This window comes from Camarhynchus parvulus, chromosome 1 (genome assembly GCF_901933205.1).
Source record: "Camarhynchus parvulus chromosome 1, STF_HiC, whole genome shotgun sequence".
In the NCBI taxonomy this organism is placed as follows: Eukaryota; Metazoa; Chordata; class Aves; order Passeriformes; family Thraupidae; genus Camarhynchus; species Camarhynchus parvulus.
The window spans coordinates 88,419,298-88,694,367 of NC_044571.1; the positions used below are offsets into that span (position 1 = coordinate 88,419,298).

Here is a 275,070-nt window from a genome sequence, read left to right on the forward strand (position 1 = left end):
TGTTCTCCTCACCGATCCAGGATTTTTTCTCCAGGATCCTTTTCCTTTACACACTCAACCACTGAAAACACAAAATTACATTGACACATATCCCTTGGCAAAGACATCTTCACATTAATGCACAAACAGGCCGTGACACAGCATCCTAGAGGGGAGAAAGCAAAGGATTATGTTCAGAGACGTTCCCGTGCCCCAAGCTGCGCGTTGACACAGACTGCGCACCCACGGATGCAAACAGACAAACACCTGTTTGTGCAAGGGGAGCTTGTTTCCAGCAACCTGTGGGATGGAGCTGTGGGGTCAGCACTGCAAGCTGGCATGGCAGCAGCGAGCTCTCCTTTCCTCCCCAGCACCTGCAGTCTGCAACCTCACATTGTCCCTTCCATGCTCCCCACCCCATCCCCTTTGCAATTTTTCCCTCATCCGCTGCTTCTTGGCATTTGTCTCCTACCTGTGTTCTTGAAGCACTCTTCCCATGGCCCTCTCCCTGGCTTCTCTTTGTGACATCGTGTATCTCATGTACAAAATTCATCTCACATCCCCTCCTTTGTTTTTCACATGTCCGATTTTGCCCTGCATGATTGTATCAACTGCACTTTTCCCCTAAATTCCAATGTGAAATTTTTCTTCATTCCTTGTAACTTGCCTGTTTCTGTATTCTGACTCTTCCTGCCCTTTAGATCCCAGTGGTGAGATTCCCTGGGCTTCTAGTGTGCAGCTGCTTCCCTCAAGCCCTGAAGGTATCCACTTACTGTCTCACCTAGCTCTTCCCTGTGACTCCTGCTCCTCCACCTGATCCGTGCCACTCTGCATTTCGCCTGCCAGATCGATCTGCAGCTTTCCTCTGCTCCTCTCTCCCATCTGTGCTTTCCCCTTTGTTGCAAACGCAAGTACACTCATTGTGCGCTCTGCAGATGCCCGTCCCTGCTCACTGTGTTCTCTAGGCTTTGTCTGTAGCTGCTTTGCCAGCTCAGCAGAATATATTCCATCCTTTTTGGGCACTTGCATCCTTAGACAAAATGAGGGAGGTGCAGAAGTTACATGACAGATCATTATGTGGAACAGACACTGTCCATGTCTGCCTGCAGCCCAGACAACAATGGGAATGTCATTTTCTCCGTCCAGTGTCACAAATTTGGTGCTGCACCCTGTTTGTGCTTGGTGTTTATGTGGGTGTGTGCGTGTGTTTAGGTGCAGTACATACCTGTTTGTGTACGGAGGGGATATTTTCCCTCTGTTACATTCTCTTACTGCTGTGAGTGTGGAAAACATGGTACTTTTCTACTGAGGCGTGCGCTGAGCTCGCCGGCGTGTGCCATCATACGTGAGCACGTGGCTGAGATGTGTTTGGGCTTTCATGCGTGGCATCTATTCTTCTGCTCCCAGCAAACGCGGGGTGAATGCACCTAGAAGCAATTATTTATGCATTTTGGTCTGTTACCTTGCTAGTCATGTCACTGTGTTCTGATGGGGGGCAGAGGGGACGGTGACTTTTGTGTTTATTTTGAAGGCTGAACTAACTAACTGCGAGCCATTTTCTGAGCAAAAGCAAAACACAATAACTGGGTATTTTAAGAATTATATTTACTGAGCTAACTCCTAAGTGGTTCCAAACCACTTCCAAACTGTTTGCTGAATAACAAAAGAGCAGGAGGATGTGAATTTGCATTAAATTTTCTTAGATTTACATAAATACAAAATATCTGTCCTTTCACTCACAGCAAAAGTAGCAAAATCTCAATGTGCAGAGGGAATGTGTTTGAATGCATTTATGTATTTAACCCACGCTGTTCATCTTGCTGTACTGTGTCCATTAAAAATCCCAGCAGATAATCCGCTTTGTTCTTCTTTCACGATGCCCTATACCGAATTTAAGAGGAAATAGCCAAGAATTCAACCACCGGCCAACTTTGCATTTGGGAAATGGCTTCCTGAGAGGCAGCATATTTAAATAAGCCCTGCAGGAGGGCTGGGAAGCAGGGTAGGTAACACAAGAAGAAGCAAGAGGAGGAGAAGGGAATGACGAGGGGTGACACAGCCTGTCAGAAGACTGGAAAGAGGAAGGCTGTTTTCAATCGTGATTTTTTGTGAGCCTCTCTTTGCTAACGCAGCACAGATGGAGGTCGTGGTTCTCGCTCACAGTGTGACAGACACACTCTTAACACGAGCAAAATATTCTGAAAGTAATCGCTGCCACACAACGCAAGCTGCAGCCACCACAAGCTGGCTGCAGCATCCCAAACACGAATTTTCACATTTGAGGATCAAATCAGAGCTGTCCTTCACTCAGGGTGCCCTTCACTGAGGTCAGAGTTGGTTGTTGGGTGAGGATTACGTAAGAGGCACAGGCGAAGGGAGCCAATGAGGAGACGGCTGTGGGCAGCTCTGGCTTCTGCTAACGAGGATTTCTTTGTCTTCCAGACGGCCACGGGGCCCCCGCAGCTGTTTCTGCCTCCCCGGCCCAAATGCTGGGTCCGTGCCGGCAGCAGGTACAAGGCACGGTGTCTCACCCTGCCTTTATTTGCCTTCCCCACGTGGCGCTCGGTTCGCCTTCCCGGCGGCCGGGGCTCCGGGGGGGCCGCGGGCGAGGCGGGGCCGGGGCAGCGGCGCCGTTCATCGCTCCCCGCTCTGCCCTTCGCTCACCTCCTGCCCTTCCCCCGCCCCCTGCGCAACCTGGGCAGCTCCAAGGGAAAAAAGAGAGAGAAAGCCAACGGAGAGACGTAATGGTTTTGATTCGCGGTGAAAAGAGAAGCGGCCTGAATGGAGAGTGCGAGAGGAGCAAGATGGGAGCCTTGCTTCTCTTTCACATCCCTGTGGCCATCCCCTTGGAGCACATCGGGCAATACGCCGTGAGTGCTGGGCAGAAACCTCTCCTAGGAACACTGCAGCGGCAGATCCTGCATTCCTCAGACCTTGTCCACATTCCACGAAAAGGTTGCCGTTCTAATTCCTCCTTCCAGGGTTTCGCACAGCGTTTGCCACCAGCACGATGCTCTGCAAGCAAGGCTCCCTCGAGGTTTGCTGAACTGGCAGTGGCCCCCGAAATGCAGCCTTTGGTAAGGCGTCCATCAGGTGTAAGGAGTGCCTGTAAGGCTGCAGAAATACCCAGGGAGAGGCACAGCCTCAGTCCCCACTCTCACAAACCCAGCCCTGGGGTTGCACTTGCAGAGGAGCAGCATTAGGGACAGAAAAGGGATCTGCAGAGCAGTGCTTGTTCCAGACTCCCTTCTGTTCCTTTCCCCTCTGTGTTTGAAGGCTGCAATGCCTGACTTACAATTTGGAAAAACTGAGAGAGCCCTACCATCTCTGGGACATTGCAGGAGTGGGAGGATCACTAGTATCCAGGGGACAGCAATTTATTTTATCCCAGATCTGGGGAAAAGAAGAAAGAAAGAAAAAAAAGAAGAAAAGTGAAAGAGATGTTTACATTCTGCCCTAGAAGATCTTTACCTCCCTTTGCATCCTGACACTTGAGGTCAGCTCCACACTCCAATCAAACACCAAGAGTGCCTCAGAGCAAAAGGAAAACACACCAGACAGGAAAGGCTTTCCAGACTGGAGGTCTCTGGAGGATGATTCAGGTTTGCAGAAGCAGCATCAGAGAGATTGAGGCAGCGCCAACAGGGGCTTTGTGTGAACTTCAGCACTCACGGATGAGCTCTGAGCTGGTGACAGGAGCTGTTTCAGCAGCTCACTTGTGAACAACCTCCCTCCGAGAGGTTTGGCCCTGCTTAACCCGTGCCCTGCCCATAGCACTTGTGTCCACCTCATGATCCTGCGCCATTGTGCTGCCGACAGTTCCCCTATTGTGGGTGTTTTGGTTTCAGCCTCTGCAGAATGCAATTTCTGTGCACAGAAGGGACTTCTGAAGAGCCTTCTGCATGCACACAGGCTGGAGCCCTCCTGTGAGAGGCCTTCTTTCTCAATACCCAGCAGTTCTGAGACCTGCTGGAGCAAGAAGTGTTGCCAAGTCCTCTACGCATTCCACATGTGAACCATGCTACTGGGTCATTTTCCTCTGTCAGACTCCAAAATCCAAGGACACAGCTCCTGCCACAACTCAGGAGCTCAATTTCTCAACCCCTTCTTGCAACCTGCTATTTCCAGTCCTCTGGCACGGGTCCAGCCTGGCTCCTGCACGCGGTGGGCCGGATGCAAGAGTCAACAGAGGCAGCACTGAGGAAGCGTGCCCTGGGCTGGAGCTGGGATGAGTCACTGCTCCCTTCCCTGTAATCCAGTGGGGCTGAAGGCAGCCAGCATTCCCCAGAGATGGTGACACAGGTGTCATCCCCCTGCTTTCTGGAGATTCCCCACCACTGCTGTGGGTTCACACAAGTACCTACTCTTCGCCTGTGGTTCCCAGCGGCTGTCCAGGATCGGTGAAGACCCACAGCTGGCTTACAAAGTATCCTGCCTGCTTCCGCCAGCAGAGCACTGCGTGCACTCGCTGTCCATGTGCTCAGCACAGCCCAGCAGCTCTCTGGGTGCCTCCTACATGCCCATGCCGTGCAGGAAGCCTGGGATGATAAGTGCTGCCTCTGCAGCAGCCAGGCAACGCTGTGGACTCTGGCCGGGAACCAGCTGGCCACGAGCCACAGGGGTTACTACAGAATCACAGAATATTCTGAGTTGGAAGGAACCCATCAGGATCCCAGAGTCCAGCTCCTGGCCCTGCACAGGACCATTACCAAGGGTTGCACCATGTGCCTGAGCGTGTTGTCCAAACACATCTTGAAGTCTGTCAGGCTTGGTGCTGTGGCTACTTTCCTGGTGAGCCCGTTCCAGTGCCCAGCTACCCCCTGGGTGAAAAACCTTTGCCTGATATCCAGCCTAGACCTCCCTTTACACAGCTTCAGGCCATTCCCACGGGTCCTGTCACTGGTCCGCAGAGAGAAGGGGTAATTGCCTGCCCCCGCGCTGCCCCTGCTGGGGAAGCTGTGCGGAGCGATGGGGCCTGCCCGGTGCCTCTGTTACCACCCATTCCCGTTCCCGTTCCCGTTCCCATTCCCATTCCCGGGCTGCCCGGCGGGAGCTGCTGCCCGCGGGGGGCGCCAGGGGGCGCTGTGCCGGCGGCCCCGCCTCGCCCGCGCCCTCCCCGGGGCGGGCGCGCATGCGCGGCGCGGGCGGGGCGGGGGCAGCGCGGTCCGGGGCGCGATGGGCGCGGAGGCGTGAGCGGCCCGGGGGCTCGGGCTGCGCCGAACCGGGACCGCCGACACCGGCAGGCACGGCGGGGCACGGGTGGGCCGGGAGCGGGGGCGGGGGGGGAGCGCTGGCATCACCTGCCCCGGCTGGCGGCGGGGCGGGGCGGGGGGGCCGGTTCCGGCGCTCCGCCCCTGCCCGCCCTCAGGCCGGCTGCGCTCACCGCCCTGTCCCCTCCGCAGAGGCCGCCCCCGAGCGAGGGAAGCATGTTCCGGCTGATGAGGGATGGCGAGCCGGAGGACCCCATGTTTGCCATGTGAGTTAGGGTGGGCATCCTGCGGGGGGATCGGGAGGGAGGGCTGCGGCACGGAGCGTCCCCGGGGAGGCGTGCGCTGCCCCCGCGTCCCGCCGGGCGGGCAGAGGCCGGGCGGGCCCCGGGAGCGCCGCGGCAGCGCGGCCGGCTGGGCACAAACACGGACATCCTCCGGAGGGACAGCGCGGCGAGTGACGGGGGTCGCGTCCGTCTCGTTCCTGCGATGTTGGAGCGTGGTCTTGGAGGGAAGCGTAATAAAGTAGGCCAAAAGGCATCGCAGCTGTCTGAGAGGAAGAGAGGGCTGGAATAATAACTAATCTTTTTTCTTTGCGCAAGGATTTTTTTTATTTCATTATGCAAAGTAGGGTTGCAGTTGAGATAGATAAAATCTGCTGCTCTGTCCAGTATTTGTTGCTGTTCTGCACAGGAAGTCATTAATGGAGCTGGAGAAGGCTGCTGAAGCAGTTGTCAAGTTGTGAGGAACAAAGTAAAGAGAAAACAACGAGTAGTTTTGAAACACGAGTATTGAAATCTAACAAAGGTCCCAAGAACTCTTCCTGAGATTCCTTTCACTGAATGTTTTTGTTTCCATCCTCAGTACAGAAATTGGATGCTATTGATAAATTTTGGCAGTGACACTAAGTTGGCAGCCCTTGCCAAAGTGGATAAGGAATAGACTGTAATACAGGAAGAATTTGATTATGTTAGACAAGATGCTACTAGAAATTTGGTGAAATTTATGTATGTAGAAGAATAGTCAATTTTTTGCTTATGAAATCAATAGTAAGCAAGAATTTTATGAGCTTTGAGGAGATTAGCAGGAGAGGAGACCTTGATGTCCCAGTTAGTCACCGAATGACAGCGTGTTCTCATTAACATGGCAAGTATGAGTCTAGCTTTTATTATGGGAAGCATTTCCAGTAGAGACAGAAAAGTATTGGTTTTAAGTAGTGGGTCCTTCTGTCATCTCAGGAATAGCCTGTGCTATTAATGCTGAAGAGGGATAATTGCAGGCTACAGGATGTGCAGGAAAAAAGCTATGGTATTTCCCAGAAGTTTCTTCCTGTGGCCACCCTTTTCTGTGACTGTTTATCCTTACCCTCCCTTTCCTCCTCTTGCTTCACCAACCTGTGTGAGTGCGTGCAGACCTCAAAGTGGAGGCTCCAAAAGAAGGGAAAACCAGTTGGGCATCTCAGTTACTGTCCCCTTTCTCCCTCAAATCTGGAAAAGCTGTATGTGGTCTCAACCCCTGAGGGGCCAGAGGGGTGTCAGGCCATGCAGTCCACTGTGTGTGTCCGTGTACATGGAGGGGTGAGAGGATGAGATGTGGGATCTCCTGCTCCCTGGTGCCATTAAGTGTAGCCAGGCAGCTCTCTGTGCACCTACAAAAGATGTTAGAGCACTGAGGTTCTGGAGTGGCCTTGGCCATACTTGGCTCCAGAGCAGTACTGAAGCAGGACGCCAACCTGCTTCTGAGCAGACAGAAATTAGTACCTGAGAGGGCTTCTGTGCTATGAAACCTCCTCTCACAAGAAATGTGATGGGATCCAGAGATCCCTTCCATCCCCAGTAATCACCATGGACAACACAGACCTCTCAGGATTCTGAATTTTCAGCTCGGGACGGGACGCACGGTTGTGTAAGAATAACACAGAGCTGGGAGGAGCGGATTAGATGGGGCTTTGTCCTCACCCTTGTTCTCTGCACGTCTCCCACAGGGATCCTTTTGCCATGCACCGGCAGCACATGAACCGCATGCTGTCTGGGAGTTTCGGGTTCGCGCCGCTCCTCGGCATCACCGACGGCACCACCCCCGGCGCTCGCCAGGCTGGCCGCAGGATGCAGGTAACACAGGCGCTGGGTGCAGCCTAGAATCTCTCACACTCATCTCTCTGTTTCTGTCTCCCACCCTTCCTGGGCTGGGCACCCCCCTCTCCTCCACACAAGTGGTTTTATCACTGCCTAAATCTCTTAAGCAGTGGTGTTCTGGTCCCGTTCTTTATTCCACCTGTATTGAGGTGTTGAATGCAACTGTGTTCTAGGTTGGATGGGAGAAAGGGGATAAATATGTGTTGTTTCTCATTCAAGGATGTGAGTTCATATAATGGGGAGAAATTTAGGAGCATCACCTCATGTCTGGTTTGTAGGGGTGATATGGCTCGAACCCCCAGGAATCCGTGGGGCGCTTTCTTGATCTGTTTGTAGAGCCTGAGTGTTCCCAGTTCTGTTTCTGAGTAGGATTACTGTGTTCTGATGAGGATCTAGTGTTTGGCTGCTGCAAAGTCATTTTCTGGTCTGTTTTTCTGTTCTCCTGGCAGGCAGGAGCTGTTTCACCCTTTGGGATGTTCGGCATGGTAAGTTTTCTGTTTTTCTGGGTCAGATTAGAGGCTTTCCAAGTAGTGGCTCCATACCGAGATTCATCAGCACTGTGTGCAACCAGTGCTAAAATGTAGCCATCTGTGAGCCTGACCTGCTATCCTAGCAGGTAGGGAGGATGGGAATGTCTGAGGAGACCAGGATGAGCTTTAGATTTATAGTAAATGGAATAGAGATGAAGGTGTTGAACTGAAACTGGAAGCATCTGGTTTCTCCTGCACCTCTCATTGAGTTGCTTTATGACTTCAGGCCTTTACCTTGTTTCCCCTCTAATGTTTTAATCCTGTCCGTGAGCTGTTTTTGAAGAGAGAGTCTCATCTGTGTGTATGTGGAGGTTGTATTTGCACCTTGACCAGAGAAAAGTCATAAAGCTGTTATAGCACAGTATTTCATGGGAATTGGGACAGTTAATATCTGGGAAGAGCAGGTAGTCCCTTAATGACCTCATATGTCTGAAAAGAAGCTGCAGATCTGGAGGTGATGGAGGAGCTGTGAGGATGTGAGGAAAGGACTTGGCCATCAGTAGGCAGAGAGGATTATTGCACCTCCTTTGCCAGTGGTGGAGGCTGGAGAAGCCAGCAGAATTCTTCAGGTGAACAGGGCTGAGAATGGCTGTGTGTACGTGAGAGCACCATGCTCGGAGAGTCCTGATCTCCGTCTTCCACCGAAATAACACAGTGGAAATAGGTTATTCCAGATGCAGCAGCTTCAGCTGTCTTGCTCTGCAGAATTGCCTCAATGAAAGAGACTCCAGCGTCCCGGAATTTTTGTAGCTCAGAGGAGGATTAATAAGACTACAAACACATAGACTTCAAAGCATAATAACATTGTGTGTGAGTACTGCTCTGCTGGAAACGAGAACAAGAGGCTACTCGAGGAAACAAAAAAAAAAAGAAATCAGCAAGTTTGAGCTGACATTGTAATTTTGTTTACATATTGCACAATTAACCTGTGAGACCTGCTGGCCCAGGGTGTTACTGCAGCATGCAGGTTTGCAGGATGGAAAAGGCAGGTGTTTGTAGGGGAAAGTAAGCAAATTTGTTGTTATGCTAGAAAGAAAACAATCGGTGAAAATTTTCTTATGATCACTGTTAGTGAACATGCTGAGATTTCTTCTCCTAATGTTGCTGAGTCCCCAAGCTCACAAACCCCAGTGCGTTGACAGTTGGATCCAAAGTAAAAGAACAACCTTTGCCAGAACATTGGGCAATGCATCTTGAGAGAATGGAGAGAGCAGCAGCCCCAAATTCTGTTTTGGTTGTGTTTTCTGCGCTACTGAAAGAATGTGGAAAAAAAAATCAACATTCTTCTTAGGCAGCAGGTTCTTTTGCAGACAGTGTGTTGTTCTTTCCTCATGTCCCTTCCCAGACTGACTACTCTTGTTTTCTCTTTTCCTTTTTATCAGGCAGGTGGCTTCATAGATATGTTTGGGATGATGAACGACATGATTGGAAACATGGTAAGAACCCTCCATGACCCGTTCTGTATTGAGAAGAGTGCTGAGGATTCTTCTTCCATCCCAGCTCTTATCTTACTGTGCTGCTTGAGATGGACTGAGCCACACCTGCCAAGGTGGCAGAGGCTGTAAGCTTTGCTTCATCACTGGGAGTCAGTGACGGAGCTTGCTCCTGAGTGCAGGGAGAGGAGAGGGGTGAGGAAGGAAGTGTGTGGGTGGACATGTTTAGCAAGAAATAAGTATTAATTTAACAGGAAGGTGTATTCTCCAGAAAAAGAGACCCATGGGGATTATGTTCATCTAATTGTAACTTCTTACTTCGTTGTAGCGAGGGAATTAAATGCCATCTCTTCTTCCCTGCCATCCCTTCTTTCCACCATTCCCCATTCCTTCTTGCAGGAGCATATGACAAGTGGTGCTAACTGCCAGACATTTACCTCCTCAACTGTCATCTCTTATTCCAACCTGGGTGATGGGCCCAAAGTCTATCAGGAGACCTCAGAGATGCGTTCAGCACCTGGCGGGGTAAGGAGGAGGCTGCTGGCTTTGCTGTGTGAGGGGAGGCTTCGTTTGGTGCCTTTGTGGGTGGCCACCTGCAGCACTTTGGCTTCTCAGTCAGCTGCAGTTCGAGGAGCACATTGTGCTCTTGTGACTCGCTGAACCGTGCCAAGGGCCCCTGGGAGGAAATGGGAAGAGCTGGCAGTGGGGAATCCATTCTTCCCTCTTTGTAATGTTGTGTCTGACATCCTGGGAGTGGTGGCAGTGCAAATTGGCCAAAATACTGGAGGCAGGAATCAGGGTGCCTTAGGGGCCTGGGAGAAGGAATGAAAATGTTGATTCCACTTGGGAACCTGCCCCCAGATCCGTGAGACGAGACGAACCGTAAGGGACTCGGACAGTGGCTTGGAGCAGATGTCCATCGGACACCACATCAGGGACAGGGCTCACATCATGCAGCGCTCCCGGAACCATCGCACAGGTGACCAGGAGGAGAGGCAGGACTACATCAACATGGATGAAAGTGAGTAATGCCCGTATCCTCCTCCTCCTGCCAGCCAAGCCAGGTGCTGCTCTCCCCCCCTGAGCCGGGTGTGTCCCTGGCAGGTGACGCGGCCGCGTTTGACGACGAGTGGCGGCGAGAGACCTCGCGGTTCCGGCCGCAGCGGGGCCTGGATTACCGGCGCCACGACGGCAGCGGCGGCCGGCGGGCCGAAGGGACTCGTCTGGCCATCCAGGGCCCCGAGGATTCTCCCTCCAGACAGTCCCGCCGGTACGACTGGTGAACTCGGAGCAGACCTTGTGGGGGGTGCAGCGGGGCCACCCCCAAACCTGCCTACACGCTCTTGTAAGTCTTAACAAGTCTCTTACAAGTTTTCCTTCCTCATCTTCTGCTGTGTGGTTGCCTCTTAGCCATAGGGTTATTTTTTTTCCTTGCCCTAATTTTACATTATTTTGAAGTTTCAGTTGCAAAGGTATTTTCCCGCTTTGAGAGAGCAGGGGAAGGTGTGAATTTGGAGAAGATGGAAGCTGTTTTAAGTTAGCTTTGTCATGAACAAAAGACCTGTGGTATCAGCCTTAACTGATGGCTGAAATAGCACGATGTGATGTAGGATTGCAATCTGTGGAGTGTTTATATTGTCATTTTGTGGAACCTAGAGACCATTTGCTGTCCATCCAGTTTGAAATATAAGTAAGTGCAAGTGTCTGCTCTCCTGTGCTTTGAATAGGGCTCACTAGGACATGATCTAGTGCTTGAAAAGGGACATTTCCCCCTTTTTGATGTCTAGACATCAGGTTTAAACATGTCTTCATCTGTCTTCTGCTTTCTAGGCACCACTTATTCTGTTTATGTCTTCTGTTCCCTTTCCTGCCAGGTACAGACAGTGAAACTCTGAAGCCCCTTCAAAGCACCACTTGGACCCTCCTCAAATTTAGTATTAACCTCCCTCCCACTTAAGAATTGAAACAAAGCAACTAATCTTCTGCATTGCTCTAGTTCACCCCATTTGGGTGCTGCAGTGGGGCATGGGGAATCTCACTGATGTGCAAGGAACACATTAATTGCCCATTCCCTCTCTGCTGTCCCTGGGCTCTGTTCTTTCTGCCAGTAGTGCTGGGCATGAGGAGCTACCACCTTGCCTCTTCCATCCTTTCCACTCTTTCTGTGCTGGGTTGGGCTGGTTCTGAAGTTTGTGTTTAGTCCCCTCTGAAAGGAATGTGAGGGAATTCTGCTCGAACCCCCTGTCAGTCCCCTCACCGGGACAGAGGCTTCAATTCCCCTGCTGCTCCTCAGTGCGTCTCTGGAGGAGCAGAAGGATGTGTGCATTGGAGAAGGGAGGAGCAGAACAACAGCTCGATCAGCCTGTGGGCCCCCTGACCCCTCTTCCGTCAGCTCCCCCACTTTTTTAATTTGTGAAACTTGTAACTAGATGTTTACTGAATAAAGAAACAAACTGTAAAATATTGGTGGATCAGTCTTTACCTTCAGCTGACCTAATTGTGCCTGCTGTGGAATTAACCAACCTCTTTCACATCCTTGGAAAATTGCTGAGGAGAAACTTGGTGTGAAATTTGTTTTCTTATAGAAAATAGCCTAACACCCTTCCCATGTAGTCACAGAGTGAGATGATGCTCAACGTGGAAATTGTGAAAGAAGACCCAAGAACTCACCATTTGCAGAAAATGCCCTCTAATTGCTGTAGTTTTGCTGTGCACTCAAGGGAAATTGGTTGGTCTTTCTTGCGGCCTGGTCAGCTGTGCAGCCCTGAATTGGGCCTCTGGGGTTCCTGCACAGACAGGGAATATTTCCATTATTTTCTTATTATATCACTGCAACCCTGGCTGACGGTATGAATGACCTTTCCTTAACTTCAGTATTAGATGAAAGTTGAGAGGCATTAGGAATATAGGACCAGGGAAAATCTCCTGGGTTCTTGGCCAGTTTTGTGCTCTGGCACACACTCTTACACAAACCTTTTCATCAGTTTATTTGGAACAGAAGGCAGGAAATCAATTCATGACTTACACTTGGAAGTGGTGTGCTGGGATCTTGTGGTGTATCTCTCTGTTGTACATGTGTGCACTAACAGAGACACACCTTGCTGGGGACTGACTGTCCTGCCCTGAGAAAAGGATGAAGCATCCTTTGGAAGCTCAGGGCAGAGTTAGCAGGGTTCCACCCTTCAAGGAAGTGCAGAACAGAGCTGGCTGGAGCCCACTTCCCCGTGCTGTTTTGTCCCATGGGAAACCCCAGTAGGAGTCATAGAATAGTTTGGTTTGGAAGGGACTTCAAAGACAGCAGCCTGCTGTCCCTGGCAGTGGAGTGACTTTCTGGAGGTGTCAGAGTCAAAGCAAGCTCTGAAGAGAGCAAGGCTGAAGGAGGAGCTCCACAGAAAAAAGCAGGGCTTAGGAGAGGTTTCTTGGAAGTCATCTTGGGGTTGCCAGACTGTGAAAGAAGGCACTGCAACAGCAGCCCTCATCTCTGGCACTCTTGAGCAAGTGCAAGGTGTGGCACCTGGTGCTTTGATCCAGTGAAGAACCAGCTGAGCTCAGAAAGGTGCTCACAGCATGGAGATGGTGGCAGTAACCAGCTGCCAGGTCCTGGCCAGGTTTTGAGGTGATGTTTGAGATGGAGAACAGGTGTTGCATTAATAAGCAGACAGGACTCAGTTTCTTCATGCAGAAAAGCCAAATCTTTATTGTATAGGTCATATTTTATGTGGATTTATTGTATAGGTCATCTTTTATAGGATTATCAGAAGGCAGTGTGTCAGATCTTAGTGGTGGACAAGACATTCACACTTAGTTCATTGGTCAGTACATGGTATTTTGCATGTCTATCAAACTTTATAGTTAGTTTACATATTTTTTCTCCTGATTCTCATGAGACAGATCTTACTGTTTATGCAGGTGCTAGTTGTTTTTCACTCAAGAATAAGTTGTTGTGTTAACGAGCTCTCATACCAAGATTGTTTTCACATGGGAACTTGCAAATTACTTAGCTGCACTTAGAAGAAATGACAGGCTAGCTATTAATTTAACAGAGCAGGCCTGATTTTATGAGACCTTTCTTTTATAATTCTTCTACCTGTCTACAACAACAGGAAGGTGGCCGTGGTGGGGATTAGCATTGACCTTTGATCGTGAGGATCCATTCCTCTTTGGGCATGGATTTCCTAATCTTGATCTAATCCCAAATCCCTTTATCTGGATTCAGCCTTTGCTCCCTGTTGGGTGCTGTCCTGATTACAGATTTAGGTAGGACCCTTGTTGCTCTTCCACTCGGCAGTGGGAGGGAGATTTACCTGGCTGTCTGAGCCTTGCTGAGTGCTGCGCAGTCATTCCCAAGGTCTCAGCCTCCTCCAGGGACAGCAGGGCACTGGTGGTCTGGGAATATGGGAAAAGCTTCAGTGAGAGGAGAAGTTGTTAAGGCGAGAGCCCAAGGGAGAATTTTAGAGATCCCAAACCAGACATAGGGGAAGTGTATTGAGAGGGTGAGTCCTTTGCCTGGCCCAGGCTGACATGAGCGCTTCTGGCTTCAGAAAGCAGGAGGGTTTTCTCCAAAGAAGGGAACACATCTAGCTGGGGTTCATTTTTTCCAATGAGTTACAGTTTCAAGTGAAATGGTTTGCCCTTAAAAGCAATCTACCTCCTGTATCAAGGCACAGGAAGGGCTGGGATGAGACTCTTCCATTTCTGAAATGTCACAACAGAAAATCTGCTGTGCCAGCAAGATGGAGAAAGAGAAGGCTGGATGTTCTCAACATGAAAATCAAACAGTATTTCTTTCAGATGGGCAGGATGTGGTTCCAAGTCACCCATATCCATCCAAGGAAGACAAAATCCCTTCTTGCTCCTTCTCCCATAGCTGTCACCTTCAAATTGGACAAATTGAAGCACCAAAACAGGGCAGTTGAGTGGTACTACTGCATCTTCTTAAGGAGCAAGCAGGACACCTGAAGTGAGACAGAGGGGCCTGACATGCTTTAAAGAGACAGAGGGAAGGGGAGGGGGGTAGAATGAGGTGAAGATAGGCTGGAAACACTAGTGGGAAGATGGATAGTATAACCTTGGAGGGGAATGCACTAGCTACACACAAATAAACCAGAAACTTAGGTGATTTTGTTGGTTGTATATTCAGTTTTCCATAATTAAAAATATATCTTAAAAATAAAAACCATTAGGGCTAGTGGAAGCTTTGTCCTTACATATTTTTGTGGGTAGCCCTGAAGGTCTGTGCACCTTTCACTGTACTTTTTGAGGTATTGTAAAATTCTGGGGGAATTGTAGAATACTGGGGAGAAAGAATTGTAGAATACTGGGGGAAAGTTAAGCTGGTGTCAATACTTGTAAATAAAAAATGAGATGATATCCACACCTGTAAACCAGGCAAACTGACATTAAATCAAGATAAGAGATGTAAAATGCATTAAATTTAAAAATAAGCATTTATGTCTCAGTGTTTATAATATGTGATCTCACTTCTCAAAATTGTTCCTGTCTAACAACTGTGATAATTTCTGATTAAATTATGGGTTGGGTTAACAAAGGCACTACAGCAACCCAGAGTCAGAGGTTGCAACAGGACAAAGCATTTTATCTGGCCACACAAGACTGTGTTCTGAAGTAAAACAAGTTAGTAATTATTAAAACAACAAAAAGGCCAATATTATAAATTTTAGTTCACTGATAGATTTCAAGTAATGAGGGGGAAAAAAGAGTGTAGAATATGAAATTATTTCCAGTAGGATGTTGTTGTGAAACTAATGCTCATTAGTAACTTGATTAATGATCTGAAAGAAGGTATTAAACCAGTGCTGATGAAGCTTTCAGAGAATCCCAAGAACAATGGATGTAATAAATGTTGGAAAAAGATGAGATGTACTGAACAGTCAGTAACTATTGGTGTGTTTATTTATAAACAGTAGGTATTTTTGGCTGCACTGAATGCAGAAAAGACATTCACCCAGGGACATAAACATAGTCTGTGCTCTTTCAAGATGGAGAACTCCAAAAGGAATTGAGATTGGAAGACAACCAAGGAAATGAATGGTACTTGCATAATTCTTCCTCTGTGCTGATGGGTTACACTGGGGTGCATTAGCCTGTGTTCACCAAGAGCAGAGGTAAAAATTCTCCCCTTTGAAGAATCACAGAATGGTTTGGGTTGGAGGGGACCTTAAAGATCATCCAGTTCCAGCCCCTCTGCCATGGGCAGGGACACTTCCTCTAGACCAGGTGGCTCAGAGCTCCATCCAACCTGGCCTTGACCACTGCCAGGGATGGGGCACCAACAGCTTCTCTGGGCAACCTGTGCCAGTGCCTCACCATCATCACAGTAAAGGATTTCATCCTCATATCCAGCACAAACATGCTCTCTTTCTGTTTGAAGCCATCCCCCTTCTCCTGCAACTACATGCTCTTGTAAATAGTCTTTCTCCATCTTTCTTGTAGGGTCCCTTCAGGTACTGGAAGGCTGCAATTAGGTCACCCCAGAACCTTCTCTTCTCCAGACTGAACAACCCACATTCTCATTAATAAATTTTCTCAGCCTTTCTTTGTAGAAGAGGTGCTCCATCCCTCTGATCAATTTGGTATATCAGAGTAGTGAACCAGTTGTGGGAAATCTGGGTATTGGACAGTAAAAAGGAAACCAAAGGAGACTCAAGAAGGTTGAAACAAGGATGACTTGAAGCCTGGAAACACTGCCCAGCACTATAGGCTAACATGAGCTGAACTCCTGTGTCTGAGTTCACTCCACTGGAGCACAGGCTGGCGTTACCTAAACGGGAATGAAGCTTCTGACAGCAGAGGGCTCTTCAGCCCAGCAGAAAACCTGCAGCGACCTCACCATGGAACTGGGAGTGAATGCAGACCTTGTCAGAGCAGTAGAGCACACCTCCGTTTCCCAGCTCCCCTTACTCCAAACCCCAAAAAGAATTTGGGTAGTGGGCACAGGAATGGGGTGAGGGAGTTCTTGGCCACTTGAGAAGCCAAGCAATGGGATTATACCAGGCCCTTGGGCCTTCAAAAATCTGTGAGTAGGAGAGGGAAACAGACTGGCACAGGGCTAGACAGAAGGGAAAGGTGGGAAGGGCAAAAAGAGACCTTTTGACTTGACAAGGGCTTCAAAGCAGGTGGGACCACAAAGAGCTGCAGGAAACGGAGCTCTCTCTGGGCACAATGGTTTGCTCAGGAAACAAACAGGCACTGCCATGGGGCTGGAATGTAAAATCCTACAGGCTCCAGTGCTGGAGAACAAAAGGATTTAAAATAGACCTCAATCTGGTGTATAACTTAAAACTGATTTGTTTGATTTGCAGTATTTTTTTACTTTCCATAACACTCTAAAAAATTGACTTGATTTTATATTTCAGCCCTGTCTTAAATGTAACTGGGATTTTTTTCCCTCCTGGGAATTTTCCTTTTTAAAGACAACACTTCAAAAACTGTTTCCATGGGGAAAGTTCACTTTGGTTATTATTACTTCCACCATCTCCTCACATCTGGATGGCTTTTTAAATCCTGAGGGCACTTAATACAAACTTAGCATGGTGGGAAAAGGTAATAAAAGGAAGGGAAATAGAACAGACACTACCTGTCTCCAGCTGCTGGTGATGTAATGTCCAGAGGTAAAATGGGAGATCAGACACTAGCCTCACCATTTCCATCCCTTACTAATGACAGAAAAGGAGAACAAAGATTGCAAAAGAACAAATGCTTGAGTAAATAAATAAATCCCATCAACACTGCCAAATTGAGTGAGGGTATCACACAGGAGGACATAGGTGGCCTTGAAGGTGTCAGTAACAGCAAAAGGGCTAAAGTTGGTAGCACAGAGTGAAAGGGAAAAGGAGCATAGGACCTAAAATCAAGATTTTGGCTATAAACTGGAGCTTTTCTGATTATAACCATCAGAAAAGAAGAAATACTCAGGATGACCAGAGGAGAAGACATGCAATCCAGGAGGCATTTCTGGTAGTTATAGGTGTGTGTTACTGTGCCTCTGAGAGATGCTGATCAGACTTCACCTGTGAAAGAGAACTGTGCTCATTTCTAGCCAAGAAAGCCTAAATTGAAGTGCAGGTAAGAGAGCATTTTTGCACTCTATTTGAAGAGCAAGTAAGAGAGTAAGGAGAGCTCACGGTGCATGAGGGGGCTGATTTGGTTAGTTAAGCAAAGTGAAGTCTGTTCTCAAGGGAAATAAACACCAGGGAGGAAGAACAGCTTCAGCTAGAGCCAGGCTGGCACAGGCACAAGAGAATATCAACTAGCTGTGAATTCACTTAAGCTGGAAATTAAAAAACTTTAAACCACTACAGCAGTTGGGTTCTGGGGCAGCCTGCCAAGGGCACCAGTGGGGACTATAAAATTTACCAATTTGGGGTTAGCACCTGAGAAGCTTTTGCAAGGGATTGTGAGACCACAGTGGTGAGAGATCACACTCGGTCACCAGGAGCCTCCTTGCTTTTGCTCCCACCAAAGAGATCATCCATCTTCCCACATCCTGAAACCAGTGCTAAATGCTTCAGAGGCAGATACAGGCAAAGCCTCCCCAGAAACATTTTCTCCTGATCTGAAGGGGCTGGGGCTTTACTTGTCCTCAGAACAGGAGGGTGCAGGGCAGTTTTTAACATGTGCACAAGTGCTACAGGAATTCTGAACATTCTTGCTACTGTAAAAGTGTCACAGCTCTCGAATCCAGCTGACATTTTGCTGCCTATTGAATTCATCACAACAGGAATATAATTGCACACAGCACAAAGAATTTTTGCAAATGAACTCCTTTCCTTGGCAGGAGAAGAGCCTGCCACCAGCAGAGGAGGCAGACAATAGTCCAGCCTAGTTCCACACTGGATCAAGAGGGATGCTTCTGGAAAACTGCAGAAGATGAGAGAAAAACACCCAAAAGATGGGGTGCCTGTGGAACCAGCAGAGAAAACAGGTGGTTTTTATATGAGTATTTCCGCTAAGCAGTGACTTGTACTAGGAAAAGGGATGAAGAAAGAAGAGCCCTGCAGGTGGGAACACAGACTCCCACGGAGAGGATGGCAAAAAGGGAAAGGGGTCACAGAAGGAAAATGAGCAGCTATTCCAGGGCATACAAAGGAGGCAAGAAGGATGTCAGAGATCTGAGAGACACATTTGCAGCAGCTGACATGAGCTGTGAGATTCTTCTGACTACTCTACCTTGCTCTGCATCAGAATCCTGCAGAGGCAGGGCCCCATCCCAGGAAGGATGGTTCAGCTGTGGCAAGCAGCAGGCACAGCCCTCAGTGGCTGCTGTTAGGGGAGTCTTTGTAAAGAGGTACAGCCCCATGGGCAGCAGAGGGGGACACACACCATCTGTGCCAGCTCTCCCCAGAGACCAGACTGCAGGCACCCACCTGGCACAAAGGGCCTTCAGAGGAGCACCCTGGTGGAGGAGAGGCAAGGCATCCCTGCAGGGAGCTCTGGGGACCACACAGATGCATCATCACCCTGCAGAGCAGCAGATACAATATGGCTGGCATGGCTATGGCCTCTGCAGCACCACTCCTCAGCTGGCCCCAGGAGTTCACAGGAGGATGGATGCAGGTGGTGGGCACATGTCCTGCTCCTGGGCAGGGCTGCCATCTTCCCTGCTGCCCCAGAAAGGCCTGAGGAAACCTGCTGTCCATCCAGAGATGTGCCCCCCAGCCAGTGTCAGTGATGCAAAGGAGGCTTGGTAATGTGTAACAGCCTCCTTTGGTGGGTCCACACCAGCCCATCATTGTTCAGGGAACAAAGCACCCTGCCAAAGGTCTCCTCTGGAGAACAGAGGCAAGGGCAGCCTCAGCAACCCCAGTAAAGAAAATATTGACTCCTTCTGAGCACACAAAGACCATCTCTGACTCCAGAGGTACCTTGGCACGGAGCAGTGCAGGATGGGGAGTACCTTAGAGAAGCCCTGCAGGGTGTCTGCCCAGCTGTGACACTTCTCCCCACTCTCCAGGTACAGATGGGCACTGCTGCAGAAGCCAAGCTGCTGGCAGCAGCTGCCCAGCACCTTCACCACCTTCAAGAGGGGGAGCAGCAAGCTCCCCAGAGGAAATTGTGTCCCAAGAGTGCAATAATTACAAACATTAACCCCAATCCCTGATTACCTCTTGCCACAGGGCAGCTAGAGGTGGCTGGCAAAAGTTGGACATCAGTGATAGAGCAATTCAGGTCCTCTCCTACCTCATCCCTTTTCTGAACCCACGTGAAAGGTACGCAAAGAGGGTTTGCAGTGAATCACTGTGCAAGAGCTATTAGACTTTCTGTGCTGGGGATGGCAGATCTCCTGCTCCTCATTTTGGGATGGACATTTCTCTGCACCCTCTTCTACAGTCCCCTAAACCTGATTCCTTTGCAGAGCCTAACGTGTCCAGGTATTTCTGTTTTCCTCTACTCAGGTCTTTTCTTTGGAAAAAAATGGGTTAAAACATAAAGACATTTTATAATGAAAACTTATAATGCTCAGTACTTACCTCACTCTTGCCATCTTCAAAGTGATTTATAAATGTTAACTAATTAATTAATCTTCACATCTTCTCCAACTGAAATTCAGAGTCACGGCTGAAGCGAGCAGAAAAATAAAACCCATGGTTTTCAGGTGAAGGGCAAAGGCAAACCTATGCTCCTGCCCTCTGCTTGCCATCCAGCAAGGCAATTTGCAGCAATACTTTCATTCTGCACTGCAACCCTCTCATTTATTTTTCAGTCCTACCAAAGGTCTGAAGTAATTTTATGTGCTACCTCCAGCTTTCCTTTTCTTAATGGAGGTCTTAAAAGGTGCTCCCTTTGAAAAGTAAACAAAATGGAAGACTTTCAGAGCTGTGTTTAATCCCAAACTCTCCTAAAATCCATAACACAGCCAGCCTTGAGAGGGGGATACAGGCAAATGGGGAGGGGGAGCAAAGCCAATCTATGGCAAATGCTGCTCCCAGAGGATGAGCTGACCCTGGGACACGGTGAGGAGTGGGCTCTCATGTAACAAAGTTATGGCACAAGGACTTGTGCCAGCTGGGACTGAGCTGTGAGGATCCAAGTGTGGGGCCTCAGCACAGCCTGGGGCTGGAGTGGTGAGCCCCACCAGTCCCACGCTGGTCCACACACTGGCTGCTGTCACCCACATGGGGAATTGGTGCTCCCAAGGCGGATGGCAGCGTGTGGCACAGAGCTCGGGCACTGCTCTGCCCAGCCCTTGCTGCACAGGGCATCACACGAGCGCTGTCACACACAGCCAGCCTGCAACTCTCAGTGCTGCCTTCCAACTCTACTCGTGGGATCTGCAGCCTGGATTTAAACTGGATTCAGGGCATTGAAACAGAGCCTTTGTGTCTAATAGCCACAGTTTGGTTAAAGATAGCAAAGCCCAACAGACCAGAGAGAAGATGAGACACTCAGGGCAAGGAGCTGTTACAGCTGCTCCTCCTAAGCAGCAGGTTCTTGTGGGACACAAATATCTTCCTGCAGTACTGGTAACTTCAGCTCTCCCTGGAGGTGACACTGCTCCAGCCCAGCTCCTGCTGGACGCCAGCCAGTGGCTGTTAGGACACGTGCTGTGTCCGGCTGCTCAGCTCCCTCCCAACCCATTCTCATCACACCCCAATGGCTTTGCAAGCAGCAAATCCTTCAAAGGGTGTGAGGTGCCAGACATGTGGCAGGTGCTTGACAGGTATCTCCTCCCCAGTTGGCACCTGGGCTCCAGAGCAGCCCTTCCCAGGGAGCTGAAGCTCCCATACATATGGACATTATTGTTCCTGCAGACAATCACAAACACAGCAAGTGCAGTGCCTCTGCTCCCTGACAGAGACAGATGAAGGTGATGTGACGCAGAGGGAAGAAGGCTCAGGTGATTTAAACAAAAGCTGGAAGCTTTATCACAATCCCTCCCAACAATTTATGGAGAACAGGATTCATCAGGGAAACTCTCAAATTCAGTAGGCCTCTCTAGGTGGGCATACACAACCCAGGTCCAGCTATCCCCTCATGTGTTCCAGCAGCCAGATCTGTCTCCCATCTGGACAACTTCATACCAAAACTCTCCCACTTGGCACTTCTGGGCCAGGCAACTACAGCCAAGGTGCTCGATGCCCTGTGCAACAGGAGGGGGGAAGGTGTGGGGCTGCCTGAGCTCTTGGGAGACACCAGCCAGTGAGAGCCATCACCCCAGGAGAGCTGGCATAGCCCTGTCCCCAGCACAGCCAGCTGGTGCGCCCAGCCCTGTGACCACACACAGAGGAACAAAGAAAGCTGCTGGGGAGTTTTAGGAGCTCTTGGCTTCGGGTGACAGGGCTTTCCCACTGACAGTCAGGGCTGTATTACAGTAGCCTGGAATTAGCAAAGCAGGGATATTGCATTAAACCTGCCTTTTGTGGGGTTTGAGATCTGAAATGGCACCTTGTTACCACCGAAACAACACAGACTCACCCGCCTCCCCTTCACACCTACACTGCCTTGGCTCCAGCTCTCACCTGTCTGCACAGGGAGCTGACCCAGGAGAAAACCCACCCCAGCCAGTGAACCCAACAAGGCCCCATGGAGACAAAGCTCCCAGCTTCCCTTCACTGGATTATTTTTTTCCATGCTTTGCTCACACACAGAAACACAGGTTCAGGGAATCAAATTTTAGTCTTGGCACAAGGCGCAGAACCAAGCAGGGGTGGGAGTCACGGTGTCAATTTACATTTACATCAGCTACATGTCATGGAGAGGCAGTGTGACACTGACACCCATCTGACTCGGCTCCAAGCCAGCCCTGAGGAGGCATCCTTTGAAGAATCTGAGTTAGATTTTTTCCTGGGCATCTCACAGGAGTCACTTTCACTGATTTGGATTTTTTTTTCCAACCAGACATCACCACCACCCAAGAACAGCTTGTGCAGCATCTATCCTGTGAGAACTCACACATGTGGGCATTGACTCTGTTACCTCCACCTGTCAGGCAAGTCCCCACATCACTTTCCATTCTGTCCAGGATCACAAGACACACAGTACTGACACAAATAAGGACTGTTCCTTCAGTCTCTGCACCTTCCTCTGAGACTACCTGAAAATCACCTTTTGAAGAGTCTAGAGGAAAATCAACCACACAAGGAACACTTTAAATAAGATTTATGATTAATTTCTGTTTTATGGACTCTCATCCCAACAGAGATACTGTGGCACTACCTTTGAGAAGGGAACCTAGTATTTTGAGGATATCCCACCCCAAAATGGGACAAAGGCTCTTAATATCACAGCTTATTTTGGAACCTCCAGAACTGGTGTACAAGGCAAAGAGATGCCACCCACAGGAGCGCAGGTTTGTATAGATATGTCCATAGATCTATATTTTTATTGTTTTATATATATTTATAATATATTTGTATATTTTTTAAAAGAATCCCTTCAAAAACTACCCTCCCACCTAGCAAAACAAAGATTAAACAATCAAAGACGGTGTCCTGGAGCAAAGTATCCCAGGGGGTTTCATGGAGCCAGAACAACTGCTGCGCACCAGCACCCTCTTCCCAAGCCTTTGTGATGCCCTGGGGGTGCCAAGGTGACTGTCACACCTTTATGGCTCCTGAAATTGACCTGTCAAAAGACAGGGAGACAGAAAAGAGAGAAACACGTGGCCGTGGCGCCAGGGGCTTGAGCGGTTGGGGAAACAGCAAAGTGTACAACCTGAAGCTCAGAGTGTGAAATGCTGCGATGAAAAGGAGGGAGACGCTGCCTGCAAGGTCGGTAAAGGAGAAAGAAAAGAGAACAGACATGCAGCAGAGTTAGCTGGCAAGATGGATCTCGGAGAAGAGCTCAGAAGCATCACACTTGGGGCCCCTGCTACCCCTCCATCCCCCAGATCTCTTCCTCTCACCCTCCCAGTTGTGAAGGGAGATCCAGCTAGTTTGACTTAGACCAAATCTTCGTGCTGCCCCGGAGCCTGCAGGCACAGGGAAAAAAAAAAAAGAAAAATAAAAGTTCAAAGTGGTTCATATCTCACTTCCTTCCTAAGTGCACAGAGAAAAGTGCACTGATGCTCCCCCACACACTGCTCACCCCTTGGCTTTGGAGGTTTTCTTGCTGGCCTGGCGCTGGTTGGTGCCAGGGGCCGGCTCCCGGAGCTCCGTGAGGTGCTGCTCTGGGTCCTGGGACGTGGCTGCTGCAGCGGCTGCTGTTGTCACTTTAATGGTCTTCTTCAGGTTTGCCACCTGCAACAGCAGCAAAGCAAGAGCCAATGGGTTTCCCAAAGCTGGAGATTTTTTGGCTGTGGATTTTTTTAGTTGCACTTTGAGTTTTTTTAAATTTGTTTCTAAAGGAAGCCCTGGAGCTAAGAGCTGCAGGCTCCCATCAAGCAAAAGAGCCAACATCTGTCCAGACCCCTGCACTGCAGAGGAGTATTAAGCTGATTTAGGACTCCTCTTCAGGCACAAGTCCCTGGGGGGTCTGGCCTAGGGAAAAGGCAATGCCTCACTTCAGCAAGACTGTAACAACCACAGAATAGTGGCTCTAGCTGTTTTAAGGCAGGGGCCTTTGGCTGCTCCCTGCTGCACGCACTCACCTCGCTCTCGATCTGCTGCTTCAGGGCCAGCTGCTGCTCCTTGTGCTGGTTGGCCCTGCTGACCTGCTCCTCGATGCCCGACAGCACAACCTCGCAGCCCTGGCACCTGGAGAGGAGACACACCACTGAACAGGCCAGGGAATTGGCACAGCACAGAGACAAACGTGACAGACAACAGATTTCAACTCCAAAAACACTGGGAGGCAACAGCTATGCCAGGCAGGGAAGATACAGGGGCAGGAGTCTGATGTAATAACACAGGGAATTATGTTATTATCTGGGAGGGGGACAGGTAGCAAAGCCATGCTGGGTTAAGAACTACAGATAAACACCCAGGAAGCTTCCTGCCAGCAGCCAGCGCTGTGCAAAGGCTGCTACGTCCCCATCACCCCTCCAGACACAAAGAGGGGAATTATTTTTGGAAAATTATTTTCCACTGGAGTATGGGAAAGGGGATCGAGTATGTCACCTCCCAACACCACCCACCCTTAGCAACACACAAAGGATCCAGGGAAGCCACCGGCCACTCCTGTAATCTTTTTTGGGTGTTAGTACTGGGGGCTTCCTCCTCACCACTCCTGCAATGTGCGGGTGATGGTGCTAAGCTCCTCCCTCCGGATGTCCCTCCCAATGCTGTAATCCACCTCCAGGCGCTGGTTCCGTTGATCCAAGCTCCCTCTCAGCACATCTGCATACACAGCCTCAATCACCAGGTCCTCCAGCTGCCGCACATTCTTCAGTTGCAACTGCTCCAGCAGCACCGAGTAGGGGATGCACTGTGGAAACATGATGGTAACTAGCACCAGACAATCCCAGTGGGAAGAGAACTAAGGAAAAACAGGGCCACTACCTTGATCTTGGCAGCCAGAGTGACGACTGACAGGTGCCTCAGTTTGTTCTTCTGGGCCTCTGTCAAGGGAGGGAGGTTTGCTGCTTCAGCTGTCATCAGGGGAAAGAATGGGATATTAGAATTTATGCCTCGTTCCCCAGTTCTGCACAGAAGCATCTGTACCACACCCATCTCTTAAGACGTCTGCACACCAATCCCCCAAATGGTGCTTCGTCTTGCCAAGCCATCCCCATCAATTCTCAGCTCAAACGACCTTTTCTGGGCAGCCTGTCTTCCTGCCGCCCTCAACTCAGCCTTTCTAGCTGTCCCATAGTTATTTATGTGGGTCTGCGCATTCCAATGGATATCCAAGTGTCTCCCCTGGCCCCTCAGAAACGTCTCTGTCAGGATGCTCTTTGACAGGTGGCAAATGGCAGCGTCAATGTCCACCAGGTACCCTGCTAGTCTGGGACCCAAAGCACAACCGGGCGTGTGTCGGGCCGGGGGCTCAGCCCTGCCTGCATGGTGGGGCTGCCGGGGGAGGGAGGCCCCTGCGCCCCGAGTCCCCGCGCGTTTCCCGCCCCGCGGGATCCCCACCCGGGCCGGGGGGCTCGGGCCCGGCCTCACCCAGGTAATCCGCGTAGGTGCCGTAGGCGAAGATGGTGAGGAGGCGGAACACGGGGGAGAACTCGCTGTCAGCCAGCTGCGGGGACACAGGGTCAGGCGGCGCCGCCGGGCCGCGGGCAGGGCCGGGCAGGGCCCGGCGGGGCCGCGGGGCGGGCGGCTCTCACCTCGCGGACGGCGGGCATGTCCAGCAGCTCCCCGAACACGTAGATGCCCGGGGCCTCCAGCACCTGGTGGATCAGGCTGGCGAGCGCGGCGCCGCGGGCCGCCTTGGCCAGCAGCAGGAACTGCTCCTGGCTCTGCCCCGTCACCTTGCCCTCGGCCGCCATGGCGGGGCCCGGCCCGGCCCGCCCGGCCCGGCCGCTCGCTCGCCCCCCGCAGCCCCGGCCCGGCCGCTCCCCGGCCGGCCCCGCGCACCCGCCCCACACCGCCGGCGCACGGCGCCCGCTTCCGCGTGTGACGCGCACCCGCCGCCCATTGGCGGAGCCGGCGGCTTGTCCCGCCCCCGCCGCTTCCCCATTGGCCGGGCTGGGCGCCGCGCGGCGGCGCAGTCCCGCCGCCAGGGCGCCCCCTGCTGGCGGGGCTGAGCGTTGCCAGCCGCGGCGGCGCCTCGTCCGTCCCGCGGCCGCCTCGTCCTTCCGCCGCATCCTATGGCCAGCCCGGGCCATTCCCGGCCAGCCCGGGCTATTCCTGGCCAGCCCGAGCTATTCCCGGCCATCCCGGGGTATTCCCGGCCAGCCCGGGCCATTCCCGGCCGCTCCCGGCCGCTCTTGTCACCCTGCCGTAGCAGCGTTCATATCCCCAGGCCGGCACAGGCTGCGGTCTGCCTGGGCAGACAGCGGCCACCGGCTGGGCTGGTCCCCAGGCACCAGCCAGCCCTCGGCTCCATTCTGCACTGTTCTCATGCCCTGCCCTGCTCACCAGCAGCGCCTGCTCACTGCTCTCTTATTTTTGATGACCCATCCTCTGTCGAAACTCCCCCGGTGAGATGTGTCCCAACAAGGCAATCAATGCCAGATGAACATCCACGTATTTATGGGTCTTGCCAGTCTGGCGAATATCTGCTCTTCATCCCTACACCTGGAAATGCTCAAGGCCAGGATTGATGGTGCTCTGAGCAGTGTGGTCTAATAGCACACCCCCCTGCCTCCAGCAGGGATGCTGGAACAAGATGATTTTTAAGGTCCCTTCCAACCCAAACCATTCTGAGATTCTATGATTAATGTTGAAATAACTGGTGAGAAAACAGATGCACTACTATATGGCATGGTGTTTTTCACATCTCAATGATCTATTCTATAAGCACCACACCAGAATTAAAAGAAGTGCATGGAATACCTTGTGTGTGCCCACACATCGCTCTCGTTTTTGCTTTCACACCATTAAGATCTCACTATTTTGGGGATATGTAAATGTAAAAATCTTATGTTGCAAAGCACCGTACTTATGTATTTAAGCTATGCATTTCTTAAATCTCTGCATGCCTCTCCTCCTCTACTGCTTTAATTTTTACAAAAAAAAAGACTACTATCTGCTGAATCATTAACCATCGCACTTGTCAAGAAATGCATCCCTGATGCAGGCAGGGTATGGCCATAAAAAGATGGTTTAAACGCTCCACAAGGACAGAAATGTTTCTAGTGCACCTTAAGTACCTCTTGGTGGGTGTATGAGTTACAGCAATGCGGTCATTGCTGAGGGCACGCTTCCCTGTGCCAGGTGAGAGAGCATAGAAACTGGGGGTCATTTGGCGAAAAAAACACCCACACCTTCAGAGCCCTTCTCATCTTGTATAAATCACATGGTGGGCAGAGGTGAGTTGTGAGGGGACTGGGAGGGGTGCAGTCAGCGTGCATTTCAATAAGCAGTATTAAGCTGTTTGGCCAAGAGTTTCCAGTGCATCACCAATTTCCTCATGGCTGGCTCCTTCAGAAACCCACAATGATTTTCCATGAAAGAAAAAGAGGCAACAAATTGATGGGAACCTGATACAGTCTGTGCAGGTAGCATGGTTTTAAGATGTTAAAATCTTAGAGCCATCAGGGCAAGTTTGCACTCCAGCACATGATTGCCAGCAAGAGATCTGGGCTTCAGCTGGATCAGTTTAGCACATATTAAAGGCAGTTGACTTGTGCTTTGCCAGACTTCTGTAAGTGCAACATCTTGAAATAAGTGTAACATCTTGAAGTCTTCATCTGGGTAAAGTCTACGTTTGTTACGGTTTTACTTGCCAGTATCAACAACTCTCTTCTCTTGCTTTGACTCCAGTTCTTGTCACACAGCTGCTGTGGCTGAGTCATGGAGAAGGCTCCTTTGGGGTACAGTTCTGCTCCAAACACAATTTCAGAGCTAGAAAACATACCCCCTGGCTGCCTTGGGGAGTTTGATCGTTATCTCCCAAGCTCATTTGTACAGCTCAGGGTCATCCACTTCAGTCCCTAGGGCTCCTTTAGTGTTTGGTCTCTCACCGAGGCTACTGACAGAAGGAGGGCACAGTGAGGACAGCCATGGTCAGTGTGAAAAACTGAACTTGTAACGTTAATGATCGTGCCACGAAGTTTAGGTGGACATCCCTTAAAACTGATTCCAGGCATAAGGAGCAAAACAGGTCTGAGTGCTGGGCCAGAGAAGCAAACATGGGCCCTGAGAGGGAAGGGCACCCAAAAATCCTCAGTCCTGCTCTTGTAGGGCACATTTTCATTTATGTGAACCATTTTCATTTATCTGACCATTTTAGCTTTGAGATGTCGCGGTCTCCTTTGCCTCAAATATCTGAAGCTGAGCAAAGAAACTTCTCTGATCATCTTCCACTGGTTACTGAGCATGGGCACAGTCAGTGAGCTCTCCTAGGAAAGTGCCTCACACCCAGTGGCTCTGGGCATTGTTGGAAGCTACCCTGGGTCCTCAATGAATGAAGCAGTAAGGAGCATTTCCTATGCTCAAGTCAGGTAAAATGTGACCAAGACACATTTTACCCAACCGGCATTTCTTCAGGAAGATCATGATGACCCAGGGAGGCAAGAAAGTCTATTAGTCTGTATTCTCAGAGCCAGCAATATTTGGGCTTCTCCATGCAGCAGGATGAAAGGAGAGGCAGGGCAGGTAATGTTGGCTGAGAGCTGTGAAGGCAGGTTATAGGGCAATATTGACAAGGCACCATCTCCTCCCTGCTTTTCCCTCCCTGTTTCTGTATTTAGGCCTGATTCACCGTAGCCTCACACCTGCTGTCTTCACTTACACCAGTGCAGGGTGCATTCAAATCAGGTTCAAACGTAACCCTGCTGATTTGTAGTGTTTTATTACTCTCTTCCCCACCCCCTTGCCAGCTCCTTCCATCTCAGTTTTATCTCTCTATCGATCTGTTTCTCTCACACTCTCTGACACGCTTGCTGCCTTTCATTATTAGTTAGATAAAGCCTGGCAGCCTGAGCATCCTAGCTTACATGATGCTCTCTCTGTCTCCTTCTCCACTTTGGCCCCAATTCCTATCTCCTGTGTGCTGGGTCCCCATGTTTTTATCTGCTCCTTTTTTATCCTGCATCAAGGGCAAAGAGCAGAAGGTCCTTTCAGTGACTCAGATCCTACGCTCTCCAAAGGAGAAGGTCATCGTCTTCACGAGTGCAAAAGTCACGGGTAACATCTCCACAACTCAGCAAAACTTTGGCCTCATCCCTAGATTGGAGTGCGGGGTGTTGAAATTAAATCCCAGCCTCCTAGAGGCAGTAACTTCTGTGCTTTTGCTTTCCTCACAAAGCAAACACCTATCTTTATGGTCACAGGGAAACTGTGAAATGTGATTTTCATGTAACCAAAAGAGCCGAAAGTAGGAGGCGAAGAGTGCAGATGAAAGCAAGTCTGTATGACATTTCATAATTTTAAGATAAATCTTGTGACATGGAGACGTTCTGTGTTGTTATTTCGGAATGTTTGGGATTTCTGATCCCAGCTATAACCACCCCCTAGCATCATTCCTCTCTTCTGATCTCGTTCTGATCTTTACAGAAAGAAACCTCCATTCTCTTTGTGCTACAGATCCACTTTCTTTCCTCTCTGCTCCCTGTCCCACTTTAAAGCTGTAGAGCTGTACAGGCTCATTCTGGGTTCTTCCTTTCTTCACCACCACAGAATCCAAATAACTTGTCAAAATGCTGAAGACATTTTTTTTCACCAGTCCCTCTCCAAACATAGCAGAGTCACATCTCATGAGACGGTTTTTCACAACTGTGTGTAACACAGACTCTGAGACAAAAACACTCTAAGGACAAGGGAGGCTGGCATGACTCTCTTGGATACCAACATGATACAGAAGGCTTTTAACCCTTTAGTTTGTACTGGGCTAATGCAAACAGGGCTTACACTTAAAATCAGCCCACTATCAGCTGCTTGAGGGTAACTGCATGATAATTCTTCCTCTGATCTGCTCTCACAGCCCTCAGGATTCTGCAGACCAGGAACTGTCTTCCAGACAGGCCTCTGGTTGTGATTCAAAGACTCTAGAAGAGAGAGGATCTTGCACTTCACTAGGTAGTTTGTTTCTGTGATTAATCACTCTCCAGTGACTGGCTCTTGTTATTCTCTGCCAGAATATTTGGTAGACTTTTCTCCAGGAAAGGAGTGATACTGCAAGCAAGTCATGTCTCATTCTGCTTTTTGATATATTAAACAGGTTGACCTCTTTAAATTACTGAGATCTCCAGCCTTCAGATCACCTTTGATTCAAAGTTATTTTTAAAATATGGAGCATAAAGCACTGAACAGTTTTCCAGCATGAAAACTGTCTTACTCAGACACAGAGAGAGGTTTAATCGTCTCCTCGTTGCCATCCCCACTTCTGTCCTTACACAGACAGGAATCACTTCAGACTCATTGCTGCAGCCTGGACCGCTGATTCTGTGTTCAGTTTCCTGCCTGTTACAATCCCCATATCTTTTTTGGAGCACGTCTTTTCAGGACTGGAAGTTGTTCCCTGTAGTCATGGGCTTTTTTTTTTTTTCCTGTTCGTGGCTGTACAATTTGCTCTCAACAGTCTTATAAGAAGTTTTATGAGAATGACCACCTTACTGAAAGGGGCAGGTCACTCTGTCCTGGTCCTATCCTCATTATTTTTAACACTCTAACAATATTTGTGCCCTCAGTAAATTGTGTCAGAATGAACTATATCTGCTCACCAAGCACTGAATAAAATGTTGAGTCATACCTGACCCGGGACTCATTCCTGGGCATCCACATGAGAAACACTGCCACTCAATGGTGGGCTTCCAGGGATGACCTCCTTTGTGTTTACAGGGCGTTAAATGGAGTTAACCAGCTCACTTAACCTCCTGCTCTGTTAATGTTGCATAACGCTTTTTTTTCCTATCAGCATGCTTTGGGAAATTAACACTTCCAGAAGCCTGGATAGATCTGAGCCATCACCTTTCCCAAACAAACCTGTAGTCACATCAAAGACTGACACGAACAAAACAAGTTTATGCAGCAAGATTAGTTTCCTCCAAACCAGGCTGCTTGGCATTAACTGGAGAATCTCATATCAGCTCTTTGTTGCTTTGCCTAGAATTTTTCAGGTCTTCTGTTTGCTCTTTACAAATATTCACAGGGCACAGTTCTCTTCCAGTCTTCTGGGATGTCTCTGATATTCCAAAGCTTATTAACCCCTCGTTTGGTGAGCAGTAGGGCAGAGGAAACTGGGTTCTCTGTGGACTTTTTTCCTGTATGTTCTGTACTTTCCACTACCATACTTTCAGCTGGGGTCTCTTGATGGCACCCCTTCCACAGCTTGCCACATCTATGAGGGGCAATTTCATCTACAGTCTGTATCACTGGGCTCCCCCACCTCCCTCTAACATTACATAGCTTTTTTACATAGCTCAGAGCTCTTGGTTACATTTCTAAAACGACACAGCTTTCCCAGCATTTTCTGCTTAATTCTTTTGGCCTGCTGGATGGACTGCTCTGACCTCTGGGGCTTTGCCCAGCAGCATGGCTACAGGCTCTAGTCCAGCACAGGCATTGGAAGCATCTCTTTCCCCTGTCAGGCTGCTGGTTTTCATACAATTTGTTGGAGCTTATTTACCTTCTAGAATCTGGTCATTTTGTCAAATCCATGGCAACTAACAGATAGACAGACAGACAGGATTCTGCAGGTAGCAAGGCAACAACATGGGTCTCTCTTCCCTTAGGAAACAACAGTAAAGCCAGCAGCAGTGGCCTGCCTGGGCTCAGGACTCCTGGGTGTAAATGATCTGTACGTAATCACTGCCAGACAGAAATAACACCTGATTCCATCTCTCCCCTCAAATTTCCATGTAATTTTACATTAGCTTTCCTTTGAAAAGGAAACCAAACGAGCCATTCCATTTATATCACGTAAGAGTGAGGTACAAGTGACATCAACCCTTGAGCTCTCTGTTCCCATCATCTCGACAGCTTTCCTGACTCCCCCCACCACATCTACCAAGGTTTCCTTGGTCCCTACAAAATCCTGCTCTTTGTCCTCTCTCCTATTTCTGACTCCTTTTGCTGCCTTCTGTAGTTTTACTCTTCAGGGGGATTTTCAGTGTTTGCGTCATTTGGATTTTCACCCTTTAGCTGACCTTTCCCTGGTTGAAATTTCTCTTCTGTTTTGTGCTTCCCAATTATACTAAACACATTCGTCAGGATTTGAAAAGGTCAGAGAGAGCCTGTGTGCCTGATGTAGCCCCTTCCAGAGCTTTCTACCTTCTGCTACTTCCAGGTGAGAAAGCAGGGAGAGAAGCACAGAGAGCGAGACAAGCTGAGTGCTGATTTGTGCTGCTCCACCATGTCTTCACAGGGGGTTTCTTGGGATGAGACAGTGAGGGATCACTGAGCAAGGTTTGTGCAGATGATTTGTACAAGTCCTGGGAGAACTAGAGATGAGAAGGCTGGAGTGTGACAGGAGCCTGGATAATCTCTGACAGAAAGCCCCATGTACATGAAAGGGACAAAAGGCGGGCGGTTGGCGTGTGCAGCCTGGTGACACACAGGGCTGCGGCATCTGACACAAATCTCGGCTGTGACACCGCTGCCCTCCTCCCACACCACGACCTCCTGGTGACAACAAGCCTTAACACAACCCCATCCCCGTGCTGATCCTCCAAACATACACCGGCATCACTCGCAAACATGTGAAACACCTGTTGACTCTCCTAAACATGCTCACAAATTCACACACAAGACTCAAATATCCTGGCATGGAAAGCTTGGAGCAGCCTCGTTCATTGGCACAGGAGCTCGCAGGAAGCCTAGTGAAGAACCGACTCAGACCCTTCAGATATCTGTCCAAAGTTGGCACAACCTGTTCTGGCCATCCTGCCGTGCTCAGGCTTGGTACTTTGTGTCCATTTGTCACCTGCTTCCATCCCTCATGCAGTGGCAGGTTGCTTTACAGCTCAGTGCTGTCTCTACTATTTCTTTCTCGGTTTTTTTTTCCCAGGGTCAGTCACAGTCTTTCCTCATCGCTTTATGATGAAAAGTTTGATTGTTTTTGAGGATCTGAGGAAATTACTGTCTTGCTTCCTCATATTTCAGGCCCTGGAGTGGAAACTGTCTCTCTGTCATTGACTTTCTTCTCTCGCCCGTTGGTTGCTCAGCTGCTCCCTTCTGATTTGGTCTGTGCTTTCTGTTTGGTTCTTGATGGTGGAGGGAGATGTTCCCTGTGAAACGCTCAGCCCCTCAAAGGCACATCAGCTTCTGTCTTTAATTTTGCTGTCACATCCCTACCATTTCCAGACGCATCCCATCGATCCCTGGCAGAAACGCGCTTGGGGACGCGCTCAAAAAACCCGGGTGATCCCTCAGCGGGTAAAACACACCTTGGAAGGATCCCCCTCCTCCCGCCCGCTTCCCCATCGCTCCTACCTCACCCATGCGTCCCAGGGGCTCTGCCCGTGAGGCTCGACCGAACCCCGCCGCCTGCCCCGCCGGGGGTGCGCCTCGCCGGGGCCACCCGTCCGTCTGCCGCCCCCCCGCCCGGTACCGCGGCGGCCACGGGGGCCCGGGGGCCCGCAGCCCGGGGATGATGGATGCGGGGACGGGGGACGGGGGGCGGGACCGAGGGGTGGCATGTCCCCGAGGGCACTGCTGCGGGGCGGAAAGGCGAGGGGCGGCGGGGATGAGCCCCGGGGGGCGGCCCGGGGGAGGGGGATCCCGGGGGGCCTCCGCCCCCAAGGACGGACCGGTCCGGGGGTGGCATTCGCCGGAGCGAGCTGGAGCGACGGGTCCCTTGGAGACACCTCTCTCCATGGCAACCTAATCGCTTCCTGTGAAGATCCCGAAATAACCGACGAGCCGGGGGAGCGGAGCCGAGCGGAGCCGAGCCGAGCGGAGCCGAGCCGGGCGGGCAGCGGCGGGGAGGCGGCGGGGGGCAGGTCCGGCGGGCAGGGAGCGGGGCTGCGGGAGCGCGGCGGGGCGGGCAGGGAGCGGGAGGAGCCTTGGCAGCCGGGGCAGGGGGCTCCGGGCCGGCGGGACGCGCTGCCCCCCGCCCGGCAGTGCCCTGCCCGGCCGCCCCGGCGCCCCCCGCGGGCTGCAGCGGGGCCACGGGGCCGGGCGCGCCCGTGCCAGCAGCCATGGGGTTAACGGGAGGCAGCGAGCGAGAGAGACAGAGACGGAGAGAGAGAGAAAGAGGGGCTGGACCAGTCCTCGGCAGCTGTTTATTTCAAGGCATCTCTCGCTCCCTCTCCCTCAGCCAAGGCTCAGCCTCAGCAAACCTTCCTCCTCCTCCTCTTCCTCCTCCTCCTCCTCCTCTCCTTCCTTCGTCCTGGCCATGAGAAGCACGGGCAGCAGCAGCTGTGCTCCCCCAGCCCTGTGCTCCGCCGCCCCGGCTGCGCCCCACTCTTCTCCCCGCAAGGTAAGTTCATCCTTTCGGCCCGGGCTTGGGGGACAGAGTGGGGACGGGGCTGCAGGGCGGGGGGAGAGGGGGGCTGCATGCCCGTCTCCAAGTCATCTCTCCCCGTCTCCTTCCCTGTGTCCTTTCTCCCCCTTTTTCTTTCCCCTTTCCCGATCTAGGTGCTCTGTCTCCTTCCAGCCGGCTGTCTCCTTCCTCCCCCCTCCTTTTCCTCCTCTTTTAGTCGGGGGCAGGGGATGCCTGAGGTGCCGGGAGGGAGGGGGCACAGCCGAGGGATCGCTGCCTCTTACCCTCCAGCTCCGGGCTCCATCACAGACCTGTTGTGCTGGAGCACTGGAGCCTGCGCTGAGGAAGGCGACTTCAGCCAAATTGGCGCAGCTGGAGAAAGGAAACAGAGGGGTCAATCCCACCTCCTGCCTGGCCAAGGGTGCACCATGCAAGAGAGAGCAATTCAGATGTGGAGACTCAGCACTTGGAGCACTTGGATGCCCGGGAACAGTAGGAAACTGGGAGGCAGAAGATTGTCAGACTCATGACATGTATTGCAGGCAGGCACTAGATGGCAGGGGACCGGCATCCTAGAGTGCTGCTTGGAATGGGGCCACACTCACAGTTCCCAAATGCAGGCAGACTTGAGCTCAGAGGACCATTGATGGGCTTCACACGCCCATTCCCTCGCTATGAAAACATCCAAATGCAGCATCACCCTTCCAGCCCTGCGTTCTGCCCCAGCCTAGGATCGCCATTCCCAGCCCATAAGTGCTCACCCTGGCAGCCTGGCACGGGAATTCCTATCGGCAAGTCACTGAACGCTGCAGGACCTGCACTGAGTCAGGGCGAGCAGTGTCAGCCCCTCCGGGATCCTGCTGGATCCTCCTGGGTGCTGCCACCAACCCTCTCAGCCTCAGACATCAGCCTGACATGAGCCACTGCATTCCAGCTGCTAGCCCCCAAATTCAGCCAGCTCTGGGAGGTGCTGCCCCCAGCCCCATGCAGAGTGGGAACTCTTTCCCTGGATGGGCTTGGCATCTCTACCACCAGCATTCAGATTCACAGTCCCAGCTGCCAAAACTCCTTCGAGTGCAGCAGAATTGTCTCCCTGGGTCATCTGCTCTGGGATTCCTCCCTTTCCCTGTCCCCACCCAGCCAAATCCAGCAGGCCATATACATAACCCCTTTCCACCAACACCGGGGTTCCTGGTTCCTGCTGCCAGACCAGCAATGATTGCATCTCTGCCTCTTGGACCATTAACTCCGGGGTGTTCATGGCCACTGAGGAAAATACAGGTGTGGTGTGCCCAGGGCATCACGCAGTGTGGGGGGGTCTCACTGCCAGTGCCTGAACTCGCTCTGCTCAGTGCTTGGAGAGAGCTGCTAGGTTCCGTGGTCCCAGATCACAGACTCCTATCAGTAGCTGTCACCACAGCCCTTAGTGCTGGCTGAGAGATTAAAAAATGACAGCCAACCTAGCATTCCTTCTCTGTAAGGAGGGGTGGGTCCTCCTCAGGTTTGTTTTGATTTTTCATCACTATTTCGAGTGGAATCGTTGCAGTGGGGGAGCTGGGTGAAGCAAGGATTTGCATGAAGCTGTCGGTGCTGCGGGGTTGCTAATGGTGAGCGTTATTTCAGCCAGCAGTAAGTTTCATAATCTTGGCCCAGCTCTTGTGAATGTTCCATTTTTCAGGGTCATGAGCCTCTTTACCCTTCTTCCATCCCTTCCCCCTCTCCCCAAACTGGTTGGCAATTTCATTGTTCCAGTGGAATATATCCGTCATGTGAGGTCATCGCTGCATAAGGAGAGGTGATTGATTGCTTAGGTCGCTGGGGCCTGTCCCATGCTGGGCTTTGAAAGCTGGTTTGGAGACCTTGAACCGGACTCTGTGCTCAAAGGCGAGGGGCGATGTGGGGTGCAGAGGGGCACGGTGATGCATTCCCGGCAGCTCGAGTCGCCGAGCAAACAGACTGCTGCATTCTGAACTAGCCGGAGCGCTCTGAGAGCAGACAGCTTCATTCCTAGAGGCACAGGATCACAGCAGTCAAGCTCTAGATGTTACAAAAATACAGATAGATCATCATCTGCCAGCTGAGCCAGACAGAATCGGGTGCAACTCTTTTCCTATCCCCGGATGGAAAGAGCCTCTACCCGCTCCTCACTAACGCGGCTTGTGTGCGCTTGGCTTCATCCAACTGCTCTCCAGTCAGAGCTGATCTCGGCCAGGCATCGAGAAAGCTGTGAGATTCTCAGATTTCAAGGCCAGAGGGACCATTTTGATCATCGAGAGACTGACCTACAGCAGAGCACAGGCCAGAGAATTTCACCAATTTAATTTCCTGCGCCAAGCCCATAACTTCTGATTGAACTGTAGCATCTCTTTTAGGAATAGAGCCAGGCAAAGGCTGCAGGCAGTAGGGAACATACCACCTGCCTAGGTGAATTGTGCTGGTGTGTGACCCTCTTTATTAATAGTATTGTTCCTCATTTGAATTTGTCAAACTTCAGCATTTTGTAACAGAAGGTTACAGATTGCACTTGATGCGAGGGAGCTACAGCACATGGCTGGCACCTTGGTTCTTTTATTCCTGTGATGCCTTTTTTATTTGGATAGGATTTATCTATGGCATTGAGATATACAAGAATCCTGAACACGGAGAAGGAGTAAGCGAATCCTAGGGCTTTCCTGGGGCACAGCAGTATCTGAACTCCAGAGCTCAGGGTGTCACATTCAGGGTTTATTCAGAGCTCCCTGCTCTGAGCAGGAGTGCAGCAGGCTCTGCTCCTAGCCATTAGGTAGGATGTAAATTCCCAGCCCCCCCTCAGTGAAGTGCTATGTATGCTTTGGGGCATGGCTACTGAGATCTGCTCTCTCATGTCCCAGCAGCGGCTGGTCCATGCTGCAGGAGACTTACAAAGAGGGAGGAAGCACAGATGGGTGTGGGGAACAGCAGCAGGATTCATGCTTCCATCCTGCAAATGCATGAGAGCAGCTCCTAGCAGATTAGCCCCAGTCTGGAGTGATGGTGGGGTCCATATGCAGCAGCAAAGAACAGTGTAATTCTTACTCACTGCTTTCAAGCACCAAGATTCACAAACTGAGCTCAATGAAGTGCCCCGGGGAAACAGCCTTGTCATTCACACTCTGTCATCTGTGCATCACAGGACCGGAACGCTGAGATGAAGGCTCTGTACCTAGAGTGAAAGTATACAGGTTTCCTGTTCAGACTCTGGGAGTAGCCCTGTCCAGTTTTATTGACATTAGACCTGGGAAACACATATGAAAGCAAGAGCCTTGCCATGAGGTACTGGTGCAGAAATTCAGTCTCTCTGCTCTGGCATACAAAGGCTTACCTTGAATGGTATAAGGTGGGATTTATACTCCCAGGTAGTGAGAGCGTTGGCATCCCCTCCTCTGCTCTGAAGGTCTACCACTTTATTCAGGATCCACAGAGGGAGCTGCATCCAGAGCTGAAGGAAGGGCATGTGTTACTCTTGCCCTCCAACACAGCAGGGTCGGTGCCCAGGACACAATCCTGCTGCCGGTGGCTGACCGCAGAGTGCCCCAGACATGCTTTGTCTGCTGTTTAGTCAATAATCCACAGGGACATCCATGCTCCATTTCAAACATAAACGCTCCAAGCACACTGGAATCCAGCTGCTCTGCCTGGTATTTTCACCTGAAACCTTCTTTTGCTCCCACACCCTCCATGCCATGGGAGACAGCTCTGTCCTGCTCCCAGCTCCTCCACAATCAGTCCAGGGCGTGCCAGTGCAGGACAGAGTCTTTGGCCATGATCTCATTAACAAACCAGAATGTGTGGACAGAGACCAACCAACTTTGCATCATCCCTGCACTCATCTGGAGCCACCTTTGGGGTGGGGACGTCGGGAATCACCAGCTCTTCACTCTAGGCAGCAGAACCCATGCACAGCAGTGTCTCCAGTCTGAGGCTTGCACCCCCGTGTATGGGCTGTCCCCTCCCTGGCATCATGTGCACATGAGGCGGTCAGTGGTGGGGCTCACCCCTCCTCAGCTCATTCCATACATTATCTGCTCCATAGGCCTGAAATTGAGACAACCGTGTGTGAAAGCCATCCAGGATTTGGCTCTGTAGGGTATCTTATTCCCAAATTTTCAACCCTGGAAGTCCATAGACTGGGGTGACATTGCTGGAGCTCACAATTTCAGCTTAGAAGAACAACGATGTCTCCATTATGAGATCTCCCAACGAGCCAGGAGAGCGCAGTGACCCCAGCATTCCTACCCTCAGGCACAGAGGGGGGCAGAGCCCCCCGAGGGCAGAGCCATCACTGTTAGGAGGAGTGCTAGAGCTTACATGTGCACCACTACTGTGCCACACTTCCCTGTGGGACTGGCACTGAGGTCTGCCTGCACCTGGAGAAGGTAGCCCCTGCTGGGATGGCACTGTCCAGCCCCACATCTCCTGCTTCCCGATGCAAAGCAGCCTCCTGCCCCCCCAAAGACTCGAGCAGGCTCTTCATCCTAGGAAACTGCTGTCCCATGGTGAGTCCCAGGCATGGCCCCAGGCGCTCCAAGCCATCTTCAAACCTCTCCTGCAACTTGTGTGCCCTCCAGCCTGGGGATTCACACAAGGAGGTCCTCCATGCTTGGAATTCCTTCCCTTTCAAAGTCCAAAATAAATTCTGTCATGGATTTCTGTTGCCAGACATGATCTTCCACGGCATCGTGATCATAATCCAGATGGCCAAGATCTCACCAGTATCTGGGTTCAGAAGAAACTTGCTCCATTCTGCTGCCTCTCTGCAGAGCTGCATTTTAATACTGAGTCCCCTCCAAGGCTTAGAGGTTCAGGAGCAAAGAACAAAGAAATGCTGAGAATAGCTGCTCTTTTCTCCTCATCTTCATCTCAGGATCCCTCCAGAGACTGATCTTGCCCCGGAGGGAGGGGCAGGGCACATTAGCCAACAATTCTTTTTTTTTTTCTGTGAACTTTGTTTAAATATTTAACAGAAGGAAACTAAAAATATCCCCGGTTAATGCAGCAGGAGCTAGACAGCTACTTGGTCTTGGGTGCCCTTCCTCCTGGCCCCTCTTCTCAGGTGTACATCACAGCAAGCCCTGGGTTCTTCCCTTAGGAAGAGGAAGTGTCCCACGCAGGAGGGGCTGCAGTTTTTGTTCAGGGCATGGGGTGAGCCGGGGCGGATGGCAGTAACCCCTCGGAAGCCGGGAGGTGCAGCACAGCTGGCTCAGGGCTGGAGGGGCAGCGTTGGCCTCGGCATGGACTCCCTCAGCTAAACATGCCTGTTTCTCCATCCCGGCAGCCACGGGAGGGCATGACCGTGGGCTGTCGGCATTCATGCTCTCCTCTTCACGATGAAGGAGCAGGCTGAACATCTCGCAGGATTTCTTTTTTTCGTCCTGTGCGTGCGTGTGGTTGCAGAGAGGATGCGGGGTCAGGCACTCAAGAGCTCACCGGGGAAGGGCCGGCACGGCGCTGTGCCCGGCCGAGGGAAGGGGGGCAGCAGCAAGGGCAGCAGTGCCGACACCGGGATGATGCCGGAGGGTGCTGAGCGTTCAGGGCAGAAATCCGGCTGAGAGGACCTGACCTCACTCCGCGTTTGTGTTGCTCTGCTGTGGGAGGCGGGAGAGAAAAGGGAGGAATAGGGGAGACAGGGAGGGATGGGACAGCGCAGAGGACATTAAGACAAGGAGTGTGGGAAGGTAATTTCATGTTAGCTAAGAGGAAAGTAAATACTAAATATTTGATAGGCATATTTTTTCTCTTAAATTCTTTAGTGAGGCTGGACTTTTTCTCGCTGATTCACTCTTTCTCAATCGTCTTGGTTTACCACTCTCATGCTTCCCCTCTCGCTCCCTCGCTCTGGCACACAATGAAGAGGCTCTTTTTTAATAAATGGATTACACACTCCACACTATAAATAAACACAGGAATTAAGATTCCAACTTGTTCCAGCGATAAGCAAACAAAGATGCTGAATCCCCCTCTCGGCCCTAAGACAGGAGAGTCCCCGGGGAAGCTCCGCATGTGCCTGGGCACGTGTGCTCCGGAGATCGCTCCCTGCTTTTGGGAGCATATGCTAAGGCATGTGTTTCTGGGGGGGACCTGGCATGGGGATGGGGACTACGCCCCTCCATGCATGGGAAGGCATGGGAGCAGGAGAGGGTGCACGTGTGTGCATGGACTCCCCTTATCCTGCCAGCCGGGAGCTCACCTGGGGTGGCACACACTGCCTGCGAGGAGAGAGCCATCACCACTGCGTGGGGGGACACTGACAGCCCTCCCTTTTGGTTCCCAGTGAAGAAGATGAGACAAGATCCTGACTGAGCAAAGACACTGTTGCATCTGAGATGGAGCCCAGTGCCTGGTAGGTTCACAGCTTCCCACACTGGCAGGTGAGGCGGGAAGAAAACAGGAGTGTGGGTGGTGGGCTGCTCCCGGCTGCTTGGCCTTTCAAAGGAGGAACGTTTAGATCAGGCTCTCTTCTTCTTCCCCCCACCCCGCAGCAGGATGCCTCCACTCCTCTCCCGCATCCACTCCCTGCAGCTGTGGCATCTCCTCCTCGTCGTCTTGGCCGTCCCTCCTCCTGGCACATGGTCTCTTCGCTCTCGGGGCCCAGCAGCCCCTCGGCCTCTTTGCACCCGCCGCAGCCCCTCGGCCCCACGGTCCATTTGCATCTGGGAAAGGACCTCACAGCCGGAGCGGGATTCCCGCTCGGATTCCCGCTCGGATTCCCGCTCGGATTCCCGCTCGGCCGTGCCGCGCCAGCGGGCGCTGCCCGCGCGGGGAGCGGAGCTGCGGCACGTGGTGCGGCTGAGGCGCCAGGCCGCGGGCGCCCGGCCCGCCACGCCCTCGGGCTTCGAGGACGGCATGCCCTCCTCCCAGTACCCCTGGGCCATCGTGTGGGGTCCCACGGTGTCGGATGAGGACGGAGGGGACACAAACTCAGCCAACCCGGGCTTCCCGCCGCTGGGATACACCTTCGTCTCGCCGCACGGGATGGCGACGGCGCAGCCCAACTCCCACTCGCTCCTGCACAACGCGGGGCTCAACCTGCGCGAGACCCCGGCCACCCTGCGGCCCTTCCTGTTCGGGCCCCGGGGGGAAGGTAAATCTGCGCTCTGCTTCTTTCACCCCTGGTGCCCTGCAGGAGCAGCGCCTTCTGCAAAACTCATCGAGGACCTCCCTTGCCCTGCTGCTCCCTGGGGACCCGAGGGAGCGGCCATCACAAGCCCCACTCCTCTGTCTCGCAGGTGTGGACCCCCAGCTGTACGTCACCATCACCATCTCCATAATCATCGTCCTGGTTGCCACTGGAATCATATTCAAGTTCTGGTGAGTGGGGTTTGGGCCAATGGAGGCTCTCACTGGGCCGGTGTCCACAGAAAGACTGTGGGCTTGGGACCCATTTGTCCCAGGGGTGCAGATCTGGTGCTGCAGTCCCTTGCAAGGTTTGGTGCTCGGCCACGCTGGGCTCTAATGCTGAGTGTGGGGGGGGTCCATCCCACAAACCTCTCTGTCATCAAGGGCTGGGGCTTGTCTTGTTACCTCACCCCTTGCTCTCTCCAAAGCTGGGACCGAAATCAGAAACGCCGGCGTCACTCGGGGCAGCAGAGCAGTGGGAGGCAGCAGGAGAGCCAGCAGCCCCTCACAGACCTCTCCCCCACCACCGTCAGCATCCTGGGGCCCTACGGCGACCCCCTGACCCCCACACCTGAGGCGGAGGAGTCCAGGCAGGGCCAGGAGGGTGCAGAGAAACTGGGTGGCCCCGGGAAGAACGCAGCATTCCAGCTCAACCGGTGAGTGGCCAGTGAGCTGGGGCAGGAGGGGCTGGCAGGGGACAGGGGGACAGGCACACTGAGGCAGGGCAAAGGTGATGTTGGCTAGCGGGAGGGGGGGTTGGGGCAATTTAAGCCCTCATTAATTTCCAATTCCCTCTTTCTCCAGAATCCCACTGGTGAACCTGTGACGCTCCCGGGAGAGGCTGAGCTGGCTCCCCCACCCTCTGTCACCGCTGGCGAGCGCGGACTCTCCCCGCCTCTGCTGCCCCAGGAAAAAAAGCAACCTCCTTGTGCCACGGCCCACCACCACCACCTCCTTTATTAACTAACCCCACCGGGATGTGCCTGGGCAAATGGACGAGCTGGGCCTCCTTAGCCTCCTGCTGGGGGAAGGCTGGGGTCCCGCCCTGCCCACGCAGGACAGGGTGACGAGAGAGCAGAATGGTGGGAGGGAAGACAGCTGGTGGTGGTGTGAAATCCTGACCTCCCCAGCCCCTCTTCTAGCATACGTGCACAGACACACTTGGATCTCCATGACTCTCTCACCAGTGCATGCCTGACATCGGGGGTAGGCAAGGTGGAAAGGCGTACCCCTGTCCCCGTGGGCCCTCACCCTCCGTGTGTCCCTTCCCATGTTGTGTGCTTTGCAGTGAATGTCTGGAGTTCAGTGGCTGCAGGATTGCCTGCCAGGTGACTCGGATGGTGGCAACCTTGTCTGTTCCTGAGACCTTGGCCCTCCTGAGAGTCCCAAGGGTGGGTGAAGCTTGGGCAGAAGAGGCTCACAGAGCACCTGGGCCCTCTCAACAATCCATTTCCTTGAAGGAAACATTATCTTCCCCCTAGGTGGAAGATATTCACATCTTTCCAGTTTCTTTCTGCCTAACACTCCTTTGGGTTTTTTTCTCTTCAGCTTGTATCTTTCTTCCTCTCTCCGTCCACAGTTTTTCCCCCTCAGTTCCCACCCCCATGCCACTTCTCTTGCCAGTTAAAGTTAGAAATTATTCCTTTAGCTTTCCGAATGTTTGGATCTTTGAAAGCCTCCTTGCTGTCCCGCTGCACCCCTTCAGCCTCCTTCTGCAAGGTTTTTCTGAATAACACCAGTCTGTGATGATGCTTTCCAGAAAATCTGAGGTGAAGCCCTCTGCTCACCGTGTTTCTTAGCAAGTGTCCTGCACACAGCTAAAGCATGGAATGCAGACATTGCTGAGCATGAAGAACTTGAATTTTGCTGAGCTCAGGAAGAGATTTGCTTTTGGATACTCCTGGCACAGGCAACAAGGCAGCAGACAGGACTCTGCGCCTGGGATGACCGAGAGCAGTTTAGAGCTGATCTTGGGAACACTGGAAGGGTTGCCATGTACTGCTGCTAGGTCTCTCCTGGAGTGCAAGGTGACTGGAAACCCATGAGGCAGTGCTCACCAAGGACATGAGAGAGGGGTATCTGGGCTCCCAGATGAAGCTTCATTCAGTTCCCCAGCTGGTTAAAAACTGAAAGCAATGGCACAAGTCATCTGTCCAAATTGGTTGCCTGCACATGTCCTTCAGGGCTGTGGTGGTCTGTGGGGCTGGCAGCCACACTGTCACTTACCTATGTGAGCAAGATCCATGCCTCTCCACCTCTTCCAGGCATGGACCCGTGGGTGTCACTTTGAGGATATGCGAGATGGCAAATTTCAGCTTAATGACAATAGTTCCTCTTGGCTTTTATGGACAACTTCAAATTAATTAAACCCCCACACTGACAACCACTGAGGTGAAAAGATGCACATTTAGATAAGGCTGCCCCTACAGTGTACAAACACCTTTAGCTGCTGTACTGATGTGGCCAGAGGCAGGAAAGCCACCCACAATTTGAAGGCCCTAATGCACTATACAAGGTCTCTGACAAAAGTGATCTTGGAGAGAGAGAGGCAGCCTTTCATCCTTTATCTCTGCATAAAAAGCCTGTTCTTTATAGGACAAAGCACAGGGAATTTCATAAGAGGCCTGGTTCTGCCCGTTTACCCAGCTGAACCATTAGGTGTTCTCGGGTCCCATCTGACTCACTGTGAAGGGCATTTAAATCAGAGTGTAAATTACAATAAGCTTCCCAAAAACAGTAGAGATTTGGAGAAAATGACAGGTCAAATAAAATTACTGGCTTATTAAAAGCACAGAGTAGCTGAAAGATGTAGGTGGAAAAGGACTCTGGAGATCTCTAGTCTAAGCACAGGTTGATTCTGTGCTTACAGCAGGGGATATTAGTGCTTTACCATAGATCGATCTGTTACTGAGCCTGTTCTTATTCAGGATCCATGCAAGGCTTGGGTGGACATTTAAGCTGCAGATGGATATGGAAGGACCAGGTGGCAGCTCCTGCTCATTGCCCCATTCATTGCTGTTCCCCCTCTCCCTCGCACGTCCCTGCTGGGGAAGGACATCTGCAGGAGGCTGCACTGCTGATTGCTGGCAATTTGCAATACCTTGAACTGGTTGAAGTAATTTTCCAGACCAGATTAATTAGATTGTTCTTTGATCAACAGCATTTGTTGAAACAAGGCCAGAGTTTAGACTCTTCCACTTCAATGGCTGTCCTTGGACTTTCCACATGCTGCGTGGAGAGAAGGTTTGTAAGAAAGTGGCAGGGGACCACAGGAGGCATAGTGAAAACATTTTCCAACACTTGATGTGGGGAAGCCCTGTGCTCTCCTGGAAGGCTTTTGTAAATTCTGCAAACAAATCAGATTTTGGTGGTTTGGGTTTTTTTCCTCCCCCTTTTACATGTTTCTGGTTTTGGTAAAAGTATCTCCAGGGAGAGAAACCTTTCATGGATACTGTGGTAAGGGGAAAGCTGGTGAAGCTGTGTAGAGAAAACTCTTATAACAACAGAGGCTTGGGTACAATGAACATCTTTTCTAAGAACAATTTTCCTAGCCAAATATGTTTTTATGATAGTCATTCAATTTCTCAGACAAAACAGGTTAGATACAGGGAAACAACTTCATTGTTCTGCCCAAACATTCATTGCTATGCTCTGTCCCTGGAACAAAACACTCAGAACACATGTGGACACACAAACTTCTTCCAGTTAATAAATAATCTCACTGGATCTGTTTTCCCCATGACTGGAGCCTTATAAACCATCTTTCCCTACAGAGACTGGAGCCAGAGCATGCCTGAGGTCTTTACCCTGGCCCAGGGTAATATTTATTAGGATCTGCCCATGGATGGGTTGACAGCACCAAGCCAGGGCAGAAGACAGCACCTTCTTAGTCACAGCCTATCAGGTTTCCCTGTCTTCTACATGAATGGAAGAGAAAATTCTTTTTTTCCCATTAGAAACAGAAAGTTTTTTCTTTCCATTAGAGAAAAAAGTGTGCAGGAAAACCAACTGGAAGTGTTCATAGTCTTGGGCTAATTCTGCCTAACATTTCTATGCTATTAAAAGGGAACATCCAGGTGGGCCAAGTGAGATGAAGTGACTCTGTCTCTGCTGAGCTCCTGCAGAGCCCTGGCTTTTTGAACACAAGGGTGCTCTCTCTGTGAGCACAGTGGAAGGGAGGGAAGTTCCTGCTTTGAAGCAGGAACTGGAGTCTTCTCTTTACCCAAGAGAGTGGTATGATCCCAAGGCCAAATCCTGCTTGGGCTTTCCCATCTGGTTGGTTGCAATTGGTAGGCAGGGGAGCAGAGTTCTGGTGTGTGTATCCACACCTCTCCTCCAGTCCAGTTTCCAGAGGCTAACATCCAGCCAAGCATCCCAAAATTCAGAGAGGGCTATCTACCTCTTCTTCAATGGCACCCAAGTGCCCTTGCAAATCTGGTCCCTTCATTTCCCACTCCACTTCCCAATGAAGAAAAATGCTTGGAAAGGAGTGGTTTGTTCATTCCTTGCAAGTTCTCAGACAGGACCACCTTGAGACTGTTCTGAATTAAACTGTTTTGTTTTTCACTCTGACAAACCACATCTGTGGCACAGCCTTAGAGCTGAGACCTGCAGCACAAATGTCCTGGGTCAAACTCCAGCTCCCCAGCTGCATCCCTGCTAATGTCCCACTGTAGTCCTGGCCCTACCCTGGCAGGACCATAGAGAGAGGTCCCCTTCCTTCACCAACTGCTGGCTCTCTACTCCTCTTTTCCTGTTGTTTTCCCTCTCCCACTGTTTTCCTCTTCCCACTCTTGTCCTGTACCATGGTCTCCCTCCTGGTTCTCTCTCCCTTCCTACTGTTTCACTTTCCCTGCTCCTCTCTTGTTATCCCTTTGCCACTCGGTCTCGTTCTGCCCCGGTTCGGCTCCCATCCTCCCCTCCAGCCTCCCTCCTGCTCCTCTGCTCAGTCTCGCTCTTCCCCTCCCCTGCCCTTGTGCGCTGTGATATATATTTTTGTAGGATTTCTCTTCTCCTTGTGGTGAAATATTCAAATCTTGTGGGATGTTAGTTTCAACATTTTTAAATAAAACTTTGCAAAATATTGAAAGCAGACCTCTTGCATCTGTGGAAGGTGCCACACTGGAAAAGCCAGGGTGGGATGAGAGGTGCACCCTGGGATCCCACACACTGGCATCCCACATTCTCTTCTTGGGAGTAGAGGGGACAGTTTGGCCCCATGTCCATCTTGCCTCGGTCTCTTTGCCAACTGAAAGGGCCCTTTGGCCAATGTCAGGCATTTCCATGGGAGGTGGCGCCTGGTGGAGGAGGAGCCCTTCTTCACTCCCACCCAAAGCAGCTGTCCTGCCTGTGGAGCTGCTGCCTCCCAGGCATGGCCTGGGGCTGCTTGTCCCGCTGGGGGCCAGGGTGTCCAGGAGAGGTGACAGCAGCCGAGGGGAAGGGAGAGACATGCAGTCCTGCAGGCGCACAAGCCTCCCTCACTCTGTTCCCCGCGGCTGCCTCCGCAATTTCTATTTACAGCCCTGCTGCCTCCCCTCCTGGCCACAGTGCTGCTGCTGCTGCTGGTGGTTTCCAGGGCTGCTCTGTAATTAAGCATCCTTGTCTCCTGCAACTCCTCCACTTCCAGTGGCAATCGGGGCTGGGGCACAATGGCTGGATGACTGTTGGGGATGGGGATGGTTCCCAGCCCCTGCTCCCTCTGTGCTGAGTCCTTTGGGCACTGCAGGTGTCCCTGATCCTCTGCTTTACTGTTGGAGGAAGGAGCAGGTTTCACAGACCAGGCCTGGCCTGGGACTCTGGGGTTTCTGCCCACTGGAAGGACCCTTCTTGCTGCAGGGCCAGGCCCCTCCACAAGGAACCCTGCGCCCTGGACAGGATCTCTGTGGTTGGTGGTGGCCCCAGGTCCATCAGAGAGCAGACACACTCCTGTGGTGGCTGTCCTGGGACACAGGCACACAAGAGGCTGGACAGCCCCTCTTCTGCCCCTGTGCTGAGTGTGGGAGGGCAGAGACTTTCACCTCTGTTGCTTTAGGTGGAAGATCCTCTCCAGTCAACAGCTTTGGGGCTGGGCAAGCCAGAGAGACTGGACAGAGGTGGTGATGGGTTCTCACTGTGCTGAAATTGCACTCATGTACTCATCAGTGCACTGAGGTCTTTTGCACAAACCTCATCTGCTTCCAGCCAGAGCTTCAGCCCTTCCTGCTGACTTCTCCTGTCATCAGATGCTTTTCCTCTGGGGCCCTCTCTGCACAGGCTGGGGCTGCAGGCACTCAGCCAAACACACCCTTTTTCACCAGGACTCACTCTCTGACTCACAGGAGAAGCTCCACAAGCTGCCCCTTATTCTTCTGGCTTCCTGAAACACTGACTCCTTGGTCTGGTCCCCTCCCCTCCCATCACCACTCCCCACTACATCACTCCTATCCACATGTCCATGTTGACTTCCCACCCTTCCAGCCTGATCCCAGTCCTGACTCCTTTTCCAGCATCTCCATTCCTTTCCTGTCTGCAGCCTTGCCTCCTTCCCTAGCGTCTCCCCCACATCCTGTTCTCCAGCAGGGAGCTAGCACTGGGAGTTGCATTCTGAATGAGGACAGCAGAGATGGGAGGAATGAATGCCATCATTTAAATCAAAGAAGAACATACCAAACCTGTACAATGACTTCAAGACACATAAAAATCACCCTAATGAGTGGCCAAAAACCAAGCATGAGGTGTTGCTGACTGCTGTGATTTCCTGGGAAAGAGAGTAGTTCAGAAAAACATTTTGAAATAATCTCCAAAATCTGGGATTCCCTCCAGCTGAATGTCTTCTATAACCTGCTATAAATTATCCCATTATGGGGGAAAAAAAAAGTCAGGCATCTGTCAGCTGGAAGAGTCTGTATTGCAGGGATGTGGCTGCAACCAACAACACTTGCTTACCTCCCCTGCTCAAGGACCTTCTCCAGAGTTGTGGCTGGAAGTTAGGACCCCATGTGCTCTGGTTCTGCCCTCCTCTCCAGGCCTGTGCTGCTGGATGTCATTCCTTAGTGCTCCTTTGCAGCACACCTTGTGACAGAGCCATCCCAACACTGTGTGGGCATGAGGGGAGTGGTGGGGAAACACCTGTGGAGCTGTGGGCATCCCTGTGCTCCTCAAAGAGGGTGTGGAGCAGGCAAGGCAGCGTGGACAAGCTGTGCTAACTCAAATATGAGCCTTTGTGCAGGGGGAATGGAGAGCTTCAGTCACAGGTAGCTCAGCACTCTACTAAAGGGACCTGCCTGTGTGGATGGCCATTTAATTAGGAGAAATGCACAACTTGAAACTGCCATAAAGAGTCGCCCTGAAACAAGCAATCTCTCATTTCAGCATCATGTAAAAGAGTTGAGTAGCTCCCTTGGTTCATTCCTGCTTTGATCCTCGGAGGCAGAATTGAATCTTTATTGAGGGCTGCTGTGTCTCCGAGTGCACATTGCGCTCAGTGAATAATAGGCCATTCAGTGACGCATTCCACATTGATCCAGAGCCCAGCTTTCTCTGGGAGTGACCAGAATGCAAGCAAAACCATCTTCAGCCTCAGATCAATCCTCACAAGGGATCTGGCAGGGAAGCAAATGCCGGTTCCTGCTCCAGGGCCCTGTCCTGCCTCTCTGTGGCTCCTAGTTAGCGCTCCAGTGGCAGGAGAGCAGATGCTCCAGGGCAGCCAGTCTAGTTTGAAGCTCAGACTTTGTCGACAGCTGGACATACCACAAGGGTTCAACAAACAAGCAAGTAAACAAGCCTGGGGTGACTTGTTTTCTATCAGAGGAACATGGTGTGATGCCTACAGCATGCACTGGTCAAATCTGAGTTACAGCCTGGCCTGGCTAGGGAGCCAGTTGGTTTCCTTGTTAGTTTAACTATGAAAGGATGCACCAGAACCACAGGCACCGTGATTCTCTCGGGTGCTCTCTAAGCCTTGGTAAAGTGACACAGACTGCAGAAGCTTCTTCCCAAACCAAGGGGCTGTCAGTGGTGGCTATTCTCTGCTAATGTCAGGGGAGTCAATCAAGCCAGGTTAGGACACAGTTTTGCCTGAATGAGTTCATTAATCAAAACATGAATGCAGTGGTTAAATAAACCTACAGTGGATGTTTGTGTTGGTCTTATTATGTGGATTCAGACACATTTGGCAATACCAGGATGAGTTATCTAAGCCTGAAGTGGTTTCTCTCCCATGCCTTTTTTCTGCTTTGCCAATTCTTTTCTTATGTGACATATTACACAAATCACACAAACATCACACAAATGAGATCCAACGCTCTGTGCACCCTGTGTTGGCTGGATACACAGCAAGAACCCTAAGAGGCTCCTTTATAATGAGATTTCTCTTATATTCAGCATCAGGGCCTCCATGACAAAACTGAAGACCAGAAATGCTGTCCTGGATAAATGTGGGTTTCTTGTATCTACTCACATTGGCCAGCTTACTTGTAGCTCCCTATGCAGTGCAGGAATTCTGAGTGCAGGATATGGGGAAGAGACAGATTTTCCCCTTATACCTGCAAGTTAGAGGAGAGCTGGCACAAAAGGGTGACTAAGCATAACACTGCCTCTTCCAGGGTTTTGGTGACAGTTCTTTGTTCCTACTCAGGCAGTCCTGCAGAGAGGAACAAATTGCCTAACTAAAATATAGGGAGCTGAGGCTGTCAAGCAAAGGCCTAAAGAGAGGTATGAGGGAGCAGGAATATGAAGGAGGACAGGAAAAGGCAGGGTGAGGAGAGAGTGGGCAGAAGCAGAAATTGTGGCTAGGATTAAATGGTGGGGCTGGAAGGAGAAGTAGGGTCAAAGCAGGACTCAGAATAGAAATATAGAGCTAGGGGGCACTGAAAGCACTGGGAAAATGAAGACAAGGCGGGTGAAGCAGGGCTCTGGGAGCTCACAGGGACCAGGGTGCTGCCAACACTGAAGCCTAAGCACTTACCCAGCTCCCCTGATCCTTCCAGCTGTTTCGGGAGCAGCAGTTGAATCCTCCCCTGCCTCCTGGGGAGGGAAGGGAAAGCACATGCTCATGGGTCAGCCCTCAGAGCTCAGCCTCACTGCTACAGTGCTGACCCAACCCATGTGGGAGAGATGCAGCACTGTCACAAAATGTAGGTCAGGGGCTGAAAAGTCTTTTGCAGGTTTAAAGGTCTCAGCCCTCTGATGTTTGCTCCAAAGGATGATACATTCCCACTTAAGGATGCTGTTCCCTTTTCTTGCTTCCTTATCTATGCTAGTTGTCTGGCCATCATTTTCCTGGAGCTGAGATGGAGTTCATGTGACCTACAGAGGTACCAAGAACTAAGCCATAGGGATCGTGCTCTGAACAAGCACAGCTCTGAGACCACCAAAAATGAGGCTGTCAGAGTCTGCCCTTGTGCTCCCAGAGCCAATCTTTTGGCCTCTGGCCTTTACCACTAAAGGGCAAGGACAGTACCACCTGGAGCAGGTATTGGAGCAGTGCCTGGTGAGGGGGGAGTCCCTCACACCTGGAAATCTATGCACTGGAAAGCCCAGAAAGAATGATGCATGAAGAAAGTGCACTTAACACAGCTGAAGCCAAGGACTCAAACGTGAAGGAAGGAGTGAGTAGTGGTATGAAACAGCGAGCACCATCCTCTGCACCAGAAGGGCCTGCTGGAAAAGAAGTGCATGATAGCCTGACTCCAAGCATCTATCAGGATGGTGGATGAAGGAAGAAGCTGGTGTTTCACAACTTCTGAGCTCACTTTGCATCCTGGGTGGTTGCTGCCATTTGTTTTCTTCTTTGGTGATAATTGTACGTCGTTTCTGTGCACGGTTCACTGCACAGATGATTTCACACGCCCGCTCGAGCTGTGCTTTATTGTACTTTGTTTAAATATGCGAAATCGTATGCAACTCCATGTGACGTCTTATGCAAATTGCTTCTTGTGTTACTGTGCATATTTGAAATTAATTTGAGTATGATCACAGCCCTGACTCTGAAGCCATTGTTTAGACTGAGCACTCACCCAGCTCCCCTGATCCTTCCAGTTATCTCAGGAGCAGCAGCCTGAGCCTCCCCCGCCTGCCTCAGCCTTGATCCAGAAGCAACGCGCACTGGAGGTGACACAGCTTAGATGAAGGTCATGCTCCAGGCCTCTGCTGAGTTTGCCAGTTAGTGCAGCCAGAAACTGAGTATTTAGTGGGGAAGCTGGAGCACCAAACTCATGTCCCAGAAGGGTCTGCAGAGATGCACTCACAGGGAGCAAATTTTAATCCCTACAGAGCCAAGCCAGACTCTGCACAAGGACATGCCAAGCAGTGGTTCAACAGCTCACCAAGGTATCCAAAGTCATCTAGGCTTAGAACAAAGCACTGGTGTTACAACATCAGGAATTAAAGGTGCTTTCTGGAGAAGCTTGTTAACAATCTGCCCCTCCTGGCAGTGGATCTGCAGATATAAGGCAAATGCTCTACACACAGGTGTTCCATGTTTTTAAAAAGATCAGGTTCCATTAAGAACATCTACTAAACACACCAGCCATAACACAGGCACCAATATATTTTCTACGCTAATCTCTGAACAACGTTCAAGCCATTTCAGCAACATCCTTCATGCTAATTTTCCCTTTTCTCCTCTTCTTGGTTATGAGTCAGCAGCTAGGCTTGAAACCCCTAACCTTCATCGCTGAGGAATGATGTAGACCTCACTCTGGCAAGGCCTTAATCATCTGTTAAAGAACAGAAAAGAGACAGTCAACCACTGAGTTTCCCGTAACTCCCGTTTTATCCCCGGCTCACATAATCCACTGGAACCTGGAGTGAAGTGTTTCATGCAAGGATTTCTGCGCTGGGCAGTTGAGTGCGGGCGGATGCTGGGAGGCAGGGGTGGCTGGAGCTGTGGGCCACATCCCAGAGCTGCTGGTGTCCAGGGCTGGCAGCAGAGAGGAGCAAGGCAGGCGGTGCTCCCAGGCAGGTGCAGCTGCTTCACTGCAGCACCCAGCCTGCAGCTGCCCTGGGAGAGCTGCTGTCAGCTTTCCCCTTGACAGATGCTCCTGGGGCATCCCCTTCTCTCGTCCCCTTTTCCCCTCCTGTGCCAAGGTGGTCTCATTCAAGTGACTGCACACTCTGAAAGGGTGATGGATGGACCCTGGCCAGTAACCAGTACCCTGGCTGGGCACTGAGCCAGTGGGGGAGCTGCCCTCAAAGCCCCTGAGTGCCCAGCTCACTCTCCCCTGGGCTGCAGTGTGGAGGAGCCCTCTTCTGCTCATCAGAAATGCCCTCAGATCTGCAAGACACCCAGCCATCACCTGAAGCAACTGGTCTTGGGCCTGCCTGTCACAGACTGTCCCCTCCAATTTCCGTGCTTAGCTCTCTGCACGCTGGAGGCAGGAGGATGCACATCCTCACTGCCTGGGTAATTACAGCCCTACAGCACTCTGCAGTATCCCCAGGACACCATCCCACAGCCCCACTTCCAGGCGAGCCCCAGGCACCCAGCTTGGCTTGAGCTGCTTTGAGGGCAAAGTTGTTATGAAATTGTCCTGCAATTGCATAATAAGAGAGGACTGGCACAGATCTCCTGGCCTGCAGCAGGCAGCCCCACTGCATCCTCTTGCTCAGAGACTTCCAGTCCCACAACAAGTCATCTCTTGGCCTCACTGCTGCTGTTGAAAGGCTGTTCCAGATACTTGCACTGGCAGGTGGGAAGCTCCTTCTAATTTCCATCCTCAGTGTACCCATGGCCCAGCCTGTGATAACTCATTCTTGTGCCAGCATTGTCCTCAGGCTCAAATTCAATGTCAAAACCCTTTGTTAACACAGAGTTAATGTTGCTTGGTGATAGCTCATTCATTCCCAGAACATTATGTTCATCAAAACGCAAACTTGTGGAAAAACAGGGCATTTAGAGCTAAAGTACATGCCCAGGCAAACCTGTGCACCTTCTGAGCTGGCAGCTGCCAGAGGGACTGTGAGCTCTCTGTCTGCATTCACTGCGTCAAGTAGAAAGTGTTCTGTGATGATCAGTGGGAGCGTTACCTGGGGCCAGAGGGGGTGAGCAAGGAGGGGAGAGCCAATCCTTTGGGGGCAGGCAGGGTGGGGACTTTGGCTGCCAGCTCTGGGATGAAAGGCAAAGTGCTTCTGCCCATGGGATACCGGGTTCTTTCAGTGCACCACTTTCAAGGACAGAAGGAGATTACATGTGATTAGGACGTCCTGGGGTAAAGATTTCACCAGGCACTCCACTCTGCATCAACACCGAAGGCAGCAACTTTCTGGCAAGTGTCAGTTCATAAAAATGCAGCTGTGTGGCATCAGTGCTTTGGGAAGAGCGCAGCAGTGCTCACTGAGGTCCTGACCCACTGCACTGCAGAGTCTCTGCGGTGGGGGAAGCCATCTCCAGCAGCAAGCTGAGCTAGCCCAGCAGGTCTGGCACAACCACAGCTGGGGAGCGCTCCCGTGATGTTTGGCAGCATCGGGCTGTTTGCCCTTTTGTGCAGTTGCAGTCATGCTGTTTCTACCACAGACACTGCTGTGCCTAAGGTGAAGGATGCCAGGAGGCTGCCATGAGCTTCAGCCCCATCCCAGGCTCCACATTAAGGGAATTCAGACCAGGATTGCCAGCATGGCTGCAGAGATGTACAGTGCACAAGAGCCAGGGCTGAAAATTTTGGAAATTTTAATACATGGTGATTGCATAAGTTTCAAGCACAGAAGCAAAGAATGGCCAGGGGGATTGCCCTGTACACCACTGCCCTGTTACCCACGCAGCTGCCATTTCCAGCTCACCTTTCTCACTGCATTAAAACATTAGTGCTTTAGAAACTGCTAATGTTTAAAACAAATTTTCTTACAGTGTTTGCTGCTGGGTATGTATTTTCTAAAGAGTGACTTATAGGAAGTTTAATATGAAGGACAGCCACAAATCCTGCCCTAGACAGGCTGCTCAGCATCCTTCTGTGCAGCCAGGCGTTGTGCTGGGCTCCTATCTCCAGAAGTTTTGGGGGAGCAAGTAGCATTTCTGAAATGTATTCTCTACTTTCTGAAGTTTTTTGTATGTGTAGTGTGTGCAGTACCTGCCTTCTTGCTGACCCAAAAGGGCAGCTGGCCACACTTGCCATAGCAAGGATGTGCAGACGATGGGAGCTGATCTGAGGGAAGCAAAGGGCTGTCAGCTGGCAGGCCTGGAGGGCTCCACTCCAGAAAAAGGAGACAGGGAACAAGCAAAGAGTGCTTTCTCAGGTGGCAGCTGCTCCTCAGACAGAGCCAAGACTTCCGCGACAGATGCTCACTGTGCCTGCAAGGCTGAAGGAAACGAAGCCCCAGGTGACCGTGATGCTGAGAGAGTTCCTGGAAAACACAAGCATCCTTGCTAAAATGAGGCCCAGCAATGATGCAAAAGATTTTCTAGGAACTCTTGAGTATCTAGGTGAGACTGAGAACTGCCCTGAGGATGTGGAGATCATTATGCCAGCCTGTCTGGGAGGAGGAGCTCAGCCAGCTGAGTGGGAAGGAAGCACTTGAACCCACAGAACACTACCTGCTGCATCTCTGGGCTCACTTGCCCTGATCCAAGGACTTGCTGCTTCCAGTGAGGCACTGGGCAGGAAGCATGTGCCCTTGGGTCCCACATTCCTCCAGGCAGAACACCTGGGCACAGCTGGACTCCCTAAAGCCCTGTCTAGAGAAGCTTCCATGTGGAGAATCAATAAATAATCCAGGAGCTTTTGGGTCTAGTAAGAAGGCCCAGGAACAAGTTTGCAACTCTTGTGCACTCAGCTTGAATAGTGGAAAAATACCCAGAAAGCAGACAGCTCTGTGGAGTGTGAGGAACATAAGGATGGAGAGTGCAAAATGAGAAAAGGACAGTGCTCTGTCAAACAGGCAGCACACGCTTATGGATACAGGCAGTTGGATCTGCTTGCCTCTGAAACAGAAGAAATGCATCAAATCCTGATGGGGTGCACCCTCAAGGGCTGAGTGAGCCAGCAGAAGTCATTGCAAGGCCACTCTTGATAACTCTTTATTGGTCACAGCACTTGGGAGAAGTACCTGACACCTGGGGAAAGCAAATATCTCTCCTGTCTTCAAGAAGGGCAAGAAGGAGGATCCAGGGTCAGTCAGCTTCACCTTGATCCCTGAGAAGATGATGGAACAGGTAATCCTGGAAATCATTTCCAGGCATGTGAGTGACAAGAAAATCATCAGGAATAGTCAGCATGGATTCATCCAGGGGAAGTCATGCTTGACCAACTTGATAACCTTCTATGATAAAATGCCTCACCTTCAACAGGGCCTTTGACACTGTCTCCCACAAAATGCTCACAGACAGGTTGCTGATGTATGGGCTGGATGAGCCAACAGTGAGGTGGCTGAATCCTGGCTGAATGGCCGGGCACAGAGGGTGAGCAAGGGCACAAAGTCTAGCAGGAGGCCCGTACCCAGCATTGACTGCTGCTCACAGAGACCCTCTGGGGGATTCCTCAGCAGGGGCAGGCTGGACCAGACAACCCCCAGAGCTCCCTTCCAACCTCAGCCGCTCTGTGATTCTGTGAAACCACTTACTGGGAATGGTTTCTGATGAATGCCACCCCAAGCTGTGCCTGGCTTTGCCTCAGGCAGCAGTAGCTGAATCTGGCTAAAACTGCAGCAGCTGTGTGACAGAATGGGTGACTGCAGGTCCCCAGCCTGCCCTGTGTCCCATGGCTGAGAACTCTGGCACAAATACAGTCATGGCTTCAGCAGATGGCAGGCTTAGCCTCTAACAAGGACAGAATGACTTCTCCATCCCAGGGAGAGGTGGAATGAGGGAAGGATGAAGCTGGTACGGGAGAACAGGACATGATGGACAGGGAAACTCTCTGCAACTACCTCTGCTTCTCATCAGGAGCTGTTCCCTCCTGCCATATGGCTGTGTGCCTTGCCTGCTGGGGAAAAAGGAGCGTCCAGGTGTGTGATATGGGGGAGAAACAGTGGCAAGCTTGCAACGTGTGCTGTGAGTAGCTAACACCGCTGCTGCTGAGCTTAGCTCTTTGGGAACTACAGCACAAGGAGAACGATGAAGTAACCCTGGGAGATAAGCTGTCTGCACTACAGTGAGAGGAAGCAAGGCAGCTGGCGAGTTCTCCCTGCTGATGTTGTAAACACATCTAAAAAAGTACTTCCCTGAACATGATGTTTACCTGAAGCTTGGGAGCCTTGCCCAGAGGGATCTGCTCCACATGCTGTGAAAACCCTGGGATACAATAAAGGCGCAAGCACTGCTGAAACCTGAAAAGCCACCCAGAGTGATGCAGCCCAAGCCTGTTAACTCTGAAAACCTCTCAGCATGTTTTAGTCCATCATGAATTCCAGAGGGGTTCACGGTGCCCAGACTTGGTGCATCTCTGATGTTACACTCTGTGAAAACAATTGTAGCAGACCATCCTTCCACACTTTGCAGTGCTTACCCACCGGGCTCCTGGCAGACTCTGTCATCCCTAGAAACCAAACAGCAGACTGCTTGTCCTGGCTGGAATTGCCACCTTCCCCTTCAGCTGGCCAAAGCCCCCAGCCCCTCTCCCCCAGCCTCTTTCTCATCCCTGTCAGGCAGCAGCTGCACATATGAATTAGCTTCCCCTCCGATGGGCACTTCAAACCTGAAAAAACCCTCCAACTTCAATTCATCAGGAAGATCACATTAAGCCCATCTAATCTCGCTGTCTGACAGGGTAACTGCACTGGCGGGCTGGGGGGGTGTAGTAGATGTGATACGTCTTGACTCCAAAGCTTTTAATGGAGTGAAAGGCACAAACAGTGGAGGGAAAAAAATACAGTTGGAATTTCCAAAAAGATGCACACAATTGCCAAAAAGTATATACAGCTGGTTTGGGGAGATTGCAGTGTCAGGGTGGAAAGGCATTTTTCAACGGGGTTGTGGAAATCGGTAGATTCATTTTCATCACTGAGAGCTTAAGCTGTGTGGTAGAAAAAGCTTTTTAACTATCGAGCAATAAAACGCTGGACTAGATTGGCCAGGGAGCCTTGTCATTGTAGGCTGCTGAGAACAGGTTCAACAAATATCTGTCAGGAATGAGTTGTGCTTACTTAATCTTGTCGTCGGGTCAGGAGGCTGAATTACATGATTGCCTGAGGTCTCGTCCCAATTTCATTTCCCCCAATTAAATTAAATAAACCTCAGAAATCATTGTCAGAAGCAAGCTGCAGCAAGCTATACTTACTGCAACCCCCCACCCTCAGTCAAGTGTTAGATCAGCACTAATCCCATCCAGGTGTAAACCAGGTTCAAGACCTACCACTCTTTCTCCAACGTGAAAACCAGCACAATGAAACCCTTTCAGTTCTGCTGCAGGGGCATGTGGCACATTTACTTCAGACTGGCTTTTGTGTAATTCTCCAAAGAACCGAGCCTTTTCTGAGATGCTGGGTTTTAAACTTCCTTTCTGAGAGAGCTTATGGAAGCAGGCATTGTGTGGGAGAAGCACCAAGAAGTCACCTGCATAAAGAGCACAAGACTTCGGACTGATCTCTTACCCTTGAAGGAAAAACTCTCTGGGGGATGGAGCAGAAAAATGTGGGCTTGTGGGTCTGTGTTCAGCACATCTTTTCTTATAATGCTGTGCTTGTCGTGCTAACCTGCTCTGCCTGCCAAGGAAGCACAGCAAATTGCAGGGAGAGGTAAATCTGTGCAGCCTTAAAAAGAGCCAAACTCAGAAGAGAAAAGGACTGCCCAACTAAATCATGGCTGAGCACCTTCCCTTCTATAATAGCTCACTTCGCTGCCCACATCCCTGTGTATAAAATGGGTTTTTAGAGAGAAGTTCATCCATCCCAGCCTTTTGCAAAGCTAAGGAAGGCTCCATGTCCGCTCATATGGAGAGCAAGGGTAGGCACAGAGACAGACTCTGTTATTCCAGCTCCCCCACACTGCTGCCAGCCCCGAGCCCACTTCTGAACATGAGTGACAAATTGTATACAGCGTCCTAAATAAGATTAACGTAATGATCTCTTTAAGGCTGTTGTCTTTGTGATCACGTCACATCGGGGCTTCATAATCACCTCGTGAATGATGAATGCACCCAGATCTGTCTCCTCTTCTGTCATTTCTAACCAGCGAATCTCTGTGTGTAAAAGACATTCCTGTTAGCAGGAGCAAAGAACAGGACCTCGCACTTCTCTGCTTCAGACTGTGAGTAATTCTCCTAAATGCATTTAATCAGCAAACTTCCTTTTCATGCTGCTTTTTGCTGAGCTAGAGCCATTACTGCAAGGAGAATTATTCCCAAGGCCAGTGACATTCCTCCATGGTGGCAGTTCCCTTTTGACTCCACACATCATCTGCCTCTCCCCGGCATTTTACTCACCTAAAATTCTACTACTAATTCCTTTCACTTCAGCTTATCTAGCTGCCTTCCAGCCCTTACTGCAACAAATGCCCTACTGAAATCCAACTAGATTAGATTTACCAATTTCTTTTTTCACCCAGGTAAGGGAAAGGAGGTAAAGAAAAGGATCAAGTTAAGGGCACACTGTGCTTTTGTTGATAAACCCATTTTGTATTTGATTCCATTTTCCACTTACTGCTGTAGCTTTAATTCTGTTTTCCTTCTGTAATTTGTTCTTAACCTTATACTCTGTTGAGACTAGACTAATGGGTTTGCAGCTGCCCAGAGTACTTTGTTTTCTCTCTTCCTGAAATATAGCTCCTTTTTCCCAGGCCTGACATGCTTACTCTGAAGTTGATGGATATGCTGCAAATCTTTGCTCCCAAAACTGCTGCTTCCTCAGACAGCTTAAAGACCCAGAGGTGTTTTAGCAGCACTGTGGTGAGCACTGAAGGTGGTATGAGAAGTGCATCAGCTGAGCACCCACCCCTCTGCTCTCCTGGTGAGCTGAAAGCCACAGTTTAGGCCATCACAGAGGCATGTTTCTCAAAAAGAGGGGGGCTGAGAAGTGACTTTTTAACTTCTGAAAGGGAACAGAAATCCCCTGGAACTCATCACAGATTCTCTGACTGCAAAGAAACAAGCAGACACCTAAACCAAGCATTTAAAGCAGTTATTAAAGCCTCTCTGGTTCTGAAGGGGTGAGGGTTTTGTGCAGGGAGGGAACTCTCACATGCTGCAATATAGTTTTAAATGACATTTCAGTGATTGCTGCTGTTCAGAAAAACATGGGCATCACAGCTTAAGGAGTCACCCCCAAACCAACCAGATCTTGCTGTTAGGAGATTCATCTGTAATATAAAATGGGACAAGTTGTGCTACAGAGGGTGGTGAGCCAGCTGGAGAAGAGACATTCGTGCAGAAAGGCTTTACAGATGCTAATGCTGCTGTCAGCACAGATGCATTTCCACGGGGCCAAACAAGCATACTGACCTTCTGGCTCCCAGCGTTGTGAAGACACTGAACATTGGCTCTTGGCAGATCAGCAGCACAAAAACACTGACCCACACAAAAAGTCAGGTGGGAAGGGATTTCTAGAAGTCTCTAGTCCAATTCCCTGCTTATAGCAGGATAACTCCAAAGCTAGATCAGCTTGCTTAGGGCCTTGCTCACACAACTTCTGAACATCTCCAAGGATGGAGATATCCCAGTCTTTTAAGGCACACCTTCCCCTACTGAATTGCTCTCAAGGGGAAGAAATTTTTTCTTACCCATGTTCAGAATTTCTTTGTTTCAACATGTGTCCATTGTTTCTTGATCCTTGTTTGCTGCCTTCTCAGAGTCTGGCTTCCTCTTCTCTACAGCTTTTCTTTAGGGAGGAGCAGACAGCAACTAGACACTCCCTCGGTTTTCCCTGTTTAACAAACCCAGCTCCCCCAGCCTTCTCCTTGTGCATTGTGTGCTCTACCCTCCACTGTGGGGGCCTTTTTCTGGCCATGCTGCAGCTGGGGTGTAATCTTCAGGCGGGGCCTCACACTGCTCAGGCGAATGGGAATAATAATTTCCCTTGATCTGCTGACTACACCTTTGCAAACGCAGCCTAGGGGACCTTCATTGCTTGGAGGGCTCGCTGCTGAATCATGTTTAAAATGCTTCTTGATAACTTTTGTGGGGATCTAATAAAATACAGGGGTTATTGCCACAGAGAACTTATCCCCCTACTGGAGCAGGCTTTGGCTGTGCCCACTCAAGAGGGACCCTCTCAGTTCTGATGTAACTGTGATTTTTGCCCTGTGCTGAAGGTCCTCAGCCACTCCTGCTATCCTGACACATCTAATTAGTAATATTTTTCCTCCTTCGAAATTATGGGATTTGTATTCATGGCACATTGGCCAGAATTTTCAGTAACTACCCGGCCTTACTACACTACAGCAGCCAAATTAACTCAGCCTGGAGCCAAGGCTGATCCAATTACAGGTTGTTACATTCCTGCCCAACTGGACCCACCTCCAAGTTCCCAGTCCTCCCAGTTTCTCCCAGTTCCAGAGAAATTTACTTTTTTCACTGAAAAAGGATTGCATTGTTGCTGCATGTGCTTCAAATTCCAGAGTGTATCCCAGGTGTGTGGTTTCTGCTCCTTGCCCTTAACAGAGCAAGATGCCATTATAATGAAATGATTCAGGCAACCAAGCATGTGCAGGATAACACGCATCTGTAACTCTCCATTACCATGTATTTCTAAAAGCTTAAACAACACTAAGCAGAAAAGTTACCAAGCAGGGGAAAATGGAATCTATTTCCATGCAGCAGGAGGAAAAAAAAAAAAACAACAACCCAACAAAAAAAAACCCAACCAAGAATGACGTGCTGAAATGCTCTCTGCTGTGTGCTGCCAGGGGATTTAATCAGCCGATTGCCAAAGAGATGTCAGTTCCCTGAAAAGAGTGAGGACAACACGCCTTGCTGAGAAATGTACTCTCAAGATTAAAATACCAGCTGCAGAATAAACCAAATATTGTCCTACAATCAGCTAAAAATTTGGGTGAGAATGAACAGCCGCCATCCTAAAAATGTGTGTCACTACATCATCACACCTTCCAAGTCTGTCTGTCCATCTCTGCCTACTGGTCAGTACCCCCAACAAATTCAGGTACCACCTGAGCCAGCTTAATGATGCCACGAGGCCTCATTAGGCCAGGTTTACCAGCCCTAGGAGCCAGCCCAGCAGGATCCTATGACACAAAATACCACCTATGTTACCGGGGCAGCCACGGTGAGCAGGGCAGTTTACACACAGACAGCAAACAAAAGGTGCTCAACACAAGAGAGTACAGTGGCACCACGGGAGGATGGTCTGTAATCACAACTGAAGGGCCAGGGGTGTGTGCTTTGTGTTGGGGTGGTGAAAAAAGAGCGAACTCGAGAAATCAGGAGAGTAGATAAAGAAGGAAAGTGCTGAGGTGGGAACGTGACAGTCAGATGTGATTGTGGAGGAGGCAACAAGGATGGGAGATGGAACAGGCAGCCAGCGTGGAGGTGTGTGTTTGCCACCCTCCCGGGCCAAAGCTGCGCAGCAGAAGTTGTTAGAGAGGTTGTGAGGGAGCAATTGTCGTGGTAACCGGCTGGCTTTCTCCACACATGTTCTTTTCAGAGCTTGTCAGGAGCTGGTGCCCTCAGCAGGAGGTGGGAACCCGGCTGTGTTATTCACATGATTCTGCTCCCAGGAGGGAGGCCCCACTAACCTCCACCTACCGCCTGCTCCAGGGCTCTGCTACCTCCTGCAGTCACTTGGCATTGCTGCTGCGTTATGTCCTTGCTGCAGAGTTGTGAACCTCTCTGTCAGCCCCTGCCCAGCTCCCAGGCTGGGCTGGTGCAGCCTGGCCAGCCCTCCTCACACAGCTCCCAGCAAGCTGGATAGAGGGAGGCTGTACCAAAGCTGGCCTTTCTGAAGAAATGAGCTGGTCTGGAGACTGGCCTGGGCTCTCCACTACACACATCATGTTACTTGCTGTGGGGCCAGCTCTCAGCCAAGCCTGTCTCTGTGCATGAGCACAGCGTAAGGAGGGCACCTCTTCACCCCACACTGCCCCTCCTGCCTCCAGCACCAGCAGTTTTACTCCGGTTTTTATTCACCACACTCCTCAGCTGAGCCCAGCCTGCCAGAGTTATGAAATCCTAGAAGCCCTAAACACACACACACACACACATGGGACCTGGGCATGTCTCACCAGGAGAAACTCATGGAGGCAACCAGGATGCTCTTCCCTGGTGTGGAAAGGAGCAAGAGCTGCCAGCATAAGTAAAGGGAGAAAACAGAGAGCTGGGAAAGAAGGTAAAGAGATCAGCTGTACTCTCCAGAGACACACAGCCGTGTTTCTCTGACTTTGCCTCCTCCGAAGGAAAGGAGATAAGACAAATCAAGTGTCTGTGGCAGATGTTAGTCACTCTGCCTCACGTGCTGCTGAAGGGTGCTCGGCAGTGCGGGGTGGGAGGGGGAGCAGAAAACTCCAGGCACCCTAAGAAAAATTAACCACTTTGTCCCAATCCTCAGGTGACACTTTCCCTTGCCAGGTATAGGGCATTCTGACAAGAACTCCCAGTTTTCAAGTCCAGGCCAGCCCTCTTTAAGGACACTCACTCCTGTTTCTTCCTAGGCAGCATGCAGGGAGGAAGGAGGCTATAAAGGACACTCTGGCAAAGAAGAGAGAAGTAAAAGAGATGTCAGTGCCAGCATGGAGCTCCTCTTCCAAGGCATAAGACTGAATACATTTGCTGCGTTGCAGAACGAGGAGGGAAATGTCACCTTCAGAGGTGATCTGACAATCACAAAAATAAATTACATAGAGGAGAGGAAAAAAAAAACACAACAAGATGAGCATTTGTGAATATTCATGAGCAAGTCAAAACCCCCAAATTAACAAGGAAATTAATTTCCAAACTGATTAGGCTGCCAACTCCTTTTATTTAAATAAATCAACAATTGCCTTCGCGTGACTCCTGCTGAAGAACGCAGAGCTAACCCTGACTCCTCCCGGCGGGAAGTTTGGTGCCGCCTGCGATGGCCAGCGCGTTGTGGAGACGGGCAGGAGCTGCGGCCGGAGCCGCGGGCAGGTTTCCCTCTGCCCCTGCTCCGGATGCTGCGGTTCCACGATCGCCCGAGCCGATCTAACCGCTGGCTGCTGTGCTTGTGCTCTCCCCGGTCCCACCCTCTTACTCATGCTGGCTCGGAAAAGCTGTTCCAGCATGCCAAGCTGGCAGAAAACTCACGCAACAATTAAAAACGGAGGTTTCTGTCAAGTCAGAGCACTGGAAGCAGCTCAGCCAAAGGCGCAGCCCCACAGGTGAGGGAGGTAACCCAGCCTGACCTGGAGGTGGGCCCAGCGCCAGAGTTAACCCTGCTACGAGTAGCGGAGCGAAGCCTCTCTTATCCTGGAGTGTCCGGAGCAGAGCAGCACCAGCGCTGCTCGGTCATTTGTTGGGGTGTCTGCAGTGCGCTGTGGGGCCGCCCAGCCGGCCGGGATAGCGGAGTGCCGCAGCGGCTCCGAGCCGTGTCCCGCAGGAGCAGCCGGGCCGTGCCCCGCACTCGGGGCACCGAGCGCCTGCTGCCGCCAGCGCCAGCGCACGGGAGGCAGCGGGAGGCTGCCAGACGGAGCTTGGGTGTGCTGAGGCTGTGAGAGGGAGTGCTCAGAGACTGGAACGAGGGCGAGCTGCAGCCCCTGCCGGGGTCAGGTGTGCACGGTTACACACGCAAGGACAATTGGTGTGTGCGTGAGGTCACACGGAGCCGCCGGGACAGGGTTGTCCTGCTGCCCTCCTGCTCCCGGCCCTGCCCTCCTGCTCCCGGCAGGCAATGGGATGGTCCGGTTAGCCCATTCTGGCACAAGGCCAGCTGGCGGGAACTCCGTTCTGTTGGCTCAGCAGGACAAACACGTTTAGCAGCGTGCCAAGAAAAGCTCGAGCCAGCGCGGGCTGGGACCATCCCAGGCGCTGCCAGCCAAACTTTGGGACAACTCCCCTGGATCATCGCGGCGGGCCGGGACCGTCCCAGGCGCTGGCAGGCACAGCGCCCGGGAAAACTCCTCTGCACCGGCCCCATCCCGCGCCGAGGCGGAGGCGGTGGCCGAATTACTATTCCCGGTGGTCATGAATATTCATGAGGGCGACCGCCTCTCCCCCCCTCCGCCCGCGTCACGTGACGCCGCGAGGCCGGAAGCGGCCCTGCCGGCCGGGCTTGGGACACCGCGCGCCCGCCCGCCCCCCGCCCGCCACAGGCACTTCCGCCCTTCCGCCAGCCCGGTCTGCCCCGCGCGCCGGCGCCCTCCGCGCTTCCGGTAAGCGCGCGCGCGGGGCCGACCCCCGCCCCGACCTCCGGCCGCGGCCGCCTCGCCGGTGCCCCCGCCCCGGGCAGCCTCCCCCGGGCCGCAGCCGCCGCTCCGCCGCCCCGTTTTCAAGCGAAACCGCTGATGACACCGTTCCGCTCCTCTCCGCGACCCGGAAGGGCCGAGGCGCGGCCCGCCCCCTGACCCGGAAGCTCCTCCCCGCTGTCTTTCCGGTGAGGAGGCCGCCGCCGCCGGAGCCGGGCCGGGGCCGCCGCTGGGGGAGCCCGGTAATGTGCGGGGCGGCGGGACCGCAGGCGGGGGGCCGGGCAGCGGGACTTCCGGGGCCGGGGCGATCTGGAAGCGGAAATGGAGGAGGGCGGGCTGTCTGTCTGTCCGCCCGCCCGTCTGTCCCGGCGTCGGCGGCTCCGCCACGGGGGAGCCGCGCTCCGGGCCGGCCCCGCCCTCGGCCGCCGCGGGGGAGGCGCGTCCGGGCCCCACGGGGAGCGCCTGCCCCGCTATGGCCGGGGTGCCCCGGCCCGCGGGCCCCGCGGAGCGCCGGCCGCTGCCATGCGGGGCCCCGGGCGCCCCGGTAACCCAGGCGGTTTGTTTGCAGAGCCGGCCCTGGAAGGAGGAGAAATGCAAGAGGAGGGAGAGTGAGAGGGGTAAGGAGCTCCCGGAGCTGCGTGAGTGACCCCCGCCCCTCAGCCGGGGGCTGCCGCGGGCTGGGAGGAGATGGGAGACGGGAAGGGCCGCGGGTCCCGGAGCTGGGGCCGTGAGGGCGTTTGGGCTCCAGGGAGCGGGAGCAGGGATTGAGCGCCTGGAAGGAGCTGAGGCGCAGGGGATGCCTGCTGCCAGGCACCTGTTCCAACTGAGGCTCGCCCGGTCGGGGTGGAGGATATACAAGTGTTGGGGAACGGCACCAAAGTTCTGTCTCTGCTGTGCGGGTTTGGGATCCAGGACTTTTGATACATACATTTTGATATTCCTGATGTGTGTTCAAATGCACCTGTTCTAAAGGTGTAGCAGCGTTTGAACTTTCTGGTGCTTATGATTACCAGGGAAGTGTTTTTGCTTTTGTTGTAACAGCCTGTGTGGCTTTCAGCATCGTTAGTATTTTGCAGCAATTAAGCCTAAAAGCTCCTTGTCACTGAACAAAGATCTTGGGCAGACATAAAACAACAGTCTAAATTGTTCCCAAGCATTGCTCAGGGCCTTTTGTTGACTGCAAACTCCGTGCCGAATGGGAAATAAAAGCCAGGCATCTGGAGAATAAAGAAACCCGTGTTAAAAGTCAACCTCTGAACAAATACCTGCACATCCAACCTTGATTGTGCCTTCCAGAAACACAGCTTGTATCTCACCGTATATTTGCACGTGCTTTTGTCTGTCTGTTTATGATTAAAGTGCTGAGCTGCCAAGAAGTATAAATGCAGCACGTTAAAAGTATGTGATTCTGTGAGATGTAAACTCCAGATCCCTTGTCCCTTGTGAGTTCTCTGGTGCACTCGCTTGTTTATTTGGTGTATGTACATTTGTGGTGTGTACACAGAAAGTGTTTTTGGTTTACATCAGGAGGGTACGTTGACATCTGTGTGATACTAGACTGGTGAATAGGAAGAAGGTCCCATCTCTGGCCTGTTTGTGGAAGCTGGGATGATGAAGGCCCTGCAGTGGGAACGTGCTGTGGTACAGGGTTGAAGCTCCAGCCCATGTCTGGTAGTTATAGAGCAATTGGAAGGGTTACGAGCAGAGTTCTGGTAAAGTAAGTGTGAGCAGCGTCTCAGTGGGGGCTGCCAATAGGGGTGCATGTTTTCAAAATACCCTTTTAGCCTAAAAATGGGGTAGGGGAGGGACAGCTCTGGGTACTAGGCCAGCAGGTTGGTGGAGGAATCTTACCTTTGTTTTCTGCCTTTGGAAGACTGGCTTGCTAGTGAAATTGCATGAAAGCTTCAACTTTTACACCATTTCTCCTTTTCCTCCACATTCTTATAACTCCATCACACTTCAGCCTTTCAAGCCAGAAGTTTGAGGCCTGGTAGATAATATGTATGGTCAAGCATTGAGATTTTTGGATGGAGAGGTAGATTCTGAGGGAGTCTAATGAAATCAGTGTAGCTGTCCTTTGAAGAATGAGTACAAGCCGTGTTTGACTTGCACACACTGTAAGCTGAGCAAACAAAATTTAGATTCTCTGTGAAGTTCTGGTGCAAGACAAGATGGAGACAAGCAGCCACTGAGTGCCCTGGCCTCTGCTAGTCTGGATTTTGGAATCTGGAAATGGACTTGCCTTTTATTACTTGTTCTCTTTAAATAAGAAAGCTGTTGTGAGTTTTTTTGCTTAAATTGGCATCTTTCTGTTTAACTCCTGAAGTTTGCAGTTGCATCCAAGGGAGTCTTGGACAACTACAAAGTTTCTCTGGAAAATGTATCTGATTATTATTATTATTATTATTATATGAGACTTTGTGGTTTTGGACAGTCAGGTTCACTTTGGTGTTTTTGATGTGGAGGCTAAGCAAATAACTGCTTATTTATTTTAAAAACAAAACAAAACCCAAGCAAAAAACCTCAAACTTGGAAATTCCAAACAAAATACCACTCTTGATTTAGGTGGTGCTCAATTGCCAAGGATGTGTTATCTTCTCATGTGTGCCCATCCTGTGGAAGAAAAAAGTCATGTAATTAAGCGTTACATGCAAAGGGCTGTGCTGTGGGCAGTGTACTTAATAATTGATTTGGCTCAGAAAAGAAAGCAGAGGAAGGAAGGTAAGAGTCTTGCCCCATCAGCCTCTGATTGAATCACAGCAGTGCAAATCCAGAGTAATTCAGTCAGGCAGCGAGCAGTCTGACTGCATGCCACCAACGTAAGGTAAATAATTTATCCTTAAGTGTGTTTATTGGTTGATTTGCAGTGAGTGAGTGAGTGAGGCAGGAGTACTTGGCCTTGCTGTTGCATGAGCAATTCATAAAAACAAAATTATCGGGTAATTTGGTTCATTTAAATACTGCTTCTCCACACAGAGGAAAATTATCTTTGCATTTTGGCTCGCACACAGCAATTCCACATGTATTTATTCTGCCTTGATATACTTCTGTAATGTGTTTCATGCTACTGGGGGCATCCCTCTGAGCTCCCCTGAGCACTGAGACAGACCCTTCAGAAGCAATATTGTTCAATTATGAGACCACTGACAGACCATAACAGAAATATGAGTAGGACAGTTTGCAGGTAGCTGCATGAAAAACCTACAGTGGTTGTGCTCTCTGCCAAATGTATTCTGAGCATAGTTCTTACCTACCACTTATGCCATATTTGTTTAGAAATAGATGTATCTGTTTTCAGAAAATATTGTTTTGTTAATTTCTTTAGGTTTTGAGTAGTGTTTTTGCAAGTGTAACAAACTTTTTCCACTAATGGTATTACACAAAGGAATGTAAGGATTAGAAAGAAAAGTGTTTCTTCAGTCAGGTGTTCCCAAAGAGATTATACCTCTGCTCAGGAGACTCTCTTTTGGTGTCTAACTTGTCCTCTGAATGCAGGGAGAGTTGAGATGGAGCAGTGGGCACTTGGCTGTGGACAGATTCCTGCAGAATTTTGTCCCAAAGATGGGAAGAAAATGGGCAATGGAGAGCCATGACATGATCTTGCTTGGAAATAGGGTATCTCAGGAGCAAGGGAATCAGGTTATTTTCCTACTGCTTAGTCTCATTGGAGGAGAGCAGGAATATTGAATAATATTTCTGTGTTGCTTTCAAGAGTGGGGCTGGGGTGGCAGCAAGAAGTTAGGAGCCCTGAGTTTGACTTCTTGGCCTGCCGTGGCTGTCTGTTATCTTGGGCAAGTCTGTTTCCCTCTCTCTGCCTGTCTTTCTTCCTGTGTAACATAATGCTAATGTCCCTTTGCTGCATCTCAGTCTTTAGTGTTGAGCTGGGGTGGAGGGACAGGCAAGGTCCAACATTTTCACTGCCTGTGGGGTCAGACTGTCTGTGATGGGGAAAAACAGTTTTCATCTGTATTTGCCTGCTTGCAGATGCACAGACTTCATTTATGCCATGTACTTGGGTGGATGATAATTGGGAAAATTTGGATGTGTTGTGGGTTTCTAGTCAGTCCTGTTTTTTGCAGAGAGGACTACTGGGCAAGGGACATTTCAGATGGACCCAAGCCCGTGGGAATAACAGGCACCTTTTTCCCCTGAAAATAATTTTTTTTAATTTGGGCAGATAGCTCAAAAGGGGGTAGAAGTTGCTCAAGAAAGACAGGGGAGAATAAGGAACTGTCACAGCATTAGACTGAGTCAGTTCCATGTTGGAGTCTCTTTGAGTTTAATGGTTTTTTTGTGTGTGTTTGTGTGTCTGTCTTCCTTATCCTCCATTCCTCTTCCCTTCCCCCTTCTTCTTGCCCCCTGTGCCCAGCTAGGATGGAAGAATCTCATTTCAACTCCTCCCCGTACTTCTGGCCAGCAGTGCCCACCGTCTCGGGACAGGTAAGATCTGCCAGCCTGTTATGTGCAGAAGTTTACAATGCATGTTGCACAGTGAGTGTTTCTGTTGCATTTCTTGCTCAGCCAAATGCTGGGCAGAGCTGTGCCAGGGTATGCTAAGACCTGTCCTTCCCCCATTTAGATTGAGAACACCATGTTCATTAACAAGATGAAGGAGCAGCTATTGCCCACAGAGAAGGGCTGCAGCCTGGCTCCCCCCCACTACCCTGCCCTGCTGACAGTGCCCACCTCTGTGGCGCTGCCCACTGGGATCTCCATGGACTCGGACACCAAGCCGGAGCAGCTGACACCACACAGCCAAGCTCCCGTGACTCAGAACATCACCGTGGTACCAGTGCAGTCTGCTGGGCTCATGACAGCAGGTGGGGCACTCCAAAGGCTTCAGCAGTGTACAGAGGGGACTGTGGGATGAGGAAACACGAGGTCCTGGAGAATCCTTACTGGTCTGTAGATTATTCCTAGCCTTACTGGCGGTGTGGACTGCCTTGGTGTGGTTTCACTGTGAATCTCTAGGCACTCCATACATCCACCCTCTTTATGGAAGTGCAGCTTCCAGCAGGGGAGACTGGGAATGCTTTGGGAGGGGAAGCTACCCTTCTGTTTGTGTTGTAGTCAAAAGTAGGTGCTTCTATGGGATAAGGAGGTTGGGCATAATTGGAGATGTAATAACTGACTTCCTTCACCTTCCTTTGTTTGCAGGTCCTGGTCTGGTGATAACTTCCCCATCAGGTTCTCTGGTGACCACAGCTGCTTCTGCCCAGACCTTTCCCATCTCAGCTCCCATGATTGTCTCTGCGCTACCCCCTGGCTCCCAGGCAGCCCTGCAGGTGGTGCCAGACCTGTCCAAGAAAGGGACAACCACCCTCGCTGAAGGTGGCGGGGCTGGGGGAGTTGCCCCCAAACCGCCCCGGGGCCGCAAGAAGAAACGATTGCAGGAGTCGGGGCTGCCAGAGATGAGCGACCCCTTTGTGCTGACAAACGAGGATGATGAGGACCAGCACAAGGATGGCAAGACATACAGGTGGGGAGTGGGGTTAAACATTGCATGGGGATAGGGGTGTAATCCTTCAGAGGGTTACATGGGGAAGAAGAGATCTCTGCCTTGTACCTAGAGAGTCTCTGAGTAGAGAATCTTTGAGCTGCAGAAAGAGTTGAGTTTTCTTTCTGGTCAGGAATATACAAGCTGATGGGTTGACCCAAAACTAAGGATTTCCTTCTAGTCGACAGTCTTGATTTCCTGAATATATAGTTGTTAATGTTACTAGGTTAGTTAATGACCAGGATGTTATGGAGGCTAAACTACATCCTTGGTGGCACAGCCAGGTAGTATGGCTGGTGTCCTGCAGAGTGCAGTGCTGGCTGGTGCAGCTGGAGCTCTGCTGGTGTAGCAGAGAGCCCTGCTACACCTGGGTGCTCCTCACTTAGAGCTCCAGTCTGTCCAGTGTAAAGACTACAAACTGGAGACACACAGAGCAGGAAGTGAACTGTGGTAGTAGTGTCTGCTCCTGTGTGTATTGCCCCATGTGATCTCCTTCTATCTCAGCACTCCAAACAAAACAATGAAAAAAATTTAATTCTGAGTTAAATATTAAGGGTGTTTCTGAGCCCTAAATGTGTCAGATAAGAGGGAGGAGAGTTCTGAGCCCTGAGGTTGGGTTTCTGAGCTTGGAGGGATGTGGCTTGAGTTTACGAGTGATGGGGAGGGGAGAGATAAGGTAGGAGGGAATACTTGAACCAGAGGATAAGCAGTGTGGGTGTTTCAGAAAAAGTGGAAACCAGACAGAGCAGAAAGTGGTAGGCAGTAAATGTGATGGTCTGTCTCAGGCAGGAAGCAGGAGCACTTTTGGGTGATTCAGTGATAGGTATTTCTGATGGTTGATTAAGATAAATAAGAGGTGAAGTAGTAGCCAAATTGAAACAGAAATAGGAGATGGTCCCTAGGTCTTCTCACTTGCCTATAATGTGCCCAGGATCCTATATGAAACAGTTTTCCTTTTATCATCCTAGATGTACTTTGTTTTGGTACAGATTTAGCTACCTTTCTGGAATTATGCCTTAAGAATATGAAGGCATCTACATAGAATCTGTGCGCCCACCCCAGGCATTTTTTCACTTTTAACTATAGCGTTTTTTTAATGTTTACATTTTTAATCAACACAGTTAAATGGGTACAAAACCAGGGCTTGGATCAGCCTTTTTATCTTAGCCAATGTCCCAGTTCTTCCACTTTGAAAATATAATCAGCGTATGGTGAGGAAGGGTGGGAGTGTTAGGTAGCTTGCTATTTGTAATCCCACCATTTATTTTGGGCCATAGCCACAGATCCACACTACTCGAGCTGCTTACAGTCTGGGTTGCTAATTAGGTTGTTAAATATGTATTTACAGGGGACACAATTGGCAGTGAACGCTAGAATTAAAGCTGAACCAGGGCTTTAATTATAGCTCCTTGTTTACTTGTAAGTTTGGAAAAAAATGCCCAAGACCAGGTGGAGTGACTCAGCAGAAACTTTATGAACACGCATAGTCTGCGTAACAGCTCATGAAAAAGCCTTTGCAAGGAAAAAACAGATGAGTATGTATGTGGGCACATGTAATTTCTTAATGTTTAAGATTTCTTTATGTTTTATCTGAGTTTGTTACCTCTTTCACCAGCTCCCACCCTAAGTAGGCCTTCCTCTGAGCAGTGCTTAGGTGTGAGAGAGCTAAATTGAGATTTACTGAAGACCACCAATAGTGGTGCTTCAGGAGGCAGTACTTCTGCCCTCCTTGAGATCTGCTCTTTGGATGATGCATCCCATGTGCAAGTTTGGAACTAAAAATGATTGGTGGAAAATCAAGGAAAGCGCTATATTCTCTTGGAGCTGTGGGAGAGAAGACCTTTGTGCAACGTAGTAAAATCGTTTCTCTATAATATGCATATGAATAGACTCACAAGTTAAAACGTTGAGGAATGCTGGGATCCTTCTGTATTCTAGAGGATGATTTCAGTAGTTCTCATCACTACAGTATGCAGACATATGCTAGCTAAATTAAGACTGTGGGTGAGGTTCCTCTACTCCTGCTTCTTTCTCAGGCTGGAGGAGGAGTTGGTTTTGGCATTCATATGACTACATTTGTATGATTTCACTGATTCCCATGATGAGACACTGAGAATAATGTACTCAGATTCCTGGAAGGAGTTGTACTACATTGATCAGTGTGTTTTGGTTTTTTTTTTTTAATACCCAATTCCTAAAACCTGATATTATTTTGCCAAATTTAATTATTTTTTTAAGCTTTGTTTTTGAGCTCTGTGAACTCTCTTGTCATGAGTGTCTGGGCAGGTGGCTAATATTTATAATTCCTGACTCCTAGTGTGGTGATAAAGACAGAGTAAGGCCTTGAATGAGGAGCACAGCCAGGCAGATGTGGGAGGTGTTGGAGAATAAACCTTGATACATGTGCTGCAGCTCATCCGAGTCTGTGCTAAATGTGGAGGTGCCTGCTCCAGCAAATAGCAACTGCTTTATTGCTGTATCATCTCTAGAACTGAATTAGTAGGCTGCTGTGAAAGTGGTGGAAGAATCTCTATGACTAGGGGTTTTTTTGTAAGAAAAGGTGTGAGGCTTTTGCTAATGATGGCAGTACTTGCAGATCTTCGATGTCTGTCCTTAGGATTAGTCTGCCAGAGTCCTTGGTGCTTTGCATTGTGCTGCTGGAAGAGTGCTTGCACCTGCAGGGGACAGGATGTAACCCAGGCCTGTGAAGCATTTTCTTTCATGAGTAATGTCACTTCAGTCTTGTCTGGATTCATCGTCAGCTCTTTGTTAATCTTCCCTGACATCTTTGTAGAATTCCCTTTTTCTTTGGAAAATGAGTTCAGCATCAAGAGTCTTTCTAGAAGGATGCTGGCACTGTGGAGCACATGGCTTCTTCCCAGTGCTTTAAAAGATGCTGAGGAAAAGGTAGCAAACAGGTCCTGGATACAGTAGGATTGTTTTTTAGTCCTGGTGTGGTGGCTGTACCTGTGCGCTTTTAGAAGTCTGTGGTGTGATGTGATCAGTGGACAAGACTGATCAGGTGATTCAGCCGCTCTGGCCCAGATCATCAATTCTCTTTCTCTTGACAGTTCTCTAAGCAGTTTCTTTGTAAGAGGAAGAGAGCTCTGTATAGGCATTGCTAGGCTCTGGGACTAAGTTAGATCCAGGATGAATACCAGTTTATAGTCTGGAATGTTTTGTAAGCTGTGCTCTGGAGCCTCAGATACCAGCAGAAAGGTTGTTGGCTTGAGAAGGGCCTCACTGTCATAGTGTAATCAACACGCTCTGTCTTCTCCACTTCTAGTTTTGGGTTTTCCTTACTTTCACTGGGGAACAGCAGGGAAGCTGGGAGACAATAAGCAGCTGAGGGACATAGGAAACTCCAGAGATGGGTCCAAGGTGCAAAAATGTAGAGAATCCTTAGTGAACTGAGCTGCAGAAGGTGACGAAGCTGGATGGAGACCCTCATTAGAGAGCAAATTATGTACGCAAGGGGAACTGGATATCTTCTCAGGCACGTCTTGTTTTAAGCCTGTTTGGATTTAGCATTTCTGTTAAGTGATAGTTTTGAATCAGTTTGTAGTGTGGTGGCTATGAGTGTAGTAAGCCACACGTGTCTGTGCCAATATTGTTGAATTTGGCCGGTTTTAAGCTTGGAAAAAATCTGTTAAACATGCTCTGAGATGATTTATAGTTTGCAGGTGGAAATACAGGAAGGTAATATTCTCTTTGAGGCTTCTTGAGGTTGCATCACTCCAGGCACTCAGCAGACAGTCTATCTCCACAGAGGAGACAAATACAGTCTGACTTCTCTCAGTTTCTGTGTGAGGCTGGACTATATATCTACCCTTTCTGCACCTCTAAGCATCTTCTAGAGTTGCACTGGAGGGCCAAACATGCTTTTCCTTCAGGCACAACTGCTCCTCCTCCTGCTTCAGAAGGGGTCTCTAGTGCCCAGTGTGGACAGTAACCTCCCTCTCTGATGGACACAACAGCAAGGCATGAGAAGACACTGCTTAGTTCAAACGTGGTAGGGATGAGAACTGGAGCTGTTTGTGCTGAGGAAATCTGGAAACTTGGTAGAGATGGGAATCAGAAAGGAGGAGAGAAAAGGGCCTACAAACTAGGGAATGCAGCAGAGGATGTGATGGGGAGCCTCTTTGCAAGGGAGAGAGGGGAGAGCTAGCACAGAAATAAGCTATAAGCAGCCAAGACTGAGGGATGGAGGAAAGAACCAGACCTGCTAGGTGCTGGAAAGTGAGGAACCTAGAACTGGCAGAACAGAGAGGGACAAGAGTATGGGATATGGACAGACAAACAGAAGCATGAGGGAGAGGAGATAAATGTTAAATTATTGAGGGAATGAAGTAGCAAAGAGCCCCTGCAGTAGAGGATCAAGAGGCTGGGGTATGTGGGTAAAGAGCTTGGGTCTAGGCCTTGGTGCAGGAGAGGGGATTGCTCTGGGCTGGAAGGCTAAGGGCAAAAGGGGAATTAAGTTCAAAGTGTCAGGCAGAAAGGTTGACCACATTCCCTCCAAAGCCTAGAAATATTAAACCCAGTGTTTCTAAATTTTACCATGGCTTTGATGTCAACATAAGAATGTGACCTCCTCTGGCAAAGAACCTCATCTCCCTCTTAGGCTAGAAAAAGGTGAGAAAGTATTGTTGCTGTCATTTATCATCTTAGCTGCAGTGGCAGAGGTCTGTGCAGTGGATTTTAAGATTGCTGATGACCAACGTGGGTGTCAGTGTGATGCCACACGTTGGAATTTCTGTTTGCTTTTTTTAACAAGTGGTTCCGTGAGCAGCGGAACTAATGATGCCTGGTTTCCAGCGGCTCTCTCCTGTGTGGATTCTCTGATGTCTAATCAAGGGTGAGCTTATTAGCCTTTCCCTCAGTAGAGGACTCCAAGAGAGTCTCTCTTCTTTCCTCAGCTGCATATTTTTGAGACTTGTCTTGATTTTTAAGATCCTTACCCCTTTTCCAGAGTGGCTGGCATTGTCTTATGGTCTCAGAGCTCTAAGGAATATTGTTGCACATGCACATTTACATATGCACATGCAGTTTGTACACATAATCCTTGCTTTGTATATAAATGCAATGCTTGGAGCTTAGAAAATGACAATTTGACTGGCCACATGCCTGAGAGTATAATGAGGTAAAACTTTGTGTTATGGTAAGTTCTCTCCCTTCTGCTGAGATGTAACTGTGAGTGTGTGCACGCATGTGCTTTCCTTTGGCAGTTCCTCATAGTGCCAAACAGAAGGAATTGACAGGAGAAGTTCTGCAGTCACAAATTCTAATTTTGGCATGTTACTTGTCAATGGAATGAGTGTGTGCAAGGAAATGAGGAGGACAGTCACAGTTTCAGCTTGGGAGAGAGGGAACTTTAAAACTGTATTTTGTTCCTCTTATCTGATTACACCTTAATTTGGCCCTGTTGAGTCAATGCACTTTGATACCATTCTTGATTAGTTATTGGTACACGATAGCCTGTCAGAGACCTGCATGTTTGCTCGACCTGAAAGGAATATTCTGTGAAAAGGAAATAAAATGCATTGACATGGGATTGTGGAATTGAGGGGGATGATCTGGGGAAGCCATTTGCTAGTATGAAGAACTGTTGATTACATTTGCCTCTGCCGCAGATTGCTGTGGTATCCTACGGCCCTACACAAAGATAATCTTGCCTTGAAGTGTGTGCAAGTATGAGTTAGGTTGAATCTTCAGTGGATTTGCGTTTGTCTCAGGCTACAAATGACCATAGAGAGTTACCCTGAAATAATTAACATTCGGTGTTCCCAAAACCATAATCTCAAGTATCATTGAACACTCCTCTGTTACAGGTCAGACCCTGTTCTGCTTTGCAGAAGTGTTGCAGCTCATAAGAGTAGCACAGAAATTTATAGGAGCAGTGATATGAATGTATGTAACAGGAATTTTCTTGTAAAGGAAAAAAAAGAGGTCACAGATATCAGTTTGGCCGCTTGGAATTAGTGGGTGCGTCTCTCTTGCTGTGTTTCACTGGGTCTTTTGTGATTCCCTTGCCTTACAAAACATAAACCAGGGGCATTGTGGAGATAGATGAGTACTTATGGAGCACTGATATTTCTGTGGTGGGTACAGGAGATGAGTGATCTGCTTCACGAGGTTGGAATTGCATGTTGGAATTGGACGAGGCTTAAGGCTGTCCAGAGTGGTGATAGAAAAAGCTGAATGCTTGCTTGTTAAGTATCTGTCTGTGCAACATAATAAAAGTGCAGTTCTGTGAAACAGTCAATAAAGCTGTATCAGAATGCACCTGCATTGCAGAGCCAAATTATGGTGACATGGATGACCTTAATCCTGATGTTTCCAAATTTCCTAGTGCTTTCTAATGGGCCTTTTGTATTCTTTTAATTTTAGCTCTTGCATGTTATCACTGTAGTGGGAAGCACATTATTGTGTTTTATTGTTTTGTTGGTCTTTTATGCTAATGGTGACTGATTTCAAAAATTGGTGGACAGTGTCTTAGGCCTGATGTTCAATAATTTGGAGGTCAACAGAAAGTCGTGGCTGATAATCTAAATATAAAAACAATGCTGGTAGGTAGCTGTAAAGAAATGGGAACTTTATGTGGTTGTTAATTGTTCAGACAAAATATATTTTAATACAGTCCCATGGAAGACTTAGCCTTTTGGGACAGCATGATGTCTCCAGCAGCCAGGGACTGAGGTCCAGATGTTTGGACACAATGGCAGACATTATCAGACAGAAGTGTTTTGTTAGACTATTGAATGTCTCTGGTCTAAAGATAAGAAATATGGAGGAACATTATCCTGGAAAGCAATGACTGTGAAAAAGACTTTTAGGAATTAAGTGACATCATGAAAGCTCCCAATGCAAGACTGCGATGGAAAAGGTTTAAGGTGCAACTGTTGAAAGCATAAATGATTGAGTCATTAAAAGAACACAGGGAATTTGTGAAGTATGCTGAAATACCACAAAATTCTGCATCAGGTATTTTTAGGGTCATTTGGAAAAATGGACAAAATGCAGGAATGCCCTCAAATCTGGGAACTGGGAAAGTGCCATATGATGAGAGCATTTTGAACTGCTCTTTGCCTTGCCAGTATATGAGAGTATGCTTTTCTGCAGCCTTACCAAGCCACCAGGTGACTGAAGGACTGTGGAAGTAAGTTGACCAAGATCTGTGAGCATAGCTGATAGATTTGTTACACACTCCAGTAGTGTAAACTGTGCAGTGGAAGCACAGCATTGGCTTTGGAATAGGAGCTGATGCTGGGTGTGCAAGTGTGGAAGCAGAGATACAATTCCTGTGCCTTCATTTGGCGTCTTTGTACTCACTGGCTTTATTTGGGTGTTGCCCAAGTGTACCTGTGTATCTTGGATGTCAGTTTTGTCTCCTTTCCCCTCCTCTTACAAAATATTAACAAGAGGTCACAGATATCAGTTTGGCCACTTGGAATTAGTGGGTACGTCTCTCTTACTGTGTTTCACAGTAACACTTAAAAAATGGGGCAATGTGAGGGTCAAGCATTTATCATGAACTGTGTATCCATTATTATGCTATGCTTGCATTAGTTACTTCATTAACTCTGCATTGAAAGGCAGGACATTTCCTTCCTTTTTAAATGCACTGCTGACTCTGACAGCCTAAACTTATCTAGTCTAACTTCAGACTTTCCTGGTTTGATTTTTAGTTTTACTGATGGTCTAACTTGTATATGTAGCCTAACAGAAGGAGCAAGGACTCAACTTGTAAGACTGCTCTCAGTAGATACTAGGAAATCGAATTCTCAGAGCCATATAAAGCTTACATAGTTTTCACAACTGTGATACTGATTAATTAAGCACTTGATTGAAAAAGGCTGTTAATCCATGTTGGGCAAATTTTACTATGAGCTGGTATTTCAGATGGCATTTTATCTCCTAACAGCATCTGATGAATGAGGCGGAACATTCCATGAAAAGTGGGAAAAAAATACAGCACTGTGTGCCACAGAGTTGTAGTCTAGTTGCTATAGGCCTCATTTTCTCTATGACTCATTGTGATGACTTTCATATGGGAGTAGAAATAGAATTGTGCATCCACCTTTTGCTGGCATTTCATGATTTTTGAGTGTCTTTGTCTAACATGAACATTTTTTGAATGTCTTTATTTCCTATAAAAAAGAAAGCATTGTAAACATTGGAAGGGGTTACTTTTGATCTCTGGCATATGGCTGAGTGCTAATTTAACTGTTTGATATGAACCTCTGTTTTATTAAGGATGTTTTCTCCAAGGCTGTCTGAATTTGCAGAGCCATAACAAGGAGCTGCAGGGGATGTTGTGTCACACCATCAATGGGAATGCTGCAGTCATTTCTGTTTCTTGCTGTCAGAAAGAATGCAGCCAAAGGAGGGGTAGTTTAGAAGCACAGTGGGGAGACTGTTAAAAATGGATATTAAACAGAGGAGGGGGTAGAAATCAATTATTTCATATAGTGTTTCATTCATGCTTAGTAAGGAGCACTCCCTATTTTCCTCTCCCCAGCCAGAATTTCACTGAAGTAGAACACTGAAATGCTGCTAGTGTCAGATGGGATATTCTCATTATCCATATAGACTTAACATTTTTTTTAATCCATATTTGCCCACTAGAGGGCTGATTGCATCTTTCCCTTTAATATTTGATGTTGTCTGAAGCAGAATGCAAAGCCCTTAATTAAATGGATCATTTGTTCCCGTGAAAAAGCCTGATACCACACAATATAAAATTCTGAAATGCAGCTTTCTGTTATATTCCAGGGCTTTTTTTAACTCGTAAGGCTCATGAATTTGTTAATGCTGCATAACATTCTTGCTCTCTCAGGGTTGATGCTAATTAGATGATTAGAAAATGAGTTCTTGCAAGATTTTAATTCTAAATGTTGTTTGAAAAACAATATCAGAATGTCTATAGCTGCTAAATTCAGACAACAGGGTTTGGTTGGTTTGTTTGTTTGAGGGTTTTGTTTTGATTTTGGGGGTTTTGAGGAGGTTTAGGTTTTGGGGGGTTCTGTTATTGTTGTTGAGGCCTGTTTTGGCTAATAATCAGATTTATCATTATCATGCAAGTGCCAGCGATATTTTGAAAACTTCTTTATAATTTTATTTTGAAAATGGAAAAGGACATGCAGTCTGTTTCTCTTCATTAAAGTTTATTTTAGAGAATTTCTGACTTGAAGGCAGATACCTGGCAAAGCAAATAAGTAAAGGAAAGGGTGCACAGGAGTTATGGAAGATAAAGTTGATGGCTTTATGGCACTATAGATTTAATGCATGGGACTACTTGGACTTGATGGCATGGTAAAGTTCATTAATTTTTCAGAGCAGAATAGACTATTTAAAATTTAGAGTCTCGTGTACAGCACAGAAGAGATTAGTGTCCAGTATTCCCTTTAAACTAGAGCAGAACCCTTAGAAGGGTATTTCTCTCAGAAAGGTATCTGGATTCTGATTGTAGGGGCCAAGTGATTGAGACCATATTGTAGCCTCCAAGCCTTGTTCCAAAGATGCATTATTCTCATGGCTGGAAAAGGCCTGTTTCCTCTTTTTTCCACTTGTGGTGTCAGTTGTTGTTCCTCATTATATCTGACTTGTTCATAAAATAAGCCTCTAGTAATTGATATTTTTCTCCCTTCATGGATTTATTTGGCTGTTGACCAAGTTATCTTTTAAGCTTTACTCCAAACCTAGATCAACTGGAGTCAGTGAATCTTTCCTGCAAAGCCAATTTTCCACATGCCATCATTCTTTAAGTTTGCTGAGCCTGTGTGAGTTTTTCAGTAATTGTTGAGGACACTGACTTCAGAATTAGACATGCTGTTGGCAAGAACAGTCACTCCCCTCCTGTGTACAAAAAGGATACCTGCTATTCCCCTTTGTTTTGGTGAGCCATATTAGCACAGCCTCACACTGGGAGCTTGTTCTCAATTGAATGGTTCCTTATCAGAGGGCCAATGCTGTGGAACGGGCTTCAGTTGAGAGTAATGGAAGTCAGCATCTGCTGAGAAGGAGCTTGCTAAAAGTCAAGCATGGGATTATGCTGTAATTGCTTGCAGTAGCAGGGAACTGGACTTGGCGACTCAAAGGTATTTTTCAGTTCAGTGTTCACCTCAGTTATTTATAACGTTGGTGCTTTCAAGGATACACAGTCCTCATCATGTAAGTATGACTTGATTACTGCAGAATATATATATGCTTTATTCAAGTCTAGCGTTTCAGGAAGTCTGGAACAAGCGGTGCGATTTGAGATAGTTTGGTTTATAAACCAAGAGTTACTTTTTTTTAAAAAAAGATGATGCTGATGTACCTTTTTACTCCTTATGTCTTTAATTGATGTAGGGATAAACAGTCAAATTGCTTCTGTTTGTTGATTCCAGCAGAGATCCGTGTGTGTGCGTATTGAGGAGGGATTTATGTAAGGATGTACTTAGTTTGCATGTTCTGTTAGGGCTTGCAATTAAAATGGATTAAGAAAAAGATGAAGGTAGGACACGTGGGAACAACTGTTAGAGATGATAATGAATGTAAAAGAGCAAAGGTGGAGAGGAGGGAAATGTTATGACAGGTGTGTGTTAGAGTGCTTGCTAGGGAGGCATGGCTTCCAGCTAAATGGCTGGGAATCAAGCTGTGGCTCAGAAGGGCCTGTGGAAGTGAAGGTAGGTGCTGGATAAATACTGCTTACATGACATACGCTAATCAGACTGCACACATCATAAAGCTTCTGGCTCCAACAGAGCCACAACAGTCAATGCAATGAAGTATCCTCCTGAGAGGAGATGGATATGGGGAATAGCAGGATCAACTCTGTGGCTTGTAATACCTGCAGAGACTTTTGTTGCTGAGCAGTTTTGTAAACACTATAAAACTCAAGAAATTCCCAGACAAAACCACTGTGAACATTGAATTCATGTTAACCAGCCTTCCTCTGGCTGGCATCTCTTCTCTCAAATGTGACCCTGGAAGTTACATGTGGAGATTCTATTTTGTCTTTAATGTAAATGAAAACCCTAAATTCAGATAAACCTTTACTCTGCCCCTTGTTTGACACACATGGGGGGTGGGGAAGAAATGGAAGAAAGAACTTGGATGCAGCTTCTATCTCTCTGTCAAATTAAAAACCACAAAAGCTTTTACCATCTTGAACTGTAAAACAGTACGAGCTTCTCTTAACAGCCTGGTGTCGTAGTGGAGGAACAGTTTTTAACAGCAGCATCCGTAGCAGAGTGATGCCAACTGCTTCTTCTTGTTCAGAGAGTCTGTGTGTTAACAAATACATTTCTGATCATTATGGGAACAGATGGATCCAAACGCCCAGACAAAACATTTTGCATCAGATCAGTAAGACTGAAATGATGAAAGCCCACTAGACCAATTAAATACCACATTTGATATCCAGAGTATCTTTGTGAAACCCACTAGGAAAGCAGCACTGCTGTTATTCTCAGCATTTTATATCCTAAATATTTTGAGTGTCTTCTCCAGAAATGGGAGCAGAGTTAAGTGGATTTGGCCATTTCTGCTCTCACAGACTTCACAGTACATTGAATTAACTTCTAATATGAACTATAACCTAGGATTTCCAGATTTTCCAAGGTTTTTTTACTGAAATAAATCATAGATTAACAAAGTTGGGGTTTTGTCTGGGAATTTTTCCTATCCCCTTAGCATTGCTGTTGGAAAATTTTCAGAGTGCTGCCCTACCTCTCTTGCAAGCCAATTGGTTTCTTCCAACACCTTCATTGTCTGGCTGTGAAGTATTGTTTGTTCTGTTACACCAGTTCCAAGCTTAAATTTGTTCCCCTGGGACTGAACCACTCACAGCCAAGCCGTGTCCCAGGTGAAACCTCCCCAGTACCACATAGTGGGAAAACGCCCCTTCTTCACTCAGTGTGGAGGATCCCATCCGGTTAGAGTTGATCCATATTGGGGCTTACCCCCGTGTGACCCTGTCTCTTCCCCTCGCCCCGGTCCCAGGTGCCGGATGTGTTCGCTGACCTTCTACTCCAAGTCGGAGATGCAGATCCACTCCAAGTCCCATACGGAGACAAAGCCACACAAGTGTCCTCACTGCTCCAAGAGCTTCGCCAACAGCTCCTACCTGGCCCAGCACATTCGTATCCACTCAGGGGCCAAGCCCTACACATGCAGCTACTGCCAGAAGGCCTTCCGCCAGCTCTCCCACCTGCAGCAGCACACACGGTAAGGGCCAGAGGAGGCTGGGGCCCTCTGCACTGCATGTTGCCGTCATCCCAGCATGCTGTGAGCACCTCAGTGGGCAACTGCCTGGGCAGACCTGGCTGGTTGTGGCAGGCTGCTCTGGTCGTACGCACGGCAGAGCGGCGGTAGCGGTACTGGACACGTGAGCCTGGTCCCCGGCTGTGAGGGGCTGGGCGCGCTCAGGTTAGCGCTGCTCCACCGGAGAGGCGCCAGCAGTGGAGTGACGCTTTCTGACAGGAGCCAGGGCTGGTTGTGCCAGTGTGAGAGTAGAGCGGGCATAGGAGGACTGTTCCCTGTCGCCCCAGCGTAGTTCTGCCAAACATCTCAAGTCCAGGCTTGCAGCCCCCCTGCTGTTTCAGCCACAGGCTTCCCACACACAGCTCTGCCAATGCCCCTCAGTCCAAGCTCTATAGTTGCTCTCTCTGGATCCTCCCCCGGTGCAGACAGACCATGGTCTCTTGAATCCAAGGGGAGCACAGTTTGAGACCAAGAGAGCTCATGCTGTGTTCGGAGTTCCTTCATGTAGCAGATAGCGTGGTGCTGTCCCACCCCCTTTGTGCCCTCATTCCATCAGCACTAGCCAGATGGCGGTCATGTCCAACTGCTGCTGCTCCTCCTCCTCTTCGGCAGGATCCACTCCAAGCTCCACACGGCGATTGTCAAGCCGCACAAGTGTCCTCACTGCTCCAAGAGCTTCGCCAACACATCCTACCTGGCCCAGCACCTCCGCATCCACTCGGGGGCCAAGCCCTACACCTGCCGCTACTGCCAGAAGGCCTTCCGCCAGCTCTCCCACCTGCAGCAGCACACACGGTAAGGGCCAGAGGAGGCTGGGGGCCTGGCCCTGTTCCCCCCGCGCTGCCGGCATGCACCTCTGGAGCACGCGCGCCAAGCATGCGGGGGGCGGGCGGGGAATGCGGCCGGCTGCACCCCCAGAAGGAGGTGAGCCACCTGAGTGGACGGAGTGGAGGCTGCGCAGGAGACACTGACCACGTCAGGGCTGAGGTGGGCACGTGCTGTCCCTGGGGATCCTTGGTCTTGCACCGTGGGCGGCACAGAGAGAGAGCGATAGAGAGAGAGGCATTGGCTGTAGGGGATCCTGGCCTGGCACCCCGGGGGTTGGACTGAGTGTGTGGAAGCTGCTCCTGGCATTGCAGGGGGACAGGGACAGGTTAACACTGTAGGTAAACTCAGCCTGTTACTTGAAAGGAAAAGTGTTGGTGTGTCTATCGTGGAGGGAACAGAGCTGCTTTCTTGGTACTGTGGAAACAAGAGAACAGATTTCTCTTGGTCATTTAGGACTTCTGAGTTTGGAGCAGGGAGCCTGGACCTCCAGACCCCTTCCCAATACATTTTTAGGTAGCTCACATGCTGAGCTGTCCAGGCATTCCTAAGCTCTTACTCCCCAATCCTTGTCACTGTGAAATCTGCTTGACTGCCTGTCTTCAACTTCTAACTGGACGTGGGAGCTAGGCAGAGCTCTCTTTGTCCAGCTAGAATGGCATCTGAAGGCAACATCATCCCCTTCACACAGCAGCAGGCCCTGGCAGTCTGCCCTGTCTGCCTGCTCACTGCCTCCCATTTGTGCTCTTCCTCCTCAACAGTATCCACACCGGGGACCGACCCTACAAATGTGCTCACCCTGGGTGTGAAAAGGCTTTCACCCAGCTTTCCAACTTGCAGGTAAGGGGCTGGGTGTGTCCTGCTCTTCCGCAAGGGTTGGCAAGAGTGCCTGTGGTAGAGGAGGTGGAGGAAGTGGGGCAGCTGGGAGGAGAGTAAAAGAATGCAGAAGGCTATTGAAGCCCTGGGCAGGGAAGAGATTCCTGACTTGTGGCACTAGTGGCCCAAAGAAGTCGCATAAACGGTCACATCCTGTAAAATTGACTTGAAAGTGGTGAGACCTTAGTGAAGTTCTCCCCCATCTGTTTTGCAGTTTTCTAACTTAGGTGGGGTGCAGCTTTTGTGAAATGTTACACGCAATAAAGTCTGGGTATCTGCGTGGGTTTTTTGTTTGTTTTACAATGAAATGGAGGGTGTAAGGGTAGGGTTGTAGGAAGCAGAGGCGGTGTGTCCTGTTGCAGTACCCTGGAGGAGGGGGACTGTAGAGTGTGCCAAAAAGCAGAGAGCTGTAAACACCTGCAAGCAGTTAAAGCAAATCCTGCCCTGAAGGTATTAAATGCAGGGAGCAGATGTATAGAGGGGCAGAAAAGGAGAGACCAGGAAAAGACTGAGAGTTGCATGGAAACTGGGAAGGTGGGGGTTGTGGAGCATTAAGAGTCTCTGCTCTTCTAATGCCTAGTATGCATGAGAGGGAAGGGCATGTGGGGGGTGTGGTGGGCTGGAGGGAGAAGTTCTGTCCCTATGCTAGGAGCCAGCTCTACCTTCCCGAGCAGCCAGGAGCTTGGGGCCTGCCTGTAACGGGGTGTTGGAGGTAAAGCCATCTCCAGTACTAATAGTTGCTTCCTTCCTCACACTTGCTGTCTCTTTCCTGCCTGCTGCTGCCACCCGCCAGTCCCACAGACGGCAGCACAACAAAGACAAACCTTTCAAGTGCCACAACTGCCACCGTGCATACACGGATGCTGCCTCGCTGGAGGTGCACCTGGCCACGCACACGGTGAAACATGCCAAGGTCTACACCTGCTCCATCTGCAGCCGGGCCTACACCTCGGTGAGTCTACAAAAGTGGTCAGCTTCCCAGGGAGCAGCTTCTGTAGATCCAATGGGAGCAGTCCCCTGAGTTGCCATCTCCCTCCCTATTGGCTTTGGCTCTTGTGAGTCGTTCCCTCCTCTGACACGCTCCCTCCCGTTGCAGGAGACGTACCTGATGAAGCACATGCGGAAACACAACATCCCTGACCCACAGCAGCAGGTGGTTCAGGCACAAGCCCAGGCCTCGCAGCAGCAGCAGCACTTCCAGCCGCAGGGCGGGGGGGCAGCAGGGGGCCCTTCTGGAGACACTAACCAACCCAACCCTCCCCCCCAGTGCTCCTTTGACCTGACTCCTTACAAGACTTCAGAGCATCACAAGGACATCTGCCTCACTGTCAGCACCAGCGCCATCCAAGTGGAGCACCTCTCCAGCTCCTAGAGAGACCTCAACCCAGGGAGCAGAACGCCTCTTGTGCATAGCCTGTGCCAGGGGCACTGCTTGTGCAGCGGCCCTCCTCGTGCAACAGTTTCCAGCCTCTCCTCCTGCAGCAGCCTCTTCTGGCTGTGTAACCCTGTTCATGGCAGCCCCTTGCACAACAGCCTGTCTCAAGGGGGTGCTCCTTCTGTGCAACAGCCTGCCTGGTAGGAGGATGCTTCCTTGTGCAAGAGCCCCTTTCCTGTGCTGGGATCACTTCCTCATGCAAGAGCCCCTCCTTTGAAACCCAAAGAAAGGCCCCTGTTTTGCCTTCTCTCTCACTGTAGGATGTGTACGAAGCAGGGCTGCGTGTTGTGACACGCGTGGTGGATGGGATGGAGAGACGGCCCTTGTATATACATGGGCTTGGACACGTGTTTTTAGCAGGCCACAGAAGAATGTGGCAGGGTTCACAGCTGGATGGGGTTCTTTGAGGATTGCCTTGAGTGTCTAAGAGAGAAATATCCATTCCTGTCCCTCCTGCTTGTGAAAGGGAGGAGGGGTCGCTCGTCCTGCCCCAAGGACTGGATGGGAGAAACCTTCTCCTCAGTGGAAGGTGAGACCAGTGGAGGGGGGAGAGGTGAGGCATGTTCTCTGGGATGGACAGGTGCCTACACTGCCTAAGGGCTGTGGAGTATTGCATTCTTTCTCCTCCCCTAGTGGAGAGCAGTAGAGAGGAGTCTGTCTGAACTGGCTGCTGCCTCTCTCTCACAGCTGTCTGAGCAGCACAATGGCCCCGTAGGAATGTGGGTTCCTGCTCATTGCCCTTCCTGCCTGTTGTGGATGATGTCCTAGCAGCTTGTACTCCTCCTCCTCTCCCTCCTGCTTTTCCCCTCCTCAGAAAAGCCTGCAGGCATCAACAACAAACCAAAAAGCAACAGGAGGGAGGGTAAGAGACTGCCAAAATAATCATCACCCTCTCTCTACTCCCTTTCCTGAAAGGCGGAATGACAGCAGTTCTGACACTCACATACCTGTCCTGCCCCAGTTTCCCAAAGGGAAAGAGGAGGAGGAGGAGGAGGAGGAATAGACCAGTCTTTTCAAGGGGCTGGCAGGAAGCAGGGGAAAGGCTAGCTTCTCCTGCTCATCTCTTGCCAGAGTGCTCTCCCAGGCTCCCTCTTGCCAAGACGGGCTGGACTCACATGGCAGTGGTGGCCTCTTCTGGACCCTGGTCATGGGAGAGAATCCCCAAAAGGTGGACAGTGGAGAGAAGGGGATGAAGATCCCCACAGAGAGACCAATCTAATGAGAAGGGGGAGCCAACAAGAATAAACTGAAGGCCCCTTGAATTTATATATATATATATATATAAATATCTATTCCCCACCCCTGGCCCGCTCTGTCCTTGCTGTAACTGTTTCTATCTCTGTGTTTATAAAACGCATTATCCTGGCGAATTTTTATTTTCAATCTTCGTTTGTTTTTCCCTTTCTCTTCGTCTTCAATTCTCCTTCCTCTTTTTTTTTTTTAATTGGTCCACATGACTGCTAGTCTTGTGTGTTACTTATTAGTTTCTTTGGATCATGGAGGCTGACTTGGAAGAGAATGAGAAGGCAAGGGAAAAAGCATGTGTTGTTGGGTTTTAAAATCAGTCACCCACCCAAAGCCTATAGAATCCCAGACTTCTGTATGAACAACCAATAGGGGCTTCTATTTTATTTTTTTAACCACCCTGTATAGAAATAAATTGGTGTAAAAGGCTCCTTGAAGGTGCTGCTGCGAGCAGCCTGCCCCTGTGACGTGTGTTCCTTCCCCCTGCAGCCGAGCCCTGCAGGAGCCTCTGGAGGGGCCGTGCAGGCAGGCACGAGGGCGGCACATCCCTGCCTTTGGCACTTTGCGCTTTGCACAAGGACAGCGAGGAGCTCTGCACCTGGGGAGCCTGTGGCAGAAACCTTTTCTCTGGTTTAGTCACCAGGGTTGGCTGCAAACAGGTGGAGTGCTTGGTAGGTGCATAGGCTAGGCTAGAAGGAGCTGTCTGGTTTGACTCCTGCATTTCACAGGTGACATTTCAATCCATTTAGCCTGTACTGAGAATAGCCAAGAACTGTGTTGACAAAATGCATTGGCTTGATTTTGAGGCACTGGGACACAAAATCCATTGGTAGTCTGCTGCAAGGGCTTCATGTTTTCACTGTTTAAATATTTAAGCCAGATTTCTCCTTGCTTTGGCTTCTGGTTCCTAGTTCTGGAAACATTCATCTCTCTGATTCAGGGAGCCTAAATGGGACTTTCCCCCCCAGACTTGCATTTATACACTCTAATGTTTAAATACTTCTCAATCCACTTTTTGACAAGGTAAACAGATAGAACTCAGTAAATCTTCCACTGTAAGGGATTTCTTCCAGTCCATGAATTATTCTTGTCTTTTCTTTCTACATGTTGTCAAATTTTTCATTATCTTATGAACAAATTCATTTTGGAATTGAGTGTTAAAGCCCCAGTGCCATGGGTGAGGTCCCCCTGGCTCTTTGCCTTAAGTCTGCAGAGGACTGCATTTTCCCTCTTCTCACAGCATGATAGAGGAGCTCACAGTGGCTGCTTGTCTGGTCAAGACTAATCATCCCAAGTCTTGGCTTTCCATGATAGTGTTTTCCCTTCTCTACAGGAATGCTCTGGGTTCTCGTTTCCTGGGTGCTTCACATGGGGCTGTGTCCAAGTCCAGCCTGTGTAAATGGGCCTGGCTGGCTGATGAACCAGGTTACTCACAGCTTTCATTGCTCTGTCACCCCCAGACTGTATCAGTTGTTATTTTTACTTTCAGATCCAGGTTGAAATACAATATTGCATCTTGCTAACTTGAAAAGCATTGAGTGCAACTTCTCATTAGCTTTTTTTTGAGACTTGCAGGCTGAGCATTTCTTAATCCTCTTAGTATTTGATTATGTACAGTTTATCTTTCTGACTTATGGTGCTAGGTCAATGCCTTATAAAAATTTAAGTATGTTGCACCTATGCAGTCCCCTTCGTTAAACCAAATGTATAATGATGTCATCTAAGAATGAAATTAGGGTTTGGGTTTTTTCTTTTTTTAACTACAGAATCTGTATTTTATAAAACCTTTGTGTTATAGGTTTTATTTTTTCGTTCCCTAATTCTTTATCTTTGCAGTTTTTCCATAACTTTGTCATTGAGTCGTTTCATTTGCCTTTTGGGAGTACTGTCATGAGTGTCTTAAGGTATTTGTTTAATATTCCAAGTTTAACTTAAAGATCAGAATCCCTGGGCTAGAGAGCTAGTTACTAAACTCTTTCAGGCCTCCTGTTTCTTTGTTGATTTCAAAATATACATCACTTGAAGGTGTTGTCTCATCTCCTACTTTGATACTATGGTACTAGATTGAAGTTGCTATTTTCATATGACTGCTACATTCTGTTCCTTTTTTAGATGGAATTGGAAGTATTTCTTGACTGGTTTCTCCTATCCCATGTCACTAGCATTTTCACCATTTCTACCTAGCATAGATCAGTACTATTAGTAAGATTTCTTTCTTTGTTTTGTGATTGAAAGGAATGAAAGAGCAAAATATTCCTTTCCTTTTACCACTAGTTTTTCTAGTCACAAAGCTTTTCTTAAGAATTTTCTCTATTTTTGTGTCTAATTTATGTTAGTTGCTGTCTGGCCTTCACCTTTTCCATCTGTTATGTTTCTTCTTACAGGAGAGTTTAATTCATATTCCTCTGCCTCCTTTCGTTTTTTTTGCCATGGACAGCTCTATTGATAGTTTTGCTCCCCTTGGAAGTTATCAGACTCAGCACAGGTTTATTACTACTTGTGGCTCTCCTCTGCCTGTCTGTGTTCCACATGGACAGGACAAAACTGCCAGCTTCACTCAAGTTGTTCTCTCTCTTGAATGCATCATCTTGAAGTCTGAAAAATGACTTGGTTTGGGTGCAGTGTCTTGAATTAAGCTGGGAAGGCTTTAAAAGTCAGAGTAATACCTTGCTGACTGGTTGAATTCCCTGAGGAATGGCTCACAAGTTAAAATTCTTTGCAATGTTTTTTCATTTTATATGTTAAAGGTGTTTGAAATCGCCTTTCCTGGTCCCTGGTTTGAGCTGTTGTTTTCTGATGTCTGCTACCCTTTCCCTTCTTGGAATCTGATACCTAGCATGGGCATCCATTTGTATTTGAGGCTGTACAATTCCTGTTACCAGTCATTTCAAAGGTGTAACTGTTCGTGTTTGTGCAGTTTGCTGCTGAGCCTGTAGCTTTTACCGTTGCCCAGGAAGAAACTAATTATTTCTTACTAAGGGACTTTCCCATTGAGCTTCAGAAATGCCACTTTATTCTGGGCCTCCTTTTCTTTCTTATCAATGAGAATTTCTCTGTTTACCCAGTCCCGTTGCTGATGTGGAAATAATTGAAGATACCTTACCTTCATTATCTCTGTCACTTACTTGAGTTTGGATTAGGTCTTCCTCTTTTGATTCCCATGGTTGTTTAATATATTCAAAGTGCTCCAGATGGTTTAAAAAGTGCAGTAGCTACCTGCGAGACACAGCATGTATCAACTTGTGCAAAATTCTTCCCTCTTGAGATGAAGCCTGAGGTTCTGCAGTCTGCAGCTTTGTGCACTCAAGCCAACAACAGTTCAATTATTTACCTCCCACTCACAAGAGTGGAATATTCTCTTAACAAGATCCCATGGTCCTTCAGCTCCATGAATTCTTTGACCGTGCATTTTCATTGTGCTGCCAATCCATTTGTTTCTGTATGTTTGTACCCAAGAAGACTTGACAATGACTCTGGAGTTCTGTATTAGGTTGCATCTTGTATCTTTGCTGAAAGGCAATAGCACTTTTTCTTCTTGTCCTTTTCCAAGCTGATTTTCTGTTCTTAGTTGAATTTTACAAATTATCATTGCTTTAAAAGGAAACATCATGTAGGCTGGAATCATTTAGAAAAGTCACCCACAAACAGTAACAGAATCTCAGCCGTGACTAATGATAGTATTGCTGGTCTATAATTCAGTTAAATCTTCAAGAAAGATTTAAGACTTTTATAATTTAAAGCCTTATGGTTAATCAACCATGTCCCTTATTACAGTTTTTTTGTTAGTTATCACTGCCATTGAAACTGCCACTCTATATTACTACTTTTTTTTTATTTTAATCCATAGGGTCTTGCTATGCCTTTGTTGAGTACATTGAAGTCTTCTGCTATAAGAAGTCTTTCTTCTTGTGTAATGAATTACAGACCATGATCAAGTCACTGTATTCATCTTTCCAAACAGCTGAATTAAATTGAGCTGGCTGAGGTGTCTCACAGTAAGGCTTGGCTCCATCATGTAGTTCTTATCTGTTGCCTTTCTTTTCCCTTTCAGTGACCCAGCTGTGTAGTGTTCAGTTAAAGTCTTGCTACATTAGGCCTAGATGGCTATCTTCAGCCACCAAACTTAGACTACCATACAAAGATATCCAGTTCTTTTAATTAGGTCTTTTCCTTCAAATTAAAACAAACAATATGTTTCTTTCCTTAGCTGAGTGCAAGCCCTGACAATGCCACTGTGATTTTGCCACATCAGTGTTAGGTTAACTGCCTTACAGCAACCTGGATGAGCCCACTTGCTTTGCAAATACTTTTTAAGCAAAAGTATTGGCTGGTCTGGAACACATTCAGAACTTCAAAGTTGTTTGGAAAAGAAAGCCCATTGCTTCCATCTGCTTGCCAGATAATTCTTTTCAAATTACTGATTGTCAGTTTCTAGCTATGCAACTTCTAGGATGTTTTATTTAATGGGTAGAACTAAACATCTTCCTAAATCTCATTGGCAATAGGTAATATTTCATTACCTCATGGATGTGTCTACATCATCCAACTTTCTTCCTAATATAGAATATAATTATGAGATTCTGTCTGTCTTCTATATTTTTATTGATTATTTTATCATCTTTATATCAACTAAAGGATATATATCATGTTTAGGATTTTCTTCTGATATTTTGCAGGTAATGTACCTGAAAGCTGCCCAAGTTTACTAGTGCAGTTTCAGAACATAGAATGAAATTGCTCTGTACACTTCCTTAACTACAAGATAGGTACCTGTTCAATCGTCCTTTCAGGTACAACAGATTAAATTTGTGTGCATGGTTTCTTGTTTCTGTATAGTAGAACACCAAAGTACTAGAGAGATGTAGTAACTTGGTCCAACAAACATTTCGATTTCATGTAGTGTCTGTGTAATGAATGGAAAAAAACTGCAAGAAAAGAAATCGTGACACCAAAGAACTAGAGTCTACGCCTAGTTTTGCTGCTGAAGTAGGGTATGTTTCTGAAACATGGACACCGTTATAATTTGTGGCCTTTGGCATCCTCTTTCATTTGTAAAGCTAATTAACCCCCTCGGGGCCAAGTGCTGCAGATCAATCATTTGCCCTTCATGAGAACAGTGTGGGTACCTCTCTTGTTTCCTGAAGACAGGAAATTAAAAGTTCAGGGACTTCTGAACTGAGAATGTTAAAGAGAAGAGCTGAACGTACCTCAACAGCAAAAAGGTAACAGAACAAGGGTCAGAAGTTACAGCTGTTCTGCTGGGCTCTGCATGAGGATCCCTCCCAAGCACTGGCCTTCACCTCACAGTCCTTGGACAACATTTAAGAAGTCTATAAGGTAACTGAAATCTGGAGGCTTGAATTTGGTATGCAGATGTTTACATTTCCAAGGGAAAACACACAGGCATCTGTAGATCAATAAAGGTTGAGAACCACTCCTGCAGACTGCTTCCATAGGCCGTGCAGCTTCCCTGTGGGACGTGCCGAGGCCTGGGCAGCACCGCTCATCCCGCAGCTGGTCTGTGGGACCAGGAGCTACCTACAGGATTAACTGCAGGATGCAGCTGTGGCAGCACCCTGGGCTGAGGGGGGAGTGTCATAACCACAGGGGTTAGCGTGTGAGGCTGGGTGAGGGTTAGACATCAATGGGCCCGGGTCTCCAGAGCTTATTTCAGCTGGGAAAGCACCTTCCTGCACAGCCATTTGTGCCCGTGCTCCGACTGCAACGGGCAGAAGTGTTTGAAAAAATACTCCTCCTCTCAACAAATAACTGCCCTGCTGACACTTCCTCTGTGGGTGAGGCTGCCTCTGGAGCCCTGAGCAATGCAAACCCTTTCTTTGACTTTGTAAAGAAAGCAAAATAACAAGCTTTCTGGGACTCAGAGCTCAGGAACTAGTTTTTGCTGGAATGGTAGAGTTTCTACTGCTGTGAGACCACACAGGCACACAGAACTGCCTCTCCCCTTTATTTTGCAAATTCACAGTGGCAGTTCCTGCAGTTAGAGACATATTTGTACACTTTACTGAGATTTGCCATTTAGATTTTAGGCAAGCGCCTCTTTGCCCTATCTTTTGTATCTGCAGTGGCAATTCCAGAGGGAGATTGTCTTCCTGGCATCTTCCTAGCCTTGGCTTGGAGGATAAGATGGGGTTCCCAGGTGCTCTCCTAAACACACTAGTGATGTCTAAGAAGGTCTAATTTTTAACATCAGCTCCATTCAACTTGGTAGCCCCAAGCAGGGTGTGTTTGGGAGACTCTGGTTTAGGACTGTGGCATGGTATAGAGAGCAGATTTTTTTTTTTTTATGTAACAGCCACATCCTTCCCCTTAATTAAGAGTATAAGGAAATTTATATGAGAATTTTGAAGTACTTTAAAGAGTCTTAACAATAATGTTCAGCTAACTGAAGCCAGCTGCTCCACATGGGAACTGAAAAGACTAAGAAATGTGTTTTGAATAATTAAAAATGTCATAAATAACTTAAATGACTGTAGGAAGAGGAATGGAAAACTCCATCATCAGAACAGAGAGGCTCTCTGAATTAACCCAGTAGTTTAACAGCAAGATGGTTCATAGTTCAAACAGCTGCAGTTCCTTTATGTAACAGCTCCTCAGTCTTGCAGTGCAGCCTGCTCAAAGACTTAATCCTAGTATATCCATATAGATAAAGGCATGGTGTCTTGGAAGATCTTTGGGAGGAAAAGAGAGAAAAAGAAATCTAATCACTTCTCCTTGCGGCCAGGATCTGGGAGCATTCAGTCCTGAGCGATGGCTGTCATTACACAGACTGCCAAGAAAAAAACAGGATGGTGTAGGTGGGTAGGCAGGAGAAAGGTGGATGAAATGGTGTATTAACCAAACCCAGTGCCTCCTAAACTGTATAGCATGCTAAATGAGCGCTGACCTCTTGAAAAAAACAATCCTGCATATCTTGGAACCCGAGGATCAACAGAAGTAAGATCATTTTGTCTCAGTTCCTCTATAATCACGTGTGACTCCACAACACCACACCGTGCGTGTAGCAAAGGACGGCTGGGGAGGGCCTCTAAACCTTCAAGTGGCTCCTGGTGTATGGTCACAAGAGTGGTTCTGGCATGAAGATAAAGAGAGCACGGTCACATGTTTAACTTAATTGCCTTTGTTAGTCTGTTCTAAGTGTTAGCTTGTTACCAGTACTGTACAGCAGAAACCATCCATCTCCACTCATGACACAGCTGCCCCGCACTGGCGGATTCCGAGGCGGATGGAAAACCACAGTGACCAGTCAGCAGCACTTCCTCGCCCAGATCCCAGAATGGGCCGGGCTGGAAGGGACCCCAGGGTGTCACTGCTCCAACCTCCCTGCTCAAACAGGGTCATTCGTCCCACAGCACAGGGCACAGGATTGCCTGCAGAGGGTTCTCCAGTGAGGGAGACTGCACAACCTCTCTGGGCAGCCTGTCCCAGTGCTCAGTCACCCGCACAGTGAAGAAGTTCCTCCTCACGTTCAGGTGGAACTTGCTGTGCATCAGTTTCTGCCCTAGTGCTTGGCACCACCGAGGAGAGTCTCACGTGCTCCTTTCAGATACTGAGAGACATGGACGGGGTCCCCTCTCGGTCGTCTGAGCCTCTCGGGCTGAAGAGGCCCAGCTCTCTCAGCCTTTCTCCGTAGGTGCGATGCCCCAGTGCCCCGGTCACCCGCGCCGCCCTCCGCAGGGACCGCCCGGGGCAGCCCCGCGCAGCCCGAAATGGCGGCGGGAGCGGGGCGGAAGTGCCGGGGCAGGCGGGCGGAAGCGGCTTCGCAGCCGGGCAGCGCCGCTTCCGGGCCCCGCGCGCGTCCGCTCGCCGCCGGAAGCGGCGCTGTGTGGGGCCCAAGATGGCGGCGGGGATGTACCTGGAGCACTACCTGGACAGTAAGAGCCGCCGGGGCGGGGCCGAGGCCGCGGCTGAGCCGGCCCGGGGGGCACGGACGGGCCGAGGGGCGGGGCCCTGCGGGGGCCGAGCGCTGCCCAGGGCGCCCGCGGGCTCTCCCCGCTCCTCGGGCGCTGCCCGGTGCCCGGGCCGTGCGGTGAGGCCCCGTCCGTGGGGCAAGGCTCGGCTGCAGCTGCCGCGGGAGCCCTGACACCGCGGCCCCGCGGCTGGTTTGGCCCATGAGAAAGGAGCCCGGTGCAGCTCCAGCCGCCCCTCGGGAGCGGGAGCTTGGCTGTCAGTGGTTTCCCGGGATAGACATCGAGCACAGATAACTTTGGGATCTGTGGGGCGGTAGTTAGGGTGGTTTTCTATGCCGTCAGTTTACAAATGCAGCCCCGCTTTTCTGGCCGAAGAGGAGCTCTGTAAATGCTAATGGAGTTGGCAACGTTATCAGAGCCCTCCTATGGTACCTCCTATTTTACCATCCTACCTTAAGGTGCTTAAAACTTCAAACTCTGCCCTTTGGGGATGAGACTTTCAGTGCATGTTTTACCCACGCGTGCTTAAAATAGCCGAGCAGATCCATAGGAGGAGTTGTTTCTCAATGAGTGGGCTAATGAGTTAAGGTTGAATAACCTGTTCTTTGAGGAATGCCGTTTTCACGTTTTCCTGCTGGTCTGATGTTGGCACTGGAGACAGGGGAGGATGTTCACAGGATGGTGTCTTTAAAGCTGGGTGGTTCTGGTTAAGTGTCTTCTGCTCCATTGCACCCAGCCAGTTACATCTTTCACTGTCTGCTTGCATATGCATGGGAAAAATGCAGTTTGGCTCTTCAGATGTCCTGCTACACCAGGTTTCTTCCAGCACAGAAATGATGAGGTGCTGATATGGACACAGAGTGTCTCGTTCCTTGCATCTTCAGTGCTCCTTTTGTCTTTAGGAAACATTCTCTGAGAATGTTCAAGAACCATAATGAATTTCAGTGAAAGCTGAAAAGAAGCTGCAGTTGAACAGGCAAGGATCTAGGAGGTGCAAGGAAGGAGGCCAAAGCCAGGAAGAGGAGTTGAATGAGGAGGCAGGTTGGAGGGGAGCAGATTTGTGTTCTTGTGCAGTTCTCACTCCATTGCAGAAGGCTGCAGTTGAGTGAGGCTCCTCAGCTGGGAGGAGAAGGGCTGGGAAGGAGGAGAAAGAAGCAGATGGACAAGGAATAGGTGCACAGGGGGATGCAGGGTTTTCCTGCTGGGAGGGCAGGGGTGTATTTTGGGTAAGAGCTGCAGGGCAGAGCTAAAGGAGCAAAAGCCTGGGATCTGCAGTTGGTGAGCAGAGACGAGCAGGATGCAGCCCTGAGCAGGCAGAGGCACTGCAGGTGCACAGCTGGAGAGAAGGAAGGTTGGTGGCTGGAGAATGCTCCTGCCAGAGTCAAACTCCTCAGGATCATGTCATCACAGTCAATTAACATCAGCCAGCCTGGGAACTCCTCTTCCTCTCTTGTACAGGCATGCAGAGGAAATGCCAGTCTTCTCTCTCACCTGAGGTTTGTGGTCCTGAGATTGGATTAGAGATTCTCATCCTGTTGAAGGTGGATATTAATACAGGAGAGTCACTGCTATGGTTGAGGTGTCTTGCCTAAAAAAATAATGAAAGTGATGTGCAGAATCTAAAAGTCCTTAAAACCATCTGCTTACAAAGATTTCAGGAAGAACAAAACATTCATTCCTGTGATGGTTTAGCCTTTTTTGCTTACCCTTAGATCTCTAAGGCCTTTTTCAGGTTTGTGTGGTGCAACATTACTTGCTGTTATTAGCCACTCATGAGACACTTGCTGTGCTGTTCTAGATTTCTTTCAGGAAAGCATGAATGTACTTGGCATCAAAGAGCACCCATCATGGTCATCAGTAGGTTAGGCTGCTGATAGGTAATGGCATCTATTTCTAATTACCCATATTGCTCTCCCCTAAGCCTGCTCTCCTCTCCTGGCCTTCTGCCTGTGCTCCTGACTCTGTGGAAATGCATCCAGTATTTTAGGCACAAGTCTTCTTCTTGGTGCTCTCTGATTGACAGCATTCAGTTTCCTACTTGCTGCTCCACTTTTTTTCCCCCACATTATTTCAGTGTTTTAAAAACGTTCAGTTCTGTTTTAAAGTAGTTCACTAATATCCTAAAACTTCCTAAAATTTGATAGAAATAAACAGTCCAGAACTTTTGGTCATCTCTTACAAAAAAGTGTCTAATTCTTAATTTACATCTGTGTCTTGGAAGGGGATTCTTTTAGTAGTATAGTGCTCTTGCAGACACAGTTTTCAGTTGAATGTCTTTTTTGTTCCCACAGAGCTTCTCTTTCCTGTGGTTTTCTATCTGGATCTGCTCAGGGAGTGAATGAGGAATGTGTGATGAAAGAGAGCAGTTATTTGTAGGACCTCTTCATATCTTTGAATAAAGGAAGGTGTGTAAAGGAATTAAGTGAAAATTGTAGGAAGAAAAAAGGTGGCTTCCTGTTTGAAGCAGCTGAATATCACTGACAAAGTGAGTTTGGTGGGGTTTTTTATGTTGTGATTCCCACTTTGTACAGGTTTTCCTTGCTTGGATTGTGCTTCCCTCAAATTATGAGTGGAAATTTTTAGTCAGGGGAGCAGAGGTGCAGAATGCTCATAGCTGCAGCTGGAGTCTGCCTTGAAGAGATAATTCTGAAAAGTCATGCTATGAAGCATTTTTGCACACTTCAAGAGGAGAGTTTGTAATTAGCTGGCCTTTTGGCTTTAATCTCTTGGCCTCAGTAAATCTCATGGCCTTCATTGTGTTGGTGAGGGCAGTGGGCCACTCCACTGCAGCATTGTGAAAACACTTTATTGCCACAGCAGTAAACACCTTGAAAACATTGAGCTCTGGATCTGAGCATGTGCCTCTGTGTTGAGCAAAGAGAATAAAATAAAACTTTGAATGAGTGCTCAGTCACTGGGAATCAGAAACACCTTGCATGGAACACCATGTGAGTAGGTAATTAAAACTGTATGTTAAAATGCATGAGCAGTCTGACAAAGTTGGGCATACAGCCCCAGTTGCTTCAGTTCATGTAGTTTGAGCCCTCTACTGTAGACAACTGAAGTCCTTTTCCATTATTTTTTGTGGAATAGCCAAGTTAAGAAGAGTTCTCTTAGTAAAAGGTGTCTAGAAGCTTCTTAGGTCAGGTATTTCAGCAGCTTTCAAGTCTTGCTGTAATTTAAACTGGGTTTAGACCTAGGATTAGGCATGCCCTTTCCTTGGCTTTAAGCTGTTAATTACAAAGCAAATCTGTCTGAAATGTGTTATGCTCTTGGCAGATGCTTTTGCAGCAGAAAAATGCACACATTCCTTCTGTGCTGAGCATCCTGACAGAGGAACTCCATATCTTTCTACTCCATATCTTGTCTACTCATTCCTTCATCCTACTTACTGAGCCAAAGGATTCAGGGAATGGGAGAAGAGGAATGTGTCTTGTTCCACTTTTCTTCCTGAGTGTTTCTCTCCAGTGGCTGAATTTAAACATAGAAAAATTTCCAAGTCTTCAAATATTGTCCTCATTCTGGTTTCTAAACCATTTTATGCCTGGTTTTGAGGGGGGAAAGCAAGATAAAAAAGTGCTTTCCCTCAAGCAGTAACACAGTGCAGCTTTAGTAAAGGAAAACCTATGGGTGCAAAGGAGTTAGAGATGTAGAAAAGGATGGAAGAAGAAGGAAGAAGACAGTGTTTTGTGATTAAAAGGTGGAATGTGCATAAAGATTCACGAGAAGAGTTTGTGCTTGCTCAAGCTTAAAGTTACTGTGCTTGGCTCAGTGTTGGCCCTCGAATGAGGTTAGAAATACTGCTGTGGAGGTGATGGAGATGACAGGCTGAGATGAGGAGACCTCAGCTGGTGAGTTAACATGGTGCAGTGTAGTCAATATGCCTTGGGTTTTTCCCTATTTCACACTGGTTAGGGAGGCATTGAGTTTCCTTTTCTCCTCCTGTTTGCACTTGTCAGTAGGCACATAGAGGTGCATCCGTTCAGGGCCTGTCACTGCTAGAAGACTTCAGCCAGCATAAGCACAGAGCAATGGAAGCAGCACATGTCCTCATGGAAGTCATCTTTCTCCTACAGCTGGCATGGGAATGTCCTTTTGTTCCTTGATAACATTAGCTAACCTAGTAAAATAGGATTTTTCTTTTGGAATGGCCACATATGTCTGGATTTTCTTCTGTACGGATTCATCAAATGAGGGTGTGATGAGTATTGTCATCTTAAGGCTCTTAGAGGGCTTGGGTGTGATGTTGGAAATCGCTGTAGGCAAGCCCTTGTTTCCTTCCCAGACCTGGCTGTGTTCCAGTTTCCCCAGCAGTTCTTTTATCTCTTGCATTCCCTACCTTCATTACTCTTGTCCCCTCGGCAGTGTAGCATGCAGCCATACCCCTGGCCCTGCCTCTTCAGTTTCTCACATCATTCTTCAGAAATGCGAGTCTCTTAATAAATCATTTCTCTACTTGTCACTGTTCTAGCGCAGTGAAAGATGCCTTTCACCTTTCAGGGACTTTGGATTAGTTACACCTGTGATGCACCACACATGATCTATGGAAAATTACAAAAGATTTCATGCAGGGGAGAGAATTTGGTGATTCATAGGCATCATTTGTTTCTGTGTGAAAGCTACTGGCACAGCCCACACTGAGCTGATACATTTAATGACCAATTCATTTAGAATTGGTTGTGTTGTTGGCTGATATTTTTATTGGAGCTGATACAAGATAGCTTTACATGGCAAAGCCTGCTGTGTTTTTTCTGTAGTTCTTCACTTACCCAACTGCAAATCTGATGTCATTGTTTTGGCAAACAGCCCTGTGGTCTCTTTGGGGGTTGTCCCTGCCTTTGGAGATCTGTGGCAGGCTGGAAATGCCAGGAGTGTTGCCAGTCTCATTCATTGTGTCAGTCTTCCAAGCCCTCCAAGCTTTTCAAATTCAAGGTTGATTTTTAACAAGAAAGATCCCTTTTCTGACACTTAACAACATTCCCTGCTATCTTGTCTGTAGATGCTGTAGCATTGAGCTACTGCAATGAGACAACAAAAAGAGCCCTCCCTTCCTAAGAAACTGCCTCACATTTTGGGGGAATATTGGGTTTCCATGGCTGACTGGCACTGCCAACTGGTGCCCATTTCTTTGGACAGTGTCTGAAGCAGATGTGCTTGGGTGGACTGGTGTGCAGTGCATTAGCCCAAAGCTTGGGATATGTGCTATGGCCACAGGATTCCTGGGTGCCTGTGGCTAAATCAGTCTGCCATGCACCTAAGCACCCTCTTTGTAAAACTGTAGGTAGGGTTATCCCTTACCAAGGTGTTGTGAGGATAATGGTACAGGTTAGGATTTTTTATTGCAGCAGGGCTGAGCCATCTCTGAATAGAGGGAAATTGTGCTCAAGGACCAATTTCAATAAAGGTGCTTGTGTAAGAGTTTCAACGAAACCTGTGTAGGAAGGTGATTGATTACTTGAGAGCTCAGGACAGAGTAGAAGCAATAGTTTAAAAGAGTGATACACTCTGAAAGGAGGGATATAAAAGACACCCTGCCCCCTAATGAGGAGCAAGGAAGCTCCTGAAGATTGCTGCAAGCCACTTGTTCTGCAGTGTACTTCAAGTGCTGCAAAATTATGAGAATCATGGAGTACCAGAAAGTCCAGTGTGCTTCCCCAGCAAGATCCCAGCCAGTTTGCAGTCCTGGGGGGCAAAGAACTTACCCTCTCATTGTGGCAGTCCCTGGCACAAGCAGGAATTTTTTAAATTGCCTTCAGCAATGTGGTGTCTAAAATGTTTGCTGAAATCAAAGCTGTTCAATAAAGCAACTGTGGTTATGTTTCAAAATGTCTTTTCCCATTTTTTAATAAAATTTAAACATGTATCTAAGTGTGGTGGGTGAACAGATGTCTTGAGAAAGGTGCTGTGTGTTTGGATGGTCCTTGGTGCTATTGATCTGTTTTTAGGACTTTGGGCAGCACAAATCTATTGTTTGGCACAGCACAGACGTGCTGCAGAGGATTGAAGCACAATTGAAGTTATCAGGCTGTGTAGGCTTGCTCTCTGCATTTGTGTGTCACAGTTAACATCTGAGTTAAGGAGCTGAAGTTTAAATATCAGCCTGCACCTGACAGCCCACGTGTGTTTTTAAAAAGAAGTAAATAAAATTATAATTATTGGAGAGGGAAAAAAGTGGTGTTGGATTCTGACTTTTGGAGAGAGAGTGCGTGGTTCTTAAGGGAGAAGACAGCATGGTCATGGATGCCTGTGGAAGAATGAACAGGGCAAAGAATATCAAGGAAAGAGGAGAATAAAAGAGATGAAAGAAGAATGGGCTTAGTGAAGGGATAACATGTGAGGAGAGAAAAGACAAAGGTAGGTAGAGAGACTTTAGCTTGTAATCAGAAATGGAAACAAGGTAAGAAAAGGAAGGGATGAAAAAAATTAATGGAGAGAACTGTACCAGTGATTTTCAGGATAATCAGACCATGAGAGGAATCAGTAGGGCTGTACCAGGCTTCTGTATGGATCTGTGCAATGAGTCCATTAGAAAGAGCCTTGCCAGCAGGTTGAGGCAGGAGTCCTGCCCATCCACTCAGCCCTGGAGAGGCTCCTCTGGAGTGTAGTGTCCACTTCTGGGCTCCTCGTTACAGAGAGACATGGAGCTCCTGGAGCCTGTGCAGCAGATGGGAATGAGGATCATTTGGAGGCATCTCTCTTATGAGGAAAGGCTGAGGGAGCTGGGCCTGTTCAGCCTTTAGCGGAGATGTCTGAGAGGGGGCTCATCAGTGTCTGTAAACATCTGCAGGGAGGGTGTCGAGAGTGGATCCAGGCTCTTCTCTGTGGTGCCATGCACTAGGACATGGGGCAATGGGCAGAAACTGATGCACAGTAAGTTCCACCTGAACATGAGGAAGAACTTCTTTACTATGTGAGTGACCAAGCACTAGAAGAGATTCCCCCACTAAAGTTGTGGTGTCTCCCTCTCTGGACATACTCCAGAACTGTCTGGAGGCAATCCTGTTCCATGTGCTCTGGGGTGACCTTGCCTGAGCAGGGAGGTGGGACCAGAAGATCACTGTGGTCCTTCCAGGCTTACCCATTCTGTGGCTCTGTGACACAGTTGCGTTGCTGCCAGCCCAAGCTGCTGGCCTTGCTAGCACTTTATTCCCTGTACATTTTCACTATCCTGTTCCTCTCCTGCTGCTGTGCCATTTGTATTTTTCTGTCTGTTGTTGCATATCATCACTCTTCTCTAGTGATCAAAGATGTCTCTAGGGTGTTCTTTCTTTACAATTATCAGTTTCATAATCTGAGAATTACGTGGGTTTTTTATGATAGATAGTATTTAGTCATGGTGATTTTAGGTGAATCTTACTAAGATGAAAGAGCAAAATTAATTGAGAGGAAAAAAAGGAGAAAAGCAGGAGGAAATGAAATTACATAAATAGCATGAATATTTTTTCAGAAATAGTGAGGAAAAGTGTGGTGGTAGGCATGAGGAAATGGAGACTCAAATCTAATTTTTTTTTTAATGGCACTTAGAGAGTGATAATGTCTGGTAGCCAGCACAGCACAGGTCAAGCAATTTCAGCAAGTGTTCTGTCCCCTGTGATAAATTCTGTGATGCAGGGAATCACTTCTGTTTAAGGCTGTGCAAGAGCTTTGGAGTTAAGCTGCAGATAGTAGAAAACATCCCCACAGCTAGATTAAGTTATGTACCATACAAATAGTTTGTTGCTCAGTTATAACTTGCTTATCTGCAGCTTTATCTTGTTATGCTTTTTGTTATTGCCAGACTCTCTCTGGATCATAATTTGTAATGGTCTGCTCAGCTTCCTTCTACGTTCAGTTGAACAGATAAAGTATCTTTGTAGCAGTTCTGATTATAAAGTCACTGTACTGTCACTTGTTTCATTTTCTCCATTTATTGACAAAGCAGTGGCAGAACATTTGTCCAATAATAGATTTGCAGAGTGGAATGTTTTGCTGTGGTTTTAGGAAATCATTTTGCTGGTTTTAGCAGGGAAGGAATTCAACTGGCAGGGGTTTGTCTTGTCAGCCCCAATGGAAGCCTGCCCAGCTAATGAGCCTCTGGAAGATCATGGCTCAGATGTGCATAAATGATCCACCCATGGTGCCTGAGCTGAGCATTTGCTCAGCCAGAGCCAGAGCAGGTGACAGCCCCCCCCACACTGCCAGAGCCAGGTGACAGCCCTCCCCACACTGCCAGGGCCAGGTGACAGCCCCCCCCCACACTGCCAGAGCCCCCAGGAGCAGGGGGCTCTGCACACCTGGAGGCAGGAAAGGAGGCAGGGGAGCCACTGGCCTGGCTGAGGGCTGGCACTGAGGGGAGCAGGCTCTGGGGAGAGAGGGGCTGTCAAGGGTGGGGGCACAGGCTGAACAGACAGGTAGAGGCAAAAGAAAGACAGACAAATGTTGTCCAGATGAGGGCATGTGCTGGCATCAGCAGTGTGGCAGATTTTTGCAGTGATGGCTGTAAAAACTAGAGCACAGTTCCTTTCAGGTTGTGTAGTCGAATCAAACTCCTGCTTGAGTTTCTCCTGGTGCAAGAATATCACTGTGAAATGTGACCCTAACCTCATGTGGGGCTGTTCTGCCCGCACAGCAGCATCCTACTGGTTTTTGTGCTGGCTCAGGAGCTTGCTCTATCTAAAGGTTTCTAGCCCTACTGAGGGAAGGCTGACAGTACCTGGTGGAATTTGTGCTTTTACCATCTGTCCTTTTCAGAAGAGAAAAAGAAATTACATTAATCTTTTCTAAAAACCACAAAGTCCAGAATTTAGAAGCTGTGATCTTCCAGGATTAATAAACTCAATATAAATTTGACATATTGTGTGCAGTGCAGGAAGAGCTTCTGTTTTCCTCTGGAGGATACCTGTCTTGTCTTCTGCAGCAGGTGCTTTGGAGAGGAATGAAAAGCAGCGTGCTGCAGTATGACCCATGTTTCATTTGCTGTATAAATTGAAAGGTTTAGAGTTGATGAGGCTGGGGATTGCAGGAGGGAAAAAGGCATGGTCTCTAGATTCCCAAGCTGAATTTCATCCCTGCCACAAGCTCCCTCTATAAGCAATAATAATTTTCAGCATTGTGTCCCCGTCGTGTTCTGAGGTGCTTTTTCGAACCGTAGGGATGTAATCCGGTAGTCAGCTGCTTAAACCTTGTGTGAAGTCTGTCATGCTGAACAAACATGGAAGTATCACATTCAGGATGTGCCTACAGACTTCATTTTGCTGCTTAGTAATTTTTCAGAATTTGAATTTGCACTGCTAACTGTCCTTGAATGCAGAGGGGTGATGTATATGTGCTGTGGATTATGTATCTGGATACTTAAGGACACCTACTACCTGAGCATTTCTCAGGTAACTAAATCAGAAATGGCAACAGAAATCTGTTAAATCAGCAGCTCGATTGCTCCTAAGTATTGTCCATGTAACTTCTTATTATGCTGTTTAGGCAAAAGTCTAAGTAAAAGGAACAACTTCAGTGCTCAGCAAGGCCCACAGTTGGTTTTACCTCTTATAGGAATTAATTTCACGTCCTGTTATGTAGTACTTGTTAAAACTTGTTAAAACCTTCCCCTTGCATACAGAACCTTCCCTGTATACTGGTTGCTCTTCAGGGAAGTGGAAAGGCATTAATTGCTGTAGAAATATGTGCAGAGAAAATAGAGATTGCTGCCTGGACTGATGTATTGGACAGCTTTGGTGATGGCCAGACACATCTCCAGTTGCACTCCATGTGAGCTACAGAGCGAGTTCAGGAAGCTCAGACTTGCTTCTGTTGTGTTTGTGAAGAGCTTTCCCCAACACCTTCTTTTTTAAACCTTCAAGAGAGATTTATTATTTTCATTGGGTATAAAGGTGACACTAATCAGGCTTAGACTTCAGGTTAATACAGTGACACTAGATCTCATTTTGACTAGACAGGCATGGAAAAATGAGAATTGTTTTTACCAGCTTTGCCAGTTGAGCATCTGGTGATGCCTGGGGGGTGAGTAGCACAGTGCATTGAAAATTAATTGACTATCAACTTCACATTGCTCATTCAGAGCCCTACAAACGTTTATTATTCACGGTGTGTGGCATCCTTCCAGGTGTTGGACGCACCACACTGAGATGACAGTGCAGAAGGCACCACAAGTTACAAGCCATGAGGGGTTAAGATTGTTCCCCATCTCTGTTCCCCATCCCATCTCACACTTGATCTTTGCTCTGCCCAAAGTGTCTGCTGACCCCTGTATGTTAAATGGATGCATTAAACAGACTCACATTTCAGTGAATTAGCATTTGATCAACTTAACTTTCACATCCTTGTGTAGAAATAACTAAATGGCTTTGTTTACCAGCTGTTGTGGTGTTCTTTTCATTACTGAGTGGAGTTTTCGGATGGGGACGTTGTATTATAGTGACTGAAACTCATTACAGATTTTGGTTTTCTGCTTTCTTTGTGTGGACCTTTCTGCATGGCAGCAGTTTTCTGCTAACTAATATGTATTCCAGAACGATGCTTCTGCATTAAATGTATCACATTTTTATAGTCTGTCTCCTTTGGGGCCGGCAGCAAATGGAAGCAGGCTGATGTGCGCCTGGGGGGTGTGTGTGTGTGTGTGTTATTGGTTAGCTTTGTTCCTGCCTTGGCATCATGGACAAGAGCCTGATTTCTCCATGTATTCTCCTTTCTCTGCAGGTATTGAGAACCTGCCATTTGAATTACAGAGAAACTTCCAGCTCATGCGGGATCTGGATCAGAGGACAGAAGGTGAGGATCAGGGATGGTTTTGTTGCCAAGACAAGGAGTATGTAGCTTGACCAGCTTTTCTTTGCTTTGCCTTTGTCATGGGGATCTCCAGGCAGGGAGGAGGCCTGGAGCTGCTGCAGTCTCATTCAGTCTCTCCTGATGGAGGGCACTGTGGTGTGTGAGGTGTTTATGTATTTAATGGCTCCCTTCTTTCAGACCTCAAGTCAGAGATCGATAAGTTGGCCACAGAGTATATCAGCAATGCACGGACTTTGTCTTCAGAGGAAAAACTGGGGCTTCTCAAGCAGATCCAGGAGGCCTATGGGAAGTGCAAGGAATTTGGGGACGACAAGGTTCAGCTGGCAATGCAGACCTACGAGATGGTATGAAGGGAAGTGCCTCGTGCTTATCATGTGAACGCCCAAACTAAAGCCATCCATCTCGCAAGGCCCTGAGCTCTCATTTTTAGGCCATGCCCACTCTTGCTCCTCGGCTCTTTAGTGCCAGCCCCCTGCCCATTTGTCCTCTCTGTGCCTTCCTGGGCTCTGTCCTGTGGTAACCCCTGCCCCTGGTGTCCTTGCAGGTCGATAAGCACATCCGGAGGCTGGACACGGACCTCGCTCGCTTTGAAGCAGACCTGAAGGAGAAGCAGATAGAGTCCAGTGACTATGACAGTTCTTCCAGCAAGGGCAAGAAGAGTGAGTACCACCCCTGGGCTGCACATTGATTCAGGAGGCAGCCAAGTGACTGTGGAAGTGGTGGGGATGAAGGCAGGCACTGGAGTGGTGCAGAGCTAAGACTGTTGCGCTGGAGGCTGAAGGACAGGTAAAAAGATGGTGACTGGGCTCTTCTTGTGTGAGCTTATTCAAGGCTGCTAGGTAAATCAAGATGGGGTGCATGGCCCAAAGCCAATATGCATTCCAAAGTAGGAGATTTTTTTAGTGCTGCAGAGGTTGTCACTATCAGGTGTCTGTTTTGGTGGGGTGACAGATGCAACACCTTTTTCTCTTCTTACCAGAGGGCCGAGCCCAGAAAGAGAAAAAAGCTGCCCGTGCTCGCTCTAAAGGGAAAAACTCTGATGAGGAAGCACCAAAAACTGCCCAAAAGAAACTGAAGCTCGTCCGCACGTAAGTGTTGAAGGGACTTGAGGGAATGAGAAGCAGCACTGGAAATCAGACCAAGGCAGGCCTAGCCAGGCTTCCCTGAGATCCCCAGACTGGAACTGTGTCCTCTGTCCCTTCTTGGGAAGCAAGAGGAAGGAAACTTGTTTATTCTTTCAGGGGGGTGTGAGTTGAAGGGGAGAGCAGGTCCCCTTGGGTGTAGGTACTTAAATAAGAGAAGTGTGTGTCTCTGGCAAGCAAGGGCACTGTCTTGGGACACACAAAGGTACTCAAAGCCAGTTACTTTGCTGACTTACTTTATTCCTGTCCTGCAGTAGCACAGAGTATGGGATGCCTTCTGTCACCTTTGGGAATGTGCACCCCTCGGATGTACTGGATATGCCCGTGGACCCCAATGAGCCCACTTACTGCCTCTGCCACCAGGTCTCCTATGGGGAGATGATTGGCTGTGACAACCCAGATGTAAGAGCCTGCACGTGGTGGAAATGGGGGGGGATGGAGTGGAGATGAGTCTTGCATGGAAAGTCTTGTCCTGCTTGGGTGGGCCCTGGGACAGCAAGCAGTGACAAGGAGACGGCTTACCTCAGGAGTTGGGATGGGCAGAGGTGTGGCTGGCAAGGACCTCTGAAGTGCCTCTCTCTTCAGGGTTTTCCTTAAAATGTTTTCTTGTCCCTAAACTTAGCAAGGGAGAAGGGGAGTTCTCCTTGCTAACAGTGTGTAGGTTGGGTGTGAGTATTCAGTCCTTGATCACTGCCAGGGATTTCGGAGTTTGTGATTAAATGCTGGGAAACTCTGGTAGCCCAAAAGCAACAATTTCAAAAAGAAACTGCTCTTTAACTGGCTGCTCTTCATCCCAACAGTGTTCCATTGAATGGTTTCATTTTGCCTGTGTGGGTCTGACAACAAAACCAAGAGGAAAATGGTGAGTGAAGCAACCTGGGGGGCCCATTTGACCTTTGGAAAGGGGAGGTCCTTGGTGGCAGGGAAAAAAGTACTGTATATACACACTTAGAAGATATCATTAAAAGGAAAATTTTAATTCAGGCTTTGTCAGGGACCTTGGAAAAGGTCTTTTGGGACCATGCACTTGAGGCTCATGTCATGCCCTAAATGTTGGCTTTGTACTTCCCTTTCTAACAGGTTCTGCCCTCGCTGTTCCCAGGAGAGGAAGAAGAAGTAAATTCACAGGAGACCTCAGTACTGCTGCAGGAGCTCTCTTCCCCCTGCCAGGGCCTCGTCCCAGTTCCCCCAGCCCTTGGGGCCTTGGCTGAAGGGAAGTCTTGCCCTGTTTGTGGTTTGGGCCATCCCGGGAATGGTGTGTACCCTCACGGTGGTTCCTGTGTGTTCTGTATCCCTGGTTGCTTCTGAGTCCTTAAGGGAGGCCCTCTCTGTGTACTATTCCAAACAGGTCTCTGAACCTCAAAGGGAATGAATGAGGGCACCAGGGTAGCCACCAGATTCCCAGGGATTCAGGTAGCCCCTGATTTTCCTTGGCTTTCCTTCAGCCTCCTCAGAGTTCATTGCCTGTTCTCTGCTTAGAGAGCAAGGCTATGGGATGGGGGAAGGAAAGGAGGTAAGTCTTCAGCATTTTAGGTCATTCATTTTCCTGGATCTTTTTCAGGAGAGAGGGAGTAACCAGGCTACTTCTTAATCTAGTGGGCTGGTTGAGAGACTGAAAACCTGATGTGTTCCCTGTCTTTAACCATTCCACTGCTGGCATTGGGCAGCCTCTTTTGTTGGGGAGAGGAGGAGGCAGAGGGATGTTTAGAGCTAGCTTTGTCTCTCTTATTCCTGGGGTAAACCTGCTGGTCTGGGAAGCGCTCTGTGTGAAGGAGGAAGAATTTCTGACCACGTGGGGAGAAACAGCTTGGTCCAGTCTGTCTTCCAGCCTCAAAATTCTGCCTTCCTCTTGTGTAGTGGTGCTTCTCCGTGGCATTGATGGTGGGAAGTTTGGGGATTCAGATCCCACTTGTATAATACAGAATGAAATAAAATTCATTGAAACCAATGCTCTCTTTGTTACCTTGATGTCACCTCCAAAATAAACTGCAGCAATCGCTCTCTAGTTTTTCTTTCTTAGCTCTGCATTTATCGTAAATGGTGAATGTGGTGCAGCTTTTTCATGTAGCAATCTTGTCTCTAAAAAGTGACATCTGCATAAGTCAGGCTTGAAAATGTACCTAATGTACTTGCAGAGAGCTACTGAGCTTTCTGGTGGCTGTGAAAAATACCTGCCCTGCAGTCGTGCCCTCACAAGAAGGTGAACATTTATTCCCACTATTGTTTGATCATTTACTTCATCAGTTGCCTCCTTCTCTTAAGTGAGGAGGAGTGGAGGTGGCAAAGGCCAACCCTCACTGCCTGTTGGGCAGCACGGCTGAGAAGCCATCAGGACAAACCACACGCCTCCAAGAAAGTGGGTGGGTTTTCCAGACACACTGATCGCTTGCTTCCCAGGAGGTCACAGTCACCTTGTTGCCAGAAACTCTGGCTGCTGTTACTAACATAACATAATAGAGCTCCAAAACAATTCCAGAAGATCTGCAGTGTCTGCAGATAACTGTGAGGAGATGGCCCAATACTGGAGCTGCTCTTTATGGATTCCATTGGCACAGCCTGGAGACTGACAAACCGAGTCTTCTCCCTCCTTGTGGTCTGCTCACCAGGAAGGTTTAAGCCTTTCACCTGAAACATGGAACGTTTTCCTCACCCAAATTACTTGTATGAGGATCCATGGAGGATTTTGCTGGTTTAGTTATGAAGCCAGAACTCTGCTTGGGTTCAGAGGACAGTGTGGGCCAAGATCAGTGCTACTCCCACCTTGTCATTGCACAGGGACCCTGGCAGAAGGGTCAGGAACCCTCAGCTCAGAAGCTGGCCTTGTTTTCTGTTCAAGTCAGTTAGCACTGAGTCAGTTTGTGCCTCGAGAAGGGATGTTCATTCTGGTTTTCGGTTCATTCTGTTTTTCTGTTCATTCTGCACAGAAAAAAGGATGAGTTCTTCCCCAGGCTGTGGCTTTTCTGGTTTGTGGTACCCCCGCCACAGTCTGAATCTCGATCCCCAGGTTGTATTACACCACTTCCTGGGGCTTCCTTTCTTAAAGAGAGGAGAAGCAAATTCTGGAAGGTGTTGGCTGTGTCTCTGGTGTGGTTTCAGTGACAGGGAGACTCTGCCATGACCCAGTGGGTGAGCAGGCTGTGCCAGGAGAGCTCATCTCTTCAGCGAGAGCTTACTCAGACATCCACTGGTGCTCCACTGACAGAAGAAACCGTGGATGTGGCCTGAACTGGAAAATGGGCTTTGGGCAGGGGTGATGAAGGATGGAAACTGCTCCAAGCAGCTTGGTTTGGATGGATGGGACACGGGATTTAATGGCCAGCATTAGCAGGAATCTCTCTAGGAACTGTGGGCCAGAGAGGTGTTTGAAGCACCAGCCAGCAGCAAGGAGCATTCCAGGGACTTCTGCTGCCACTGAAGGAATGCTCTGACTTATACAATGAGACAACTAAGACCAAAATTTGGATAAAACCTGGGCATTTTTCAGTGGCTTGCGAGTATAAATGCAAATGCAAGCACATTAAAAGCTAACCTTGGAAGAGTGGGAATAAGGGCAATAGCTGTGCAATATTTAATCACCAGAGGAGGAAAAGAACCAGCAGAAGCTAGAAAATACAAAGTACAAAAATGAAGCCAGTGGGAACAAAGCCTGTAAGTGACAAGGCTGGAAACATGAGCAGCTTTTTTTAGAATGCCTTTTGTTTTTGATATAATTGAACATGGCACTTGTCCATTACTGACTGGAGATAGCAGAATTGTTTGTAATGAGAGGAGGGGAAGTGTTCTGTAAATATTTATTCTGTGTTGGTGCTGGTGTCATATGGAGATGGTGTACTTCCTAGGCAAACAGTAAAGAAGGGTTTTAAATGGCACCTCTTGGGGCAAAGACTTTTTTGATCATCAGTCCTCAATAAATAATGTTTGTCGTCCTGTGAAAGCCACCTGGAGGCATCTGTGGGTTGATCTCTGTCAGACTCTGGACTGCTTAGGAAAACCTATGAAGCTGGAAAACAGCCAGCTCTTTTTTGGTCCTTAATGATGTCAAGAAGGCTGCCACAACAGTCCAGATGTGAAATACTGGAACAGCAGGGAAGTAAATTTCTTCTCTCTAAAACAAGCAAGAAATCCAGGTCAACAAAATAAAATCAGTTGGATGGGAAGTAGCCAAAAAAAATCTGTCAAGAATTACTTGATTTTTTTTAAGATCCTTGTTAATATTTACCTGGATCACTGTAGTGGTAATGGGATCTGAGAAGTTTACTTCTCCTAGAATTGAAGTGCTTAAAGCAGGGATATACTCAGTTAAGTAATCATGCACTCTGTTACAGAACTGGCTAGCTTGCAGATTTCCTGGAGCAGCTGTCAGTGCAACACAAACACTTTCTAAAATGGTGCTGGAGAAATTGCCCTTTTAGAGTGATTGGAAATATCCTAGTTGATGAGTAGAGTCAAGTCTGAGTTTCAGGAAGCTGGAGCCACAGAGCGTGACAAGAGGGAAGAATTTTGCAGCCTTGTTAAACCCATTTATTAATAATAATTGGTCCTGCACACAAAGGACCAATTTATCTTGCCCAGTTTGATTGGCCCATCTGTGGGCATCTTTCCTGAGTAGCTGGGCAAATGTGCTGACAAGGATGTTCAGCAAAGTGTTCCCCTTCCCAAGGAGCAGACGTGCTCCTCAGGCTGCCATCCCTCAGGCTCTGCCACCACCATGGCCACGGCATGGGAGCCATCCCAGCCACGACTGTCACCTCCCACCAGTGGGGCCACCTTCCTCTCCTGCTTGTGGATAAACTCAGCCCACAGCCCAGCAACCCCCAGCCTTTCTTAAGGCACTCTTAAGGTATTACTGACCCAACCACCGCCCAGAGCCGTGTGCTGGGCACTCTCTCACCATCACGTATATTCAATTCAAATGTTGCCCAAATCAGCCCAGAGGTCTCAAGCTGGCAGTGGAAGCCATTCCCAAGAGACAGCTTGCTCTTACAGACTGAAATTAAGCCCATCTCCCCCCAGACCTGCCTGGTTTGAAAATTTCTGAGCTGCTCTGCTTTTTATCATCAACCACAGCTCTGCTTCCTCCCTGCCAGTGTGAAGACATTGAGAGCCTGAGTGGCAACATCTGCTCTAAAGATCTGGCTGTAGGCAAGGGAGACTGGAGCACTGAAAGAGTTAAAGACTAAAAGAAGGAAATTAAATGTCCTACCTTTCTTTCCAAAGACAACTGAAGGAAGTTTCTCCAACTCTGCTTCCTATTAGTTACAGTATCAGAAGAAATAAAGCTGTTTTTATCTAATAAAATGAATTTCATTTATAAAAATAGTCAAACATCTTGATTAATGTATGCTAATTTATGTTTATTTTCCTGAATACATAAAAGAAACTAGGAGTGTTAGTTTTAGAAAAACACATTTGTGCCCAAGGCTTAAGGGCAGGCAAAGCTGTGACAAACACTGAGCTCCTACATCTTGGTGTGACAGAAATGTTCAGCAAGGTGTCCCCTTCGGTCTGTTTTTGCAGGTGTGCCATTTAGTTTCAGTGGGCTGAGTTGCTGCCACTGAAGAAACAACTCATTCAAAACTGAAACCCCATCTGGGAGTAGCAAAGGAATTAGTTTTTTACACATTGACAAAAAGCAAGGAAAAGAAGTGTGAGGCCTTGGCATTTCCTCATTCTGAAAGCCTGAATGATGCAGTCACTGGAAGAACCCATTTACTCACCACAGAAAGACTGAGGAGGGAAGAAGCCTCTCTGGAGCTTTGTACTCCAAGCCCCTGTTCACATTAGGGACAAAATTGTGGTTGGATCAGGTTGTTCTTGCATGAAACAAACCTGCTTAAAAAGGCTACAGCAGTTTGTTCAAGCAGGCTTTTATGTATCCACTCCATTTTAGTTTGTATTAATAATTCAAGAAACCATTTTTAAATGCTGTTTTTGCAATCAATTAAATATTCCATTTTCTAAATGTCAAGTAAAAAATGCTTCATTCACTATTTCCTAACAAAATAAAATGTAAATTAAGTATTTGAATTAATGCACGTTATAACTGTGCGGTGCTTGTACAAATGGGAATAGATTAACATATCTACCAGGTTAAAAAGAGTGCCAATTTTAATGTAAAGTCTATATTTATCAGCATATTCACATAGGTCTCAGCCAATGACAGTAAACCCACCGAAATAAGGCACAAATGCAGAATGAGGATGATTTAACCTGCAAATAAAGTCAGCAATTTAGAGAATTTTGGTTTGAATCAGACCACTCCCAGGTGCTTTTGTCTGTGCAGATGGGCATCTGAGCCCTGCTCTGCATGGGCTGCTACATACAGCCCTTCCCACAGGGAGAAGGTGTCCAGCACTGGGATCCTGGAGCAGTGCTTGGAAGAGCTAGTGCTGAACGGGAAGGGGCTCTGCTTGTCTGCTCTGTGGTGGCTCTGGGGCCTCTTGGCAGGGCTGTCCCCTCTGCTGAGGGGCTCCTCAGGACTGTCCAACTCTCCTGTGGACAGAGTGAGTGTCCCCTTCTCTCCCTGCTCCTTTAGGTGTGTGTTCTAGGGAATGGAGGGATCACACCTTCCTTCCTGTGGTGCGCTGCACGGAATGCACAGCCTGCCGTGTCTCGGGGCTCTGTCCTGGGACCACCCCAACACACTCGTGGCCTCCTCCCCAAGCAGCCTGCTGGTCAGCTTCTAGCAGCACACATCCAGCTGGCTTTGGGAGCATTTTTCTATCGTCTCTGCTCACATTTCAGATTATTTAAGACACACACTTTCCGGGGATGCTGCTTGACAAGCCACTGGAACTCACACCTGATCTTTGTGGCCTCCAACTTTATGGGGTTTTGAGCTGGCCAGACATCCTCTCCCTGCCCCAAACGCCCCAGTTTAACTCACTGTGCTGACACAAGGCCTGTGAGCCACGGTCCTGGAGTTTCCAAGAGGTTTTCAGTCATTGCTGCTGCTGCTGGTGCTTGTGGTGGAACATGCAGAGTGGAAAATGCTGAGAAACAGCCAAAGTATTTGACACAACAACAATGAAGAGGAGCTCATGTGCTGAAGGGTGGTTCCTCACAAACCAGACAGGCTCTTACAAAGCTCAGGGTTGACATGCAGTTGGATAACATGGAAAACACCCCTCCAGCAAGTTCTTGTCCTGCTGCTCCAGCTCCCTGTGCTGGCTCAGGCCCTCCGTGGGCCTGGGGGGTGACAGCTGTGTCCCCCAGCCCCCCAGGTCCCAGCTGGCACAGGAACACCACTGCAGGAAACTCTGCTGCGTGGCAGCCCTGAAAACAAGGGTGCAAATCTGCTTCACTGCAAAAATCACACGGCTTGTAATGCATCACTGAGGGCACAGCCCTGAAGGTGCCAAGTGAGCCCTCAGAAATCAGAAACTGCTGGAATTGGCATCACCCCCGCATTGCTGACAGCTGTAATTGCTCGATGCAGCAGCAGGGAGAAGGCTTCCCCCAGCCTGCAGCATTGATGCATCGGGTACAAGGTGCTGCTGCTGCTCCCCTCCTCCTCCCTCCCCCAGAGATGACTTTGGTTTTGCAAAGACTTGAAGTGCAGGTGCCCACAGCCGGCTGGCACACATCTCATCGAACAGCACAGCGGTGCCTCCTGCTCCCGCAGCCTCCCAGCCCTGCTGGGTGCATGCCACAGGCTCACTGGCTTCTACAGAGTCCGCTTGGGCACTTGGAGTTTTCTGAAGGATTCTGACAACCTGAACCAAGTCCAGGATGTGCCACAGGGCATGAGAAGTGCTGGGTAGCCAACACATCCTCACATCCATACCCACCTTTCCAAACAAACAGCAGCTCCCCACAGGAATTGCTACCAGAGAAGCAGCCAAGGGGCAGTCCTTGGGCAGGTCCCCCTTCTTTTGCATTCGTTCTTCTTTCCTGTTCTCAGGAAAATAAATCTCTTGCTGGCACACGAGGACACAGGCAGTGTAACCAGCACCTGCCAGACATCAATAACACTGTGTGGAGTTGCCCAGACAAGTTTTGGGTGCCCCATCCCTGGTAGTGTTCATAGCCAGGTTGGATGGAGCCCTGAGCCACGATCTAGTGGGAAGTGTCCCTGCCCATGGCAGGGGGGTTGGAATGGGACAATCTTTAAGGTCCCTTCCACCCCACACCATTGTATGATTCTATGATTCTGTGACATGCCCCATCAGTGTGCTTCCCTTAGTCCCACATTTCCATCTGCCACTGAGGTCAGCACTGAACTTCTCCGGGAAGCTGCTCGGTCAGGGTGACAGAGCTCAGCCTTGGCTGCTCCGTTGCAGAGAAGTGGAGAGTTAGGGAGCTGAAGGCCCTGCAATTGTCTAAAATCAGCTAATAAGCAATGTCTCATGCTAAGTAATGGAGGACTAGGAACTGCCAAAAATATGCAACCTCCAGCAGTGTTGCCTGTTTTAATATGGGTAGCAAGAGCTAGCTGGAAAAGCTCTCCTGATCATTGTTCTTCTAAAGAGCTGCAAAAACATTCAAAATTCAGAGTGCTGTTTATAAATGGTCAGGCTTCAAGGCTCTCAGAAATGCTACTTTCCAACAAGACATCTCAGAGGCAAACCCCAGCTCGTCTCCTGCCAGGCCCTGCTGATCGCACACACCTCTTTACAAGACTGCGCAAAAGTGATGTGAGCTGTCACCCTGCTAGCCCGAACGGCCACAGGGCAGGGGCAGGCGATGTGCCAGCCCGGCACCGCAGCCGGAGCATCCGCAGCGCGGCAGAGCCGCTGGAACCTGCCCGGACCTGCGGCAGCAGCGGCTCCCGCAGCAGAATCCCGCAGCGCGGGTGGAAACTCTGCCTGCTCTGCCTGCAGCCGCTCTGCACAGCCGGGGTGACAGGGTGACAGGGTGACAGGGGTGACAGGGTGACAGGGGTGACAGGGGTGACAGGGTGACAGGGGTGAGGGGCGGTGCCAGCCCGACTTCTGCTGACGCCGGCATTCCCCGGAGCTGCTGTGCCAGGCGTTTTCCTGCCAGCTGCTCACCCGTGCGGCTGCGGCCGTGGCTCTCTCTCCCCGTGGCCCGGGAGGTGCCCCCACTCCGCGTCCCGCGGGGCCACCCCAGGGATGCGGGGTCCGTGCCCTGCACTCCGGGTGTCTCAGCATTCGGAAACGGGCAGGGGTGTGGGTCTGCCTCAAAGCCAGGCCTTGGGGCTCTGGTGGTGCCTAAACCCTTTGTTGCCGGGGCAATCTTCCTGCTTTTTCCTGGGAAGGCTTTGCTGCGCGCAGAGAGGGGCTCGGGGCCCCTATGCCGGAAGCAGAGGGAGACCGGCTGGGGCTCCCTTGACCCTCCGGGATTTCAGAGAGTGGGAGAGATCAAGCCAGCTTCCCACCCCACCCTGAACAAGCTGGTGCTGGGACATTCCTGGGAAGGCGTGGGGTGCTTCTCAAAGCCCTGCAGATGGAACAGATGCTGCCTCCTTTCCCCCGCATAAAACAGTCTGGGGTTTAAGGTACCCCACAGGTACCATTCAGGTACCACTTTTGGAGTGCTCTCAGCCTCAGGTTAGCCGGGCCAGGCCTCAAACTCTGTTGTGGGTCGTTCCCAGCCACCACCGTGTCCCCAACCAGAGGGAGAAGCTCCCAGCTTGGCTCCTGCTCCTCCCCGTCCCCACGAGCCCGGCGTGTCCCCTCCCTGAGAGTGGCCGCGTCCCCCGAGCCCGGCTGCGCCCGCCGCCCCTCCCCAGCCCCAGCGCTCTCCGGTGGCCGGTTCCGATTGCGGCGCCGCGGCCCGGGAATGGTTCCACCGTTGCCAAGGGCAGAACCCGAGCGCTCGGACCCCCCGCCCCTGCCCTGCGCGGTGCGTGAGTGACTCCCGCCTGGCCGCCGAGCAGCTCCATGATGCTGAAGCGTGTGGCACACACCAAGTGGCTCCTCTGGCTGCTGAGTAAGTGACCGCCCTTGCCGGGCCACCTGCGAGGCCGCGGCTGGAGCCCCCGTTCTGCTGCTGCCCCACAGGACCGCCCCACCCGGCCCCCGGGCCATGCCCGCCCCAGCTCCGCCCGCTCTGGAGGCTCTTCCAGGGCACTGCGGTGGGGGACAGAGCATGGAGCGGGGGCAGCAGGAGAGGGGGCCCGGCCGGAGGCAAAGAGGGGAGGGAGGAGATGGAAGGATGTCCCCCTGCACAGGGATGTGCCCGTAGCATGGTGCTACAGGGGGCAGGGGAGCCACCACCGCTGTGGGTGCCTCTGCCGGCTGGGGCTTTTCAGGGGAAAAATAAAAAAGCACATCAACACCCCCCCCCGCAAAAAACAAAACAAAAAAACCACAAAAGAACAAACAAACAAAAAACCAAAACCACAACAACAACAAAAACCCCCCCAAAAAAAAAAGGCAAAAAAAAAAATCCAAACATACACATACACATATAAAGGAAACAACAAAACCAAAACAAAACCACTTCCTTCCCCCCCCATCCAAACCAAGTTCATAATAAAAATCCGACTTTTAAAGTCTTTGGGGGTTTTTCCTTCCTTTTTATTCTTTTTTCCCCCCTTTTCCCTGGGAGTCTCGGTTACCCCAGCACCCCGCAGGCAGGGCTGATGGAGGCAGACTTCAGGCCAGCATCTGCAGCGCTTGTCCCAGCACTCTGTGCCAGCGGGCAGGAGCCGGCCAACCTGCCAGCTGCTCCTTCATCTCCACCCCCTTGTCCCTTCGAGGACAGCCCATCCCATCCCATCCCATCCCATCCCATCCCATCCCATCCCATCCCATCCCCATCCCATCCCATCCCATCCCAGCCCGGTGTGTTTGTCCCGCAGGCACGGTGCTGGCCCTGGCGGCGGGCGCGGCGGCGGCGCCGGTGCCGGCGGTGCCGGGCAGCCCGCTGTCGGACCGGGAGTACGAGCAGTTCTTCGCCAGGATGCACCCGCCCTGGCAGGCCAACATGTTCTGCCTGCTGCGGCAGGCGTACGGCTGCCTGAGCCCCAGCATCCTGCGCATGGACCAGGCCGAGAACCACGGAGAAATCCCCAAAGGTAAGGGCACCGCCCGCCCCGGCAGCACACGCACCCAGCTGGAGCAGCCTGGATGTTCCTCTGCCCCGAAATGCCACAAGGCTCTGGGAATGGGATGGGATGGGCTCTGTGGCCCAAAGAGCAGCTTGGAGCAGACATTGGCAGAACCAGAGCACACCTGGTTTTGGGGCCTCTCTGAGCATCCCTTTCACTGCTGCACCACTTTCCTGCAGAAAAAAAACACCTTTTCCCAAAGGCCAGCCCTAACCTCCTAGGCAGGAATTTTCATGGTTTTTCCCCCCTTCCATGTGTTGTCTGGCACCACCAAAGAGGGTTTGTCCTCTCCTAGGTTTCCTTCAAGCCCTTGTGGGCTGCTGTGAGTGCTCCTCTTCACCCAGCTGAGCAAGCACGGCTGTCCCAGCCTCTCTTTACAGGTCATACGAAGCCAAAGGAGCCACAGGCACTTGGGTGGCCCTTCCTCTCTGCCCATCTCTGTTGGTGGGGTGGCAGGAGGAGAAAGTGGCCACAGTTTTCTCAAGCTCAGTGTAGCTCCTCATCTCCTACCAGCTCCTCCCAACTTCATCAGAGGGTTAATGCAGAATCTTGGCTCTCGTAGGTCTTTAAGAAAACTTGAGATGATAAGCTGCCTTTTTAAGTGTTTAACATTTCAGGAGCCAAGAAACATCCCAGTTCAGAAAGCACCATAGCAACAGCACCCTTCAGATCTCTGCAGTCATATTTTCCCTGCACCCCTGCATCAGAGAATTTAAGTGGTATAATTATATCTGTGCAGCTGAAAAACTTGGGACTACTTCTGTTGTATTTTTCTTCAGAGGAAAAAAAAATAGGAGCAATTTTCTCATAAAAAATATGTCTTTATATTTAGATGTGAACGTCAATGAGCTGAATGATCAGCCAACTGTGCTTATTTGGACTGCAGCTTGAGGGCAACTATTTCTTGCTGGTTTCTGCAGCTGTGTTGGGGGAATGAGTCCCATCCCACACTACCAGACCCAGGGATGGGTCCTGTGCTCCTCACTCACTTTTAGGCACCTGCAATCCACTGTGCCCTGGTGCTTTGTGCACCCAGGCTCTCTCCCTGGTTCCTCTCCTCGTGGTGCCCAATTCCCCAGCACTGCTCTTTGTCATGTCCAGCCACACTCCCAGTGCTGCTGCCTTCAGAGACTCAGTTCTCAAGAACAGAAGCATCTGGAAATGCCAGAAGATGGGACAGTTTTGCAGATTGCCCTCTTTACCTTCTTTTCTCCCGTCCCTCATCCTAGCACACCTATCCAGCAGAATTTATTCTCCTTTGTGTTACCTTTTCTTTGCCAGTTTGGGGGCTATTTTGGCACATTTCAGCCAGGCTGAGAGGTGGAACAGATGTGGCAGAGTGTGTGCCCTCTCGTGTTCAGCCTCTGCTGTCCTCACAGGGCTGTGGCAGTGCTGTCTACACCCAGATATCCATGAGCGCTGGCTGTGCCCATTCAGGTGTGCTGCTGAGGGAGGCAGTCACCTTGTGCTTTAAACAAGCTGGAGTGCTCCCTACAATACCCTGTGCTTAAACAAGGCATGGGGTGGCGTTCTGGAGTTTTCCCTACAAGCTGGGCGTTTTTCTGGGCTGGGATCCTGGTGTGTACCTGAAATTCTGCTTTTGATGGTGCAGCTGTTTGCTCAGCACAAGAAGGGAGTGCAGGGTAGAGGATGGTGCACGAGCAGTGCCAGGAGGGCAATTTCACTGCTAATGCCCTCCCTCTGAGCCAGCACTCCCCCTGCTCTCACAGGGCTGGCTGTGCCAGCCAGGCCATGCACTCCTAGAGCAGAGGGAGCACGAGATCACGCAATTCTTCAAGGTTTCCTGCCCTCCTGAACGCCCTTGGCTTTCCTGCAGTCACTGCAAGAGCTGCAGCTCTGGAGTCAGCGTGCTGGCAGTGCTGGTCAAGACTGCAGCTTGTGTGTGTACAGGCACAGGCTCTGCCAGCAGCATCGTGGCCCTGTGGACCCTCCTCCATCCCCTGCAAGGCTGGAACCAATGTCAAATTATATTGCCCTGAAGAATTTATCTCCTCTGGAGCCATCTGCCTGGAGGAGCTGTCACAGCCTCACCCCTGACCCAACAAGGCCAGGCTGGATGGGTCTTTGAACACCCTGGTCCTGTGGAAGGGGCCCCTGCCCATGGCAGGGGACTTGGAACTTGCTGGTCTATAAGGACCCTTCCAAACCAAACCATTCTCTGATTCTCTGGTGCTCCCAGGCCCGGTCTGGTCATCTTTTTAACCTATTATATCACTACTTGCCTTTTGTCTCTTTTTTAAACCCAGCAAGGACTAATAACAGAAGCATCAGATGCTGGAAACAGGAAGTTTGTGTCTCTGTCACAGGGAAGATAACTGTGAAAAGGGGCAGAAGGACAAAGGGAACCCTCAGGGGGCTGGAGGGAGAAGAGATGTGGTGCCTGGAATGGGAGCTCCGACAGCCCAGGGCTGTGACCTCCACCTCGGGGCACACAGCTTGGACTGTGCCTGCACCCACCAGCTGCCTCCCGAGAGGGTCCCCATCTCCTGGTGCACCCACGCTTGCCTCCATCCCACATCTCTGTCTCTAGGGCCAGTCTGCTCTCAGTTTCCAGAGGTGGCGGAGTTCCAGACCTTCTGCCAGTTCGCCCAGTACCGCTGCCTCAAACAGCAGTTCTTCATCAAGGTGAGGAGCGGGCTGTGGCACGGCTGGGGGGAGCATCTCCTGGGAAATGGGAGGGTGAGGAGGAAGGGAGGATAACCCCGTGAGAGTCGTGTTTCCCCCTCTCCCCTCCGCGCAGCGAGTCCCGTGTGCGAGCAAGTCTCTCGCCAGCCCCTCCCCGATGGAGCGATCCCGCCCCGTGCAGCCCTCGCCGGAGGGCAGAGCCTCCCCTGTCACACCAGGTACGGCTGCCCGAGCTGTGCTGGGCTCCCCTGCTCCCCTGCTGGGCTCCTGCGGCTGCTCAGCCCCCTGCAGCTTTCTGTCCGGCCTCCGAAGGCCGCCCTGGGCCGCTCCATCCCTCTGTGTCCCCGCTCGGGAGCAGGCTGCTGTGTCCCCTGCTGCAGGACAGCGTGGCAGACCTTCTCAAGCTCTCTCCTGCCCTGTTAGCTCAGGAACCGTGGCCCACGAAGCCCCCCACAGCCAATCCAGAGGTGCCCACGCCCTGGCAGAACAACAGGACCCTGCACCCACCAAATCTCTGGGCTGACACCTCACCTTCCAGGACGGAATCCCCCGACGAGCAAAACCTGAGAAAAAGCATCTGGCAGCTGATCCATTCGGCCCTCTCCTTGGATGCATCCTTGGACAGCCACGCCTCCTCTTGGAACTCCTCCAGCTCGGGCCCAGGATACGCATCAGAGGAGGGAACTGCTCCCCGAGGCAGGTGAGGGGCCCTCTGCCCTTTCTGGGTACCTCACACCACCCGTGCAGGGCTCTGCCCCTGCACACCAGGCAGCAGCCCCAGGGCACCCATGTCCCTGTTGGAGCAGCTGGGGAGTGTGGGCAAGTGTTCAGGAGCGAACTGTCCCATCCAGAGCAGGAATGTTCCTGGGGAGCCCCCAGGCACGCCTCGCTTCAGCACAAAGTGAGCAGGGAGAGGGTGATCCAGCACTGTTAGTGCCTGAAAATGGCACCGTCCTTGCATCCTGAGCAGAGTGAGTTTAGTCTGGGCCTGAGCTGCAGGCAGGGCTTTGTGCCATGCCTGTGTTTCCCCACACTGTGGCCATCTGCAGTATGCAATCACCTCTGCACTTGTCCTCGCCCAAACACGTGTCCCGGGAGTCTGGGTGATGTGCAGAAACAGTGTCCTTGCACACACAGGTCCTTGGGATGTGTCTCACTGTGCTCCTTGCCTCTCAGTGTGCAAGGTGAAGCAGATGTTTCTCAAAGCAGCCTGGCCTGAGGAGCCCTCCCAGGAGTGCTCTGTCCTCACCCAAGGGAGCTACAGCAGCCCTGGGCCAGGAAACGGCCAGGAGCTGTGCAGGGCCACTCCTTCTCCTGGAGCATGTGCACCTCTGTGCACTCTGGATGCGTGCACAGCTCTTCCTCGTGTTCCTGGTTCCCCATTCTGTGTGCACTCTGGATGTGTGCACAGCTCTTCCTGGTGTTCCTGGTTCCCCATTCTGTGTGCACTCTGGATGTGTGCACAGCTCTTCCTGGGGTGTTCCTGGTTCCCCATTCTGTTCCTCATTCTGTGTGTTCCTGGTTCCCCATTCTGTGTGCACTCTGGATGTGTGCACAGCTCTTCCTGGGGTGTTCCTGGTTCCCTATTCTGTGTGCACTCTGGATGTGTGCACAGCTCTTCCTGGGGTGTTCCTGGTTCCCTATTCTGTGTGCACTCTGGATGTGTGCACAGCCCTTCCTGGTGTTCCTGGTTCCCTATTCTGTGTGCACTCTGGATGCGTGCACAGCTCTTCCTGGGGTGTTCCTGGTTCCCTATTGTGGTTTGGAGGCAGCACCATGGCAGTTCAGCACAGGGCCTGCCCCAGGCCAGCTTTTCACAGGTGCAGCCCTTTCACACACCCTCCTCTGCTCCTCTGGCCTACGGATGTGTGAGGAGCTCATGGAGCACACTGAGCTCTTCTCAGCTGGATCTGTTTGCCTCTGTCCTCAGGTACCTGGGGCTGGGGACAGAGAAAAGACCTGCCAAAGGATATCATGCTTTCACTCAAAGTCACTTTTTGATCCTTTGGTACCTTGTGGCTGAGGACCATTTGCTTTGATTGACATGCAAATATTATTTTGCTTACCAAGAGGGAAAAAAAAAGGTGTCTAGATGTGGTTTTCATGGAGAAGTCATTTTGGTTTCGTGCTCTTGCAGGCCAGTGATGTTCTTGTAAGCGCACAGATTTCGTGCCTCATTGCACATCTGTGGTTTCTCTTGAGCAGGCTGCACACCACTGCCTCAGTGCAGCCAGAGATTCACTTCTGCATGTAAAGATGAACGGCATCATGTTGTTAAAGCCATAACTGTCTCCTTGCAAGCCTCTAACATGTGTCATCCTCCCTCCTAATATCATAGGAGGCTTTCACAGCCTGGAAAAAGTTTTCCTGGCTATGTGCTCTCAGGCAAAATGGTGTTTCATTGAGGATTTCGTTCTCCCTGCCTCTGAAACTGAGCCTTGCTGTGAGTGAGCTCTGCTGGGATTACTGGGGGACTGCTGTGATGGCAGATGACACTCGCTGCTCTGCTGCAGAGCTTCTCAAAGCCACTAATGCTGACTGTGTGTCTGTGACTGGCAGCCGAGCCCCATCAATCATGCTAAGCAAGGCTTAAAGCCCCACTGAAGGATAAAAAGGCGAGATAGACCGCGCCTGTCAGCTTTGCCACATCCCACCTCCTCTCACAGGGACTTCAAAGCATGACCTAAAAAAGGGGCAGAATGCCTGGAGGCACTTCCATTCGGGCAAGAGGAGCAGTGCTGGGTGGGACTGGGCGCTGTGCACAGGTGCCATTAAGCGTCTGGTTTAACACAAGGTGGGCAGGGCTGTGATGGGCACAGATCCCAGAGCTGCGTGTCTTCCCTAGGGTCTTATGCCCAGCAGGACATCCAACCTTCTTATCTATCCCCTGTGGCTTGTGGCAGCTGCTCTGGCAGCTATTGCAGTTTTCATAGTGCCTGATGAGACCAGCTGTGATCTTTAGAGGGAGACAGGGCAGGGGTAGTAACACAAGAAGAATCTGCAGGTCTGCAATTGTCCTGTGGTCTTTCTGGTAGCAGTGAATCATTCATTGGGCAGGAAGGGGAAATGAAAATTATTGCACCTATTTGCTATTTTTAGTCCTTATTGTGCTTTCTGCCTTATTTCCTAGTATTTCCTCTCCTCAGAATTACCTCTAAACCGTGATTCAGTCTTGCAACAAGCTAAAGAGAGCTCTGCAGCCCTTACCTTGTAAAGCCTATGCAACTCTCATTTTCTGCAGCAGCTTTCATTGTCCCTTCAAAACAGGCCCATGTTCCAGCTCTAAGTGCACTACCCAGTGATGGGATTCAGCATTTGGATACATGGAAAGACATCAGCCTCCCTTCCCTGCCTTTCTGTTTGCAGGAAGAATTGCCCTTTTCCCCAGAGCTTCCCAGTGTTGTGTCATTTGTCAGCTACAACCCCTGCACCCCTTTCAGCACCACAGCTGTCCTGGACCCAGATCTTATTCTGTTGGTATTCACAGGTGGATGCTCACCTGTGGTTCACATCAGCCCAGCTTCCCCCAAGGCTGCTCCGAGCCCTCTCAGAATCCCAGAACTGCTAGGGAGGAAGGGTCACCTGGAGCAGGTGACACAGGACCATGTCCAGGTGGGTTTTTATTGTCTTGAGAGGGAGACTCCATCACTTCCCTGGACAGCCTGTTCTTCCAGTGCTCTGCCACCCTCAATATAAAGATGTTCTTCCTGATGTTGAGGTGGAACTCCTTGTGTTTTAGTTTATGGCCACTGCTCCTCATCCTGTGGCCAGGAACCACTAAAGAGAGTCTGACACCATCCTCTTGACACCCACCCTTGAGATACTTGTGTGCAATGGGAGATACACACACTCCTGGTGACTCCCCCTCCTCCTCCTCCTCCTCCTGCTGCTGCTGTACCCCTCCAAACAGTCCTTATGTGGTGCTTATCTACTTCAACCCCAGAGGCTTTCATTTTAAGGCCAGACCCTTCATTAAAAATACCATCCCCAGGAAAAAAAAACTCTCTTTGAATTATCATCACCCATAACCAGCCCTGGCATGCAGTCAAAGATCTTTTTTCTCTTTTTTTCTCTTTCTGAAGCTGTTAAGAGTGGCTTTTTCATAACTGGTTTTAGTTTCCTGCAGCAACCCCCCTAAATCAGAATTTACCAGGTGCTGGAAAGCTGCTGTTCTCTCCTTATCTCCTTTTCTGCTCGCCTCAGGTGCTCCCTGCACCTCAGCCAGCCAGTATCAGGAAGGCTCAGCAGCCGAAAGCTAATGGCCCAAATCCTTGTCATTACATGGCGGGAGAGGCGGATGCTGCTCACCAGCACTCCTCAGAGATACCACTGAAGCAGGCTCTGTGTGTCCTTCCACATCCTGAGATGCTGAAGTATGATAAGCTGATACCTGAAGTTCTCTCTTTTGCATTGGATCAACCACTGATCTCGGCCCACAGATTCTTCTTAATCCTGGTTTGGTTTTTTTCCACGTTCCCTTTGGATCTTTGCCTCAGAGTACCCGTCAGGCTTTTTCCAGGGCAGTGGTTAGGACAACAACATGCAGAGGTGCTAATCTGGGGAAGGATTTTCATTAGAACTCACTTTAGATAGAGCCATCCCTTTCCCTGAAGCATGGTGAAACCTCTGTGCATTCACAAACAGCTCAGCAGCACGGCAGTGAGTGGAGAGAACCAGCAGCAGTGCTGTTATACTCACCCAGAGGTGGTAAATCAGCTCATAAATTTGCAACTGTGAGGCCAGAAAACCTCACAGCAGAGATGGAGAGCAGAGATAGAGGTGGAAAAGAACATGACAGAGAGCACAGCAGAATTTCTTGGTAAACTTAGGCAGTGTGGCACAACTCAGTTTTCTGTGAAGCTCATCACTTTTAACATTCAGGTGTAGGAATTGCCCTGCTCAGCACAGGACATGAAGTCATGTCTGGTGGGCCCCAAAGAAAACAACAGTTGTATGTGGTTGAGCCACAGACTCCTCTCCCAACAGAAGTTTGGGATATCTTTTTGAAGTCTCTGAGCTGTGCAGGAAGCACTCATCAGCTGCTCCCATGCTAAACACCCATGGTGTGAGGAAGATGTAGTTTGCTTCTGGTTTGAATGGATCTTGCCCCAAATTCCAGTCACCAGAAGTCATTACTCTTCCACCTGCTGACAAAGAGAGCTTTCCAGCTGAAGCCCTCCTCAGCAGAAGGGCTGGCTGATTGAATGGGAACCCACTGGTGTCTTTGCTCAGGTGAGGGATGCTTTCCTACCTTCTACCTCTAGGTGAAAGTTTTCCAGGCCTTAGGAAATCTCATCTTCGTGACCTTCCTTCAGGTTCTCTACCTCTTCTTAATTTTTTTTAATGCTAGTCTGAAGGTCTCCATGAAGTTTCAAATATTCTCAGGAACACTTGTCCATACATGTTAGCCCATGCATGCATTTTAAGAGCATTTTAACATAAGCAGTTGCTGCTCTTCTTTACTCTCTGTCAGATCAAAGTTTGTTTATTTATCACTGGCTTTGTCTCCAGACACAAGAGGCAAATATCTAATGAGCATGTTTACCTCTTCTGCATCATTGATGATGATTGAAACCAGCCATCCCTGTCTGCTAGCAGTTCTGTACCATGTTTACAAATTCCATTGTTCCTAAGAGATGCCAAATATTCTCATTGCTCTGATCCCATTGTCCTTACATTTTCTACTTTTAGCTACCCATGTCAGTTTGGATGAACAGTAAATTCATGGTTAACAAGTTTTTCCCCATTTCTGTCAAATACTTGGGAGGGAGTCTTAATATGTGACATCCTCCAGACCCAGATGGGGCTGCCCGACGTTCAACACTCAGCAGACATCTAACAAACATCTCCTCACTGCACACTCAGATGGATGAAATTAGGCAGCAGCTGCTGCAGGGGCCCTGGGAAAGCTCTCAGATCTGTGCCCCTCATCCAGTGCCTCTCCCATGCCCCAAATGCACAGCAAGCCCCTCTGTGTCACACAGGCACATGCAGACCCTGCAGAGAGCCCCATTCCTCTGTGCAGTTTAGCCAAGAGCCCAAGGCTGCTTGGGAAGGGATTTTTTACTTTGTTTTGGGGTTGTTTTCAGTTTCTAACTAAAGATGCATCTCTTGGGTTTGTGGCAAGGAATGACTCCCTCCTTCCCTTTCTCTGTCAGCCTTCTAGCCCTGCAGAATGATGAGGCAGTGCTGGTCCTGTGCTATGCAGTGCTGGAGGGAAACTGCCTCTCATCAATGCTCACCACGGCCTGGAAGGAGATGGAAAAAAGAGTCTTTGGGTTCGGAGACTCGGTAAAGACACCAGTGTCCACCTCTGGCCCCCACTGTGCGCAGGCCACCTCGTGAGAGAAGCTGACCTGGCTGGCCAGGGAGGCAGGAACATGGGAACTCCTCAGCCACCTCTCTGGGGAGGTTCCCAGTCTCCTTTTCCCCCCTGACTCCCCACTGGATGCACCCCAGGTGTGTGACAACCTCGGGCGGCACCACGTGGACCTGTGCCCCGACTGCGCCTTCTGCTCGCTGAAGAGGGAGCAGTGCCAGAACATCGAGAGCCTGAACCGCGTGCACTGCGACTCGGGCGCCTTCTCCCCCTACATCAACCCCGAGATCTCCGCCCAGCAGGGGCACATCCAGGGCCAGGTACCGAGCCAGCTCTGCCTCCTCCTGCTCTGTTCCTGGACTGGGAGCTGGGAAGGGGAGGAAGAAGCGTGGCTCACTTTATCCCACCCCTTTGCAGTCCATGTCCTCACAGACCCTGAATGACTACAACATGAACTTTCTGAGAGGGATGAGGATGGAGTACTGGTGCAGCCGGATGGCCATCTATGGCTGTAACGACCCTGCTGTGACCCTCTGGCTGAAGGCAGAGTATGAAACCTTCCCAGACACGGATAGCTCAGGAAAGGTGGGTGACCATCAGTGGGTGCTCCCATCCCTCCTTCTCCTCCTCTTTCTCTGACCTTCATTCCCTTGTCACCAGATCTGTGACTCGAGCGGGCTTCAGCACCCCGACTACTGCATGTTCAAGAGCTACCAGTGCTTCCTGAAGAGCATCTACAACGAGAGGGTGAGAAGCAGCTACGCTGCCTTTTGCACAGCCTGCTCTTCCATGGCTGGCCCTTCCACAGCCAGCTCCAAGCCGCTGCTGGACTCACTGGGCCACTGCTTTTCCTTCTAGGAGGACAGAATTGGGTGTGTTTGGGGGAGGTGGGGAGACAGACAGTGGCCCCAGCACAACTGGGGTGTCATTGCTGGGTGGGATTTGCACAGACCATGTGAGGGATGATATCCCTGTATATCCCTGAAGGGCAGGATCTCCCCCATCTGCTAAGCAGTAGCAAAACCCCAAATCACCAGAGCAGGACAGAGGACTGGCCTGTATCCTAGCAAACACACAGTGCAGCCGTCAGTTCAGCTGGTCCTCCCCCCTTCCCCCTGGTGCCCCCATCATCCTGGCCTCCAGGTGTCATCCACCATGGAGTTCTCTTTTCCTGGGGAACAAAGGGCAGTGGTAGGACCCCTCTGAACCCAGGCTCTCCTTGCAGGTGGTTCGTGTGAAATGCAGCCGTAACATGGCCTACCGGGTGCTGAGTGCCAGGGAGGGACAAAAGGAGGTGCAGCTGTGGCGAGAGAAATTCCGCAGCCTCTCCAGGAAGAAATCACAAAAATGATTAAAGTTTGTAAAGACCTTCAAGATAGTCAAGGCCTATGACCAAATACCACCATGCCCTCTAAACCATATCACAAAGCGCCACAACCATTTGTTCTTTGAACACTTCCAGGGATGGTGATTCCACCACTTCCCTGGGGAGCCTGTTCCAATGCCTGACCACCCTTTCAGTGAAGAAATTTTTTTCCTCGTATCTGCCTGAGTCTCCCCTGGTGCAGCTTGGAGCTATTTCCTCTTGTCCTGTCGCTGGTTGCCTGGGAGGAGACCAACTCCCACCTGGCTTCAGCTTCCATTCAGGGAGTTGTGGAGGGTGATCAGGGCTCCCCTGAGCCTCCTTTTCCCTAGGCTAAACAACCCGAGCTCCTTTTGCCACTCCAGAGCCTTCACAGACTTTGTTGCCCTTCTCTGGACACACTGCAGCACCTCAGTGTCTTCCTGGCAGTGAAAAGCCCAGAACTGCACACAGCACTCCAAGTGTGACCTCACCAGTGCAGAATACAAGAGGACAATCCCTGCCCTGCTCCTGCTGATCACACTATGGCTGATCCAGGCCAGGTGCCATTGGCCTTTTTGGCCACCTGGGCACAGCAGGCTCGTGTTCAGCTGCTGTCACCAGCACCCCCAGGTCCTTTTCCTCTGGGCAGCTTCCCAGCCACTCTGCCCCCAGCCTGTGCTGCTGCCTGGGGTTGTTGTGACTGACAAGCAGAACCTGGAACTTGGCCTTGTTGAACCTCATACTATTGGCCCCAGCCCATCAATCCAGCCTGTCCAGATCCCTCTGCAGAGCCTTCCTGCCCTCCAGCACACCATTACTCCCACCTTGATGCCATCCAAGATCTTACCCTCGATCCCCTCATCCAGACCACTGATAAAGGTTTTACACAGGACTGGCCCAGTACTGAGCCCTGGGGAACCCCACTGGTGACCAGCTGGATGCAAATCCACCCAGCACCACTCTCTGGGCCCGGCCACACAGCCAGATTTTAGCTCAGCAAAGAATGCACCTGCTCAGGCCATGGGCTGCCAGCTGCTCCAGGAGGATGCTGTGGGAAGTGGTGTCAAAGGCTTACTGATGTCCAGGTAGAAAACAAGCACAGCCTTTCCCTCATCCCTAGGCAGGTCACCTGGTCATAAAAGGAGACCAGCTTGGCCAAGCAGGACCTGCCTTTTATGAACCCATCCAGGCTAGGGCCGATTCCCTGGTTGTGCTGCGTGATTGCACTTTGGATAACTCGTTCCATAACATTCCCTGGCACTGAGATCAGACTGAATGAGGGGAGCCTCACTGTGGCAGTTCCTGGAACTCCTCCTGGAAACATTTCTCCAGCCAAAGGAAAAGGCATTTCTTGCACATCCAGAGACTGAGGAGGGACCAGAGACAGGGACTCTCCAGATCCCAAACGCAGCATGTGAGCAAGAAGCTTTTGTGTGCAGCTCACTGCGGCTGGGTTTTTTCCTCAAGTTTAGTGGTTTATTTGGCCTGTGTCCTCCAACCCTCCACCCAGAAAAATAATTCAAACCACAAGAGCCCACGGCAGCTGGCGGGAGGCTGTGGGGGGAGCTGATGGCACGCCTGGGCATTGGCCCTGCGGCTCTGCCGTCCCTCTGCAGTGCCCTCACGGGGTGCCGGCCCCGCCTGCGTTTGACGGAGCAGCAGCGGCGGAATTGCAGCGGCAGCGCTCCCGCACTTCGGCCCGGGCCGGCCCTGCCGCAGCACCGGAGCTCGCAGCCGTCCCTGGCCGGCCATGTCCCCTTGCACTGTGGGCCCGAGGTGCCGAGGGTGCCGTGCCGAGGGTCCTGCTCGCACAAGTCCCGACCGGCCCACAGGTAGAGCAGGCCATGAGCCGTGTAGGGCTTGAAGCGAGAGCTCTTGGGCACCAGGAGCTGGCAGGAGCCCACTTGCTTCGGGAAAACCTCCATTGCCCCCTCAGACTTTTCCTTGAGGATGTTGCCCACGCGGCGAAAGGGAGGCAGGAGCTTCCATCAGGCTCGCACCTGGCAGGAGCTCGACACGCCATGGCACTTGCACTCCACCTTCATGTGGGCCAGGAGAGCCTGCAGAGCAGGAGGCAGCTGCCAGCCTGACCAGGGACACCATTCCCAGCACCTCCCATGTGCTGCTGTTCTCCCAACAATCCGCCCATGGGGCTGGAGATCAGGGGCGGGAAGGGGAAGGGCAAAAGTGTCTTTTTAATCCAGGCCAGTATGAGCAGAAGGAGATCCACTCTGGGAAACAAGATGGTTTGGGTCTGTAAGATTAATCCCTGAGGCAGAGAGAGGGATGGGGAGCAGTTCTGGCCTGCGGGGCTGTGAGGAGGGGACCAGATCTGGTCAGAGGTGGAGGATGTTCAAGGGACCAGATCTGGGCAGAGGTGGAGGATGTTCAAGGGACCAGATCTGGGCAGAGGTGGAGGCATTCAAGGGACCAGATCTGGCCAGAGGTGGAGGATGTTCAAGGGACCAGATCTGATTGTGGCCCCTGAAGATGTCTGTCTTTATTGAAGAGAGGCTGGAGGGGCAGGGAAACCCTTCAGAACAGAACAGAGTAAATTATTTCCTGAATCATAGCTGGGGTCTGAAAAGGAGACTGCACAGAATTGAGTAGGGGAGGCTGGGACCCCATCCACACAGGCAGGAGCTGGCTCAGGGTAATAAGCACAGTGCTGGGCTAGGAAAGGCAGCAGCATGCAGACTCCTCTGGGAGCCCTGGCTGCCCTGAAGTGCTTGTTGGGGTGTGGGGGCTGAACTGAGCTCTGCTGAGCCAGGAGAAGCCCCTGCAGCCAGGCTGGCTCCCAGCCCTTGCTCCTGCCCTTACCTTCCCCCAGCCTCATTGTTGTGCACGTTCATGAGCGCTTGGCTGGAGGAGACACCACAGCTCCTCTCAGAGCTGCCCACGAAGGCCTGAGAGAAGGCAGTCCCATGAGACAGGTTATCAGAGCAGCCTGACCACTGGAAACCTGCAGAGGAAACAGCAAAAGCAGTGCCGACAGCGGTGGATGTAAGCAGAGTCCCGTGTGCCTGCAGCGGGACAAGCAATGGCACCAGTCTGTGGAGGGCAAAGGCACTTATGGAGCAGAGTGTGGGAAAAGAGGCTGTGACTGCATGCAGGAAGGATGCCTTCAGATGGAGACTGGTCGGGAGAAATACATGTCAGGATGTTCACCCCATGCAGCTGCTCCCAAGCGTGGGAGTCAGTCAGTGACACGGCTCTGTGGCAGGGTGGGTGGCAGAGCCAGGGAGAAATTTACCAGTCTGTAGAGCTGGTACCCAGGATGGTCCAGTGGGACCAAAAAGCCAAATCTGACCAAATGGGAAGAAGTTTCTCCAGAATGCTGATGTGTGTGAGGGCATTCAGTTCAGTTTTCTCTGTGCTGACAGACATGATAGCATGTGGAAGAAGGACTGGCCACTCTGGGGATGGGTCCGGTGCAACACTAGCCCAGGAAAGGCTGATGTGTCAAGGGAACAGTGGGCATACTGGAGGGACTCATTGCCAAGCCTGCCCTCGCTGACCTTGCATGGTGGCCTTGCCAAAGACCTGCAGCCCCTGCAGGGTGGAGCAGTTCCAGCGGCGAGAATGAAACTGGCGCTGGCACTCGAGGACAGCCAGCTCCGCGCCTCGCTTCACCACCTCCATGGCTTCACCGCCTCCATGGCTTCCACCTGCCATCAGCAGACACAGACCTGCTCCTCCTCCAGCCCTGCCAGGCCACCACAGCCCCTGGGGTCCCAGAGGACTGCCTGCAGGGAAGCCTGCTGGGCCAGGGAGCTGTGGGGCAGGGCAGAGGTCCAGTTGCAGATGGGCTAGAGCCAGGGCCTCACCCCTGCAGGACTAACCCTCTCTAGCCATATCTTAGAGCAGAAATGGGGCAGGGAAGGGAACTGTGGGCGTATTGTCTGTGAATTGGACCTTCTTGCTGCCCATTCTGGTTTGTACCTCTTCAGCCTTACCATCCCTCTCCCCCCATGCTCCAAGAGATGCCCCTTCTGCTTTTTGGTTGCCCAGGTTCCTTCTTCCACCCTGTTCTCACCCTATTTTCTTTGGAGACAGCAGTTCCCTAGGTGGCTTTCCAACCCAGACAATCCAAGCATAAAGCATGCTTACAGCCAGGTCACAGCAGCGACGTGCTGCACGTGGATCAGCATCAGATACAGCCACACCAGCTCCACCCTGTCCCTGCCAAAACTTCACCATCTTCAACTCCAGCGCTGCAGCTGCCTGAATCCCCTCCTGTGGCTTTCCACAGCCTTTGCCCAACAGCAGCTTTCACAGCAGCTCCAGCCCAGCGCTGGAAAGCAGAGGTAGCCCCAACCCTGGGCAGTGACTGTGGGCTGTCCAGGTGTGCCTGCCAGCATCAGAGACCCTGTGGCCTGCAGAATCCTGCTGGGTTGGCCCTGAGAGGTCATCCACACCAGTGCTACAGCCTGGGCAGCATGGTGGGAGAGCTCTGAGCTGGGGCTCTGGGGTGGGCATCCATCACAGGGAGCTCACATGGGTGGGGACAGCATTTGTGTCACACGTGTGGCCTGTACCATCCTGTCAGGAGATGAGGTGGTTGTCTTCCTCCACAGTCCAGGAGCTTCTTCAGCAGGAGGCAGCCCAAGACCTGCTCAGCAGCAGACAGAGCCTTCTGCACAAGAAGAGCCAGAAGCAGCAAGCAGTTGTTGCCAGACCCACCAGCTCGTCATTGCTTTGTCACCAAACCTTTTGGGGACACAGAGAGTTTCCCTGCAGTGACAGCTCCTGGGAGCAGAGAGGGAAAGACCTGCTGCCTCCCTCATCTACATCCACTGTTCTTGAAGACACTCCCTCATCTGCCTCCTCCAGGCTGGAGGTTGTTCTTTTCTACCCTGCAGCCCACACAGCTACAGCAAACAGACACAGCCCAGCTGCTCCCTGCCTCTCTTAACCCTTCCCTGGCTAGTCTCCCTTCACCTCCCTCATTTTCTTCCCCATGGACTATCCTTTCCCAAGATCAGCCCTTGCCCTTCTCCTAGGAGGCACAACAGGGTGGCTGCCTCCCTTCTCATTGGGTACCCCTTTCCTAAGAGCCCCTGGAAGCCCAGGAAAATGTGAGCTGTGTGACCAGGGAGCTGAAATGTCCCGGGACAAAAGACTGCCATTCCCCCAGCCAACCTGGGAAGTGCCAGCTCTTCCCACTGCTTGGAAGGTAAAACTCCTCTGCAGCCATAGGTTTCTGCTTTTCCTGTCTGAATCATTCAGAAAGTGAAGCAGGGCTGTTCTGGCCATGCTGTGCTTCTTCCATAAAGGGATTCACCCCTCTGCTCTGCTCTACCACATTTTGCTGCACAAAGAAGTCTGAAGAGCACTGTGGTTTATCAGTCATCCTTTCAGACCTGAGCAGCCTCTCTCTTGTAGCGTGCATTTCACCTCTTTCCTTGCATTCCCAGCTCCCTGCATCCTTCCTCCTGCTGGGTCCTTGCTCCTGCTTTCTGGAGCCAGCACTGGGGGTGGCAGGCATGTTGGGATTTGCAGCACCAGGGTGTAGCCTCCAACACACACCCCAGTAATCTGGTCTTACCTGCTGCTCGCTCAGACAGCGGTGAGGAAACGCCGGGGGTTGCGCTGCTCTTCCCCACGAGCTGAGGCTCCAGGAGACAGCCAGGGGCAGATGTGTGAGCCCACCCGGCAGAGGGGACACAGAGCTCGTGGGCTGAGGCACCGAGATCCGGGGAGGTGAGTGAACCCAGCTGGGTGAGGATGCTGTGGGGCTCACGGGCTGGGCTGGGTGCCATTGTGTCCTTGGCTTCTCACACATGGAAAAGCCAGGTCTGTGCTCATGTGTGTGAGGGGTGAGGGCTGCAGGGGAGCGGGGAGTTCCCACAGAATGTGTCAGACACTCCTTAGGCAAAGGACACCCCCCGAGGCATATCTGCAAGCTTTTATCAGTAGCAACACCTTGACGGGAACTGGAGACACAAAAAGCCACGAGAACAAAGATCCCAGCAACTAGCAAGTGAGAAAAGGGGTCTGGCTAAAAAAGAGAGGCACTGAAAGAAGCAGCTCAGTGGTTTGGGTGCTATTGTGCCCTCCAAGGATTTATGAGCAGCAGGAGCATATATATCCCTTGGTGTGTCATTCCCTGAATGAGGAGTCAGTAACAGCAGAACAAGGGAGGCAGGGAGTGAGAAAATCAAACAGCAGCAGGCAAGGGCTGCAGAGAAAGGGAGCCCACAGCAACTTCCCAGGGCAGCTGTTCTTGGGGCAGGACAAGAGTGGGATCAGGAGTGTCGCCATGACTTGTGTCTTCTTCCAGGTGTGCTGAGACTGGCAAAGCAGAAATAGGACTCGAAGCAACAGAGTGCCAGATGGGCTCTGCACAAGGGCAGCTCCCTTCCCAGCTACACGTGGCAGTGCCAGGTCACAGATGTGCTGGTAAATCAGCCCTTGTACTTTCATAGCACGGTGCCTCCTGTAGCCTTGAACACCAGGGACTGAGGTTTGTGGCAAACATGCCTTTGCTTGCCACAGATAATGACACCTCTCCGGAGCCTGGTTCTTTCTGGGATCCTGCCACATGCCAGCGGTGCACAGCTGGGCCCCTGGGGTGTGTTCAGTCCCCAAGCCCCCTAGCCCATGGGAGTGACAGGACTCCAAGTCTTTGTGCAGGCTAGCAATTAAATCAACTTGTCTCTCACTTCCCATATTTCACTTCTACCTCCTGTTTAGCAGTATTTTGGGGAGAGGGATGTTTTATTTCCCCTCTGTCAGTCCTGGGGGTGGCTGAGTTAGCAAGACAAGCAAATATTTGGCACTATGACCCAGGGCAGGTCTCCTGAGTTGCAAGGACACCTGGGTACTGCTTCTTTCATGATTGCATTTGCTGTTGTAGGATGTGGTTTAGCTTATCAGCCCTTGATAACAAAGTTCATGCTTTGTAAGGCAGGCAGAAGTGCATCAGGAAGTGAGAAAGGAGAAGAGACAAACTGCAGCATGCCAGATGTAGAGTCAGCCGCAGCGTGGTAGGGACCAGCTGTGATTTGGACGAAGATTTGCCTGGTTCTGTTTTGATCCAAGCTGCTTTGTGGGTTTGGGGCCCGGACCGAGACCTCTGCAGAGGCAGCAATCACCAAGCTCCAACCAGCCAGCATCCACACTTGGCTCTTCTCCAGCAGTGAGGTAAGGCAGGGGAACATCTGGAAAGCCGGCTGGGCTGGCACCTCGGGCACGGGTCCCCGTGAGCTGCTCTGTGTGTGCTGCCAGCCTGGCATGGGGCACTGGGGGACATCTGCCCCTCGTCAGTGCCCCCATGGACCTAGAGGGGCAAGGCACATCTCTGTATTTATTCAAACTGAGGCTTTCCTTGGGAGCCTGTGATACTAAAAGCATGGGCAGCCTGCAGAGCTTACTTGCCAAGGTGCCCACCATGGGAGCCCTCTTCCACGGGACCCTCAGTAGATGAGGAGGGGTAGCATCTCTAAGGAGGAGGCAATAGCTGTGTGGTCAAACCTCATGAGTTAAATACAGAGGTCTCAGCTTTTGTATCAGGTATCTCTCTTTAAAAACAAGCTATCCTAAGACTTGAATGTCTTCACAAAATCTAATCAAATCATCACAAAAACCTAATTTCTTGAGCAGACAGAAAGATAAAAAGTGGGACTTGAATATCACCTACAGCAGGTAAAAAGCACCCAGATTTATTTTAAAAATATATCTCCAATTTCTGGAGTAAAATCGGGTGTGTTTTCTGAGGTTTTGACACATTTTTGTTGTTTCCTCTTTGGTTTCAGAATAAGTAAGCGAGCTCATGCAGTTTGTGGTTTGAGTTCTGCACCCCAATGCCACGTTTGCCCTCTGCATTCTCACTGGCGCCCCAAAACTCCCCATGGTTTTAGTGACAAGCCACTAACAGAAACACTGACCCTGCAGCATCCTCATCAGTATTTTTCCAGCTCTCTTTTTCACCTTATTTCTCAGCCCCATGCTCAGATTCTTCATCATTTTTGTGGTGCTTGGAGGCAGTGACTCCTAGTAAGACAGTGAGACAGGAGAGAGGGGATTCCCAGGACCAGGCAGCAAGATGCCAGGCACACATCCCATCTCAGGGCATGCCTGCCTGTTCTGGACCTAAAGTACATTTAGGGCTTCTCACTCCTCAGAAGAAAGAAATCAAAATCCCATGGATTTTGCAAGTCACAGTCTTGGAAGTTGATGGCATTCAGGGGCTCAGATTGAAGAGGAAAAACAATGCTTCCTCCACCTCCTGGGACACATAAGGTCAGTGACCAAAGAGAAAGTTTCTTCAGGATTTATAGAGAACATCTTGTTTTGAGGAGGGGGATTATTCAGCTGTGGTACCTCTGCCTCCTTACACAGCTGGTGGCTTGAGATCTCTTGGCAGCTTTTGTGCAGAGCAATGAATACTTGGGCATCTTTTAGAGGCAGCCACAAGGAACATGCCTTTTGACTCTCTGACATTAACCAGAATGGATAATTGGTCTCCCTGCTGCCAGCCTGCTTTACCTACCCATAGCTTTCCTTTTTAGAGAGGGACAACCAAAGCAGGACCTCCAAAGCTCACTGGAGAAACTCTCTGCACCCACAACTTTATCTTTGCAATGACTGTGTCTGCATGCATCTCATTTCCCATGTGTCTTCGTCACTGTATCTGTTTTGGCAAGTCTGAGACTACCAGCTCAGCTTCCATACCAACACCATAGCAGACTCTTTCTTCGATGTTTCCATCTACCCACGAAAAAGATCCCCTCAAAACCCCAATCTATTTTCTGCTCTCAGCAGTCTTTGCTGCCAGTTCAGAACTGTGCTGTTCAGCATCTTGAAGGCTGAAAGGCTAGAGTATGTAAGGAAAGACCACTCAGAGAAGAAAGAAAACCTGATGGTGAGCAAAAAAGTGAAGAGGTTTCTTTCATTGGTATTCATGTCATGAAAGCCTGGGAGATTTCCACAGCAGAAACTTTCTTTATGGGAAGTTCATAAAAGGGCTGTCTCTGGTCAAAACAGTAGCAGGATCAACCACGGAGCAGTGAGATGAACTCAACAGTGTCTAAAACCACATGGCTCCTACCCCAGAGGTCCGAGAATAACTGAAGGGTGGAAGACCTGACTAATTGTGCCATAGAAACCTTTGCTTAAAACAGCTCTTAAAGGCAGACTCAATTTAAGAAAAGGCTCTTGGGAGGTTTCAGACCAGGGAGCTTGATGGTTTTGCTGAACAAATTAGTAGAAGCTATAATAAAGAAAAAATCAATTGGCATGTGGTCACATCTAATTACTGGGGAAAAGTCATGATGGCTTTTATAAAGAGACGCTGTTTCCACAGTTCTTCCTTAAAGGGCTCAATAAGCATATGAACAGTGGCCCATGTGGATTTCCAGAAGGCTTTCAAAGGAGGTCTCACCAATGGCACTTAAAAAAAATTAAAGAAAATGTTCCTACCTGGATAAAAAGTGCCTAAAAGAAGGGACAGAGAATGAAGGTAGATGGTTGTTTTTCTTGGTGGAGTTGTCAGACACCTGTGCTGGGGTGTTTGACTTATTCATGAGGGATGAATAATAAAATAACAAATCTGTTGGAGACATAAAATTATTCAAGTTTGAAAAGATGAGGTTTGGCTGCAAAGAGCTGCAGAGCTTAAGAGAAGTGTGAGTGACTGGACTTAAACTAACAGCTGAAATTTTATCTAGTGAAGTGATGGGAAAAAGCAAACTGAACTGGCCATTACCACTTGCAAATGAGATCTACACCTACGCAGCTCAGTGCATCCACATTATCAGCACTGTGTGTTTTCAGCACCCCAGCACAGGGCTCACTAAGGCTGCAGCAGAAGTGGAAAAGTGCTGAGAAGGGCAACAAGGATGTTCAAAAGTACAGAACAGCTTCTCTGCCAGGAAAAACTATGAAGACAAGGACCCTTTAGCCTAAAAACAACAACAACAAAAAAAAAGCTGCTGAGTGGGAATATGGTAGGTGTTTACAATATTATCAGCCACAAAATGAAGGTGGATAGGGATGGGTTTTGCCCTGTCTGTTCCAGCACTAAAGCTAAGAATTGAATCTAGCAGATGATGAATCAGAGATGGGTATATGGAAGTGATTCTTCACCTGAGGCACAAGTAAGCTGTGGAACTCCTTGGCACTCCTGGCACTGGATAATGTAGATGGTAAATTTTACATCAACTCAGAAAAGGACTGAAAAAACCACAATGAAATAGAAGTTCCCTGAGGACTACTGAGTACAACTAGGTCACCTATGGCTCAAGAAATTCCTGGGCTACAGTTTGTGCAGGAAACAGGAAGACAACTCAAGGCAGTGTAACTACATGATTGTACTGTTCTTAACATAATCCCTTCACCATCCACAATTTGAGATGGAATATTAGTGGTAGAAAGCCTGACACAGCAGGGACTGTGCTTACATATTACAGTATCTAGATCTGTTAATTGAATATCTCAGGAAAGCTTGAAAAAACACATTGTCTGTAGAGATAAGTCCTTTTCACCTGACATCTGGCTGGTCTGAGTACATGTGTTACAGCAGGTCATGGTCACTCACTAAGTCACAGTCTCAGTAACTTTGTTTCCACCAAGATAAAGGTCTGACCAGTCTGTTCAGTCTGCAATTCATTTCAGGGTTTTGGCTCTAACAAAAGCTGACATATTCTCCTAGAATTATAGACTCACAGAATATACCGAGTTGGAGGGACCCATCAGGATCATCAAGGATCATCAAGTCCAACTCCTGGCCCTGCAAAGGACAGCCCAAGAATCATACCCTGTGCCTGAGAGTTTTGTCCAAACACTTTTTGAACTCTGTCTGCCTTGGTGCTGTGACCACTGCCCCAGGGAAGCTGTTCCAGTGCCCAACCACCCTCTGGGTGAAGAACCTTTTCTAATATCCAACCTAAACCTCCTCTGACACAACTTCAGGTCATTCCCTTGGATCCTGTCAGTGGTCACCACAGAGAAGAAATCAGTGCCTGCCTCTCCTCTTCCCCTCTCAAGGAAGTTGTAGACCACAATGAGGTCTCCCCTCAGCCTCCTCTTCTCCAACCAGAACAGACCAAGTGACCTCAGCCACTCCTCATACGGTTTCCCCTCAAGGTCCTTCACCATCCTCATGGTCCTCCTTTGCACGCTCTCTAATAGCTCAATGTCTTTTTTATAGTGCCCAAAACTGCACACAGGACTCAAGGTGAGGCTGCACCACTGCAAAGCAGAGCAGGACAATCACCTCCTTTGACCACTGACAATGCTTCTCCCTGAGATTCTTTAAAGCATGAAACATTTCTCTTGAAACCAACAACATTCTTGCACTTTTGCCTTGCCATCTTATCTTATACTCCAAACTTGCACAAGAATTCATGAAAGTATTCATCCACCAGGAAGGGTAGAATCCACTCAGATATAGTTTGATAAACCAGTAGAAGTTTCTCTAAGAAACTTCGGGTTTTGGTGATGGACCTGCACAATAACACAAAAGGATGGGCAAGTTGGTAGCTGTCTACACTCTCATATTAGGTTTCCACTTCCATTGGTTAACATGTTGTCACCAGAATGATTCTCTTCCTCTCTGTGAGGTCAGCACACGCTTCTGTCTGCAGCAGATTCTCTCTGGATCTGTGCTTTGCCACACAATGCCATCCAGAAGGTCTGACATACTTGACATGCCTGTCAAGTTGCTGTGTAATATCAACCCCATATAAAGTTATTCTCTGGACAGAAAATTCTACTTTCTTTCTGAAGTAAATCACAATCTACATGGGCTCTTATGAGGGAGTCCCTGTTTGACCCCTGCAAACAACTGTGTGGGACTGTGTCGCACCAATCCCTGCTCCAGTGTGAGTCCCTTCCACAGAGTGCAGTCCTTCAGGAACAGAGTGCTCCAACATGAGTTCACCATGGTCTTCTCCAGGGGCAACAGGGGAATCTTTGCTCCAGTGCCTGGGGCACCTCATTCCCCTCCCCTCAGCAGGCCTGTTTCTATCACATATTCTCACTTCCCTTCCCTGCCTGCAATTGCTGTCTCACAGTAACTTTTTCCCTTTCATTATCCCAGAGGTGCTACCACCATCACTGATGGGCTCAGCCTCGGCCAGTGGCAGGTCCCTTCTGCCACTAGATATATCAGGCAAAGAGGAAATTCCTGGCACACTCTCACAGAACCACACCTATAGCCCTCCAAGCTGCCAAAACCTTGCCATGCAAACCCCAGTGCTGCTGTTTTATCACCTGGAGCCTTCTCTTGTCCAGCTGAACAAGACCAGTTTCCTCAGCAACTCCTCATGGCACACGTGCTCCAGCTCCCAGACCACTTTGGTGGCCTTCCACCAGGCTCACTCCAGGTGATCAGTGTTTGGACAATGCTGCTAGTTAGTACCCAGAGTGGTCACTGGCCTCACACTGCTTTGAAGTCATGTTTGTCCACATGAATCCCATGGCACTTCCTTTTTTGTTGTGCTCCCTTCCATGGCTGTGCTGCTCTGCGGTTCTGGGACATGGGCTGCTTCAAGCAGCAGAAAGGAGGGCATACAATCCCAATAAGCACCACTGGTCCTATGCAAGTAAGGACACCAAAGGAGCTGTATGAATGTAAGAACCATAAGGAACTCAAAGTCACTGGAACTGAGGTCTGTGTGTGTTGTTTTACGTAAGAAAAGGAGCTTGGGTGGAGTCAGGTCTAACTGTACTGTAATTTTTTTATCTGAAGTGGATGTACAAAGTCCTTTTTCTCTGATATACAACAGTACTGTGCCATTTTTATTTTAAGTTCCTTCCAGTCAGCATTTTTCCTTCAAAACACTGCTCTCTTCTTCTTTCTCTTTCTCTGGAGCTGCCTCAACTACTTTCCATGTGTGCTTGTGGTGCCCCTTTCTTGTATTCATGTCCTCTCAGCAGATCAAAGCAAAGTGCATTCTCTGGGGCTGAGTGATAAATGATTCTGTACAACAACCACTTTCTCTGTGCTCTGTCTTCTTCTGCCACGTAATTACTCACTTTTCTAGTGCCCATTTTCCCTTGTCTTTTGGTTTTTTTGTGAGTTCTTGCTGCAGAAGCCGCCATGGTGGGATTTTAACATTTCAAGAGATTTCCTCTTCTAACTTAAACTCTTTTGTTTTGGTCTTCCACTCTGACCAGGAATTGTACTGACAGCTGGCAATGATCCTCCATCACTTTGTCACCTTGTAACGCTGGAAAGAATTGCTGAACTGGGGGCAGAAACATCTGTGCCAGATGACCACAGACCAGCAATCCAAAGCACTGCCAGCCAAGATTGCCCATCTACCTCTCAGCAGCAGATGACAGGAATGACCTGCCCGTGGCTCCTCAGAGGGGAACAACTTCCCTCAGTGCTCTTCTTTGTGCCTCCTTAGCCCATCACCAGGCTCAGCCATCTCAGCAAGAGCATTTTCTGACCCATGCTGGGCATGTCAGCGTCCAATGCATCCAATTCATCTCAGACATGCAAGGATTACACCTTCAACCACCACCTCCTCATGCCTGGATACACCCTGATATTCATCACAGGTTTGATACTCAATGTGGTAGCCCTGTGGATATTTGTCCGATATCTGCGCCTGAAGTCTGTAGTGATGATCTACATGTTGAACCTGGCCATAAGTGACCTCAGCTTCACACTTTCTCTGCCCCTGCGACTCTACTACTATATCAACCACCACTGGCCCTTTGGTAGCTTCCTGTGCCAGGTCTCTGGCTCAGTCTTCCAGATCAACATGTACGGCAGCTGCCTCTTCCTCATGTGCGTCAACCTGGATCGCTACGTTGCCATCGTTCACCCGCGTCGCTGGCGGCATCTGCGGCGCCCCAAGGTGGCCAAGCTCCTCTGCTTCATCGTCTGGGTTGTGATCTTCATGGGCTCCATCCCCACTGCCATAGTCCACAAGCAAAACCACTGTAAAGTAAAAAACCAGACCATTTATCTGTGCTTTGAAAGCTTTAGCGACAACATGTGGCAGAATAACCTCTTCCCCCTGGTAATCCTGGCTGAAATCTTGGGGTTTCTCCTGCCTCTCAGCTCTGTGCTGTACTGCTCAATTCGCATCTTTCAGGAGCTCTGCCAGCCCAGCCAGACAAAGACCCTGCGGCAGCGGAAGACCGTCCGTCTCCTCTTGGTCAATCTGGTCATCTTCATCATCTGCTTCGTGCCCTACAACACCACCCTGGCGGTTTATGGGATGATAAAGGCCCGGGTGATGAAGGTTGAGGAACAAACCCAGGCCTCGGTGCGCCAAGCGTTAATTATAACGATGATGTTTGCCAGCATGAACTGCATGCTGGACCCCCTGATCTACTACTTCAGCACCGAGGGTTTCCGCAACACCTTCAAGAAATTGCGGCGGGGACAAGCCTGGGACTCAGAGATGGGAACGCTTAAGCATCAGATTGTGGAGAGTAAGTCACCCCGGGACCACGCTGTGTCTAAAGTCAAACTGTTCCCATCTGAAAACTTTATCCGTCCCCATGAATCCTCACCGTCACTTCCTACTGCAGTGTTCCTGAATGGGCCCATTGAGGACTCGGAAATTTAAGCCCAGGAAAGCCATACCATTGCAGAGTCACACAAGCAATAGGGACAGCAAGCCTGTGGGACACAGCAAACTGCTTGAGGGAGCACAGCAGACTGTCTGTGGGTGAACGTGATGATGCAAAGCTGAAGGATGAAAGGTTGTTTTGAATAAACAGAGGTGCCTTTGTGACATGGTCATACCTGACTCTTTTGGTACAGGAAACACAGTGGGGAACAAGGATTTGAAACAAACTTAGTGTATCTAGGTCTGGCCGCCATGAATTCCTGTAGCAGGTCCATCCTGACTGAGTAGCTCCTGGCTGGACTGCAGCCTGAGGCAGTTCTGGGGAGCAACAGAACACAGATACAGTACCCACTGCTGACAAAGTGAATTTACTAGCAGTGGCTGAGGAAAACCTTTGACCAGATGTTTCAATCTGAGTCATAGGTCCAGCACAGGACATCTAGATGAGTATCTTAATTTTCCAAAAGAACTGAAGCGTTTAGCCAGCTTTGTTGAGGTCAAGGAGAATAGCTGAGTTTTCAGTAATCTTGCAGAAAATAGATTCCTAATTATATAGAAAATCACAGACCTTAGCAAAACAATCTTCAGGAGGTATGTCAAATCTGCAGCTGTACACACACACATGTGGCACAATGGCTATACAATTACCTAAAGCAAAATGGCTTGGGAAACACTAGCATACTTTTAAAACTACAATCCCAATGGCCCCAGAAAAAAAGAGAGGATACCAATATTGTCATCATGTCAGAAGCTCATGCTAATTTTAGTGCTTTGCACTCTTTTGTTGTTGGCCCCTATATAGGACAGTTGATTTTGGGTCTGAGTGATTTTCATTGTTGAAAATGAATGATGTCACAGAATGAGGCTGCAGTGAGATATATTTGCTTGCACTGTTTGTACATGCTTTTTCAGGCTGCACTGTATGTGAAAGCCCTATAAATCTCCCCAGAAGCGAGGTCCAGCTCCACACCGGCAGTGCCAGAAGCCCCAGTATTTCACTCCTGCTGATGGCCAAGGGTTGCCTTTCCAATTGCACTGCAAAACAGTCTCTCTGTGGCTTCCAGCAGGTCTCAGGCTATTCTGGAGTGGATCCATTACAGCGGTTTGGTTTTGTTTTTCTTAATGTTAAAGGAAAGGTCAGGGAAAATGACAAGAAATGTAGTCCAGAGTGATGGGGTTTATAGTTTTTAGACTTCTCAATAAGCAATAAATCTGGTTTCAAGCTCCTACCTCATGACTGCTGTGGGAATAAATGTATTGTAATACATCACGGGTTGGTGTTAGGAGATACCATGTTTTAAATCCATTTTTGCAGCCTCCCTTAAAGACTCTCTCTTTTATGAGAGATGACTGCAGAAGCAGGTCTTCAAGAAGACTGTAGCAGACGATGAGCCTCTCCACAGAGACACCCTTGTGTCACCACCTGCCTGTGAGATATTCACCCTGTGTGAGCCAGCTCTGTCCCCTTGCTCAGCCCATGCATCACCAGCAGAGCAGCCTTGAAATCCATTTGCAGATGAAGAACATTTAATGGTGTCCAAGAGATGCAGGGAAACGAGGTGGAAGAGGGCTTGTAAGGTAGTAGATATTCCTATTTAAAGACTCAGGACTGTCATGAATGTGACACAGTGACACAGTGTAGCTGGAGAGGAAACAGAGCTGTGTGCATCTCTTCTGCTACCCTTTTGTCCTGGGATTTATGGGATAATGGAGTGATATTACAGCAGATGCACTGCCGTCCATTTTCAAACCTTCTACCACCTTCATCCGTTCTAGACCCCTTTACTTGTCCCTGTCCCTCTGGTCCTTTCTCCTTTCCCTAGTCTAATGCACCATGCACCTAAGCATCAACACAATGCCTTCACAGTTATATTTTCTTCCCTGCCCATAGAAGTTACTTTTTCTTTTCTTTTCACTTGGTTAGAGTGCTGTTATAAGTTCACAGAAAGATTGAGTGGGAAGGGACCTCTGGAGGTCTCTACCAAGACTGCCTGCTCACAGCAGGTCGCTGGGGGTGGTGAGGGCTGGCAGCTCCCTAAAGGAATATAAGAGCTGAGATCCAGGCATGTAACAAGGCAGCAGGCACAGGAAGAGGCTTAGCCAGCAAGGGAAAGCATCTGAGCAAGGGGGCAATGTCAGGTATAGGCAGTTAGCCAGGCTCAGCTGAGAATCCACATCATCACACAAGCTTGTGGTGATGAGGCAGGTCCAAGGTCAAAGTAAGAAGTCAAGTCAGCATCAGGATTGGGTCTGGAGGCAGGAACCAAGGGGAGCCACAGTCCAGAGACTGCCTGACAAGTCTATCATGACAGGGCAGGTCTTGGGTCAGGCCAGGAAGCCTATCCACAGGTCTAGATCCACAGATTGAGTGGTCAGACACAGGCCAGACTCCTGAGACAGGAGCCAAGGGCAAGCGCACCAGCCTAAAAACATCTCCTGGGGAAGGGGGTCAGCCTCCTCTGGCTGAGGCTCCAGCAGAGCTTTCTGGAAACTCTCCCCAAAGTCATCAGAGGGAAGAGGCTGCCCTCAGCTCCACTGCCTCTGACCTGTGCCTAAGCTCGTACAGCCAAACCCGGCAGCAGAGAGAATGTAGGTGGGACCCCAAGGCAGCTCAGGTTTCTCAGAGCCTTGTCCAGGTGTTTTCTGAGCCCCTCCAAGGATGGCAATTCCTCAGCTTGCTGAGATACACACAGTAGTGCTGAAACATGCCCTGGGGAGAGGCTTTTCCTCATGCTCACCAGGATTGTTGCAAGTCATGGCTGTTGTGCTTTCTCAGGGCCACCACGAGCAGAGTCTGGCTCTGCCTTCTCTTGGCAAGCTTGCCAAGTATGAATGAAATGTCAGCGGGCAGATGCCACTCCTTCGGAAGAGGCCGCTCCTCTGCTGAAGTTACAGTATCCTCCACAGCACACAACTTCTCTAAAAGCACATCAGAAAACAGGATCTTTTCTTGTAGCTCCATTCCTGAAAATAGTGGAACTATTTTTACCTGGAACATTTCATAAATATTCCACCTCCAGCAGAGGAAATTTTAGCTCAAATATTTTGACTAAATTATAAATAACTACAAATCTGATCTCCTAATGAATCTCATCAACCAGTTTAACAATAAAGAGGGCTGCTGGTCATGTTACACAGAGCAGAAAAGTTCCTGACTTTGGGGTTCTGAAGGCTTTGCTTAATTGTTACATATAGGTAGTTGTGTTTTGTCCTTTGGGTATTCAGTCTTTTTCAGCTTGCATTAGTTTTGTTTTGGCTTTGAGGATTCTAGTCAAATGTAATTGCTTTGGATTCTAGAGGGGATTTGGGATATTTTTCATGTTTGACAGAGAGAATTGGTGTTAGCTAAGTTTCTGCTTCCGCATTTTTGCTTTGTAAGCTTCAAGAGTTTTTTATTCCATCACATGGTGATAAGGAATAGCACATGTATGTGCTGTCTTGTAGTGAAATGAGTCATTCACCCTTATCTTGCTTTATGGCTTCTTTTTTAGTCAGTGTATAAAAAAAAACCAGACAAACAAATCTGAAAGTTCTAGGGTATGTCCAAAAATACAAAACAGAACCACCTGAAAGCTTGTGTTTAGAACAACAGGAGCTACATGAAGCAACAATATTCAAGAAAGGAAAGTTAAATGTGAATATAAGCTTGGCAAAGTCTTTTCAACCTGTATAGGTGACCCTCAACATCCTACTGTGATAGTTCTTGAATTCTTGTTAAGTATGTCAGAGGTAAAAGGTGCCATTGACTACTTCCCTGTACTTCATGCCATTTGCAGATGTGAACATTAAACAAATGTCTCCTGATCAAGTAAGACTAAACAAGTGAAAGGTCAGAGAGATGGCAAAGGCACACAGAACACTCATTCTGTGTGGATCAGACAGAATCTGCAAAAATGGACAAATACATTAGGATTTCAACTCCTTTGACTTCCAGAATGGATATGTCCTATGCTTCTGGAAATGGTTCCCTACTTGGATGATATATAAAAGTATTGTTATGGCTATTAATCATGACTATTAATATTAAAATGTATTTTATACTTTCTAGAAATCCTCTGATACTCTGAGTTCTGTGAGTCAGCTTGAAAAGATGTTTCAGAAGTCCCAGAACAAGCTAGACCTTATCTTCAAATTGCTTTTATTACTGTTTTTATTCCTTCCACTGTGTACTGGCTGTGTGCCTCCCACCACTAGATGTATCCCTACAACAAAACATGTATTTTGTATTACAAATGCCCTGAGCAACTTCAGCTGTGCCTGCTTTGAGCTTGGGAGGTACCCCCCGCCTTCCACTCCCCCCCTATTGCTGGGAGTTGAAACGGATGTCCTCCAGAGGTCCTTCCAACCTAAATAATTGTACGGTTCCCTGACCTTGTGTTTTAGATGCTGATCTGTCATCCCAGGCATTTTTTCCATTATCTTTCCCTCCCGGAGTTGTTCTTGCTCGGATTACACTTTGCATACCCTGCTTGCCTTTCAGCTGCAGAGTCCTTGATCCTGTGGCTGAGTGCAGCGAGAGCCTCGCATTTTGTGTGTTGCTTTTGAAGCCTTTATGGAAAATTCGTGTGTTCTGCAGTGCTAACAGCATCTCGGCAGAGGCCAGGCTGCCGCTGCGCCGATGCTGCTGTACATCCTGCTGACCAAAACCGGCTCAGGGTTTCTTTACTGTTTCCCACATTTCCACAGTCTCTGCTCTTACACTCAGAGAGATCTTTAGGCATGGATCGGGTTTTTTTATTTGGTTGGTTTGCACAGCATCTTGAGCAGAGAGATCGCGATCAGTGAGGGGTCCCAAGCAAAATAAGAAATAATGTAATATCACTGAAGAACCTATGCTGGTAATTTTGTTTGAGGTTATCTGGGAGTCTGCAAGTACTACAGTCAGGCATAGCTGTCACTGCTTTTACCTGTTTCAGACAGTGGCAATGACAAGGTAGTTGTAAAACCTCCCTGCACTGCATACGCTGTCCCTTGAAGCACGGGCAGTCAACCCTCCACTTGAGCCCTTGAAACACAAGGGAGCAAGGAAGAACTTTTCTCCCAAGGAGGGCAAGGGGTGGTGGAACAGGATCGAACTTTTCACCTCCAGGTGATGATAAAAGAGGTTTTCTAACACCATGTGAAAAAAAAAAAAAAAAAAAAAAAAAAAAAAAAAAAAAAAAAAAAAAAGAAAAGAAAAAAAAAAAAAAAAAAAAGAAGAAGAAGAAAGAAAAAAAAGAGGGGGAGGGAAGGGAGGCGGTGCTGAGGCGGCCGGAGGAGGCTCCGCTCCCGCCCCGCTCCCCGCCCGCCCCGCGCTCTCCGCGGCCAACAGCGGCCCCCGGCGGCGCCTCGGGCCGGAGCGGCGGGACCCCCGAGGGGCTCCGGGCGCACGGACCCGGCACCTCCGGGACGGGCCGGGGCGTCCGCTCCCTCAGCGCCGGCCCCCTCCGAGATGCGCTGGGACAAAGCAGCTCCTCTCAGCTTTTGGAAGAAAAGCAATTTGTAAAGAAAAAAAAATGTTAATAAAGGCAAGAAGCTGTAAAACTGAGGTAAGTAAATGTGTGAGTGTTTCATCGCTGGGAGCAAGGGGAGAAAAGGACTTAATTTTGTCGTTAGAATAGTAACATCCCCGTAAGGTGTTAAGAACAGAATGAAAAAAAAAACATCTGGAAGTAATCTAGCCCGTGGCACGGGTCAGGGTCTTCCTGGGGGTTTTTACCCGATCAGAACCTGGCAAACGTTGAACTCACACCTTCAGGGAGCACTTCGGTAAATGAAAGCAGAGCCCCACAGAAGGTGTCACAGCCCTGAGCTTTGAGTCGAGGAACGCCAGACTGACTTTTCCCCTCCCGGACTCCTTGTGCATAGGTGCCACGTTGTCCTTCCTTACACAATGACAGATTGTTTTCCCCTCAAAGTCCCTTCTTCGTTCACCATGTAGGAAGAACATCAAGACATGAGAAAAAGCGAGAGAAAAAAAAGTCACAGAGAGAAAAAAAAAGTGGTGTTTTACATTTTCCCCTGGTTTTTGGTTTTTTTTCTATGCTGTATACAAATCCACCAGCTGTCTACCACACATATGTGAACCCCATTCTGCAAACAGGGCTCCTGATCTTCTCCTGCTTTTCTGTAGTGTTTACCATCCCCGCTTCCAATGGCTTTATAAATTTGAATCAACGTCATTCTCAGGAGGCCCATTAGCTGATAAGGTATTATTACAATTTTATAGGCAGGAAACTTAGTAGCTAAAATGTATGTTCTGAACTACTTCAGATGCCACTTTCTGGAGTGCTATATAGCACACATCCATCGTGTCACTCCTGTTGATTTAAGTCACAAATACAAGACCCAATCAATTCTGGTGAATCAAACACCAAAGCCTCATGATAAGGCTTCCTTCCTCTATAGGAAGGAGCAAAGGAGTGGTGGTTTTGGGGACAATTTGGTGCATGTGCTCATGCCCACTATCACCTGGGGGTCCTGGGGCAAAGGCAGGAGCTGTGAAGGTGGTGGCAAGGGGTTCACAAATACTGTGTTATGAGGAGATTAATTTTTTCAGATACTTCTATATCAGTGTGCGACATCTAGATAATGAGCAAGGGGAATTAGACATCCTCATTGATGAGCATGCATTTGATATAATTAGCATTACAAAAAACCCGGTGGGACGATTTGCATAATTTCAGCGTGCTTGAGTCCCCAGTTACGGCCTATTCAGAGGCGACAGGGAGGTTAAAAAAAAAAAAAATAGAGAAGTATTGGGGAAACATGCTGCTACAGCTGAGGGACAGCAGTCCCTGCAGTACAGCTGGTGAAAGCAGCACTGTGTGCCCAGGATACAGAGCCGGGGGGGTGGCACACACATGCTATGGGAGACCTGCAACTGGGAAACGTGTGGGAGATATTTTGCAGTAACGATGCCTCATTAGCACTTGCCAAAATTATTGGTGACAATTTGTAGGCAGGGAAAGGACCTGTGCTGCCACAAGCCAGCTTGTTTGGGGTCATGTTGCAAAAGGTGTCAAGGCATTTGTTGTTGGCCTGGGGAGTGGAGGTTGTCTTCTTGACCAGGTCACCTTATTTGCACATCTGGAATGTAACCTGAACCACCAAGGAGCACACTTGGTGCTCCAAAAGGACCTCCCTCCAGAGGGGGGAAGTGATGTGGGGAATTATTCAGGAAGAAACACAGTGAGAGAAAATCAGTGGATCTCTGGCTGGTGACATGAAGTTTATTACTTAGTGAAAGAGCCCACAGCTGTAATCAAGAGGAAAATGCCATTTAGTCAGAGGTAATATGATTGAGAAATTTAGAAAGTAAAGGGGTAAGGCAGACAAAAAGTGGCGTAGGCCATTCTGTCATTCTGCACTTTGTACTTTCTGTTGTAGTTATGTACCAGGACAGGATAATTTCTGCTTTCCTCTAAGAATGCCACATTTAGATTGTCACTGTGTGATGCTGAAGTCCTATCACTGGTATTCATATGGTTTTCTAAATGGTGAGGGAAAGTTATGGCAATGGGTGAGACACTGTGACTTACTGGACAAGGAAGAATTAAATATAGGAGAAGCAATAGGAAAATCCTCTGGCTACTTAATTTAGAAATGGTATTTATTGACTTTAGTTTCAGAGTTACTGCCAGTAGCAATATATCGTCAGTCTGGTAAGTGGATCATTGCCACAGGCAGGGTGACATCAGTGCTTCAAAGGGAAATGGTCAGGCTCATCACTCGAGCTATTTTTGAAGCTTTGGAGGGCCCTGTCATAGATACAATTCTCTGTTTCACTTTCTTCCAACCTGACCTTGTGCTCTCTGTTCCCTCCATGCTGTCCTTCCTCATGCCATTTTCTGGACATGCAATCTGAAAGTAATAAGAAAAACTACTCTTGCAAAAACCTGAGGGACTCTCCACCAAAAATGTAATTCAGCTGGGAGAGCAATTTCCCAAGGACACCAAAACACAAGATGAAGCTGATTGTGTCTGCCTTTTTCACCACTTTTATTTCTGTCCTTGGATTGACTTCCATAGCCCTCTATAGGGGGTAGCCTTCACCAACTTAAGAAAATAAAAAATAATTTAATAAAGAAGAGTGTTTCCTACTGGCTTGTGTTTAGCAGAGGGGTGGTATTAGTGATCCTGAGAAACAACTTCCTCAGCGCTGATGGTTGGATCTGCCTGGGTTTTGTACTGCTTTTCCTGCCTGTCAGGGTGAGCAGGGTGGTGGGTGTGGATCTTGGAGTCTGACAGACAGCTCTTCCCCATGCCAAGCTCCTGCAAGCAGCAGAGCACTGCAGAGGGCAGTTGTCCTGCTTTATGTTGCCAGTTGCCAAGGCTGCCTATGAGACATCAGGCTGCAACAAAGCCGGAAAGAAATGGGAAAGGCTCTGAGACCTATTGGAGAAGATGCTTGTGCTCTTTACCAGAGGAGTATTTTGAGAAATAGACAGCACAGTGACCCTACCAAGAACACAGGATCTTCAATAGCATGGGCTCTGTGCTTGGATGCCATGGCAAATGCCAGAATGGCCTTTTGTCTCATCTCCTTGGACTCATGCCACAGTGATGGATGCTTTTGGAAGTTGATGGCACCTTGCTTGTGTCTGAACCTGCAGCCATTTGGAGCTCACAGCCTGCTGATCTTGTGTAGCTCCTGGGTGCAGCTGACACTCCTTGTCCTGCAACAAGCCTGCATCAAATCCATCTCAAGTTCCTTTCCCAGACAGATTAGGGAATTATATCCAGGGTATAATTTTGAAGAGAAAGCTAGTCAAGGAAACTCAGCATCTCTTTCTTTTATTTTGTTGCTCCCACAGCTTCTCTGAGGGAGAGAAGGGGGCGGGGGGGAGGGAGGGATGGGGAAAGGGGAAGAAAAAAGCTTGAGCATCCATAAAAGGGGTCAAATTACAAAAAGAGAGATTCCACTTGCCTGCACATACAACTAGGGCAGGGTAAACTGGAAACTTTGTTGGTGAGGTGCAATGCCCTTGTTCTGGGTATCTGGTGGAGTATATTTGGCTGTTGACTAAAGAATTGTTTTTAAAACCACAGTAACACAAGACTTGAAGACCAATTTTAACATCTGACATTGTCCCTATCTGCTGCTCTGGGAAGTTTCTTAATGTCATTTTTGTTTCTGCTTCAAGTCTAGGTGACTGCATCTCTCAGCAAACATACCAGGTGTTGTTGTCGAGACAGACAAATATCTGGGAATGGCACAGCTCATAGGGCTCAGTCACTCTCAGCCTGTCCCACTTCACCCTCTGTGGCTTCACAGATTTTGAAAAAGATGGGTAAAGGAGAAGAATCACTCAGCCTTCAACAAATTTTGGATGGACCACATCCAGATCTGGCATCCCTGTCTCCTGCCCATCAGCAACCCTGGTGAAACCCCCAACAGCCTGGGCAGCAAGCAAGTGTGAAGGGCAGGTATGGAAACTTTAAGTGCAAGTGAGCAGAGCACATAGGAATTAGGAAAAGGTAGAGCGCAGATGCTGGGAGCACCTTATCCCTTTTATATATAAAGAGCATTTTATCAGGTCTGCTTACTCAACCCCTCCCCCCCACCTCCCAAAAAAAAAAAAAAAAGCCAGGATTTGTTAAGCACAGACTTTAAAACAGACAGTCCTCATTCATTTGGTCCCTGGGACAGTACCAAGGAGTCTGGAAAGGGAGCAAATGAGGATGTGGGGACCAGGAGGGATGCTCTTTTGGCCCTAAGATGGTCTCAGGATGTCATGTATGGGCTGCTGAAGGAATCAGATCTTTTTTAGGACTGATTTGTGTTTTTTTCATGTGGAGAATGACAGCTTGGAAACTGTTGTAGAATCCCCTCTGTCTTTTTATTCTTTTTCTTTCCCTCCTTTAACATTTCAGGATAGAAGTGCTGCCAGCCCCAGGATTCCTGAATCATGACTCAACAATGAGGAGATACAGAAACCTAAAGGTTTGCTTGTGCCCCTGGAACAAGATGGACAATAGTGCTTGTTTGGCCACCCCCCTGCCTCAGGTCTCCTTGTTCACTTATCTGAATGCTCTTCCTGCTCTTTGGTTCCTTAATGAGTCTGGCACAGCTTGTTCTTTCCTATCTCCACATCCAGTGTTGTTACACCCCTCCTACCATTTTTAGCTCCTCTTTTTCTCCTCGTTTCGCTGGCTCCAATACTGCTGCTCTCTCCACAGCTCCCAAGACGAGCTGCTTGCTTTTTCAAATAGTCTTCCCTCTCTCAAGGCCCTGCTTCCACTACAGCAATCACTCCTGACTTTTATAATCCCATGTACTCTAATTTTCCATCTAGTCACATTATTCAGCCAGTCAAGGTTCTTTTCTCCCTCTTCCATCCCTTTGTTTTCCAGTAACTCCTTCTGTCTTTATCCTCACAGCAGACAGTATCATAAAGCTCCTGGCCCTCATCTATTCTCCATGTTCCCTTCCCCAAGGGACTTGCTGTTCTCCTTTCACTCAGCTGCTCCTCCTTCCCCCTGCCTGGCCCAGAGCAATCACCAGTGGCTGGGTCCCTACACAAGATGGCTGGCACTCACACAACCTTATCCCACCTTTGTGACACAGTGTTGACAGCAGATCTTGGAAGAACTACACAGGGAAAATCTCAAATGTCCCTACAGAGCATGTGTGAAATGGATTTTTTTTTTAAAGGCTTATCATTGATCAAAATTTGGCATGGATTTTTATGGGGATAGTGAGTAGTGTAGCTCTGACGTAAGGACAGCTCTCCTTCATAGGTTTCAGCTTCCTCCTCCAAAGCAGTTGGGCAAAAAGACTGTTCTTTTTAACATACATTTTAACACTCAAATCCAAAATGTTTTGCTCTGCCTTTTTTATTTCTCCCTGAGTAGACTTAATGTACAGGCTGAAGCCATATTTAAAAAGAAAACAAAAATTATAAAAAAAATCAGATGTAGGCAGACAGCCAGAATGGAACATTTCAGCTCCAATCATAAAAATTACAAGCAACTGAATAGTTTACAATGGGAATACCCAGTCTGTCTAATTCCATCTCTGCTGGTAAATTTCTCCTTGCTAAAACCTGCACTTTGAACTTGCCACTTGGGGATCAATCACATTGCTGTCCCTAGCAGCTTCAGAATGAGGCAGGAATACAGGACTTGCTTTGCCATAGATCAGGGCTTCTCAGAAGCTTTGTCTGAGTTGTGAGGCAGATGGGGAAATGAGGCCTGATAGCTGGAAACAAATTCATGCACAAAGCCTAAAATATTTCTGTGGAAAGAGAGAAGGTCAAAGGCAAAAGCTGGAGCTTTTCCTAACGTGGCTGGTCTGTTAGCAATGTCACCAGTGTAAATCAATCCATTTTAAAACAGTCTTGTCACACCTCCATAAACAGCTAATGTGGACATGTTCAAAGCCTCACCTAAGACAGAACATTTTGAAGTGGTATAATTAAATCTGGTGTATTCTTAAAGGATGAGGCACCTGTTCCCTGAGTGCAATCAAACTGAGAGCCTGCAGGCTGGCATGGCTCGCTGCCCGGGACGCTGATGCCGTTCCTGTGCCTGCTTGCAGCTCACAGACGCTGGGTGGCAACTCTGGCTCCTGCAGAAATGCGGCTCCTGCTCCCTGGGGCAGCAGCCAGGCTGCCTGTGAGAGGTGCAAGACGGGAAAGGCTGCGCTGCACAGCACCTGACATGGTGGCTGAGGAGAACAGGAGCAGAGGAGGAAATGGCTGCTGGCAGGGCAGGCAGGCCCTGACAAGTAGGATGCTCCAGCAGGGTCTGTACATGGCCACTGCAGTCAGAACAGCCCTCCTCCTGCAGCTGTCGTGCCATGAAAAGCTGGACTTCCCACTGCAGCAGGCACTGAGCAGGCACATCTGCTCTGTTGCCAGAGCCAAGAGAGGAGCAACATCTACTGCAGGAGGTCAGTAGTGAACAGCCAGGGGACAGGAGCACCCAAACTGTGACAGATTTTCACTAAGCAACTGTGTCCCCAAACCACAGATTTATCCAAAAGCCAGGCTTGGAGCAGTTCAAGTTTGTCCTCTGCATTAGGCATTCCTGATGTTTTACTAAACAGATGTAAAGTTGCTTTAATTACATCACATGCAAATGGTGTGGTACGGACCATACAGTGCAAACTAAAGCTCTATGTTAACACCAACTGGCACGACCTCACTTGGCCCTTCAGCTACTCTCTAGGCAAAAGAAGGAAAAAACAGGAATCTTCCCAAGGAGGCAGGCTGGAGACCAGCTTAATAGGTGCCCAAGAGCACAGAAACCTTAAAAAAAGCAAGTGGGAAGAATTGTCAGAAGGACTCAGGGCTTCCATTCTCTGAGTCCAGAGCTCCCTCTCCAAGGCAGTGGAGTGCTGTGTGTGTTTGCTCGCTTGTTTCTCACAGATGCCAGAGGATCATCTGCAAACAAAACCTATGACAGGCAGAATAAAACGGGCAGCAATTTGCAGACTCCATCCTCGACCGCCTCGTGCTCCCCTGCAGACGCTTTCCCTGTAAAACAGATCTGCCACAGGGGGACTCCCTGTAAAACATAGAGTTTGCAAAGGGGGCTCCTGCATTTGCTGCCGGAAAGCCGACAGACAAAGGGACCACACCTCGGCAGTACTGCCGGTGCCGGTGGCCACCGCTGGGGCCGCCGGTGGGCACGCAGCCACGGGTGCACTCCTGGAAGACCCCTTCTCTGGTTTCACCGGGGCGAGGCCCGATGGAGCACCTTCCCCAATGGAAGCAGCAGCAGCAGCCGTGGGTTTCTGACAGGGAAAAGAGAATGCTTCCTGACTTTCCGTGCAGCAGCATCCGAATCTGATGCTGCTGCTCTAAGACCTCATCCCTTTGAATGTTCTGCCAGGATCTGACTGAAGGGATGCAGGCATCTTTACTGCATCCCATCCAACAAGGAAACACCTCACTCTCTTGTTGCCGTGCATTACTACTTCCCAGCCCACCTTTTAATCCACAAAGCCTATAATTTGTAGCTTTTGTTCAGAGTGTGGGGAATTACAGTTTTTTTGTTCTTTTCTGCGTATCAGCCTTTTACATGTCATTATTTCAGCTTCTGGGGCTCACACTTCCTTCTCTTAGCTATCAGGACACGTGCTGGCTTTAACAAGAAGTAATCGTTGCAAGTGCTGAGCTGTACTTTTAATGGCAGGTAGTGAAAGATTCCAGGAGAAGAACGGAGCAGCTCCAAAACACTCCCTGCAGCCCATAACACTAAATCCAGTTGGGGCACAGGGATGGGGCTGAAAGCAAAACCCAAAGACAGCGGTATAAACTGCCTTCAGAAGTAAAACAAATACACTCAATATGAGCGGATGGCAAGATGTGGAGTTATCTTCCATACCAGGCGCATGATAATGTGGATGTGAGTGGATAGCAAGCCACCCCAACGCAGCACACAGTGGCTGTGGGCGAGGAGCAGGAGACCTTTCCAACGGCAGCACAGCACCTGGCAAATAGGTCAGGGCTCAGTGGTCACAAAGGCCATGCCAGCACGGCCCTGGTCCTCCTGGCAGCAGGGGCTCCGTCCGAACCAGACACGTACCCACCGTGTCATGGGCACCATGGCACGGCACAGCACTTGCTCCAGCTTTGTGCTTTTCTGCTGACTCGATGGTGGCCGGGCCAGCGGGCAGTGCCTGGGCTGGGGGTGGACACCGAGGGCTGAGTGAGGAGGGCACCGTGGCGAGGGGCCCAGCACGGGCTGGGGGCACCAGGACAAGGCTCTGGGAAGGCGCGTGGCCAAGGCAGCAGCTGGGGCAGCAGCGGCTGCTGGGCTGCCAGGTGAGGGGGAAGCCAAAGAGGAGCACGGCGGCGGGGCTGGGGCGAGGCAGCGGGGGCAGACAGGAGCGGGGAGGTGCAGGGGAGGGGGGCCGGGCCGGGCCGGGCCGAGCGACGCAGGCGAACTCGGGCCCCCGGGGTCAGGCCTCAGCCGCGGCTTTATGGCATGGCGGGCGGCGAGTATTATGGGATGGCGAGCCTTCTGCGGGGGGAAGGGCGAGCCGCGACTATTATGGGATGGCGAGGCCTCCCGCGACCGGAGGGGGGCAGGTGGGTGGCAGGGCGTATTATGGGATGGCGGGCGCTCGTGCCGCCGGGGGGAGTATTATGGGATGGGGAGGATGCCCCACAAGGAGCGGGGGGGAAGCAGGCGGCTATTATGGGATGGCAGGGCCCGCCGCAGCCCCGGCGTGGGGCGAGAGTATTATGGGATGGCACCATTCCCAGCGCGGTGTGACCGGGCCACTATTATGGGATGGCTCTACCTTGCGGCGGGGCTGCCTCCCTGGGAAGTATTATGGGATGCAGCAGGAAGGAGGAGGGGGCGCTGCGGGACGCCGGGGGGAGGCTGCAGCCCCAGCCAGGCTTCCTGGCGGTGCCCGCCGGGACCTCCCCGCGGTGCCCCCGTCCGGCCCCGGCCCCCCCTGCCCTCCTCAGTCGGGACCAATAAAGCCGGCAGGGTATTATGGGATGGCGCGGGGGTGGGGTGGGGGGGTGGTTGCCATGGTGTGTTTCCCGTGGGTGGCTATTATGGGATGGAGTCGCCTTTGTGAACTATTATGGGATGCGGGGTGGGGCCGCGCGGGCCCCGCCGCCCCCCGGGGCAGCGCGGCGGGAGGATGGGAGCGCCGGGATGCGCCGGGCACGGGGCACAAGGCACAAGCCGGGGCGGGCTCCTGGCTGCCGGCTGCACGTGGGCTCCCGAGGAACCCTCGGCCGGGTCCCCAGCATGGCGAGGCTGCGGGCTCCTGCTTGCCCTCGCAAGCAAATTCTCACCCCAGCGTAGCTGAGGGAGGGAAAAAACCCACAGCCATTCAAACTGGGGCTGTGGAGCATCTCAGCGTCTCATTTGTACATTAGTCCCAAGCGTATCGTTTTAAGGAAGAAAGTTGCCGTCTAAGTCCAAGTGGCACAAAGCTCTGACTTCTAAGTTCAAGAAACGTGCACAAGGATGGCACAAAGCAAGACATATCCCTGCACGGTCCATCCCAGAGCACAGGTGATCCTCGCTTTCTGCACCGGGGGCACAGCCCCAAAGTACCTGGTCTGGTTCTTGCCCGAGATGAGAGGAAACCTCCTCCGGACACGTGTGCCTGTGGGAGCTCTGCAAACCCCTGCCCGGTTTGGAACCCATGGTGACAGTAGGTATCACCATCGAGATTTGAGTCCCCTCCTCTCCAGCCAGCCCGAGTCCATCAGCTCTGCTCAGCAGCAGTGCTGTTCTCACCCAGCCAAACGGGGAATGCAACCTCCAGGCTAATTAGCAGTGTTCCCTGGAGCACAGTTGTTGCTGGGTGCAGCGCTGGAAACACCTCTCCCAGATCCAGCTGGAGGTAGGAGATGAGGGCGAGTTCTGTCCCAGCCTGTTTTTTCAGTATTTCTGCTAAATGAGCTCAAGAGATGTGAGTCGGTGTTAGTGATTTTTTTGCCAGCATGCACCAGCTTTGATACAGGAGGCAAAAATAGGTATGGCAGAACTGCAGTCCAGGCAGCTCAAACCAGTGGAGTGTTGTTGCAGCCCCTTTGAGACCGCTGGCTTCTTCCCTGGCTAAATCCAACTATTTATTTCATGAAGAGGGGCATCTCTGAGGCACTTTAGGGAAATGAGAACCTAAAAATGGTGACTAATAAGCATTCTTAACTTTTGTGTGTTGCTTGCAGCTTTTGTTATTCATTATATACATAATTCTATGTTAAAAGACTGGTGTCAAAGTCAAATTTTTATAATTGCAAAATAGCATTTGTTTTTTACGCCTTACTAAGTGCCTCCATCTTCAGAAAAAAAAAAGTGAAAATAAATATGGAAAATTCGAATCTGAGTATCTGATGTCTGGCAAAGTTCTGAGTAACTGAAAACAGACTTGTGATGGAAAATATCGAGTAACCTTAGCTATAGGTGTCAGTACCAAGTATGTGATGTTTTTTAAAGCAAACAAACCAGCGAAGCACACAGAGATAGAGATCAGCCGTTCTGCTTTCCAGGGGGCTGAGCAACCCCCAATCTTCTCTGTCTCTCCCCCGCCTGGTTCTGTGCAGCCAGCCCTGCCTGCTGCACCGTGCACGTCTGGCTGACACGGTGCGGCTCCGGCTGCGCGGCCACGCCGCTCTCCCTGCCCCCTCCTGCTCCTGGCAAAACAGGAGACGAGGCTCATGACGAGTGCTGAGCGAAGTCTGAAATGCTCTTCCCCTAACGGGAAGTAGATGCAGAGTCACGCTGGCATATGGGCAGCCCTCACCTAGGTGGCTGTTAGAGAGTGTGACTCGATCCTCCATTGACAGTAGGATGTTCTCAAAAAAGGAGCACGTGTTCTTGACCTTATTCTGGTTGTACGCTCCAAAATCCTCTGTGTGCAAGTCTCTTTCTGCCTCTTCTTCCAGTGGCATTTGTCTGCTGCAGGAGCAGCTCCTTGGACATGACAGGAAGGGCTGTCTTTTCTCCACAAAACGAGGAGACTTTCCTGTGTCATTTTCTGCCATGTCTGACACCAAAGCAAAGACACTTCCGGTGGGCTAAACAAGTAAGCTCATGCTTTTCTTTGAAAAAAAAAAACCACTCAAACTAAATAAGAAAAAAAAAATAGAAGGGGGGTGCATGATGAAGAAAACAACAATGAAAATTGGTCATTTAGATTTCCTTAGCTTGCCATGGAGACTTTGTAGAAAGCTGGGAGTAAAGAAGTGTATCCTGGGCAGAGGAAAAAGCTTTTGTAGTGGTGGGGGACACTTGCAGAATCCAGAACAGTTACTTTGGCTAATGCTGGGGATACAGAATTCTCACAAGATAGTTTAAAATGAGGGCAGGGGAACTTGGGTGTTGAAGAGACGCAGACTCTGGGACAATAACCAGATACTGAGTGAAAGTTTGAACCATTTTCTTGCTAATTCCAAAGTAAAAATTACCTATCTCAGAGTTTGATACCCCCTCTCCGCTCAAAAAAAAAAAAAAAAAAAGATCTAGGGCAAAATTCTCTGCTTTACCAAAGAAAAAACAAAAGGGCAAGGCTTCTCAGAAATCCTGGCATCTTCAGGGTTCCTTCTCAGAAGTGGTAAAACCTTAGCTCAGTCATGGTGAGCCACATTACGATCTGGAGAGCCTACAGGGCTGCTGAATGGCAAACACCAGGAGTAAATCCATCCAGATTAGTTACAAACAGTCAAAACTAGGTTAAAGGAACAGGTGAAATGTAGCTGCAGCCTTTGCAGAACAGCATTCCATTCACAGGTACATCGGGGGCTGCCAGTTTTACACGGACACTGAAAGATATTTTTCATGTTACCGGTTGTATGTAACCTGACAGAACAGATACTACAGACTGGCTGGAGCAACGCTCAGTCCGGGAAACAGCAAAAATGAGGAGAACAGAAGTATGGCTGTGTCCCAACCCACATATGAAGCAATACAGGGGCAGCATTGCAGTGCCCAGCGTCTAAACCCATCAGCCCCTCTGTATTGTTACGGAATGCAAGAGGAGCTGACAAAAAATAGCAGGAAAGACCATAAACCGATCTTTCAGATCACATTGTCTGCAGTACCAGCATGTCAGGCTTGTAGTCCGTTATCTGTGTCCCACATACGAACGGTCCATGCTGGAGAGTCTCCCCTCTTTCCAAAATGCTCTGGAGTTCCTTCCTCCCACCCTCGCATCCCACACTGGGCAGCACTGAAGCACACAGGACAGAGGTTTCCAGCCTGCAGCCCTGAGTTTCAGGGTGAAACAATGTCAAAAGCTTTGTTCTTCTTGTTACCTCGGGGAAATATGTTTAAAAGTGAACATAAATCAAAAGTGAAAGCGAGAAAGGGCTGTGGGCCTGATAAAAGCCTGGACAGGGGCAGCTGCCCAGGAGGTGGAGGAAGATGGGGCAGGACTCTCCTGGATCCCACGCAGGGACCTGAACCCTGACTAACTTAGACCATGCACAAAACTACAGAAATTATTTAGAGGTCGCTCCAGCTTGTTGCTGTGGGAGTAGAGTCCACTTCACCCAGTTGTTCTTGGAAGCAGAGCTGGGCAGGGGTGTGTGGAAGGTCCTCTGGCCAGTTTGGATTTTCCAACACGGGTGCAGCAGCAAAGCAAGATGTTGCAGGCGTTTTCCCCATGGGAGTTGTGCTGTGGGCTTGTTCACGGTGTTGACACCCATCAGCACAGGTAGGGAATATTGTTTTACATGGATCTTGCTGTAATTGTTTCCAAGCCAAGTGCTATAAACTCAAAAAATTCAATTAAACTGGGTAAGTAATTGAACAAGAGTAAGGTACAGAAACTTCCAAGTTTAAAGCAGCCAAATAACTGGAAATCTATCTTATGGAAATCTATCCTTTCCTCATCAAAGGAAAATATTTAGAAATATATATATATATTTAATCCATTTAATCTAGTTGTCCCTCACAAAGAGTAAAAACACCTTAATCATACTAATGTATATCCCATATGGAGTTATTGTCTTGAGGGAAAATTAAGATTTCTCCTAACTAAGAAACTTCAAGTTACAAAGGAAAAAAGGAGTTGGAGCTGAGGTGGGGAACCTTGGGTACATTCATGATAAAAAAGTGTTCATTTGTCATGCAGAGAAAGATTTCAGGGAGGTGGTGGCTCATTGGGAAGCTTCATGCCTTAGCATCGGAGGCACCGGGGCACACATTGCCTAAGCAGTAGCAAGCAGCCTTCTTCAGACCATAACTGTGCTGGCAGGAGTGTTGGGAATCACCCACAGAGTCCCAGTACCTAGCTCCCTTTGCAGAATCTTCATCTGCATCACACCTCTCTCCTTGTAGCCAAGCCACTGGGGGAAAGAGGCAAATATGGAGTTGGTGGGCACTGGTGGGTTCTAGGCTGCTCAGCTCGGGAATTTGGTGTGGCTGTCCGTCTGGCTTCTGTTGAGAGGGGATTGTGGCTATCAGCACACACGAGAGGGAATGAGAAGTCCTGCAGAGGTCCATGTGAGTTTGGTGGTGGTGTCATCCGCCACGTTTCTGTAGCACTGGATGATCTGCTTGATCCATGCCAAGGATGGATAGCATCTGTGGAAGAGCAGTATGCTCTTTCCTACCACTTTTCCTCCACAGAGCCGAGATAAATGAGAGCATCACTGTCGTGTGGGCAAAGATATGTACGGGGATAGTACAGGGTGCGTGCTGCTGATGGCTGGAGAGGTAGGTGGGATTTTTATATGTGCAGGAACACGGATTACACAACAGCCTGTTGGGATGTATTGGTCTGGTCTTTGCTGGTAAGGTGGGAGCGAGGGCATGGGAGGTGCAACTCGTGCTGCAGAGTGGCTGCACACGTATTGTGCATTGTGGAACTCTGCGGGAGCACGTAGTGGAGATGGGCACGCGGATGTGGTGGTGGAGCCTGCTGGTATCTCAGCAGAGTTGTCGGTGCAAGGCAGCAGTCAGGGCCTGCATGCACAGGTAACGGAGAGCTTGCCAGTATCCAGAGCCACTTTGGCACATGGGCGAGGTGGTGGGATGGTGTTGTGGAACACCTGCGTGCCCGCTGTGTGCGTGGATGTGTTTTCAGTGAGCTTTAGGAGACAAAGCCCGGCTTGTGTTACAGGATCTGTGAGCGACCTGTTGCAGTCTTGTAAACAGCCAATCTTCCACTTGTGTTGCAGCGTGTTTCACTGTGGCGGGACGAAACGTGCACATTCACCACCAGGCGTGGGACAGCGGAGCAACGAGCGCGGTTGTTGACACCCACACATTCACTGGGAGAGACGGACAGGTCTGCACCTCTTTGTTGAGATTAATAGTGTTATGAAAATGCTCAACAGAGGATAAGGGGACATTATGGGATGTGATTTTGTTTAATGGGAAATTAATGATACAGTTGCATGTGCATAATTGGAGTATACTTATACCTGCAGACCGTTCCCGTCTGTGTAAATCGATGATGAGTTTCCTGCTGGAGGCTGCAGCAGGGAGCAGGGTGCTGGGTGACAGGGAGGAATGGAGTACGTGGACACACCGTGTATCACAGAATCAGTTAGGCTGGAAAAGACCTCTGAGATCATCAAGTCCAACCTTTGACCGAACACCACCATGGCACTAAGTGCCACATCCAGCCTTTCCTTAAGCAGCTCTGGGAATGGTGACTCCACCATTTCCCTGGCAGTCCATTCCAATGCCTGATCACCCTTTCCATGAAGAAATCCCTCCTGATGCCCAACCTAAGCCTCTCCTGGCACTGCTTGAGACTACATGCTCTGGTCCTGTCTCTAGTTGCCTGGGAGAATGCATATCTCTGGGGTAGGTACATCTGCAGGTACCGGCAGCCAGGAAGCCTCGAGGTGCAGGGGAGGCACCGAAGTCCCTGCGGGCTCCCCGCACACAGGCCGGCGGTGGCACTGACCGCTCCGGGCATGGACAGCCTTGGAGGGGTCCTGCGGCCCCGCGGGCGGAGCGTGCGGGATGGGCACGGCAGGACGGGGCAGGGAAGCGAGCGGGGCGCTCAGCCCCGAGGTCGGGGGCGGTCGGCGGTGGGAGGGCGGTGCCCGGAGCCTGTGCCTGGGGCCGGTGCCAGCGCGCAGGAGGGCGGGAGGTGCGCGGAGGCCGCGCGGTGCCAGGGGTCGGCCCCGTGCCCCGTGCCGGAGCGGGGGCTGGGCCGGCGCGGGCCCCGCGCCCCCGGGCAGGGCGGGTGGGGGGCGGCGGCGGAGCCCGCGGGTGCGGGTGCGGGGCGGGCGGCCGCGAGTATTATGGGATGCCGGGCTGGACGGTGGCTCCCGGCGACTATTATGGGATGCCTGCCTGGGCGCGAGGCGGGGGAGGTGGGGAGGTGTGACTATTATGGGATGTGCGAGCTCGGGGTGTGACTATTATGGGATGTTGGGGGGGGGTCCTCACAGTGCGCCCTCCCCCCCCCACCGCGCTCTCCCCGCGGGAGGGGGACGTGCCTATTATGGGATGGCAGCCCCGGGAGGCGCGGGGGGGGCCCTGCCCCGGCGCGCGGGGTCCCGCGCGGGGCGGGGGGGCAGTATTATGGGATGTTTCTTGGTGGGGGTCAGTATTATGGGATGCCGGAGCGAAGGGGTGCGAGCGTGGGGGAGTATTATGGGATGTTTCTCGGGGTGAAGGTGCGCGGGGGGTGGGTGGGGGGCAGTATTATGGGATGTTACCGGCGGGAGGGGTGGTTATTATTATGGGATGCCGGGCCGGGCAGTGAGTGGGAAGTTCTGAGGGGAGGGTGAGTATTATGGGATGTCGGGGGGGAAGGGGGTGTGTGTTTGCCGGGGAGACGGGGGTGGGGCCTGTTGCCGGGGTCCTGGGGCATATTATGGGATGTGGGCGGGAGGGGGCGGGGCCTAGCCGGGTTTTTTTCCCCTTTAAGAGGCGGTGCCGCGGCCGGAGCCATTTTCCCTTCAGCGGCGGCAGCGGCGAGAGAGGAGCCGGGGTCCGGAGCCGGGTGAGGAGCCGGGAGGGAACGAGGGCGGGCAAGGCCATCATCTGCCGCCTCCTGGGGCGTCCGGGCCGGCAGACGCGTCTCGTCGCCGGACGCCCCGTTGGCTCCGGCCGCAGCTCCTGCGGGGACGCGCTGTCCCTCTGCCCTGGCGGCCGCAGGACGGGTCCGGCCCCTCCTCCCCCGCCCCGCAGCCGCCTCGCCGGTGCCCGCAGCCCAGGCCTGCGCCGGCCCCCGGGGAACGGCGGCCCCTCGCCGCACGCCCGCCGGACTTCCCCGGCCCCGCCCCGCGCCCCCGCCCGGGAGACGGTGCCCCCGCCCCCCGCCCTGCGCCGCGCAGCCCCGCTCCGGGCGGGGGCGGCGGAGCGGGGCCGCCGAGCCCGCCCGGCCTTTTGTGTGCGGCCGGCGGCCGGGCAGGGGCTGGGCCAGCGCTGCAGTGCCAGCCCGGGGCGGGTTGGGGCTGCTGGCCAGGGCACCGCGCTGACAGCCGCCCCGCTGGTCCCGGGGCTCCCTTGGAAGCCCGGCTGCCCTGCTTGCCCCGCTGCCTTCTCCCGGCACAAGGCAGAAATAACCGAGGGCGCCCGGCTGCAGAGGACGGGAGAGTTTTCCTTTAGGACAGCTGTTTTGGCTTCCTCGCCAGCGATGAGTTGCTGACTCAGTTTAATATCTAGTGTCTCCAAAGCCTGCTTTATCACAACTCTAAAGTGATACTTGCTGCCTGCCAGTGGTTCTATTATCCATAGGCTCCAAAGCCAGTAAAGTTGCTGTCTAAGCTTTCTCACAGATCCTCTTAGTAGCACTATTGCTTGGGAGAACGGAGTTCAGGTTTGCTGTAACTTTCTATTTTTCTTTTCAATGAAGTACTGGCCAGACTGGCAAGAAGACGACAGATAACCTGTGTAAGCCCAGGCCTCCCCCAGTGTGGAGGACATGGCTTCGGGCATTGGGTCTCCATCACCATGCTCAGGGGGCAGTGATGATGATGAGATGGATATCCTGTTGAACAACGCTATCCCCCCGCATCCAGGTACAGGAAGCCTGCAGGACATGCATGTGGAGTGGGGATAATGTTGGTCTCAAGATGAATATGTGAAGTGCATGATGTGTTGGGGAATGTTTTTGCTTTTGGTTTTGTTTTTTTGTGCTGCAAGTCACAGGTATGCTTTTGATATCCGAGTCCCAGGGTTACTTTGAAGTGAGAGGCTCGAGGCTTTGTGTCAGGTGGAGCTGACTTTGTTCCAAGCCGTTGCAGGTTGTCAGGGCCTGTGCTTGGAGGAGGTGTAGAGGGTGGTGGCAGAGCATCCAATTCTGACAGGGTACCGAAATGCTTGTGAGTTTCAATTTTCATGAATGGGGAGGGGGAAGAGGAGGTAGTATGTGAAAGGGCAGGTTGCCTGGCTTGCTTTCATCTGGGAGCTAAGACCGGCTGACGTCCAGAGAAAACTGCCCTGGGCTGTTGCGTGACCCACTTTCCTTCATCACCACACCCAATTATTGAGGATTCTTACTCCGTGCTGCTTGCTCACCTTTGCTTTTCTTTAGTCCTTGCATCTTGCTTTTTCATTTGTATTTGCATCCTCATTGTCAACATGAAGCTTAAGTTAGAGCCCTGGGATTTCTTCTGGTTTGCTTTTTTTGTTGTTGCTGATGCTGCTGTTGATGACCTGCTCTGTGGACATGCATCATCTGGATTCTTCACTTCCTTGTGGAAAAGGAGTGATGTATGTAGTCAATTGTAGGACAAGTCTGGGATTTCCTACTAACTTGTACTGGAGTGTTGTGACATGTATGAGAAATGTAACTGGAGGAGGGAAGATGGTGTTGTGGAGTTTTGGATTTTTGTTTGTTTGGCATTTTTTTCTTAAGCCTTGTCTCTGGAGTTTTCTGGCACCTCTGAGACCTTGGGCAGTATGGGACTATCAGTAAAGAAAATCTATTTGCAAAAAACCTGGTAAAATCACTGCAAAATGGAGCAGTTTGGGTGATACCTTGGAAAGGGTGGGTCATTAGAGGCTCTAAATCAGAACTTTGGGGAGAAGATGCATGATCCTTGAAGGACCTGGTGTTGCAGCCCCATGGGAGCAAAGAGACATCCATTGGCTGGGAATATGGCAGGGACCAGGCATGGGACTCCAGGTTCTGAGACGTCTATCTGTGCTGTTTCAACCCCGGCTGCAGTAGCTCCTCTGACATGTGGCTTCCTCCATCCTGCCCAGCTCGGGTGGTCAGGAGGCCATTTTCCCTTGGAGGGAGAAGGAGTGACTCTGGCTGTGTGCAGTGGGCGGGGCGGCAGGGAGGGCGGGTGGCCGCGCTGCTCCCGCAGCCTGCCACAAAGAGAAGGAAGGGCTGTCTGGCTGCCTCTGCCCCCTCGGGCCAAGGGCAGCCAGGAACGGGGGCACACAGATGGAAGTGTGCACTGCTGCTGGGGAACTGGCGTGTGTTCTGGCCCGGCAGGCAGCTTGCTGGCTGCTGGGGCTGGGGGAAGGTTCTGTCTAATCTGGATCAGAATAGAGTTGCTGAGTAACTACTTTCCTATGGAGGAGGAAAAGTAGTGGCTTACTGGCCTGTATTTTGCATGCAGCTGTAGGATGTTCTGTACTGCTGAAGAGGCTAGATGTTTTTTTTTTTTTCCTGAAGATCCATGGACTGAAACAGTATCCTGCTCAGGTTCTCAAATGCATTCACTGTTTTGCCCCTTTTAAATGTGGCCATCTGTTTTATGCTCTTTCCTCTTCTTGTTGGGTTATGGCAAACTTCTTGTCCCCAAGTTCTGAGCCCAGTTCTTCTTGGAGAAGGAAGCAAGGTTGTGGAAATAGGTGGTGTTGGGAGGGGGATAAACCACGTTGGTGGTACCTTAGGATACAGTTTATGAGTATCTGTTGTGAACAGTAAGAGTTGTAACCACCTCTGCTTGTAAGTACGTAGCAAGAAGCAGACGAGTTGGTCTCTGTGAAGGGGGGCTATACTGTGCTAGGCAGAAGGGGGTTGAATGAGACATGTCGCCTCTTCACATCCAGAACCTGAAGAAGAGCCAGAAGAAGAGCTTCTGTCAGAGGCTGACACTCCCAAAATCAAGAAGAAGAAGAAGCCCAAGAAACTGAAGGAACCCAAAGTTCCTAAGCTCAGCAAGCGTCAGAAGAAGGAGGTAAGAAAAGGATGCCTAAGGTCACAACTCTAAAATATGGAGGTATAGGGTGAGGGTGCTTATTGTTGTTGTTGGCTGATAGCAGCAATCTTTTGAATGAATCCTGTGGAGCTTGGGGAGAGGACAGTGTTTAGTGTTTATCCAGGGTATTTTCTCATGCCTGATCTCTCCCTCCCTCCCCAGCTGGGGGACAGCTCTGGTGAGGGGAATGAGTTTGTGGAGGAAGAAGAAGAGGTTCTGCGCTCTGACAGTGAGGGCAGTGATTATACCCCTGGGAAGAAGAAAAAGAAGAAATTAGGGCCCAAGAAGGAAAAGAAAAACAAAGCCAAGCGCAAGGAGGAGGAGGAAGAGGAGGAAGAAGATGATGACTCAAAGGTAACAAGCTACCCTGCTGCCTGCTTGCTTCTCATTCCCATGTAGTATCTGATTTGGGGGATCACTGTTCTCTCCCTTAGTGATTGCACAGGGAGTTGGGACTGTGTAGTCTCTTCTTCCACTAGACGCTCTTGACTTCACCTTCTTCCCACCTTGCATTCTTCCCTCTCTACTACTTTAAGGACACGTGGAGTTTATATTAAATCCAAATACTTTTCCCATTTCTGCTGATCTGCTACTGCAGCTGTGTCCTATGGTAGTGATAAATGGATGCGGGGGGAAAAAAAATTCCCTGGGTCATCTGTGGAATGTGGAAGATGTGTGGAAGCTCTGCTCAGAGTTGCCATGATTCTCTTTTCATAGGAGCCAAAGTCATCTGCTCAGCTCCTGGAAGACTGGGGCATGGAGGATATTGATCACATCTTCACAGAGGAGGATTACCGCACACTCACCAACTACAAAGCTTTCAGCCAGTTTGTCAGGTGAGCTGCAAGCCTACACTTGGAATTATTTGGGAACAGAAAAAGAGATGGGACAAAAACCAGATTCCTTGATTTTGGAACCTCGGTGCACACTAGTGTAGTACCTAGAGTGAAAACTGAAGCAACAGTATAATAATTGATTGCTAGCTTTTTTGCTTTCAGTCATCAAGATGGTGCAAGTCCCCTTTCTTCCCTACTATGCTAAATTCCATTTTTTTGCACCCAAACATTTCCATCTTTCACATAGTGAAGGATGAGAGTGGGGAGATTCATTGGCTATTGAGATCAGAGATTAGAAAGGAATGTAGTTGAGATAAAGGCACTGATGGGGGTGGCAGTGGGGAGGAATAATCTAGATTTCAGGGTGGTTCAGTAACCTTTCCTTCATTCCTTAACTGTACACAGGCCACTTATCGCAGCCAAGAACCCTAAAATAGCAGTGTCGAAGATGATGATGGTCCTGGGAGCCAAATGGAGGGAGTTTAGCACCAACAACCCCTTCAAGGGAAGTTCAGGTGCATCTGTGGCAGCTGCTGCAGCTGCAGCTGTTGCAGTAGTCGAGAGTATGGTGACAAATGTGGATGCTGTCCTGCCGCAGCCCCCTGTAGATGTGCCACTCAGGAAAGCCAAGACAAAGGAGGGCAAAGGTGAGATGAAGAGTCTGGCAGGAGGATAAAATGTGAGTGGTGTCAAGTGCATAGCCCTTCTGACTCTGCCTCCTGTGTTCCCAGGACCCAATGCCCGGCGGAAGCCAAAGGCCAGTCCTCGTATTCCTGATATCAAGAAACCTAAAACAAAGAAGGTGGCACCACTGAAAATCAAACTGGGAGGATTTGGTTCCAAGCGTAAAAGATCATCAGTAAGTGATGCTCCTTTCTTGACTTTGTGAGGAGGAGGTCATGATGTGATAGTGATCCTGGGGGTGTGTCTGACTGCTGCTCTCCAGCACGTGTGTCTGAGTAACAAAGCTTTTCTCTTACCTGCCTCAGAGTGAAGATGATGATCTGGATGTGGAGTCAGACTTTGATGATGCCAGCATCAACAGCTACTCTGTGTCAGACGGATCTACAAGCCGTAGTAGCCGCAGTCGCAAAAAACTCAAGGCTGGGAAGAAGAAAAAGAAAGGTAAAGATACTTGCCACCAGTTGGAGACAAGCACAGCTAAGTGTGTAGGAAGATTAGAGGGATATCTGTGTGGAGTTTTGATGTTTAATAGTATACTTGATGGAGAATTGATTGTGAAGGAAGAACCTGATATTATTTTGAATAAGGAAAAGGTTTTCAGAAGTTCTTTCAGGAGTTCTTTGTTAGGGAAACAGATGCAGTACTGAGTTTTCCTGGGCTGAACTGTACCTTTTATTTCATGGGTGGAAGGGGGCACAAAGGGACTTGTTACTCCTGTTTCCAGGTCTTCCTTCTTGCCCTGTTTACTTATATGGAGTAAGAGTTTTGTATTCTGGGTCTCTAGATGGCTATGTAGGCTTTTGGGAGAATACCTTCCCTGGCTGTAGGGAACCTGTACCTGTGGCTTGTACTGTGGTAACTCATCATCACCCTCTGCAGGTGAGGAGGACTCCACAGTGGCTGTGGATGGCTATGAGACTGATCACCAGGACTACTGTGAGGTGTGCCAGCAGGGAGGAGAAATTATATTGTGTGATACCTGCCCTCGTGCCTACCACATGGTTTGCCTGGACCCAGACATGGAGAAAGCTCCAGAGGGCAAATGGAGCTGCCCACACTGTGTGAGTATTGGATTCCCCAAATGGTGCAAGAGATCATGTATGAGGGGGATGTCAAGTGGCTTGGGGCTGTTTCTGTGATAATGAAATAATGACTTTGTTTTTCTGATTTCCCTCTCCCATAGGAAAAAGAGGGCATTCAGTGGGAAGCAAAGGAGGATAACTCTGAAGGTGAGGAAATCCTGGAGGATGTAGTGGGGGATGCTGAGGAAGAGGATGACCACCATATGGAGTTCTGTAGAGTCTGCAAGGATGGAGGAGAGCTGCTGTGCTGTGATGCCTGTCCTTCATCCTATCACATCCACTGTCTGAATCCCCCACTGCCTGAGATTCCCAATGGAGAATGGCTGTGTCCTCGCTGCACTGTGAGTTTCTGCTAGTACTATTGTCCTGTTGCTATAAGAGGTGATTGATCTAATCCCTTTGGATCATCATATTTCTTTGGAAATACATGGTCCTTTGAAGACTGTCTCCTCACACGCTTTTGTCACAAAGCTTAAAGGCCTGACTTTTTGGAGCTGTATTGTGCTATGATTGCTTGATTGCTTTCTCCAGACAGTGGGAAGAACCAGGCTACAGTCTTTGGGTCTCAAGAGATTTGTCCACATGCAGGGTAGTTGGGCAGTTTTTGGTCCAGGATGGCATGGGTCACTTTTTTGGGCTCCTGTATGTGTGTTAGAGGCAGGAGATCAAGTGCAAGCAAATTCAGTGTTTGAAGTAATTTAAACTGATGCTGAGACAAACTGGTTTTGCATGGTTGTAAGCTTTGTAATGCTAAGACCTTTCTTAGTAGATGGTTAAGAGAAGTACTATGCTTTTCCAGAAATTTCTTGAAATGGGTAGTAGAAATGATGCTAACTGCTCTCAGAAGGTGATGAACAAAAAAAAAAACTGCATATGTTGGGCCCTTAGTTCTACAGCACAATTTTTTTTGCACAGGCTTTTAGTGAAGTTGTAGTTGGACAGACTTACTGGGCTTGTCAAGCCTAGCAAGTTCTATCTGTGTAGTGAAACCATAAAAGTGACTCTGTTTCTGCTCTTCAGTGCTTACATATTAGAGTATATACACTGTGATGCATCAAGCTCTGTTTAACTTCCCAGTGCCCAGCTTTGAAAGGAAAGGTGCAGAAGATCTTGATCTGGAAATGGGGTCAGCCCCCAGTGGGCCCTGCACCACCACGTCCACCTGATGCAGACCCCAATGCTCCACCACCAAAGCCTCTGGAGGGTCGGCCTGAAAGGCAGTTCTTTGTCAAGTGGCAGGGCATGTCCTACTGGCACTGCTCCTGGGTGTCCGAGTTGCAGGTGAGTGCAGGAACCTAACCATGGCATAAGGGTGGACACTTGAGGCTGAAACACCTGCTGACTGCTTGTGTCCTGACTGCAGCTGGAGTTGCACTGCCAGGTCATGTTTCGTAACTACCAACGCAAAAATGATATGGACGAGCCTCCCTCGGGAGACTTTGGAGGGGAAGAAGAGAAAAGCCGAAAGAGAAAAAACAAGGACCCCAAGTATGCTGAGATGGAAGAGCGTTTCTATCGATATGGGATCAAGCCAGAGTGGATGATGATCCACAGGATCCTTAATCATAGGTAGGGGGTGTAACAAAGAGGATTTTCAACAAAGACCTTAAGCAGGGCTAAGGGAGAGGGGATGAGCTAAACTGCAGTATGACTGGGAGAAACAGTGGGAGTTCTTTGTTGGTATGACAGACATTGTTGTTCTGTTTCTGCTGCTTCATTAGGAGTTCTTCCCTTCCATTTGACTGGTTTGGGGGAATACTGCCATCTCACTGTGCTTGAGACTTACTGGTTTCTTTCTTCTGCAGTGTGGATAAGAAGGGGAATGTCCACTATTTGATTAAATGGAGAGACCTACCCTATGACCAGGCATCCTGGGAGAGCGAAGATGTGGATATTCAAGATTATGACCTCTACAAGCAAGCCTACTGGAATCACAGGTAGGAGAAGTATCTAGAGGTTATTTTCCCTTCTGTCAAGAGAAAGTACTTCAGTATGTCAGCCTCTAGCACTGGCTGGATTAATAGATGGAAATAGGCAAGAAGCATCTTTTTGTTGGTGACTTCTTATGCCTTTGGGCAGGGACCTTGTTCCTCTCTACCAGTTCATGAAGGTTCCAACCCTGTTCTCTTGAGCCTATTTGAGTTGGGTGATTGCCCTCCTGTTTTCTGCAATAATTTTTGCTCCATCTGTTAATAAAAAGCCATTAAGCTTACGTGTCCTTGGGACTGTGTCTGCATAGGGAGCTGATGCGAGGTGAAGAGGGCAGGCCTGGTAAGAAGTTAAAGAAAGTGAAGATGCGGAAACTGGAGAGACCCCCTGAGACTCCCACAGTAGATGTGAGTTACTGCTTTTTGCTTTGGAGCCAGCTGATAGAGCTGCTTGTTTTGAGGTGCCTGCAGATAAATAGGAGACTGGAATAAATAGGATATGGTTTGGAGCTCCATCATAGCCCAAAGAATAAGTGGCATTAGGGAGCCTTCAGACAAAGGTCCACCATGTCCATTGGGTCAGACTCCCTAGCTTTTGGTGAAAGGGTTTTACAAAAATAATGGCTTCTAGTTGGATGCCTTTGGCCATTTGGAAATTGGGTTTGATGCTAGTCTGGTTGTCATTTGTGAAGCCTCATTTGTATTAGTGAATATAAGGGGGGCTAAGAAAGGACTCTTGTTAGTTATCTGAGTGAGTGAAAGGATTCCAACTCTTCCTTCTTTGCACTACAGCCGACAGTGAAATATGACCGGCAACCGGAGTACCTCGATGTAACAGGGGGGACCTTGCATCCCTACCAACTGGAAGGGCTGAATTGGCTGCGCTTCTCTTGGGCCCAGGGCACAGATACAATCTTGGCTGATGAGATGGGTCTGGGAAAGACTGTGCAGACAGCAGTGTTCCTGTATTCCTTATACAAAGAGGTGAGAGCTGGGAGGTCACTGCCCAGGGAGTCTTCCTGTATTAGTGATTGCAGTCATCTAATGCTCTTACTGACTCTATTTGTAGGGCCACTCCAAGGGTCCCTTCTTGGTGAGTGCACCACTGTCCACAATCATCAACTGGGAACGAGAATTTGAGATGTGGGCCCCAGATATGTATGTAGTGACCTACGTCGGGGACAAAGACAGCCGGGCCATCATCCGTGAGAATGAGTTCACTTTTGAGGATAATGCCATACGTGGAGGCAAAAAAGCATCCAGAATGAAGGTACAGAACTCTACTTTTACACAAGCCTGAATCGAGATGCAATCAACTAACTTTGAGCAGCTGAGATTCAGATACTCTGCTGTCCCTGAGAACTGATTATGCTTATTAGTATGTAGTTTCCAAGGGGAAATAACTGCAAATTGATGACAAGTGGACATTCAGACTCTTGCTATAGACTGTTTAAATACTCCTGCTAGTCTGAACTGATTTAGTACTGGAGAAAGATAGTTGACTAAGGTAATACTGACCCTAGGCAGGTCTCTTTGTCTTCCCTACTTAATCTGTGAACTTGTGCATCTTTAGTTCTACAGATCTAAGCTGATGTCAGAATTGCTGCTCTGTATAAAACACAAATATACAAAAAAAGTATGAACCTTTTCATCCTGAGGAATTGGCTGACAGGCCATACCCAGACATGTGAGAAATTGCATTTTGTGCCCAGACAGGAAGGAAGACTCTGACCTAGGTGGCTACTTCTTGTAGAACTGAAGTTTTCCTAGTAAAACCAAGATGGCAGCTAAAGCATTTTCAGTGGCAGAGGCAGATAGACTAATTTCCTTCCTTTGAAATAGAATAGCCTTAAGTACTAATAGTAATTTAAAGTTCCATGGTACACTATTTATCTTTTGAAGTCTTAGCTTTCTGATGAGCCACTCTTCTCCAAATCTCAATTCTCTAACATGTCTCTACTCACTACTTACTTGTTAAATATCTTTGTTAGAGTATTTGGCATCTGTCCAAAAATAGCAGGTACTGAGGGGGTTGAGGAGACTTACCTGTGTTGAGAGCAGTAGGGAATTAAAAGGCTAAAATGGCTTGGGCAGCATTTTGAGTCTTGTGACAGGAGACTGCGGGTATGAAAGTTTTTGATGTGCTGTTGACCATGGCTCATCAGGGTGACTGTGGGGGAACACTACATCCTCTATCCCATGACATGTTCATCCTTTTCCTTTGCAGAAGGAGGCTCCTGTCAAGTTCCATGTGCTTCTCACCTCCTATGAATTGATCACAATTGATATGGCCATACTAGGCTCTATTGACTGGGCCTGTCTCATTGTGGATGAAGCTCACAGGCTGAAGAACAACCAGTCTAAGGTACAGAGAAGCATAGGTGGCTCATGGGCATGGCATATGTTGCAGGGGAGAGAGACAGCTCTTAGTCATTTGTTCAGTAGTAAATTTGATGTGTTAATAAAAAGAAAAATCAACAGCCTGCATTTGGGGATCAGTCATCATTGGCAACAACTTTACTTACACAGATCACTGGTTAAAACAGCTTTCTTTCCAGGTGAATGGGCAGTTGGTATAGACTGAAAAACAGAAAAACCTGGATGTGGTTGTTGCTTTCAAATACAAAAATATTTCTCTGAAAGCATCACATACCTGCACCACCTCTATTCTGTACAGGTTTACCGTGCTGAGCATAAAACATGCTCCATGAGCAGAATTACCCTGCTTCCAGAGTAGACTTGCTCTCTGTGTTTATCTGGCTTTGTAGCAGAACTAATTGGGTGTTACAGAAACTGAAGGTGGGCAGAGGTGTTTAAAAATGTCTGGGTAGGTGCTGAAAGCCATATAGCTGCTTTAATATGAGCCTGCACCTTAACTAAGCTTGTTTGATTGAGTAGACTTGACTGTACTTTCTTAATCCAGCCCCCCCCCCCAGGTGGGCCTTGTGCCTTAATTTTGGTATTGATTTGCCTGTCTTCAGCTGGATTCCAGTGCTCAGTACGCCAAAACCAATTATTATTGGAAAGCTGGGTTTAGAGGTTCTTGGAGACTGTAAGAGAAAATTGCTGCTTGATTTCTTTCTTTGTTTGTTTTGTTTAAATGGCTTTAGTGTTTTGGATCTTGGCATGAGGTATCTTCCTGAGACATCACAGCTGTGCATGCAGTTCAGTTTCTAGATCTTGTTTTATTGTAGGCGCTGAGACTGGATGCCATTCTGTCCTTAGCATTGAAACCATTGGAAGTAGGAATGAGTGCTTACTATTAATATTCATTAATTGAAAGAGGATGTAAAGGCTCAAGGTCACACTATGACACTATGCAGAATCATTAAATCATTTTCTACAGCAGTTTCCTGTCCTGTAAGAACAGCTTATAGGTGTTTGGCTGCAAGATAGATTAGGTCAGGTGCTTCTTGACAAATTTGGGTCGTCTCCTAAAGTTTTGCGGATATAATTAGTAACTTCCACATTTGATTCCAAAATAAAAATATTTTAACTATAACTACATAGAAAGATAAATCCCTGTGGAGGCCACTAGAAGTACTCTTCTGGTGCAATAACCAAAACACAAGTGATTTGTTTTTTGTTTGCCATTTAGTACAGTTGCTTTCATTGTTTGACCTTGTGTCATGCTAAGTGTAAGGTAAGCAAAGAAATGGTCAAACTGATAAATAAATTACTGCTTTACTGTCAATTTGTACACGTGAACATGGTACACTTGTGCTTTTCAGTGCAGTGCTTTAACTGCTCACTACATCTGTCTGGAATTACTTCATTTTTGTGAAAAGCAGTGCAAATTACCTTCAAAACGCATTGACAAACCCTTAGCTCTTTTTCTCCTCTGCTTGTTCAGGGCTCTGGAACACTGCCAGGAGTTATATGAATAGGAAGAGCGACTTAGTTATTTCTAGAATTCTCAAGGCAGAGTAGTTGTAGGAATGTGGAACCCTAATTTAGCAAGAAAAAATACATAGTACAGCAGTCTAGAAATGATTTGTGGTCTGAAAGAGATTGTAACTTGTAAGAGCAAAGGAAACCTACTCGCACCTGATGGCTCAGAGGATTTGCTGCAGTCATGGTTTAGCTATGCAGAACAATGATCCAAATAAGATCAGTCTAGTAACCCTGCCTGGAATGTGAACTACTTGGAACTCTTGTCCAAACAGCTGATGTGATCTAAATTGAACCCTAGATTGGTGTCAACTTCCTAGTTTTTTTTTGTAAGCCTATGACTTAATAAGCCTTTGGTGTATTTGTGCATGTGTTTTAGTTTATTTTCCCACTTTGTTCCCTGCTTTCTCCTTTCCAGTTCTTCCGTGTGCTGAATGGTTACTCCCTCCAGCACAAGCTGCTGCTTACAGGAACTCCCCTGCAGAACAACCTGGAGGAACTGTTCCACCTGCTGAACTTCCTGACACCCGAGAGATTCCAGTATGTCTTGCAGTGCCAGTCAGCCTGCCTGTCTTGTCACTCCTTTCCCCTCACTTGCTCTTTTGTCTTTTTCCTTTGGGCTGTTTGCTGAGTGTCTGTTTCCCTGCAGTAACTTGGAGGGCTTCCTAGAAGAGTTTGCGGATATTGCCAAGGAAGATCAGATCAAGAAGCTGCACGACATGCTGGGCCCGCATATGCTGAGGCGTCTCAAGGCTGATGTTTTCAAGAATATGCCGTCTAAGACTGAACTCATTGTCAGAGTGGAGCTGAGTCCCATGCAGAAGTGAGTGTGGGCATGAAGAGAGCACCTGCTGTTGAGCTACTGTTTCTCTGCTCTGCAGTTTCAGAGAGGATGCTGAAGCAGCCTTATCCTTACTCTGCGGGGTTTTCTGCATAGTGGGCTGCCACAAGAGCAGAGGAAATACTAATCCTGAGCTCTGGTGTAAGGGATAAAGAGATAGTGAGTGCCAGTGGCACTCACTTAGATAGTAATGCCAGAAGCTGTGCAGAGTTTAGCAAGAGAAGAGTAGGTTAGTCATTCTCATAACAACTGGCTGAGTTGTTTTATTTTCTTTTTTGTTTTCAGGAAATATTATAAATACATTTTGACAAGAAACTTTGAGGCACTGAATGCGCGGGGTGGTGGTAACCAAGTCTCATTGCTCAATGTTGTTATGGATCTGAAGAAGTGCTGTAACCACCCCTACCTCTTTCCTGTGGCTGCTATGGTATGTCCAGTCACTTATTCTGTATAAGCAAATTCCCTGCTGGCTCTTACCAGGAAGCCAGTTAGCTCCCTAGGTGAGGCATGGAGGGGTTCCCATTTCTCTCCTTTTGCTTCTATGTGGTTTTTTTCATCCTGTCTTTATTTAGACCCAAATGCTGGAAGGCCATTTCTTTTCTAGCACATTTTTGTGATAGGTAGGAGCTATCTTTTGACTCATGTGAGGTGGTGAAGACTGTAAGAGTAGGGACTAAGTAAGAAAATAGGAGAGTATGTAGTAGTCAAATGGCAAGAGAACAGGGACAGGGTAGCACTCATATTTCGTACAGGCAGTGCTATACCTTGTGGTTGTGTCAAGGTCAGTGGAGCTAACATCAGCTGGGGACTAAGGCAAAGTTACATCCCTTCAGGCTGTTTTTTTCCTTTGCACCTTATTCCCTCTTTCTCTTTTTGTTTTTAGGAAGCTCCAAAAATGCCAAATGGCATGTATGATGGTAGTGCACTTATTCGAGCCTCTGGAAAGCTGTTGCTGCTCCAGAAAATGTTAAAGAACCTGAAGGAAGGAGGTCACAGGGTGCTCATATTCTCTCAGGTACATGGAGAAAAACCTTTAGGCATGGAATACTTTTTATGAGAAAGAAGTCTGTTGATCTGGTATCCATGTGTCCCTCACTCTTCTGTGCTGGTGTTTTTCTTACATGCAGATGACTAAAATGTTGGACCTTCTAGAAGATTTTTTGGAACACGAAGGATACAAATATGAGCGGATTGATGGAGGAATCACAGGGAACATGCGTCAGGAGGCTATTGATCGCTTCAATGGTATATAGTCACCTACTTTTTCTGTAGAATGAAAGCTGGCCTTGTATGTGCTTAATACTCATGGGATTGTTGTGCCCCAAGTCTTCTATTGCTTTCCTGGAATCTTAAATTAGTAGCAATTCCCTGTCAGGTGATGTGGGTCAATTACAAATTCTTCTTTGAGTACTGCACACTCTCTTGATTACTTTTATTCTCTTTTTTTTTTTTAATCTAAGCTCCTGGAGCTCAGCAGTTCTGCTTTCTGCTTTCAACTCGAGCTGGGGGTCTTGGTATTAACTTGGCCACAGCAGATACTGTGATTATCTACGATTCAGACTGGAACCCCCACAATGATATCCAGGTGAGTCTCAGTGAGGATGGGTAGAGATGGGAAGTGAAATAGTGGAGGAATTTTCTAGGGCACAGCCTTCACTAAATGCTAAGAACGAACGTGAAGGCAGGTGTGAGGCTTGTGGAGGTAGGTGGGGTATGTCAGACCTGCTGCTTGTGCAGCTCTAGATTGTTCTGAGCACGTGTCTTTTCTAGGCCTTCAGCCGTGCACACAGAATTGGACAGAACAAGAAGGTGATGATATACCGCTTTGTGACAAGGGCCTCAGTGGAGGAGCGTATCACTCAGGTGGCCAAGAAGAAAATGATGCTAACTCACCTGGTAGTGAGACCAGGGTTGGGCTCCAAGACAGGCTCCATGTCCAAGCAGGAGCTTGATGACATTCTCAAATTTGGCACTGAAGAACTCTTCAAGGATGAAGCTACTGAGGGGGGTGAGTGCCTGGGAGTAGAAGTGACGGGGGTCAGGAGATCTGGCTCCTTATTTAGTGAGAGACTGTAGATACAGTGCTGATTATAGCTCTACAGAGAGGGTCTAGGGTAACATTCCCTTTCATAGTTCATTGAGATCCATACAGCAACGGTGCTTGTACTCTTCCTTCAGGGGATAACAAAGAAGGTGAGGATAGTAGTGTCATCCACTACGATGACAAAGCAATTGAGCGTCTGTTGGATCGGAACCAGGATGAAACAGAAGATACAGAACTTCAGGGCATGAATGAATATCTCAGCTCCTTCAAGGTGGCCCAGTATGTGGTTCGTGAGGAGGAGATGGGGGTGAGTATGAGGTGGATGTCAGCTAATACATTCTCCTGAGTGATGGAGGATCAATTAAGTTAATTGAGCTCTGAAGCTTTTAAGGCTAAGCAGGCAGGCATATATCTGCTATGACAGGCTGGGACTTGGATCATAGGGCCCTAAGTTGGTTACCTCTCTGGCAGGAGGAAGAGGAGGTTGAACGGGAAATTATCAAGCAGGAGGAATCGGTAGATCCTGATTACTGGGAGAAACTGCTCCGTCACCATTATGAGCAACAACAGGAGGATCTGGCCAGGAATCTGGGCAAGGGCAAACGTATTCGCAAGCAAGTGAACTACAACGATGGCTCGCAGGAGGATAGAGGTACAAATCCACAGGAGCCTGAGGGAAAAACGGGTGTAAGTACGTGTTGCTGGGAAGTAACGGAGTAGTGTCTCAGGCTCACGTGCTGTTTTTCTTTCAGACTGGCAGGATGACCAGTCAGATAATCAGTCAGACTATTCAGTTGCTTCTGAAGAAGGAGATGAGGACTTTGATGAGAGATCTGAAGGTAAGTTCTACTGTAGACAGAGTTCCTGGGCTGCTTTGAGTGTGGAAATGGTTGGGACTTGATTTGGGTGATTTATATGTTTTGTGGTGCTCTCCTGCTGGGGCACTACTCTCACAGCAATATGCTGTGCATTGTCTCTTTACTTAGCTGCATTTCTCTCTTCAGCAGCTCGTCGGCCTAGCCGCAAGGGCCTGAGAAACGACAAGGATAAGCCTCTGCCTCCATTACTGGCTCGTGTGGGAGGGAACATCGAGGTAAGTTGTACCAGGGAAGGCATTTGCATCCCAGCTGCTCCTGTATTCCTCTTGCCATATCCGTCCGTCTGCTCCTTCATTCTAGGTGCTGGGTTTCAACGCTCGCCAGCGGAAAGCCTTCCTCAATGCTATCATGCGCTATGGAATGCCACCTCAGGATGCCTTCACCACTCAGTGGCTTGTGCGGGACCTCCGTGGCAAGTCAGAGAAAGAGTTCAAGTGAGTTTGCAGTAGGCAGGAATGGAAGGCTGACAGCAGCTACACCTGTCTGGGAAGAATGAGAATTGGGCCTTTTCTTGGAGACTGCACTTCCTTAACATATTGGTTGATTCTTTGTGGGAGAATTAAGTAGAAGCTGGGATTGTTGATAACTCTTACTTGGATCTGACTATTCAGTCACCAAAAGTAAATGCTTTTGTAGGAGTAGCATGGCTCTACAAGCATGCAGGGAATACTCTCACAGAGTCTTTCTTGAGTTCGATTGTTTCTGGCTCAAGATTCTTGAGTAAGCTGTGTGTCCTATGTACATAGTGATTCTGTTAAGAAATTCTCCCTTGAAGGAGCCTGGAGCCCCAGAACTTCTTACTATGAGTTAAGAGTCTTGGGGTTATTTGCCTTATGTGCTGGCAGGGGTCTGATAATGCATGTCTCCAGATAATGCAATTTATGGATGAATTGCTTGTCTCTCAATCCCTGCAGGGCCTATGTCTCGCTGTTCATGCGCCATTTATGTGAACCTGGAGCTGATGGTGCAGAGACCTTTGCAGATGGGGTCCCACGGGAAGGTCTTTCTCGGCAGCACGTCCTTACTCGCATTGGGGTCATGTCACTTATACGCAAAAAGGTGAGTGCCTGGCAGAGCTGTGTGGCCTTTGCTGGCCATACATACAGCTGTAGTCACCGGCGTCTTGAGTTGGAGAGTTACCTCTTCTTTAGCACCTACTTTTGTTGTGTGCTCAGTGCTCTGCCTCTACAGGTGAAAGGATGAGACTCCTCCAGTGATACGTCTTTCTCTCCTTGTGCAGGTGCAGGAATTTGAGCATGTGAACGGCCGCTGGAGTATGCCAGAACTGGCAGAGATAGAGGAGAACAAGAAACTTTCACAGCCCAGCTCACCCTCTCCCAAAACTCCAACTCCTTCGACACCAGGGGATACGCAGCCAAACACACCGGCCCCCGTTCCTCCACCTGGTGAGGGCTCCCTTTTGTACAGCCCTGCGTCCTGACCTTGGCCTGGCTGTTCCCCTCACCAGAACTGTGGTGCTGGGGTCTGGGGGTGGACGCAGATCAACTTACTCTCGTGTTAGGAGGGCTGCCAAAGACATGTGCGAGCCCTTAAAGGCAAGAGAGGACACTGGCTTTCCTGGGATGAGCTGACATCAGTGAGAAGCCCAGCATTTGTATGGGCAGGAAAAGGAAGGAGGGGGTCATGTTAGTTCCATTTTGATGGGCCTGATCTCTAGGAACAAAGAAGTGGTCTTGGTAGCAGGGAAGACCTTACTCATTTGCTTCTCTTTTGTCTGCTGTGCTGCTCTGGCATGGGGAATACACAGAAGATGGAGTAAAAGTAGAAGAAGGAGCTAATGCTAAGGAGCAAGGAGAGCCTTCTGAACCAGAGAAGGAGCTCAGTGCCTCTGCTACTGAAACAGAGGCCCCTATGGAGGTGAGTTTTGGCTTTTTTGCCTTGTAATTGTGAATTTCTCTACTTCTGCCTCCTCTTCATTTTAGCTGATGCAGAGATGAGTTTTTAGAGTGATACTTGAAGATAACTCTCTGGTCCTCAGAACTGGCCTCACAGTTTTGTGTGTCTTTGCTTTTCAAACGATTGTGACTGTGTTCTGTTGTCATGCACTGCTACACTTTGTGTCTCACTGATCACTGTCTTCAGCAGTGTGCTCAGCCTGTGGAGACACCGCCCCAGGAAGCAAAATCCCCAGTGAACTCCACAGAAGCAGATGAAAAAAAAGTAGAGGAAACGGAAGTGAAGGAAAGACCAGATGAACCAATGGAAGTAGAAAGCAAAGGTACAAAGCGCTTAACCCTAAAGAAATGGACTTGAATGTAGAAAATCAGTGGGAAGTTACAGTATAGTATTGGGTTTCACCAGTTGAAGAACAAAACTGTGACTTGCTATGTTCCTGTGCATCTCATTTTCCCCTTCTTTCCTGCAGCTGATGCGGAGAAAGTGGAAGACAGAGCAGCTACTGAAAATCCCTCTGACCCTCCTATTATCACTCTGGATGAGAAAGGTGAAGCATGATGACTCCCTTTTCTTCCTTAACCCTTCTTCTGCAAGGATTCATTGTGGGTCCAACTTACTGCAGTATCTGCCATGTTTGTTTTAAAAATTTCCTGTGTGTACAGATGAGAAAAAGGATGATGATAAGAGAGATGTGGTGATGCTGCAGAACGGAGAGATGCTGAAAGAGTCAGTAGATGAAAGGCACAAGAAGGCAGTAAAGCAGCGCTTCATGTTCAACATAGCAGATGGTGGTTTCACTGGTATGTGATCTTTATCTACTTGAACTTGTTTATAAGCTCCTGCTTACATTTGTGAAATAACTTCCAACTGTTCTGGTGTCTCTTGCCTTTGCAGAACTACACTCCCTCTGGCAGAATGAAGAGCGGGCTGCCACTGTCACCAAGAAGACCTATGAGATCTGGCATCGGCGTCACGACTACTGGCTCCTAGCTGGGATTATCAAGTATCCTTGCCATGACAGACGCATTCTCCCACCTTGTACATAACTTGTCACGGGGAAAGTGACCGTTCTGGATCTGACTGGCATAGGTTAAGTGAGAGAGTGCTTTACCTTCACAAAAGTGAAAGTGATGGTTGGGAGGGAGAGCTTCCTGCAGCATAGTTAAGACTTAGCAGGACATAGTTCTCATTCCCCTTCCTTGGCTCCTGTTCGTCCCCTCTCTGTACCCCCTTTCCCCACTCCCTCTGGAGAACAGTACTGCCTGGGCTGTGTATTCCCTTGTTTTCACTGCCTTTGTTTGCCTGAGCTCATCCCATCTCAGTCATGGCTATGCCCGTTGGCAGGATATTCAGAATGATCCACGTTACGCCATCCTCAATGAACCCTTCAAGGGTGAGATGAACAGGGGTAACTTCCTGGAAATAAAGAATAAGTTTTTGGCAAGGAGATTTAAGGTAAGGATTTCTCTTTAGTGTGATAACTGCCTGGATCTCTAAGAACAGGTTCTTGCACTTCTGAGTTTCCACCAAGAAAGTGAAAGATGTATGCAATAGCTTTTGTTTTAGGGGTAATAAAAAAAGCAGTATATCTCAGGATCATGGAGTTGCTCCATGATAGGAGCTCCCTTTCTGGAAAGGAGCTTGATTAAGTGCTCTCTATCCAAATGTTTATTGAACAACTGGTAAGCAAGAGGCTTAAGGTTCAAGTGGCTATTTCCATCACAGCTTCTGCTTGGTCTGCTACAACGCACTGCACGTACCGGAACAGAACTCTGGTTGCATAAAGGGCTGCCTTCAGTCTCTGCTTCATCCTCTTTAGGAGTGAACATAGCTTAGTTGTGGGAGTGATTTACAATCACGTAAAAGCCATGTAGGTCTCAGTCTTGGGGCAAAACTTTGATTAACTATAGACTGAATGATAATCTGCACTGACAGGATTCCAGCTGATTTCTCCAAGTGCTTACAAGATTCTAGACTCTTTCTATAAATAGGAGGGAATACTTTTCCCTTGGGTTCAAGGAGTAATCTCCATCCCATTTGCCTCATAAAGAATGGGTAAAAAGAATCAGAGGAGGAATGAAGATACTAGAGGAGTTGTAGTAGTCTGTTAAACCCAATATGTGTATCTGACTGCTTCATGAAGCCCTTACTGTTTTGGGCTACTCAGTGAAACCGGCTGGTGAAAGGAGATTCAGCTACACAATCTCACCTTATGAACTGGTGGGGAATTGGATCAGGAGAGACTGGGGGTACAGACAAGGCTCCCTCTGAGGCAGCTGCTGAAAGACTCATTGCTGCCCCACCTTGCAGCTCCTGGAGCAAGCGCTGGTGATCGAGGAGCAGTTGCGGCGAGCTGCCTATCTGAACATGTCCGAAGACCCATCTCACCCCTCCATGGCTCTGAACACACGTTTTGCAGAGGTGGAATGCCTGGCTGAGAGCCACCAGCACCTATCCAAGGAATCAATGGCTGGGAATAAACCAGCCAATGCCGTGCTGCATAAAGGTAATGCGGTGTGTTAAACAGGGGCAGGATAGGTGTTCAGCAGTGCTGTCCCCTCTGGGGTGTCCCTTTCCCGTCCGAACAGATGTCCCTTTCTCTTGTAGTTCTGAAGCAGCTGGAGGAGCTTTTGAGTGACATGAAGGCCGATGTGACCCGTCTGCCCGCCACGATTGCCCGCATCCCCCCTGTGGCAGTGCGCCTCCAGATGTCGGAGCGCAACATCCTCAGCCGCCTGGCCAACCGCAGCAGCGAGCCCCCGCCGCCGCCCCCGCCCCAACAAGTACGTACCCGCTCTGGTCAGTACGGGAGCCATGGGGGGAGGGGCCCGCCGAGGGCCGGGCCGGGCTCCCGTGACCAGCCCGGGAGTCTCAGCTCCTCCTCTCTCGCCCTGCAGGTGGCCCAGCAGCAGTGAGTTCCTGGCCCAGTGCTGTTGACCTTTCGGCCAAGCTGAAGTGACTCCCCTTGCCCACCCCTTCACACTCTGCCCCTCTGCCTGACATTCCTGACTGGGTGCTGTTTCCCTCCATGGAAGCTGCTGCTCAGGTCTCTGGAAGGAGAAGAAACTCCTTCCTCTGCAGCCAGCCCGTTGGAGCAAGGAGTGTGTTTAGGAGAGAGGGGGATGGATGTATGATGGACTCTGTACATAGTGACTGGAGGCCCCAGCGCCATGTCTGTTACATGGAGAACCTGGCTGCATTGCTCGTTGCCTCCGCCTGGAATTCCAGTTTTCGTTCTTAATTTTATTTTGAGTTTGTTTACTGAGACAAGTGTGCAGGCAAGACCAAGCAAAAGCCAGGACAGAGACAAAGCTACCTCCATCAAAATCCTTTTTAATACAAAAACTGACCGGACTTGTCAACTAATAAGCAGCTTGAAGGCAAAAGCAAACAAGAATGAAAAACCGACAAAAACAGAGCAAAACGTTGATAAAACTGAAAAATAAAGTTTCCTTGTATTTTATTTTGTTGTCTCTAGTATCATAAGTGTACTGGGGTAAGTATGTGGTCTCAGCATTGAAAGAAGATGTAGTCATGGCTTTTTGCTGTATCAGAGCAGCTTTTGGGGTCTCCTGCGCCTCTGAGAAGGGCAGTAGATGGCAGTGTCTAAGGCCAGGCTCCATAAGGCCTTGAGGAACCTGGTCTCAGGAATGCTGTCCCTACCCCTGGTATGCGTGTTGGGTTAGATCATCTTTACACCTCTGTGCCCCCACCTTAACAGTCTCTGATTCTGTAGCTCCTTTCCCCCCTGCCTCTGCACCACGCCTTTCTCTGCTGCCTGCCTTGGCTGCAGGCCCCGCCTGTGAGCACCTGCGGCAGGAGCCCCGCTCCCGGCGGCTCCTGGGACTGCAGCCTCCCTCCCGGCCCCGGCAGGCCCCTTCCCGGTACGGCGGTTCCCGGGGGCGGGCGGCCCGCGCCGTGACGTTGCCGGCAGGGGCCAATCAGCGATGGCGGTGGGCGGTACGGGGGCGGGCCCGCGGCGGGCGCGTGCGCCGGGGCGGCGAGGAGCGCGGCACGTGCGGCGGCGGAGGCGCGCGCGGGGGTCCGGCGGCGCGGCCATGGGGCGGAAGCTCGACCCCAGCAGGAAGGAGAAGCGCGGGCCCGGGCGCAAGGCCCGCAAGCAGCGCGGGGCCGAGGTGGAGCTGGCCCGCTTCCTGCCGCCAGGTAAGTGCGGCCTGCGCCGGCCCGCCGCCTCCCCGCGGCGCCCGCCGCCGTCTGACCGCCGCGTGTCTTCCCGCAGAGCCCGAGAGCGGCAGGAAGAAGCTCTCCAGTCACGGCAGAAGGAGGTGAGGGGGGCGGTGCGGCGGGCCGGGCTGGGGCGGGCGGGCCGGGCTGGGGCTGATCGCTGCTTCCCTCGCGATGCAGGGCTGCGAAGAGGCGGCTGGGAGCGGGCGGCGGCCCGGCCGGGAGGAGGCCGCTTGGAGGAGGAGGAAGAGGAGGAGAGGGAGAGCGGGAGCCCACAGGTGAGTGGGAGCGGGTCCGAACCGGGCTGACGGACCGGCGGTCCCCAGTCCTGCTTCCCCCCGGGCGCTGCCGCCACCGTCCTTCTCTGGCGTCGTTTTCAAGGCAAAGGACACGTGGAATTTCATTACCTTAAATCACAGAATCCTAGAGTTTCCTGAATTGGAAGGGACCCACAAGGATAGTTGAGTCAGCTCCTGGCCCTGCACAGGACCACCCCAAGAGTCACACCGTGTGCCTGAAAGTGTTATCCAAACACTTACTGAACTCAGATGGACTTGGTGCTGTGATCACTTCCTTAGGAACTTGTTTCAGTGCCCAGCCACCCTCTGGATGGAGAACATTTTTCTGGTATCCAACCTAAACCTCCCCTGACGCAACTTTGATTGCCGTATCCTCGTGTCCTGTCACTGGTCACCACAGAGAAGAGATCAGTGCCTGCCCCTCCTCTTCCTCTCATGAGAAGGTTGCAGCCTGCAATGAGCTCTCTCCTCAGTCTCCTCCAGGCTGAACAGACCAAGTGACCTCAGCTGCTCCTCACAAGGCTTCCTGTCCAGACCCTTCCTCATCTTGGCCCTCTTTTGGGTTCTCTCTAATAGATAATAACAATGAATTCTGTCTGATATCTGGTGGCTGCCATGTCAGGAGGCAGTGTTGTCTGACGAACTTGTTAAAGGTCTCTCTTCTGCCTGTTAAGTCCATTTTTTACTTATCCTCCATTCACAGCAAGGTTGTTGCAGGCTGCTTTTATAGCTGAGGCTTCTAAGTCTTTGTGTTACATCTTGTGTAGCCCAGGAAACTCTTCAAGTAGAAAGAAGAAAGGATAGACAAGGATTCAGGGCAGAGGGTACTGCCAATATGTCAGAGCAAATACCATAAGAGTTTTGTGGCAGTGTTTTAATTTGGTAATTCTAGTTAGGTCTCCTGCAATGTCCACTGGGGAGGTGAGAATATGCCTGATACTTTATGAGATGTAGAGAGCAAGCCGTCCCTCCCTCTGGACAGGCAGCTCAGGATTTGGACTAAGGCCTTTCTGTGTAACAACTGGAAAAGCAGAGCAGCTGATTTTGGAAATAATGCCTAACTTTTTGAATGCTTCTTCTTTCTCTAGTTGAAGAGCAGCTGTCCCCACAGAAGGAGAAACGTGCTGTAAAGGCAGCAGGACAGACTGCCCGTGGCCGCTCTGGCTTCAGTGATGGCAATTCCAAGTGGCTGGCTCCAGCCAGAGCCAAGAAAACCCAGCCTAAAGGAAGCCATGTGGAGTTATCCAGTGATGGTGAGGTGGAAGAGGGCTGGGAGATGGAGGAGGAGGAGGAGGATGGGAGCAGCGAGGAGATGGTGGATGATTATGGTGCCTCTTCATCAGAGGAAGAAGAGGTAGGAACTTCTTGCCCTTAATTACACAGGAAATACTTGGGTATTGTTGGCTGAAGGGACTCCTTGGGTCTTTCCTGGGGGGAAAGGATGGCTTTAGTGGCAGGGGATGGAGAGGTGATGGGGAACTTTCCCCTTCTTTCCTTCACAAGAATGATTTCAAGTTTAGCAGCTGATTCCAGCATAACATTCAAGGCTTTTGTTTGTTGTCCCTTTTAAAGAGAGCAAGTAAATTTCACAGATGGTGGGAAGCCAGGGGACGACTGTGGATGTTTTTTGATTGATTGATTGATTGATTGATTGATTGATTAATCTTTTGTCTTTATTTAGCTGCTCCCTATTGAAAAAGCTGCCCTGAAGCAGAAGCCTGAGAGGTGAGTGTGTAGAGCCTTTCCTGGGTAGATGAGGAGCCTGTGTTGTTATTCCTCTGTCTTTTGTGCCATCTAAGAAATGGTAGCTGAGAAGCATCTGTGTAATCCTGTTCTTTGTCCTTAGGGAAGGCCTCAGTGAAGATGACAGCGAAGAGGAAGAGGAGGAAGAAGAGGAAGCAGAGGAGGCAAGCAAGCAGAAAATGGGACAGAAGGAAGAAGAGGGCCCAGATCTGCAGCTCAACCTGGATATAGAGGAACAATTTAAACTGCCAACTAGTGAAGAAATTGAGAAGGAGGATATCCTTTTTATCTATGACATCCATAAGCCATGTGCGTGATGCAGCACGGGGCCTGGATACAACCAAAGAGCTTCACTTGGACTTTATCATGCATATTGCTTAGCAAAAGTGTCTGTGCATGACAAGGTATTTTTAGCTGAACTGTCCTAATAGATAGTGTATAATGCTGTGCTTCTGTATAGCACAGTTAGGAAATCTGTGACGCCCTGTATGGGGCTTGGAACCTGCCCTCATTTCCTTTCTAGTCCTAAATACATATGGATGACTTATTATGTGGTTTGTTCCTCTCTACCCTGATTTTCCTGGTGGGTGTTTGTGCAGCCCATTCCCAGAGTTTCTGATGACATGAAGTCAGGATGATGACATTCTAGCATCCAAAGTGCTTGCTGCTGGACTTTGGTGATTTTCATTTCCTGCCTCCCTTCTTACTCTCCTCTATACCTCTTGGTTGCCCTTGGAAAACTTCTGGTCTCTTTTTCTGCTGCAGGTAATGCTTTCAGTATTATAACACTTCTTTTGCTGGGTTGGGTTTTTTTTCCATTTATCTAAAGTAATTCTTTTAAACACTCTCTAGTTCTGCCTGGTGAGCTTTTTTTGTCTGGTTTAATCCTTTGAACCCTGCACCTGCTGAGCTCTGATGGAAGCAGTATTCCAGCAGAGCCTTTCTGGCGCAGGCTCTGTTGTGGCGCATGTACTTGTAAAGAGCCCCTGTGCAAGTTCCTTGGCTGTTGGTGATTCCTTGACGGTGTTCCCACCTGCTGAGCCCCCCGACCTGCATGTCATTCACCAGCGCATCCAGGGCAACATGGAGGTGCTGCAGGACTTTGGGGCGAAGCGGGAGGAGGGGCGCTCCCGGCAGGAATACCTCGCGCTGCTGCGCCGGGACATGGCCGCCTACTACTCCTACAGCGACTTCCTGCTCACCAAGCTCATGGACATCTTCCCGCTCCCTGAGGTGGGATCCTGCCCTGCCCGCAGCTGACCAATGGGGGTTTGGCTTCCTCTGTGAGAATTCATTTCCATCTCTGTTCTCCGTCCCTTCCAGCTGGTAAACTTCCTGGAGGCTAACGAGGTTCCGCGCCCTGTCACCATTCGCACCAACACGCTGAAGACGCGGCGGCGGGACCTGGCACAGGTGAGCAGGAGCCAGTGGCTGTGCCCTGAACTGCCTGTCCCCCAGAGGGTTGTCTCAGTCCCTTCTCCTTGCCTTGCAGGCTCTCATCAACCGTGGTGTGAATCTTGACCCCCTGGGGAAGTGGTCCAAAACGGGACTTGTTATTTATGACTCCACTGTGCCCATCGGTGAGATCCCCTTTACCCTGCAGGGCTCAGCTCACCCGCTCCTGCTTCCCTTTCTTTCACGTCTCATCTCTTCTGTTCTGCCTTCCCTGCCCAGGTGCCACCCCAGAGTATCTGGCTGGACACTACATGCTGCAAGGAGCCTCCAGTCTTCTCCCTGTCATGGCGCTGGCTCCACAGGAGAACGAGCGCATCCTGGATATGTGCTGTGCCCCAGGAGGCAAGACCAGCTACATAGGTACCACCCTGGAGCCTTGGGAGGGATGCTCTGTCAAGTGGGGAGTTTCCACTGGTCCACACAGAAAGAGGGAATAGAGGGTGACTGAACTCGAGGAAAGGAGGGGGTGACTGTCGCTGGATCAAAAGCACATGAGGTTTTCAGCCCTTGCTGGTGTGTTTTGCCCTCTGGCAGCTCAGCTTATGAAGAACACAGGGATGATCCTGGCTAACGACAGCAGTGCCGAACGGCTCCGGAGCGTAGTAGGGAATTTGCACCGCCTGGGAGTCACCAACGCTGTTGTGAGTAACTGCGATGGACGCCAGTTCCCCAAGGTACGTTCCTGTTTGCAGTGCTCACCCAGAGCTGCTGTGCTGTCCCTTCAGTGAAGCTGTGCTCTCCAGAGTCTCCTGCCACAGCAGGATGAACAGAGCTGCTGGGGATTGTGGCCATTACTTGATACAAAGACAGGAAGGTGGACAGGGAAGAGGGAGAAGGAGTGTTTCCTGCCTTCCCAGTCTTCTGGTTCCCCTTGTAGTCTTGGCCTTGTTTTGAGTCCCCACCTGTGAGCATAATTCCAAATCTACATCTTCCTGTAGGTTCTTGGAGGGTTCGACCGTGTCTTGCTTGATGCTCCTTGTAGCGGAACAGGCGTCATTTCCAAGGATCCTGCTGTCAAAACCAACAAGGTGGGTGGCAAGTGCAGACTCAAGTATGAGTCATGAGAGGAAGGCCTTTGGGGGCAGCTTTGTTCTTGAGAGATACCAACAATACATTTGTCCTTTTCTTTCTTATTCTGTGTCATATACCAGAGCTGTGTGTTGTACTAGGGCTGGTTTTGGTATTACTTCTGCAGAAGACTCCAGACTCTTGTACATTATATGTGCTTTGTTCTCCTGTCATTCCCTCATCCACAGCAGAGGCCTGGGGTGCTTCCCTGTGCCTGTGGCATCCTAACCTTGTTTCTCCCTCAGGATGAGAAGGATATCCTGCGTTGTGCCCACCTGCAGAAGGAGCTGATTCTTAGCGCCATAGATTCAGTCAATGCTGCCTCGGAGACAGGGGGCTACATTGTCTACTGCACTTGCTCCATCATGGTAAGTGCCTTCTACCATCATCTGCTGTGGTCACCTCCTCCTCAGGACATAGTGGGTTTTGGATCCTAATGCTTGGCCTCTGGCAGGTGGAGGAGAACGAGTGGGTTGTGGATTATGCTCTGAAGAAACGCAATGTCCGCTTGGTGGCCACAGGCCTGGACTTTGGCAAGGAAGGCTTCACCAGGTGCGTGCCGGGTCACAAGCTGCACGTGTGATAGCTCCTCGGTGGCCAGGCTTGGGCAGAGGGGTTCTATCACTCCTCACCCCTCTTCCTCCTCCAGGTTCAAGGACCGTCGCTTCCACCCGTCCCTCAAGTGCACGCGGCGTTTCTACCCGCACACGCACAATATGGATGGGTTCTTCATCGCCAAGTTCAAGAAGTTCTCCAATGCCATCCCGCAGGCACAGAAAGGTGATGTAGTGCTGGAGCTCAGCTGAGCTGGCTGCTTCCCCTGCAGAAACCACTCTGGTTCTTCTCACAGTGCTCTTCTCTCCTTTCAGATGAAGAGCCTGCTGTGGAAGCGGCAGCTCCGTCCGCTGTCCCTGATACCATCATCATGGAGCCTCCGCCAAAAAAGAAGAAACTTGAGGGCTCAAAAGCTGACAAAGAGCAGAAGCTGCCCCAGCCTGCTTTGAAGAAGAAACTTTCGGTGCAAGCACAGAGGAGACCCTTGAAGGCTGTCCGGCCCTCTCCCAAAATGATGCGGCCTAAAGTCCCTACCAGGAAGAAGAAGCATAGAGTGAAAGCTAATGGACAGTGAGAGGAACTGCTTCTCCACGTGTTGGGCCCTTACTTGGAGAGCAAAGGCTGCTGCAGCTCTGTGTGTACCCCCACTTTGCTGCTCTGTGCAGATCATCTCTGCGGCTCTGAGCACCTGGGACAATGACAGCCCCCTTTGCTCCTTTCCCTTTGCATCAAGGACTGATGCACTGACCCATTAAAAGTTTTATACTCTTGCTCAAGTCTTGTTCTTTTTCATTGGAACACGAAATACAGAATTCTGCTGTGTCCCCTTATTCCTTTGCAGCAGAAACCCCTCTTGCTCCCAGCGGATGCTCTGGCATTTTTGGTGTCTGTCCTTATTCCCTACAACGGGGATGTTTGTGAAGAAGCAGTGGGAGCTGAAATCCTTGCTGCCTGCATGAAGGCTGTATTGTGTGGAGCTGTCAGCTGAGTGCTTTGTCTGGGCAAGGCTCTAGCCCAGTGCTTCCCTACTTCCCTGATGTCATTTAGTTCAGTCTTGTGACTGCCCCCATTTCACCATTTTTCTTATCCCCAGCAGTCTCTCAGTTCTTGGCCTCTCAGACTTGAGCAGGGATTGCTTTTGGTTTGTGGAGCTGTACAGTGAAGTTCTTTTTGCCTTTGTGCTCACCCAGCTGCAGCTGCTTCTCCTTGGGACACAGCGAGCAGTGGTCTGGGCTGTTTCTATTTAAATGTCCTGGTCTGCTGCACGTGAGGCTGCAGCTTTCCACTCACTATGGATGCCAGCAGGCACAGAGTGATCAGCAGAAACTGAGGGAACCTGCTGTGGTGGCTGCCCAGGGAAACACAAAACAGCACTTAAAAACATGAACAGCAAAAAAGGCCTAAGCCTCTTCTTGCTCCTGGGCCCATCAAACCTGGACTGTGCTGGTGGATTCTCTGCCCACACTTTGCTGGGTCACTGGCAGCTGGTCCTAACGCTTGTGATCTGTCAGCTGCCTGGTTCTCAGCCTCCTTTCCTGTTTGCAGGCTAGCCCAGCTTGCAGTTAGCTAAGGGGCCAGCAGCGTGCATGCGTGCTGGGATTAGCCTAATGCCAGGCCAGGCCAGATGGTGGCAATTGGGAGCAGGGCTCAGCCACGCAGGCAGCAGCCAGTCTCTGTGTGACTGGCTCCTATTTATTCCTCTCTCCATTTCCCATGCTCAATTCTCCCTGATTTAGCATGATGCCTCCCTTTTGCCTCCTTCCATCCTTCCCCTCAACATCCCATAGTAAGTTTTGCTCCCATAATCTTCCTTAAAACATTGCATAATAAACTTTACATGCTCCTGCAGTTTCCCTCAAACATCCCATTGCAGATCTGCCCTTTCCCACGAAGCCCATGATAATGCTGCTTTTTTATCAGCTGTGAAGTTTCTGGCTGAAGCCCCTCAAGGTTGCACTTGAGTGATTGCTGTAATGGTTCTGTCTCTCAGTGTCTCAGGAGCCCTGGTCTTTGTTACAGACCTTGTTATCTTCTGCTTTTTAGGGCTTATCTATCTGTGTGATTTATTTACTATAACCCTGTTTGGAGTGGAGGGAGGAACTGACTTTATCATTTGGTGTTCAATAGCCATTAAACAAGTATCTTCATAGTTGAAAACTGACTTTTTCCCCATGCTTCCCCATGTGAATTAGGTCAGGGAGGAGCCTCTGAATGCAACTGTCTCACTTTGGGTTTGTGTGTTGAAGTCTGGATTGTTGGATACAGAGGACCCAGGGGAAGAATTTCAGCATCTTTCAGAATAATTAAATAAATGCTAGGTGTAACAGCACCCAAGGGAAAGAATTACTGCTTCAATATTGCATTTCTAGTACCCCCCATCTGCATAAAGGCTGTAAAACTGGGAAATGTTCAGAGAAGACAAATGCACCCTAAGTTTTGGTGAGAAAAGCAGCAGGAGCCTCTTTCAGCCCTGGGCCTGTCCTTTTGGGAGCAATGAGGATCTGTCTCGGGTTCTTGGTGCTGCCTGCTGAGGAAACTATGTGAGTGTGCAGCCCCAGCTTGAGAACCACTTTATCCTGATGACCCCATCAGCAGGGATAGAGTTCTCCTGGCTGGGATCCCAAGGTAACTGTCTGTTTTCCAGCAAATGTCCAAATTATGGTGGAATTTCAGCCCTGAAATGCAGGAATAGCTGCTGCTTTAAGTGTGTCAAGAAAACATTCTTGCTGAGTATTGTTCCAATCACTTGGCTTGCCTGCAAACCTTTTGTTATAGCTGGGAAGAGATGAGATAAATTTTCATCTTTCTTTGGTGGTTTGATCTCCTGCTCTTGATTTCAGCTGTTAGAGTTATCACTGCTCAGAGAGATAATGTTGAGTGTGACATTGAAATGCCACCACTGAGTTTCAGAGGCAGTACTGGGGATGCAGCAGCCGGGGATAAAGCTCGGTGGTTTTCTCTGCATTCTGGTACAAGGCTGTGGTCACATTAGGCTTGTGCTTGCAGCCACTTTGTTACTCTGGGAATCTTTTGTTACCTGAAAGCTGAGATTTTTGGAGAATGTGACTGCTGGATCATCTTTCAGTACCTTCCTTTAATGTGTTTTAATATCTGAAAGCTGCTGATAATGAGGCTTGCAGGAGCTGAGACACAGCAAAGCAAGAACTGAGGCAGAGCAAGGATTGAAAGCAGATCTGAGGGGTAAAAATGCTGTCATAGATTAAAAGCTTGTTGAGAGGAGTCGTGATATCTGTTCCACTGTGCTGTATGCTGTCCTTCTCCCCAAACTAGGAGTCTGCTGGAGAAGCCTTATCAGGGCACAAAGAAGACATCCAGCTGGCAGCTCCTGCCCTGCAGGCTCCAGCAGCTCCCCTCTGCACGCTGGGAGGGAGAGGCAGCCCTGCACTGCTGCACCCTTGGGCTGGTGCAGGAAGGAAAATGACTTCTGGGGACACGAGTGTGTAATGGAAAGACTCCAGTAGTGACAGGGTCGGTCACTGACTCCAGTGATGTCATGTGCTGTAATGTCTGTTCCCAGCTGGGCAGGCTGCCTCTGGCTGCATTGCCTCATGTCTGCCTGTATCCTGAGGAAGGGGCTGAAATCCTGCCCTGCACATTTCAGGGACACACTTGGGTATGAAGTCTGGATCTTCCTGCACACACTGCATTGCACATAACACCCAGAGATACAGACACTTTTGTAGGGGCTGAGTCCAGAAATGGCCAAAGTCCCATCAGTGGGTCTTGCTCCCCCAGGCTGTCCATCCCTGCTGGGGAGCATGTGGAGAGCTCCTGGGGAGGATGTCTGCAAGTCCCACCTGCCTGATGGGGTCGGGGGGAACTGCTGAGAAGGTAAAGTCACTTGGGTCCCAGCTCTAGCACTGCCTAGAGCTGCCTTCTCACGAAGACCTGGCTCCAAAACTCCCTCCTGGACTGGTGTTTATGTATTTTTAGAAGAAAATCCATTCCCTCCTTTGCTGTTAGACAGGAACATTTCTATGTGTTACATGTGGCCATCACCCAGCTGCCGCTGGCAACTGCTCCTCTGCACCAGTTTCTCCACTTTTGCACCCAAATCCAGGCAGCTGACTGGGCTGATGACTTTGCTAGGCCCAAAAGTCAAGTGTGCATTGCAACACCTCCCTCTGGTTGTGGATAGAAGCAATTTTATGGGTCAGTTTTAGTGAAGAATCTTGGAAGTTGGAAGACTTGGAGAGTTTACACAGAAATACTTCAGCAGTGTTGTGCAAGGGAGAAGGTACCACTGAGGTACTTGGAGGGAAAGGGGAGCAGGGAGATGGGATACAGACACACCAAGAAGACCTATGCCTTCCAAAAGGAGCCTCTGTGAAAGCTGTGGCGCTGATCTGGACAGGTTTCACCTATGAAGTACCTTTGCAAGGAGGATGTGTTAGCTACCAAGAGCTTCTGAGATCCGGGAGAGGAGGAGCATCTCAGCCTGGTAATGGATGTTACCGCTGGGCAAAGGCAAAGAAGACAGATGATTTTCATAGGGGTTTGCAGCTGGGGAACCTACCTTGATTTGCCCATGGAGGATAGTGGTAGAGGCTTAATCTCTTTTTACTGTGCTGTCAGCAATTAGAGACAGAGTCCCACACGAGTACCTGATCTGAACTACAGGAATTTGCACTGTCTGGTTTGCACAGGCTCAGAAAATGCAGTGCTTCTTCCTTGGCCTTAAAATCTGTGGAAAATAAATACCACCACGTGTGCAAGTAAATGTCTTTTTTCACATTGGCCACAGGAATGATTTGAAGAGCTGCAACAAGCAGCTCTGCATGTCAGCAGCTGCAGCCCAGCAGTGCCACTGTTGACCCTAAGCTGACAAAGCGGGAGCAGGAGCAGTGGGAGGGTCTGGAGAAGTGCCAAGTGTTAGGTGAACCAAGAGGGGAAGATGAGGAGAAGGTGCTGTTGTGTTGCAGTGAGATTGAGGCCCAGAGGAGGAGTGCTTTGGGCCCCTGGGTAGCAGGATTGTCTCTAATTTCTGGGCTTCTGCAGGAATAACTAGAACAAGTTGGCCCTTTGCCCCAGTCACCTTCTGCATCAGTAGGAATCCTTTACCCCAGCAAGTATCCTAAGCAAACAAATTTAGAGGAAAAAGGAGGCTCCACACTGCCTCCTGTCCAGGAGGCAGCAGGAGTGTTGGTGGGAAGAGGTGCTGGAGGTCTGCAGCCCAGTCCCTGCTGTAAGTGGGGCTGTCCTGGCAGTAGCTCACATCACTGGATTTGCACAGCTGGCCCCAAGAACCACCACAGACAGAGATCCCATCACCTGCTCCGGCACAGTGCTGGCTTGCTGGTAAAAAAACCTTTTCCTGATGGATGGCAATGCCTTCCTCCACTGGCATTTCATTAATCAGCTCCACTTGCTGGGTTTCCCTGGCTGGACAGGAGAGGCCAAGCAGAGCTTGGGAAGGCACTTGCTGCCCAGTTTGTGGTGCTGCTCTCACCTGTGCTCTTCACTGGCTGCATGCAGCAGCAGCAGATCCCCCCAGTCTGACCTTGCTCACCCAGGTGCAAGGGTGTGGAGGGGTAAGAGGAGGAGTGGTGAGGGGGGAGGATGCTGGCACAGCTGCCAGGCACGCAGGCAGGCTGTGGCAGCGTGGCAGGCGGGTGACAGGACGTGGCAGCAGGAAGGAGGGAGTCAGCAGTGGCTGAAAGTCACATGCTGGGAGGTTTCCGAGCTGGAACTGTCACTGCTGCTTCAAAACAAGCTTCTTGACTGGGATCCCTCTTGTCCATCTGTCCTTCTCTTTTCCCTGGGTGTTTATTTGGTAGCATTGCTGCCAGGCACATTGCTCCCTACCAGCCGCTGTTACAGCGCTGGTTTTTGGGAGATGGGGATCTCTTCTGCCTGCCCATGAGGAAAGCCTTCCTACCCTCCTTTCCCTAGATAAAAGCACTGCTTTCCACTGCTCAGCCTCCCTAGTCAGAGGCAGAGCAAAGGAACATCTGCTTGAGAAGTGTCAAAAAGGAGGTGACAGAAGAGGAAAGCTCACTTCTTCCCCAACCTAAGCCCATCTCAGAGGAAATCCAGCTGGGTTCCAGTGTCATGGGTGTGCCAGGGAGGATGCAGATGGTTACTGGTGGGAGAGGAAGTATGATAAATGCACTTGGGGGCTGCTGTGGGGGGCCTTGAGTCGTGGGCAGGACAGGGGAGATAGGCAGGCCACAGGATACAACTGATGCTGGACACAGTTGTGAGAGAGGGGAACAGATTTGATTTGGACTGCTCCCAGGTCAGGATGTCAGAACAGTAATAGAGGGATGGAGGAGACCTGTAGCCCTGGAGGAGAAGCAGCAGGGAACATGCAGCAGGCAGACTCTCAGTCAAGAGAGACTCACAAAGCTGGCCATCCTCAGTGGAGCCGGGAAGTTCCTGGCAGTGTGGATTGAGCCATACCTCTTGATCCCAAGGGAAGGGCTGTAGCCCCACTGGAGCGTGCCCAGCTCCTTCCACAGAGCTCAGTGTAGCGTGGTGCTGGGCATCTCTGAATTCCATCCCACTGCTCTCTCACCCCTTGCCGATGGCTCAGCTGACACATCAGAGGCCGCTTTGCGCAAGTGCCACGCTCGGCTCAGCTCCTCAAGTCCCGGGGGAACGGGCCAGGAGCACACAGAAAACAAGGGAACACAGGTGTCCACAGCCATAAAGTATTTATGTAGCCATCGATTTGTGCGCAGTCTCCTCCCACCGGCTAATGGGGTGAGGGGCGACGCCAGCGCTTTCTGCAGAATTCACCTGGGGTCGGGCTCAGGGGGTGAGAGGGAATGACCTAAAGTAGGCTGGAATAAGGGACATGAAACAAGAGCCGAGGCTGCTTTGTGAAGAAGGAAGGAGGAAGCCGGTTGCAAGCCAAGCATATCTGAGAGGCTCCTCTATCCACACAGCCTCCCCTGCCCGCTGGCTCGCCACTGTCCGGCGGCAGCTGCCCGTAGGCGGGCTGCGGGCACAGCAGGGGCAGGGGCTGTCTTGGGGGGCTCCAGAGAGCATAACGAGAGGCTTTGGGGTGCAGAGGCGAAGTTCTGCCTTCTTTAAGGGAGGCAGCTCTGGGAAAGCACTCAATTCTATGCAAAAAGAAAAAAAAGAATAAAATATTAAAAAGGAGGCAGAAGCACACTGTGTTGCGGCTGGGCTAGTTACGGAAATCGGTAACAGGCGGGGCTTCAGCTAGCGGTGCCGGAGAGGGACTTCCCTCCAGGAATCCCGCTGGCCCGGGCCGCGTCCCTTCGCTCCGGGCGCCCCGAAACCCTCCGGGGAGGCCGAGCCGCCCCTCGGCGGGGCGAGAGACGGGGCCGGCAGAGGAAAGGGAGGTTCTGCCGCGTCCCCTCACCGGCTCGCTCCGCCCGGGCCGGCGGCGGGGAGCGGGCGGGAGCGGGGGCGGCTCTCGGCTCTCGCCGCCGCCGCATCCCCGCCGCAGCGGAAGCCGCGCCCCCGCCGCCGGGGCCGGCCGGGCGCATCCCCCCGCCCGGCGCTCCCCGCCCCATCCCGCCGCCGCCATGAACCCGCTCTTCGGCCCCAACCTCTTCCTCCTGCCGCAGGAGCAGCAGGGGCTGGCGGGCCCCGAGCTGCCGCCGCCGCCGCCCGCCGCCGAGCCCCTGGGCGGGGAGCCGCCCGCCGGCCCCTTCCCCGCGCCGCCCGCCGCCATGGCCCTCCGCAACGACCTGGGCTCCAACATCAGCGTCCTCAAGACGCTGAACCTGCGGTTCCGCTGCTTCCTGGCCAAGGTCCACGAGCTGGAGCGGCGCAACCGGCAGCTGGAGAAGCAGCTGCAGCAGGCGCTGGAGGAGGGGGGCGGCCGCGGCCGCGGACCCCCGCGCCGGGACCAGGCGGTGCAGACCGGCTTCGTGGGTCCCATCCGCACCCTGGGGCTGGGGCTGGGGCCGGGGCTGGGGCTGGGCTCGGCCCGGACGCTGGGGTCCCCCGGCTCCCGCCCCGGGGGTCCCGGCCAGCCCTCCGCCTACTCCGCCGGCTCCCGCTTCATGCCCGGCACCATCTGGTCCTTCTCGCAAGCGCGGCGGCTCGGCCCGGGGCCCGAGACCACCCTGGTGCAGGGACCCGGCGTCTCCTGGGTCCACCCCGACGGCGTGGGTGTGCAGATCGACACCATCACCCCCGAGATCCGAGCCCTCTACAACGTGCTGGCCAAGGTGAAGAGGGAGCGCGACGAGTACAAGCGCAGGTGAGAAGGGGCGGCGGGAGCGAGGGGCACCAGCGGCATCCCCGGGGGACCGGGACTGTCGCCGGGGAGGCTGCAGGGCTCTGCCTGGTGGGCGATGTGAGGGGGAAGCCGGGAGGGAAGGCGACAGTCCTGGCCGGACTTCTCGGGAGCACAGGCTGCAGGCAGGATGGGGCAAATGTGGAGCCCTGAAAGCATTGTCTGTGCCTGGGGCTCCTCCTTGGCACCTGGTGTGCGAACTCTCTCGGGATGTTCCTTGAGCCTTTTTCCATCTTACCAACCTGGCATGAGGGACTAGAAATGCTTTTCCAGGCAGGGAAGGAACAACTCCAGGAACCGTGTTTTAAAGCCAAGGGGAATGCTCAGGGAGGAGGAGCAGCCTGAAAGTAGGTGAGGAAGGTGGACATGCAGCAGTGAGCGGGTTTGGATTGGACAAGGCTGCTGGGAAGGAAAGAGTTCTCTGGATGTGTCGGGAGGTGTGGAGAAGCCCCTCAGCAGGGTGGCTGGCCTCTCCTAGGCCCTTTCCCTCGCCAGCGCTCTCCAGCTGGCCCCTCGGCAGCAGAGAGCCGAGGCAGGACACCCCACTCCTCGGGGGCTTTCCTCCCGACCCAAAATAGCTGTGGCTTGGCATGTGCCTTGGAGAAGGGTGAAGCAGAATGCAAAGCTAATCTCTTGGCCGGTTCTTCTTTCCCGTGCAGCGTGGCCGCTGCTCTCGCCTCGGGCTGTGTGTCAGGCCGGTTCCCGAGATCCGCACGTAGGATGAGCTCAGGCTGGGCTGGCGTGGCGGGGTCAGGGCGAGAGCGGCGCTGTGACTGACACCACCCGAGCCACTGCTCTGGGGTTTTTCAGAAGTCACGCTGTGACGCTTAAGAAGCAGTTAGGAAGTTTGTGATTCCACACCCAACTCCCCACGGGAGCTGTGCCACCGACCCGTTCTGCACGGCCACGGCTCCAGTGCCAGGATGGAGGCTGGGGTCCGAGATGACACATTATGCTTTTGCTTATAAGGCTTAGGCTGAGCCAACTTGCCTGCCAGATGCTCCAAAGGCACTGAGCAAGGCACGTGGAAAGGAAGAGTTGGCATCTCTTCTTTCCCACCAAGTGCTGCATGTACCTAAAGCCTCTTATTATTAAGCCAGTGGTCAGGCTCCTTCTCCAGAGGGGAGCAACGCTCCTTGCATTGCATTTTCAGATCAGAGAGCGGGAAGCTGAAGCCAGTTTTTTGGTCAGGAAAGCTTGAGCCTCAAAGTGGGTGAGCCAGAGGGGGGACCAAGTTGGGTTTGTTGGTGCTGCTGAAACTTTGGGAGAACGGAGAGCTGAGCTGGATTGTCCTGCTCTGGCAAGTGAGCTTCAGGGAAGGCTGCAGAGGGGGTGACAGAGGGACTGCTGAGGGTGAGATGGGGGGGCACCACAAGCTGCTGTGAGCCAATGTTATTGGTGAGATCTATTTTTGGAGTGTGTTACCAGGAGCTGGGGGAAAGCAGACCCCACCCCCAGACCCTATCCAGCACTGGGAACTTTCTGACGGGTACAGCCAGGTCCCAAACAGGGGAATGGGACAGAAGGATTCCATTTCCACACCCTTCTCCATGCTGGGGGCTGACACCAACATCCCTTGGGACCTGAGAGTTCCCTGCCACGGTGGGCTGTGATCTGCCATGGGGACGGTGCAGCTGGTGTCATGCCTTTGCCACCTGCCTGGAGACAGATGGAAGAGGCCATATTAACACAGGACTTCCCAGTTCTCTCACCCATGGCTTGGGGGCTGGAGCTTGTGCTTTGACCAGGACAGCATTGCTGCCTTGTGCCCCACAGCACTTGGAGCAGTGCAGCAGGAGGTGAGAATAGTTGCAGCAGCAGGAGAGAGGCTCACAGGAGCTGCACTTGGAAGGAGCAGACTGAAATTAGATGGCCTGGATAGGGGCAAAGGGTGCCTGTGAGTATCACACAGACCTGCTAAGTGCTGGGGATCTGGGAGTCTCGTCACGTTTGTGCTGTCTGCTACACCTACTACTTCTAGGCACAAGTCGTTCTAATCCTGGGTGTTGCAAGGACACCCTGGAGGTGTGGAGTGAGCAGTGCTACAACACGGTGTGTTAGAGTCACAGAATGGTTTGGGTTGGAGAAGACCTTTAGGGGTTACCCAGTCCTATCTCCCTGCTGTGAGCTTTCATTAGATCAGGTTGCTCAAAGTGCTGACCTTGAACATTTCCACTGATAGGCCATCCACACTTCTCTGGGCAGCCTGCTCCAGTGTCTCACCACTGTAATAAAAAAATTGTTCCTTATGTCCAATCTAAACGTACCTTCTTTCAGTTTAAAACCTTCACCTCTTGTCACTGCAGCAAAAGGTCTGGTACAAAGTCTCTCCATCATTCTTGTAAGCCCCCGTGTTTATTAAAGTGCTTAAAGAAGGTTTTTGTTGTTGTGATTGCCCTCTGAGGAGCTGTGCCAGGCTGCAGGGCCATCCCCATTGAGGTGAGCTCCAGCATAGTTCAGACGTGGCAAGAGGGGGGATGAGCAGAGCCTCAGGCCCCGAGCAGCCCAAAGCCCTGGTGTGCACTGACCCTGCAGGATGGGGTAAAGCCCCCCAGTGCCTGTGGCAGTGAGCAGGATTTTAAGGATGGGGGAATTGTTGATTTTTCTCAGTGGACTTGTTGAAGGGAGACACCTGGCAGGGACAGCACCTCATCTTTCCACATCCCTGGCTTTGGGAGAGCTGTCCCCTAGCTGGCAAGGAGATGGTCAGGTGTGCGTGCTGCTGGGACCCTCCTGCCCTCGCTGCCTGCCTTTGGGCAGGCTGTTGCTGTGCAGCAGTGCAGGAGCAGCCCCCTGTCCCCTTGGCACACGGGTGGCCGTGGGGCTGTGCAGGGCAGCCTTGCTTCCAGCTGGCAGCGACCTGCGGCGGCTGCGGGCGCAGTGCTGCAGGCAGGTTATTATTAGGAGTGGTGCATTGCAGGAGGGAGCAGGGCAGAAGGAGCCAGGCAGGAGATGAGGGAGGGAGGTTTGCAGTGGATGGGTGCATGGATTTGTCCCTGGTGGGGTGAGTCGCTGCTTTCTCCTGCCTTCTAAGCCGGTGTGTATGTGACCTGCACTTGTCTTCCACAGCATCAGTGTGAAATGAGCTCTTACCAGGATTTGCAGCTCTGCTTTACATCCCCAGTGAGTGTGGGATATATAGGGACCCAGAGGGAGGCGGGGACCAAAAAAGAGGCAGTGCCACACCAAGATGCTGAAATTTTTTTATTGCGGTGGAAGGCGTTTTTGTCCCTGGGGAGGGAGGCTTTGTTTGAGCAGTTCCCATATAAGGGCAATTCTACCTTTTAACTTTCTCCTTTCTTTTCCCTTCATCTCTCTTTCCCCAAAGGGATGGAAACACCCTTTGATTTCCCTTCTGAAGCTGTGGTATGGATCCAACACCAACATGAGGAGTGCACACTTTTGTCCTTGTTTGAGTAAGGAGCAGCATTGCTAGCTTTAAGAGCTCAGAAATTCACAAGCCAGGGCTCTCCCACGTCGTCAGATTGTCCAGATACCCCGAGATAACAAATGTGTGGGCTTTTCATATGCTTTCTGGCCTCCTAGACCTTAGGATTTATTGTTCAAACTTGGTGTGAGTAAGTGAGAGGAGAGATTTTTCACATCCCTGTGCAGAGTCACAGTGTCTGTGTTGGTGCTTGCAGGCATTAAATAGAAACCAGACCTCACAGCACCAGGAAGAGCCCAGCTCTGGTTGCTATCCCAGAGTGATCTCGCTTTCTCAGAAAAATCTGGCTCTCCCAGAAGAGCCAGGAGCTGGGTAAGAATGCAGCAGCCCTGCCCCATGCCGCACAGCAGCTCATGCCAACCCCCTGCTCTGTGGGATCATCATTTAGCCAAGGGCAGCACGGCTTGATGGCCTCCCAACAGACCGTGGGCTGGGCCAACACTGCAGCGAGACCCAAGAGGTTGAGCTCATGCACTGAAATGTAATATAATAATTGCTAGGAGATGTGTCTTTGTACAGCAAGGCTGGGCACCTTGCAGCTCCGCTTTTTGCAAAGCTGCAGAGCCCAATTCCCACCGGACAGCCCGGCATAAAGTGGCACAATCCATCCTGCTCCCTTGTGGGATGACACGGTGTTCTTTAATCCAACCTGGTACGCAGCAGTGGAGCCAGGGAGTCTTGTGGCCCTGCCGAGGCAGCGTGGCTGCCCTCTGCACTGGGATAGGCAGAGGAGCAGCCCTTGGTGCACATGGTGGTCACTCTCACTGTGGGGTGGTTCGGTGTCAGGATCAGGGTTTGTCCTTCCGGACAGCCTGAACTGCAGCGCCACAGACACACAGACGTGGGCACAGAAGTGATGCAGATGGGGGCAACTTCCCAGTCCATCTGCAGAGCTGTTGTGAGGCTGGAGCTGCTGTGGCCCAGGGCTGTGGGGCTCAGGGCAGAGGCTGATGGGCTGCGAGGGGCCGTGGGTGTGCGGCCCAGCTGCCGGCAGAGCCTGCGGTCGGTGTCCCCAGCTCCCCCCAGCACAGGGCAGGCTGTGGTGGGTGGGGCAGCGTTTGTGGCTGGGGGGGACGAGGGGCTTGGCAGCTGCCATGGCCCGAAAACAAGAGGCCATGCATTCCTGGGCACGTTCTCCTTCCCGGCCCTCTCGGATGGCTGTGGGGTGAGCAGCTGCCGCCCCGTGCTCTCCCTTTGGCAGCCAGTGAGGCGAGGCCGATGGGATCTGAGCGGCGTTTGTCTCCCTAGATGGGAAGAGGAGTACACGGTGCGTGTCCAGCTTCAGGACCGGGTGACTGAGCTGCAGGAGGTGAGCCTGGCTGTTCCCCCTGCCCCTGCGCCCCGGCTGCCCCACACTGGTGCTGATTTGCACGTCTCTCTCGCCCTGGCGCAGGAAGCCCAGGAGGCTGAAGCTTGCCAGGAGGAGCTGGCCGTGAAGGTGGAGCAGCTCAAGGCAGAGCTTGTTGTCTTCAAGGGACTGATGAGCAATGTGAGTCCCTAATCCCTCTCCAACCCCAGAGCAGTGTCCTACCCACGTGGCGTGGCTGTGTAGAAAAGCAGTTCCATCCAGCACTGGCAGGGCTGGTCTGGGGCACAGTGAGCAAAGCAGGGATGAGGGAGCAGTCCTGCATGAGGGGGAATGTGGGGGCACTGACTGCCATCTGTTTTGCCTAATATTCCTCCCTTGTCCCCTTCCTGTGGTGCCGTGGGTTCAGAACATCACGGAGCTGGACACCAAGATCCAGGAGAAGGCCATGAAGGTGGACATGGACATCTGCCGTCGCATCGACATCACTGCCAAGCTGTGTGACGTGGCACAGCAGCGGAACTGCGAGGACATGATCAAGATGTTTCAGGTGAGAAGCGCCCGCTGCTGCTCCCAACTCAGCCACCAGCTCTGGGGAGGAGAGATCCCAAAGGAAGAGGTAGAAGAGACAACACCAGCCCCCTGCTAGGGGAGGTGCTTGGTCACCCTCGCCCTTGCTCCCTTTGGTCCCTTGCTGTCTGTCTCTCTCGGGAGGACCAAGCAAAAGCGCACAGAGTGGAGGTGGAATGTTCCAGATGTTGCATTGGACATCAAGAGTCCCCTCACCCTCTTGCTGACCTGTTGTGTTGGGCCCAGGGACCCCCCAGTGCTAGGGGAGCAGCTGCAGGAGGGAGACAAGTTGCTTGAGTGTCTGTCTCTAACTCCATCTCTCTCCTTTCCCTTCCCCTCTCCGTCATCTTCTCTCTGTCTCTCTTCTCTGTCTCTGTCTCTTTTCTCTTTCTGGATGTTGCTGCTTTTCTGTCTCGCTCTTTGTCCCTACAGAAGCAACTGGTTAGTTCCATTCAGTTGAGAAATTTTAAAAATTTTAAACTTTCTTTTAAAAAGGTCGGCCTATAAATATTGACATGTTTCACCTTTTTCAGACTGTCTCTTTTTTCCTGTTTCTGTCACTGTGTTTCCCTGTCTCTGGACTGGGGTGGTGGGTGATTTGAGTTTTTCTGCAGTAAAACCACGTTGGTTTTTTTTCTCATCAAATTCATAGATTCCATCTTTAGTTGCTTAGCTTTAATTTTAGAAAATGCTAAAACCATGTTTTATCCATTGCACCCATCTTTAACCTGATCATAACGAGCCCATCTCTCTCTCTCTCTCTCTCCTCTCTCTTTTCTTCCTTCCTTTCTGTCTTTCTCTCTCTCTCCCTGCCTTTCTGTCCCTCCACCATTCCTTTCCCCTCCATCTCCTGCCCACTCCCTGCTCCTGCCCTCGGACCCGGCCTCGTTTCTGTAGTCTCTGCACTTGTCTCCCGTTAAGGTCCCAGCCTCGGTGGGGCGGAAGCGGGAGCGCAGGCAGGTCAGCGACGAGGACACCTCGCTGTCGGAGAGCGATGCCTCCCGGAAGCCCGACGAGGAGGAGGAGGACGAGACCACGGCCATGAGTATCAATGAGGAAATGCAGAGGATGCTGAACCAGCTGTGAGTGCGGCTGCTGCACACCTCCGCCCGTGGTGTGCAGCCAGGCTCCAGCACCAGGCTCCCTGCTGGCCCTGGGGTGGGGAGGGCAAGGGTGGTCTGTGCCTTCCCTTCCTGGGTGAGGGCGAGGTGAGAGATGCTGCTGTGGAGAGTGGTCACTCTGTACTCTGTGGCACAGTGGGACTGACCCCCTGGGAGACCTGAGCCCACCTGTGCCAAGAGTGGGAGCTGGTCCAGCTCCCCTCCTCTTGCCCCCTGTCCTGCCTTTTGGGAATCTGTGCCTGGATTTGCTGGGGCTCCTGACCATAAAACCAGCCCCTTCCCCATCAGCTGCTGGGTTTGGGCACACCTGAGTTCACCCTGGCCAGACCCCCAAGAGCTGCAGCCCTGCCCATGAGCGGGTGCAAGGCTTTGGCACCGACACAGCCCCCTGCCTGCTGTGCTCTCCTGCTGGGTGCTGATCTGCTGTTTCCTTGTGCCCAGGAGGGAATATGACTTTGAGGATGACTGTGACAGCCTCACGTGGGAGGAGACAGAAGAGACGCTGCTCCTCTGGGAGGACTTCTCTGGATACGCCATTGCAGCCGCAGAGGTGCAGGGGGAGGTAACGGTGGTGTCAGGGCCCTGAGCTCTCCTTGGCCTGGGACGCTCGATCCTGCCTGAGCCTGGGAAGATGCTCTCTCAAAGACCAGATTTCAGCCCCTTTCCCTTTGCAGACCTGTACAAGATGCTTTCCTGCCTTTTCTGTGTGTGAATACATCACAGCATCCCTGTCGAGGTCTCCTTTTCAGAGACAGGGACCTGTAGCCTGAGCGGTGTGCTGAGGGTGGGGTGCACACATGTGAGGAGAGCCACAGCCCATCCAGAACGGAACAATTCCTCTGCCTGGACTGCTCTCTGGCGATCCTTGCTCATGTTCACCAGCCCACCTACCCACTGTGCAGCAAAACTGCCCAAAGAGAGGCCTTGGTGTCTGGCCAAAGCCCTTGTCATCCCAAATCTTTGGCCCTTGGCAGTCCCCTGGGGATGGCTCATGCTCGGGAATGGTCTCCAAGTCTTCAGTGCAATGCTAGGCTTCTTTGGGTTGATGTGGTCACTGCCCAGTGTGGCGAGTCCTGAGTCTCTCAAGTCCATGTTGACAGGACTGACTCCTGTCTTATTTGTACTACACTGTGTATATTTCTTCCTCTTTTCCCAGTGCTGGCAGTTCTTTCTCTGATTTGTCTCTCTCTTGCCTTTGGTTCCTCATGTTGGACGCTTCCCTGCCTCTAAACCTGCTGTCTGCTCTCCTCAGCAGCAGGATGACAGCCTGGAGAAGGTGATCAAGGACACGGAGTCGCTGTTCAAGAGCCGTGAGAAGGAGTACCAGGAAACCATCGACCAGATAGAGGTGGGAGAAGGAGGCAGTGGGGGAGCCATGGCACAGAAGGGTGTGAAATGGGGGAGTGGGTCCCTGGGGAGGGAGACACAGTGCTGCAGTGGGTCACTGGTAATGTGGGTGACAGCCCTCGGTCTGGCCGTGCCCACTGCCCTGCACCACATGCCCTGGGATCATCTCTGTACCGTTTCCCTTGAGCAGCTGGAACTGGCCACAGCCAAAAATGACATGAACCGGCACCTCCACGAGTACATGGAGATGTGCAGCATGAAGCGAGGCTTGGATGTGCAGATGGAGACTTGCCGGCGGCTCATCACCCAGTCTGGGGACAGGTGAGCTCCAGCAGGAGAACCAGGACACCCGGGCTCTGGGTCTGAAGCCGGGGTGGTGGTGGTGGGAGGGAGCTGAAGGACGTGGTAGAGCTCCTGCCCTGCCCTCATGTGGTGTGGGGGGAGGGCAGTTCCCAGAGGCTGTTGGACTCCTGGCTGGCCTCCACAGAGGTCATGGTGCTGCTTCTGCAGAAGGCAGGAGACACACGGGAGTCACTTTTCACACATGAAGCCAGCCCCCTGCTATGGAGAGAGGAGCTGCCATTGTGCAGGGACATCGTGTAAGTCCCCAAAGGCCTTTGGAGCCAGGGTGGCTCCAGGCTGGGGACCCCTGTGGTGGACTTCCACAGACCCCTAGCCTTACATACCTTGTCAAGGTCTTGCTCTGGAGACCCCTCCAGCATCTCCCCCAGCTCTGCTTCATGCTCTGGAATGGTGTCCTCTGGAACACCCTGCCAGCACCCAGGGATTCCTGCAGACACACACATGCCCAAAGGGCGCTTCAGCTTCTGTCCTTCATGCTCTGGTGACCCCTGCCCACACCAAACTGGGTCCTTTCCCTCCCCCTGGGCGATGCTGTGACTGCTGCCCTTTGCTGTTCTCTGCAGAAAGTCTCCTGCCTTCACCCCGACCTCCAACAGCGAGTCAGCCCCCAATGAGGAGAGCGAGGAATCCGACCGTGATCCCCCCAGCGATGCTTCCATCAGATAATGAGGGGAGGCCCGGCTCCCTCGGACCCCCTTCCTGGCACGGGGTTGCCTGAGTCACACCTGGGAGAGACTGTCAGGGACGTGGAACTGCTGGTAAACGTCTGTCGCCCAGGCTCACTCCCGTTTTGGGGTGCTTGGCAGACCCCACACACCCCCTCACCGGATACCTTGCAAGTGGGAATAGCTAGATAGACCTGAGGGCCCTTGCCCGGGCTGCTCTGCCTTCAGCCCCTTCTCTATTCCCTTTCCCTGCTTTGGTTAAGCCGTGGTTCGGGCAGGGAGGCTCCAAACCTGCCACGGTGGCGTTCTGCAGGACGTGTTCCCAGGCGCCCCAGACCCACCTCCTCTGGCCTCCGTCCTGGTACGCCTGACCTGCCCTCCCTGCCCTCCCTGCGCTTCACGGAGCCCAACGAGAGCCGTACCTCCCTGCAAACTGGACCTGACACTGGTGCCAACTGGACCGAGCCCGGGGCTCTCCCTGTCCTTGCTGCTGGCCGGGCACCTGACTGGCACTGCCCACGCCGTGCCGGGCACCCCGAGCCTCCCAGGCCTTCTCCGGGGCGGGGGCCGAGTCCCGCTCACTGTGCACTTTGCTTTGCTCACGTCTGTGTTACGGGGGCGAGGTCATTAAATGGGACGATTTCCTTTTCTACAGCTTCGCTGGGTGTGGCCTCTCCTGTGCTGCCGCGGGCCAGGCGGGGCTGTGGTCCCTCAGACCCCGAGCTCGCATCACTGGGTCTCCCCATGGTAGATGGGACAGTGGTGAGACCCCTGTTCTGAGAGCCGCTGGCCCTCAACAGGCACTGGTGCTGCATGGGCTGCCTTGTTTTTAACCTGGAGCATCATCGATGCAGAGGCTGAAGGATTGAAAAATGGAACTGATCCTGGCTTGTGAACCTCTTCCTGTTTCCTGGCATCTTCTGCCTCACCAGGGCATCCCAGAGCACCTTCCTGCCTGCCCTCAGTCCCATATCCCACCTCAGTGTAACCGCAGTGGGGATCCCCTGTCCCACCATCTCCTGCGGCATCTTCCTGGCTGGCTCCTCCAGTGGTGGTGATGGGAGGCTGGGGCCTGGCAGGGTGTCAGGAGGATGAGCAGCCTCCAGAGAGGCAGTGTGATCCACAGAGGCAGTGTGATCAGTGAGGAGTGGACACAGCCTGCACAGCCAAGGCAGGTGAAGCTCTGGAGCAAAAATGCTTCCCACTAAAGGTACTGAAGGGAGGAGAAAGCACATGGCAGTACTGTTTTTGGATCATCGCTAGGATTAGGTATGGAAGATAAAATGGGGGCTGAGGGATGTAAGAGTTTCTCTCTGTAGATGTGGCTGGGTGGCTGATGCTGCTGGGTGCTTGAGCTGGGGGTGCTGTGGTATCCATGCACCACATCACAGTGTCCGTGTTTGGGCAGGGTGAGGTGCTCTGCCCGTGCCTGCCCCGTGTGTTAAGGCATGTGTTGGCATTTCAGCAGGGGCTGAGCTGCCTAGAGCAGGCAGGGAGGCGAGTCCCTGTGAATGGCAGAAAGATTGAGCAGGAAACAGGAAATCAAGGCGCAGGTGGAGCACTGCTGGTGCTGGGGAATGGCAATTCCTCAGCCTGTGGTCTGCTGTGGCTCCTGACTGCCATCTTATCTTGCAGGAAGTTGGGAAAGTGTTTCACAGGAGCAGCAGGGTGCTGGGAAGCAGCAGAAGCCCTGGCTGCCTGTGGGTGTGTGGGTAGATGGGAGGTGTGTGCCTCAGTGCCTGCCATGGCCCTCACCTCTATGCTACCGTGTTCAACTGTTTCCATTTCTTTCCCTGTTCCCTCTTTATTTTTCTACCTAAAAGAGCTAAAGCCAGAGGAAATATTTTACTATTTCAGTTTTCTACTTTCAAGTGATGCCTCACACACACAGTAGATCAGGGATCACTTCCTATCCCGTCTGGAGGCTCTTCAGTTTCATGCAAATCCCCTTTCCTGTAGGCATCTTTGCAGTGTTTTCTCCTCTGTCTCTCCTGTGGAGAGTTCTGTGAGTGGCTGACAACTTCTGGCTTCCCCCATGCACAATCCAGGACATGCATACCTTTGCCTTGGTACTGCTTAAGGAACCCAGAAGACTGCAGAGTACGTACCATGAGAGATTTCAGGAATGAAGCACAGAAGGACTGACATCTCTGCCTCGAGCAGTCATTGCCCAGAGGAGCAGCAGGTGCCAGACACTCGTGTCCCAGGACACGTGGTGACCCTGGTCCCACACTGCCTGCCAGGACTCCATCTGCAGTGAAACCGAAATCTGCAACACCCATGTGTGCAGGAGGGTGTTCCCTGGTGAACTGTATCACCAGCAAGAGGCTCTGTTCCCCCACCAGTCTGACAGCCTCCAAGATCTCTCTGGCAGGATATGCAGCATGGATCCTTTGCCTCAGCAATTCCTCAGTGTGGGAAGCACAGCCCAAGGCCCCAGTGTTGGCTGGGCCACCCACCTGTTCAGCTGTGGTGACCCCACATCTTTGATGCTGAAATGAGATGTGGTCCCTCCATCTACTGAGTCCTTCTCTGTGGGCTCCTTTTCCTTCTTTGAGGAGTATCAAGCCTGCTTTTCTCCACCATGCTCCCTGCTGGGAACTGTGATGTCCAGGAGCTACTCAGTGCTGTGCTGCTTCTTGAGTCCCCAATGTCACCTCCTTTCCAGGACATCTCTCGGCAGTACCTGCTCAGGAAGCAATATCAAGTCCTGTATCTCAGTGTTGGTGCATTAATGTGAATGTTTAACGCCCGAGAACAGTCTGAGCACAGATTCCATGGCAGGAGGCATCTGGGCAGTGCCTCTGCAAGCATTCAGCTCAGCACTGTGGCTGCTGAGTGCTGACCTCTTGAACATCTGTCCAAGACCATCCTTTTAGGATTGTATCTCTGGACTGCCAATAAGGTCTTCCCACTGAATATTTAGGCAGACTGGTTCATCAGCTAATTACCCTTCCGGAATGTTGGAAGGAAGATTCTCCCTTGGGCAGGGAGAATTGGGTTAGAGATCACCTAGGGAAATGGGATATCCACAAATCCATGGCCCTTGTGGGGATGCATCCACAGTGCTGAGGAGCTGGTGAACACCATAGCGGTCATCTTTGAAGGGTCTGACATCAGGAGAGGGGCCTGAGGCCTGGAAGAAAGCAAAGGTCACCCCACTCTTCAAAGAGGCCAAGGAGGACCTAGGAAACCAGTCATGCTGTCAGCCTCACCTCAATGCCAGCAAGGTGATGGAGCACCTCATTCTGGAAGTTATCTCTAGGCATGTGGAATACAAGAAGGTGAGCAGGAGAGTCAGCTTGACTTCACTAAAGGCTTGACCAACATGATTGCCTTCTACCTCAGGACAGCTGCCTGGATGGATGAGGGCAGAGCAGGGGATATTGTCTGCCTCGACTTGAGCAAGGCTTTCAACACTGTCTCTCACAAGATCCTCATAGACAAACTTAGGAAGCGAGGACTGGATGAGTGAACAGTGAGGTGGATTGGGAACTGGCTGAACAGCAGATCCCAGAGGGTCATAGTGGCACAGGGTCTAGCTGAAGGCCTGTCACTAGTGGTGTCCCACAAGGTTCAGTAACAGGCCCATCCTTGTTTAACTTACTCATCAAAGACTTGGATGAAGGGTAAATGCTTTCTCATCATGTTCATTGATGACACCAAGCTGGGAGGAGTGCCCAATCCCCCAGAGTGTTGTGCAGCCCTGCAGAGGGACAGGTTGGAGAGATGGGCAGAGAGGAACTTCTGAAATTCAGCAAAGGCAAAGGCCGGGCCCTACACCTGTGGAAAAATAACTCCATGCAGCAGCACAGGCTGGGGGCTGACCTGCTGGTGAGCAGCTCTTCAGAGAAGGACCTGGGGGTCCTGGTGGACAAGAAGCTCTCCATGAGCCAGCAGTGTGTCCTGGTGTCCTGGGATGCATTAGGAAGAGCATTGCCAGCAGGGTGAGGGAGGTGGGGCTCCACTCAGCCTGGTGAGGGGAATCTGCAGTGCTGTGTCCCGTTCTGGGCTCCTCCATCCAAGAGAGACATGGAGCTCCTGGAGCAGGTCTAGAGGTCTAGCGAAGGGGAATGAAGATCATTAGGTGAGGAAGCGCCTTATGAGGAAAGGCTGAGGGAGCTGGGCCTGTTCAGGCTGGGTAAGAGATGTCTGAGAGGCGACCTCGTCAATGTCTGTGAGTATCTGCAGGCTGGGTGTCAGAGGAAGGAGCCAGGATTCTGTTCTTGGTGGTGCCAAGAAGACATGAGACAACAGGCAGAAACTGGAACACAGGAAATTCCACGTGAACAAAGGAAGAATTTCTTTACTGTGCAGGTGTCTGGGCACTGGAGCAGATTGCCCAGAGAGGTTGTGGAGTCTCCCTCACTGCAGATATTCCAGAACTGTCTGGGGGCAATCCTGTCCCATGTGGTCTGGGACAACCCTGCTTGAGGAGAGGGGTTGAGACCAGATTACTCCACTGGTAGTCCCTTCCATCCCATTCTGGGATTCTGACCAGGCCCACTGAATTTCTTGATGAATACTAGCAGATGTTCCCACAGAGAGGAGGGTGGGGAGCATCACTTTCCTTGCACCTGACCACATGAGGGTGGGATGGTGCTTTACTTGCATCAGTGGGTTCAGGAAACCTAACCACTAAGTAGCCCACATCTTCTTCCTTGTGTTAAGTGAACCTGCACTCTCCCTTCACTGATTCCTGGATCTCATCTCTTTTAGATCATATCACTGAGAGAGTCTGACCTGTCTGTCGAGTCAGTCCAGGCCCTGTATTTTCCACCCAGCACCCTTCTGCTGGAGGCATTTGTCACTCATCCCGCATGACCCGTGGTGGTGTGAGTTAATCTTTCCCCATATCAGGATTCCTTGGATGGACCTAAATGCAATGCTGACAGCCTTCACCAGAACACCTTTGGATTCCAGCTAACCTGTTGTATTATTTTATTTATCATGTTTATTACTCAGGAGTTAGGAGAGGACAAAGCTGCGTAGAAAGCTGTTCTTGTTTCTCAGATTGATCTGGAAGCTTGACTTTCTTAAGCCTTTACCTTTGGCCACGCTCTTCATACATTTATGGTTGCTGTGTCTCAGGTACCTGTGACACAGGATGCCCCAGAACTCACAGGTGATGACCAAGTAGGTCACATACACTGGCTACAGGGAAGAAAGCTCCTTTCAAGAGGAGAGGTCAGAATTAATGCAGACCCAGTGGAGGTACTGTCTCATTGGAAATACACCTGGATGATGCAGGGACAGGCTCCTGAAAACATCTGGCAAGCTGCTGCACATGGTGATTAATGCTAGGAGTGATGGTAAAGCCATCATGATCGTGCTGGACAAATGTCACAACAGATGGGAAGAGGCAGCATTTCCAGCTTCGAGAGCAGACTGCATCTGGGCAAAGTGCAAGAGGAAACAGAAATCATCAGGGTAGGAAGAAATGTGGTTAACTGATATTTCTAAGGGTCACAGCCATATGGTAGAACTGCTAGTTCAGTCTAACCTGTTGGATAAAGGAATAGGCAAGAGCCATTGTGAATTTGGTTTACAAGCAATGTCAAAAGTGACACTCACTCTAGAGCTGATAGCCAGACATGCTCTGATGCACAGTTTCATCAAGGCAGTGAAGGGCCTTCTATAAATACTCCTGAATCCCCCCCAAAAAACATGTTGATTTATTTTGTAAATACCTCCCTGCTTTGCTTGACAAGAAAATTTGTGTTGTCAATAGGAAACTTTGGCTTGGGACACCAAAGAATATGCTGTGCCAGGGGGAGTTTCTTATCAATTTACAAGTGATGGAATGCCCAAGTAAGGCAATGATTTTAGATGTCCTTATGACAGATGAAGATTGGGTAAAGCTTGATGGTTGCCTAAGGACAAGGGATCAACTGAGAAACAAATTGAGACATCAGCCAGAACAAAATGTCACAGCTGAGAGCTGTGTGTTGTCCTGTAACTTTCCCTTAGAGTGAAATAAGTGAACTTGCAGATTGTGGAAAGAGCAGTGTCTTTCCAGTTTTTCGAAAGGCTGTGATTTAGCAACATAAGATAAGATCAGTGAACGAACTTCCTTGTGTAAGTGGCCATGTGACAAAAGTACTTAGAAATAAGAATAACTAATAGAAATAGTAATAAAACTTGACCTACATTAACAAAAAATAATCTTTGTAACAACTACAGCAGCTGTGGTTAGGAGAAAAGGAATAGAGGGACAACAGAATAATTCAGCTGTCTGAAAAAAGGTCTTCAGCTGCTCATATCACCTCAGAGAAAAATAACAATACTTGAATGTGTAAGGAACTAACATGCTGTTCTAGTTACATTTAAAGAAAAATCAATCCAAACAGTAATATTTTCTTTTTATTGGCTGAAATTGGGAAAATAATCAAAACAAGGCAAAAAAAAAAAGAAGTACTCACCAGCTAAGTCTGCTCTGTATATGGAAAATGCAGAATGTGCTCAGAAGGGAATGATGAAGCACTTTCCAGGCAGCTAGCAATGAGGAGGATCCTTGACAGGATCTCCAGCTGAGCGCTGCTGCAGTTCCAGGCACAGGTGACCTGGAGCACAGTAACTGTGGCTGCCTGGGGTGCTGTAGGGATGAGCAGCCCCCACACAAAGCCTGAGGCTGCCTGAGGAGCTGGAGTGAGCAAGGCTGAAAGTGAAGCACGGCGCTGTCGCTGCCTTCCTGCAAACGGCGCTTTGCAAAGCACAGTAACCTCCACCCTGGGGAAAAAGCACTGGCTGCTGAAATCCATGGTTTGCTGAGGTCAGTTTTTCAAAGCATCAGGGAAGACATTTAAAGAAAAGCCTGGGTGGATGGGCAAGCAGATGACGTCAGTGCTTAGTCTGACAGGGCATGGACAAAAGCCAATGAGAAACCAGTAGAGGGGGGAGGAGGCGAGAAATCATGAAGGAATGGAAAAAATCTGCAGTTTAAGGAATATTTATAGAAGGACAAGGAATTGACAGACAAAACTGACACCATTTTTGATATGTAGAAATGATACAGACTCTCAAAAGGGCTAAATATCTCGGTCAAAAGTGCCAAGAGACATTACAGAGTATTTCTGAATAGGGTCAGAAGAGAATTTCTGTTACCAGACATACACAGCCATGCACAGATGCATCCAAGAGCGAGAAATAGTGACTGAGCTTGCCTGGGAGAACAGAAGGGTTGGAAAGACCTAGGGAGCAGGGCTCACGTGCAATCATGTGCAAGTTCTCAGCCAGACACTGAAGATGTCCTTAAACATCTTTTATCCACATGTGACATTGGTGTCCTTTGTCCTGCTTTGCATCAGAAATTGGAATACATGGACCAAAGACTCCTAACCATGATTCCAGGCTGGAGAAAAATGTTTTGAAAGTGAAAAGTTTAGTTACTTTGCTTCTGAAAAAAAACAAGTGAGCATTTTTGCACAGTGCCTGAAGTCACTTCATGCTGTTGCTCTAGATGGCAGTTTAGTCAGGCTGATAAAGGCATATGGGGATTCTGAGGAGATGGGGAAGCTGGAGGCCATGTGAGATTTGGTACTTGGTGTCCAGCACCTAAACCAGTATTCAACTTGGCAGCTAAAAAAGTGGAGATTGCAGAGATTACAAACCACCTTTTTTATTTTCCTCTTCTGTTGCAGGACTCAGACCAAGGTCAATAAAAGTTGCTCACTTGTTTGTTGGAGGTTTGGGCAATGTCAAAAGAGGGCTTTGAGGTCTGCATGTCGTATTTCTCACTTAGCAACCTTGAATTTCATCCAGCATTTTAATAACCCAGTCACTCAGTCACAAGATCCTTCTGCACCTTTCCACAGGCTCATTCAGGGCTGAATGTTTTGGGTCATTTTGCATAATCAACACACCTTGGCACCCCGTGCTCCAATTTGTTCTGAAAGTGTTGATTGGTGGGGCAGATGGCCTCAGATATGCTGGCCACTCACATCTCTCAGTTGCCACCAGCCTTGCCACAAATTTTCAGCCTGGAGAGGGTGGTCTTCCCTGTCCTCAGGCAGTTCTTTGAAAGGTTTTGCCAGCATGTTTTTTCCTAAATTCCATTGCTTTTCATCATGGGGGGGGTTGAGGTGAGTGGTGAATTGCAGCACAGGTACCTGTTCATCCATTTCGTGCTGGATACCAGCGAGTCTCACATGTGGTTTGCTGCCCTTCATGTCACAGACATGTTCTCAAGTCCTGATGCTTCAGTTTTCAGTTCAGTGGAGGCTCCGTCTCATTGCTGCTGAGGAACATCTCCTGTCTGGCAACACCCCAAAGCTCCTCTGACGGCAAAACATCAACTTTACTTTTCATTCATGGACTTAAGCTTCCCTAATCACTCCCACGCCATCTTACGGCTTTTTGGCAGCTTTCTTATCTCCAAGATGTATTTGAAAGAGGTTTTCAGCCTTCCTTTTCTATTTGTCACATAATCTCTTTTTTCCCCCCCTTTACAATTACTAAGTCTCATTTACTAGTATTTATGAGTTTTGCTTTTGTTTTCATTTGACTACAGCTTCTGCTTTTTGACAGCTGCCTTTTCAAATCTTACACTGTGACGTATAACCCAGCACTATTGTTCCTTCTAGGGAACACTTAATTAACTCCCTCAAGAAGATGATACTTCTGTAGTAAGGTAATTTATGGAGGTAAGTCAGCTGTCCTAGAGTAAGAGATTACATTCAGCTCAGAAGAGTAAGTAACAAATTACTTGTTTTTGCAGCGTGTACAACACATTGGGATTGCCCAAAGGTAGGCAGCTTGGTTTTGATGAAATTTGAGCACTGCTGGAGCCTGCAGGGGTATTTGCATACCCTAAGTCATGAATCTGCATTTTGTGAATGGCATCAGTTATGAAGGAGGTTGAAACATCATCCTTTAAGATGTTTGTCTTTTGTAACTGTGTCATAAGTCTTTCAGAGACCTGTATCTCCTCTTCCTTGCCCTGGTCTTGCCAATTGCTTTGCTTAAAGACTGATTTACTTTAGAAGTGGATACAGGATGTTTTAAATGTCCAAGACTTTTTTTCACTGTGCTTACACAGTTACCATTTTGTTATGCTTTGGAGTGATTTTTCAAGTGAACTTGACTATTTTCCACATCTGCTCAAGATGGTTTTCACTATGTGGCATCTTCCTTAATGCTGAAGTTTCATACTGACATCTCAACATGAAGGTGTTCTGAGGACCTTTCTTGGGGAAGCAGTGCATGTGTAGTAGTCTGTGCAAAAATGCCAAGGAAGTATAAAGTAATTTCTCTAAATGTTCAGAGTTATCATAAAACTAAATTTACTGTAACACCACTGCTAGTTACCCTTAGCTGTCTTAAAAAAAAGGAGAATAAAACATAGAGCTTATCACCCCTAGAAATGGTTGGTTGCCCATCAGAGAAGCTGTCTCTTGGGTCAGCCAGAGAGCTTTCCCAGGTGCACCCCTCTCCTGCAATGGCTCTGCACAGTGAGCCCTGGTGCCTGGCCAGACAAGGAAGGCAGAGTCAACCCTTTAGCCAGGATCAGTGTCTTTCTGTACCTTCCCCTTGCAAGGTGCTCACAAACCAGGATGGATTCTGGCTTATGGCTGCTGCTCTTGGAGTTGGTTTGTCTCAGCCGAGTGCCACAATTGCTTTTCACTACCTTGCTGAATGAGAGCCTCTTCATGTCTGCCTGAGCACCCGCCTTGCCTGACCAAGCATTTTTATCTGCTTTCCATGAAAACACTAGAGCAAACAGAACAAACCTAGAGCTCCCCTACCTGGGGGGATACTCCTCTCCAGAGACAGAAGCAGCTGCCACAGATCTCTCTTTATTTCAATGCCATCTACAGTCATATATGTCAATTTTGCAAACTGATGGGGAAAAAAAATTACATGGGGTTTTTTAGGTCAGGGTTGCAGTTCTCAGACAGGCTGGCTACTGAGCTAGTTTTTCCATCTGTCCAGAGGGGCCTTGCTGTGGTGCCATCTGTAGGTATAGCGTCTGGATGCAAAATAAGGATTTGGAAGAGCTGTGCATTTTAGGGAGGTTATATTAGAGAGAGGAAACCAAGCCCTCCAGGCAGTCCAAAAGCTGCATGACTAGTTTGCCACACTCACTCTCCCTGTTTCCATACAAGACAACCATGTTTTAAATGCTGTGATTCCTGGCTTTCCTCACCTCAATACCATATAATTTTTCTAGGAGAGATGAGATTGTAAAGCAGTTGAAATAGTATTTGAAAACATAGTGAACCTTTATTCAAGACATTCCCAGCAGCTGCTGCTCTGAGAGCACATATGCTTCCTCCACCCCGAGGCTGTATGACTTTGCTCATTCCGAGAGCAATTTGATCTCAGGTTGGATAGGGCTCACGCTTGTTAAATAACACGAATTTCTTTGCTCTAGAATTTTCAGGTAGTCTTATCTCACGTAAGAAACATAAGGCTTTTTAGGAGAAATTTTTGACTTGTATAAATGTTCCAGCTCTTAACCCAGTTCAAAATATGCTTTACATGGGAAAAGAGGACATCCTTCCCCCCTTTAGATGTTTCAGTAGCCTCTCTGCACTTCCAGATTATCAAGCGAGGCTCTGACTGGCATGCACACAATATGCAGGCAGCAGCACACAGCACAGCCATTCAAAGCACCCAGGCACAGCAATCAAGGGCAGGATGGGACCAGCCCAAGACTCATTTGTAATCTTGACAGGTCTCCAGGCTACACAGCCCCCCCAGCAGAAAGCCAGCTCCATGGGAGGGCTGCCTCCAGTGAGCTCCAGCACCAGGCAGCTCCCGTTTGACACCAGAGTTATCTAAAGCTCCAATGACAGGGCCATTTCTGGTGTAATCCAAGTATTTCTGCTGTCCTAGGGCTAACAAGCTGCTCAGAATCCCAGTTCCTATCCAGAGGCAGATTATTCAACCTCTTCTCTTTGCAAAATAACTTTGAGTCATCGCCCTCTAGTCCAGCAAACATTTCATTCTTACACAGCCCAACTGCTGGAGATAAGCAGCTCTGGGAAACTGTGTCCAGCATACCTTGATCCTGAGAGTTTAAATCCTCCAGCTTACGTCCTTGCAGCATCCAGATCAGGGTCTAAAGCACTTGGGGTCTGGACAACAGCTCCAACCATGCCTGCCAGGGAGAGAACACATCAGCCCTGAGATGCTAAATTAAGCTGCTAAAAATGGGAGGTCCACGTGATTTTGTGCAGTGCATTGCTTATCTGTCCTGGTGCTCACAGGTCATGGAAGGCTCCCTCGCTGCCCAGCGGCATTCATGCTTCCAGAACTAATGCAGGGAGGCAGAGGGCTGACACTCACCTTGCAGAGATTTGCTGCTCAGCAGCTTAACTGCAGCTGCCCCTCCTTACGCACAGAATTAAGCCAGAATTAAGACTGGCCACCACCATGCCAACGATGGCATCCCACACGTCCCTAGGCAGCCATTTCCCCTGGGGCAAAGCCAATTCATTTCAAAAGGTAAAAGCAAGTGAAATATCCGCCTTTTAACACCAGCAAGTATCTTCCTTATCCCCTGCTGAGGCAGGGGAAGGAGAATTTGTTTCTTGTGCCCCTTTACCAAACCAAATGCATGAGTCATCTGCTCAGCACTATTTTTCTGCATGCGCCCATCAGACAAGCAAATCCAGAGCCACTTCCCATCCTACCGCGCAGAGTCCTGCTGTGGAGCACAGCCCTGCACCACCCACACCTTGTTTTGGCTCCTGGGCTGGACTCTGGGCTCTCCCACGTGGAACAAGCAGCTCAGCAGGCTGCACTCCCCAGCTTCTCATGGCAGCTGGCAGAGACTGTACCATGCAGGCGCCTGCAGCTGCTCATTACATACATGCACCCCCTGCCTCCTCCCATCTCCCCCTGACAGACTGACAGACAAGGCTTTTCAGATGGTGATCACTTTTATTGATGTAAGGTGGTACACAAACAGATCAGTTTCTATCAGCCTCTCCACCTCCCCCAGGCTCGGGGAGAAGTTGGAGGAGTGGGGGAGACAAGGGAACAGAACTGGCCTCTCACTGCAGGATGCAGAGCTAAGCGGTGGTGAACAAGGGCAGGGGCTCCAACAAAGGAGAGTCCTGCTTCCCTAGGCAGCAGGGGGGGGCTGTGTGCTCAGCTTACTCCTGGGATGCCATGTGGACCATCAAGTCCACAACACGGTTGCTGTATCCATATTCATTATCATACCTGGGGACAGAAAACAAGCATGTCAGGGCTGACCCATTTCTTGCACCCCTTCTTCCATTCTTCCTGCTCCTCTGCCCCCATCCCACACAACTGAACTACCATCTACCCTCTGGGGGGAAGGAGGCAGTAATTTCAGGTAAGAAGCAATCTCACTCCACGGTGAGACTGGAGGTCTGTGTATCCACCCGGATCACCAGTGGTAACCAAGAGGACACCCAAGTCTGTAACCTGTCTGTGCCAACCCCCACGTCCCCCAGGGCTGCACCTACCAGGAAACCAGCTTGACAAAATGGTCGTTCAGTGCAATGCCAGCACCCGCATCAAAGGTGGAGGAATGGCTATCACCATTGAAGTCACAGGAGACAACCTGAAACACAACAAATTGTAATGCATAAGGCTACCCAGTCTCTAAGTGCACAAACCAGGATCCTGGCAAAGCTGCTGCCAACAGCCTTTTGGAAAGATGAGGCAAGAGCCAACAAGCGCAGGCCGAGAGAGCAGGCACTGCTCACCTGGTCCTCTGTGTACGCCAGGATGCCCTTCAGGGGCCCATCAGCAGCAGCCTTCACTACCCTCTTGATGTCATCGTACTTGGCCTGAGGAGATACAGATTCAACATCATCAGATCGCAACTCACACAAAATGTCCACCGGGGACAGGGCAGGGAGGAGACACAGATGGGAACACCCCAGCAGGTGCTCTTTTCTCAAAGATCACATCTTCAGGACAAGATGGGTACAGAGAGGGCAATTCCAGGTGCAATACAGAGCTTAGAGGAAGCAGGGGTACATCTGGAAGTTGTTAGGACCTCATCCACAACACTTACTGGCTTCTCCAGACGGCAGGTCAGGTCCACAACAGAGACATTAGGGGTTGGCACACGGAAAGCCATTCCAGTAAGTTTCCTGTGAGATACATGAGTCAGTAAGGAACAGCATCTGCCACTCCTCTGCCAGCCTAGGAATGTTTGGCCTCCTCCTGTCACCTGAGAAGGGACAACACTCACCCATTGAGCTCAGGAATGACTTTTCCCACAGCCTTAGCAGCTCCAGTAGATGCTGGGATAATGTTCTGAGCAGCACCTCTGCCATCTCTCCAAAGCTTCCCAGAGGGGCCATCCACTGTCTTCTGTGTGGCTGTGATGGCATGGACAGTGGTCTGAAGAAAGAGCACAGGAGTAAGAACACAGCCAGCACTCTCCAGAGCATCCCAGGTGACACAGGGAGTACAGATGCTTTCCCTCTCACACAAGGGCATCTGTAGCAGGTCACCCTCCTCAGCACCAAGCTGCAGACCTACCATGAGACCCTCCACAATGCCGAAGTTGTCATGGATGACCTTGGCCAAGGGCGCCAGGCAGTTAGTAGTGCAGGAAGCATTGCTGGGGTAGAGAGATAAAGGCACATCAGCCAGAGGCAACACTTCCACTGAAGTGAAGTGAGACCCCTGGCAGCTGCTGAGCGCTGCAGACCAGAAAGCACGCTCCTCTCTCCTTACCTGACAATTTTCAGAGACTTGTCATACTTCTCATGGTTGACACCCATCACGAACATGGGAGCATCAGCAGAGGGGGCAGAGATGATCACACGCTTGGCACCACCCTTCAGGTGAGCCTGGACAGAGAGAGGTAAGAGATTACATAACTCAGGATCCTTCCAAGCTTGCTTCTTCAGATCTCTTCTCCTTCACAGCCCCATCCTGAGCAGCGCTGTACATGGTGGCATGCCCAACAGGCAGAAAGCAGCCCTATCCCTTCTCTCCTGTGACTCTGTGGCATACTCACCCCGGCCTTCTCCATGGTGGTGAAGACACCAGTAGACTCCACAACATATTCAGCACCGGCATCTGCCCACTTGATGTTGCTGGGGTCACGCCTAAGGAAGGACAAAATTTTACAAGCTGCTCTATGAGACACCTGCTTTCAATCTCCAGAGGGGCAACTGGGAAAGAGATACTTACTCCTGGAAAATGGTGATAGCATTCCCATTGATGACAAGTTTCCCATTCTCAGCCTTGACAGTGCCCCGGAAGTGGCCATGAGTAGAGTCATATTTGAACATGTAAACCTAAGAGAGGGGGAGTGGAAGGTCAGGCACCCAGGCTGCCATCATCCTTTAACACCCTGGGAAGTTACCAGAACAGATCCAGAGGAGCCCTACTCACAAAGGCCCAGAGGGGGCACTGCAAAGCAACTCACCATGTAGTTCAGATCAATGAAGGGATCGTTGATGGCCACCACTTGGACTTTGCCAGAGAGGACGGCAGCCCGGGTAACCAGGCGGCCGATACGGCCAAATCTGGAGAGAAAAAGACAAGGGTGAGGAGGTGCAACAGAGAACCAGCCCAGCTGGGCACGGGAGACAGTCCTTGGCAGCCTTCCCTCGGGATCATCGGCTGCTCCCTGCCCGTGAGGGCGGGAGGGAGTCCTGCAGCTCGTCCAAAGGCCAAGGCACCCCGGTTAAAGATTAAGAGCGACCCCCGCCCCAGAAAGGTCAATCGCTAAATTTACTGAGAGCCCCGGGGATCCGGTTACTCCTCGGCCCGGCATGAGAAGGTCACATCCCCGGGGCCGCCATGGACACACGATCCACCGAGAGACCTTTTGGTGGGGGGCTGCAGGGATCCCCGGGAATGAGGAGGGAAACTGGGGCAGCCGAGCAACGGCAGCCCTTTCCGGAGTGAGTCACCCCGAATCCGAGGAGAAATGAGTCAGCAGCACCGCTTTCTGCCCCGGGGGGCGCCGGCGGAGCGGGACCGGCGGGATTCAACCTCTCCCTCTCCCCAAATCTTCCCCCCGCGCCCTTGAGGCGACCTTGCCACCCCCCCGCAACCCCCCTCCAGATCCCTGCTGGTCCCGTCGGCCCCGGCACTCACCCATTGACTCCGACTTTCACCATCTTTACCGCTTCGGGATGTTCCTGCGGGCAGAAACCACCGGTAGGGGCATGAGGGGAACTGGCAACCACCAACCTCGGCGGTCGCGCCCGCACCCGCCGCCGTTAACGCCTCGCCCGCGCCGAGGGGCGACTGGGCACTGGGGGAAGGGGGCGAGGAGAGCGGGCGAGCGGGGACCCGCGCTCCGAGCCAGCCCAACCCCCTCCCCGGGCGATCACTCCCCCGCCGCGGGCGATTAACTCACCTCCCCCCACCCGCGACAACCATCCGCCCCCCTCTCCTCCTCCGGCGACCATCTCCCCCCTCGCACCCCTATCCCTCCTGGCCTCACCGCCCCCCTTCACGCCGCCCCCGCCATTTTGCGCCGCGCCGCCTTTGTGCCCGTGGGCCCCGCCGCCATGCGGCCCCGCTCCGCCCGGGGGCTGCCGCACCCCCTGCCGGTGGGCGGTGCGGGTGTGTGGGGAGAGGGCTCTCACACGCCCACCACCCCCCGCCCGCCGCCGCTCTCTCCCCCCGCGCATCTCCCCCGCCCCGCCCGTTACCTGCTGCCTCCGAACCGCCCGGCGCGCAGTGAGGAGGTGGCGCAGCGCCTCTCCGCCGCCCTTTATAGCCGCGTGAGGGTAGGGCGGGGGCCCGCCCCGCCGCGACGCCGTCGAATGGCAGCGCGAGGGCCGGACCGGGCTACGTGCGCCCGTGCTGCGGGTGCGGCCGCCGAAGACCCCCCCTGTTTCCCCCGCCCCGCCGCCCCCCGTTAACAAAGGCCCCGCTCTGGGAACACAGGCTCCGTAGCGATCACCCTCCCGTCGAGCCACCCCAAGGGGGTTGGTGGCGGTGGTGAAAAAGGCACCGGTCCTTGCGGGGAGGTGTCCCCAGAGCGGGGATGGGCGGCTGTACGCCTGCCAGAGGAGGCAGGGAGGGTGATAGCAGGTCGGCGGCTGGTCCCGCCGGACTCGCTGCTGCTCCGGAGGATGGTATGCGCTGTTTTCACCTGGTAACAAAGGGCAGGTAGTTACCCGCCCCGGCTGCAGCCTCTGCCCAATTGGATGGAGTAGTATCCAGTATCCGAAGGGACCTACGGGGAAGCCGGAGAGGGACTCTTCGTCAGGAGCTGTAGTGATGTGAAAAGGAGTATGGGGTACAAACTGAAAGGGAGGAAATTTAGGATGGATATTAGGAAGAAGTTCTTTACTGTGAGGGTGATGATGTGCTGTAACACGTTGTCCAGGGAGGCTGTGGATGCCCCAGCCATGGCAGTATTCCAAGCCAGGCTGGATAAGGCCTTGAGCAACCTGCTCTAGTGGGAGGCGTCCGTGCACGTGGCACGGGGGCTGGAACTGGATAATCTTTAAGGTCCATTCCAACCCCTTAACATTCTATGATTCTATGGCTGCAAGGGCAAAGGGACTGCAGGGATGCTCGGGTCACCCCGAGGGATCAGCGAATCCCTATTCCCCCCGGCACGGGAGGTACTCGCTGGGAGTTCTCCCGTCTCAGGCTGGGACCCCCCTCTGGATGGGTTTATCCCGGCGTGCTCTGGACGGGGCCCCTGGCCGGGCGCTGCCCCAGCAGGCCACGGGCGGCAGCGTGAGCACCATCTTAATGAGGCACTGCGGCACTGCTGCCGCTGCCCGCGGGACGTGACGGCGGAAATCCTGCTCGTCTGCCGCCTCGGCCCGCCTTCCCTGGCTGCCTGTGAGGAGGAAGTGCTCCTGGCATGGCCGCTGCCCGGTTCCCCGCCCCCCATGCTGGGCTCCCTCACCGAGCCCTGCCGCCTCCATCCCTCGGCTCCGTGCGGGGCAGGTGCGGCGGGACACACCCGCCTTAGGTACAACGCCCAGAGCACGCACAAATCCCAAATCTCCCATCCCGGAGGAAGGTGTGGGACCAGTGGGAATGCAAACCTCGACTGTCAGAGCGGGTGGGGGTGGTGGGAGCTGGAATGTCCCTCTGGCTGCTCGGCTGAGCAGGGCTTTAAGGATAAGGGAGGGGGTGGGCAGGCTGGGGGAACCACGCAGGTACTGGGGTGGGGGACAAGAGAGGGGTCATGCAGCTCAAACGTAACCCTACTCTCCTTAAACCACTGCTATTCCCGGTGCTGCTGAGGGGCTAAGTTTAGACCCAGCTGAGGTTACAACCTTTTCTTAAAGGCCAGGACATGGTGATGGCTCGCGGGGCACAGCAGCAGGGCTACGAGCTCGTGCCGGGGTCGGTGGTGCCCCAGCCGCAGCCCACCGAGGCAGGCTGGGGGGAAGCTTCAGCGCAAACAGGAGGCCCCGGTGTTTGTTCTGGCGGGGGCAGAGTGCGGCCGGGGTGAGCAGCGCGGCCCTTGTGCCCCGTGCCCGGTCGATATCTCACCCGTGTCCGCCCCCCCGGCCGCACCGCGCCGCAGCCGCGCGTGCCGCACGCCCCACGCGGAATGGCGGCGGCGCCGGCCGGGGCCGGCACGGCCCCGCGCGTGGGGCCGGGGGCGCCGGGCGGGCTCTGCCACCGCCTCCCGCCCGCCCCTGGCCGGGGGCAGCCACCGCCGAGCGCGGACGCGGCAAATGTGTACAGCTTGTTTAATGAGCGAGTCCTCAGGCACGGGGAGCAGGGAGGGGGCTGCCGGCGGAGCGGGGGTTCAGCGGCCGCGGGGGGCAGCTGCGGAGCCGGGCACATCCTCCTCGTACCGCCGCGCCGCTTCCTCGCTGCCGCAGCCTCCCGTTTTCGGGGCGGGAGCTTCAGAGCTTCGCGCAGCGGTGCGGGTTGCCGAGCCGGTGCTGGTTGCCGAGCCGTGCAGGTTCCTGAGGCTGGGTGCCCTCCGGCTGCGGAGAAGCGGGCCTGGTGAGCCGCCCAGCGGCGTCCCGCCCGCCTGCTCTCGGCCCGGCCGGGCCCCAGCACCGCGCCGGCAGCACGGCGCGTCCCCGGTGCCGGCCTTTGCCCCGGCGGCTGGCAGGTGCTGGCCCCACAGCCTGCCCCGCTGCCCCATCCCCTCGCTGTCTGTGCGCTCCATTCTGCCCTGAACTCCTTCCCTGCCCGCTTGCTTGAGCCCACGCTCTTGGCCCTCTCACCTCGGAGGCCCTCCAAAGCTAACACCCCAAACCACTGAAGGTCCCGATTCGGTCCAGTTTCAGCCCGAAGCAACCTCTGGGCATGGCCTTCCAGGCCCAATCTCCAGGCAGTGCCCACTTGCGACTGGCGAGGTTCTTGCGCCAGAGGGATGGACGGGCGGCTCTAACCCCAGATGGGAGGAAGGGGAGAGTGGAGGAGAGCAGCTGAGGACCAAAGCTGGACCCCTCCTTCGTGTCCTCTTCGATCAGCGTGGACTCGGGCTCCAGGGGCAGCAATCGTGAAAGGAGCATCTGGGATAAATGGAGGAAAGAGGGGTGATGAGCCCTGTACCCTCTGGTACCCCATTGCCCTTACCCTCCTGAGGGCTCAGGCAGGACATTAAAGTGGTGCCTGCTCATGGCACTGTGGCTGTGACATTGCATCCAGACACAGGGAAGGGCTTGACCAGCAGCTTCCACTGTCTGAAATGACTTTGTTGACCAAAACAGCACGCAGACAGCTGCTGTGAGCTCTGCCTGCGGGCAGATTGCCCTGCTCTGGTAAAACCATACACACGTCCTGCCCTGCCCCAGATTTGGAAGGTAACTCTTCAGTCCTTGCTCCTTTTGTGGATGCTGAGCATCTCTATGTGCTCAGGCTACTGTATACTATTTCATTTTTCCAGAGGGATGCTGGGAAGGATGGTCCTGCCTCAAATACCTGATAAAGATGAGGGAGAGGCAGGAGCAGAGCACGTGTGAGGAAGAGGGACTCCCCATCTGCTGGAAATCCTCTAGGTTAGCTGTGCTGACTGTAAGCCCTCAGCACTGCTGGGAAACAAGGGTTGGGGGGTGTGTTGGGGGCAGTGGAGGCATGGCACTGCTGCCCACAGAAGCAGCCTGCAGGAGCCGTTCTACATCTGTCTCTCACATGGATGCTGAGCTAAGGCTGAGGGTGCCTTTGTGCAGCTCTTTGTGGTAGCAAGTTAACTGAAGCGGACACAGACATCCTCAGCGAGGAGGGAAAGTGGTGAGTCATAGCAGGATCAGTCTTGTGATTTTAGTTCGTGTCCTGACTATTTCCCTGTGGCTTTCCCAGGGTGATGTAAAGGCAAGGTGCAGGGGCTCAGGTTAGGGTTTGGGTAAGAGGGAGCTGGCTAAATCGGAAAGTCAAAAATATTATTGCCGTAATTGCTGAGGATAAAAATTTACTCAAGCGAAGAAGCCCTTTGTTGGCATCCTGACAGGGCTCTTGGCCTTAAAGAGGGTCTTTAAGCAGGATAATACTGAGTTTAGGAGCAAAACTCCTGGCCTAACAGGATGCATCTTCCTTCTGAAATATCAGAACCAGAACCACGATGAGAGACATGACTAATATATGGTGGCTGCTGACACAGAGTGGGCTTAGAAAGGACCAGGTTCTTTATTGTTAAAAGCTTTTGCGGAGCACTAAAAAGCTTTTGTCCATTTCCTGTCTTGAAATGCTGGAGCTCCTTAGGGGCTGGATTATAAAGTCACCCTAGAGCTGAGGCTGCTGAAGGGCAGAGTGCAACAAGAATAGACAGCAGCCTTCTTGTAGTTGGAATTTGGGACCACCTCTTATTCGAGGTTCAAACACAACCTCCCTCCTCCTCCTCCCCTCCTGAAATCAACCTCAGGTCTCTCCCACTCCCTCCTACCTGTAGCCTCTGTCTTGGTAAGGACACAGTCTGAACGCTGGCAGAGAGCAGAACCAAGAAGAGGAAAAATGAGCAAGGCCACAACCGAAGCCCCAGCATCTTTTTCTTAGCCCAGGGCTGGTGGGAGGTAAGGCAGGACTCACAGCATCCGTGTGGGACCCTGGCCCCTCTCTGCCTTTATAGCTTTGGTTCTGGCAGGCAACTGGCCCCAGCTCCCTGCTGAAGCACCCCCTGGAGCTCCTGAACCTTTCAGCCCTTTTGTCCAGGGTGATATATTTCAGGGTGAGCTCAGCAAGACCCCTTCCTCTAAAGAAAAAGGACACAAAGGTGTTTACTGAGTGTCTGGGAAGACAAATGGGAGTTGAGCTGCTGCTGGCCAGGACTTGGAGGTGTCTGTCAGGGTCAGGGATGGGGTGACACTTTGAAACACTTCCCAAAAGGAGGATATTAAAGGCTGCATTGTGTAGGAGTATTGAACATCCTCCTCATAGGCAGAGTGCTGTTAATGCGATTTCTCTGATCAGTGTGAGCATGAACTGCAGCTCAGGTAGAGGTAGGCACACTACTGGCTGCACAGAGTGGACACAAATTCAGCTCTGTGACAACACAGGCTTTTGTTTTTAATATTTATATCTTGGTGAGACAGTTGGGCTGGGAATGAAGAGCTCCTGCTGCAGAAGGTGGGTGAATTCCAGTACTACACAGAATTTGTAGCAGTAACAGGAGCGTGGGTCTAGTACTATTAGCATATAATTTGCGGGTTGTCTGTCCCAAGTCACCATCTGGAGGACTGGGCTGAGTTTCCAGAGGAACCATCACAGAAAAGAGCTTGTCGAGGCTCAGCTTGCACTTTGTCAAGCTCAGGCACACAATGGGAGCAGGACAGCAAGGAGCAGATTCCTACCTCCTAAATCTTCTGGCCATTAGTTCCCCCCACTTTGTTTACCTCTTCCATTTTATTGTAGTTTCTCACCAGCTGAACAAGGCAATGAGGTCACTGTTTAGAGATCAGGGTGCAGAAGTCAGCCTGGGTATGAAGACAGAAACTAATCAGCAAAGTTTGTCAGGGGGGAGGAGTGGGGGGACTGTACCCCAGCACAGGATTAGCGGTGGGTGTGCTGGGAGAGTTTAACAGCCCCAACTTCCCTTTGTTCAGTACAGTTGCACAGGTCAGGCCAGAACTTGACAGAACATGTTCTTCTGCCTGCTTTTGTTTATTTTTTTCAAAGAAAGAAGAAAATTAGAAAAAGGTCTTCTCCAGAGATAACAAAAGTCACAGTTCAGATATTTGCTGTCTCTCTTTCCCTCTTTCTCTTTCTTCCTTCCAGGCATTTTGCACTTGCAGATGCAGGTTTGTGGGTCCATTTCTTCTCTGCCCAAGGAAACAGAAAGTTTTACAAACCTTTTGCATCCAGTCCTCGAGAAGTGAGTATGGCCCTTCAGTGTGGGACACTGGTGCTGGAAGCAGTGCTTTGCACAGCTGTGGACATCCAATTTTGTTAGCTCCAGCTGATGTCTGCAACTCATGGTAGGTGCTGTGTCCAGAGCAACGTGATGCTCTAGTGATCCTGTGTGGCATTCCTGTCACCCTGTCACCTGGGCCAGCACATGGAGGGGCTCCCGAGGTCCCACGGAGACATTTTGTGGGAAACAGGATTACTTTGAACCTACAAAGCACACGGGACTGCTGGACAGCCACAGGACACGCACCCCATGTGGGCATTAGGATGGGGTGCCTGGGCACAAACGGGGTACAGGGATGTGTGCACACAGTCAGCCCCTCCTTGTGCTGGATGTGGTGGTGTAAGGAGCCCTGTGGTGTGAAAGTTCCAGAGGGATGGAAAAGAGAGGAAGGACAGGAAGTCAGCACATGTTCATGCTGCATGCAAACTGTCCCAGAGGATGCTGTTCTGTACTTCCCAGTCACATGTGACTGTCCAGAAAGAGCTGAGTCAGTGTGCTCGAGCACTCCTGCTGCCGGCAGGAGCAGCTCCGCTGGAACACACCGGTTACGTGAGTCAGAGTCACTCTTTGCTGAGGGAAAGGTAAGTACAAAAGCAACAGCGCTTTGGTTTTGATATGAAATATAGCAGCAATTGATCTGGCATCCCTTGAACGGGGTGGCCCCCATACTGCAAGAAGAATGCCAGAAATGTGTTTGCAACTGCTCCAAAATTCCAGTCCACTCGCACAAAGACTGAGCCCTGCAGGGGCGGGCAGGGTCTGAGAACTCAAATGACAAGTGCCCTCCTTGGGTTCAGCAAGAGCTGGAACTGGCAAGAGGGAAAGAGCCATCACTCTCCCATATCAAGCAAGAAACTTCAGAGACTGCAGAAAATTTGCAAATTTTCTTGCAGATTCTTGTAAGTTCTTGCAAATCCAGCAAAGCCTGGGTAAAATGCAGGTGCTCAGTGACTCAGGTGCCATGATGTTGCAGCTGCTCTGCGTCCCAGATCCTTGCTGGGACTGCAGTAGAACTGAATAGTTACTCTGACATGTCCTGGCAGTGACTGTGAAGTGAAAAGGCTTTGGCAGACAAGTCCTTGATTGCCCCAGTTTTCTCAGACTCAAATAGGTTATTGTCCTTTATTCCTCTCTGATGCTAACAAGTTTCCTTTATAAAAACCCTTCCCCTTGGATGCTGGGGCACTGACTCTAGAGCTTGCAAGACCAGAAAAGTGCTGCTGAATCACAATCAGCCTTCTACAAACAGTTGCTCATATAGGAAAGGAGCAGGGCATCTGGAGATTGGGAGATCTGGGAACTGAAGAACCCTGAGGGAAGACCCCTTGGCCCAAGGTGATAGATAGGGATGATGGCTGCTGCAGGCTCTAGAAGTGTACAATATTCACATTATTCCACTGGTACCATTTGTAGGAGTTCAGAGCAACCATGGTCAGGAGTCCCTAGAGAATGGAAACACCATTGATCTTGGCACTGAGTAATCCCACTGCCTCAGGAGCAGGGGAGCGGGATTACTCCTTCAGCAGTGATTTATGGTCATTTTGGCAGCCACCAAAATATATGTTTGTGAGGAACAGAAGAGCAGCAAATATCTACTTAAGGCTGTAGCCACTGTGTAGCTGTCCAAACTCCTCTTGGATTTTGCCTCATCTTTCTTCAGAACTTCCTTTGTCCATGACACAGGACTGCTAAATCTTCTGATACGAGGGGAGGATAGGGAGGAGAGGAAGGTGCTCCACCTCAAAAATCTGCAGAAAGGGACCAGTCAGAGCTCTCACCCACTGACTCCTCACTCTCACTTGCCCAGGTAGTACATTGTCTGAGTGTCCTGAGCAAAGGACAGACTGCAAAGCAGTGAAGGAGCCAGCATCTCAGTCCAGTTACTGATTGCCAAACCCTCCTTCCAGAAGGATGACTGTGTTGATTTCCTCAAGGAAAAAGTTCAGCCGCTTGTAGTGGAAAAGTATGGTCTGAAGGTGAGCCAATGCCTAAGAGTTTTATGGCCACCTCACTTCCTCTATCCACCCATTCATATCACCCCTACTGTATTATTAGCAACATATTATCTCACATTGAGACAAGATGTATTGCTTGTAAAACTTTGAGCCTGGGCAGACATCCATATATGCTGTTTTTTGCTTTTTTGATTCCTGTATGCGAGTGTCATACCCTGTGGGTGGTGAGGGAATCACGTATGGTGTGCATGACTCTGTGTTGTATTTACTGTCAATGCTGTAGCTGCTACCTTTGCCTCCTGGAGCCCTCACTGAATATTTTATCAGGAAGGAGGGGAGGAGGACAACATTGCTGTAGCTTTCTGATCTTTGTATTTCATGTGATTGTCCTGAGGCTACTGGCGCTCTGGCGTGCTCTGGAGTTGGAGCATATCTATATTGGTATTTGGCTATTTTAGTCTGGTGGCAAGTGGGCAAGTATTTTCCCTGAGTCATGGGACTCAAGTGGGGTGTTTATAAATACACCTGTTATCCCATCATTCCCCACTTTACTTGTTTCTGGAAGCATATGATTATGTCCATTCAGGTATGCTCAGGTTAGTGCAAAGCTAAGCACTTCCTAATGACTTTTTTTTTTTTAACAGGGATCAAAATAAGCTACAGCAGCTGCTTCTGCAGCCAGAGCAGAAGGGAACTGAGCAGCATGCTCTACTTGCTGGGTGAACCCATGAGCATAACTGTGGGAAGGTGGTAGAGCCTCAGAGACAGAGACTGCAGCTCTGCAAGAACCAGTGGAGAGGAGGAGCACCCTTCCCATTCCTGCCCAGCTAGTGACTAGTCTGCTTTCGAGGCGGCTGACAAGGTAAGAGGAAATAATTCTGTAGTAAGAGCTCTGGGACAAATGCCAACTTGCCTCTAGACAGAAGGTTAAAGGTTATTTATGTGATTAACACAATCTAATTTAGGGCACTTCATGTTCACAGGGCAGTTTAAGGAGTGCCAGGACTGACTTGAAAACTGATGTGGCATTTACAAAATGAAAAAACCCAAGTGCCAATTTTACTTGAAACATAATTGGATTTGCAGCAAATATATTCCAGAAAGCAGTAAGACCATCAAGGGTATCAGTATTCTTAGTAACTTTTAAAATTAGCATTATTACAAGTTACTTCCAAAGTTTTAGTGTTGGATTGGTTTTGGTATTTTAGCTTTTAAAAGTTGTATTTTTTCCTATGGACTTTACCTATTGTTTATTCAAGTGCTCTAGTCTAAGTTAGCCTTTCTCTCCCTTTCTCCTCACACCCCACTCCCTAAACATTTCTTTGATGAGATATGCACAAGAAAAACATGCAGGTGCCTTCACCTCAAAACCCTTGGCTTGGATTTACAGGATAAGAGCTTCAAAAAGCATGAAATATAAAAGGGCCTAAACCCAGCACCACTGCATTGGTCCTGTGATAAAAGCTGAATAGTGTAGTATAAAGCACATACAAAATAATAAAGGAATGAGCATTTTGTACTCTGTGGGTAGTTTGGCTCTTCTTAGACTTTCTTCCAAAGATTAAAATAAAAAAAAATTAATAAGACGCAGCTTATTCTCATCTGCAAAGTCAGGGCAAAATCAGTCCAAGTGGCAACTATGTTCATCATCACTGCCTTTCTTGTGGAGATATCAGAAGAAAGGGCTGGAATTGCTTTAGCCTGGTGTTAACTTCCATTTTGTCCTCCTTTAAAGCACTGTTGTATTCTGGGGTAGTTCAGACAAGAGAAGGCGACGGTTGCATAAAGGGAGTTTTATTTTTAGTTAAAGGCAGTGGCAGATGGTTCCTTCAGCGCCGCCGTCGGGCTGAAGATCTGGTGATGGGAGTTGTTTTGGTGGGGGTTTCTTCTTCTCTTAATTCTGTCAATAGCTCTAAAGAGAGTAAAACGTGTCAATAATGAGCACTCCACTGCCCTGAGCAGAGAAATCTAGAGGCAACCTCCACAGTGGTCTGAAGCCCATGACCAAAAGGACATCCCTGTTGGGCCGAATCTGTAGTCCTTCCCCCCCTTAGAGCACATGTGTGCAGTGCCTTACCATCCTCAGAGTTGTTCTCCTCGTCGCTGGAGAAGGTAATGATGGCTTTTTTGCGTGGGGGGCGCTTCTGGGCACGCTTATGATTTCGGAGGATGCGGGATGGGGGCGTGGCAAAATCATTATCTGAGTTGGCTGGGCTTAGGGGCCGGCGGCGCGAACCTGTCAAGAAAAAGGGAAAAAAAAAGAGAAAGGCAGAAAACTTCTGTCTGTAAGGGTGAGGAGAAGTCCTTAAGTGTTTCTGCTGGACTGCAGGATCAGGGGAAGGCTGGAATCTCACAAAAACGAACATACTTCCTATTGGCTTCCGCTTGGCTGGTGCTGGCATTGGAGTCTGACTACCGTCCTGGCATGTCTCTGTGGAATCCAGTCCTCGGTTATGGGAGGCAGACAGCTTCTGCTCCAGCTCTTCAGCTAGAGCCTGATGGAGATATAAAACAGCAGTGCAGGGGAAAAAAAAAGAGAAAGTGAGGAAAGTGTTACATCCATAGCAGAATTGCCATCCAGTTAAATAAAAAAATTGATAAATTGTTAGGGTTGAGGAATAGTCTGCTTAAAACGGCTTTCCAGTCCCTGCATGTAAAAAGCAATTGTTTTCTGGGCTGGACCCTTGTCCCACAGCCTTACTTTAGTCTCAGGTTTGACACCTGCTCTGCGGAATCGAGCCAGCACAGTTTGGAAACAATTGTAGACAGCTGGATCTTGGAGCTTGTCTGCAAAGCAGTCATAGTTGTCCTGCAGCTTGTGAAGGCCCCGTTCTGAGACTGGAAGCAGAGCAAGGCAATGGGACAGATCCCGATACTGACGTTCAGTCCTGGGAAAGACAAAGATCACCGTTAGCTCCTACAAAAAGGGGTGTGTGAGGATGAGCACATCTCACCCAGAACTACCAGCATTATTTCTGCAGGTGCTTCTGCCCTGGAGAACATGAGATTCAGGTTGTTCTGTTACAGGTCAGTGATAGGGTGCTGTGCCACACCACAGATAACCACCGCTGTATTCCATGACACTGACTTAGTGCCTGTTGGAAAAACATGAAGGCTCCACTGCTGAAGAGCACAGTCACTTGTTTGAAAAATGTCAGAAGTTACTGCTGACCGGGAGGAAAAGACTCAGTGAGGTAAGGACTCCTCTTGAAGGGCCTTATTTCCACCACATAACAACCCCCCCAGCTGTTCATTTTTGCATGTTTGAGATGATCTCAAGCAGAAGCTGTATTTGATGTTCTCTCTCCCTTTCCTGGTTAGTTACATAAAGAAGGTCATATTCATTAAGTTATAAAGTCAACAAATAACAAATGCTGTATCAGAGAATGACTACATTGAAATTCCAGCAAAAGTTACTGGAATAAAACCAAAGGGAAAGAAAAAACAAAAGCACAAACTAACATCCCTAATGTAGATCACTGGGATGGTATGGGAAGGGAAAAAAGCAAGGCCAAAGCCCCTATTTTTAATATACACTAATTGAGGGCCTCAAGTCTGTCCAGCACACAGTGTCTCAGGACGCTCAGCTCAAACCCAGACAGATGGAGAACAAAGCTGCAGCATCCAGGTGCTTCCATCTGTACAGTGTGAATGACACCTGGCAAGTTCCTATGTTTAGAACTCCAGAAACGCTAAGGAGGGTGATGGTGGCTGCAAATCTGCTCTGATAAGCTCCTGTTTTAGCCTGGAGTGAGAGTCTTGCTCTAGCAGTACCACTAGTGTGCACCAAGCTGATCACCTTCGTGGTACAGAAATATCAAGGCATTTTACTAAAGGCGAGACACAACATACACACAGACAGTTAATTACAAACGTGGTGTGAAGAGCTCACCAGTGCTCCTGGGAGCTGGAGAGAGGGACCACTCTCCACTCTTGCTCAGGAAACAAAATCCAAATATTTTGGGAAATATGCAACTCCCTGAGGCAGCTGAGCAGGTCACATGCCCAGGCACTGTGCACAAATGGCCAAGATAAGCAGACAGCTTAAATCTCAAGGGCAAAGCCACAACAATGGAGAAGGAAAACCACAGGAATGGAGGGAAGCAGGGTACACCAAAGCCAGTGGAAGTTAAAATGAAGATATCTCACTGGAATGGAAGGAGATAAATTTCTATTATTCATCTTGGAAGGAAACAAAAAGTATATGCCTGGATCAGTGAAATTACAGCGTGGGGAGAAGGAGAAAAGCAACAAAAAAGTCTCAAAATCCAAAATGATATCCCAGATTCACAGCATGGGTCCTGCACTCTATACTCTGTAATCAGCAATGCACAAGCAAGGTATGCACATCTTGGAGATGGAGCAGAGCAAAAGCCAAAGTGTATGATGGCACAGGCCCTTAGGTAAAGTAATAATAATAAAAAACCCAGAACAGAGTCCCAGGCATAGAGTTGGTACTAAGCAGCCCATGCACAGAGAACAAGGACAGGCCTGTAACAGCTTGATAGTTGAGATTACCCCAGGCAGGACTGCTGGAAAGATCCCAACTTCTCAGCTGAACACACTGATTTCCTAGCTGAGCTGCAAGGGAATAGCCTGTGGAGAAGGATCACAAAGGTATATAAAATCCACATGTGGGATGTCTCCTTGCTCAGCTACAAGGCAGATCTAGACTGTCACAAAACTTTTTCCTTAAAAAAGGAAGGAAGAGGGGAATCACTGCATAATAAAACCAAGAACCTCAATTTATAAGTATTCGTGTATTTTTAGGATAAAGTAGCTAAAAAAAAAGGGAGGACCTAAACCAAGTTATGTTGCATTTGTCAATTGAAGAATATAATGGGAACCTTTTACAACCACCACATACAAGCTCCTATCTTCTGAAAAATCCTGAGAAGCAGAAACACTTGTCAGGAAAATTAAGATTACAACCCACCTGGCAGTCCGGAATCTCTGACAAAGTTTCTCCACTAAGCTCTCTGTTTGTTTGTCTTTTGTAATATAGGAGAACAGATGTCTGCAAGGGGAAAAAAGCACAAAAGATTAGAGCCCACAGAGGAATCCGCATTTCAGGGAGGAGGGGTGCTGAAAAGGCACCAGTGCTGACTTCTTATCTGCTCCTTCCATTCAGTTTTAAGAGCATGCAGCACCTCCAGACAATCTCCTTACTTCACAAGTTGCACTGACAGACTAGTTTGTCTGACAGGCAAACCTTGAGGGGAGCACTGTGGCATGCAGCGTTTTCCCTCCTCAAAACCATGCTTGTGACTTTTTCACTCCTTGCTGAAAGTGTGTTGTTGCACTTTAGATCAATGCAAAAGTGAGCACTACTTTGCACTAAAATGGGAACAAAGTCTAACAGAACTTAAATGCTAACTTAATCCATTAGCTTCTTGAGGAATAGAGACACCTGGACTTCAGCACAGTTAAGTACTGGTGCATTTTGCACTATGTCCTCAGAGAAATCACTGAATAACTTCTATTTATTAAGAAGGTCCTGATGCTCTCCCCATTTTTTGTACCAACATTTCTTTTAACTTTAACTCAGTCAGGTTGCCACTGGCCTTGATATAGTTGTTCTAAAGCACTTCCTTGTTCAGTCTTTGTTATGTCTACAACCACCACACCAAGCTGCTTTTCTAAGATACATAGTAGAGCATTGTCAAGAGTCCTCCCTTTGCATTTTTTCCAGCATCAATTAATCTTTAACTTCTAATTCCCTTCTTTACCTATATAAAGGATACGTGGTGTGTTAACTGATGATCAGGTCTTTAAAATTAATTATCCTGATGCTAATTTGATACTTATCTACATTGTTAAATCCCTCTTCTCTTATTTGCCAGACACCTCCAATTCTCTCCACAAATGTTGTTGGAAGTAAAAAGTTCATCTTACACCTGTCTTAACCCCCAATCACGCTTTAATGTAATTGCTACAATTATGCTCTATGTCTGTGGTAACACCTTCAGTTTGATATTAATTAAGAACAGTATTGGAAATTCCAAAATTATTTGGATTTTTTTTACATGCTGCCTCTTGTCTACCTATGATGGTTTGTTTCACTTCAGGCATTAACTTCCACTTCTATGTGTGCTGTCAGGAACCACAAGCTATAATTCCCAGTATTTCACATTACCCTCTTTAATTAAAGCTGAAGCAAAGATATCCATCTACTTTTGCAACCTTAAATTAATTGTAGTTTCAAATACACCCTCACTAATAGACCTTTTCTGTGTCTTGCAATTCCTACCTATCCAAAATCCCATCTCTCTTCCTAAATGCACTGGATTCTCATAGACAGAAAGACTACTTGAAAAAATCACAGGAGATTTTATTGTTCTTCTCTTCAGCAACAGCAATACTTTTGTCTAACACCTCCTCTCTATAATCCATAGGGATTCAAATAACTCAGAAAAACCCTCACGTGGTCAAGTTTCAGAAATGAGAGGAAAATGTCTGTAGTTTACCAATAAAGATATTATTAGTGCTGTCTATGAGCAACCAGTAACCTCAGTTTGAAATATTCCAAGATCTCTATATTCCAGAGTCAGACTTTCTTGAAAAAAAACAGAAACCAAACAAGAAAAAAAAAACCAAAAACAAAAAACAAACCAACCAACCAACCAAACAAAAAAACCCACAAACAAAACCCCCACACAAAACAAACCACGAGAAAGCTAACCCAGACCCAAACCTGTTACTGTAACTACAGCTTTACTAAAACTGCTTACAAACTCCAGTAGCCACCAAAATGACAAAGGCAGCAGACTTTAAAACCTGTTGTGTTTTCCTAATGTCACATATCCATGTTCCCATGCGTAAAACCAACTATTTTCCAAAGGGAAAGTAATTTTGAGTTGGTGGTTACTCTTTGTAGAGTCTCTCCTCACTTCCAACTGTGTGGCTTTAAAATCAATTCCCCTCAGCATGACTCCATTTCCAGTACAGACTGAAAAAGTCAGATCAAAGAGAACAACTGAAAAAGCATTTTGTACATGTCAGTGTAGTTTTTCTTCCCTTGATATGGCACCCCCTTTGCATAAACATAGTCCTGGAAATAAGGGATTTATTTAACCTCAGAATACCTCATAATAGTGTGGAAGGATTCCTCCTCTGTGCCGCTGTTAGGATCCGAGAGATGACTGATGATGTCTGGAAGCAGGTTATAGACAGCATTACCCTGTGCAGAACACAAGTTTCTACATGAGATACAGAATTAGAAAGGATAATTTGAGTCAAGCCAAATAAGCTGCCCACTTAAAATGACCTCCTTTTTCTCCACCCTAAATCTACTGACTGAAAGCATCAGCTTTTTGAAATGAGCTTACACAGCCAGCCAAACCTATCCAGGACTATTTGGCTGGGGGGGAAAAAACCCAGCCAACCAACAAGCTAAACACTGCACTCCAGCTCTGCTCTTTGGCAGACTTGGATGCAGTTTCTTTGCCTTCCAACCTTGCCACAACCCAACAAAAAAAGCTTCCTGATAAAGGAAACAGCCCTTCAGTTCACAGAACTGCTTCTCATTTTCTTGCCTGAAAAGGTCCAATCCATATTCTCTTTCCCACTGCTTTTACATAGCTTTATATATAGCATAGTCATGCACTCTGCAGAGGTAGGAGGTCAGTGCAGTCAGGTGGCCAGCTCTGCTTTAACAAAGCAAACCAAGACAGAAAAGCCCCAGTGTCACTGCAGCCTCTCAGGCAGAAAATCTCAAACTCTGAAGGGCCCAGGTGAGGCTGCACATGGAAGGAACAGTGGGGGTAACACTGCTTCTGTTCTCACCTGCCTGGGCAGAAACTGCTACAATTTAAGTATCTCAGTGTCCCACAGCCAAGAACAACTCAGAAAAGTTTCAGAGAAGGTGCACTGCCTGAGCCATATGGTCAGGGAACTCTGCTGTAAGGCCTAAAGGTGAGCTACAGAAAATTGCTCCTAACCTTGTGCTGGGCATACACAAGCAAGCAAAAGGAAAAGGCAGTGGTTTGGAGCCTGCCTTCCAGTGTGACTGGATGAGGTCAAATTCAGCAACATCAAGCAAGGATGAAACAAAACTTGTATTGCAAAATTTCTTTTAACTACCCTTATTTAGTCCACAGAGAGACAGACCAATGGCTCTACACCATTAACACACCTCCAGGGCTCATGTAATTGATCCAGCCTCCAACAGCCCTTGCCTGCTCTTGTGAAATAAGGTCCCTGAGCATCCACTTGCCTTGTTGGCCAGTTCACCAAAGAAGTTCTGAGCCACTGCCACGATTGCCTCCTCTGGGTCTATGAGCAGAGTTGCCATCTCACTCACTTGGCCCTTCACCTTGACCATGTCTTTGAGGATGAGGTGAGCCATCACCAGCCCAGCTGTCTGCCTCACACTTGGGCAGGGGTCCTGCAACCTGACAGGAGCAAACAGTTACTGCAGAAAGCACCAAGGGAATGTCTCTGAGTTATTGGTACTCCTGACAGCCCAAAGCTCTGGTCTCCCTGCACCAGCATCTTCAAATTTGCTTTCTGGGGTCATTCTCACCTTCTGGAGGTCCAGTGTCACCCTTCCACAAGGTTTTCTTCACGTCCTCTCCCAACAATGAGTGTAGCATTACCTGGCATAGAGATGTGATGTCCAAGGCTCCACCAGGTTGGGGAAGCGGATGGCTAGATCTCCTGCTGCAATTATGAGGTTGGATCTCACATCAGGCAGGGGGGACTTCTCCATCATGGTGAACAGCAGACGCAAGTGGGATTCACAGAACTCAGAGCTAACAAGACAGGGTACAGGAAAGAATGGATAAATAGCAAAATTCCATCTCTCAGAGAGCAGAGGGAAAAAACAGTTAAAAAAAAAAAGTGATCTATGAACACTGTGTTTGTTCTTTCTTTGGGAAAGGAATTGCAACATTTGCTTGTGCTTTAGTACTAGGAAGGCTGGGAGAAGAACTCTGGCATGGCTCAGCAGTACCTGATCATGCAGAGTTTGCCAAGAGTGAGGGCTGCAGCAGCTGACAGTGCCGAGTCACTGTGGAGTCCAGGGTTGTTGCAGATCTTCAGCACCAGTGGAACAAAGGCAGAGAGCAGGTGCTTCCCTAGAAAGTGGGGATAAAGACAGCAAGCATGAGAGCACTGTGCATCATGCTTTAAGAACAATTATTCCATTTATCTCAGAGCTGCTGCAAACTACAGTAACTGGTTGACTCACTTTCACCACTGAACAACCACCTCCAGAAAGGCAGAGCCAAGAAACAGACAGCCTACGTGGAAAGTTACACCATGGAAAATAACAGTGCTTCCTTCCAGAGGAAACAGCCTTCCTCCTAAGGACCTGTTGCCTGCTGTACCTGCTCTTACACACAGGCAGACAGCCAGTATTGCTTGGTGGCAGCCACACTCACCATCCAAGAGTTCTGTCTCACAAATACTGCGGATGAGCTCGGCCTCGGTGTCATCAGCCGTGGCTCCCACAAGGCCCAGCTCCTCCTCCATAGTGGTCTCGTTCCCTGTGCTCTGTGCAGAGAGGAGACTGTAAGAAAGATGTCAGGCAACAATAACCTCTTTCTTCACAGGGTTCTCTTCTCTCAGGTGTGAGGTACATGCGTGTTACCAGCTGCACAACTAGACTGGAGAACAGACTGACACAGTCTAATAACCAACTTTCCCCCAAGAACTGAATGAAGCTGTGAAGGGCAGTCTGGGATTTGCCAGTCCACATGCTACACAACACCAATCACAGGATCACATAGTTGGGTTGGAAGGGACCACAGTGGATCATCTGCTCCAGCAGGGTCTTCCTAGAACACATTGCACAGCATTGTGTCTGGATAGTTCTCGAATATCTCAAGTGAGGGAGACTCCACAACCTCTCTGGGCAACCTGTTCTAGTGCTTGGGCACCCCCACAGTAAAGAAGTTCATCCTCATAATCAGGTGGAACTTTATGTGCATCAATTTCTGCCTCATGTCCTAGTGCTTGGCACCACCAAGAACAGTCTGGCTCCATCCTCTTGGCACCCCCATCTTCAAATAGTTACAGACATTGATGTGGTCCCCTCTCAGCCTTGAGGCTTGTAAGAGGCCCAGTTCCCTCAGCCTTTCCTTCTAAGAGATACTCCAGTCCCTTAATCATCTTTATTGCCCTCCACTGGACCTGCTCCAGGAGCACCATGCCTCTCTTGTAATGAGGAGCCCAGAATGTAAAGAAAGCTTAAACTACTGACACTACTAAGATAAAACAGACCTAGGAGACATCCAGCATCAGTGTGTGAGTCCTGCATAACTTAAGGGACATTCAAATACTAAAACCAAGAAGCTCAAAGCAGCCTTTGAATTGCTGGTTTTGTGAGCAAGATTATGGGAAACCTTATAGCAAATAAAAAGCAACACAAGGGAAGAAAGGAGACATGGGCATTGCAATGGGGACCAAATCTGTATCCAACTGCTACTTTTTTTGAAAATCCCATAATAACCTCCTCCTGTGTGGAAAATGGTAGTGACACTGATAAGCAGGCGGATGAGGAAATGAACTACAAAGTTCTCTGTAGACTTAGCAGTATAAGCATCTAATAGAGACTGGATACCTAGATGGACTCAATGTTTTTCTCTATTCTTACCCAGGAAAGTCAGCCTCATCACACTCTGGAAAGTGTTCCAAGATAGACCTAACCAAACAGGGCATTTGTAACATCCAAATCACATTAGAAAGACTACTGTTGAACCTTCATCATTACTACCTAGGAGGATAGGACTCTCAAATCTCCTGAACTGGGGTTCTAGGATGCCTTTTTCCAGAACTCCAGGGCACATATGGATGTTTATTCACCACTACTGCATCAGTTGCAAAAGATTGCACTGGTAAGGAAGAAGGTGATGAGTGAAAGGGGAATGTTTGCCTGAAGCAGGAGGATAAGCATGGCCAGGACATCACCCTTCACTCCCTCCCCTCTGCCTCTTCAAAACTCTAGACCAGTGTGGGAGTTTTACTGAATAGGGTCATCCAAGAACCTCAGCTCTCCCTGTCAGTCCTGACCAATATGTGTCTGTTTCTATTCCTGAAGCACACATTGCCCTGTACCTCATGCAGCCTCAGGATTGCATTCTCCAGAAGCTTGCTGTAGCTGGGACCAGAAGAGCTGCTCACAGGAAAAAAACCCCTTGGCTCTCACCTGGGGTCTCTGCTTCTTTGTGCTGATGTCAGATTGCTTCTTGGTCTTCTCCTCTTTGAGGAGGCGGCGCCTGCGTAGCTCTGCACTCACTGACACTTCCAAATATGCTACCTGCTGCAGTGCCACCTGTCCCACAAGGGCCACCAGGTGCAGCAGCAGGAACGTGGAGAGACTGCCAGAACCATCAGAGTCTCTGCGTGGAGAATCCCCTGCATCTAAAGGAGAAAAATGGCCCCAGTTCAGTGTTGATCTAGACCTCTTCCCTGTTAGTCAGTGCCAAGTCTCACTGTATAACCCATCTCCACACTCCACAGACTCCTTCACAGCACTTACACCCTCCCATGCCAATAGCTCCACCAGCCCCTCAGCTCTGCTCTCCTGCAGTTACTCAAGGCCACTCAAAGCAGCACTGGAAACCATAGGTACAGATTTCCTTCATCAGCTTTTTTCCTCACCAGCTTTCTGCTCATCAGCCTCCTGCAGCTTCTCCAGAGCTTGCTGACTGCATACATGCAGGATGTCAGCACAGATCTCCTCTGCCCCTTCTGCTAGCTGGTAGATGAGTGTTACAGCTGCCTCCATGAAGGGGATCCAGTGACTGCTTGGCTGGGCAAAGCCTGGTGGGAAGAGGGAGCAATGTACCCACACATACCAATGATAACACAGGTGGTCTCACAGCCCAACCTCATCTCCTCCAAACCTCCTGCTGACCTGGGCTCACCTTTACTCACAGTCTCACTCAAACAACCAAAGAGCATGTGGTTCTGGGGCAGTCGAAAAGGGGCACTGTTCTTCTCCAGTGCTGGCTGCAGAGACAACAGGTGAGTTACACGAGATCCCTCCATGCCCTTCCCAGTACTCAGCCTTCCTGTGTGCACAATGTTCATCAAACCCATGCCAGGGACATGCAGTACTGCTCTGCTGCTAAACACGCAGCAGGGACATTACTGTCACTTGTGACAGCATGGTGACTACACTGGGAGGATTTAAAGCTTGACCAAATGATGATCCCAGGCCAACCCAGACACTTCTCACCTTAAATCAAAATAACTCTTTGAAATGTCAAAAGGATTCATTTAAAATCTGATATTATTTACTTACTCTCTGCAATGAATAAAGAGGGAAACCTCTGGAGCATCTTAGAGTCAACAACAGTAAGTCAGCTTGCCTTGGGGTACTCCAGAACCACATGGGTTTGTTTAAAAGCAAAATATCATCAGTGGAAATAACACAGGATAGGTCTGGATCCAAGACCACCTCACACTAAGGTTGTTGCATATATTCTGTATCAGTCACACCACCTTTTAGGTTGGGAATAAGATAACCTAGAGAAATACTAAACCAAGTATGACAATACCTGAGGTGTCCCAGCACACACCTGTGTCTGCCTGATGAATATATACTTGGACAAAACAGAATTTACTTGGGGATTTACCAGCTTTCAGTAGCTTGAAACAAGAACTCCTGAGTCATCTGATTTTCAACTCCTGATTTCTGGTTGGGAGGATGGGTGGGGGAGAAGAGCTGTTGTCAGTCAGCCAAATATTTTCAGTTCAGTCCCCTTTTCACACACAAGCTTAACTGCAGACTTAAGTCAACCAAAAAAATTGAATTACAGCCATCTTTAGAATACTTAAGAATGTTGTGATACACATTAACTCATGAAGTTCATGCAGCAACATCCCCAGTGGAAGGGGCTGTCACAGAATGATGCTGCTCTGTAAAGGAGGACTCCTTTTGTGATAGAACTCCTGAACTAAAATGCCACAAATGACTGAGTCAAAAAAACAGATTTTTTTTTCCAAGTGTATTAAAAAAAGAAGTATAAATTGTTTCCCAGGGAAAGAAGCCATCAACCATCGTGTTGTTCTAAGTACAACATGGACAGGTTTGAGAGCCTTTCATGTTTTATATTCTGCTGTACAGCTGACAACTCCTGAATATCAATTAATAGGGAGGGCAAAAGAATCACACCACCAGAAAACATCAGTAGAGGAAAGGGCTTCATGGTTGAGAAAACACAAATCAGTTTAGAATTGGGAGTCTGAAGAAGAGAATTGAAAGGAAAACATATTTTCTTGTGCACTGAACTCTTTACTAATTGAATCCAGCCTGTTGCCTAATGAAAATTCTTTTATTGCATGTTCACTGGTGTGTGCTAAGCTTTCCAGACAGTGCTGCTGAATGGTCTCAACCTACTTAATTTCAAAATCTGTAAAAATTTAATTACCTCTCTCTTTTCTTCCATGCAAACAATTTCCCCCCTTTCTTTGTTTCTGGATGACCTAAAGAACAAACCCATAGCCTTACCTTAGGGTTACTGGCAAGCTTGGAAATAACATTGCATACTTCTTGAGGCAGCCTGTAGTCTACACAAGCCTTCTCAGACAGCCCCATTGTCACCAAGATGTCCAGGTTGGTACCTATGATCTCTGGCTTTCCTCTGTGGAATGGAAGGGATGGGGATATCACATGAGGTGCTGCTGAAAGTTTATGGAACTATGGATAACCAAGAGAAATACTGCTTGTGCCTTGTGGAAGGGAGTGGTGTGAATAGGAGGGGAAAAAATAAAACCCATCCAAATGACTCAAGATACAGCTAGAGGTGCAGCAAGCAGTATTCCACAGAAGCCAGTGTAATCCACTCTCCTCTAGGAGATGAGTTTCTCCATAGTGATCAACAGTCTCTTTGTAAAGAAAGAAGATTCTTGACTCTTTTTTCCCATCAGAAAGGACCAAAATTTAGAGGGGTAAGAAAAACAAAAATGCTGGAAAGTAGGAAAGAGTAGAGGAGCTCAGGACTTGTGACATATACCATTCCTTCCTCTAATGTGGGAAACAAACCAAACCAAACCAACATTTATCCAAAAAAGCCAATCCCAAATCCATACTCACCCGTTCCCATTTCTGTCTGTGAAAGAACTTTAGGATCATCATTATTTAGGCCTGTTTCTGACTAATGAAGGACTGAAGTAATGACAGCAAGAAGAGCAAGTAAGGTGAATGCCAAAGGGGAAACCGAGGAAGTGAAAACCTTTTAGTGCAGATACAATGTTTTGCCCCCAGAAAGAGAAACAGATTCGTTTTTCTTCATGCTGAAGGCTCCAGACATCTCTACTCAGCAGCTTCTCACTGTTCTTATCCAAACACTGACAAAGCTGCAGAGTTGTGATGCTGTAAACTCTGGGAAGGGATGGGCATTCACACAAGGAAAATAATCTCATCATAGTCATTTAGAGGCCGTGTTGGTGGGATCCAGCACAACTATGTTCAGTTCCAGGCTTCATTACCCCACGATAAGGTTACTATTTTTGAAGCTAGAGCCAAAGAGTCAGCTGATGCAGCACCCACAGTTCTTCAATAAAAATTGACTCCCTGAACACCCTTCAACTCAGAGGCTTTGACCTGGCCCCAGGCTCACCGTGCCATCATCCCCAGCAGCATCACGGCAGCGTGGCGCTCCAGCGACGAGCATGGAGACTTTTCCGTGAATCGCTCCCAAAGCAGCTGGGTCACAGCAGGCTTGATTTCATCTTTCTGCACAAACTCTGAGATCTGCAAAAGGGATGCAATTAAAAAATTAGAGAGAGGCAAAGGAGAATGAACTTCAAAGTAAAGATGTAATCTGCATTGACTACTGTTTGAATAAAACAGATGCACAACCCAAACCCAGGCAAGGCAAATACTCACTATCTCCTCTAAGCACTGTATCGTTCCCAGTGATGCATCCACCATGATGAGAGGCAGAGAGTGCACCAGGGCCTGTGCCTTGGCCCTTCAAAAGGAGAAAAATAACAATAAAATATTCAAAGGTAAAGAAAAAGCAACTGTCACAATTACTGCCCTATTGAAAAGGCTGAAAACATCTGATGGAGAACAGTGATGATCCACAGGATCAGGAAAACTCCCACAACAAACTTGAGTTCTCAAAGTCATCCAACTCAAGTGCCAATGACCATGATGTGGGCTTATAAGTCCATTGCCTTATGCACTGGTGCTTCTTCTGGTGCTTAAAGAGCCAATCAGAGGCACTGAGCAGCCACTTCCTAGTTTCTTCACAACCACAAGTCAAAGTACAATTCCCTAGAAACTGAAAATCTCTCTATGAACAAATAAGGACAGAGCACCAACTGCAGGAGTACTGTTTCCAGGAAATATTATCAGGAAGAAATAAAAAGCAGCAGGTGCTCTTTATTTGCCTGATGGTACAAATGAGGGTGAGTTATGGATCACACTTATTGCACGAGTATCCAACAGGATTTACAAGTGTGTAAGCACTAAAAAAGGGCAAGTGCCACAGCAGAGAGGAGACACAGCTCTTCTCTAGTATGGGAAAAGCAAACTTGCAAGTGGTAGCCAGCTCCCACCACCAAATCCTCAAGAAGGATAAGCAACAAAGACCCTTTAACATCCTTAACATCTAAGGCATGTAGAAATTGTTAGAAAAAGATTTAAGACGGGTCTGACTGAAATACAAACAGAAATACATGTGAAAGCACCCAAATAAGAACAAACCTTGTATAGTGTGAAGGATAAAGAAATGAGGAATATGTTGTGTGCATCAGAAGACGAATGCCTACACGTGACCAAGGCCACAGCATGTATGACTTGTCAGCTAAAAACCCTGAGGTATGGTAACAGAAATAGTTTCAACTTTAGACCACACTGTTTCTCTTATTATCCCAGCAGAATGAACAACTACAGTTATAAGAAACTCCAACAACTGACACTGGCCAACAACTTTGCCCACAGAGTGAAGTATATAAGACTCCTGGACATAGGATGACTCCATATCAACAGGTGACTCCTAATGGGCTGAAATTCATTTTTGCCAATCAAGAGCCCTTCTGGCAAGAGAAAAATTCATAATTAACTCCTCTTGTTCTCTATCAGACAGGGACCCTACCCAGACTATTTAGGCAATGCTTTGTACGAAAGTGAAATTTATGAGAATAAATATTAGTGCCTGACAACAGTTTAACTTCAAGTAATTCTCAGCATCTGCTTTGCAAGGTCTCACAGAGTTTTCTTGCTGCATGAATCTCCTACACATGAGCTCTAAGACAAACCAAGAACAGAAGCTCAGCAGTAGGTCCTGCAGGAAGACTGGGATACTCAGATAATAACCTCACATTTCAGCTCACATGAAGCATGCCAACTCTCAGTTCTCCTCCTGTCCATACCCCATTCCCAACAGCAGAAAGGGAATGGGGGGGAGGGAAAAGAATAAAAAAATCTGATTAGGAAGATCCATACCTCTCAGATTCCTTGCTGGGGTTCAGATAGAGCTGTCTGTAGGCATTCAGCACAGCCTCCTTAATTCCAGGCTCCTTTGACCATATGAGGGGCAGCATCCTGCGGACTCCAAGCAGTGCCTGGGGTACACCAAACTGTGAGACTGTCACGAAGAACTCAATGGCTTCCTGCACCACTGCAGAGAGAACAGTTGTGATAGTGCAGTTCTTCCCCAGTTCCCATTAAAGAGGCCATTAAAACAAATTCTCAGCAAGTTTTACAAACATCTAGAGATCACTGCTACTGTCTGCAGAGGGCTTGTGTCAGAATGGGATCACTAGTACAAAGATGTAGATATCCCAGAATAGAGACACAAATTAACAATATTACAGCTAAATCAAATGTGATATGTTTAGGGGAAGAGCACAGAGACTATCTTTGAGGAAGAACAAAATTCTCTTCTGGGAAACAGTAGCTTTGGGAAAAAAGATCTCATAGTCACAGCAGACAGCTGAATATAAGCCCCAGTGCAATGCTATAACCAGAGGAACTAAGCTATTTGATGTACAAATGGGGTAAGGAATACTGTGTTTGGTTCCAGCTTGACTACTCCTGAAATAGACTGCCCAGTCTTCTCATAAGACAAAAAAACCCCAAAACATTAAGTTAGAGTGCATCACAAAACGTCTTCAGCAGTGATCAGAGGAGTTGTGCTGCAACAAACAGTTCATAGAGTCTGACCCCTGGTCAAGTAACAGCTTTTACCAGTATAAGCCCTTACAAACTAGAATTAAGAATATCTAACAGGTGAGCTGGTATACTTTCCCTGTCCCCAGTCACACCAGAATACATAAATTTGCAACAGAAAGAAATTAAACTGAATCTGCCCTCCTTATACTACAGCACAGGACAACAGGGAGATGAAAAGTTATTAAAATTTGTGCATCCATTAAAAAAACATCCCCACAATCAAACCCCAGGTGTTTAAGTACGAGGTAGGGTAATTTCTTGGCCTTGAACTTCAAAGGACCGGTAAAGATACTGAACCCAGGAGTTCATTTTTGTGTGTGCAAATAGCTAACAACACCAAACCTTGCTGGAGAAGCCCACATGCTTACCACAAGTAACATGAGCCCTCAACAGAGATGAAGCCTCAGAAGTGTTTGCATGAAGTCTGGGGCACTGCAGTGCCCACCCCATCCATACCCCAGATCTGTGCAAGTGGATGTGCTGGAGAGGATGGGAGCAGGACTTGTGCCCCTCATCCCTTGGAAATGCCAATTTCTAATAAATGCTACAAAAAAGTCTAAGTGATTACAGTAGTTCTAATATTAAATATGAACAGCTGAATTAATTCAAAGACCTTCTAATCACCACCTTTCTCTTCAGCATTGAAGAGGACCAGGCCACAGAACCTGTTGATCAAGCTCATGTTTAACTAGAGAATAATTAAGGTGAGTTAGATGAGACCAGCTGCTTAGTTCCACTCTTGTGGCCAGCAAAACATCTGAAGTTGTGTCAGGGCACTGAGCACATAATCAAACCCAGCTTCACTGGCCAGGCTTACTGTGGGAGAACCTCAGCTGAGATGATGAGCATCCATCCCTCCCCACAGGAGGCAGGGTGGCTTCCACAAGTGAACTCACTTTGGTCACCTGGCTGTTTTTTTTCATTTCAGAAAGTACAAATATACTTTATTTAATATGTTTTTAAAAATATCTTTTAAACATAAAAAAATTTTCCAACCTTGGTATTTAAAAAAATTAATAGACATTAAATAAACAAATATTCCTAAAAAGCCTGTTCATGCCCTATTCAACCCCTTCATGACACTCATTTATATGGTGCTCGCTTTTCCAATACCCTGGAAGTGTCTATAACATCTGCTCAATGAAGAGCAGCTCCTTCAATCTCTTCTCCTTCTCCTGGAGCTGTACCCCTCCAACATTTTCTCTCAAGCAAGGAAAGATCTAGAAATGGTGATTGGGAAAAAAAGGTTATTTCACATACCTGAGACAGAATTTTCGTACATCATCTTGCTGATCAGGTTCAGAGCTTCTGTGATTTTCACTGAGAAGTTGTAAGCATCTTGCAGGTAGTGCACCAACATCTCCTGTTTGACCAGCTCTGTTTGAGGCTGCTCTTCCTGTACAACTTCAGTCTTGTCACTGCTGTTGTCATGTGGAGGATCCTCACTGTTCTCACCTGGGCATGAACCTACACAGCACACTTGTTTGTGAGCAGTACTGAAGATACAAGAGAAACAGGCACAGTTCAAGGCATTTTAACCCTCCTCTCTCCATCCCACAGTGACAGCTTCCAAGAGCTAGGATACAAAAATCCAAATTCTGCAATCAGACCTAGCTACAAAATCTCAGCATGCTGTGGAGCAAGTTCTAGTACTACAGTGTGATGCTCCAGAGAACTGCCAGCTTGGTAAAAGGGTATAGAAAGGCATGGTCCAGTTGGGATAAATGCCATTAAAATGCTGATGGGGTTAATCTGAACTTGATAATTTCCCAAAGATAGATGAGGGCCCTAAAATGGAACCAAGAGAAAGTAAACACTACTACTCTATAGCAGTTTGTGCAGCTGTGGAGAGTTCACAAAGTTAAGATTTTTAGACAACAGACTTCCAACAGAAATATGCTCAATGTGATTGCTAAGCAACCTTATGCTGAAACAAACACCAAACAAAGTGTGTGAAGTCTTGAAAATATACCCAGAGGCTCAGGCCCCAGATAACCAAGACTCTGCTTGAACCAGATACTTGGTCAAGGCTGCTAGGGGTAAGCATTATGTGCCACCACCTGTTCAGGAAGCAGAACTCCTGACGCATTCAGACAGGGCAGAAGGGTGTGAGTGGCAACACTGGCTCCACTCCCTTCAGATATGAGAGTTAATGCACCAGAAATGCACTTCTACTGGGACCATGGAACTGTTCCAACCAAAAATCAAGATTAATATGATCCAGCTAAAATGCCAAGGTACTTGGACAAACAATGAACAAACAAGGAACAAACTGTGCAGAGATGCTGCAGCTCTGGGAGCTGTCAGGTACACACAGACTGAGCCCCAATAGGTCAGAAGGAGGGACAGAGCATTCCAGAGGGTTTTAGTCTGGCTCTGGCATTATCTTGGACTTGGGGAACAGAGAGTGATACAGTTACCTGTGTAAAGTCTCTTCAGAACACCCAGGATTGTTGCCTCCTCGTTTCCCTCGGCAGGGCCCATGAAAGGTTCCTTTCCCTGGAAGCGACACAGGGCCTTCTGCGTAAGGCGGGCTGCGCTCCTGGACAATGACATTGCCCAAGAGAGTATCAGCAACACATCAGAGCAGAACATAAGGGAAACCATCCAACTTTGCCCTGAACACCTGGGGTAGCAGCTCCTATCAGCATCTTGTACTGGGTGCCCACATCAATATCTTCCTACAGAGTTGTGTTACTTGGAAATCACCCCTTGGGATAAACACTGTCAAACTGCAGAGCCTTCTTACTTGTAATTCAGCTTCTTCAACAGCCCAGTGATTTGCTCCACTGTCTTCTCCACTGTTTCTTCAACTTCCAGCACCTCCTCTTCACCTTCCTGCAGTGGTTGAAAGAGCTGCTGCGTAGCAGCCCTGACTTCTGGCAGCATTGCTTCCCACTCTTCCTCTGGGGCGATCACTGGAGCTACTTAAAAACCAGAGGGATTGAAGAACACAGACTCAGGTGACACCTTTAATGGGAAGGAAAAACTCATCTGGAACTTAGGAACTTCCCCTACCACCTGCCAGGCAGGCACTGTTCCCACTGCTGATCCCACCCAGACTGCAGTGAGAAGAAGAACTCTGACTAAAACAAATAAACCACTTAAGGTAGAAAAAAAAAGACAAGTAAGAGAACCATCATTTGTTTAGCCTTGGACTTTGGTGCTGCCCACAAATCAAGTTTAAATAACATCTGACCAAAATCATGACTCAAGCAGTCCCTGACTGGTAGAAAAGAGAAACCTGGGAGGGTGTTCATTGACATTTTCAGTTCTTACCCTGAAAATATAGCTATATAGCTATAAGGACTGTTAATTTAGACATGGATATTAATACAATCATTTTATAACACCACCATAAGGAAAACCATTGTGAGTTAAATACCAGTTATCTGGTGTCACCATCTCACACAGGTAAGACCTGAGACAAAAGTTGTCACAAGCTGGGAGCAAATTTAATATGAGGAAAAGTACATTCTGGACTGTCCTAGAAAGTGGAAAGAAGAAGAAAGGAAATTACCTGCTGTGGGTCTGCTACGATCTCTCATTTCTTTCAGTTTCTGCACTTCTTTCTTCAGTGGCTCATCCAAGTCAGTCCAGCTTAGCTGAAGATGTCACGAAGAGAAGAAGAAATATGTTAGCTATCCTCCTTTTCCTGAAATGCCAGAATTCTCCTCTCTCTTCCACTCCCTGCTTTAGTTGTCAATTCCCATGGATAACCCTGTTTTGGGAAAGCGGAAGAGTAGACTCTGGCCCCGATCCTAGAATGAGAACTGCTCTAAGTTCCCCATCTAAGGCTTAGAAACTCAGGAGAAGGTGCAGCTAAACACAAGGAGCTGCACATCCACAAAGAATATTCTAAAAAACTAATTTTGATCCTAAGGAGAGAAACCTCACAATGGACTCAAAACTGCTGCAGGTTTTTACTTCAATCACATCCCTCCTGGCGTTCAACATAGTTATGAATTTCACCAAGAGAGGGATGAATCCAAGAACTCAAAATATGAACCTGGGAAGACCAGAAAGCTGCCAGCTGCAGAATCAAAGGCTACACCATTCCTCCCACAACACACAGAAATGCTACTGCCCTGGCTATAGCACACTGCAGATATTTAGCCTGCAAAGAGACATCTAACACATCCACCATATTAACTGGAATTACCTTGCTGGAGAAGGGGTTATTGGACAAAAACGCAGCCAGGAGCTGGACTGCATTCTTAACCACTAAGACAGATTTGTCTTTGAGCCGGCCAACAGCCAGCGACACCACAGCCTGAAAGTGAGTCAAAGGCAGGGCCTAGAACACAACAAGAGCACAGATAAAAGTTATCAAGAAGGCTCAGAGACTTGGGAAAAGTTTACTGCAGACATCTTCATGTACTAAAAAGCACAGATTATAGATTTACAGAAGACTCTAGGGCTCAAAAGACCTCTGGATATATTCTAGTCCAGCATCCACTGAAAGCAAGGATTTAGGTTATCCAGGATCCTGCTGAGTTGAGTATTAGTATATCTGGTAATTGTGATGTTCTCCCATACCAGTGTGTGAAAAGAGGCTGTATGCTATGCTCTTTCTTCTAGTTTGTCCTGGTAAGAATGACCAGCATCTAATTTCCACCCCCCAGTTCCCCCACCCCTGGGATCTTTGGTCTCTTGGAAGAAACTGCAGCCACCACAGTACACAGGGACGGCACCTTTCTCTGTTAAAACTTCAGTCTCTGCAAACAAAAAGCAGGGTGGTGGAAATTCCCACTGAACACACAAGATGGAAGAGATGACTGAGGAGCACCATTTGCCCGGCACAGACTTGCCTTGCACTGCACGATGCGAGTGAAGAGCTGCAGCACGCGGCTGCGAACGAAGCTATGGACGTCACACACGTGGGCCTGCAGCATGTCCAGGAACTTGTCCCGAGTACCACGGGCTGCTTCCTCCAGCTGGTCACCATTCAGCACCTGCACCAGCACTTCTGCCATGGCTGCCAGAATGGCGTTTCGCATCGTGTAACTCTGCCAAGACAGGAGTTGGTGAACTAGGAAGAGACCATGCCCAGAATTTGGGCCTTCCACATCCCAGGTTCCAGCCCTAAGTGATTTTTTTCAGTGTGGATATTGTATTAAGTTTGGGTGAACATAGCTGTGTGTGCAAGACAGAGTAACCTTTGCTATGAAGACAGGCTGAGAGTTGGTCTTGTTCAGCCTGCAGAAGAGAAGGCTCTGGGGAGGCACCTAAAGGGGGCTGTGAGAAAGCTGGAGAGGGACTTTTTACCAGGGCATTCAGCCATAGGGCAAGAGGGAATGGCCTCAAAGTGAAGGTAGGTTTAGATTACATGAGGAAGAAATTCTTTACTGAGAGTGTGGTGAGACACTTGAACAGGTTGCCCACAGAAGCTGCGGATGCCCCATCCTTAGAACTGTTCAAGGCCAGGTTGGATGGGGCTTTGAGCAACCTGGTCTAGTGGAGGGTGTCCCTAACCATGGCAGAGGTGTTAAGGGCCCTTCCAACCCAAATCCTGCTATCCAGGTAGGTACACATAAGCCAAGAACTGACATGCAAAACACTTACAGCAGATAAAGAAAAGGTAACACGATGACAAGCTCATCAAGTGCTGAAGAACAAGGGACAACAGCAGGGACCTCAGACAAGTAGGCAGTCTCCTGTTCTCTGACATCTGATAGTGATAACCAGACAGGAGATGCCATGGTTTCTGTTCCCTTTGCATCTTTTAGGTAAGGGCAGAATCTATTCCAACAGAGCAGGTTTTGGATACTTGAGCTCTGTGAAAGAGGTTCTGTTTCTGACAGAAAAACTGGATGGCAGCATCTCTACCGTTTGATTTTTCTGGACAGGTGACTTTGCAGAAACATACCTCCCCATCCAAGTGAGGCAGGAGAACACTCATGTTGGAGAGCACCAGAGTTGGAATCTGTTCAGCCAGTTCACTTATAAAAGTAGCATAACCCTTGACTCCAGAAGCCTCACGAGCCAAATCCTGGGGACATTTCTGTCCAATTTCCCTGTACAGAAAGATGAAATAAGGAATGGGGAAACAAGGAATAGCCTCAAATTGCTAAATATAAAAGGACAAGCCTCCAAGTATTTCTCTCACCTTAGCAGTTCACCCACCAGGCTTTTTAGACCATACTCTTTAGCCCAGAGGCTCACAGCCTGTGCAAACACTGGGGCTACATGTTCAAAGTGCTGCAGCATCTGTGTGATCTTCAGAGTGGCACCTTTAACATGTGAGAAGGAAGAAAGAGGTCAGGGAAAGTGACAGGGAATGGCTTCAGGAAGAAGGCAGAAGAGCAGGAACTCACTGAACATGCGGTCACAGTGAACCAGAGCTGCAGCAAGCAGATGTGTCACAGCCTCCCGTGTGAGCCGGTACCTCTGAAGGCCAATGCTTGGATTCTCCAGGATACGGTAGCAGCTCCCCGTCATCAAGCTACACCCACAGAAGACAGACAGGGAACCTCACTATCACAACTTGCACAAACATCATTCTAGCACACCACACATTTCTGTCTGAGAGATTCTCCAGTGTCCTCTAAAAATTAGCAAGCATCTGAATTTTTTGTGGCCTATGTGAGGAGAGGAGTGGTTCCTATGCACATTGCTTTTGCCTCGAGCTGTTTCCTCAGTTTCCCAATGAGCTGCACACCACATTTTTATTCCTCAGAACCAGTTACTCATTCCACCAATATCTCCTCTCCAACTCATACCTGACAAACTCTTCTTCCACCACTAAACCACCCCAAAGCTGACGGAGATCCAGCTGCAGCAGCTGTGTAAGCAGCCGTAAAAGCGGCTCCCTCTCCTCTTCCCACAAGGATCCAGAAGTCTTGGCATGGTTCTTCCTGTTCTAGAGAGGAGATTACACAGTAAGATACATCAGCAGCTTCACAACAGACAAAACCCCATCACTACTCTGCTTCCTTCAAAATATAAAAAGTGTGTTAAATTCTACAGCATTAAGAGACACACAGGGAGATATGTGAGATCACAGGGGCTTTTTTCCCTCCAGTTCCTCTCTCTCAGCTCAGGCCAGCACCAGTGCCTTGTGTGGTTTAAGGATTATACCTGCATCTACAGCCACCACAGAAAGGAAATCTTGAGAAAACACTGGCACACTAAGTTCCAGCCAGAAACTCAAGAATGAAATAGAAAGGTCTGGGCATCCAAGTCCCTTCTGATATTTAGACACATGGTTGTCCCTTTGCTGTTTTGCATGCACAGCTTCACAGAAGCACCAGTGCTTCACATTATGCACTTCTCTTGCTGGCATCATGTTTATATAAACCCAGCTAAAAAATCTGACAGATACTACAGAGTTCAGCAAGCTTAAAATTTTATTTTTACTTTTATCATCTTTCTCCCAGTCCCTTCACCTACCTTCCTACCAGGATCTGCCTCCAAACAACTGTTCTTGCAGGTTTCCATTTCAAAGGCATCCATCAGGCCAGTCAGCAAATAGCAGTTCATCTTGAGAGCATTGAGGTGAGCAGCACGGTCTGCATGGCTCAGCCCAGAGTCACTCAAGATAGCGGGAAGTTCATTGGAATGATGGGACACCACTGAGGAGAAGCAGAAAGTCATGAGCAGTCCTTGCCAGGTCCCTCAGCCATCCTCTCTTTGGGAGGCTTAATGCAGCCATCAGATTACCAAAGATGTGTGCTCACATCTCATCAGCTGTAACACGGGCTGCCCCCTGCAACCCAGACCTTGGGCACACTGTCTTGTCCTATCCCCACAGCCCTCTGTCAGCTCAGAGAAACACTCGCTCTGAGCTGATACATCCCACAGATGTATTTTCCAGGGACAGGGGCACGAGGATTTTCTGTCGGTCTGCCCTTACAGCGAACATGCACAACTCAGCATCGTCCACCAAGATTACAGACCCGTATGACAGGAGTGGGCTGAGGGTGCAGCCCAGCTGGCCGAGTCACATTAGCCTTTATATCATCATTGAGCTGCCAAGGGAAAACAACCTCTCTGTTAGCCCAGAAACAGCGGGTACCCACCGTGCATCATCAGCTCCAGGGCGTCCTCCTTGACAGCCGTGCCCGCGGTTTGGAAGTGGCTGCGGGACAAGCACAGGGAGTCAGGGCGGTGAGCGAAGAGCGCCGGGCAGAGAGGCGAGTGCCCGCCCTCCTGATCCGTGCCTGCCCTCCCTCCGTCCGTCCCGTACTCACTGCAGCACGCTGTACACGCAGTCGAAGTGCTCCAGCACGGCCAGCGCGCCCCGCGCACGGGAGGCGGCCCGGAAAGCTGCGGCAAAACACGGAGAGAGTCGGGGGGATGCCCGTGAGCCGGAGGCAGGACGGGGCCCGACGGGGAAGGGGGTGCGGGGACACTTTACCTGCGAGTGCGGGCGGCAGGTCGCGGGCGGCCAGCACCTCCTGCACCACGTAGCGCCCAGGGCCGCCATCTCGCAGCAGATCGGCAGCAGCGAGGGGCAGGTGGAACTCCGGGGCCGCCGCCATAGCCGCCACAGCCCCGCACGGCCCCGGGCGCTCGAAACTGCGCGCGCGGACAGCGCTCGCCCCGCCCCTTCCCGCCACGAGCCTATCAGCGCGCGCCGGCTGCGCCGCGCGCCGGCTCCCCGCCCAATCGCTGGCTCCCCTGTCCTCCCGACCGTTGGTGTGACGTCACCCGCGCGCCTCTGGGCTCGGCGGCGGAAGGGGCGGCCCGGCAGCACCGCCGCGCTTCCCGTCCCGTCCCTTCCCCAGGGCACCGGGGGGCATCCCCATGGCGGCGGCGGCAGCGCTGTTGCTGCGGGCGGCGGGCCGGGCCCTGCTGGGCCGTGCCACTCTCCTGCCCTGCGCCGAGCGGGGTTTTAGCGACTGCGGCGGGGCGCGCTGGGCGCCTGCGCGGCCCGGCCTCCCCGTGCCGATGTCCTCGCCCCTGGCAGGGCTCTCCCGGCCCATCCGCATCAAGGAGCCGCCCAAGCGCAAGCCGGTAGATCGGTGGACCAAGAAACGGGCCTTGTTCGGGGTGTATGATAACGTGGGGATCCTGGGTAAGACACACAGCCCGTCCGCAGCTCCCTCAGCGGCACTGTGGGCCCGGGGCTGGAGGGGAGGGAAGCCGGACTCACCTGCGGGATGGCGCCTCTGCCAGCAGCGGCAGGGCGGGGAGGATGGGGGCCGGCCGCCCTGGGAACAGCCTTCTCCAGGGCCTGGCTTCATCTGTCTCTGCTCTCCTGTTCTCAGGCGGCTTCCAGATCCACCCGAAGAATCTCATCATGGGGCCCACCTGGCTGCGAGGCTGGCGGGGGAACGAGCTGCAGAGGTGCCTCCGTAAGAAGCAGATGGTGGGCGATCGGATGTTTGCAGAGGACTATCACAAACTCAACAAGAGGATCCGCTACTTGTACAAGCGCTTCAATCGCACCGGAAAGCACCGCTAGGGAACAGCAGTGCCTTCAGCCTGTGGAGTGTCGTTTTGTGGCATTGCAGTCAGAATAAAGCCAGCTTCCACACAATTGAGTTCCCAGTGCTTTCTACAACCGTTGCTGCATATTTCTACCCAGGTCCCAAGGAGGCCCTGCTGCTGCTCCAGGCCTGAGCTCCTCTGTGCCCCCTCAGTCATTTCTGATGTTCTTGCAGGCATCAGTTCCAACCTGCATCCCTGAACTTGACCCTCTGCTCCTCTGGTTTTTTGGCCAGGCTTCTAGCATCCTTTCACATCCCAGGTTCACACATCTAACGTGACAATTCCAGTATCCTCCAGCTTAGATTTTTCCTCTTAGCCAAATTTTTCAAATTAATGCCACGAGGTCCTGCTAGTATGTCTTCATGCTCATGGCTTTCCCCATTGCCCTCCACTTGTCTATGGTTAAGTGTGAATGATCCAAATGTTAATTGAATTCCATCAAAACTTGTCTTAAGAATGGGATTTGTCTCATTCCACACTCATGATGATTTTATCCCCTGCTAATGACACTTTATGACCAAATGGCCTTTTGTTTATAATTTAGGCAGGATTTGCAAAAGTAATTCAGGTATTTAAATGTTTTAAAAAATTCTAGCTTCTAGTTTTCCATAACTGTTGCCAGTGCCTTTAGAGGAGAAGTTACAGTGAATCACAGCTGGCATTCCTCTAGTCCAACACCAGTGTACACTTGGGAAAATCCATTAGATGAGCAGGCATTTGCATACCAATTCTGCCTTAGTTGTTAATTTAGCTGCTAAGTAACCCAGGGAGTTATATGCTGACTTGATGCATCTTGCTGCAGAGCAACGCTGCTCTGTCTCCAAAAGCATTTGTTTGGAAGCAGCAAGGAATGAATGGAAAGAACTTTCTTTAGGCCTAAGCCTTAGGAAAGTGAAGGCAAAGTCTCTGTTTAAACAGCTGAAGTCCACATTTTCAGTGGCAGGGTGACAGACCTGTGGGACTTACCAAAAGGTATTGTGGATTCAGGAAGCTTGCACAGATCCAAGTGAAGACTGAGCAGGTATAGCAAATCCTTGACTGAAAATATATTGGAAACCGGAAAAGTATCAGAGAAAGTATCTTGTACCCTTTGTCATCTCTTCATCCCTCAGCACCAACCTGGCAAAAGCTCTGTGGCCACTAATTCTATAAGCTCAAACTTACTTGCAGTGGTTATTGGAATGGTGCTCTGACTGCAGTGGAAAGGCTGCCAGCCTACAGAAGCTTCTTCCTCAACTTGTGCCTTCCGTCTGAAGGCAGAGTGTAAAAGCCTGGAGTTCTGAGGTCAGTGCAAGACTGCTATCTACAAATCACCTGTCTCTAGTCACAATGCTGCATTATTCTTCACCTTGTAACCACGATCATCTAGTTACCATGCACTAATCTGTAACATACCTGTCTTGTGTACCTAATCATCTGTGAGATCTGACACAAAAAACTTACATGAACATCCTGCATCACCTTATGGAAGGAAAAAGTTGTGTGTGAGCCTACGATTGTCACTCTCTACTCACCACGCAAAATTCTGTATGAAGAGTCTTCTTGTCCAGGACACTCTTGTCCCCTTTTTTGTCCTGAGTTGGAGAATCTCCCCTTCTGATCCAGCAGGCTTCTCCAGATATTAAGATGGAAAAACCCCAAACGCATTGCTGTTCTTGGGGCTACTGTGGGAGCCTCATTTCCCCTGGTAGGCTGCAGAAACTCGATCGGGACTTGTTCAGCTTCGCTTTCATGACGTGCTGTATGCTGGAAGTGGGCCAGCGACACCATCTCTTAATTGCAAGGCCAGCGGCTTAGCCAGAGCCAACAGGCACACTGCGGAGGTGGGATTTCGGGAGCGCTCCGCAGCCCCACCACAGCGGCGCCAGCCGGGCTGCGCTCCAAAAGGAAAACTGAACGGGGCAGGGAACCACTATCAGGCCCTGCGTGACCTGCACGGAGCGCGGCGGACCCGCTCAGGGCTGTCGGGGCCGTGGGTCGGGAGCGGGGCCGTGCGCGCCCCCGGCCCGGGAGGGCGGAGGGAGCGCCGGGCACCCCCCGCCCGACACCGCGGGGCCAAGACGGGGGCGGGGCACGGGGCACTGCTCCCATTGGGCAGCCCCATGGCGGGGCGGGGCTTGTCTTGTGGCGGTCTGGGGGTGGGGCTAACTTTATGGCCTTTTCCGCAGGGCGCGCAGCGCTGATTGGCTGAAGAGGAACCCAGGGGCGGTGCCGAGCTGCAGCTCTCTGCGGAGCAACTTTTGATTGGCTGCTGGTTCTGTGGGCGGTGCCCCGCTGTTATAAGTGCGGGGTCCGGGGGCTCGGGATACTGCCGGTGCGAAGCTCCGAGCGCGGTAGAGTCGCGCGGTTCCCTCCGGCCCGGCCATGTGAGTGTCCGCCCGGCCGTGGGCGAGCTGCGGTGGGCGCGGCGCGGGGGTGGTGCTGCTGCTGCAGCAGCAGCGTGAGGAGTGGGGGTCGGTGCAGAGCCCGCGTCCTGGCCGGTGGCGGTGGGGTCGGGTGGCGCATTGCAGCAGCCGCAGGCACGGCTGCCCGCACCGCCCCCGGGCGGTCCCGCTCCCCCGCTGGCTGCGTGGGTGAGTGGGTGCGTGGGCCGTGCCCCAGCGGTGATGATGTGCGGGGCCCCAGCCGGAGCCAGCCTGGCCGGCGGCCACCACTGCGCCCAGCCCGGTGCTGCCTGGTGCCCCCGCGCTGCTCCCTGTCCCTCTTCCCTCACCTCCCTTCCCCGTCTCCCGGTTATCTCCGTGCGGCCAGGTCGCTGTTCGCCGCGGGAGGCCGCAGTGCTTGGCACGCCCCCGCCCGCAAGCTCCTTCGGCGAGGGGCTCGTTCCATTCCCGCTGCCCCCTCGGGCTTGCCCCTGCTGTGGGGTCTCCCTGTTCCCGATGCGGCGGGATCCAGCGAGGCTGCAGGCTGCTGAGGCTGCTGCCAGCGCTGCTGCAGCCTGGGGACACTGGGGTTCCTGTGGATTTGGGGGGGTTCTCTCTCGAGTGGCTGAGTTTTCCCTTGGCTCATGAGTGTGTTCCCCTAGGTCTGACCCGGCTCAGCAGCCTGCTCCCGGCGCTCCCGAAGGAGGGGCTCCCGAAGGAGGCGCTCCCGAGGGGGCAGCCCCCGGTGGGGGTCCCCCCGGGGCTCCCCCCAACCTGACCAGCAATCGCCGCCTGCAGCAGACGCAGGCACAAGTGCAGGAGGTCAGTAGCTCTGCCAGCCCCGATGGGTGCCTGAGCTCTTCTCCCAGTGCTCTGCAGCAGCAGCGATGTTCCCGACCCGTGTCTGGCGCTGAGGGGGTGGCTCCTTTTGTCATGCCAAAGCCAGAAATTAATTAATGCTGAATACTCAAAAATAGAGTGGCAAACCTATTAAAGAAGCTGGAGGAGAGATTGCTTTGTTTAAAAGCCTCTTAATTCCAGATATGACTTCCAAGGACCAGGCTTGCTAGATTCTTTTGGTACCTTGTTATCGCGCATCTCTTTTGGGAATAAAGCTGTCCGGCATCCAGGACAGCGCTTAATCCCTGCGGGCTGCTCCAAGGGAACGCTGTGTGCAGTGATGTGGGGAACCCTTGCCTGGCTTCCCGGGATCAGAGCCGCTGGCTTGGCGGCTGTAGCGCCTGTGTGCCTCACCGGGGCAGCAGCACGAAGCTGATAAAGCGATTTTGCAGCTCCCGGGGAGCGAGTGAGCGCAGGACTCCTCTCATAGGGAGGGTGGCTTTGGCTTGCTGCTGGAATGGAGAGCTCTTAGAAGCAGATGAGAATGTGAGGCTGAGGACCTGGTTGAAGTGTACTTGAAGTGATGTTTTAACAGTGACTCTCGGATTTTTTTTTTTTCATTCCAAAGTAGGCAATGACTTGAAATCACTTCTTTCTTACCCTGATCTTTCCCCTGCTCTTGTTCATGTTTTTTGTTCATTAGTATTGCAACATCAGTTATTGGCTAAGTAACTCCTCTTACGTTTTCAGCTGTCTTTAACAATACAACTGCTCCCACTGTTCTTCTGCAGGTGGTTGATATAATGTGTGTAAACGTAGACAAGGTGCTGCAGCGAGACGAGAAGCTGTCAGAGCTGGATGACCGCGCAGACGCGCTGCAGGCCGGCGCCTCAGTGTTTGAGAGCAGTGCAGCCAAACTCAAAAGGAAGTACTGGTGGAAGAACTGCAAGGTGAGCTTCCTTGTCAGGAGGGAGCTGGGCTACTCCTCTCCTGCAGAGCTTTCAAGTATAGCTGGGGCTTGCTAACAATTTCAAATGCTCAAGGTTCTTTCACTGTGGGAAGGCTTTGAGGCCTTGGCTGTCATGCCTTTGGGGCCTGGCTTAGGTTCCCTGGCTGTCAGGAAGAATGGGAGCTTGTCAATCTGTTCTGAGTATTGCTCTTGGACAATCTTTTTCTTCAGATGATGATCATGATGGGAGTGATTGGTGCCCTTGTGGTGGTGGTGATTGCAAGTAAGTACCAAAAGCCTCAGGCTCAAAGGTGAGGAAACACCAGCTCTAGAGTACTTTAAACTTTTCCTTTTGTTTCGAGGTCTTGAGGGTCTTACTTGTGTAAGTGTCAACTCCAGTCTTTGGGAAAGGGAGGTAGAAGTGCTGGAACTCCCTCACTTAGTGTGGAAATGGTATGCTTTATCTAGTAATATGGGGAATGCCGTCATTGTAGAAATGGGAAATTCTGCCTGCCAGGTCAGATAAACCTGTAAGTATGAGGGGCATTTACCCTGGAGTGGGTGGGTTGGCAAGTTCCTTCCCTGGTGGGTGGTTTGGAGTTCTCTGAGGGACCTTTGGTGTAACTTGCCCTTTTGTTCTTTCCTTTTTTCTTTTTTCTGTTGCTTTGTCTCCAGTCTACTTTTTTACTTAAATGTAGCTCCTTCAGTCTGCAACCTCCTGTCCCCTATTACCTTGCTTGTCTCTTCTTGCCTCTGAGTTTTTCCTTTCCTTCCCTTTCACCTAGCTTCCTCATTGATTTCCTTATTGATTTTAATTTATCTTCTCTATAGGACTCTGAGCTGCTTACTAAACATAGGTAGCCTTTTCAATAGCTGCTGCAGCTTTAGGGAGCATCCTCTAAGTTTAGAGGAAAGGGAAGCTGAGGAAGAGTGAGTAGCTATTTGCTCCTGCTCTTCTGCAGAGAACTCTTTGTGTTTATTTTTGTGTGTAAGCTTGTCAAATAGTGCCTGTGTGAACTCTAGCAAAATAAGAATGCCTTAACACAGTGCCTTTTGGGATGAAGGACTGCAGCATGTGAGAGCCTTCAGTGAAAAAAGAGTGGCAGCATGACTTGAGCTTTTCATTGAGCTTCTGAAATAAAAGCTAGTTTGTGTTGGCCAGTGGCTGTGAGCCATCTAAGCTACGCGTAGTGATGTAGGTTTCTCTAGCCATGGAGGGGTGAGCACTTGAAGAAATGATTTATTCTGCCTGTCCTTATTTCCAGGTGACTTGCTGCCTGAACATGGCCATTTCAGTTTTTGTAAAGGAGGGCCTACACGATTACCTCAGTCAAGTACCACAGGCTAAACACAGTTCAGTGAAAGGGGCATTGCTGCCGTCTAAAAGGCATGTGTGGGAGTAAAGCCTCTCTCCACAAGGAACAAAGGAACAACAATTAGTCTGCTGGGGAGTGTCAAATATGCCTTTCATCTATGCACACACAAGCCAGGACTCTGTAGCTTCCTACTGTCTTGTAGCTTTCCAGAAGGAAGACTTTGGAGTAGTGGCAGAACGGGAATTGGTGTTTTGCTTTTGTGTGACTGGGTTGAAGGTCGAGGAAGCTCACTGCCGCAGCAGATAGAGGTGAAGGGGCTGGAGGTATTCCAGATGAGGCTGAGTGAGCTGCACAGCTTTCTGATTAAGAATATCTGCTCTGTTTCTGCTGCCACAAAGCCCTAACTTTCAGCAGGAGTTAGAAATCACTTGAAATGGTTAGCTGGGGATTCAAAGGGAAATGGTGCTCTGGGGATGGATATGGCAAAGTGGCATCCGATGTCCCGGTTTGGTAACTTATGCCTCTAGAGATCTTGCTGATCAAACTGAATCCTCCTACTTGCTGTGGGTTCTCTTGAATTTTGGTCCAGGGTGGTCTCTGATGGAAGTAAACTTGTGGCTGTGGCTTTCTGTGAGTGATTCCCTTGTTCTTCTCCATCGAAAGTAACAAGAGCTCTGAGTTGTTTGAATGGGTTAAATGAGCTGCCCTGTTTCTGTAGAGTCTTCTGAGGAATGTGTATCTTGTCTTTTAACTTTTTTTAACAAGCTGAGCTGTAGCCTGTGATCTAGACTGGAAAGAGGGTACTCCTTTAGTTTAGAAAGCTCTGCTTCTGTTCTAGAATACACTGGGATCTGTTTAGGCCTAAGCGGAGGCGGGGGGGACATCACTGGAGTTCCCAGATAGGAGCAAAGTACAAAAGATGGGAGGAGCAGATGCTTTTTGTTTGGATGTGCTGGGGAAGCCCCTTTCTGCCTCCCAGGACGCCTGGCAAGGGGCTAGGTTTTGCATGCTCACTTCCATGCCCCAGCATTTTCATTTGAGTTCATCTCCCTGCAATTCCATTCCTCTCCACCTTTGGGAGGGCAGAGATGAAGATCTGGAGTGAAGCAGCCCTCGTCTCCTGAGCACTTCCCTAATTCCCTGGAACTGAGATGGGATGGACGGTCAGAAGTGTGTCTGCTGAAGAGGAGCCAGGGCCTGCTTGTGCCACCTCCTGCTCTCATTTTAGGGGGTAGGCTTTTACAAGCTTGAGGCCCCCAGACCAGCAATTCTCTTGAACTCTTCTAAACAAGCCTTTGGTGTCCCATTCCTCCTGTCTCTCTGGGAGCTGAGGTCCCCCTAGGCTCTTTAATTTCTTTCTCTCAGATGTTGTATGTTGCCTCCTCCTCTGCTCCCTTTCCCCTCCTTTGTGTCTCTGTGCATGGGCAAAACAAATCACCAAGGCCCTCTTGGTAAAAGCAAGGGACTCTGCTGCCCACGGCATCACAGCCACTCATGCACGTGCAGTTTATTTACTTCCCCTATAAACACAACTGTAATCTCCTCTGGCATGTTCTAGAAATCAGCTCATGTACTTTTAATGGTCTCTAAGAAACTCAATTCACCACCTTACTGAGTCTGTCTGGTCTGTCAGTGAGTGGGAAGGGGGTTGGGATGCCAAACTTTCGGATTTTTTTTGAGACTTCCATAGCATGCACGTACCTGGAGTTCTGTCCCTCAAAGCAGTGGCTGCTTTTCCATTGTAAACTGATGGTAGTTCCAGTTGTGCTGGACTGACTCTGGTAAGTCTGTAACAAGATGTGAGAAGCAGCAGCTCTGGGGGAAGAGGCTGCCCACGCCAAGTCTGCTTTCAGCCACTGAATGTCCAGCCAGTGTCCTGTTCAGGGGACTGCCTTCTGTGCATTACTGTGTTGAGGCAGCTCTGGCTCTCAGGCTGTGCTGCCTTTGGATTTCAATAACCTCAGATCCTTAAACCCAGAAAGCAACTCTCCATTGGTGTTGGAATATAAGTTCAGGGCCCAAATGAAGACCTCCAAGAGTAGGATGCTGTTCACAACATCTCTTGGAGCATGACTGGAATAAAGGTAAGTACCCCTTTGTTTTGCTTCACTATGCATTTGAAACTCATTAAAAGGAAATGACAGAGCTTTGTCCAGTGCAGACTTCTTTTAAAATTAGGTACTCGTGCCCTTATCTGCCCTTATTGCTACAAAAGCTAAGTTGTAAAACAATCTTCCATGTGGCTTCTGGTTCCCTTATGATCAATCTTTGTCCCATCTTAAACATCACCAAAATCTACACCAGAACAGTGAACATACTGGAACAGCTCTCAGTGGTGAATTTGGAGCAGGGCAGCTAGACTAATTCTTCAAAGATGGAAGCCTTCCTGGGAAAGGAGGGTGTCTGGACTGGCTGGTGGATTAAAGCAGCATGCACAGTCTAAAATTCCCCACAGTTCAGGCCTGCACAACCTGAACAAACGAGTCGTGCTACAATTCCTGCCAAGTTTTGTGTTGCGTTCCTGTCAGTTCTCAGCCTCACTCATGTAGGGGGATAGGGAAGATGTTTTCATGGGACAGATGCATTTTTGGACTGTTGATGATGCAGTGTCCAAGTCCCTAGCCAAAGCTGGGGATTGAATGTTCATTTTCCAAAGCTGGCAGCTGCTCTGGAGCGCAGAGCTGGGGCTGAACATACTCTGAAAGTTGCCCCAGGGTTGAGGCCAGTTCATGAGTCATGTTGTGGCTGTTTGCAAAGACTTGCATGTCTGGCCATAAATCCTCTGTTAGGCATTGAAAATATCATGTTCTACTGGAAACTCTTCTGAGGTGCCATCCTTACCTGCATCAGCATTTCTGCTGCTCCTGCACTCTCTTATCTCAGACAAAACAGGGTTTTAAATGTGCTCCAAAAGCAAGGCCAAGGCTTTGGGACAATAGTTCTTTGTATGTTTAATTAAAAAGTCAAGGTCTGCCTTTAAACATGGAACATGCTTGACATGCCTTTAGCTGGAATGGATTGCCCAGGGAAGCTGTGGATGCCTCATCTCGGGATGTGCAGAGCTGGGTTGGATGGGGCTTTGAGCAACCTGGTCTAGTGGAAGGTGGCCCTGTCAGGTAGGGAGGGAGTTGGAGCTAAGATGATCTTTAAGGCCACTTCCAACCCAAACCATTCTGTGCAAAATGCAGCTCCCATATCAGCTGCTTCATCCTGATGTCTTCAGATGTCGTGGAAGAAAAGCCTCAACTGTACTGCCTTAAATGGATATACCCTAAACCTTCCCATCTCCAGATGCCTGAGGCATTGCTCTGGCCTTTCCTGAGGTGTCTCTGTGCTGGTCAAAGCCAGGTGCAGGCTCTCAGCAGTGGTGGGGTTTGTTGTCTCAGCTGGAGAGCAGCCAAATGATGGTGGGCAAGACAGATTTTTCTTCAGAGCTGGAATGCAGCATCAACACTTTTTTAATGAACCTGGCTTCCTTGGGAAGTGACAGAGGTCCCTGCTCTGATGTATCCACTGGGGTTGGAAGCCTTAACTTGGTGAAGAGGGGTAAAAAGGGGGAGGTTTTATCTTTGTTCTGACCTCTAAACAAATAATTGCTCTGAGAGATGTAACAGGTTTTACAAATAGGCTGCTCAGCCATGTCTGTTGGATACCTGAGCCTCCACACTCCTGATAATATTCGACCTATTTTTGGCCTGAGATAGAGTACAACACTTACACAGAACACCCTTACTTGCTCCCCAGGTTTCAAATATGAACAGCCTCATCAGTCCTTTCCTTCAGTGCACAGACCCACTAAATGATTTCTGCAGAGGACTAAATGACACTTTCTTTTTATGTTCTTCCCTCAGAGGCTTCTTTTCCAAAAGGCTTTGTACTATTTTTTAAAACTAAATTTGCCATGAATGTATTAAAAATTTAATAAAGATTATAAGCTCCTTTTAGTTCATTGCTTTTAAGCATGCATTTGGAAGCTGAAGGCACTTTCCCCTCTTGTGCTTACAAGCCCCCTTTAAATATTGCATATTGTTAAATACAGAGAATTGTGACTGAATGTGGCTGTGCTTCTGGTATGTTCCGGATCTCTGTGGCTCCCCTGTGTCCTTTCACCAGCAGCACTACTGCTCTTTCTATTTCTTGATGTAGCCTGTAACCCCTCAAATTTTATTGAACCTGTCCCAGGAACTTGGTAACTCTTCAAATTCCTTCCCTGTTTGACCTCAGTCTGTGCAGACAATCCTTGACCTATTTGTCCAGCTTCTCTCAAGCTCTCCAGCAAGCAGGGTTTAGTTCTTCTAAATATATTGTTTATTTTCCAAAGTGATGGTTCTCTCATTTTTCTTCTAGCTTCCCTAGACACTTCTGTTGTACTTCCACGCCTTTCCTCTATTACCTTAATTCTTATGGAAAAACAATAGTTTGGCATCTGTTCCCAGTCCAAAAAGACACAACCTTCAGCTGTTCCCTGCAAGTTTTCCATGTCCTCAAAATAACTCTGCTATTCCTCTAACACACCTATGACTACTGAGCATTTACATCCCCTTAACTTTCTTCTCATGTACAAATTCACCCCAGCTCAGACCTTTAATTTGCCTTTTGCTGACCTGCAGATCTCCATACTTGCATGCTTTCTTCCCTTTTCTCCAATTTTTCATGTTCTCAGTGAAAAACTCCCATTTTTGGGGCTCTTTCTCCAGCACTGCTGGCCTTGCCTCTTGTTTTCAGCCAGATCAAGCTCACTATACATCTGCTGAGCTCATTTGTGGTCTTGCCAGCCTACCAGAAATGTAGGGATTATTTCTGGAACAAGCCCCTGATTTCTCCCAAGATGGCAATTTTTGCACTGATTCACAGGACAGGGAGGGCTCATCTATTTACCAACTTGTATAACTGCTTCCTCACGTTTGTACAGGCTTTTAACTCTGGATTTACAGCTGTCCTGAATGGTGCCATTGCTTTGAGTTCATCAGTCAAAGCCTTTTTTTTTTTGCATTTTAACACTTTTATGGAACAGATAGGATATGGTTCAATCTTCCCCCAGGGAAGATCACCACCTTCTGCAGCTGTATTTCTTTATTGATGAAGAGAACTTACTGTTTCAAGTAGTTATGCCTCTGATTAATCTTGCTTTAATCACCCACTTGACTATGCATGATGCAGCAGGTCTCATCAATTTTATGGTTATTAAAAGGTTATTTATGGTTCTGTGATGTGAAGAGTCGTGTCTTACTCTTTGGATACTGAGGAAATATCATGCTTACCATATGAATCACTGTATGTTTATGGTATACAAAGACTGTTTTAAGGTGTTGCACCTGCTCTTTATCCTTCCTTGATCTGAAAGTGGCTTTGTGAAGCAAACAGCTTTGTATCCAGTGTCAGGGTTTTGCTCATTCATTTGCTAGAAAACACTCAAGGCATCAGTCTGGAGTACTGAATTTGTGACCAAGAAGTGGGTGCAGCATCCTAGCTTCTCTACCTGCCCACCTTTTATATTTTAATTGTGGCCAAAGTTACTTTGAGCAACTAAATCTAACTTTTACCTCTGCCTCTTGGGCAGTGTTTTTACAGAGCATTGAAAGTACCTTCACAGAGGCAATTTTGAGATTTCATTCATTGCTCACTCTTCTTTACTTCATTTAGAAAACGGATTTTTTTCATGTTTGCAGAAGCTCTGATCTTTTTTCTAGTGTGGGCCTCCAAGGAGGAATACATGTTTCCACACCTCTAAGTGCTTGTTTCAGGCCCCTCCCTCCTGCTGGGCTGCCACCCTTGCTGAAGGACGCCTCCCAAATTACAAGCTTCTATTCCTAGCAGAGAGACATTATCTTCACTTTCAAACAAAAATTATCAGCTGAGCACTGGGATAAAATTTGTGAAACCAGGAATATTTGTGCAATAAAGAACATAGCATTTGTGTGTGTATGTGAAGAAGAATAAAATCACTCTCTGCTGGGAATTGGAAAGTGCTTTTAGGTAATCAAGGCAAGAGCAGTACAACCAGCATGTGTTTAGCATCTCAAAGGCAAAAATTAGGCAACAGTTTAGATATTGCAGTAAACTCCCCAAACTCCTCCAACTTCCCAAGGGCAGTACATCTACCTTAAATTTTAAAACAGCTTCAGTTTTTCTTTTGTTATGATTGAGTAGTTTTTAAATTCAAAAGTGGCTATTCACAGCGTGACTTGTTACAGGGTTCCACAGGTCTTTGCCTAAACTGCTTAAATTCTGGTATCTCTGTTTGTCCTGTGAAGTGGATAATCCTGTTTTTAAGGACATCACCCTTGCTCTCTTGATACCCCATAAAGTGCAGAGCAAACACCATTGCAGCAGAAGTCTGAGTATTTGTAAGAAAAGAGTATGGCAAGCTCACTGCAAGAAATGTGTTCTCTTATACAAAGGCCCCAAGTTAGTTCCTGAGAAGACCATTTTTGCCCCTGTGGTCCAATCAAACAGGCTAAGGCTTTCCTTGGAAGCACTTTTGATTAAGGCCTGCCGTACTTTCCTGTGCTTCCCTCAGGAACAAGAGGCTCAGCAGTTTCTGTGGGAGGACCAGACAAGGGCTGGGAGGACCAGAACATGCACTGCATGACCTGCACTGCTCTGAGCCTCTCTTGCAGGATCCCATTGCAGCAGAGGTAACATTTGGGATTTTTGGAGGGTGTTCACAATCCTGACAAACTTTTTGTTTCCCTCAGGAAGAAAGCAGGGAGGGTCAAGCAATTGTAGAGATCAATTTGTCCCAGAGCTGTTGGCAAACAATCAGATAGCTGGATGTACAAGTGTATGGTGTATCCCAAGGAAGGGGGGACACCCAAGATCTACCAATGCCACAAAGGCAGCTTGAAAAGGGAGCCTTTACTTTGCCAGGGGTGTTTTGTCCCGGACCTGGGAGTGGCAGCAAGCTTGGAGCACCTCTCCAGAGCATTGTGCGTAATACAGATTGAGATCGTGCCAGTGGCTCTTGTCTCAAGGAGCCTCTCCTGGGGGGAGGAGAGTGTAGGTGACACGGTCTTGGGATCAGAGCTCATGAAGAATGAGGAAAGAGCAACCAGTTTAGGGAAAGCTTAACGAAGCTCAGCCTGTTGAGAGATTTGTACTCCAGCTTAGACTCCATTCCTGTTCCTTGTCATACCACAGAGGAGGCCAGTCACACCTGCCAAACCTCTTTAATTAATGACAAACCAGAACTGTGGCAGCATCCTTGTTGGAGGGAAAGGAAAGCATGCCTGCACATGTAGGTGTGCACATGCACAGAGCATAAGGAAATCTGGAGGACATCTCCCCCACACATACACTAGATCAACTCTCATCCCTGGTGATCCCACAGCAATAGTATTTTATGAGACTGAAGAATGTGCCTACAGAAGTGAAAGCAACAAGCCCAGGCCAGCCATGGAGCAGTCTTTTGCTGTGGTCCATGTGCAGCACCCCACAAAGAAGGAAACGCAGGCCCCGCAGACAAAGAGTGCAGCCTCTGCTCCAGCTGCCAGCCACCAGTGGAACAGTGCAAGAAGCTGCTGCCTCACTCGTGTCCCTCCTCCCCATCCCTGCTTGGCCCACGTGGCTCCAGGCTGTTGTAGGAGGGCAGCGTGGTCACTACAGCCTCCACGGTGAAGCGATGAGGAGCACGGAGCGCCGGTGCCTCGTCTTGGAAAGCAGCGTTATCCTGGCTGTTCAGGGGGGGCACTGCCACAGGCAGCTTCTGCTGGGAGCGGAACCAGCGGAAACCCAGGATAAAGGTGATGGCAATGAAATCCAGAACCAGCTCTGCAAGCTCCATCACAGACAGGACAGAGGATCCAAACCAGAGACTCCACTGGTTCCCAAGCTGGGACAGCAGAGTCACAACCTGCAGGAGATGGAGAAAGAGCAGTGACAACAGCTCTCATCTGGGACTTTGCCTCCCTGCCTGTTCCCTCTTCCCTGTGGGGCTGGGGAGGGGTGATTTCCCCTCACCCTGCCCAAGGAAAAGAAACAATATCCAGCAATGCTGCTGGAACAAAAGCTTGCCACAGTGGAGGGACATTGTGGGGGAATGGGTGGCCAGAGAAGACACAGCAGTAAAGTGTGTACCGTGAAGGCTGGAGACTCCCCATTGGTCTTGTAGTTCCACTCCTTAAAAAAGATATTCACTTTGGCAACTCCGTTCCTGTGAATGAGAGATGACGCTCAGTAACCCCAACTCCTCAATCCCTGCATTTCTTCACCAAGCCTAATTGTCCCTGTCCCCTTCTGCCCCCCATCCTTTTCCCACACATACTACCCAGAGGCTTTCTCCCATCTCTGCAGTTCTCATTCTGCCCTAAATAGTCTTTGGTACTTACTGCACACTTCTGACACCATACTGTAAAACCCAATGTTTGTGGCAAAAGCTCCTGCACAGCTCTCCTTCCCACTTTTCCACAAGCACCTACTGTATCTCCAAAACACACAGCAAGTGGTGGGGCTTACTATTTTCATATCAGCATCTGACCTCTTTCAAAATTTTTCACTTGGGTCCCCAGTCCTTGCTGAAGTCTCAGTATATATCTACTCTGACTCAAATCCACTGCCCTTGTCCACAGGTCCCATGCCTGATCTCTTCCCATCAGTGTTTTAATCTTAACTCTAACATTTCCAACACACACATTCCACTGGGATGGTTTCTGGTTTGGACACAGTCTCTGTTTAGGGGCTCTCACCTCTTGGATGTGATATTGTATTTGTTCTGTTGTGATAGCATGTAGAAAACCCAGTCCTGAAATGAAAGTGCAAAAAATTGTCACATGATCACAGTCACCTCCTGCAGCTTTAGTACCTGTTGAGGAAGGACTAAATGGGTGGTGGGAGCAGTGCTGGGAAGCCAGGACGCCCTCTCCTTACCTCTGAGACAGCAGAAGGCCAGCGGGAGTATCCAGCTGACAGCTTGTATTCTGTCATTCTGCAAGGCAAGGGGAGGCTGTGTTAGCTGGTGAAGCTGTAGGAGCCACAGGGCCAGGTCTCACCATCCTCAGGCCCACCTGGAGATTCCCTCCCTGCCGAAGTTCCGCCCACTTTCCACCATGTGGAATGCACAGTCTTTGGGAGCTCACCCCTAAGCCAACCCATATGCTCCTCAGCCATTTTGGCTTCCTGATGGGAGAAATGCCATTTCAGGCTGGGGCTCAGCCACTGACTCAAGCTTTTGCCCATCAGTGAATGCTTCCCAACACTTCTGGGAATACTTTCCAATCTTCCTGCCTGACTGATGATCAACTTACTTGCAAGGTTTCCGACACTTGTGGAAACAGCCCAACACGTCAGCTTTGAATTCAGCCAGGAGTTTGTAATAGCAGTAGCCTGAACAGCAAAGAAAGTAAACCCAGGTAAGCTCACAGTATCTTTAGATAAAAGGTGCTGTGTGACAGCAAGGGGAACCCAGAAGAGGTTTCCTTCCTTCCACAAGGGGCTAATCATTCAGGCAAGACTGTCTTTTGGATGTCTCACACCAGGAAGCTCATTGAAGACGATGGGATGTGCTGGAACATGGGCTGGACCAAACAGGTTCAGGTGGGCACGAGCTCTGCTGTCCCTGCTGTCCACTCACCCCAGGCCTTGTGCTTCGTGTAGTCACAGTACTCTGCTCCCTTGGGCAAGGGATAGAAGTAATATGCACAGCCACAGCGCTCTACCACGTTGAGCTGGAAGCAGGAGCGAATGCAGACCTGGGAGGCACATAAGGTGGAAAAGGCTGATCAAGGGAACCGAACCCACTGTGCCTGTATCACTGTTAACAGAGCCCAAGGAAAGGCAGGGCCATCAGGGGGCTGGAGCATGTCAGGGAAGAGGAGAAGCAAGGTGACCCAGGAGGGGTCAGCTCAGTGAGTTACCTGCTCGGTGTAGCGGGGTGAGTACAGGTTTGAGTTACCTGCTCAGTGTAGCAGGATGAGTACAGGTTTGAGTTACCTGCTCGGTGTAGCGGGATGAGTACAGGTTTGAGTTACCTGCTCGGTGTAGCGGGATGAGAACAGGTTTTGCACTGGCACGTCACTGCCATCCTCTGTGCAGTCACTGTAACTGCCCCCAAGGCGCTCGGTCATCTCCTGCAACAGCAAACTCTCACTGCACACAACAGCTCCACTTTGCTGTCCTCTTCCCACTCTCCCATGCCACACACTGCTCATCCATCCATATCTGCTCTTTATGCTTTCCTCGGGATGCCAGCTCCCCTGCTTGCCTCCATTTCATTGTTCACTGATAAACTGTAGCCAAATGCTTCTCATCTAGTCCAGCAAGCTGTTCTTCTTGTCCCTTCACTGCATGGGATTAGTCCCTTCCCTTAAACACACACTGCAGGTCCACCAAGTTAGACCTCCCATCCAGAGCTCTCCCCCCTTCTGCTTGCTCACCTTTCTCATGCTGATGGAGGTCTCGATGCCAGGACGAACATTGAAGCCCCCATCATCCATGAAGGCTGGCTCATTCTGATCATGGACCATGACCCTGGCTCCTGTCACTGTGGACAGCAGAGGGATGAAATCGTTCTGCTCGGTGCGCACCACCAGAGAGAGACCTGAGGGAACACCAGAGAGCCAGGGAGGTCATGGCCAGCTGTGCTGCAGCAGAGAAGGGAGAGCAGGATGGTTAGAAGGAAGTCTGAAAGAGATAAAGGAGAAGACAGACATCAACCCGGGCTGCACCAAAGCCTGGCAGCAATAGAGAGTGGTTGGAGGGAGGCCAGAGAAAAAGCTGGAGGCTCCAGAAGAGGCCAGCGAAAACTGGATTTAATCACTGTGGCTTAGAAAAAACCAGAACTGGGAATTGAGAGAGATTTCATGGAGAAACTTGAAGCCAGATGGAAGAAAAGCCTGAAGATGTGGTCTGGAGAGCTTTCAAAGGGTTTAGGAACACAAACAGGTCAGTTTCTTGAAGGGGAAAATGGGGAAGGCAAAGACCAGGAGCACTGTGGCTCAGCAGAGGACTTCAGGAAGGGCCAGCACAAGCCCGGAGGACACAAAGAGCATAAAGATCAGGCACTGATGAAGGAGAGAGAATTCAGTGGGCACTGGTGAGGGGCAGCCACGTCCATGAGACAGCTCTCTCCAGATGGGTGAAAACAGCTTGGGCAAGACAGAGCAGGGTTGCAATCTGTCGCCACTAGTACTGAGCACAGCAGGATGCCCATAATAACTCCTAGGGAAAAGAGAGGCAAGCTGCTCTCCTTACTCACCAAAGAGTGCCTCTCACCCACCATTATTGATCCCAGGCAAGGAGGATGTCCACACGCTGCTGCTGTTGTCATTAAACGTATAGCAGTTGCCATACAAGGGATGGTGGAAGTGGGTGTAGTTCCTGAGAGGGGAACAGAAGCAGACTGAGAAGGGCTGAGAAACCAAGGGGAAGGGCTTTCTGAAAGGAACAACTCTGTTTTCCATCAGCAGGGACAGGGGCTTACAGCAGATGGGCAGTATTTGTTATGTAAACTCTCACGAACAGGGAAAAGCAATTAAAATGTGCTGTAAAAAATGTCCTGGAGCTGGACAGGTTTTTACACGAGGTTTTTCATGCTGCTTTTCAGAGCCCAAATGGGTTTTAGCAGTGCTAGCAATTACTGTATTATCTTCCCAATACTGATGAAACTCTTAGATTTTCCTACCCCTTTTCCTTCCTTGCAGATTGTTTTCATTCCACTACCTCCTTGGGGCATTTTGACCAACAGTGGCAGGAGAAAAGTGGGATATGTTTTTTGTCTTTTTGTGTCAAATCTCTCTCTCTTATTCTTTTATGTAGGCTGATATGCACCACTTTACCACTGTGGAGGGCAGAATAAAAATACTTCTACACTGTACATCTGTGCCCTCTCTGGTGTTTGTAGCAGTTTAATTATTTCATTTGTGTGAAACCCAGAAAAAAGCAAAACCATCCTTCGAGGTTCATACTTCCAGGTCACAGAACCTGTGGCCCTGATATGCAAAACCAACAGGAAAGACTCAAGAAAGATCATTTGACCTTTCAAATGGGAACTGAACAAGGAACGATCCCACCTTGGAAAAGAGGTTCTCTAATGTGGGTTCCTTGATTTCCCTCGACCCCAGGCGCAAAGTAAGTGTTTTCAGGGGTGTTCCCGCTACTTACGCCTTGTCACACGTTGCCTCGTTGAAGCGGCAAGCATAGATGAAATTCTCAAAGTCAGACTCATCCAGGGCTTTTGCATCAGGCACCTGCGCCAGGATATTGATGTAGTGGAAGCTGTACCATTCCCGCACGGCGTCCACTCCCGAGGAGTACGCCTGGTGGAAACAGTCGTTGTTTTCATTGCACTGTTGAGAGGAAGAGGAAGAGCCGCGTCAGAGAAGTCTTCTCATCCAGGAGACAAGGCTCCGCCCGTGGATAAGCCGTGCTCCCTCAGCACAGGCAGATGACCGAGGAAGTGAAGAGTTCCACAGGACTCCCGTGTGTGACCAACGGGTGATCAGATGGAAAAAAACCCAGGGCAGCTCCTCGGTGGAAGGGCAACGCCAGGTGAATAAGCGAGACTGAGTAA

At 49.9% G+C, this 275,070-nt stretch overlaps 16 protein-coding genes and 2 non-coding genes across 51 annotated transcripts in view; 12 read left to right on the forward strand and 6 right to left on the reverse strand.

The window, feature by feature from the left end:
• Positions 1–5,124: 5,124 nt before the first annotated feature.
• MLF2 (myeloid leukemia factor 2) lies at positions 5,125–11,745 on the forward strand. 2 transcript variants are annotated; one of them, XM_030956399.1, is made up of 9 exons: positions 5,125–5,222; positions 5,382–5,455; positions 7,171–7,297; positions 7,771–7,806; positions 9,234–9,287; positions 9,684–9,809; positions 10,146–10,305; positions 10,389–10,629; positions 11,159–11,745. In XM_030956399.1, the coding sequence occupies exons 2-8, from the start codon at positions 5,406–5,408 to the stop codon at positions 10,565–10,567; spliced, it is 732 nt and encodes a 243-aa protein (XP_030812259.1). In that variant the 5' UTR covers positions 5,125–5,222; positions 5,382–5,405; the 3' UTR covers positions 10,568–10,629; positions 11,159–11,745. The 2 variants fall into 2 exon arrangements, with proteins under 2 accessions (XP_030812259.1, XP_030812270.1); XM_030956410.1 differs by having other exon boundaries at positions 5,137–5,238.
• A 10,803-nt stretch (positions 11,746–22,548) lies between these two features.
• Positions 22,549–25,710, reverse strand: COPS7A (COP9 signalosome subunit 7A). 3 transcript variants are annotated; one of them, XM_030945312.1, is made up of 8 exons: positions 25,453–25,710; positions 25,289–25,364; positions 24,683–24,771; positions 24,406–24,608; positions 23,833–23,938; positions 23,331–23,482; positions 23,149–23,214; positions 22,549–22,868 (listed from the first exon to the last, which is right to left on the reverse strand). In XM_030945312.1, exons 1-7 carry the CDS (start codon positions 25,612–25,614, stop codon positions 23,175–23,177), a joined length of 828 nt encoding a protein of 275 aa, XP_030801172.1. In that variant the 5' UTR covers positions 25,615–25,710; the 3' UTR covers positions 22,549–22,868; positions 23,149–23,174. The 3 variants fall into 3 exon arrangements, with proteins under 3 accessions (XP_030801172.1, XP_030801163.1, XP_030801154.1); XM_030945303.1 differs by having other exon boundaries at positions 22,602–23,007; XM_030945294.1 differs by having other exon boundaries at positions 22,602–23,214.
• Positions 25,711–33,802: 8,092 nt separating this feature from the next.
• PIANP (PILR alpha associated neural protein) lies at positions 33,803–46,332 on the forward strand. Of its 5 annotated transcripts, none has more exons than XM_030961192.1 (6): positions 33,803–34,151; positions 40,444–40,540; positions 40,652–41,253; positions 41,399–41,480; positions 41,717–41,944; positions 42,093–46,332. In XM_030961192.1, the coding sequence occupies exons 3-6, from the start codon at positions 40,656–40,658 to the stop codon at positions 42,112–42,114; spliced, it is 930 nt and encodes a 309-aa protein (XP_030817052.1). In that variant the 5' UTR covers positions 33,803–34,151; positions 40,444–40,540; positions 40,652–40,655; the 3' UTR covers positions 42,115–46,332. The 5 variants fall into 5 exon arrangements, with proteins under 5 accessions (XP_030817052.1, XP_030817061.1, XP_030817033.1 ...); XM_030961201.1 differs by having other exon boundaries at positions 40,655–41,253; XM_030961173.1 differs by having other exon boundaries at positions 40,444–40,512.
• An 18,092-nt stretch (positions 46,333–64,424) lies between these two features.
• Positions 64,425–92,583, forward strand: ZNF384 (zinc finger protein 384). 10 transcript variants are annotated; one of them, XM_030944750.1, is made up of 11 exons: positions 64,425–64,470; positions 65,072–65,120; positions 66,031–66,220; positions 68,877–68,943; positions 69,083–69,323; positions 69,661–69,982; positions 81,986–82,210; positions 82,859–83,041; positions 83,833–83,911; positions 84,741–84,899; positions 85,044–92,582. In XM_030944750.1, the coding sequence occupies exons 3-11, from the start codon at positions 66,168–66,170 to the stop codon at positions 85,317–85,319; spliced, it is 1,605 nt and encodes a 534-aa protein (XP_030800610.1). In that variant the 5' UTR covers positions 64,425–64,470; positions 65,072–65,120; positions 66,031–66,167; the 3' UTR covers positions 85,320–92,582. The 10 variants fall into 10 exon arrangements, with proteins under 10 accessions (XP_030800610.1, XP_030800639.1, XP_030800604.1 ...); XM_030944744.1 differs by lacking the exon at positions 64,425–64,470 and adding an exon at positions 64,509–64,691; XM_030944763.1 differs by lacking the exon at positions 64,425–64,470 and adding an exon at positions 64,676–64,745 and having other exon boundaries at positions 68,873–68,943.
• A 1,875-nt stretch (positions 92,584–94,458) lies between these two features.
• Positions 94,459–108,472, forward strand: ING4 (inhibitor of growth family member 4). The gene is made up of 8 exons (XM_030956227.1): positions 94,459–94,519; positions 105,245–105,316; positions 105,512–105,678; positions 105,879–105,993; positions 106,314–106,422; positions 106,731–106,878; positions 107,277–107,338; positions 107,557–108,472. The coding sequence occupies exons 1-8, from the start codon at positions 94,483–94,485 to the stop codon at positions 107,594–107,596; spliced, it is 750 nt and encodes a 249-aa protein (XP_030812087.1). The 5' UTR covers positions 94,459–94,482; the 3' UTR covers positions 107,597–108,472.
• Positions 108,473–116,324: 7,852 nt separating this feature from the next.
• On the forward strand, positions 116,325–127,809 carry ACRBP (acrosin binding protein). Its single transcript, XM_030947561.1, has 10 exons — positions 116,325–116,370; positions 117,245–117,460; positions 120,045–120,139; positions 120,255–120,357; positions 120,563–120,839; positions 126,298–126,430; positions 126,599–126,778; positions 126,876–127,043; positions 127,119–127,205; positions 127,684–127,809. The coding sequence occupies exons 1-10, from the start codon at positions 116,325–116,327 to the stop codon at positions 127,807–127,809; spliced, it is 1,431 nt and encodes a 476-aa protein (XP_030803421.1).
• Positions 127,810–130,156: 2,347 nt separating this feature from the next.
• On the reverse strand, positions 130,157–131,445 carry LOC115903251 (protein Wnt-4-like). Its single transcript, XM_030947574.1, is given in 4 exon segments — positions 130,157–130,205; positions 130,624–130,800; positions 130,802–130,826; positions 131,322–131,445. Coding segments are annotated over 4 exon segments (375 nt in total).
• A 1,843-nt stretch (positions 131,446–133,288) lies between these two features.
• LPAR5 (lysophosphatidic acid receptor 5) lies at positions 133,289–142,625 on the forward strand. Of its 4 annotated transcripts, none has more exons than XM_030953517.1 (4): positions 133,289–133,506; positions 134,087–134,205; positions 134,713–134,949; positions 140,926–142,625. In XM_030953517.1, the coding sequence occupies exon 4, from the start codon at positions 141,207–141,209 to the stop codon at positions 142,335–142,337; it is 1,131 nt and encodes a 376-aa protein (XP_030809377.1). In that variant the 5' UTR covers positions 133,289–133,506; positions 134,087–134,205; positions 134,713–134,949; positions 140,926–141,206; the 3' UTR covers positions 142,338–142,625. The 4 variants fall into 4 exon arrangements, with proteins under 4 accessions (XP_030809377.1, XP_030809385.1, XP_030809393.1 ...); XM_030953525.1 differs by having other exon boundaries at positions 134,717–134,949; XM_030953533.1 differs by lacking the exon at positions 134,087–134,205.
• A 21,003-nt stretch (positions 142,626–163,628) lies between these two features.
• CHD4 (chromodomain helicase DNA binding protein 4) lies at positions 163,629–184,437 on the forward strand. 6 transcript variants are annotated; one of them, XM_030943908.1, is made up of 40 exons: positions 163,629–163,713; positions 164,569–164,734; positions 166,725–166,852; positions 167,036–167,227; positions 167,591–167,709; positions 168,115–168,356; positions 168,441–168,568; positions 168,699–168,834; positions 169,273–169,454; positions 169,577–169,816; positions 170,553–170,756; positions 170,839–171,044; positions 171,281–171,412; positions 171,715–171,811; positions 172,196–172,387; positions 172,473–172,673; positions 173,631–173,768; positions 175,713–175,834; positions 175,944–176,117; positions 176,421–176,562; positions 177,019–177,150; positions 177,263–177,380; positions 177,596–177,720; positions 177,906–178,143; positions 178,314–178,486; positions 178,651–178,831; positions 178,932–179,018; positions 179,184–179,272; positions 179,358–179,491; positions 179,972–180,116; positions 180,298–180,463; positions 180,826–180,935; positions 181,161–181,296; positions 181,444–181,521; positions 181,637–181,774; positions 181,869–181,977; positions 182,297–182,429; positions 183,285–183,480; positions 183,582–183,773; positions 183,850–184,437. In XM_030943908.1, the coding sequence occupies exons 2-40, from the start codon at positions 164,638–164,640 to the stop codon at positions 183,909–183,911; spliced, it is 5,814 nt and encodes a 1,937-aa protein (XP_030799768.1). In that variant the 5' UTR covers positions 163,629–163,713; positions 164,569–164,637; the 3' UTR covers positions 183,912–184,437. The 6 variants fall into 6 exon arrangements, with proteins under 6 accessions (XP_030799768.1, XP_030799759.1, XP_030799797.1 ...); XM_030943899.1 differs by having other exon boundaries at positions 183,872–184,437; XM_030943937.1 differs by having other exon boundaries at positions 183,582–183,757; positions 183,872–184,437.
• On the forward strand, positions 180,490–180,628 carry LOC115911914. Its single transcript, XR_004061319.1, has one exon.
• Positions 184,438–184,995: 558 nt separating the features above from the next.
• On the forward strand, positions 184,996–191,055 carry NOP2 (NOP2 nucleolar protein). The gene is made up of 16 exons (XM_030946352.1): positions 184,996–185,138; positions 185,215–185,260; positions 185,340–185,437; positions 186,547–186,812; positions 187,140–187,183; positions 187,305–187,477; positions 188,235–188,434; positions 188,525–188,614; positions 188,694–188,781; positions 188,876–189,016; positions 189,191–189,330; positions 189,595–189,684; positions 189,970–190,092; positions 190,179–190,276; positions 190,374–190,504; positions 190,594–191,055. The coding sequence occupies exons 1-16, from the start codon at positions 185,033–185,035 to the stop codon at positions 190,851–190,853; spliced, it is 2,094 nt and encodes a 697-aa protein (XP_030802212.1). The 5' UTR covers positions 184,996–185,032; the 3' UTR covers positions 190,854–191,055.
• Positions 191,056–197,799: 6,744 nt separating this feature from the next.
• On the forward strand, positions 197,800–207,990 carry IFFO1 (intermediate filament family orphan 1). 8 transcript variants are annotated; one of them, XM_030959462.1, is made up of 10 exons: positions 197,800–198,482; positions 203,215–203,275; positions 203,360–203,455; positions 203,682–203,822; positions 204,275–204,283; positions 204,764–204,924; positions 205,405–205,525; positions 206,216–206,311; positions 206,501–206,631; positions 207,237–207,990. In XM_030959462.1, exons 1-10 carry the CDS (start codon positions 197,800–197,802, stop codon positions 207,337–207,339), a joined length of 1,602 nt encoding a protein of 533 aa, XP_030815322.1. In that variant the 3' UTR covers positions 207,340–207,990. The 8 variants fall into 8 exon arrangements, with proteins under 8 accessions (XP_030815322.1, XP_030815341.1, XP_030815298.1 ...); XM_030959481.1 differs by having other exon boundaries at positions 206,219–206,311; XM_030959438.1 differs by lacking the exon at positions 204,275–204,283 and having other exon boundaries at positions 204,740–204,924.
• Positions 207,991–219,204: 11,214 nt separating this feature from the next.
• GAPDH (glyceraldehyde-3-phosphate dehydrogenase) lies at positions 219,205–223,048 on the reverse strand. The gene is made up of 12 exons (XM_030962568.1): positions 222,947–223,048; positions 222,384–222,427; positions 221,707–221,806; positions 221,469–221,575; positions 221,293–221,383; positions 221,007–221,122; positions 220,809–220,890; positions 220,516–220,667; positions 220,336–220,414; positions 220,022–220,105; positions 219,779–219,876; positions 219,205–219,509 (listed from the first exon to the last, which is right to left on the reverse strand). Exons 2-12 carry the CDS (start codon positions 222,404–222,406, stop codon positions 219,440–219,442), a joined length of 1,002 nt encoding a protein of 333 aa, XP_030818428.1. The 5' UTR covers positions 222,407–222,427; positions 222,947–223,048; the 3' UTR covers positions 219,205–219,439.
• An 8,537-nt stretch (positions 223,049–231,585) lies between these two features.
• On the reverse strand, positions 231,586–257,593 carry NCAPD2 (non-SMC condensin I complex subunit D2). Of its 3 annotated transcripts, none has more exons than XM_030946394.1 (31): positions 256,760–257,593; positions 255,855–255,930; positions 255,684–255,742; positions 255,055–255,236; positions 254,385–254,524; positions 253,980–254,107; positions 253,772–253,895; positions 253,532–253,679; positions 252,474–252,671; positions 251,825–251,959; positions 251,183–251,267; positions 250,412–250,589; positions 250,083–250,204; positions 248,923–249,129; positions 246,934–247,108; positions 245,368–245,452; positions 245,099–245,232; positions 243,988–244,120; positions 242,399–242,483; positions 242,133–242,294; positions 241,678–241,892; positions 239,912–240,023; positions 239,482–239,605; positions 239,126–239,281; positions 238,744–238,921; positions 237,614–237,708; positions 235,465–235,545; positions 233,230–233,416; positions 232,897–233,023; positions 232,606–232,764; positions 231,586–232,440 (listed from the first exon to the last, which is right to left on the reverse strand). In XM_030946394.1, the coding sequence occupies exons 1-31, from the start codon at positions 256,848–256,850 to the stop codon at positions 232,358–232,360; spliced, it is 4,164 nt and encodes a 1,387-aa protein (XP_030802254.1). In that variant the 5' UTR covers positions 256,851–257,593; the 3' UTR covers positions 231,586–232,357. The 3 variants fall into 3 exon arrangements, with proteins under 3 accessions (XP_030802254.1, XP_030802245.1, XP_030802237.1); XM_030946385.1 differs by lacking the exon at positions 256,760–257,593 and adding an exon at positions 256,022–256,692 and having other exon boundaries at positions 250,412–250,586; XM_030946377.1 differs by lacking the exon at positions 256,760–257,593 and adding an exon at positions 256,022–256,691.
• LOC115911928 lies at positions 255,311–255,633 on the reverse strand. The gene has a single exon (XR_004061321.1). It is a non-coding gene; the product is annotated as a small nucleolar RNA U85 (small nucleolar RNA).
• Positions 256,320–257,150, forward strand: MRPL51 (mitochondrial ribosomal protein L51). The gene is made up of 2 exons (XM_030946407.1): positions 256,320–256,681; positions 256,875–257,150. Exons 1-2 carry the CDS (start codon positions 256,411–256,413, stop codon positions 257,069–257,071), a joined length of 468 nt encoding a protein of 155 aa, XP_030802267.1. The 5' UTR covers positions 256,320–256,410; the 3' UTR covers positions 257,072–257,150.
• A 1,796-nt stretch (positions 257,594–259,389) lies between the features above and the next one.
• VAMP1 (vesicle associated membrane protein 1) lies at positions 259,390–264,638 on the forward strand. The gene is made up of 5 exons (XM_030953361.1): positions 259,390–259,463; positions 260,123–260,282; positions 261,092–261,250; positions 261,481–261,532; positions 264,544–264,638. Coding segments are annotated over exons 1-5 (468 nt in total). The 5' UTR covers positions 259,390–259,461.
• A 5,093-nt stretch (positions 264,639–269,731) lies between these two features.
• Positions 269,732–275,070, reverse strand: part of SCNN1A (sodium channel epithelial 1 alpha subunit) — a 7,314-nt gene continuing 1,975 nt past the window's right edge. Inside the window, exons 4-13 of the mRNA XM_030950210.1 lie at positions 274,662–274,846; positions 273,778–273,878; positions 272,936–273,099; positions 272,531–272,629; positions 272,134–272,251; positions 271,808–271,886; positions 271,431–271,488; positions 271,250–271,305; positions 270,642–270,717; positions 269,732–270,417 (exon numbers count right to left, since the gene is read on the reverse strand). Of these exons, the coding sequence (XP_030806070.1) occupies positions 270,091–270,417; positions 270,642–270,717; positions 271,250–271,305; positions 271,431–271,488; positions 271,808–271,886; positions 272,134–272,251; positions 272,531–272,629; positions 272,936–273,099; positions 273,778–273,878; positions 274,662–274,846 (1,263 nt within the window). The 3' untranslated portion in view covers positions 269,732–270,090. The remainder of the gene's footprint in view (positions 270,418–270,641; positions 270,718–271,249; positions 271,306–271,430; positions 271,489–271,807; positions 271,887–272,133; positions 272,252–272,530; positions 272,630–272,935; positions 273,100–273,777; positions 273,879–274,661; positions 274,847–275,070) is intronic.

Excerpts from the sequence above, each read along its gene's own strand:
- CHD4 (XM_030943908.1), top strand. The coding sequence starts at position 164,638 with ATGGCTTCGGGCATTGGGTCTCCATCACCATGCTCAGGGGGCAGTGAT. Across the intron at positions 167,710-168,114 it reads GCTTTCAGCCAGTTTGTCAG|GCCACTTATCGCAGCCAAGA; the intron begins GTGAGCTGCAAG and ends AACTGTACACAG. Across the intron at positions 171,045-171,280 it reads CACAGGATCCTTAATCATAG|TGTGGATAAGAAGGGGAATG; the intron begins GTAGGGGGTGTA and ends TTTCTTCTGCAG.
- VAMP1 (XM_030953361.1), top strand. Across the intron at positions 261,251-261,480 it reads ACTGGTGGAAGAACTGCAAG|ATGATGATCATGATGGGAGT; the intron begins GTGAGCTTCCTT and ends CTTTTTCTTCAG. Across the intron at positions 261,533-264,543 it reads TGTGGTGGTGGTGATTGCAA|AAAGCAACTCTCCATTGGTG; the intron begins GTAAGTACCAAA and ends CCTTAAACCCAG.
- NCAPD2 (XM_030946377.1), bottom strand. The coding sequence starts at position 256,145 with ATGGCGGCGGCCCCGGAGTTCCACCTGCCCCTCGCTGCTGCCGATCTG. Across the intron at positions 252,672-253,531 it reads TGCCTCACTTGGATGGGGAG|AGTTACACGATGCGAAACGC; the intron begins GTATGTTTCTGC and ends CTGTCTTGGCAG. Across the intron at positions 233,024-233,229 it reads GTGTCAAACCTGAGACTAAA|GCTCTAGCTGAAGAGCTGGA; the intron begins GTAAGGCTGTGG and ends TATCTCCATCAG.
- ACRBP (XM_030947561.1), top strand. The coding sequence starts at position 116,325 with ATGCTGAAGCGTGTGGCACACACCAAGTGGCTCCTCTGGCTGCTGA. Across the intron at positions 120,840-126,297 it reads GGAACTGCTCCCCGAGGCAG|CCTTCTAGCCCTGCAGAATG; the intron begins GTGAGGGGCCCT and ends TTTCTCTGTCAG. Across the intron at positions 126,779-126,875 it reads AGGGGCACATCCAGGGCCAG|TCCATGTCCTCACAGACCCT; the intron begins GTACCGAGCCAG and ends ACCCCTTTGCAG.
- MLF2 (XM_030956399.1), top strand. The coding sequence starts at position 5,406 with ATGTTCCGGCTGATGAGGGATGGCGAGCCGGAGGACCCCATGTTTGCC. Across the intron at positions 5,456-7,170 it reads GAGGACCCCATGTTTGCCAT|GGATCCTTTTGCCATGCACC; the intron begins GTGAGTTAGGGT and ends CGTCTCCCACAG. Across the intron at positions 9,810-10,145 it reads TGCGTTCAGCACCTGGCGGG|ATCCGTGAGACGAGACGAAC; the intron begins GTAAGGAGGAGG and ends ACCTGCCCCCAG.
- LPAR5 (XM_030953517.1), top strand. The coding sequence starts at position 141,207 with ATGCTGGGCATGTCAGCGTCCAATGCATCCAATTCATCTCAGACATGC.
- COPS7A (XM_030945312.1), bottom strand. The coding sequence starts at position 25,614 with ATGGCGGCCGAGGGCAAGGTGACGGGGCAGAGCCAGGAGCAGTTCCTG. Across the intron at positions 23,483-23,832 it reads AGCAGCAGATCGAGAGCGAG|GTGGCAAACCTGAAGAAGAC; the intron begins GTGAGTGCGTGC and ends CTGCTGTTGCAG. Across the intron at positions 23,215-23,330 it reads AAAACCTCCAAAGCCAAGGG|GCTCCGGGGCAGCACGAAGA; the intron begins GTGAGCAGTGTG and ends CTGTGCCTGCAG.
- IFFO1 (XM_030959438.1), top strand. The coding sequence starts at position 197,800 with ATGAACCCGCTCTTCGGCCCCAACCTCTTCCTCCTGCCGCAGGAGCAG. Across the intron at positions 203,823-204,739 it reads ACATGATCAAGATGTTTCAG|TCTCTGCACTTGTCTCCCGT; the intron begins GTGAGAAGCGCC and ends TCGTTTCTGTAG. Across the intron at positions 204,925-205,404 it reads CAGAGGATGCTGAACCAGCT|GAGGGAATATGACTTTGAGG; the intron begins GTGAGTGCGGCT and ends CCTTGTGCCCAG.
- GAPDH (XM_030962568.1), bottom strand. The coding sequence starts at position 222,406 with ATGGTGAAAGTCGGAGTCAATGG. Across the intron at positions 220,891-221,006 it reads AAGTCTCTGAAAATTGTCAG|CAATGCTTCCTGCACTACTA; the intron begins GTAAGGAGAGAG and ends TCTCTACCCCAG. Across the intron at positions 220,106-220,335 it reads CCTGCCGTCTGGAGAAGCCA|GCCAAGTACGATGACATCAA; the intron begins GTAAGTGTTGTG and ends GTATCTCCTCAG.
- MRPL51 (XM_030946407.1), top strand. The coding sequence starts at position 256,411 with ATGGCGGCGGCGGCAGCGCTGTTGCTGCGGGCGGCGGGCCGGGCCCTG. Across the intron at positions 256,682-256,874 it reads TGATAACGTGGGGATCCTGG|GCGGCTTCCAGATCCACCCG; the intron begins GTAAGACACACA and ends TCCTGTTCTCAG.
- PIANP (XM_030961173.1), top strand. Across the intron at positions 41,481-41,716 it reads GGAATCATATTCAAGTTCTG|CTGGGACCGAAATCAGAAAC; the intron begins GTGAGTGGGGTT and ends CTCTCTCCAAAG. Across the intron at positions 41,945-42,092 it reads GCAGCATTCCAGCTCAACCG|AATCCCACTGGTGAACCTGT; the intron begins GTGAGTGGCCAG and ends CTCTTTCTCCAG.
- ING4 (XM_030956227.1), top strand. The coding sequence starts at position 94,483 with ATGGCGGCGGGGATGTACCTGGAGCACTACCTGGACA. Across the intron at positions 105,679-105,878 it reads CAATGCAGACCTACGAGATG|GTCGATAAGCACATCCGGAG; the intron begins GTATGAAGGGAA and ends GTGTCCTTGCAG. Across the intron at positions 106,423-106,730 it reads AAACTGAAGCTCGTCCGCAC|TAGCACAGAGTATGGGATGC; the intron begins GTAAGTGTTGAA and ends CCTGTCCTGCAG.
- ZNF384 (XM_030944750.1), top strand. The coding sequence starts at position 66,168 with ATGTCTGGTAGTTATAGAGCAATTGGAAGGGTTACGAGCAGAGTTCTG. Across the intron at positions 66,221-68,876 it reads ACGAGCAGAGTTCTGGTAAA|GATGGAAGAATCTCATTTCA; the intron begins GTAAGTGTGAGC and ends GTGCCCAGCTAG. Across the intron at positions 82,211-82,858 it reads CACCTGCAGCAGCACACACG|GATCCACTCCAAGCTCCACA; the intron begins GTAAGGGCCAGA and ends CCTCTTCGGCAG.
- NOP2 (XM_030946352.1), top strand. The coding sequence starts at position 185,033 with ATGGGGCGGAAGCTCGACCCCAGCAGGAAGGAGAAGCGCGGGCCCGGG. Across the intron at positions 187,478-188,234 it reads TGAAGAAATTGAGAAGGAGG|CTGCTGAGCCCCCCGACCTG; the intron begins ATATCCTTTTTA and ends CGGTGTTCCCAC. Across the intron at positions 190,093-190,178 it reads ACTGCACTTGCTCCATCATG|GTGGAGGAGAACGAGTGGGT; the intron begins GTAAGTGCCTTC and ends GGCCTCTGGCAG.